General features: G+C 49.2%; 10 protein-coding genes, 1 long non-coding RNA gene and 1 other non-coding gene across 30 annotated transcripts; 6 read left to right on the plus strand and 6 right to left on the minus strand.

The window, feature by feature from the left end:
- Positions 1 to 22,557: 22,557 nt before the first annotated feature.
- On the plus strand, positions 22,558 to 28,829 carry AMIGO1 (adhesion molecule with Ig like domain 1). 2 transcript variants are annotated; one of them, XM_026484620.4, is made up of 3 exons: positions 22,558 to 22,866; positions 23,356 to 24,940; positions 28,188 to 28,829. In XM_026484620.4, exon 2 carries the CDS (start codon positions 23,421 to 23,423, stop codon positions 24,900 to 24,902), a length of 1,482 nt encoding a protein of 493 aa, XP_026340405.1. In that variant the 5' UTR covers positions 22,558 to 22,866; positions 23,356 to 23,420; the 3' UTR covers positions 24,903 to 24,940; positions 28,188 to 28,829. The 2 variants fall into 2 exon arrangements, with proteins under 2 accessions (XP_026340405.1, XP_026340404.1); XM_026484619.4 differs by lacking the exon at positions 28,188 to 28,829 and having other exon boundaries at positions 23,356 to 28,151.
- Positions 28,830 to 31,720: 2,891 nt separating this feature from the next.
- Positions 31,721 to 37,393, minus strand: LOC113244925 (probable transmembrane reductase CYB561D1). Of its 2 annotated transcripts, XM_026484625.4 has the most exons (3): positions 37,160 to 37,393; positions 36,586 to 36,623; positions 31,721 to 35,998 (listed from the first exon to the last, which is right to left on the minus strand). In XM_026484625.4, the coding sequence occupies exons 1-3, from the start codon at positions 37,305 to 37,307 to the stop codon at positions 35,495 to 35,497; spliced, it is 690 nt and encodes a 229-aa protein (XP_026340410.1). In that variant the 5' UTR covers positions 37,308 to 37,393; the 3' UTR covers positions 31,721 to 35,494. The 2 variants fall into 2 exon arrangements, with proteins under 2 accessions (XP_026340410.1, XP_044234890.1); XM_044378955.3 differs by lacking the exon at positions 36,586 to 36,623 and having other exon boundaries at positions 37,293 to 37,376.
- A 1,379-nt stretch (positions 37,394 to 38,772) lies between these two features.
- ATXN7L2 (ataxin 7 like 2) lies at positions 38,773 to 49,118 on the minus strand. 2 transcript variants are annotated; one of them, XM_026484624.4, is made up of 11 exons: positions 47,414 to 49,118; positions 45,441 to 45,506; positions 44,962 to 45,066; positions 44,343 to 44,553; positions 43,745 to 44,031; positions 43,071 to 43,153; positions 42,471 to 42,721; positions 41,460 to 41,658; positions 41,195 to 41,316; positions 39,910 to 40,705; positions 38,773 to 38,920 (listed from the first exon to the last, which is right to left on the minus strand). In XM_026484624.4, exons 1-11 carry the CDS (start codon positions 47,538 to 47,540, stop codon positions 38,906 to 38,908), a joined length of 2,262 nt encoding a protein of 753 aa, XP_026340409.1. In that variant the 5' UTR covers positions 47,541 to 49,118; the 3' UTR covers positions 38,773 to 38,905. The 2 variants fall into 2 exon arrangements, with proteins under 2 accessions (XP_026340409.1, XP_026340406.2); XM_026484621.4 differs by having other exon boundaries at positions 38,773 to 40,705.
- Positions 49,119 to 49,237: 119 nt separating this feature from the next.
- On the minus strand, positions 49,238 to 63,207 carry SYPL2 (synaptophysin like 2). The gene is made up of 6 exons (XM_026484630.4): positions 62,897 to 63,207; positions 62,660 to 62,734; positions 55,749 to 55,873; positions 54,466 to 54,667; positions 53,361 to 53,552; positions 49,238 to 52,002 (listed from the first exon to the last, which is right to left on the minus strand). The coding sequence occupies exons 1-6, from the start codon at positions 62,948 to 62,950 to the stop codon at positions 51,850 to 51,852; spliced, it is 801 nt and encodes a 266-aa protein (XP_026340415.1). The 5' UTR covers positions 62,951 to 63,207; the 3' UTR covers positions 49,238 to 51,849.
- Positions 63,208 to 76,263: 13,056 nt separating this feature from the next.
- LOC113244927 (uncharacterized) lies at positions 76,264 to 94,636 on the minus strand. 9 transcript variants are annotated; one of them, XR_007190316.2, is made up of 5 exons: positions 94,058 to 94,636; positions 91,565 to 91,666; positions 86,880 to 87,058; positions 84,111 to 84,322; positions 76,264 to 82,864 (listed from the first exon to the last, which is right to left on the minus strand). It is a non-coding gene; the product is annotated as an uncharacterized LOC113244927 (long non-coding RNA). The 9 variants fall into 9 exon arrangements; XR_008958753.1 differs by having other exon boundaries at positions 84,115 to 84,322; positions 94,058 to 94,500; XR_006408227.3 differs by having other exon boundaries at positions 76,264 to 84,322; positions 94,058 to 94,500.
- On the plus strand, positions 82,617 to 82,699 carry TRNAQ-UUG (transfer RNA glutamine (anticodon UUG)). Its single transcript has one exon. It is a non-coding gene; the product is annotated as a tRNA-Gln (tRNA).
- Positions 94,637 to 94,678: 42 nt separating the features above from the next.
- Positions 94,679 to 119,391, plus strand: PSMA5 (proteasome 20S subunit alpha 5). 2 transcript variants are annotated; one of them, XM_026484634.4, is made up of 9 exons: positions 94,679 to 94,788; positions 99,134 to 99,200; positions 106,571 to 106,697; positions 108,931 to 108,998; positions 110,116 to 110,223; positions 110,363 to 110,421; positions 111,184 to 111,286; positions 112,298 to 112,384; positions 119,141 to 119,391. In XM_026484634.4, exons 1-9 carry the CDS (start codon positions 94,760 to 94,762, stop codon positions 119,216 to 119,218), a joined length of 726 nt encoding a protein of 241 aa, XP_026340419.1. In that variant the 5' UTR covers positions 94,679 to 94,759; the 3' UTR covers positions 119,219 to 119,391. The 2 variants fall into 2 exon arrangements, with proteins under 2 accessions (XP_026340419.1, XP_057166386.1); XM_057310403.1 differs by lacking the exon at positions 94,679 to 94,788 and adding an exon at positions 95,096 to 95,167.
- Positions 119,392 to 123,129: 3,738 nt separating this feature from the next.
- Positions 123,130 to 184,614, plus strand: SORT1 (sortilin 1). Of its 5 annotated transcripts, none has more exons than XM_026484632.4 (20): positions 123,130 to 123,477; positions 143,042 to 143,101; positions 144,544 to 144,617; positions 153,690 to 153,792; positions 154,322 to 154,486; positions 158,119 to 158,192; positions 160,943 to 160,992; positions 161,832 to 161,962; positions 164,583 to 164,727; positions 165,696 to 165,851; positions 167,455 to 167,561; positions 170,678 to 170,780; positions 171,111 to 171,279; positions 171,845 to 172,035; positions 173,976 to 174,165; positions 177,543 to 177,659; positions 178,237 to 178,345; positions 179,353 to 179,459; positions 179,745 to 179,868; positions 180,041 to 184,614. In XM_026484632.4, the coding sequence occupies exons 1-20, from the start codon at positions 123,166 to 123,168 to the stop codon at positions 180,053 to 180,055; spliced, it is 2,502 nt and encodes an 833-aa protein (XP_026340417.1). In that variant the 5' UTR covers positions 123,130 to 123,165; the 3' UTR covers positions 180,056 to 184,614. The 5 variants fall into 5 exon arrangements, with proteins under 5 accessions (XP_026340417.1, XP_026340418.1, XP_057166383.1 ...); XM_026484633.4 differs by having other exon boundaries at positions 161,835 to 161,962; XM_057310400.1 differs by lacking the exon at positions 123,130 to 123,477 and adding an exon at positions 126,349 to 126,634 and having other exon boundaries at positions 161,835 to 161,962.
- A 466-nt stretch (positions 184,615 to 185,080) lies between these two features.
- On the plus strand, positions 185,081 to 200,446 carry MYBPHL (myosin binding protein H like). Of its 2 annotated transcripts, XM_026484635.4 has the most exons (9): positions 185,081 to 187,467; positions 195,383 to 195,471; positions 196,032 to 196,227; positions 196,459 to 196,598; positions 196,738 to 196,897; positions 196,998 to 197,134; positions 198,156 to 198,342; positions 199,204 to 199,249; positions 200,362 to 200,446. In XM_026484635.4, exons 1-8 carry the CDS (start codon positions 187,323 to 187,325, stop codon positions 199,212 to 199,214), a joined length of 1,065 nt encoding a protein of 354 aa, XP_026340420.1. In that variant the 5' UTR covers positions 185,081 to 187,322; the 3' UTR covers positions 199,215 to 199,249; positions 200,362 to 200,446. The 2 variants fall into 2 exon arrangements, with proteins under 2 accessions (XP_026340420.1, XP_057166385.1); XM_057310402.1 differs by lacking the exon at positions 198,156 to 198,342.
- Positions 200,447 to 204,152: 3,706 nt separating this feature from the next.
- Positions 204,153 to 207,926, plus strand: PSRC1 (proline and serine rich coiled-coil 1). Its single transcript, XM_026484640.4, has 8 exons — positions 204,153 to 204,361; positions 204,740 to 204,797; positions 204,889 to 204,946; positions 205,421 to 205,862; positions 206,214 to 206,328; positions 206,419 to 206,667; positions 206,960 to 207,053; positions 207,277 to 207,926. Exons 2-8 carry the CDS (start codon positions 204,779 to 204,781, stop codon positions 207,278 to 207,280), a joined length of 981 nt encoding a protein of 326 aa, XP_026340425.1. The 5' UTR covers positions 204,153 to 204,361; positions 204,740 to 204,778; the 3' UTR covers positions 207,281 to 207,926.
- A 2,469-nt stretch (positions 207,927 to 210,395) lies between these two features.
- Positions 210,396 to 235,453, minus strand: CELSR2 (cadherin EGF LAG seven-pass G-type receptor 2). 2 transcript variants are annotated; one of them, XM_057310404.1, is made up of 34 exons: positions 231,972 to 235,453; positions 226,775 to 227,422; positions 224,610 to 224,832; positions 224,075 to 224,190; positions 223,810 to 223,898; positions 223,260 to 223,417; positions 222,697 to 222,860; positions 222,418 to 222,543; positions 221,887 to 222,053; positions 221,303 to 221,590; positions 221,045 to 221,219; positions 220,672 to 220,813; positions 220,394 to 220,514; positions 219,583 to 219,766; positions 219,326 to 219,427; positions 218,500 to 218,594; positions 218,057 to 218,266; positions 217,397 to 217,580; positions 217,161 to 217,289; positions 216,894 to 217,074; positions 216,590 to 216,757; positions 216,365 to 216,491; positions 216,040 to 216,240; positions 215,552 to 215,726; positions 215,147 to 215,259; positions 214,917 to 214,996; positions 214,696 to 214,822; positions 214,480 to 214,602; positions 213,754 to 213,881; positions 213,430 to 213,518; positions 213,138 to 213,332; positions 212,839 to 213,009; positions 212,461 to 212,695; positions 210,396 to 211,986 (listed from the first exon to the last, which is right to left on the minus strand). In XM_057310404.1, exons 1-34 carry the CDS (start codon positions 235,294 to 235,296, stop codon positions 211,965 to 211,967), a joined length of 8,781 nt encoding a protein of 2,926 aa, XP_057166387.1. In that variant the 5' UTR covers positions 235,297 to 235,453; the 3' UTR covers positions 210,396 to 211,964. The 2 variants fall into 2 exon arrangements, with proteins under 2 accessions (XP_057166387.1, XP_057166388.1); XM_057310405.1 differs by lacking the exon at positions 212,839 to 213,009.
- Positions 235,454 to 246,021: 10,568 nt separating this feature from the next.
- Positions 246,022 to 264,754, minus strand: SARS1 (seryl-tRNA synthetase 1). The gene is made up of 11 exons (XM_026484644.4): positions 264,505 to 264,754; positions 257,248 to 257,318; positions 254,582 to 254,659; positions 253,431 to 253,589; positions 252,311 to 252,454; positions 251,385 to 251,540; positions 248,687 to 248,908; positions 247,986 to 248,115; positions 247,560 to 247,717; positions 246,747 to 246,876; positions 246,022 to 246,409 (listed from the first exon to the last, which is right to left on the minus strand). The coding sequence occupies exons 1-11, from the start codon at positions 264,638 to 264,640 to the stop codon at positions 246,252 to 246,254; spliced, it is 1,542 nt and encodes a 513-aa protein (XP_026340429.1). The 5' UTR covers positions 264,641 to 264,754; the 3' UTR covers positions 246,022 to 246,251.
- Positions 264,755 to 267,218: the final 2,464 nt, after the last annotated feature.

Consider the following 267,218-nt stretch of genomic DNA (forward strand, 5'->3'; position numbering starts at 1 on the left):
GGATGAACCAGGCTCAAAAGAGTGGCAGGAACACCCACAGTGCATGTGCAGGCCAGGCCTGCTGTAAGACTGGGGAGCCTTCCCCATAAGCCCCCCCTTCATCCATCAGCTGGGGCTCAATACTGGACCCCCAAAGAAAAATTACAGAGAGCTCCTGGGTCCTTACCGATGACACAATAAATCGGTCTACAGGGGGAGTGGGCCTTCCTCACTAGCAGTCACGGACTGCTTGGGCAATACCCCTCTCCCTCTTCTTCCCAGCCAACCCCCCCCCCACCATCTGCCTATCCCTAGCCATGCCCCACCCCACCCCCAGTGCACTTGCAAAGCACCATGAACCATTGGCCCTGTGGCCTGTGAAGCCGTCTGTATCAATTGTCCTTTTCCAGACTCAGGGAGGGAGATCCAGCAGGACACACAGTCCTGGGCACTTTCACAGAGATTCACAACAATCTCCTGAGTTAATTTTAGTCACTCCATTCATAAATGCAGAAAGTGAGGCTCAGAGAGGTTAAGTAACTTTCCCAGAGCCACACAACTGAGCAGCCAGGCTTCAAATCCCAGGTCTAGATTTACTGAGTCTAGGGAGGTGCGAGAACGATGACAGGGAAACATAGCAAAGGAAGGGGAGTCCTGAAACCCCTGCCCTGTGCTCTGATTGCTGAGTGCTTTACTTGCACACCATCTTCTGCGGCCCCCAGCCTCTACACCCTCTCTGTCAGGCCACAGCTTTGGGCTCTGTCACCTTCTCTGGGGCTCTCCAGCACCTAGTTAGGGTCATTCTCGGTGCTTGGGCCTGGAGGGGGGCATGTACAACTCCACATCGATCAGCACCCCTCTGCTTCAGAGCTTCGACATGGAGTCAAGACTTGCAGAACTCAAAGGGTCATAGGAGGTCAGGGACCTATTTTACAGATGAAGAGGCCCAGAGAGGAGAAGCAACTTGCCCAAGGCCGCCCAGCTGACCCGTGAAGGAGACCAGAATCCAAGCCTCCGGATTCCTACTCCTTTTATGCCTGTCCTTAAGGCTGCAGACTGTAGGGGTCCATCAGACCTGAGGCTGGGGCCAACCTAACACCCAGTCCCCTTCTTTAACCCACCGCGTCTCCAAGGCCCGCCCAGCCCCCTCTTCTCTTCAGCAAAGTGCTCCTCTTCCCCAGCAAGTCTCCGTGGGTGCCCAGACCCCGCACTCACTTCCCTATACGGGTCCTTGCCTCCCCATTCTGAGCCCACTCCGCAGCACCCCATTCCCACCTCTTTCAGCTCCCAGCAGCCCAAACGGCAAACTCCATTTCGCCCAGTACAAGAGGCGTTTATTGAGCACCTACTAAAGGCAAAGCTCTGTGTAGGGGGTGAGAGGGAAGGGTACGAAAATGAAAGGAATACAAACCCTGCCCTCTTGGTGTTTACGATCCAGGATGGGGATGAAGCAAGTTATAAGCTTCCAGGGAGAGTCCAAATGCTGTGGAGATTTAAAGGGAAAAAGTGAACCCACTCCCTCAGGAAATCTGGGCAGGCTTCGTGAAGGAAGTGGCATGGGTCTTAAAGGAGGGTAGCATTTTAACTGGCAGTAAGTGAAGGGGGTTGAGGAAGAGAAGAATCAAGGAAGAAGGAGCTGGTCTGGAAAACACGGAGACAGGCAAGTTTAGGGATATCAGGGCACTGTGACTTGTCCAGTTTGACTGAAAAATAATCCACGTGTAGCGAAGAAGGGAGAAGAGACAGGTAGGTTGGCCAGGCTGTGGGTGAGCCAGTCTGAAGAGCCAACACAGCAACATGTTTTGAGCAGGGAAATGAAGGGCCTCAGATGGCCATCTTCTGTCTTTTTAGTGAGTCAGTCAGTAAGTATTTAGTGAACTCACAAGTTCCAGAGTGAGGGGTTGAACTCCAGGCTGGGAATTTTCCTTGTCCTTCAGACCTGGAGGGAGGAGGGAAAACATACAGGTCACCAAGGACATCGTGTCTGCAAACATAAGACACAGTCAACTCAGAGGAGAGGGGAGGTCAGAGATGAAGCAGTGAGATCATATGACACTCGTGCCCCCAGGTGGGGCTCTCAGAGCCACCTGCACGTCCATTCTGTGTGGAGGAGGTGAAGGGTGGAGTGCTAAGGTAATTGAGAGCCTGGAAATTCTCCCCTCGAGATTCATGAGGTCACAAGAAGCTGCCCAGCCCAACCTGCGGGGACACGGCACCCTGGCCACCCTGCTGCTCATTCCTGTGCAGGAGTGAGGTCCTCTGCCCTGGCCTAAGAACAAAGAGCCGGGCTGGGTTTCCCAACTTGGGCTCCACAGAGCACACCAGCAGTGCCCGGTCTCTGACTTGGGGGCGGGGGGCACCCCTGATCTACATTTCTGGGGCAGTCCCATCTAAGCGAGGGGCCTTCACCCCATCAACCCGATTGAACCCTCAGGCAGCCTGACCCTTCCTTCTGCAGGTTGTATGCTGCTGGGCACAGTGATACGGGCCCTGTGGCCTCCTTCCCGGACATCCTCTTTTTCTACAAGGTCCTCCCCATGGATTCCTGACCCACCTAAACACAGGTCCCTCTCCACATTCGATTCTTACGCCCCTCAGTCCAAGGAAGGGCCAGGGCTCCTCAGGGATTTGGAGAGATGGCTTCTAAGAGGCCCCTCAGAGCGAGGGTGGTGGTCAGCCTGAGGACCCTATTAGAGAATGGTGCATGGAAGCTTGGTCTCTCGATGGCCTAGCCTGGAAGGGTAGCCCTGTAGGGTCTAAATCCGCTGCGCACTGGGGTTAAGGGTCCTTGGAGAGTAGGGACCTGGGCAGGAAGAGGAACCCTCCCCCAGGCTGCCCTGATGGCTGGCAGCCACAAGAGGGCAGTGTTGGCCACAGAGACTGATGTCTCCAGGGGCAGGCTTCTACCTTGGAAACCCCAACTGGTTTTGTCTCTCTGGGGGGGCGGGGGGGGGGGGGCTTGCTGTCCTGTGGACCCCGACCTTTTCACCTCTTTGAGTTCCCACAATGTCTGCTGGGAGGTCCAGGCAAGAGGGCCAAGCCTCCAAGAGAAAATCCTTCCTACTCCTAGGAGGGGCTTAGGAAGAGACAGACAGACTGGCATCCTGGAAGGAGCGCTGAACTTGGAGTCCAGAGGCAGCATCCGCATAAGTGAGCCGTGCACTTGGGGCTGCTTTCCTAAACTCTCTGAGCCTCAGTTTCAACTGAGGGCTCGGGATAGGCTTGTAGATTTCCCTAAGGTCCTTTGCAGCTCTAGACTTTGAGTCTGAGTCAGCCGCTGTCCTTGAGAGGCTTCTCTGGCCAGCGCCCCGACAGAGTGAAAGATTCAGGGCCCCGGGGCAGGGCGCAGGTGCAGGAAACAGCAGTGGGCACTTCTACTTTCCACAAACCAGGTCATTCCTCTGGGAATCACAGTCAGGAAGAAATGCAGTGCTGGGACTGGGGAGGGGCCCCAGAAAGAACCCCCTCTAAACAGCTCCAGCAGACTGATTTGTGTGTGACTATGTGAATAGTGGGAAGGCTGGAGGCTGCTGAAGGATGTCACCAGCTAGGCCCAGGCTACCCAAAAAGCTTTGGGGCCAAATTGGGCTGCCTAAAGTACAGACCATAGAAAGCCTAGGTCCCTCCCTCCCAGGCCTTTGCACCCCGGAGTCCCCAGTAGTCACCTCCTCTCCTCCCCACGACATTGCTCTGACCTCTGGTTCCAGCTTCCTGCCCATACCCTCACCCCCAGAAAGCAGCGCCCGCAGCCTGAATTCTAGGGGAAGGTCCTTGCCCAGCAACAAATGAGCCCCATTCCCTGTGCCTCTTTGACCCCAGCCATTCTCATGACGCCTGTCATTTCACACCAGGCCCCTGGACACATGGGCCAGCGCCTACCCTGATGGGATGTCTGATCCAGCACCTGGGGCCTGGCTCCACCCAGCACAGGGTGTCTCCTGCTTCTTGGCTCCCATCCCTTTTCTTCCCCATGGCCCCATTTCTCCCTCTTCTGTCTCTTCTTTGGCTTCCCTCCTCTGATCTCTCTGGAGGATTGGCTCTTAGTTCTTAGGACTCTCCAAGTCCCAGGGCCTCTTCACCATGGGCCTCTGCTGCCCACCTCTCTGTTTCTTTGCTTCAGTGAACACCTTTCCCTTTCCATCTCCCTCTCCACCCTCACTTCCTCCTCTGCAGTGAACACACTGAGAATCTGATCCATCCTTCCCTGGACTGAGGGTATAAATAGCAGAGGGAGGCCGGGCCAGGAGCCAGACTTGCTCGCAGCCTCTTCCTTACAGTCCCAGGATTGGGCATCCAGGACCAGGGGTGGGGAGGGTCCCGGGCAGGGGCTCAGGGGCAGGGGCTCAGAGGGCTGGGCTTGAAGGCCACTGTACAGAGTGACAGACCCAGATGGAGGGAGAGGTGTGAAAGCACGCCGGCACTCTGGAGCTTCCCCTGCAGGCCAGGCTCTCCCCACCAGCCCATCCACCCCCACCTGGCATGGTGATAGAGTCCCTGCTTCTGCTGCTAGAGAAGGAGCTCTGGGTCAGGAGACTCCCCAGGGCCACTCGAGGGCCCTGCCCCCTCCTCCAGGGCACAGATGTGTGGGCCCAGGTGGCTGCCAGCAGACAGCAGCTGGGGACCGGAGTGGAAGTGGTGGCCTCAGAAAACAGGCCGCACTCTCACCCCAGCCAGCTCCCCGGCCTAATTAGACACCGGAACGGGCATTGATCGTCCCTGAGCTCATTATGTCACAGCTGGGGAACAGCTGGCCAGTTTTTTCCAGGCCATTAGCTGCACCATGAAGTGAAGAGAGGGAGGGGGCGCGCAAGCAGAATCAATACCCCGTCTGTCTGTGGGGGAGCGGCCCCGCAGCTGCCTCCTTTGGCTCTCGCTGGCCTGTGTGTCTCTCTAGGGTGGGGCTGCCAGGAGCCAAGCTCCTTGGAATATTCATATGGAAGCTCAGCTCCTGCCAGCCGGGGGGGGGGGGGGGAGAGACCCCCGGCTCCTGAGCGGACCCTGACCTGGCCCATCCGAGTCTCCTCTCTCAGGGCATTAGTGGGGCAGGAAAGAGGTTCAGGTTACCCACGTGGGTCTCAGAGGAGACCTTCAAAGTCCAGCCTCTCTCCACCCCCACAGCAAGACGACACCTCAGGCAGCTGCTTCTGCTGGCCCCAGGCCCACCTCTCGCTGCCCCTGGGCTCAGCCTGGTCTGCTTTCCTGCGAGGTGGGGAGATGGCAGGGGGATGCTCAGATCCTTAGGGGATTCAGGAGGGGGGTGGGTGGAAGGAGGGAGCAAAGAGGGAATAGTTCTCCTTCTCTTTCTCTCTCCTCCTGGCCCCTGGAAGCAGGTCAGCTGGGCAGGACCCCAGCAGAAGGGAAACTATCCCCACTGCCTGACCCCAGGAGCCCCACTGTCAGAGGCCAGTTCAGGGTGAAGTGACCGGCTTTTTATTTGTGGAGTCATAAAGAGTCAAGGCTGGCAGAGACCTCCAAGATATCCTGAGCTCCCCTCCGGAGGGAGGAAACAAGCTCTAATATGCCTTACGGGCTACTCCACCTGGCTGACTGCCTTCGAGGGGTGCTAGTTTCCTCTGTTCCTCTCCCGTTTGTTCTCTACACTCCCCTCCCCTCTGCCTCCACCCCCCCCCCCCGGTTCCCACTGCGGGGAAACAGCCCCAACTGTGGGAAGTCCTGTTGGGTCCAGATGCTGACTTCCTGTGCAGTTTTCCTGCCCTGCTGAACAGAGGCTGGCCAGTGGCCTCGGCTCCCCAAACACACCACCGTAGCCTTGGTTTCCGGAATCGGCAGTGACTAGAGCACGAGAGTCCGAAGGTCTGATTTCCAGACCTGAGATCCTGCTGGCCGGTCTCTAGCCCTGATGAGCCTGCAGACTGATCATAACGAGAAGTACAGAAAGGGCAAAACGGCCCTTAAAATGTATTCGTCATGTTCCAGATGAGGAAACTGTGTCCCAGGGAGGAGAAGGGACGCCTCGCTGGTTCAGGCGGATCTGAGACGGGCCTGCCTGCTACCAGGTAGCTGGTATTGGTTCCATTCCACCACAAGACCTTGGCTCTAAGTTCCAAAAGCCACCGAGCAAGGTCTCGTGGGTCGTCCTTGACACACCCAGCATCTCCCAACAAACGCAACAAATCTGTCTCTAACGGACCCAGAGTGCACCCTCATTCTCAGGGCTCTCAGAACACAGAGGGGACCTGGGGCCCATCAGAATGCTCCTTGGTCACACCACTGCCACCAGAAGTGGCCCCTTCTCCCACGAGCCTCCGTCAGGTCAGGAGCAGGTGCTACTCAAGGGATCGAGCCGAGACCAGCTGAGTTCATCTGTCTGTCTGTCTGGGTCCGGACGGCGCTTACGGCAGAGGGAGCCTAGTGATAATGGGGCATTGCTGGAACTTCCTCCAGCCTGACTCACTGGGATGGGGCGGACTAGAAGAAATCAGGCATCGTTCCTTCTGCTGGCGTTGTGAGGAAGGGTCTACATGGACAAGACGATGACCCATCAGCTGGCCTGGGAATCGGAGGGGACCCTCCATGAGCTCCTGGGCTCCGCTTCCCCAAGCCTCCCCAAGCTGCATAGCCTCATCCTCCTTCTCCTCTCTCTTGGCTCCAGACGGGGAGCGACATCCTCGAGCAGCAGGTGCAAAGACGCTGAAGCCTTGGATTTCTCACAAGACCACACGGGCGAAGGGGTTGGCCAGACGGGCTGGAGAGGAACGCCAGCATGGGACGCTCGCAGGGGACCCCTGTGCTAGCGAGCGAGTTCGGAGCAGAGCAAGAGGGAAGGTGCACCCCGAGGCCCGCGAGGGGTCATGGAAAGGGAGTGAGAGAAGTGCCGGTGACACACCATCTCCAGTCAGAGTGTCGCCATAAGGAGGGCCAGAGTTCAAGTCCTGGCTTGAGGTCTGTGGGTGCCGTTTATTAGCTCTGTGGACTGGGGTCAGTCCTGGCCTCTCGGACTGTGGGCTTTTCCCGATCTGTGAAAAGAGACAGGGAGCCATGAGCTGCACAGGTCGCTGCGGCTCCAGGGCCCACACCAGGCAAGGTCAGTGCGAGGCTCTGGAAAGCGTCCAGGCAGGAATGGTGCTATTCGGGACGGCACGCTGCTGCCTGTCCCCGCATCTGCAATGCAGGCCACGAGGACTCTGAATCCGAGGCTGCCAGAGAACGGTTTGTATCATAACATCGTGTGCACAAGCATTTTTGTCAGGAGTGACAGAAGCAAAGGGCCTTTCCTTCTAGAAGGGACTTCCCAGGGCCTACTAGCAGATGTTTATGAATCTGAAACAGTGCTCCTCGGTCCCCACGGGGTCTCTCTGCTCGCAGAGAAGGTGCCTAAAATTGAGGCTGGCCCACAATACAGGCACGCGCGTCATGGCAATCGCGGGTGGCCTTGCCATCGACTGTCCCCCTTCCTAGGTGCCAGGCCCCTCAGTTCTCAGTCCATTAAAAGAGTGGTCTGTTTGAGAATGACAGCATCGTGATGGTCACCAGAGCTAGGACTGGAAGAGACGTAGGACCGAGGGGTCGTTTTGTGTTTGTTAGCTGTAGGTTTGCCGAGAGAAAGCAGACACCACTAAAGATTCGATTTGGTATCGAGTTTTATGGCTTTCAAAGGACTGTTCCATGTGCTGTTATTTAAGCCACATGACATTCTTGGGAGACACATACTATCAATCCGAGGCTTGGACAGGTGAAGTGCCTTTTTCCAGATCACCCGACTACGAGGTGAAATCTAGGTCGTTTATCCCAAATCCTGTTTGCTTTTCATGACGCTTTACTGCTTCTCACCTCCCGTGAACTTCCAACCCTCCCCAAGTGTCTGTCCTGCCTCAGACCAAAGGCGCACGTGTCCTGCGTGCTACCCTCCTTCCACGTACCACGTACTACTATAGTCTATGATGGTTTTAACTTTTGATTTTGAACTGATTTCAAACTTAGAGAAAACCTGCAAGAAGGGTCCAAGAACTCCTCTATGCCTTTCATTGAGTTCCTCGATTTGTTTCATTTTTACCACACTTGTTTCATTGCGAGTATGTCCCTTGCACTTCCCCTTCCTCCCTCCTCTCCCCCTCTTTCATATACATATATATGTAATTTCTTTTTTTTTTAAGATTTTATTTATTTATTTGACAGAGAGAGACAGCCAGCGAGAGAGGGAACACAAGCAGGGGGAGTGGGAGAGGAAGAAGCTGGCTCATAGCAGAGGAGCCTGATGCGGGGCTGGATCCCATAACGCCGGGATCACGCCCTGAGCCGAAGGCAGACGCCCAAGGACTGTGCCCCCCAGGCGCCCCCCATACATATGTAATTTCTGATCCACTTGAGAGCGAGTTGCAGATATGGTGTCCCATTAGCTCTTAACTCTTCCGTGTGTATTTCCTAAAAACAAAGACATTCTCCCACATAACCACAGTACAACAATTACAATCAGGAAACTAACATGGATACAAAACTACCGTCTATTCCAGAGGAGCCCATTCAAATTTATCATTTGGCATTCTAATGTAAGGCAGTGCCTTCCCTTCTCCGCATGTATTTACTTATATCTATATTAACTCATCTGTTCCTATAGCTATGAGTTATAACCTAATAATAAAACTATTTATTTTGATACCTCAGTTGTCCTACTCTTGGCCTGTGGGTAACCCTTCAAGCTGGATTCTGTATATTTTTGACATGTTCCCATCATTCTTGGAGCACATCCTTACTTCATAGTACAACCAGGTGCTCCAGGCTCATCTAGGACTTTCCAGGCTGATCAGTCCTGGTTCTTTTTAGTGGAAAATAACATTTAGAAGTCAAGATCTGGGTGCTTGGTGTGCTCACTGCTATTAGGTTATCACTGCTTCTAGGATCTTATAGCAGACAGAGCTAGAAATATATGCATATATACACACATGTACACACGCCCACCCCCCCACACACATACACACCTACCGCTATTTATTTTAAAAACATGAGTTCAGGGGCACCTGGGTGGCACAGCGGTTAAGCGTCTGCCTTCGGCTCAGGGCGTGATCCCAGCGTTCTGGGATTGAGTCCCACATCGGGCTCCTCCGCTATGAGCCTGCTTCTTCCTCTCCCACTCCTCCTGCTTGTGTTCCCTCTCTCGCTGGCTGTCTCTATCTCTGTCAAATAAATAAATAAAATCTTTAAAAAAAAAAAACATGAGTTCAAACCAGGTACCCCAAATCTGATCTAATACCATGGGGTTAATTCCCTTTCCACAAATATAACTCCTTTCACTAACCTTGAAAAATACGGCTCTCATTATCCTCAATATTTTACGTCTTTTCTTAATCCCTCTACTTGAAGTCAATTTCCTGACCACATAGACCATTTCTCTGCTCCAGATTCACCAAACATGCCGGTGGGCCCAGCCAAATCTTGCCCCCAGCTCTCCTGATCACACCAACTGCACTGGCTAAATCCTCCATCCAGATCAAAGGGAAAGAGGACAGGAAGGGCACATTCCATAATTTTTTTAAAGGATTGGGTTTATCGAAGGGTTTGTCTTCATTGCACATTGAAATCCACTCCACAGTCATTCATATGACCTAAAGATATCTGTTCCAATAACAGAGCACTTTTAATGTGTCTCATAGACTTATAGGGCCAACATTTATGAAGTTATTTCTGGATTAATCTAAAAAACAGATTATAGGGGCGCCTGGGTGGCACAGCGGTTAAGCGTCTGCCTTCGGCTCAGGGCGTGACCCCGGCGTTATGGGATCGAGCCCCACATCAGGCTCCTCCGCTATGAGCCTGCTTCTTCCTCTCCCACTCCCCCTGCTTGTGTTCCCTCTCTCACTGGCTGTCTCCCTCTGTCTAATAAATAAATAAATCTTTAAAAAAAAAGATTATAATGTGTGTGTATTCATTCATTCTGCATGTCTAAAGCTTTCTCATAATCTATTTTATATTCGTGCTAACTTGTGCAGATGACAATGCAGAAGGCCTTTGCCCTCACTGATAAGTTTGGAAACAAAACTTCAAAGAAGGTATGTTTACCAACCCATTTTCTTTTACCTCCTGCACACCTAGCTTGACATTTCCCAACCTCCCCTGCACCCAGATATGGTCCCATGACTGAGTTCCCGCAAGCAGAATGTGGGCACAGTTGATGAACACCACTTCCCTACCTGGCCCACAAAACCTTCCACACACTGCTGCATGCTCCCCGTCTCTTCCCCCATCGGCTGACTGAATACAGGGGAGCCAGTGGAGCATTCCAAAGCCTGTAGCAGTTAGCAGAGCCACAAGACGGAAGGTGCTGGGTACGTGAACCACCACATCAGCTAAGGCCATCAACTGAACATTGGTATTAAACTGTCCCATGCGTGAGAATGTCAGCTTCTACTGTGATAAGCCACTGAGACTTGGGGTTATAAGTTACATCAGTTAGGTCACCCTACAGAAATACAGAAAGTAGATGTCCAAATTTACCCTTTAGAAGCAATGAAGCGTTGTGAAACCTGGCTGATTCAGTCATAGAATGTGCAACGCTTGATCTGAGGGTTGTAAGTTCGAGCCCCACATTGGGCGTAGAGATTACTTAAAAATAAAATCTTTAAAAAGAAGAAAAGCGATGAAGCATAATGTTGAATGAAAGCTTCTGATCCCTACCTGAGGGTTCTTTCCATCAGATAAGACGAAGCATGCAACCTGATATGTCAGGACACTGTAACCCTATCTTTCAGAATCTCTCACGATTCTAAAAGTGACATTTTCCTCCTTTGCCCAAGTATATACTAGCGCCTACCCCCCTTCTCCCTTTTCCTTTATCAAGGGACTGTGACCTGGCGTTTGCTCTTTCATGGATTTGTCTTGATCGGATGGAAACATCTGGTTTGTCTAACACCTGATCTCTGGCAGGGAGCCTCTTCCCCACCCTGTGGAGGTGAGTATCCCCAGTGAAAGGGGACAGCCCTTTAATTTCCTACAAGCCGACTCTTGTTGGTGTGGAGGTAGTGACAGCGCCTGTAGTCTCAGGATGAACAAGTCGGAGTGCAAGTGGATTTCTTCCTCTGAACACAGTAGGCCAGCAGCAGTTACGGGTCATCTCCACATCCCAGCTTTTCATAGGCTGATAATTACTGGTTTCGCAAGTTAACACAGCCCAGGCTGCTAGAAACGTAAACCTTCCCAGAAAGGATGTTCCTCACCCCTTTCCTCTAAACAAGACAAGTTTTCGAGTTTTGAGAGAGCGAGAGAAGTCAGGTAAAGTGGAAGGGGAAGGTGGGGAACAATGCAGTTATACGGGGGAAAGGAAAACTCAGCCTGGAAATGTGGACACAAGAGACGTAGGGAACTTTCCTAATATCACAGTCCAAGTTACAGAATCAGAGTCACACAGTCCTGTTTCTAGAGTTAGCCAAAGCCCTGAGGGTTGCCTCACCTTCGTTTCAAAGAGAGGGAATCAAGGACCAGAGTAATTAAGGAGCGCTTCCAAGGTCACAGAGGTAGGCAAGGGTAGGACTAGAACCTAGACCTCTCAAGTCCCAGATCAGCACTCTTTGCACTTTTCTTCTCTGCTTGCCCGTCTGATGGGAGCCTCTCGGTTCTAACGGTTGGAGCAGCAGATGTAATTAGGATACTAAGTGCTGGAGAGTGTGCTCCCCGAGGACCTCTCTCTCCATGACCTTGGCTAACCCCCAAGCCTCCCTGAAAGCCTTTCCTGCTTCTACCAGAAGCCAGCTCCCATCACCCACCAGGGTCTGACACAAACAGTCTGTCTGGGGTGAGTCTCTCAATTCCAAGGTGAAGCTGGAGTGGGAACATCTCCACTTAGAGCTCCAGAGTATCTGGGAAGGGAAAGTCTCCAGACTGGAAAGGCATGGAAATTTCCCTGAACCCAGAAGCATGCTTGGAATAGTATCAACCGCCGCATCACCACTCCAGCCCGGCCTTGTTAGTGAGGCAAGCCACAATCAGGAGATAATTAGCTCGCTGTTATTTATTCCCCACACTAATCAGCAGCCCACTGCTTGCACAGTGGAGAGGGCTCCCGCCCCCAGAGCTGTGGGGGTTCTCAGGGACCTTTAGTTACCAGCCAGGAAACAAGTAGCAGACAAAGGGCTGCGGAGAGGGGGAGAGGGAGGAGGAGCCCCGCCGACCACAGGACCTGGGCGCTGCAGGCTTCCGCAGGGCGCGCGGCTCCCTGGGGAGACGTAGCCCTGGGATCACCAGGGGCCCCAGGCCATGCAACACCCTTCTTCGTTTTGTTCCTGGGGTTGGGCTCTGGTCGATAAAGGGCGGCTGGCCTTCAGCTCCCTGTTCTGCCTCACTGCAGTCAAATTGCCTTTTTCCAAGGCGACTTTCAAAAAAAAAGATGACATTTATCAAAGCCTGCTGAGTGGTGACCTTGGTGGGAGGGAGAGAGGGCGGGTGTACTGTCTGCGGAAGCCGGCAAAGAAAATAAGAAAAACCTGGAGGGAAGGAAATGCTTTCAAACCTCAAAGTTTGCGGACAATCACGGGAGAGATGGCTGTAGGTTTGAGGACAGCCACTCTGTGCTCACCGGCACCCCCTCCTGCCCCCTTCCTCATCCTCACCAGCACATTCTCACCTGCAGTCCCTGTTTTTCCAGCCCAAATAGGAGACCAAAGGTGCACCATTCAAATAACAGTCGCTGGGAAGGGCTCAGACCTGTGACTTGGTAACTTCGAGAGGTACTGAACCTTCCATCAGTAGCAGTTCCAAAATGTCTCTATGGGATAGGCTGGGAGGCTGCCATTTGGTTAGAAGGCGGGGAGTAAGGGGAGGTGAAAGGCTTGTCCTGAAGCTATGTTTGCATAGCAGCACTTGGTGTTGTTTCCAAATATTGTACATCTGTTTGGAATGGTAGATAAAGCCCTTCCACACCTCTTCTTGTCCCCATTGCCGCGCAGAGGACTAAGGGAACATCTGGTCAACCACTGCCCTTACACAGGAATCCCCACAAGTTCGCTTTACTCTCTCCTCTGGTCTCCTAAGCCCTTTTTATACACAGGTTCCTGTATTACCTGTCACCACGTATTGTGACCAACTGTGTCGCAGTTTCTTTCACCAAACCATGACACTTGAGGACAGAGACAGTTTCTTACGTGTCTGCCTTTGTATTGCATTTTTCTACTTTTTTTTTGAGATTTTATTTATTTATTTGACAGACAGACAGCCAGCGAGAGAGGGAACACAAGTGGGGGGAGTGGGATAGGAAGAAACACGCTCCCAGCAGAGAAGCCTGATGAGGGGCTCGATCCCAGAACGCCGGGATCACGCCCTGAGCTGAAGGCAGACGCTTAATGACTGCGCCACCCAGGCGCCCCATGCATTTTTCTACTTCTAAACACTCACAGGAGTTCTTGCTATATGTGAATGAGGTGCAAGTGATAGACTGGATGGACAAACACATGAAAGGACATCCGTGCAAAGTAGTCATCCAGCTCCTGCTTGAATGCTTCCTACAATGGGGAAATCATTACCTCAAGATGGAAATGATCCATGACTGGACATGTGAAATGTCAGAAGATGTTTCTGTCCATGGGATGGAAATCTGCTTTTCTGACACTTCTACCCAGTAGCACGGTTCTTCCCTTTAGAGGCCCAGAAAAACAGAGGTCCTCCACCTAGGATTCCACGGATGAGCTTTATGAGATCCCTGCCCCCAAGAAATGTGTATAAAATTGTGTGTGTGCCCATGTGCTTAGGGGGAGGGAATCCATTGGTTTCACGAAGGAGTCTGTATCACCAAATTTTACAGCCACTCTGCGTTGTTTACTCCCTCTTCCTCATGAAAACGTACACCAGACAAACCAAGGGGCCTCAAAATGCCTGCTTTTGTGGATTTTTCCCTCCTTACTTTTCCGAAGAAAGCAGATCCCCAAGTTGTGTCATGAGCAAAACTACCTCTGTTACTCTAACCACAGGTGATTGGATGGGGATCCATTCATGTACTCAAGTTGACCACATATGGGTGGGGCACACAGGAGGCCAAAGGGAAGGGCTTGATAGGAATTCTGCTCAAAAGAGTTCTCCATATTGGATGGCAGCCATTTGACTCATTCAAAGCCTTTTACGGGGGATGTACACATCCTAGTGGTACCCGCAGAAGGTGGGTACATCTGGGATTGTGAACCTCCTTCTGCCATTTCAAACCACTGTTTCAGTTATCCGAGTCTTGGAAGCATTGGGTCCACAGTGACGACAGCAACTCCCTAGCTGCAGTAAACCTCTCTGTGGGGTCCTGCAAGTAAACTGTCTTCTGAAAACTATGAGGTGTGACTCTTCTTTGTGGTTCCAAAGATTCTGATACACCACCCTTCAACTTTCTGAAGTGGTTATTATGATTTCCTCCCCAAGTGGAAGGTCTCATTGCTAAGTCATCCCGCATATACGCGCTACCGAAGGATTCACATGCATCCTCATTTGATCCTCGTGAAACTCCTTTAATAGTGGTTCTCAAATTTCGGGGTACCAAGAATCACCAGGCTTCATCTTACATACAGATTCCCAAGCCCCCATCCCCAGAGGTTCTGAGCAAGTTTGAGGTGGGACTTGAAATCCTCTCTTCATCAAGTTCCTTGGAGATTCTGAGGCAAGCAGTCTGAGGCCCACCCAAGGAGAGCGCTGCCCTAAAGGGTAGTGTTTCCCAGCTGCCCTGATGATCAAACTGCTTCCCAGACCCTTCCCATGACATTTCCAGTTCTGTGGACCAGAGGCTCTGGAATCTGTACTTTTTTTTTTTTTTTAAGATTTTATTTATTTATTTATTTATTTATTTATTTATTTATTTGACAGAGATAGAGACAGCCAGCGAGAGAGGGAACACAAACAGGGGGAGTGGGAGAGGAAGAAGCAGGCTCATAGCGGAGGAGCCTGATGTGGGGCTCGATCCCATAACGCCGGGACCACGCCCTGAGCCGAAGGCAGACGCCCAACCGCTGTGCCACCCAGGCTCCCCTGGAATCTGTACTTTTAATAGAGCAGGTATTACAACTTCCATTCTATATATGAGAAAACCGAGGCCCAGAGTAACTTATCCACAGCCATACAGCTAGATGATGACAGGGGTGAGACTAGAACCCAGCTCTCTTGACACTCAGTCCAGTGCTCTTTCTACTGGGCCACAAAGGCCACACCCCCTACCTAGAGTCCTGAATGGAACAGGCAATTGACAGATGCTTGCTAAACTGAGTGGAATCCACATACATACTTTCTAGGTCCTAAAGGGAAGAAATTATTTCTAAAGCCTCTTTCCATCCCACTCCACCCAGCCTCACCCCAAGGCACACAACACAGGGGTCTGCCCTTGGGGTTCCACAGATGTTTGCGAGAGAATGCATGATGATGTGGTTACTGGGCTGTGTACCATGCCATCAGCTACCTCTGGCTGGGCTCCAGACTGTAAATGAGCTCTCCAGAACTGACCTTGACCCTCCAGCTATGGTCTGACCCCGACTGAGTGCCGCAGGGGCTTCTTTGCCCGTGGTTTTAAAGGAACTGCTGCCTGTTCTGGGAAGCTGGGCCTTGCCCTTCCTGCTGGTCTGGTGCGTGCCCTGGCAGAACTAATAGGAGCTGACTGTTCTACTGCTAACCCTGGGCCCCCTCCTCAACTCCCTCAGCTTCTACCGTAGCTTCCTAATTCTATCTTCCCACTCGTTAACACATTTCCCTCGGCCCAAAGTCTGGGCTTGGAAGCCCTGGCGAGCCTAGGCCACAGATTCAGATTCTCCCAGTTCTATTTGCTTTGTACTCTCCCTGGAAGTATTATGATGCATCAAACAGAATCCTGAACAAGGATGAAGGATGCAGCCCTCTCCTACCCCCTCGCATTTACAGAGCACCTACCACATGTTAGAGACTCAGCTAGGTACATGAACTCCGTGAAGCCCCACAACAACCCTATTAGGTAGGTTTTCTTATTGTGCCCATTTTACAGGTTAAGAAATAGCTCGAGTCACACAGTGAGTGGCAGAACTAGAACACGATCCCAGGAAACCTGGCTCCAGACACCGCGCTCTTAACCACAAAGCCGCACGCCCTCTCCAGGTTAACTCAGCCCTGCTGTGAACCAGCTTGCGAACTTGACTGCTCGGTATCTTCTAGGCACGGTAGTCTAAATTTCTGTCATTATGGGTAAGGGGCCGGACGGGCTAACATTATGATTATTAGCTAAAAACAGTCGACGTGGTTGAAGAGTAGAAACTTCAAGCATAAACGAATAGCTAAGGACTCAGAAAGCATGATTAGAGAAAAAAGATTAACTCAAAAGAGTTAGTCAAATGGCCTTAGATAAGGGAGAAAAGTCCTTAACAGTAAACTTAACATTTAATTTAACTATAATCCTTCCCCAAATGACAAAAGCACTGACTTCCTAAACTAGAATATTAACTTCCCAAATGTAATACAAACTAATCAGGGATTCATATGATAAGAATTTGCTGATAAGTCTCACATTAGTTAGAATTTAATTTTAGATGTAAAGCCTTTAGAAATCGAAAGAGAGGGTTGCAGCTATAGGAAAACGAAATATTTCCAGACTGATGACAAAACTTGCTTTTTTCCTTAAGATTTTACTTATTTATTTGAGAACACGAGAGAGAGAGAGAGAGAGAGAGAGAGAGAGGGAGAAAGAGCATGCTTGAGGATAAGTAGGCAGAGGGAGAGGGAGAAGCAAGGCTCCCCACTGAGCAGGGAGCCAGATTCGGGGCACGATCCCCGGACCCCAAGATCATGACGTGAGCGGAAGGCAGCCACTTAACCGACTGAGCCACCCAGGTACCCCCGATGATAAAACTTGTTAATGAAAAAAATCCTGAACCCCCTTTGGAGGATCTCCTGGTCATCCAGGTTCACAAGGCAGGAGCTCCGGAAAAGCCTTGTTTATAACAATGCCTTGGAACAAAGTCTTCCATCCCTGGAACGTCGGGTCAGCTGCTGGGTAAAGGTGGTGGTGGAACCCCACCCCTAAAGGCTGTGATAACATTTTGTACCATGATTTTATTTGTCAGCAATATTTCAAAGACGCGTTTATCTGATGACTCAGTGCTGGGCTATTTTGAGATGTCCGTATGTGAGTGTCAGAAGTCAAGAAAGTGTTCGTGATTTAGCCATCAGGAATGATCACTCGCCTGCCGAAGGAGAAGAACCCTGACCGAGAGCATGAGCTGTAAATTAACAAGGTGACCTCGGATTTATTTGACAAGCCTGAAAAGCCCAGGAGACCGAAAGGTGTCTATGGCACCCCTCCAACTGCTCCAATCATTCCTCTTCTGCCCAGAGTTAACTTCTGTATCCTCGGGATTTCTCCAGATGAAGTGGAGCTTCCGGACACGTGGGCAGGGTTGAGGTGGAAAAGGGTAAGGAGTAGAAAAAAAAAGGGAATCAGATGTCAGTTGTCCAAAAAGAAGAAATGCTTGCCTCCGGGGCAGTAAATAATGGGTGGGCATGCTAAAGAGCAATTTAAAAGGTTAAAGGGATCAGTGAAATGAGTGATAGCTTATGGAGGTGGGGTGGGGGGAGGGCAACAGGAATCCTCCAAACTGAGCACCTTCAGGGACAAACCAAAAATGGTAGCAGGGGTGAACTGCTAGATTTAGATATAAAAAGGGCTCAACGCAATGCTAGGGGCTTACATTTTGGCCCTTGAAGCAATACTTCACAAAGGACTAATCTTTATTGCTACCCCTCCCAGAAATAGCTTCATTTGAGAGCCCTCTTTTTGGAGATACTCCAAGAACCACAAAAATGGGGCTGATATTAGTAACATCACCATGGTTCTCCACAAAATATAAGAATGTTTAAAAATTTTTTTTAAAGATTTTTTATTCATTTGAGAGAGCGAGCGAATGAAAGCATGGGCAGGAGGGAGGGTCAGAGGGAGAGGGACAAGCAGACTCCCCGCTGAGCAGGGTGCCTGACGCAGGGCTGGATCCCAGGACCCTGGGACCATGACCTGAGCCGAAGGCTGACGCTTAACCTACTGAGCCACCCAGATGCCCCAAGAACATTAAAAATTTTTTTTTAATTTTTGTTTAAAATTTGTAAATATTTTTAAGTTGTGAAAGATAAACCAGTGAAGGAGATCTTGTAAATCTGAACCTATGCTCCAAACAGGCAATACCCTAGGATGTGGGAACAAAGCAGATAATTGGGCAAGGTTATTTATTTATTTATTTATTTATTTATTTATTTTAAAGATTTTATTTATTTGACAGAGAGAGAGACAGCCAGCGAGAGAGGGAACACAAGCAGAGGGAGTGGGAGAGGAAGAAGCAGGCTCCCAGCAGAGCAGGGAGCCTGATGCGGGGCTCGATCCCAGGACGCTCGATCCCAGGACGCTGGGATCAGGCCCTGAGCCAAAGGCAGACGCTTAATGACTGAGCCACCCAGGCCCCATGGGCAAGGTGATTTATATACATGTTGACAACAAGACCAAGGGATCTTCTGACTGTTATGGAGAAAACTGGGATTTTTTTAAAAAAGGTAATACTTAAAATGATAAAGCACTTTCACAAACATTAGCTCATTTGATCCTCAAAATAACCCTATGAAGTAAGCTCGAGTGCTGTTATTGTTCCCATTTTACAGATAACGGAATGAGCTTTAGTAGAACAAAGTGAAATACCCAAGGTCACACAGCCTGTATACAGCTAGGATCTGTCCAAGCCCAAACCCTATGCTTATCCTTACTTCTACATCAGGCACTGAGACTAACACATGATCAATGTACTAATTTAATGCAATTGTTAATTCATGTTAATTCAACAAACATATTTTGAGTGTCTACTGCTAGCCCGACCCAGGGCAAATCCCTGCTCTCAAGGAGCTTACAGTCTAATGGGGAAGCGGACATGTAAACAGACAAAGCAGTCGGTGACAAGTGCTGTGAGGACACACGCACAATGTGAAATGGATCACAGAACGGAACACCTAAGTTCGCCCACCCAAATCGCCCTAAAGAAGGGTGGCGGGCCTCATGGAGTCTTTTCTCTTTTTTTAAAGATTTTATTTATTTATTTGACAGAGAGAGAGAGAGAGCACAAGCAGGGGGAGCAGCAGGCAGAGGGAGAAGCAAGCTCCCTACTGAGCAAGGAGTGCAATGCAGGTTCACTCCCAGAACCCTGGGATCATGAACTGAGCTGAAGGCAGACGCTTAACCAACCGAGCCGCCCAGGTGCCCGCCCATGGAGTCTTTAAAACGGAGTCAAGGTAGCTTCTTAATAGGGCACCTTCCTCCAGTATTCTCCACTTCGGATTCTGATGGCCAGTACTAGCTATTGAGAAAAGAATAAACGACTTCTAGTATAGAAAAAGATAATTCATCGAGTCTCATAACCTGGTAGACCTATCCAACCTCTTTTGCTCAAATGCTGAGCTGCCCAAACAACCTTCCAAATTATATTTAGGGACACTGGGTTGATCCATTCCAGCAAGAGGAAATAAATACCACTATAAAAAACCTGTTTATCCTACCAAGGTCTTCTTTTTGTTTGAGTTAATAGATAGTTATTCTGGTCTAGAAAGCAGCTGTGGGAGAGTTAGCATCAGTCAATTCTCAGGGCCAGTGCCATCCAATGGAACTTTCCGTGATTCTGTTCAATAGGGTAGCTAGCCACATGTGGCTATCGAACATTTGAACATGCGTCTAGGGAAACTGAAAAGGCGATTTACAATGTTATTTAATTTTAATTAATTTAAATGACCCCATGGAGCTAGTGCCTACCGATTTAGACAGCACAGCTCTGGATCCTCGCTACTCAAGGTGTGGTCTGTGAGCTAGCCGGGTCTGCATCGCCTTATCAGTTTGCTGGAAATACAGACTCTCAGGTCCCACCCTAGGCCTCTTGATTCAGAAACTGTATATTAACAAGATCCCCAGATGATCCGTATGCACATTACAATTGGAAAATGGCATGGTTACTTCCGATGAGCTGAAAAAGAAAGGATTGACTGAGGACCCTATCTGCGGTAACCTCTCCGAATTGCAGACACCACACTTGAGACTGGTGTCCTGCATAAGGGGCTGGCTTGCTTGCTTTTTTCTTTCCTTCTCTTTTAAAGATTTTATTTACTTATTTCTAACAGAGAGAAAGAGCACAAGAGGTGGGGAGGGGCAGAAGGAGAGGGAGAGAAGCAGACTCCCCTGCTGAGCAGGTAGCCCCACATGGCTCCATCCCAGGACCTGGGATCATGACCTGAGCCAAAGGCAGCCGCTTAAATGACTGAGCCACCCAGGCACCGGAAAGGGCCTTCTTTCTTCATATCTGTCTCTCCTTTATCCCTTAAACAGAAAGGGGAAAAGGGAGAGAAACATGGAATATGGGATCTAAGGAAAGTTAGTCCAGGATAGGGGCTAGGGGGATGGGATGGGAAGAGCATGCGTTTCTCAGGGATACATATACAAAATAAATGATGGCATTCCCTTGATAATTACTGAGTAAGGATAATGGGTATATGGGAGTTCATTGAACTATTTTCTCTATCTCTGCGTATGTTTGAAATCTTTCAAGATTAAAAAATAGATGCGATTTCAAAGACGACGTGTGCGATAACCTCCAAGATGGCCCCTAATGATCCTCTCCTTCTCGTATTCATGCCTTTGTGTAGTCTTCTTTCAGGGTGAATCAGGGCTGGTCCCTGTGACCAAGGTGGAGCTAGCAGGCATGACCTTGGACAGCGAGGTCATCGTGACTCCTGTCTTGCTCTCTCTTGGATCTCTTGCCCTAAAGGAAGTCAGCTACCATGCTGGGAGGACACTCAAGCAGGCTTGCGGAGAGGCCTTTACTGAGAGGAGCCAAGGCCTCCTGCCAACAGCCAGCTGCAAGAGCGAGCCAGGGAAGCAAGCCTCCGTGGAGTTGATTTTCTAGCCCCAGTCAGGCCTTGCAATGACCGTAGCTTCATCCGCCATATGACTGCAGTTGCCTGAGGGACCTCCAAGCCGGAACCGCTGCCACACCTGAATCTCTGACCCACAGAAACCGTGAGCCGCACTAAATGCATATGGTTGTATTAAGCCACCGAGTTTGGGGGTAATTTGCTATGTAGCAATAGAGCACTGATGCAACGTCATCTCAGTATTTCCTGCTCCCTGACTACTCTCCTCACCTGGTCATCAATGCCTCAGATGAACAGGAAAAGACCTTCTACGTTATGCGTAAGGGTAGCATGCTAATACCCCTTGAAGAGATAATACGTTCACTTAAATTCAATGTAAAACATATATGACAGATATAAATTCTTTCTTTTTAAAACTTAGCAGGCTAATGTATTGAGACATTAATTTCAGTCTCGCTCCTGCTGTTGTAAGAGACTGGAAAGAATAAAAAGGTAATTTCTCCCTCGGGGTCTACCATCCCAAGAATAGCTATAGTCTTGAGTTATAAGGTCTCAGCTTTTCCTACATCTCCCTCACTCCATGCCCAACCCTCCCCACCACACACTGGTTAACAGCTTCTTGGTGTGAAGGGGCACCTGGGTGGCTCAGTTGGTTAAGCGTCTGCCTTCAGCTGGGGTCATAATCTCAGGGTCCTAGAATCAACCTGGGGCTCTGGGCTCACTGGTGTGTCTGCTTCTCCTTCTCCCTCTGCCCCTCCACCCCACTCATGCACTCCCCCCCCCAAAATAAAAAATCTTAAAAAAAAAAAAAAACCCAGCTTCTTGGTGTTAAAGAAGACCACCACCCCGACCTCCCACTCACCCCTCCCCCCATCCCAGCTTTATCTTGAGGATTAGGTAATAAAGTAAGTGTGTGGGAATTGCTCCATAAGGGGAGGGGAAAGAGCTGGTACTTGTCCAGGAAGAGGGCAAGTGGCCAAGCCAAAGGGATGAATGACTTTCCCCAGGCTGGGAAAGGTTTTGGAGTTTCCGAAGTGGAAGCCTGCCCCTGGCTCCTACGAAGTGTATGTGTGTGTGTGTGTGTCGGGGGGGCGGTGTGTGTGTGCAGTGGGGATCGCTTCATGGGAAGTCTGGGCAAGTGGGATCCTGGGGCCTGGCCATGCACCACAGACCACACCCCCTTACCTCCCCTCCTGCCCATCTGGCTTGCAGGCTGTGGGAATGTACCCTTTGGTGGTACCCCAGGGGTGGTGGAATCATAACATGGAGACTGAAACAAACACAAAAACAAGGCTCTTCCCCAAATTTTTAAGACTTCACAGCCCTAGAGCGAGAAGTGGGGGAACCTCAGAACGTGACTAATGAATTTCCCGCCAACACTGACAGGCGGGAGCTGAGCCAGATTTCTTTTAATTTGTAGGCTTAGAAGACATGTGACACTTCTTGCCCCGGAGTCAGTTGGCGCATTCATTCCAGCTAGACCTAGTTTCCCTGGGCGCGGTTTCGGTAGGTGGAAGGGTGGGGGATAGTGAAAAGAATTCCAGAAGGCAGAGGAAGCAATAGGGGAGCTAGGGGCCAGAATCCCCTCCTGACGGCTTCGGTCCCCAGGTCCCGGCCCCGACTCCCTCCGGGCGAGGACCAGCCGGCGCGCGGCCGCCGGTCCGGCTCCGACACAAACACACGCACGTGCGCCCCGCCCCCGCCGCGCGCACGCGCCCCGAGCCTCCGGCGGCGGCGACGGGCGCGCGCGCGGTTGCTCGCTGCCCCCACGCCGCTCCCTCCGCTCGGATCGCGGCGCCTCCCGCTCCCCGCACCGCTCCACGCCGGACCCGCGGAACCGGAGGCGGCGGCCGTGGTCGGTGGGCTCCTGCGGGTGCAGCGGTCGAGGCGGCGGCGCGGGGCGGAGCGGAGCGGAACCCGGCAAGTCCCCGGGAGGCGATGTGGCCGGGCGCGGGCCCCTGCGTAAGGCGGGCGCCGCGACAGGCCGGCCGGTGAGGCGCCGCTTGGGGGAGGCCGCGACGGAGCTCCCGGACCCGCCATGGGCTGAGACACGTCCTTGCCGAGCAGGTGCAGTGACCAGCGGGCCCGGGGGTGCCCGCCCCGACAGGCCCCGGGAACCCTCAACCCTGTCAGTAGGCGCCCTACCCAGCCGGTGCCCTGGTGACCTTCCCTCGGTTCTTGCCCAGAGGCCCTGCTGACCCCGCTGTCAAACGCGGCCCGTGCAGCCCTTGTGACACCAACAGCCCCTAACATCCCGGGCATGCCCCCATCCTACACTCCTGTGACCCCAGCCCGGTAGGCCCCTGTGCTCACCTCCTCTGCCCAGTGTTTTGAGCCCACTGCCTGCACAGCTCTTGGGAACTACCCAGCATCCCTTCGTTTTTCTTCTAGCCCAACACAGAGGTGGGGACGGGAGTGGGGGCGGTGTGCCGGGAGTGGGGGCAGTGTGACAGGGAGGAGGAAGGGTCAGTCCTTCCCTTCGGAGGCCCTGGTGACCCCAAACCCCTCCTCCCTCTCTTAAGCCTGTAGTAAGTGACCCCTTCCTTATCCCACCAGAACATGCCCGGGTGACTCTCTCCCAGATCTTCCCAGTGGCCTTCCTCGCCCTTCCCAGTGACACTATGCAACCCCAGCGCGACCCTCGAGGCCTCTGGCTCCTGCTGCTGTCCTTGTTCCTGCTCCTCTTCGAGGTGGCCAGGGCCGGCCGGCCCGTGGTTAGCTGTCCTGCTGCCTGCCTGTGCGCCAGCAACATCCTCAGTTGCTCCAAGCAGCAGCTGCCCAACGTGCCCCACTCCTTGCCCAGCTACACCGCGCTGTTAGACCTCAGCCACAATAACCTGAGCCGCCTGCGGGCCGAGTGGACCCCCACGCGCCTGGTCCACCTGCAGTCCCTGCTGCTGAGCCACAACCACCTGAACTTCATCTCCTCCGAGGCCTTTTCCCCAGTGCCCAACCTGCGCTACCTGGACCTCTCCTCCAACCAGCTGCGCACACTGGACGAGTTCCTGTTCAGCGAGCTGCAGGCCCTGGAGGTGCTGCTGCTGTACAACAACCACATCGCGGCGGTGGACCGCTGCGCCTTCGACGACATGGCGCAGCTGCAGAAACTCTACCTGAGCCAGAACCAGATTTCCCGCTTCCCTCTGGAGCTGGTCAAGGAGGGGGCCAAGCTGCCCAAACTCACGCTCCTGGATCTCTCGTCCAACAAGCTCAAGAACTTACCGCTGCCCGACCTGCAGAAGCTGCCCGCATGGGTCAAGAACGGCCTGTACCTGCACAACAACCCGCTGCACTGCGACTGCGAGCTCTACCAGCTCTTCTCCCACTGGCAGTCCCGGCAGCTGAGCTCCGTGGTGGACTTCCAGGAGGACCTGTACTGCATGAGCTCCAAGAAGCTCTACAACGTCTTCAACCTGGCCTTCCTCAACTGCAGCGAGTACAAGGAGCGCGCCTGGGAAGCCCACCTGGGGGACACCTTGACCATCAAGTGTGACACCAAGCAGCAGGGGATGACCAAGGTGTGGGTGACGCCGAGCAACGAACGGGTGCTAGATGAGGTGGCCAACGGCACGGTGACGGTGTCCAAGGACGGCAGTCTTCATTTCCAGCAGGTGCGGGTCGAGGATGGGGGCGTATACACCTGCTACGCCATGGGGGAGGCTTTCAATGAGACACTGTCTGTGGAGTTGAAAGTGTACAACTTCACCTTGCACGGCCACCATGACACCCTCAACACGGCCTATACCACCCTGGTGGGCTGCATCCTCAGCGTGGTCCTGGTCCTCATATACCTGTACCTTACCCCCTGCCGATGCTGGTGCCGGGGTGTCGAGAAACCGTCCAGCCATCAAGGAGACAGCCTCAGCTCTTCCATGCTTAGCACCACACCCAACCACGACCCTATGGCTGGTGGGGACAAGGATGACGGTTTTGACCGGCGGGTGGCCTTCCTGGAACCCGCTGGTCCCGGGCAGGGTCAAAATGGCAAACTCAAGCCAGGCAACACCCTGCCCGTGCCCGAGGCAACCGGCAAGGGCCCGCGGAGGATGTCGGATCCGGAATCAGTCAGCTCGGTCTTCTCTGATACACCCATTGTGGTGTGAGCAGGATGGGTTGGTGGGGAGATTCTGCCCCAGGAGAGGTAATGCACCCCTGAAGGATATATATGAGGGGATGGAAGAGAGGGCTGGCTGCCCAAGGGAGTGGGTTCCCCCGACCTCAAGGGAACTGGTCACGGGTACAATAGCTGGCAAGACCTCAACCGGGGTGTGGCTGCCACGATTTTCAAATAGGGATATATTAATCCTCAGGCAAGTGCTACACCCTGACCCAAAGCCCTGGGGATTCTGCACGTGGTGGAGGAAGAGGAGCATGTCTGAACTGGGTGGGAATGAGGAAGGGGTGGGGGGAAGAGCAGATTCCCTAAACTTTTTTGAGGTCATCCTTAGCTCCTTAAGAGAAAATCATTTGGGGGAAAAAAAAAAAGATTTTTTTTTTTTTTCTATCTCTGCCCACCCACACCTGTGATGTTGTGTGCGCTGGGGGGCGGATCTTGCACAGGAGCCACACTGGGGAAGAGCTGTAGGATCTTCTTTGGCCAGGAAGTCACACTTCACAGCTGGGGAAATTGGAAACCCTTGGAAAAATGAGTCAGGAAAAGGCCGAGACCTCAGTCAGTAACACTCCCCGAAGCTGTTGTGATTTCCCACTAACGCCTCTCTTTCCCGATGAGTCCCGGATGGACGGATCTTTGCAGGAGCCTGGCCCGTTGCCTGTCAGATATGGCAACAGTGTGAGATGTGTCTGTGCCAGGCCCTGGAACCAGTGGCACAGAGGGATACAGCCTGCACTGAGGGGGTCTGTGTCACGGCATAGGTGCCGACACAAAACTTGTAGATGGGGGATAAACTCCAGATTTGCTCTGGTTGGTGCAACCCTTGGTTAGCATTGCTTCCTGGCACCTGTGTGTCAGACCAGGGTGGGGGCTGCCGAAGGCGGAGCTTTTACGCATGCGCGCCACGACCTGGGCTGTGGGGCCACTTCAACACTAGGAGGAGGAGGAGGAGAGTAAATTAGCCTCTATTGTGTAGCATCCAGCTGGACCTACCTGATCTCCTGATGCCATCTCTTCTCTCAGGCTTCTTAGCAAGCTCAGGGGGGATTGAGTTTTCCCTAATATGCTGCTCTGCAAATGGAGGAATCCTGGAGAGTCTGGCCCCGGCTGCGTTAGCCGGGGCTTGGGGACGGAGAGGACCAGTTATGTATCTTCTCTGTGTTGACAAAGCAGCCTTGGTCCTCTCTTCGATCTCACCCTGCTGCAAAGCCAAAGCATGGGATTTCATCATCCAAGGGGTTGGGACTGGGTGGTCTCTGCCCCAGACTGGCAAATTGGAGCGCAGCTTAGAGCTCTGCCGCTCTCCACAAGGTTCCGGGCAGTCTCGTTAACAGAGACACTGGCACTAAACTTTCAGAAGGAAAGTTCTGCCGCCGCCATCCCTCTCAGCCAGAGGTCTGTGCAGTTGTGGTGGTCAGGCCAGAGGAACTTCATTCCATCCAGGGTTGCAGAAGATTTGGGGTATGGAGATGCCTGTGCCCTTTGACTATACTGCAGGCCCAGGGAGACGGGTGGTCTGAGCTTTAGCAAGGGGAAGAGCAGGGCAAAGGTGAAAATGTTCTCCGACGTTGGTCTTTTTCAGTGTCTCCCCTCCTCCCGACCGAGCTCCCTGTCCACTGGAAGTTCTCCAGATCTTCTAGTTTTCTGACCCGCTCTTTATGTTGCGAGGGTTATGTCCTCCACCTGCGGGTGAGGGCTGCTTGCTAGGAGGGCCCGACTCCCACTGCCTATTAAGATTGGGAAAGGGGACTGGAACGCAACATCTTCCCTTGTCTGTTCCTGGGATGTCAAGACTGCTGTCCATCCTTTCTTAGTAACCTGGTTTGTCAAGAGAGGTGCAGCATTTCCCTCAAGTACTTGCATGCTCCTAGGTATGCATGCTTCCAAGTGCGCATGCACAGTAGCGCCTTGACTTCCCTCAGGACAGTGATTCTTTAGTCCCCACTAATGTCCCCGGTCACAGTGGGTTCCACCTGCGTACCCAACTTCATGCACACAGCTGTCTTGCCCCATAGGAGAGACAGTGACCACGCCAGGCTCCCCAGATACGAACTCTTGTACTTCTAATTTCTGGACTCCCTGAAGCTTTCCCCGCATCTCCGTGGCACTGAGTAACTTCTCTGCAAAGGCTGGAGTTAGGAGAACCACAGGTTGGAGACCTGGGGAAAAGGGATGATGAGGAGCTGGCTGGTTCTTCAGACCCCTCCGAGACCTTGGGTTAAAGACAATACATACGAGAAATAAATGTAGAACTAGGTCAGTGCTGGACCCAGAAGGAGACAGGCAGAGGAACAAGCCCCTATAAGTTGTTCTTCCTGTGTTAACTGCCCTGGAAAGATAGGGGCATGAAGGAAAAGTTGTCTTGTTATATTCCAGAGACTTCTGAGGATTTTGTTACTGGAGCTGTGGTAACCAGGCCACCCTTCTCAGACTTATTAGGGAACCGGGGAAAATCTCATCTCCATGCTACAGTTTCCCACTGGGCACCACCTAGGGCTCTGAAAATCTTTAAAATAAATGTCAAATGAAGTTGGCCTTCTGGAACATCCTGAGCTCCTGAGGACTAGGAGGGCCATTTTCTTCTGAAGTCCTACCCAGTTTAGGGAATAAGAAAAGACCCTGAGGCTGTACATCTCCCTCCCATATCCACCAGGTAGGCCCCTCGTTCGAAAGACTAGTAGGTGCGTCTGGCTGCCCCATCAGGAGATTGAACTGATTAGCCTCTTCCCATCGTTTCAGTGGATGGAACCCAAAAGTGGCTTTCTACTTGGGGGATTAGGTACTCAGCATTTGTAAGCCCACTAGAACCTTGGTAGGAAACTGCCAGGTCTGATCATAAGAAAACGCTGAGAAATCACTCCCTCCCTTCCCCCCCACCCTGAACCCATAAACCAGACCTATCTCCCAGGAAGCAGGTGTCCCTGGAGACAGAATATGACAGGGCTCTACTATCTGTCTACGTGATTATTTGTGATCTTTTTTCTTTGCCTGTGTTTATGGGGCTCCTAGGAAGGGGCCAGGAGAGGGTACAGCCTAGCTGGGGACAGTAAAGCTGACTGATTCCCATTCTCTGTGTGTTCTTAACCTCTGTACTTCCTTGTAGCCCTGCTGGCGAAGCAAGCAGGCCTCCCTGTGTCCAGGACCCCATCCCTCCCACTTATGTTCACCCAGGCAAACCTTGGAGCCTCTGGGCTCTGAAAACTAGGCTATGATCATTAAACCTGGCTTGAGTCTCTGTCCTGGCAGTCTGTGACTGGTTTATTTCTCTTTTCAGCCTGTGGAGGGGGCTCACTGTACCTCCGAAGTGTGTGGCCTACGGAGAGGATATTTAAATGCTGCTATAAAGGCCAGGGTAGACTCCCCATCCAGGCATGAAAATAGACCAGGGTCAACGAACTTCTTTTGTAAAGCGGCGGATGGTAAATACGTTAGGCTTTGCAGGCCGGACACTCTCTGTTACAGCTACTCAGTCGTGCCACGGTAGCAGGACGGCCGCCACAGACAGGACGTAAACGATGAGTGCGGCTCTGTTCCAGGAAAACTTTATTTACAGACGTTGAAATTTGAATTTCATATCATTTTCACTTGGCTTTTGAGTTTTTTCAACCATTTAAAAAAATAAAAACTCTTATTAGTTCACCGACCATACAAACCCCGGCAGCGGGCTGGTTTTGGCCAGCAGACCAGAGTTTCCCCAACCTGACAGATTCTCAAAAGAAATGTCACTGACACTGTAGCAGGAGAGAGTTTAGAAATTCCTTAACTTGGGGCTAAGGCCTGCGGATAATGAAGTCTTCCTGGATCCCTGGGGAGGAGGGCTGCCTCCCCACAGAGTTCTGTTACAAGTCCGGGTGAAGCCTACTAACTGTGCTATGGAAAGACGCTTGCACTCGATTAAAAGAATTGGTGGAAAGCAGCTCAGTTTTGGTATTTTGGTTATTACCTGTATTTTTTTCATACTGTGTATGAGAACTATCTTAGTTTGGCTCAAAGCATATTCATTGAATGGGCAGGTTAATCTTCATTGACAGTTTACTGTGTCCTAGGCATTGCATAGAACAGAGAAATGCAACCCCCACGTTCTTGGTACAGACACAGGCTACCAGAAATTGGACCTGATTCTACTAAACACTGAACATGCAAATTCTTTGGCTACTCTCTTGGTACTTCTGGAAGGGGACTGTCATGGTAGAGCCCAAGAAGGGAGAGGAGATGGTGTAAGGACAACAGAAATTAAGAACCAGAATTTGAATCATTACCTAATTTCCTACATTGATAACATCTTGACTAAAGGGCAGCCCTCCTCTGTCTGGAAAGTTGTCTTGTTCTCTCCATGAGGAAGCACCGAAGTGGTGAGGTGATGGAGACCACTCACCCCAGCCGCATCAGACGAATCAACCTTGGCAGGCAGCGGAACGCCAGATGTCCATGCCAGAGTGCCTCCATCGTCTACATTTACATAGCATTTTTTTCAAAGCTGTTTTTGCTGCAGCTGAGGTTGGCCAGGAAGAGGACGCTGGTAAAGAGAACGGGGTCTGGGAAGACTGTCGGCTGTTCTCCCATCATGGCTGTGCCAAGCCCTGTCTCTGAGCCTGAAAAGTTGTGGTGTCCTTTCTCCCATCATGCCAAAGACGTCTATGGCTGCATCTCAGCACACGCGTGCACACACACACACGCACGCGTGCACACACCCGCCCCAAACCACAAGAAAGTCCCTAAGGTTCTGGTCAAGATGTGCCATTTTGTCTGCCATGTCTTGCAGCACTCTCCTTAGCCCCTCCTAGGTGGCATTTCAGGGGAGTGAGGGAGGCTAATAGGACAGTTGCCTTGTAGAACAGAAGTTGAGAGTTCAGTCGCACTGGCCAGCCTCGTCTCCCTTCCTCTTGACCTCTCACCTCCTTTCCTTCTGCAGTTGTAGTTCTTGTACCGCGTACCTTGTCTCCCAGGAAACCGCTGTGAAGCTCCTTTCCCCATCCACGCTGTAACAAAGGCTCAGACCTGTGCAGTAGGAAGCTTGGCTTTTCTGGTCTAGCTGCAGTGAGCCTTTGCTGCTTCTCCCGGGGCTTGAGAGAGGAAAGGCTAAAGCAGCTGCCACATCAAGCCCTTCATCAGACTTCTTTGCTGTCGGGTAGGAGATCCCAGGTGGCAAAGACACAGAGACCTGCCCTGAGGCCTTCCAGTCTACGTCAGTGTGGTTACTGTCCCAGAAACATAGAGGGTGTGGGACTGTGGCCTGAGAGAACCGTCCTTCTGTGAGGCAGGACACGGAGCCCCACAGGGAGACTTCCAGGCACCCTGTGGCACTGGCATACACAAGGGGAGAGTCATTGGCTTCGGAGTTAGGGGTGTGTGTATGCACACGCGTGTGTCTGTGCACAAACACACACGCAGGGTGAGGAGCACCCTAGCTGGACAGAACTCAGTGCTGCTTTCCCCTCACCTCCCGCTGCCCCCTCACTTGGCCATGGTTTGCTTTTGGTGGGGTCTAGCCGGAAAGGCCCAGCTCTGTCCTGGGCACCCTTAGAAAGCACAGTGAGATACCTCACAATGTGCTTTAAAGAGAGGGGTGCTGGGGGCCCCCCATGTACACTCAGTGAGACAAAGAGTTGAATCCTCTGGTACCACAGAATGGCCTGAAGTAGCGATTTAATCCGCTTTTAGCGGAAGTTTAAAAAACCATCTGGGAAATTCTGATGATAACAGGTAGATTAAAAACTGGGGCTCTTACTCCCCGCCCACGGTGACTAGCCAAGCCTTCTGGGTGGATGGGTGGGGGAAGGCTGTCTTACTGCGGGTATTTGGGTCTGCTTTGAGCTTAGCCCCGTGCTGGGAACTGTGTCCTTCAAACCAGCCTTGAGTCTGGGACCCTGGGGTTCTGCACTGTCACCCGTGTCTTCTCCGTGCCCGTGCTGGTGAGACGTGCCGGGGCTATGCCCACAACACCTGACCAGCGTCTCACTGCTGGGTCCCAGCTGAGGAAAAACACAAGATAAAAAACTGGCTACAGCAGACCCTGTGCTGCTGTGCTTCCCGCTTCTCTGTGTGCACCCCAGGCGGACTGCTGGCCGTGCTCAAGACAAGTGGGATGGAAAGTATCCTTCCCTAATTTAACACTTAAATAGAACTGCTTTCCTGTGTGTGTGTGTGTGTGTGTGTGTGTGTGTGTGTGTGTCTAAGTAAGTCCTTCAAGGAGGAGGGGACTGCGATCTTCCCCCACGCGCCTGTAACAAGGGAAGAAAAGCCTGTGAGCAAGCTAGGGGCCACGTGTCACAGCTCTGCGTCTCCAGTGCCTGGTATGAGGGCCTGGGGCGGGCCGTGCTCAGCCTGGGGCTACAGGGGAAACGGGGAGGGGGGCGCAGGGTCGTGTCCATTACTGTTGCTGCTGCCTTCCTGGCTTATCTGCTCCACTTTTCCTTCAGAAGCACAGAATTAGGTAGGACAGATGTAGACAGACTTGTGACCTGCTCCAGGCACTTCAGGCTGGACGAGGGGACAAGTGCACTGATTTCCAGATTTATAATCAGCCCCATGCCTTGAAACCACCAGGCAGGCAGCACTTAGGACTGGCTTCCCTAGGGTCATAACCTGAGTGGCATTCCTGACCGGAGTGCATGACAGCTGACCTTGCACGTAGAAGGAGGAAGCGTGTGTGTGTTCCCTTACGACGGCCGACAACACAACCTGAGACTTGGGTCCCCTAGGCATCATTATCCATAACTGTTGATTGTCTCCCTAAAAGAAGCATCAAACCCAGGACCGGGCCGAGTAAGAGAGAGTCAAGGACAAGAACATACTTGTAAACACAACTGTTTCCATTCGTTTAATGCTTTGGACTTTCCAATGCCTGCAAACATGCATTCTCTGCTCTGCCCCTCACGGCATCCCTGAGGCGGGTGGAGCACTGAGCGGTCCACCTGTGGCCACACCGTTGTTAGGAGCCGAGCAAACCCAGACTGCAGCCTTCCTGGCTCCCGGGCCAATGTGCTTTTCACTGCCTGATACACAGGCTCTTACGTCAACCAGCTACGGGGGCAACAGAGCACTTACCCGGAAGCCTCCCTGCTCCCTAAGCCTGCAGAGGGCCACAGAAATGCTAAGATTGGGGCATCAGGACCAGGGGTGTCCTCTGGAAGTCAAGACAGGTAACAGGTTCGGGGTCAACAGCCACCACTGCCATTCCCAGCGGAGCCCACACTGTGACCCCCACATCTTGATCTTCGTCAGGCGAAAAGGCCTTAGTAATGGATTCAAAGGGTGCTCAGGGCCCACTCCCAGAAGAAAGAAGCCTCAAGCCCCAGCTAGGAAGTGAGCCTCTGACCCCCCTCCTCTCCCCATTCCACTACACTCCAGCAGCCCAGGAGGAGGGGGAAGGTGAGGGCTGGCTGACTCAGCCTGCAAGTGCCTGGAGCTCTGGAGCTGAAAGGCCCCAGCACTGTGCAGCTAATGATTATTATTAACTCTGAACAGGCCTTGGCACAGCAGCCAGCTGGCTCCAGGAGGATGCCTAGATCTCCCACAGTGAGGTCTGAAAAACAAGACCCAGAGCAGCCATGCACGGGGGTGGAAGGGTGGGGACAATGAGAAAGGACGCACAGGCCGGTGTCAGGGACTGGGAGGGGCCGCCTGCCCTGGGAGGTGGTTGGGAGAGGAGGAACTGGCCGGCCAGGGACAGCAGCCTAGGGTTGACGCAGCTCAAGAGCCAAGGTGAGGCTGGGAGACTTCCCCAGACACAGCTTCTGCCATTCAACACCACCCCCAGCCCAAGTGGGGCTCCAGGGAAGGAGTGGTTGGGGGGGCGGGGGGGGGATGTGGAACCCAGAACAGTAATCCTGTTACCATTTGGATTTGGTTACAAAAAAAATCTACATTTCTAATGTCCTCAAGGTTGAGTTTGAAATATAATCATATTTGGAATCAAGTCTTAGTGAGCCTGATATGCAAATTTGTGCAAATGACATGCAATTTTTTTTTTTTTAATTTGAGCACCCTGGCTTTTTTTCTTTTTTAAAGGCAAAACAGGCTGACTACTAGCAGCTTTCCCTAGCCAGGGAACAAGGGCAAAAGGGCAGCCATTTGCTTCCTCCCCCCAAGGCCTCTGCCTCATTGCCGAGGTGCCCAGCTAGCATCCCAGATGGGGAGATACAGAGAGGTGGGGGAACAGAGGGCCTAGGGAGGAGGAAAACGCATACAAGCAGGAGGCGTGTGCAGCAGGCAGCCACCCAGCTCCCAGCTGGAGGAAGAGTGTCCTGGCACTGAGGTCTAATGGTTGTCCAGCTGCTGCCCCAGGATGTGAGGGCAGGTGGCGATGGAGGGAGAGATGCAGGGGAGGGGGGGCGGGAAGTGCCCCCACACGCAATCTGGCCGACCGGGAAGAAGGGCTCCTCCTGGTGACCTACTCCCCACACTGCAGTCAGACAGGCTATGCAGAAGACCACCTGTGCCCTCCTCTCGGCCCTGTGCCCCTGCCCTCCAGGCCTTCTGGTCAGAGAGGTGACAGCTGGGGCCCCTTCCTCCTGCAGAATATAAATGACTTCCCCCTTCCTCCGAGGGCTGGGAATAGACATCAGCTGGCAGAGCCCACGCAAAGTGCCGGCTGTCAGCCCGCCCGCCCGCCCGGCAGCCCCCGCACCACCTGGGAGCAGGCAACACCTCAGGCAGACTCAGGCTTTGTGGCGCTGGCTGCCTGGCTCGCGGAAGCTGGTGAACCTCACCCGGCCCTGTCACCTTGCCATAGACAGAGTGAGACTCCCAGCACTGGCTGTGATGCAGGGAGAGCAGGAGTCCCTGAGCCAAGGGACCCCAGATAAGAATGTCCTCCATGAGGCCCCAGGAACCATCCCCCCCAAGTTCAGACCATACTGGGGAGTCTGAGAGGGGAGACAAGGCAAGGAGACAGAAATAATCACCCTCTGAAGAGCAGAGACCCCCTTTAGATGCTCCGGGGCTGGAGAGCTTCCAGGAGACGCCATCTGACCCAGTGAGATCCAGAGAGGCCACTTCTGCCCCTTGCAGTCCCTATTCCTGGACTGTTAAACCACACCAACCTCCTTGCTTCTGAACCACTCAGAGCGGGGCGGGGGGGGGGGGTCTTCAATCTTAGGAAGACCTGGGGCATCGAAATTACTGCCATCTAGGAACACCTGCCCTGCCCCTGGGACCTGGAGTTCCGGCCGCTACACCCAGGCCTCCCAGAGCTTCCACTGAGCTGTCTACCTGCCTCAACACCAGCTTTCCTGGCGCGGCTGTCTTCAGTCCCGCCATGATCTACGGAGGTCCCATCCCCCCGACCGAGCCAGCCCACAGTTAGCCAGTCTGGCACCCAGCTCACCACTGAGGGCAGTCTGGGGAACTACCTTCCCTTGGGAACAAGAAGGGGCTTTCTGCAGGGAAGAGGGCCCAGCCCTTTTTTGCCAGCCGGCACCACACTCAGCCCCCTCCTGGGCCAGAGAGCTGGCAAGAGACAGCAACTGAGAAGAGCTTCGCTGAGAAGGGGAACCAGGGAGACTTTGTTTTTCCTAGATCAGAAAAGCCCTACCCCACTTTCCTTAGCTCTTATTTTGTCCTAAAAGCTTTGGAATATCTCCACAAAGCTATGTGCTGAGGCAAGAACCTGAGCCCCAGGAAGGACTACGAGATACTCAGGACTACTGTGCCACTCAGAGCGCATGGCAGGGAAAGGCGCTCGCCCACGTCCTGCAGCCCTCAAGGCCAGATTCTGAGGTGGGCGGAAGGACGTTCTTAACTGAGCTGAGAGGCCCAGCCAGGAACCATAGGCTTGCTTAAGCCAATGCCCTTCTGCTCCTATAAAAGCTTTAAAGTGACTTTAGTGCTTTCACTGCCTTGGAGTTCAAGAGAGCCTCCTCTGGGACTCTTCTCTCCACAGTGCCTGACCCCCTGGGCCCTAGTCCAGGAGCCCAATCGGCAGATTCCTGGAAGGCCACGAGGGCAGCCCTGTCCCTCCAGAGGGATAAGGAGATAATGAATGTAAGAATGACGTCCTGAGTCTGCTTAGTGGTCCAGCCCACAGTCCAGAGTGGGGAGTGTGTTCGGTGGCAACAACCTGACAGACACTGAATGTTGGAGATTGTTTAGAAACACTCACCCGTGACACGGATGCGGAAACTGGTCCCGAGACATGTGACTTGCCTAAGGTTGCCCAAGAGATCCTACAAGAACCATAACCCATGCTCTCCCTCCACACTGCTTTCTCGAAGACCCCAAAAACCACTGCTGTCACATTCATAAGTTACCGGAACCCAGTTCTCCCTCGGGCACACAGGCAAGAAATGACTGCGGGCACCATCGCCCCCACCACCCAGCACATCCATCTCCCATCAAGAGTGGAGGCTTCAGGATTGAGTTCCCCCGCCCCCCGCAACACCTTCCACTGGCACCCAGTATACTTCCCCATTTCGGCCCAGTGAGTCGTCGTCAGAAATAGCAGTGTGGGTTTCTGCAGCCCCTGGCCCAGCTAAGAAGTACAAAAACCCCACTACTTCTGAATGGATCCCTTGAAGGTCACCAAAGGGCACGCTGAAGTCCGAAGCAAGTGTCCCACCTACATTCAGAGTTCGGAGGAACTCACATTTCCATTTTCTTCTTCGGCAAGTAGGAGCTGGAGATCTGGTGCATGATCGCCAGGGCCAGATAGAGGGGCAGTGCCAGGCACAGGTACCAGGCTGTGCCTTTGATCTGGGCCTGGAACCACACTGAGTACATGCCCAGGAGCACCGTGACTGTAGCCATCAGGTAGACCACCAGTCCACAAGTCAGATGGTAGAGCTTGAGGCGAGCCACCCTTGAGACCCTGGCTGCTCGAGGACAGAGGAGGCAGAACCCACACAGTGCCTGGCCGCTAGTGGCCAGCAGTGTCAGAGCCCCTACCCAGCTGTGCCAGGACACCAGGTGGGGCAGCTCACTGCGGGTCCTGCTGAAGATGATGAAGCCCAGGCCCAGGGCCGCACAGAGGATGGCTAGGGTCTGCCCTGCCCAGTGGAGTCGGATCCGGGCCTTTCGGGAGCAGAAGAAGAACAGGGAGTGTTCAGGCGAGAAGAGCAGGATGGCCTCAGCCATGCAGAGGCAGAACTGTGAACAGAGGAGAGGGCCAGTGAGCCTCAGGCCCAGCGTGGAGGCCTAAAAAAAGGAGGTGCTCTCATACATCCAAACAGAGAGGACAAAGGTGAGGGCTAAAGAACTCCCACCAGGACCTCCTGCCTCACAGGTCAGCGTTTCTGGGCACAAGTGGGGATCAACACTTGAGTGGAAGTCTTATCATTCAGGCTGACCTCCATCCCGACCTCCTCCACAGGCAATGACTCCCCATTTCTTGACCAGTGTTAAGCAAATCTCTAGAAAATGTTAAACTGCCTTCTGAACTTTGCAGGGGTAAGGGAGTTGGGGGGGGGGGTGACTGGACAACACTTCTACTTCCTCCTTTCAGACCCTAGGGGAGAAAGACACATCTTCCAGACCCTCCCAAGCCCCCTCAACCACCTGACACTAACTAGAGCCCAGCCTTCCATGTCTCCCAATCAGGTTGCAGGGGGGAGATGGGGCCCTCTCTCTTTCCCCCACCTCTCTGAGCCTTAGAAAGGCTGAGCCTTCAAAGGCTGGATGCTTCCCTAGGGGACACTTCCAAACAAATCAGCTGCAGAAAAGAAGCCCAAACTCACCGCCAAGGCCATGAATACAGGGTGCCAGGAGAAAAGACCTAAGAATCAAAGAGAACAGACTGACGGCTGGGCACCATGTTTCCGCCCCTGTGGCTGGCTGGAGCCCAAAGAATCCGGCTACAGGGGACAGGTCAGTGTACCATTCCCAGCCCAAATCAGAAGTCTGTGCAAAGCGGAGCAGCCAATGGGGCTTAAGGGGAGCAACCAAGGGGGCAAACATACAGCAGTCTGGTCTGGGTTCCCCATCCGGGAGCTCGCAGCTGTCAGCCCAGTCCTAGAATGGACCTTGGCCTCCTTTACTTGTATCCTCCGCGAGGGGCTCCGCTTCTGATGAACTGGTGAGTTCAACTGAATGTCTGCCTTTCCACCCCCGCACTCAAAACCCCGCCCTTCCAGGACCCACCTCCCGGGGCCCCGCCCCACTACCACCTTACTACCCGGTCGCAGCTCGCCCCTCCACTGCGGGGGGGCGGGGGGCAGTCCCCACTCCAGGTCTCGGAGCGCTCCCAGCGACGCTCCTCCAGCGTCCCGGCTCCGCCCCCTTCCCTGGCCCCGCCCCGCCTTGCACACTCACTGGTTCCTGGCCGGGACAACACAGTCAGAAAGATGGTGAAGCCCAAAGCCACCAGGTGCGCCAAGATCCCACTGCCTGTCCGCAGCCAGAGGGTCAGTCTCGGCTCCCTCGCCGGAGCGGGAACCAGACCTACCTCCAGGGGCTGCATTGCCGGGCCGGGCCGGCGTACACTCCCAGCTGCTGGAGCGCGTCTTCCGGGTTTGCGATCGCGGAGGCGGCCGCGACGGCGGGAGAGGCCCCTCCCCCGGCGCCGCCGGCACTACGGCGGCCTCGCCCACAGCGCCCTCTGGGGGCCGGGGGGAAAGCGCGTCTGGAGAGCCCGGGGGCGGGGGGGGGCGGTTGCAGAAGGGGGGCAGAAGGGGATCAGAGGGCAGGCGGCCAGCCTGGTTTCTTCAGTGAACCTCATTTGTACCTTTCTGTCCACAAGGGCTTACGTCTCGAGTAGCCTGTGGAAATTACACTTATGGCAAATGATTCCACCCAAACCCCAATCACAAATATACACTGAACCAAGAGTGTGAAACCAGTGCTTTGAGTAGTCTTCCAGAAACACTGCATTTCTCAGCCTGCCCACACCTTCCTGTCATCCCTTCTTCTGTCTTGTTAAGGGAGTAAGAGTCCTCCCTGCCTAAAAGCAAGGACACCGAAAGGTAAGGACCAGGCCAAAAGATAGTGCCTGTGCCTGCTGAGTTCAGGTTTGAGGACCAAAGGAGGGAGATGGAACAGTGTCACCCCTATCGGCACACTAGCCTCCAGTGAGATAAACGGAAGAACTAGGGCACTCCCAGCCCTTCCCACCTCCACACCATCTGCTCAGCCCTGGGGAGTCAGGTGATCCTGAGGGACCAGGACCTCCCACATTCCTGCTGCCTCCCACACCATAAGTTTTGTAAGAGATCATACATTTCCCCTTCCTGCCTCCAGAAAGGTGTGGTTCAGCTAAAGGAGGCCTACCTGGGAGAGACTCTACCCCTCCCTGAGGGGCAAACCCACAGGCCAGGGACAGGGACCGAAACAGGCTGTCCCACAGAAATCCCGCACAGCCTTACAGCAGTGACCAACTCAATTCGAGCTCCCCCAGTGGTTGAGAAAATAAGGCTGCTAGGGAGAGGCGGGAAGGGCAGGAAGAGCTGAAGAGACTGAGGCCATAGTTCAGAGACAGGATGGAGGCCCAGCGTTGCTGGAAGACTGAAAAGGGCCCAGGCCGGCTCCCACAGACCCTCAGGGCAAAGACCTGAGAGTTGGGCCAAAGGAGTGGCTCCCTTGCCCCCGTCAGGTTTCCCTTACCAACAGGGCCGGAGTCATCTCTGGGATAAAGATTCTGGCAAGCCTTGCTCCCTCAGAGCCATATGCCTCATCATCCTCTGGAGAGAAGACGTCCCCCATGACACAAACCCCAGCCATTCCCACACCATTTAAAAGGACAAAAATATATGAGCATAAGAGACTTCTGCAGGCAAGCGCCGGGAGCTGGAGTCTGGCTGCCTATCATCTCCGCCTCCTGGGGTGCGGATGGGGACAGCAAGGACACTCATTTTATTCCATGTTTTTCCTTCCTTTTCTATGTTTCTGTTTTTACATTTTCTTAGCAGCAACAGAACAGGGAGACAGTCTTGAGGTATTTTAAAGAGTTTTTTTTCTTAAAAAAAATAATATAAAGTTATAAAAAGCGGCAGCAGCCTGGGGCCCGGATCTGGAGGGGAGGAGGTGCTGGCGGCTCCATCGCAGAGGGCAGGCACTTTCTTGTTAATGGGCTTTAGACTGCGGGAAGACAAGAGGCAAGAGACACGGTCAGGCTGCGGGCCTACCAGTCCTCCGACCCAGTGACCTGTGTGGACCGTTAGAGCTAACGCTTGCTTTCCTCCTGGCTGGGCTGGTGATGAATGCTGGAGGAGGGGGAAAGATGAAGGCCAGCCGAGCAGGGACAGCCCGAGAACCTCCGTGCACACACGCGCACACAGGTGGGGGCACTGTCCAACTCACTACCCTCGTACGGGTGCCAGAGGAGTGGGTATGCATCTGGCCCATGCCTACACCAGAAGAGCATCCCCCTTCTCCCCGCCGGTAAGTCCCTCCTGGCTGAGATCATAGGGACAGCCCAGAGCGGGCTGCTCCAGAGCTCCCGTCCGAAGAGGCACATAAGCCTGGCTGCTGGCCTTCCCAGAAACCCTGGAGGACTTGCCTGGCACCTGAAATCCTGGAAGTGGACACATATGCATACAGGGACCTCGGGTGGTGTCCCTGCCCTTCCAGGCCCTGGTGCCCAGAGGCAGGACCCATGAACAAGACCAGCCCCCCTAGCCCGCCGCCCAGCATATCAGGCCACAGCTCAGCAACCCAAGCTCAACCCCACTGCCCAAACCTTTCCCAGCAGAGTTCGTGAAGTCCAACTTCCTTTCCTTCAGGGGACAGAAGGAGCTCCAGTCCTGGTGTGAGGGCCACAGCCAGATCAGAAAGTGGCCCTTTTGTTAAAACAGAAGCAGATATGGGGGGAGGGGACAGGCAGCATGGCCTCAGCTCAAGGGAGAGATAGGGGAAGGCCCGTCAAGCAAAAGCTGGGTCACCTTTCAAAGAGCTGACCTACCTCGGCCTCGAGAAGATGCCCCAGGAACTCTCTCAACTTCCCCTTTCGTCCCTTCCCCGCACAAACATTTACTTAGCACCTCCTCTGTGCCAGGTTCCCACTGTGTTCTACCCTCGTCCATCCTGATTTTTCCCTGCCCGTGCTCTTCAGGGAGCGGGGCCGGTACCTTCAGTGTCGAACACTTCTCCTCAAAGGCCATGGCAGGACCCGGCTTCTTGCGGCGCACAGAGCAGGCCGCATCGGCGGGTGCGCCTGCCTGGCAGTGCTTGGCCTTCACCGGCCGGCAGTAAGTGGCCAGGTTTTTCCGCTTCTTGGCTACCTCCTCCTCAGAGAGGCAGGTGGGTGGCAGGGCCTTGGCTGGGTGTCCAGCCGCTCCCCGGTTGTCCAGCTGAGAAGCCTTGACGGGTGTAGGGGGCTGATGAGGGGAACCCCGACAGTCCAGAGGCCCTGCCCGCTTCACTCTTGGCCCCACCGTCCCATTAAGCCCCATGCCCAGGGCTGTTTTAGTCTTGGCCGAGAGGCCCCGGCAGCCAGACAGTTTGCCTTTTCCAGAGGGCTCCAGGATGCAGGTCCGTTTGAAAGTGGTGGGGCCTGGGGATAACTTTCGCTTTCGAGAAGGGGCCTCCACCTCGACCCCGTCCTTGCCTTTGGACGACTTGCTGGCCTTCGAAGGCGGGAGTTTGCTGAAGGATGGGGATGGCGTGTTGGCAGGCAGTGGTGAGGTGATGGCCTGGCTCCCGCCCATGCACTCCGCCTGGCTGCAGGCCGCTGCCACGCTGGGGGAGCCTGCGGGGTAGCTGGGGACCAGGCTGTCCTTGGCGGGGGGCGTGGAGGCTGGGCAGGCAGGTCTGGGGGGTGGGCCTGGAAGGCGGGGGCAGCTGCCTGTAGAGGATGGGCTCAGGGGAGCAGAGAGTGGGGAGCTGACAAGGTGGGATGGAGGCTCAGCCGCCGGTGGGATCTTCCTGCAGCAAAAAGAGAGCCCCACTGTGACACCAGGCAAACAAGAGGACCTCCCCACCAACCTCCACCCGTCTCTCTGCCCCACCTAGAAATGGCCCACAGAGCCCCGGCCTTGCTGCCATCTGCTGGGAGACACTGGAACTGAGGCTTAGAAAGAAAGCACAGGGGTAGGCAGGAATGAACTAGAATACAGACCCATTAAGAACCTCATTTCAAATTTCAGTTTGGGCATCCCCTCTCCCTAGTTACCCAAAAGGTACTGGAAGTGACGGATAAGAGTCGGGCTTCACTCCCACACCACCCACTCATGCCCTGCCTCGGCCCAGCCTCAGGCTGTCAAGTCCCCCCACCTCCCCTTCATTCTATCTGGGGTCTTGCCCCAACAGCCGAACCTCATCTATAGGTATGTGAGAAGAATGAGGGCTTCTGAAGCCCATGGATGTCCAGGGTCCGGCCTCCAGGGAGGACAGCCCCGGGCCCAAAAGACTCACCTCCACATGTGTGAGCTGAGGTGCCGCTCCAGCATGGAGCTCAGTGCTGAGCAGAAGCGGTCCAGCCGGCGGCTAAACACGTAGCATCCGGGACTCACCAGTCGGCTCCCAAAGGTGCAGAACTAGAGGCAGAAGGGAGGGCCGTGGTCAGTGGGGCCAGGGACGCAGGGAGGGCTCCTGCGCAAAGGATCCGACCTCCTCCCCACACTGTGGGCCGGGAGGGCTGGGCCACCCCCCACCCCAGGTCCCTGCCCCAGGTCCTTACCGCCTGTGGCCGCGGGGGCCGGGTTGCATAATGGCAGTCAGGGGGGAGGTGGAGGTCGTCAGATGTCCCCTCCTCCTCACTCTCCTCGCTGGAGGCCTGGGCCCCACCCCGGGGCAGGGGAAAGGGGAACAGGCCTGGGTCCCCATCACCACCACAGGGGCCTTCACCATCCAACTCACTCTCAGAGGAGGCCCGGGACCTGGAAGGGCCAAAGGGGGTGTGAGGCCGATGAGAGGGGGTGGGTCAGGGCGGGGGTGTCCCTGAACCCGCCAAGCTCAAAAAAAGCCAGGGCAGACACCCTGCCGGGCAATGAGACAAAAAGGAAGGAGGACAGGAAGGGAGGGAACAACAGAGCTCACAGAGTAAGAGCCAGAAAGGTCAGGGGCCACAGCTCCCAAGGGATCCTCTCCCCAGCCCCTTCACTTCACTTCCCAGGCCCTGCCTCCTCGGGGGGGAAATCTGCTCCAGATTCGCCTCCTCCTCCAGAAAATCTTCTGAGTTTAACTGCACCCAGCTCTGGTCAGCCCCGTCAATTCTCTCAACCCCCTTCTCGCATCACATATTCCCGTGAGCCTGTCTGTGAGCTGAGCCTGTCTCGGGTCTGCCCCTTGTGTTACAGGCGGAGATGCGTGTGTGTCTCCTTCGGCAAGGTGGGCTCTCCCCGGGCTCCAGCGCAGCCTCTGCACACGAAGGGGCCAGTGAGTGAATACACAGTAGGACTGCCTCACCCAGGACCCTGACCCTTTCAGTTCCCCAGGTGCGCGTTCTGGCCCGTGAGAAGCAGCTGGGCCAACGTTTCTATCCCGGGCATTGGAACCGGCACGCTCAGAGAGGCTGAGGCACAGCGGCGTGCTGGGGTAGGAGCAGGGGGTCACCTACTTCCGCACCACTGCCAGGGCCCCAGCTAATCCCCCCACCTCGGGGCGGAGGGAGACTCCCTGGGCCTGTTTCCCGGGGTCCGTGATGGCTTGGGACCAAGCGTCCCCAGGTGGGGACCGGGCCTGGACGTACCTGGGCAGTGCGCAGTATGGGTAGGTCTGCTTAGCGCGAGCAGAGAAGGTGCTGCTGGGGGTGGCCGCTGCCACAGCCTGGACTGAGGAGGGGGGCTCCTGGGAGGGGCGCTCAAGAGTGGGCTCCTTGCGCCCTGGGCTCTTCTCTTTGGGAGACTCCCCTTTGCGGGAATTGGCCTTCAGCTCTGCCACGAGCACGTCAAAGTCCTTGGCGCGGCCCTGGACCTCCCGGCGCTGGTGCACCGAGTGGATCTAGAATAGAGCAGGGTGAAGGGTGGGGAGGGGTGTGAGCCGAGCAGGAAGGAGGGGCGCAGTGTGTGCTAGCCTAGGCAAGCGGAGAGAGGGGGTGTGAGTGTGTTGGTAGGTGTATTTGTGGGTCTTTCTTTTGCTCCCCCCACAGGCCCAGACCCTTCCTTTGGACTGGGGCGATCTGCCTACTGCTCCCAGCCTGGGCCCACTGGGGGCAGCCTCCTCTCCCCTGGCCTCACCTGGGCTTCACCCCCACCCCGAGCTGAATCTTGGCTAACACTGCAGTTTCTCTCCTTGCCCAGGGCCCGTATCTGTGCCGTCCTCCCTCACCGTGCAGTGGGACTGAGATTACCTTGCAGGTCAGCAGGCGGGTACAGATCTTTTTGGTCTCTGGGTTTACTACCCCACACTGCCTGTTGAGGTCGCACTCCTTCCCTGTGGGGAAAACAGTTCCTGTGAGCCCCAAGGCCATTTCCAGGAGGCCCAAGGGAAGGCCTGGGAAGAGCTGGGCCTACGGCAGCAGAACCTCTGGCCTTCGAGTCCGGGGCTGCAGCCTTCCAGAGAAACTCCTCTGGGCATCAGAGGAGAAACTCTCTGCTGGGCACAAGAACCATCCTCACCCCCCAACTCCCAGCCCAGGCACTCCTTTTGGTGACTCCAAGTCCAAAACAGGGCAACAGAGATCAGGGCAGCCACAGGCATGTGGGATGCCAGGGAAGCCAGCTGTGGGAGGGGTCTGGCGCCCTGGATCTAGGTGAGAGGAGAGAGAAACATCAAGAGCCCAGGGTGAGGAAGAATACCTTCACCTGCTTGGGCATAAGCTCCCTTAGCCTTGATCAGGAGACCTGGGCTGAAGAGAAGCTTCCTAGAAAGCAAGGAGTTCAAGTGTATGTCCACGTCAAGCCGTGACTAGGGGGACGGCCAGGCCCACTCCTTCCTGACCCCTCTCCATCAGGCCCAAGGACAAAGCAGTCCAAAAGGGTCCCCCACTCTACCTTCCTGACCCCCAAGACCATGACTACTCACGGGCCATCTTCCGGTGGGTTTTGGGGGGCAGCCTGGCCCCACCAGGCTCCTTTTCAGGAGGGCTGCCTTCAGCCCGGTGACTGGGGCCCTCGCTGGGGGTCATCTCGATGCTCTCTCTCCCCGGAGGTTCTTTAGAAGGGGGTGCCATGGGGTTTTTTCCAGGGGAGTCCTTGGTGAGGCCACCAGGCTGGCTGAGGAAAGCAGAGGGCGGGGCCGCCCTGATTCCATGTCCATCGGGCTTCGGGAGACTGGACATCTTCTCCAGATTCACCACAGGCACGAAAAGGCTACATATGAAGAGAGGGTGTGGGCTGGGGGGCGGGGGGGGGGAGGGGCGGCTCGGCCCGGGCCCTGGACTCTAGCCCAGAGCCATGTCCTTCCCAGCCCTGGAACTTGGGTGGGCTCCAGCAGGGGTGCAGACCATGGGGAAAGGGGACCCCATATTCCTTGGAACACATGGAAGGGAACTGCAGAGAGTGGCTGCCTCCTGCTGTGAGCAGTGCCCATTGCCCCCCAGCTGTCTCCCTTTATGTTAACCCCTCCCTGGGCTAGGGTCAGGGTCAAGGCTGGTCTCAGGGAGTCTCCAGCCTCTCCTTACCAGAGGTTGTCCTTCTGCGTCTTCTCAGGAGGTGGGTGGCCACGGCTCCGGGACCCCTGGCCCTTCTCCCTGGAGGAGGTTTTGGTGGAACCTGGGGCCCTACAAGCTGGGCCCTGCCCATTCACTACATGGCATTTCTGAGAGCTGGCAGGGGCTGGAGGTGGGGGTGGGGCCCGGGCGTAAAGCTTGCTGAGGGGCCCGTGTCTTCTTTCTGTCACCAGGAGGTGGAGAGAGTAATCGAGGTGAGTGGTATCAACTGGCTCCTTCCCCAACCTCCTAGCCCTGCTCACAGACTCCCAATACCAAAACCTGGGATTTCCCAAGCCTGAGATTTTAAATTTGCCATCTTCCCACTTGAATCTGAGCCTTCAAGGCTCACAATTCTAGGACTCAGCTTCCTGAACCTTTTAGCTCTTCCCCTAATTCCACCAGATGCTAGAATTTTGCTCAAACAATCACCTGGACCCGCCACAATCCTCTGAAGCCACCCCCAGGACCTTCTGATCCCCAAGGCCTCCCCACTCCATGACCCACATGACCTCCCAACTGACCCTGTCCTCAGAGTTCCACGTTTCACCTTCCCCTGTCCCCTCTCTCTCCTCCCTAGGGCTCCCCTCACCGCAGTGCTTCTGGAAAGCTTGAGGCTTCACCACTTGGCTGCAGTGGCTACACACAACCAAATAGAAGTCGTCATGGGCAGGGCAGTGCCCGAAGATGGACATGTCTGCAATGACAGAAGCCCTTATCACTGGGGCTGGGGATCCCAGGGTTGCCCTGTCAGATCAGAGAGCACCTCCCCCCCCAACTCAGAAGCCACTTCCCCCTCCCCAGCTGACATGACAGGCTTTATGCTACATGCTCTCAGATTCTAGAGCTCAACCTAAGAACGTGGGCCGTCAGGTGAGTGAGCCCAATCACCTATGGTTAGGATCTCCCACAACAGGTCACAGGAGGCAGGGGAATGGGCTGACTCAGACCTAGCAAAGTGAGGATCCCCAGACCTGCTGCTTCTAGCAGCTACCTCCTGGGATATGTTGGAAGAGAGGAAGGTGGTCCTGTCTGCCCTAGGCCCCAGCCCTAATGTGTGTCAACTCCCACCTTCTTTAATGAGGGTCATGGCATCCAACTTCTTCGTGTTTTTGTTACTCTCCTCCAGCTCAGCCCCTGCAGGAGAAACACAGCTCAGAAGGACCACCCCCGCCGCAGAAGCCCCATCTCCTACCCAACCAGCGCTGGCAGCCGAGCCGTAGGAAGTCAACCCTCCCTAACAAGCTCCTGGTGCTCAGGACCACTTGGAGAGCCTTTCAGTGGGTCACTCTCATGTGCCCATTCTTCCTTCAGCTGCTACCCCTGGCATGAGCTGACCCGCTTAGGAAGGATCCTGCCACCTTTCTTAGGACCCCTCACGCCAAGGAGCAATTTGGGGTTCCACCGCTGAGTGGCTGGGTGATTGTGAATAAATATGATCTCTTTTCTGGGCCCGCTTCCCCATTTAAATGGGAAATAATCCTTAACATATTTTGCTATAAATCTCCAAGTCCCTTCTTCAGATTTCTCAGATGGGTCCTTCCTGTTACTCTGTGTCACACCAAACAGATATCTCCCAGGTCCCCATCCCCATAGATGCGATTTTCTTCCACCTGGGTTACCATAGTACTGACAAAGTTACACCCAGCTTCTCAGGTCCTGCCTTGACAGGATGGTCACAGGGCAGAGAAACTGCCGTCTCGGGGGTCCTTTGGCATCTTCAAAGTCCCTTTGGTCAGCTATGCAAGCCCCTCCCCTCTTTAGGAGGGCTTTGGCCAAGGGTTGCCCTCATACCTCAATTTCTGGGTTGATGACAAAAACATCTTAGCTGTGCAAAGCAGCTCTTTCCCCCATCCCCCTACCTTACTCCTCTCCCCTCCCTCCTCTATGCCCCCTCCCTGTCCCTTGGAAAAAAAATCAATTCTGAGTCACCAAACCCGTCTGATTCCATTTCCGGTTCTCAAAGCACCCAGACCCTGACAATGGCCCCATCCTTGCCCACCCAGCATGGGGCAGTCCTGGGGTGGCCTGGGCTTCCACTTAGATGTGCTTCTAACGCCTACTAACAGATTTGCCCCTTTCTAGGATGTGAAGATCACTGACAGTCTTACATAATCTCCAGCTATGAGGGGTGGTGGGTTAGGCATGGAAGAGACAAGGGGCAGCTCCCACTCCTAAGTCCGTTAAAATGCACTGATGGGCAGAACTGAGCTGGGACTCGGATGTCTCAGAGGAGAACAAGTGTCATTAGAGACCGCTCCATGCGGTCTCCTCCTCCACCTCTTCTCACTTGCAAACTTCTTCAGGGCTGTGATGCCTGCTGTCACCCCAAAGGCCACGAGGCCAGGTGCCCCCTGGGGCCCAGGAGACAAAGATCAGCAGAAGGGGCTGTCAGCCCGCTTACCAAAGGGGCCTAGAGAAGGTGGGGGTCAGGGGAGAGAGCCAAGAGGCAGGGCAAGAGGCCCGGGAAAGGACTGAGGGTTGGAGGCACAGAGGGATGGATGGACGAAAGGAGGGAGGAAGGGAGGATGGATAGATGGATGGACCGACGAACTAATACGGAGGGGGCAGGGGTCCAGTGGCACTGCAACCCGCAGGCAAACGCCGAAAAGGAGCAGGAGGTGTGGGGCAGAAGGCGAAGGAACAAGGGGGGTTAGAAGGGGGGCACAGAAGTGGGGTGCGTGGGAAACACGTGGAGAGGACTGTTGCGGACGGGGAAAGCCCTAGGCAGGTGCAGGAGGGGCGGAAGCTAGAGGACAGCAGGCGAAGAGAAAGATAAAGGCAAACAGATGTGGGGGCAGGTACTGGGCACCGGCAGAGGCAGAGGTGGGCAGGGTGGGCTGCGGGCGGTGGGCCGGCGCTAGGACCCGGAGGCGCGAAGGTGACGGAGCAGGCGGGCACTAGGACCCGGCGGGTCCTTTGTTTGGGGGGCCGGGGAGCCGGACGGCGGCTCCCGTCGGCGGCTCCCCTCTGCTGGCGGGGGCCCGGAGAGGGGGAGGGGAGACAGTGATGGGGTCCCCGGACTCTAGGGGAGCTTCACTCACCGTCGGCCGCGGGCAGGTCGGCCCGTTCCACCCACGAGCTCCAGCTCTGTCCCGCGAAGTCATCGAGACTCGGCACCCGCCGCTCCAGAGCGGCCATTGCTGCCGCCGCGCGTTCACGCACCGCCATCACCGCCGCGGACGCGCGCCCGCCCCGGCGCCACCGCCGCGCGGCCCCCTCCCCCTAGCCCCGCCGCGGGCACGCCTCCCCTCTCCCTCCCACCTTTCCAGCTCACTCTTTGCGCAAGCGCAGCACAGGTTGTCTTCCCCTCGCTCTCCCTCTCGCATAGCCTTCTGGGAAGTGTAGTCTTGGAGCGGGTGCTGTTGCTTACGGAGCTTGCAGCAAGAGCCCCTCCAAAATGCACAATTGCGGGGGGCAAAGAGACCAAAGCCCCAGGACCTCCTCTCCTAACCCTTGTACACACATTCTTTGTGCTACCAGCCCGCTCTCTCAAAGTGACTGCATACACACCCCAGCCCCAAACCTCTCTCTGCCCAAGACGCCCCTCTAAGCCGTGCCTTCGCCAGCTGGCTGGCGCCCCTTCCCGGGCTGGCGGTCAAGAAGCGACTTCGCTCCCCCGTAGATCGAATAGGGTAGGTGCAGGGAGGTGGGCGCTGTGAATCAGAAGGGCAAGGGGAGGGAGTCTGTAGGATGTGCTGAAGGACACAAGGGTTGGTGTGGGGGAGGGTCCTCGGCTCCCGTGTTGTGCCTCTTCTGTGGGAAACCCGCGGTGCCCTGATGCAGGGTAGAGGGCTGGAGTGGCGTTGTCTGGGTTTAGGAGGACCTAGATGAGCTGATCAAGATCACCTGTCAGGATGACAGAAGGCTATCTCCGAGCCAGAGCCAGCCCCGGAACTGGGGTGGCCCCGAGGCTGCTGGTGTTTGCAGCATCTCTGCTGATCCTTCTCTCCTCCTGAGAACTGCGATCGATACCCTGTACCGCCTCTTCCCAAACCCTGGCTGGACCCTGACTCCATCCATCACTTTGGCTTCTTTTTCTAATGAATATTTTCTCTGCTGGAAGGGCTGCTACCAGAGCTTCAGCACAAGGAGATTTCTCATCAGATCTGTCATTTTCCTTGCTAAGGCCTGGAAAATACCTTAATCATCCTCTTTCTTCTTCTCAGCATAACATTTCTTCCCACAATCAAGAGACAAAAGCCTGCCACCCCATCATATCAGGAAAGAGAGACTAGTTCTCTTTTCCCTCTTCAACCCTCATAGCTCACCCCATATGCATTCCTTCAGCTAAAGGAAACCAAATTGGAGGTAAATAAGTCAAGGTCTGTGACTTCAAGACCTCAGGCTTTCTTCTCATTTTCACCCAGGGAAGGCTTAAGTACTGCGAAGATCATCTCTGAGGGCAGAGATTCTTAACCTGAGAACCACAGATGATCCCTGGGGGGGTCCAGAAACTTGTTGAAATTGAATGTAACATCAGGTCCAAGTGTGTTTTTGTAGGGAATGTAGGGGTCGCTTGTCAGAAGAGGGATAGAGGAACAAGTTTGTTCAGAAAGAACCTAATAGTTAAAAGGGCAAGGCATATGGCCCTCACCTGCTGACAGGAAGCTGAGGAGAGCAAGTGGAAAGAGCACTGTGAAAATCACTATCTCTTGCCTTTTGAGTTTGCTCAAATTTGCTAACCAGTCTCAGTTACTTTGGCCCAATTGGTGCCACCAACAGAGGAAATGCAGACTCTAGTGCTTGGGGTGCAGAGTGGAGAGGAGTGGAATGACATTTGGGTGGAAATGCAAGAACTTAAAGCAATGGGAAGAAGAGGGAAAAAATCCCTGGAAGGGCTCTAGTCTTAGCAACTTCATGGCAAATGCTTTGAAGCACTGTTTATTCAAATGTGTAATAACAAGCACCAGAAAACAACATGCAACATTCTCCCCCCCACCCCGATCTTCAATCCCAGAAGTAAGAGACCTATGATCATGATAGCAGAGGGAACTCAAAATTCCAAAAAGGTCCTTGGTGGGCACCTTGGCAGGGTCAGAGTTTAGTAGGGCAGAGGGCAAGTGCCCTGCCTGTTGGCCTCCTGCAATCTGGAGAAACCAGACACAGTCTCCCACCCTAGGCCGCACTAAGAAAAGCAGTGGTGCCAGCCCTGATTGGAGGGGACATGAGTCCCATGAGGACAGCTCAGCCCTCAGCACTTGGCCTAGCCCAGCCCCCTGGAGGAAGTTAGGTGAACTAGCCTTTCCTCTTAGGGTGGTCATGGAAAGCAAGGCCATAGCCAAAATCAAGGCCCTTCTGGATGAGAACAAGCCAGCCTCTTGAGGAGGGGAAAGAGCCTTCTCTGCTCTAGATAGAGTTCTGGGCTAGGAGTCCTTGGCAGGAGTGTATACTCACCCCCCACCCTTTCCCTAGCTCAAGGGCCAGTTGCTAACTTCAGCCCCCAAATGAGAACACTTTATCCATCACATTTCAAATAAATTATAAATACATACACAGAATCCAAACAAAGTTCCAGTAAAAGCTGCTCACAGACCCTCACAGGGGCCAGCTTAAAGGAAAATGGTCACCCCTTTGTTCTCTGTGTCTCTGGAGCTGTAGGCAAAACCATTCCCCCTTTTCCTTGAGTAACCATGGGGACAGCTCAGGACAGAGAGAGGTTCAGACTTAGAAACACTCTCATCCCCATCTCCTCTCTTCCCTCCTCAAATCCCTTCCCCAAAATCTAAAAACAAAATAAAAAACCTAATTCTTTCACTGAAGGGTTCTGGAGCATTTGAGGATAAAAATCTCATACTCCCCCTGTCAAGTGGGGAAACTCTGACCCAAAGAAGAAATGATTGGCCCAAAGTCCGAGATCCTGTCTTCTGGATACCCCGGTAATATGCACATGACTATGGATGGCGTTTAGGAAGGTGAGAAGGTTGGAGGGGTTGTCTCGGTCCTGAGGAGAAATTGGCACAGGGCACATTCACCTTTGGGATGATAAGTGGGCTAATTGGCACTGGATTGGAAAATGGCTGGATTCTTCCTTCTTCATCCTTCTCTGAGCAGCCCTATGGCCAGGGCAGAAGTGCTTCGAGCTGGGTAGGAGGTGGGTGACCCTTTCCCAGTCAGCACTGACTCTTGGGCCCTGGGGTCCAGAGAGGGACTGAAGGAGGTGTCAGGAAGAGGAGACATATCAAAGACAAATATGGAACTGGGTCCCGAAGTGAAGAAGCACCAATAGCATTGGCCTGCCCTGGACTGAGGTTCGGGTGGGGAGGGAGAGAGCCTGGGAGAAATGGGGAAGCAGGGGAGGAACTGAGGGCAAACCGAGAGGGCATGTCCTTTTGTAAAGGTGAGACAGGGATGTATGAAACAGAGGCCAGGGGAGGAGTTGTGGGATGGGGGGAGATGAGGAAGAAACGGGCCCATCCATCCATGTCCTGGGGCTCTGGGGCAACTTAGCCTCGTGATGGTCCTCTGGGCCCTTCCAAAGTCCCTATCTGGACCCACAGGAATGAAAGGGAGGCCTGGACAAACATGGAAAAAGATCTTGAATGCCTCAGACCCGAGAGGCTGGGGAAGGGAGATGGACGGAGAGGTTGGAGGCAGGGAGGGCTGAATTGGAGATGCTCCTAGACCCCTCATCTTGTGTCTCATACGTGAGACTAAGCCCGAGAAGGAGGACGGGAAGGAAGGTCAGGAGTTTCGAGGGCAAGCACATGTGTAGCGTTGGTAGAAAGCGCCCCAGCCTGGAGAGGTGGGAGGACTGAGGGGACAGAAGAAATGCTTTCCCAGCAAGTTTCCTGGCTTCCATGTCTTGAAGTTGCAACCCAGTTGCAATATATCTGCTCCCCACTGAGTCCAGGCCTCATCAGGACCCTCTACAGAGCTGTTTTCTAGGCTAGTTGGCCTCCTGGGTTCCCACAGGGTGGGCTGTGTGGCTGAGCAGAGGCCAGAGGAAGAAGTGGGAGAGCTTGGGCTGACTGGAGATCGGGACAGACACAAGGCTTAGATGACAGCCATTGAAGAGGGGTCATGGAACCACTGGTGGGCCCTTCATGCAAAGGACCAGGAAGAAGGCTGCCAGCCAATTTCCCCTCCCCCCACTTTTATTGAAGCCGATAGGTTGATAGAAGTGGCTGCTCAGAGCGAGTCTCAGGACTCTGGTCTCCTGCCCCCTGCAGTAGAGGCTCATTCTCAGAGGCTGTAAGGGTACGAGTAAGACCCCAAGTAAGATGCTGGGGTCCAGGCAATAGACAAGAAGCACTGAGCTACTGCCATCCGAGGCTCTGGCCAGAGGAGGGATACGAAGCCACTGGGAGGGCTGCCCGGGTTTCTGACAGCTGATGCCCACCCATCCATCAGCGACTCAAAGCTCAAAGCCCAGAATGATGGGGGAGGGGAGTTGGAGAAGGAAGAAGAGGGAGGTCCTGGAAGCTGGAGGTGGTTGAAGAGGTGCTGTCCTGTTCGGGAGTAGCCAGGTCGGGGCTGCTTACTGCTTCTCCACTGCTCCCTGCTCAGCTGCGCTCTCCTGGCTAGGGCCCTGGCCCTGGTCCTGGTCCTGGCCCTGCCCGTGCCATGGGGTCTCCTTGAACACAAACCAACAGTTCCCGGCCCACAGGAAGAAGTTGATAAAGCCGAAGAGCTGCAAAGACATCAGGGAAGTTTGTGAGAATGGTAAGGAGGGCATTGTGGGAACAGGGAGGGGGAGTCCCCGTGGTGCGTGGCGGAAGAGGCAGAGGGCTGGCAAGACTAAAATACAGAGAACTGGATGTAGAGTCAGGGTTCAATGCCAATACCCACTAGGGGTTCTCTGGCGAAAGTCTCTAACTGCCCACAGCATGCACCTGAGTTGTAGGTTGGTCGCTAGGAGAATCTGGCCCCTGGAGTGAAGCATCATGCAAACACAGCAAGGAGCAGGGGCTCTAGTGGCACTTTCCACAGCACTGTTCTGAGCGCCTTTTTCAAGGGTGGATGTGACCAGAGCTGTCCAAGGTGCTTCTTTCCTGGGGCTGGACCCAGGCAGGGATATATTCAAATATTTATTCAAAAATACTTAAAAACCCCTCAGCAGGAAGTATTGGGGGGGGGGTGTACTGATATCTGCAATTAACTTCAAAATGCATTAAAAATAAGATGGTTTGATGGATGAAGGGGGCAGATAGACACGTGATAAAGCATGTCTAGGAAAATGTTAATGGTACAGTTTAGGCGACAAGTGTGTGGGTGTTCATTGTAAAATTCTTTCCACTTTACCGTATGTGTGAAAAATTTTACAATAAAATGTTGGGGGCTAAAACCTATGAGCAGGGTTCCAGCAAGGTCTCTAGAAGGCTCCCTGGTGTGCCAGTGATTAATTCCCTCAGTTGCTGGCCTTTGGGGAGTTCCAGGCCATTTTCAGGGCAGGGCTAAGGTGACAGGGGCCATTTGAAAAGCCCGAAGCTTCAGCTCTGTGCCAACTGACATGGAAAGACTTTCACATTCTAACAACCGGGATGGCCAAACCTATGCGTACCAGCTGGACCCACCCCTGCCCAAAGCCCCTTTCCTGTCCAGAGGCCTGAGGGACAATGAGCCCCTTCTCTCTCACTCTGGATCTGCTCCCAGTCTTGAGCCCAGCCACAGCCTGTGCTCCCCTTCATATGCTTGCATGCGCACACACACACACACATTGTTAAGAGGCAGGAGGAGTGGGAGGCAGTCACCGAGAGCATGCCTGGATGTGGGGAGAAGGAAAATGGGAAGGCAGAGTACAGAAGGAGGAAAGAACAGGAGGCTAAGTGGTTCTTGGGTTCCTTCCCCCCCCAAACCAAAATGTCTTCTCAGCATCTTCCAGGGGCCAGCAGCCACCCTTAGGTGCAGGGGTCACCCGCTCTAGCTCCAGGGGAGACCAGCTGGAGAGATGCCCTCTCTGTTCCTCTCAGAACCTGCTAGCTGGGACAGGCCTGGGTATCTGGGATAGCACTGCCTCCCCCAGACCCCTTCAGTGGCCTCGGGTCTCACCACAGAGATGTTGGCCAGACCCATAGAGGGCGTGGCCCCAGCACTGCACACTGCTTCCTCTCCGTGGCACACAGACATGGCTGCAGTCAGGCTGGATGGCCGTGTGGCCCCCTTGATGTCCGTCAAGCCCTTGCCCCAGGCGGCTGCAGCTACCAGCCAGAAGAAGGTGAAGGAGACAGTCACACAGAAGTCCTGGGAGGAACAGAGGGACAGGAAATACACTCAGAAAGGCCCCCCTCCCCCGATTGCCTACTTCTCTTCCTCTGGCCATAATGCACTGGGATCCTGAGGTCCCAGGAAAGCTGCCTCTTGCTGTCCTACCCAACACCTGGAGCCTCAGGGAGCCCAAGTCATTTTAAGGAATCTGTTCACTGCCATCAAAGGAGTGCTGCCACCCAGGGCGACCCCTGCCCAGGCCCTCAGAACTGAGGTCAGGCAACAATGTATCAAGGCACCTGCTGGTCACTGTCACCCCCAAACCTAGGTGGCCTAAACTCCCCACTCTGGCCTTCAAGCCTTTCCTTTGATCACCACTGCTCAGCTACCACTGGTGGCAGAGTGAGAGCAGACCGCAGGAGACAAATGGGGTCCTCTAAGGCACCCCTTCCACCTTGCATTCCTGGGGTAACGAGACAGTAGAGGGGGAAGAATATTAATGATAGCTAACACTTATTGAAGCTAACTATATACCAGATATTTTACATGCATTTTCACTCAACTTCCCCAAACACTATGAGATAGGTATTCTTTTATCCCCCATTTTATATTGAGGAAACTGAGGTTTGGAGAAGATAAGTGACTTGTCCAAGAGCACACAGCTAGTAAAGGACTGTCCTGGAATCCGAATCCAGGCAGTCTGACTCCAGAGCCCACTTCTTGATGCTATTATGCCTTCTGCGAGCACAGCATGTGATGGGGGGTTGGCAGAGGCAGAGTCCTCGGAGCTGTGGGAGCCACAGAGCCTGAAGGGGATGGACAGCAGAGAGCTGGCAGGGAGACTCAGGAGGTTCCACCTCGGGGTGTCCTCCCCCCTCAATGCGACATCAGTCCCAGAACGCACGTCTCAGTTTCTCCACCCCATCCCTTCTGGCCGATGCCCACTCACCACCAGCGGGAAGCGTTTGTTCTCTGCGTAGAGGCTGTGGAAGCGCAGGTAGACGACCAGAGCAGCCATGGTGTAGAAGAAGGAGAAGATGCCCAGGGTCACAAAGAACTCGGCGGGAGCAGAGAAATCCCCCATCAGGTGCATGGTCTTGGAGGTGGAGTCATCATCGCAGAGGGGCATCTCATACTGGACCCGGTTCAACCTGCAGGGGGCGGGGACAGGGCGGGGTGCCATCCTGAGCTCAGGGCAGTCCTCTCCCTGGGGAGGCAGGGGACTGTCCCCGCCCTGGGAGTAGTCCTGCACTACTTCTTACCCCGGGACTCTTAACAGATCCAAGAAAGGGGGTGTGACGAGAGGAATGTTTCTGGAGGCAACCTTGCAGTCCAGATAGGAACATCCCCAGAAATCGGGTCCAACTCTACCTCCCATTCAGCTGCTACCCACCCTCATCTCCCTTGCCCAGATATGGTGACCGTGTATTTCCAAGTATCTCCAGGGCCCTTTAGGTCATAACCACAATATATATAGTGCATCGATTTCTGGTAGCCAAACCACCAGGGAGATCGGCTTCATTTTGCCCCTGGGAGAGCACAGGCCCACAGTGGCCAGGGTAAGGTTGGACTTGCCCATTCTCAGGCCTTATTTAGTACCCCTCCCCCATGACCCTATATGGGACAAAGTAAGGACGGGGGGAAAATAAAAACCCTGTTACATACAAGAGATAGTTAACCTAACTTGGCTGTTGGTACTAAAAATTTCTGAAAAGGCGAGTCCTGTCCCCAGTTCTCTTCTGAGCAGTTGGGACACCCCTCCCTAAGCTCCCAAATAGCCAGGAAAGAGTATTCTTTTCTACCTCCTGGTCAAGGTGTCTCTCCTTGTAGTCTAGTGTACAAGGGGAGCAGCCCGCATCAACTCTTTAGGATCTAACGAGCTCCCTAACCTTCAAGGGAGGGAGAAGGTTGCTGAAAGTCAGAGAGACCTGACTAGCCTCCATCCCAAACTGCATGGATTCTTTCGGTAGGAACTATGTTACCTGCTCTGGGTTATCTGTGGACTGGAACATTATTATAACAATGATCTATCTGAGTTTCCCTCATATTTTTCTATGGTTAGCGCGTCTGACATTCCTAAAGGGCAGGAAGGACCCAAGCCTTGTAGTTCTATTTGAACCTAGAGTGGCACTCAACAAAAGGTCTTTAGGTTTCTGGAGGAGGAAGAGACCAAGCAGGTCCTGCCAAGCCAGCAAGAGAGGCTGTGTGGGGTCGGAATCGGTTCCCGCTCACCTGAAGGGATAGCCGAACAAAACAATGATGGAGCTCACATCCTTGGCTTCGTTGTTGCAGCGAACTGTTGCCCCTGTCTCCCCGCTGTAGGAGCCGCAGGACCCGAAGGCGAAAATAGCAAAGAGCTGAGGGAGAGGGAAGCCCCTTTGAGAGTCTGAGAGTTGGAAGGCCTCAGCTGGCCAAGGTATATCTCCTCAGAACTACCTTCTGACTCTCAGCAGGTGCGGTCATGAGGGTGGGGGAGGAGTTCCTTTCATCAAGTCCCACCTGGGCAGGGACTCATGGCTTCCATTGGCTTCCCGGCCCCAGGATGCCGTGTTCACTGCACCTGAGTGCCGGACCAAATAGCCAAATGAATGAGGTTGACTCGGAGTGGTGTCTGGGAGGGAGACACAGGGAGAGGAAAGAGATAGTTTCCACAGCTCCCCATTGGATGTGGCAATGGAAACGATGACCAATACAAAGCAGTTTAGGCTTTTGGAAACGTCTAGCCTAACGCTGGACCTGAATTTCCTCCCCAAGGGAGAGGCATCCTAGAAATAGATTCCTCTGCGGCAACTGGGATCAGGCATGTGTTGGAATTCCTTCCCATTTCTCCTTTGGGGCTATCGTTGCAGCTTGTTACCTTGTCGCTACCTTTCCTGCCTCACTGGCGGTACCGCTAGACGGGACAACTTCCGCCAAGCCTTCAGAGGGGCCAGGCGGGGAGCTGTGCCAGGCTCTGCCAGCCTAACTCCTCTTCCCCCAAAGGTCCTTTTCCTTGCAGCGACAGTGCTGGCTGCGTCTCTGCTGACAGTCCTGGCTCCAGCCCAGAGAAAAGTGCCTTCCACTCGCCTTACCAGCCTCCACGCTTTCCCCAAGTGGTGTTTCCCTTTGTAATCTGTTGAAGCTGCCATCGCCGTGCTAAGAACCAGAGGCATTTCAGATCGCTTGAATTGTTTTCCTCTCCACCTTTCATCACGTTTTACTAAATCTCCTGTCTTGAGTGAGATGAAATTTCCTTGGCCTATGGTTTTCGAATTTCTTTTTGGGGAAACACACTGGTTAGAAAAGGAGGCGAGAAGCTGGAATCTCTGATTTCCCACATCCTCCGTTCAGGCCCCATTTCCTGCGCACTTACCTCGTACAGGCTTGTACATGATGGAATCTTTCTTAGTAAGCACAGACCTTATTCTGTTAATGATCGTTTTCTGTGTGTTTCTCCGTGTCTTGGTGTCTTGGACATTAAGCACCTAGAAGACAGCTCATCTACGTCCCAGGCTCGCAGCCAGAGTTTAGAATAGAGTTGTGTGCATGTGATTTTGCTAATGCACATAAATGTTATGGAATGAAAAGAGACCTGAGTTAGGAGTTTGGAAAGCGGGGTTCTAGCCCTGGTCCCGTCACTCATTAGATGGGCGAACTCTCATAAAACGCTCCACTCGCTGAGTCTCGGTGTTCTCATCTGCACAAGCACAGGTTTGGGGCAGGCGATCGAGAGCCCTTGCTCTCACTGGATGAGGGTAATGCTCCCAGTGTGCTCTTGGCTGGGCTGGCCAGCAGCTGTGCTCTGCACCTGGGTAGTGCCCGGCATCACTGCCCCGCCTTGCATCGCCGGGCCTGGCAGATCTTCTCCATGCTGGAGCCATTGACCCCTCTCTAAGGGTCATAATGAGCACCTCTCTGTTTCCAGGAGGTTTTGTTCAGACAAATAAGAACTGTCTCCATTTGTAAAAAAAACATGCAGGAAAGGAGAGAGCATGACTTTCTCCAATGTCTGAATAACCTTGTCATCTGGCCTAATTTATAGAGGCTGAAGGAGAGCCCTGTTTGCTCATGTTGACAGAGCTTAAGAGAAGTTGCCCAAAGCCTCTGCATCATTGCCCTTTATCGACTCCAAGCCTCCTCACTGGCATAGCAATGGCGTTTCTCTAGTTCTTCCTCACAGGAATTCTCAAATTTTTGTCAGCTCTGTGAGCCTCTTCCGGGTTTCTTTATTCCCCTTAGCTTCTGGCCCTCGGAAATGGACACACAATTAGGGTGTCACATTCTAGGAAGGGCAACACCGTTGGATATATTTTTACCTGTTGGCAGTTAGCTCTATACAGGTCCCCTAAGAAAATAGGTATTCCTAACTTGGGGCAACGAAGGGTCAGTCTGGAGCCTTCTCTTCACCAGCGTTTCCTTGACAGGCACATCTGCAGAAAGATGACACTTCCCGAGCATCGACTGTGTACCAGGCACTGTTCTAAGCACTATCATTGAGTAGTGAACAGAAGAGAAAAAGCTCTGTCTTCGTGGAACTCGTACTCGAGAGCTGTACTATCCGCCATGGTAGCCATGGTAGCCACTAGCCAAGTGTGGCTATTTACAGTCAAATTCATTAAAATTAAATTAAACTAAAAATTCAGTTGCTCAGTCACACTAGCCACATTTCAACTGCCACATTTCAATAGCCACATGTGACTAGCAGGTACCACATGGGACAATGCAGACGATAGAACTTTACTGTAATCATCCACAATTCTGCTATGTCTAGATGATAACGTTGAAATTTTGAAAATCCTGAACCCTGTTCTATGATCCCCCAAAGAGTGAAATATACCACGAATAGCATTAGTAGAGTTGTATCCCCTTCTCTTCCGATTCTTTGAAAGTCAGGAATCCCTCACCGCCTTACATAGCTCTGTATCCATCAGCATATACAATGAAATCTGAACATTACACAGTCATAGGATGCCAGATAACATAAAGTTTGCGATATGAGTGGAGAAAGGGAAAAATCTGAGGGGAACCTCACAGGTTCACAGGATAGCAGAGCAAAAAAGATCTCAGAGATTATTAAGCCTAATGGTCTCATTTCAGAGGTGGAAACTAAAGTCCCAAAAGATCAAGTGACTCTCCCAAGGTCACATTTAGCTATTGTGAGAGCCAGCCTTAGAATTCACATCTCCTGGGGTGCCTGGGTGGCTCAGTCAGCTAAGCGTCTGCCTTTGGCTCATGATCCCTGAATCCTGGGATTGAGCCCCACATCAGGCTCCCTGCTCAGTCCAGAGTCTGCTTCTCCTTCTCCCTCTGCCCCTCCCCCCTGCTTGTGCTCTCTCACTCTCTCTCTATGTCAAATAAATAAATAAAATCTTAAAAAAAAAAAGAATTCACATCTCCTGATTCCCTGTCCAGTGCTCTTTCTATTTCATTCATTCATTAATCAACAAACAGTTATCGACCATCCACTATGTGCCAAGTGGGGTGACACAAAGGGGAATAAGACACAGTACCTTCTCTTGACAGTTTACGTCAAGGAAAGAAGTGTCATGCTCAAACAAAGAAACAAACAAACAAACAAAATAAAATTCTGCATCACAAAGTTATTAAGGGTTAAAAAAAAAAAGAAGAAGAAAAGAAAAGAGAGAGATCTCTCCTATATTCAGCGGGGATTGTACGGAGGCAGGGAGTAGCCCTGTACCTGGAATGCAGGAGCAGAGAAAGCACCCTGAACCAGGCCCCTCCACCTTTTGCACCAGATTTGCCTTCTTCCCTAAATGTGCCAGGTGACTGGAACACAGGGAAGAGAAGGAAAGAACTGAAAGCATCCATGTCACCAAACACAAGGGTTGGAGTTGAGCAAACTGCTCAAAAAGCCAAAGAGAGATGGAGTCCCTGAGACAGGGATGGGTTGGGGAGGGAGGACTCTCTGAAGCTCTGATGCCAACCAGCCTTCCTCCTCTTGGACCTGTATTGCTGGGGACAGTGATGGTCATACCCTGCCCTCCATGCCCTCCTCCTCCTGTCTCTGCTTCTCTTTGGGAAAGGTGTCAGAATAACCTTGCCAGTTTGGTGCCGACTTGCTTGATGGCGAGGATCCTTTGAGAACGCTCCCATCCCCAGTTAGTGCAGGGCACAAGGAAGACAAGTTTGCCCCCGAATTTTATCCCTATAGTCATCTCATTGGTTTTATGGACTCTCATGGTACTCTTTCGCATTCCCCACACCAACTGAAATAGCTTATTTTCATTACAGAGACCCCAGAGCCAAGTAAGTGGCTTTGGCAACTCAAAGGTGAATTACCGATCAGGGGTACACCCAGTTAATGATACTATGACTTATTATGGGAACAGTGACTGAGTAATCCGGGAGATTCCTTTGTGCCTTACCCTCAAAGTGAGGATCTGGCCGTGACATTTGAGTAATCTAACCAAAGGACAAGTCTAGCTGACAGTCTGTAGAAAGAAGAAATTTAGGGGAAAGGGGAGGTTTAGGAACAGGAGGAAGGGGAACCAACACTCACTGAATAACTCCGGGACTGCTTGGACTGAATGCTTGGGTGCTCCTATAATCCTCCCAGTGAACCCATGAGATCGATCTTACTCTCGTTTACATATAAGAAACAAAGGCCCACAAAGATTTCGTTTCTTACCCTAGGTACTATGGCTAGAAAGCAGAGGAGACTCAATTTAAACAAAAGCCCATCAACCTCAAAATCTGCCTTTTTCTTTCTTTAGGAAACCCGTTCTTTAATAATTGGTCCATACCCATGTTATTTTGCCAGCTTTGTGAAGACTTAGTGAGACTTCAGAATTGGAATTGAGGTGAGATTAATTTCAGAATTAAAAAAAAAAAAAAAGACTCAGCCAAGCTCCTAACGAATAAAAGCCTAATATTGCTTTCTTCTTACCAAGATTCCAGCCAAATTGCTTTTGGATAACAATGACAACAAAAGTTTTCAAGCATCATTACAATAAATGCAAGATTTGTGTTTTCTTTTTTTCCTTTTCCAGCCCTCAGGAGCATTTGATGCCCCCAAGAGGGAATGAGTGAAAATCCCAAATGACATTTTCACTGTCATTTCTGGTGCTGGTTCCTGGGCACCTTTACATGAGCTCATCCTGCAGAGACTCAGGCCAAGTGAAATTCACGCTCTGAAGTCAGGCTGCCAGGATGGCAGTAAGAGCAAATCATGTCTCCCTTTGATGCTGCCCTTCGCATGGAGGCTGAGTTCAGAGTCTAGCCCTGGGCCCCTGGATTTCGCACTAAGAGAGAAAGTCATCACCCCCTCTCTAAGAAGTTGAGGATCATAAAAGTCAAATGGGTTTTAACTCTTAGGAATCAGCGCTGACCCTGGGAGGAAACCGGACCATTTTCCTAGGCATTGCTTTGTGCAGCCTTTATAGAAATATGGGTATTGGGGTGGGGGTGGGGGCATTGAGAAAAGGATAGGATTGAAGAAGGAAGCTTTTTCGAATCCCCCCATGAAGGATGATTCCATGGTCTAATAACCTCATTGTTTCCCTGATCCCTTGACGGTCTTTCTCAAATTTCCCTTAGATCCATTTGTCTAGTTTAACGATAAAACTGTACTCTTACGTTTCAGGTTCTGCTCCTCATAATGGCTCCCTAGTTCTGGATGGCAGTCACATGGAGCCTTAATATCATTCTTATATGGCCACCACTGGTACTCAAGTGGTGGGTCAGAACAGGGAAGTGGGGGGGGGGGGATTGCTCAGTCAGCAGTCTATCCAACTGCTCTTGAGGCGGTAGGGAGAGTGGAAAGTCCCAGAGTTTGCACTTGGGAGCTCCCTGCCTGGCCTGTAGCCCCAGTCAAGGTCTCAGATATCTGGAGATAACCCCAAATGCACTATTGCCCCTGAATTCCAGATCTGATGATTCCCATCCAAACGATGTTTCAGGAATCAGTGACACAGTGCTCACTCTTGTCTCCTGTGAGTTAAAAGCCCTTTAGAACTCAATCCTCCTCAGTCTTAATGGTAACTTATTCCTTAGCTGAATTCTGTGCTGAAAGCACATTAATTAAGTTATTCACACACCATTTGGTGCGTGGATTGTCTAACTTAAATCTTCTCTGTTATAGTGCACTAAATGCTCCCAACAAGTTTTCATGATTTGAAAGAGTGACTGCACCTGTCCACATTCCTAACTTACACTCAGGAGGACTTGGGCACTGGTAAGGACAGACAATATACCAATATCTCAAAGCACCAGTGAGCCAAGGGGATGTATTTCCCCTAGACCATTACAGAGGAAACTGAGGCTATGGGCAAGTGATTTCTTCAAGGTCACAGGGTGAGTCTAATGAAGGGCAATATTCTGGCATACCAACCAACCTGTTTAGAGTAGAAGGGGACCCTAGGATGGTGTGATCAACAGTTAACTAATGTTGGAAACTGAGGTCCAAAGAAGTGACTTGCCCAAGGTCACATAGCTGGAAAAGGCAGGTCCACATCTGAAACCCAGAGCCCCAGCTTCCCAACTCAATGTTCTTTCGTCTTCTACAAGCCCCATCTTGGCCACAGTGTGATTCTTTTTGTCTTAATATTTTTTCTTTTATTTAATCCTTGAGCCATAGACTTCATTCATTCATTCATTCATTCATTCACCCTTTCACCCCGTCACAGGAACCCAGATTATTCTAGAGACCTCAACAGGACAACTGTCAGCCAAGATCCTGTCCCTGGAGCCCACCTTCAAGATCAGCCAGGTCCCAGTGGGTTTGGTGGCAGGATGGTTTCCATCGCCCGCCTCCTTTCCTCCGCTGCCCTCCGTGGCTTTCCTCGTCCTCCTTGTCCTCCTCCCCCCTCCCGCCACCGAGGAGTGGTATGTGCAGGATCAGAGTCCTGGAAAGGTTACACCCAGGTCCTCTCGCCCGGGTGAAATGTGAGCGCCCTGGGCAAGGGCTCCTTGCACATAGAAGGACCGAATCCCGGACTCCGCATGCCTTGCTCCTCGACCTCCTGCCACCAAGTGCTGGAGAAGCAGCCCCAGTCCGCCCCTCCCCCGCCCACCTGTCGCCGCCCCCCACCCTTCCGTCACGGCGGGCCGCAGCACCTCCCCGCCCCCCACTCCGGCCACATTGCTTCGGGTCAGCGTCACAGCCCAGGCTCCCGAAATAGCCCGCGGCTAGAGCATCGACTCACCCACTGGAGAACTTTGATGAAGCCCAGTGGCTCCTCCAGCCGCCGCCAGCGCAACCCCACCAGCAGGCGGTCCACCTGCGGAGACAGGGTCGGCGGGGGGTCAGGACGGCGGGGGACCCGGGAAAGCGCTGGTCCTCCTCGCACTCACACTCGGGAGAGGGGGCGGAATAGGGGTCCGGCCCGACACCCAGGTGGAGAAGGGGCAGTAAGCCAGCCCCAGGGGCGCGCGGGGAGTACCTGCTGGCGCGGCGACTTGTCCGCCGCGCGACTCGGGCCCTCCGTCGAAGACATGCTGGCACAGCGGGGCCGGGGCGCAGCGCCGGGGCTCGGCTCCCTGGCCGGGAGGCTGCGCGCACCGCGGACGGGCTGGGGGCTGCTGAGCGGCTGGGGGGGCAGCGAGCGGTACGGGAGCGCGGGCGGCCGTCGGCGGCCCGGGCTCCAGGCTGGCGGGGTGGGTGGCGGGGGCGCTGCAGCTGGCGCTCGCCGAGGCCGGGACCGCCGCTCTGCCCCTCCGGCTGCAGAAAGCCCCCGAGTCCGATTCAAACTTCTGTCAAACTCGCCAGCGCACTTGGCAGCCGAGTCACGTGGCGTGCGCTCGCGAGCCCTCCTCCCGCCCCCTCGGCCCCGGGTCTGCCCGCAGGGCGCCTTAAAGGGACCTGTGGCCGCGGCCGGCAGTTCGGCCGCGAGAGGGCTCAGGTTCCTTGCCAGAAGCCTCCGGGGCCAGTCCCAAGCCTCACACCGCAGCCGCTCCAACTCGCGGCCCGAGTCGGAACTCGCCGGGACGCCGCGGTTCCTAGTTCATCTTTCCCTATTTGTCTGCCTTTGGAGCCGCTCTGCGCCTTTTTTCTCTTCTTCCACACCACAGTACCCAGAACCTCCGGGATTTTCCTAAAGCATTATCAGTGTTGATGGAAGGTTCTAAACCTGACGATTAACAAACTGCTTGCTTTCAGAAATCTCCGAGAGCCACTACAGAGGGGAAGGGCAGTAGACAGAAGTTGCTCACTTTTTATTCTGCCTAGTTAGGCGTCGGTTTAATTTTTTTAACAACGAAAGGCATCCGTACGGTAGTGACGAAAGTTATTAATCTTTAGAAAGTATAAAGTCATTCTCTTTAAATTAGACAACACCATTTAAATGAGAATGAAAACCGTCTTTGAGGAATAGGGGGCTTCGAGAATACTTGCATTGAAGAGCTAACATTGTTGCCGTGTGGTTGACCTTAAATCGGTCCCTAATTTTCAAAAAAGTGTTTGGCAGGAGCCTTGAGTGAGCACTCGTGAATATTACACATTCGGTTTACTGGATTGTAGGTAGTGAAGGTTAAGGGATTTGTCCAAGGTCACTGAGTGAGCCAGGGGGCGGCGGCCAGCAGGAAACCCGTCTGCGCCTCCGAATAATTGACTTGTAAATATGTATCCTCCCAGTCACAAAGCCATTATTGGAAGTCTCCTCTGGGACTTTAGAATGACTACTTTTTGAACAAACATTTAGCTATTATTAGTACAATTCATTCCCCCACTAAGTGCCTTACCAAGGTTCAGGCAGGAGGGAGTGGCTGGACTTGAAGGAAACTTCTCCAGCATATTTCCATGCCCATCTAGATGAAATAAACAAGTGTCCCCGATCCAATTTTTAACAAATTGTTCTGCAGTTTTAGGTTTTTTAATTGTAGAATAGAAACAGTAATAACTGCTCTACTGACTGCATAAGGTCATCATAAGGATTAAGTGAAGTGTGTAAATGTACACAGTACATAAATATGAAATAATATTTATTACCAATGTTTACAACAATACGCATACAGAATATAACACAATCAGAAAATTCAGAATAATACAGCAAAAAAATCCCACACACCCACCAACGAGCTTTATTAAATTTTCCTTGTTTGCCTCAAATCCATTCTTTAACAACAAAAATTGCATATAAAAACAAAGCCCTGTGTGTTCATTCCCTCCCTCTCTCCTTCCTCCCCAAAAGTAACCACTATCCTATCCTGAATTTCTTCTATCAGCTTCATACATATTTTAATACTTACGCTGAAGAATGACTATGTCTACGAATACATTAAAATTCACCAGACTTACTATTGCTTCTCACATGAGTTTAGACTTTATCTAAATATTGGGCTTTAGGTAACCTTCTCTAACTTGTGGGTTTTGTTTTTTTGTACTTAATGGTGGGTTTATGAACGTCATCGAGCCTGATGTACGTACCTTTAGTCCCTTCGTTTTAACTGTACAGAATTCCACAACATACACGTGCCACTGTATTGTTCTCATGCTGATGGGCATTTCGGTTGTTTATAAATATTTACTTTTACAAACAGTGTTGCGTGGAATGTACGTCTACGTCCATAGTCGCCACATAGCACTGATTTCCGACTTTCTTTTTTTTGCCTTTAAACACAAACCCTGGTAAAAGACAAATTTTTAAGTCATGACTCATTGTATAAAATGAAACAAAGGTTTCATAAACCATTCTTATTATTTTCTATTCCATTTCATTAAAAAAAAATCTGGCCATCCAGAGGCCAGTCTAGGTTTTGTCTAAATCTGCCTAAAATTTATACAATTTGGGGGCCCCTTTAGAAAAAGAGTACAACATTATGAATACAAAATTAGTAACCAGGCCTTGGAAGAAGCTTTGCAAGTGAGGGAGCCTGAAGCTTAACCACCATTAGTTTCAGGGTAAATACCCCTGTAAGGAGTCATACTAGATTGCTTTCCCGGTTCACTAATAATGGGTCTCTACCAGTAGTTTGATAATCATTGCTCTATATCTAAAAGTGAGATGGCTAGGTCATAAGATGTGAACATTTCAACTTTGAATTTTGTTGTGTCTATACCCATATAGCCACCACCACGATCCAGATATAGAATATTTCTATCATTCCAAAGAGCTCCCTCTTGCCCTTTTGTAATCAATCCCCCAGCAAACTACTGATCTGCTCTCTGTCATTATAATTTAGTTTTGCTTTTTTCTAGAATTGCAAATAAATGGAACTATGCACTATGTACTCTTCTGTGTCTGGCTTTTTTCACTCAGCCTGGTTTTTGAGATTCGTCTATACTGTTGTACTTTTCAGGGGTTTGCTCCTTTCGGTTGCTGAGTACTATTCCACCACATTATGAAATATGACCCATCCCCGTTTATCTAGCCAACTGCCCAAGTACATTTGGGTTGTTCCTTTTCTTTTCTTTTCTTTTCTTTTCTTTTCTTTTCTTTTCTTTTCTTTTCTTTCCTTTTCTTTCTTTCTTTCTTTCTTTTTTTTTTTTTTTTTGCTATTATGACTAGACCTGACACAAACATTCTTGTATAGATTTTTGAGTGAATATAAGTATTTATTTCCAGGGTAAATACCCAGAAGTGAGATTTCTGGGGGCGCCTGGGTGGCAGAGTCCTTAAGTGTCTGCCTTCGGCTCAGGGTGTGATCCCAGCGTTCTGGGATCGAGCCCCACATCAGGCTCCTTCGCTGGGAGCCTGCTTCTTCCTCTCCCACTCCCCCTTCTTGTGTTCCCTCTCTCGCTGGCTGTCTCTGTCTCTGTCAAATAAATAAATAAAATCTTTAAAAAAAAAAAAGAAGTGAGATTTCTGGGTTATATGTAAATACACGTGTTTATACAAAACTACCAAACCGTTTTCGAGAGCGGCTGTACCATTTTGCTTTCCCACCAACAAGGTACTCGAGTTGCTTTACATCTTCTCCAGCGCTTGGTATTATTAGTTGTTTGAGGTGTTTTGTCTTATTTTGGGGGGGGGGTTGAGGGTGGTTGTTTTTGTTTTAGTTTTAGCCATTCTGAAAGGTACATAGTGGTATTTCTGTGTGGTTTTAATTTGCATTTCCCCAATGGCTCACGACGTAGAGCATCCTTTAATGTAGTTATTTGCCATCTGTGTATCTTCAGTGAAGTGTCTGTCCAAGTCTTTTGCCCATTTTTAAATCAGGTTGTTTCTTTCTTTTTTTTTTTTTTTTTTTAAAGATTTTATTTATTTATTTGACAGAGACAGAGACAGCCAGCGAGAGAGGGAACACAAGCAGGGGGAGTGGGAGAGGAAGAAGCAGGCTCCCAGCAGAGAAGCCTGATGCGGGGCTCGATCCCATAACGCCGGGATCACGCCCTGAGCCGGAGGCAGACGCTTAACCACTGTGCCACCCAGGCGCCCCTAGGTTGTTTCTTTTTTACAATGGAGTTTTGAGAACCCTTTATATATCTGGAATGTAAGTCCTTCGTTGGATATGTGATTTACAAAGATTTCCTCCTAGTCTGTAGTTTGTCTTTTCATTCTTTCAATTGTCTTTTGCAGAGCAAAGTTTTACATTTTGGAGACGTCTGTTTCACTATTTTTTAAGTGGATTATGCTTTTGGCATCATGTTTAATCACTCTTTGCCTAACCTTAGGTGACAAATATTTTCTCCTTTGTTTTATTCTAAATGTTTTATAGTTTTATTTTTGAATTATTTTTTGTGTAAGGTATGGGATTTAAGTTCGGTTACTATTATTATTTTTTGTCATGTAGATAGCTGACTGTTCTAACACCAGTTTTTGAATACACTATTCTTTCTTCTCCATTTAATTGCTTTTGCACTTTTGAAAAAAAAATCAATTGGCCTTATTCGTGTGAGTCTATTTCTGGACTTTCTATTTAATCTATGTGTCTGTACCTTTGCCAATAGCACATTGGCTCAGATACTGTAGTTTTCTAGTAAATCTTAAAATAGGCTAAAATGATTCCTCCAACTTCGGTCTTCTTCAAAATTGTTTTACTTATCTCGTTCCTTTGCCTTTCAAAATACATCTTAGAATCAGTTTGTCTCTATCTACAAAGATTCTGCTGGCATATTGATTAGAATTGCATTAAATCTATAGATCAATTTAGGCAAAACTGACATCATTACTATGCTGCATTGTCCAGGAACACAGAATGCCTCTCCATTTATTTAGGTCTTCTTTGATTTCTGTATCAGCATTTGCAGTCTTAAGTATACAGCATTCCTGTACATGTTTTGGTAGATTTATACCTGAATATTTAATTTTCTTGGAGCCACTATACATGGTATTATTTTAAATTTAAGTTTCCATTTGACAATTGCTAGAAACTGCTATTTTTCTATTGACCTAGTATCCTGTGACCTTTCTAAACTCGTGTTTTAGTCCCATGAGTTTTTTGTAGATTCCTTTGGGATTGCTATAACAGACAATTATGTCGTCTGCAAATTGGGACAGTTTTCTTTCTCTCTTTACAAACCAAATGCCTTTTACTTATTTTCCTTGCCTTAGTGCACTGGCTAGGACTTCCAGTACAATGCTGAACATGCGTGGTGAGAGTGGACATCCCTGCCTCAGTCTTCTTAGGAGAAATTGTTTAGCTTTTCACCATTTAGTGTGATGTTGGCTCTAGGTACTTCATTGACTCCTCTTACCAAGTTAAAGATGTTCCTCTCTATTCCCAGTTTGCTGAAAGTTTTTATCGTGAGTGGATGTTGAATTTTGTCAAATATTTCTTCTGTATCAATTAATAATGATCATGGACTTTTTCTTCTTTGGACTATTAGCATGGTAGATTAAACGGATGTATTTTTTAGAATATTTAAAGATTTATATTATAATTAAAATACTATAATTATAATATAAAGTACATAATTTTTAAAGATACGTATATCTCCCAGTCCTTGGCTTGTCTCTCTCTATATATAACTACACTTTATTTTTAGAGCAGTTTTCATAAAGTTCCCACCTCCCCTCCCCTTCTCCACATATAACCTCTCCCATCATCAACATCCTGAATCAGTACAGTACATTTATTTGTCACAATCAATGAGTCAACATTGAGACACCATTATCAGCTAAAGACCATAGTTTATATTGGAGTTCACTCTTTGTTATATATTCTGTGGGTTTTGACAAATGTATAAGGACATATATTCATCCATACGGTATCACACAGAATAATTTCACTGCCCTAAAAATCCCTTCTGTTCTACCCATTCATCTCTCACTCCCCCAACCCTCTGGCAACCACTGATCTTCTTAACTGCCTGTATAGTCTTGCCTTATCCAGAACATCATATCGTTGGAATCACTCAGGGTGTAACCTCTTCAGTAATATACCTTAGTAATGTACCTTTAAATTTCCTCTGTGTCTTTTCATGGCTTAATAGCTCATTTCTTTTTAGTAATGAATGATATCCCATTGTATGGACGTACCACAGTTTATGTATCCATTCACCTGCTGGAGGACACCTCGGTTGTGTCCGAGTTTTAGCAATTATGAATAAAGCTGCTGTAAATATCCATGTGCAGGTTTGTATAGACAAATGTTTTCAGCTCATTTGAGTAAATACCAAGGGGCATGACTGCTGCATTGTATGGTAAGAGTATGTTTAATTTCGTAAGAAACTGCCAAACTATATCCCAGCGTGGCTGCACCATTCTGCATTTCCATCGACAATGAATGAGAGCTCCTGTTGCTCCATTTCCTCACTAGCCTTTGTTGTCAGTGTTTTGGATCTTACCCGTTCTAATAGGTATGTAATGATATCTCATTGCTTTAATTTGCAATTTCCTGATGAAATACGATGTTGAGCATCTTTTCATATGCTTATTTGCCATTTTAAATCTTCTTTGGTGAAGTGTCTGTTCAGATCTTTCCCCACTTTATTTTAAAGATTTTATTTATTTATTCGAAAGAAAGAGAGCACAAGGGGGGGGGCGTGGCAGAGGCAGAGGGAGACACAGACTCCCCGCTGAGCAGGGAGCCCAAGATTGGGCTCCATCCCAGAACCCTGGGATCATGACCTGAGCCAAAGCCAGATGCTTAATAGACTGAGCCACCAAGGCGCCCCAAAGGTTTATGATTTTAATGAAGTCCAACTTTTCAATTTTTTCTCTCTAGGTCATGCCTTTGGCGTTGTATCTAAAAAGTCATCACGGGGGCGTGTGAGTGGCTCAGTCAGTTAAGAGTCTGACTCGGTTTTGGCTCAGAGTGTGGTCTCATGGGTCCTCAGACTGAGCTGCATCAGGCTCCAGGCTCAGTGGGGAGTCCGCTTGAACATTCTCTTCCTCTGCCCCTTCCGCTAGTCTCTTTCTCTCTCTTTCAAATAAATAAATTTTAAAAAGTCGTCACCAAATCTAAGGTCATTGAGATTTTCTCTTATATTACCTTCTAAGAGTTTCATAGATTTGGGTCTATAATCCATTCGAGTTAATTTTTGTGAAGAGTGTAAGGTCTGTGTCTGGATTGGTTTTTTTGCATATGGATGTCCAGTTGTTCCAGCACCATCTGTTGAAAAGCCTGTCCTTTCTCCGTTGAATTGCCTTTGTTCTTTTGTCAAAGATCAGTATATTTTTGTGGGTCTATTAACTGCTCATTGAATATTGAGCCAGCCTTGAATTTTTGGCCATGATATGATATTCTTTATATTTTTTCTTTATATATATGCTATAATATATTTTTATATACTATATATTGCTGAATTCAGTTTTTGAATATCTGTTGAGGAACTTTGCATTTATATTAATGAGGGCTATTGGTCTGTAGGTTTTTTTTTTTTTTTCATTGTGTTTGTTTGGCTTTGTTATCACGGTAATGACAGCCACCTAAAAGGAGTTGGAAAACATTCTCTTCTCTTGTATTTTCCGGAGAGCTACTGCTTTTTAAAAAGCTGGCACCATATTGTAATCAAACCAGTTTCACATTCAAGTAACATCATTCTCTCAGCATTTTTTCTTTTCTTCTTCTTCTTTTTTTAATAGGTAAAGCGATAGAAGTTTATTAAGTGAAGATACAGAAAAAGCTCTCAAGAGTCCTCCAGGGTTGCCAATTAGGGCCTTTAGGGTTGGTCTTTTATAGAAAGCTAACCAGGGAACTTAAATCCTTTTAACATCATTATTGATAACACCTTCAATGGCTTACTTCCTTTTTAGGGTCTGGTTATTTGTCGGTCACAGGTGATTACCATAAAAGACCTAAGGTTTGTTCCCTTATCTCTGGTTTCTTTCTTTCTTTCCTTCTTTCTTTTTCTTTCTTTCTTTCCTTCTTTCTTCCTTTCTCTTTCTTCCTTCCTTCCTTCCTTTTTTTTTTTTTTTTTTTTTAGATTTTATTTATTTGACAGACAGTGAGAGAGACAACACAAGCAAGGGGAGCAGGAGAGGGAGAAGCAGGCCCCCAGCCGAACAGGGAGCCCGATCCTAGGATGCTGGGATCATGACCTGAGCCGAAGGCAGATGCCCAACGACTGAGCCATCCAGACACCCCTCTGGTTTCCTTATACTTCAGCATTTTTGGGATCTGTGAACCTGATCACATAGCCGTGGCTATCTGTCTCTCCCTACCAAGCCCCACCTGTCCCTTACTCATTCCTCCCTCTGGAATAGTAACCCTAACTGCCGTTAGGGAATGGGGCAATGACCACTCTAGCTGCTTCCTGCTGAAATGGGGCGGCAGGCTGTGTGACAGTTAGAATCCATCCAGGGGTCAGTCCAGGGCCTTGTGGTATGGCTCCAGGGAATCATGCTGGGCAGCAAATGGTACATGCATCAGCACATGCAAAAGGATGAACATAAAACAAGTATTAGGCCCAAAATTATGATCACATCCCTTAGATAAGATCCCCAATTACCAATTTTGTCAAATAGATCAGTGGACATCTTGATCTTATTTAATTGATCACAAATGTCCCCAGTTAATTGGGACACCTTGTAGGGGTTAACTGTAATGTTAAAACAACACATACGAGGAAATTTTTCACATCCCCAATGGTGTAGCAATAGTAGACGTCAATAGTGGCGTAGCTCTCGAGAAGTCCTTCTCTGACTTCATTTCATTCTTGGCTGAGCGCATCCAGTGCCTGGGAAGCATCGCTTAGAGTCCTGCTGAGCAAGCATACTGTTTTGCTTATTTTATATTGCAGTCCTAACGTACGTCCCGGAAGTCCCATAGTGAGCTCTGATGCTCTTTTTACCAGGAGGGCTACTGTATGCTTGGTTAAAGCCTTTGTTTGCAATTGTATGTCAGTGAAGGTGGTTTCTAGGATAAATGACTATGAGGGATGAAACCATCAAGAAGCCCTTTTCGGGGGCGCCTGGGTGGCTCAGTGGTTAAGCGTCTGCCTTCAGCTCAGGGCGTGATCCCAGGGTCCTGGGATGGAGCCCCACATCGGGCTCCTCTGCTGGGAGCCTGCTTCTTCCTCTCCCACTCCCCCTGCTTGGGTTCCCTCTCTCACTGGCTGTCTCTCTCTGTGTCGAATGAATAAATAAAATCTTTAAAAAAAAAAAAAAAAGAAGCCCTTTTTGGGGGTACCTGGGTGGCTCAGTCCTTAAGCATCTGGCTTTGGCTCAGGGCGTGATCCTGGAATCCTGGGATCGAACCCCATACCAGGCTCCTCCGCTGGGAGCTTGCTTCTTCCTCTCCCACTCCCCTTGCCTGTGTTGCCTCTCTTGCTGGCTGTCTCTGTCAAATAAATAAATAAAATCTTAAAAAAAAAATAAAAAGAATAAAAGAATAGACCACAACTTACTATCTTTAAAAAAAAAAGAAGAAGAAGAAGCCCTTTTCGTTTGAGGTCCAGCCTTAACATTGTCTTAATTACAAGGAATCACTGGCAAATGGGAGAAGACTTGTCTCAGGAAATAAGGGCATCCCCAAGTGCATCATCCAATCTAATCATAAAGAAAGTGGGGCCATCCATTATATCCATGGGGTATGCTCTGGCTCTTAAAGAGCGATTTTGTCATCCCAGACACATAGAATTGGTCAAGGTGATAGCTGGGTTATACGGTTGTTGGGGCATCTATCTGATTTCCCAGTTATTCAAGTAACCGTATGCCCATGGGGTCCTGTTATCCTCACAGAATGACAAGCAAGGAGATTGTCTATACATGAGCTATTGTGGCAATTTCTCTGAAGTTTACCTCAAGTTGTCTAGCTTAGGGAAACAACATTCAAAGACAATCGGAACAAAAATTTAGCATCCACAAACATGTGTTATTGAAACATAATTTTTCTCTCTCTATAATAACCCTCACTTCCAGAGAGAGCCAAATAAGACTAATTTGAAAAACAAGTCCAGTTTTAACAAACGGCGTAATTATTTACATAAGCTCGGCAAGAATGACTGATCTCATAGATCTTTTAGAATCTGCTTTGCTGGAACTTCACAAGGAATCTCTAGGTTGAGCTTTTGGTAGCCTCTCCAGGCCAGAAGCCAAGCCAGTACTTGCTATCAGACCTGCCTGCAATACCCGTACATTCGGGCGGATTCCTCTCCACGAGGTCCCCAGTATATTCTGAGGTTCCTGCACCTGCCAGGAGGTGACATTCTTTACTCACCTGGTGAGGCTGCTGGGAACTCGGTAAGCAAAGTATCAGGCCAACATTTCCTTGCCCTGAAAATGGGATGTAGGAAGGGGAGTAGTAGAAAATAAATTTGGAAAGGCAGTTGGAGAGAAGGGCCTTGCATATGATAAACCCTTAGATGTCACTGACCACTTAACGCTGGGGTTTTGAGTAGAAGAGGTAATATAGAAGTGGTTAAGCGCCAAGTGCCCCACCTCGATCGGCCATTTAGTAGCTATGCTTTTTCAAGAGATGTAGTTTCTTTAAGCTTTTGTTTCCTTATCTACAGAACAGGGTTAATGATAGGACCTACGACAAAGGATTATTGTGAAGATTAAATAAAATGATGTATGATGAGCCTGGTTCCTGGCACATAGCAACTCTTCAGTAAATATCAGTGACTACCTGGTTAGAACCGTGCTTCAGGAATATTCATCTGGCAGCTGTGTGCATAAATGGTGTAAGCATATGGCTTTCCTTTTTAAAACAGAACCAGGGGCTTCCCAGGTCTGTGCCAAGAATATTTTAGAATCTCGAGGTGGAATTCCATGTCTCTAAAGTCGAGTTCACAAGAGTTAGACTCTCCGGAAGGAGTCATGATTGCATCACTGTTTTCTACATTTCATGTTCCGCCGTCCTGTGCTATTTTTAAGCACCAAAATGGAGGTGCCCTTGTTGGTGCAATACCATTATTTTGGACAGTGGGCAGCAGCTTCAGTTACCCTTCTCAGCTCTCTTCAAACCCTCCTTCCTTCTCCTGCCCCACCCCCTCCTCATCACGGTCACCACAAGCCCCCCCATCCCCTTTACCAGCAATTCCCCAGCTCTTCCCAGCTCCCCCATCCTCCACCACACTCTCACAGCAAAAATGCTGAGCAAGGACTAGGGAGGAGGAGGCTGTGGTGTAGGAGATCTCCCCACAGGGGATGGGGAAGAGTCAGACCCAGTTAGGGTCATCTCTCTTGGGCTAACAGGGGGGAAATCATTTTCAATCAGAGACAGTAGTCCTGAAAACTCCATGAGGAGCTAAACTGGGCGGGAAAGTCTTGAGACTCTTCCAGACCAGCTACATCAGAGATGATGGATGGATGTGGCAGGGAGTAGGGGAGCAGAGAAGTTGCAGAAAGCCACATTGCTGGGAGTGACCAGAAGGACATTTCGTAATGTGTTTACAATTTTTGTTTTAAAATGTGTGAAGTAATACTTGGTTTCATTAGTTTTTTAAAAACTTTGTGAATTCTGAACATATAAAAAGTAAAATACGGTATTTTAGGTTTGCGGGAAATTAAAACAGAAACATTAATAATACAATTTTGCCCTAGTATCATAACTACTCACTGACGGTGGAATCAAAGAAGTGTGAGAGACCACTGAGGACAGTTATAAAAATAAGGAATGCTGTCAGGACTATCAAACATTGTCCTGTACTGTAGATATTGTACTATAGATAAGATATTGTACTATAAGATATGATATCATAACTAGGGTCCCAAATTGCTTCCTTCCTTCCCTTCCTCCCTTCCCTTCCATCCTTCCTTTCCTTCCTTCTCTTTTGTTCTTTCTTTCATCTTTCTTTCTCTCTTTTTCAGCTAGAGAGAGAGAGGGAGGGAGACTCTGTAGTTTTCCTTTGCCTTCCTTTGATATTAGCACCAAGCACCAAAGACTGGATTTTATTTCATTAAGTGTTCAGAATTCATAATGCACAAAAAAATTGGAGAAGCTAACTCATGCCTCCAAGCAAAAACCCTCTTCTATTGTTGCTTCTAATTTGCTTGACCAGAAAACCAGATGAATTAGTTAAGACTCTTTCAGTGCAGACACCCAACTCAACCAGGCTTAAGGAAAAAGTGATTTATTGCCTCCTGTAACTGAAAAGTCTGAGTTTTAGTCATGACTGGTCCCAGGGGCCTAATATAATTTATATAATAATAATAATATATAATAATAATAACATATATAATTATATTAATTTAATTTATATTTGATGTATTATAATACATCAGAGCTGGGTTATTCCTCTGTCTCTGTCTCTCCATCTCCTTGCTCTGATTTCCTTTATGTTGGTTTCATTTTCCAGCTGGATTCTCCCCATGATATCCTACATCAGTCTGACCTTCCATCTTTTTTTTTAGTAACATTATCTTATAGGATATAGTTCATGTAAAAATAGACAATTTAATGAAGTAAAAGATAAGGGTTTACTAATGTTCAACCTTGATAGAAATCTACAATTTGTTTTTTTGGTTTTTTGTTTAGTTTTGTTTTTTGTTTTTGGCCTATGTATGAACCAAGTTATTACTAAAGATAATTCTCAGTGTGAAAGGAGTTTGGGGGGTCTGGACACTCATTCACAGCTGGTGAGGAACACATTAAGACAACCTTTCAGGAAACCAGTAACAGGATTTTGTTGGTTGTAATAGAAACTAAGCTTAAACTAGTTTAAGCAAAAAAAAAAGGGAATTTTTTTGGCTTAAGCATTGAGAAGTTCAAGGAATGGAAGTGGTTTTATGCAAAGCTGGATCCCGTAGTTCAAATGATTCGTTCTGTCTCTACCTCTGCCTCTGTCCCTTTCACTGCTTGCCTCTGTGTGCCTGTATTCTCAGGCAGGCTCTCTCTACATGGTGAAGAGATAGCTGCTGCAGACCCAAGTTCACATTGTCCTTACTGCTTACTGTCTGGGTCAAGGGGATAGAGTTCTCCTGCTGGCCAGGCCAGGTCACCACGTCAGCTCTGGAGCCTCGGAGCTGGATCGGCTGCATCTGAACCACATGTTCAGGGTAGGATGACTATAGAATGGGAAAGGATTCTCCAAGGGCAGGAGAGCTGGGAAGACAAATGTGTGTCCATACCAAGGACAACTTGGCAGTATGCACCCAAAGTCTTTAGAATATACACATTTCTGAGCTTAGCAACACCAATTCTGGGACTTAATCCTAAAGAAAGGCCCAGAAACAACTTTTACTCCTGCTGTGCCTGTGGTGATGGGTAGGAAGCATAGGAGGAGGCCAAAGTTCTGGGTAGGGCTCTCAATGGCCCAATTTGGGCCACATTCCCATTTCGGAATCAGTCACTACGTCCAAGGACTGGCCAGATCTTGGCCACATGCCCATTCTTGGACCTGGTGGATAATATCAGTCCTACCAAAACCACAAAACTGAAAGTTAGAGAGAACTAACTTTCCCCCAAAGCAAATCAGAGGTGTATTTGCCTAAAGAAGAAGGAATAGACAGTGAACGAGCAAAAACAACAGACATTCACTACATCAGATAACAAAGCCTTTATTTTTTTTTTTAAAGATTTTATTTATTTATTCGACAGAGAGAGAGACAGCCAGCGAGAGAGGGAAACAAGCATGGGGAGTGGGGGAGGAAGAAGCAGGCTCATAGCAGAGGAGCCTGATGTGGGGCTCAATCCCAGAACGCCGGGATCACGCCCTGAGCCGAAGGCAGACGCTTAACCGCTGTGCCACCCAGGCGCCCCAACAAAGCCTTTAGAACTGCATCTAGAATCATGGCAAATTTGCTCTGAGGATCTAGGAACGTTTCCCAAAAATAAAGTCCATCAACTCTGGTATATAAACTTCGTGACGTATATTTGGTAGTTCCAAGTGGTTTTGCAGAGCTGAGGGCATAGAGATGTTCTTTTGCAGAATCATCTTCCTCTGTCAGCTCTTTAAGTGCAAGCATTTTTTAGGGTTTTATTCTCCGAAGAATTAAGTTGTCACATAAACGATCTCTGGAGAAGATGAGTTGTACCATAATCTGACAAGCTGTATTTCTCTCTTTCAGAATTGCACCAGCACATCATTAGGTTTCCAAGAGAACCTTGCAGGATACTTAAGCCACCTGGAGTACAGATAGAACAATTCCTAAGTGTGGAATTTAAGAACTAAAGGAATCTGGGATTGCTTTCCAGAATGCAGCTAATTTTCAAAAGGAAGAGTTAATTCGATAAATATCAACGGAATACTTTCATTACTGATGCTTCCACAGTATTCATATCCCCATTTTTCCATTGATAGTACTCACATTTTGCTTAAGGCAAGCCATTCATAGCCAAATGGTTTGGATATGATAAATTCCACCTCTGGCTTTTGAGGTAGGGTCTAATTGACTTATGGCAGTGCTCCTGGTCATGATAATTCAATCAAGGATGGAAATGCCCAATTCAAGCTAATTATCCCAATTCTTGGACAACTATTTGAATGCATAAGAATTTCTCCCCCCCCCCCCCTTTATTTGGACAGAAATCCACAAGCACATAACCTCAGGAACTATTGGCAGCCATCCTGCATCAGGAAGGGAGAGTTTGCCTGAGAATGAAGCCAGTCTCAAGAAAAACTAAAAGAGAAAAACCTGGTCACATTGTCTGAGTTGCTGGATCTGAGTTGTGCTGGTCACATTGAGTCGCTGGATCTTCCTAGCGCACCTATGCTCACGTTTAACCAGGAACTTCTCTGAGCCGCAGTGTCCAGAGATTTTACTGGGATTTCATTACGTAGACATGATTGTTTGGATCGTTGGCTTAGCTCAATCTCCAGCTACGTTAGAGATGTTTCCTCAAGCTCTTCCTCCTTTTCGTCGCCTCTGCCTTTGTGTTAGTTCATTGTCTTACCACCCACTTAGTTCCCACTCTCAGTCCGTGCTACATTCCCACAGCTCAGGCCTCACTCGATCTGCCTCCCTGCTTTGATTAAGCCCCAGGGGACTGACTTATTCTGGAACAGCAGGGATAGAATTTCTTTGAGCCTATTTAACCTGCAAACTCTAAAGACATTCTTGAAGATCCTCATTATCTGAAACAGTAGATAGTTAAGGAGATATTTGGGTTTTTTCTCATTACTCCTTGTAAAATCTCTTCTTGTGGTTCCTATCATTCATCCACTCACCTTTTCTCCCCTCCCAGTGCTATTATCTTCCAAACTCTTGGCCGTTTTCCTCATTTTGTAACAAGCACCTGGCTCACAGCCTTTCTCCCCACCTCAACTGCCATCCTCCTGGGCAATTCTAAGGTCCATATGGCTTCTCAGTTTCACATTCTCATTATCTCCAATCGAATGAATTTCTTCTCAACTCCACATCATCCATAATCCTCTTCTCTCTTCATGCTACAAGCGCTCCCTAGGCTCTCTTATCAATTCTTACAGCTTTATGCACAATCTGTGTGCTCATGACTCTGTTATTTTTCTAGCCCAGATCTCTCTTCTGAAATCCATACCTCTATCTCTATTCAACTGCCTTTTTGGCATATCCCTTTACATATCATTCGGGCATCTCACACTGACCGTCTCGAAACTTACCTATTGCTCCTTCGACTCTCCTCTGGCAAACCTGCTGCATTTCACCGAATGATCCCACCAGCCATTCAGTTGTGCAATCCACCTTCCCCATCCCCTCATTTACTCTATCACTAAGTCCCATTTTACCTCTAAGATATATCTTGACCTTATTTATTTCTCACCATCCCCATTATCAACCAGCCCAACCCATCATCACTTTTGCCTGGACTACCGCAATTATGGCCATCATTAATTCCTGCATCCTTTCAATCCATTCTTTACATAGCAAGCATCATGACTGTTTTGTTTTAAAGATTTATTTATTTGGGGGGGGAGGGGCAGAGGGAGAGAGAGTCTTGAGCAGATTCTGCGCTCAGCGCAGAGCCAGATGTGGGGCTCGATCTCAGGACTCTGAGATAACGACCTGTGCCGAAACCAAGTCAGCCGCTTAGCTGACTGCACCACCCAGGCGCCCTGCATCATGACTCTTTTGAATACAAATTTTATCTTGTCCTTCTCCTACTTGAAACCCTATAGAAGCTTCCTATTTCTCTTCGGATAATATTCAAGATCTTTGGCATGTTCAACAGGGCCTTGCATGATGTGGTTTCCACAATAGTTCTAGCTTGTTCTTCTGTCACAGTCCCTCATTCATTGGGCCAGTTATACTGGCCTTCTCTCTTCTTTGAAGATGCCAAGCTCCCTTTTGTCTCAGAGTATTCGTATACATAATTTCTTTTACTTTGAACATTCTCCGTGCCCTAATCCTACCCCCATATACCTCTTACTGTGTGGCAGGAGCTATGCCCTGAATAAGGGAACACCTCTCTTCCCTTAAGAAGTTCAGTTTAATAAGAGATATGCATATATGCAAAAAAATTCACCACTTTATAATAAACACAATAGAAGTATGGCCACAAGAAGAAATATTTCTTTATCTCTGAGAGTTAGGAGAGGGCACTCAAATAGAAGAACCAACATGTCTTAAAGACAGAGGCAAGGACATGAGGAGATGCAAGAAGTTTGGTACTACTGGAGAGTTATGGCAAGAAGGTGGCAGGAGGCACCTTGGGTGCTGTATTAAGGGGCCTGACGTTTATCCAAAATGCAAAGAGGGTGTCCCTTAGAAAGAGTTTATGGAGAGGCATGAATAGTGCTATCAAATTGGTAGTTTGAGAAAAAGACCTGGATAAAAGAAGGTGCAAAATGTCAAGTAGGAGGATAGTATTAAGTCTCAGCAGCTGAATAAAGGCAAAGGTAGTGGGAATAGAGAGAAGGGAGGTTGAAGATGTATTTAAGAGGTAGAATTGATAGGACTTGGTGACTGAGCAAAACAGGTAATTTCCTTGTCCTTATGGAGCTTGCATTCTTGAATGGGAGGCAGATAATACGTCCAATAAACAAATGCATAGATGATATAATCCCTTGTAGTATTACAGGCTGTGAAAGAAAATAGAGCAGAGTAAAATCACAGCAAATGAAGGAGTTACAGATGGAGCAGTCCCTATGAGGAGGTGACATTTGAACAGAAAATAAATGAGCCATGTGAATATTTGAAAAAAGACTATTTCAAGTAGAAAGAATTACAGGTGCAAATGGCCAGAGATGGGATATGTTTGTCTTATGTTTGAAGAACAACAATAAGACTAGTATGGATAAAGCATAGAAAAAAGGAAGGGGAGAGTGGAAGGAGATAAAGTCAGAATATAGCAAGAGGTCAGATGATGAGTGCTTCATAGATAACAGAGAGAACTTTGGATTTTTTTAAAAGATTTATTTACTTATTTATGAGAGTAAGCACAAGTGAGTGGAGGAACAGAGCAAGAAGCAGACTCCCCAACTTACACTGTAAAAGGATTACTACCAATACACTATAGTGAGGGAAGTGTGGTAGCTGGGTAGCCACTTAGGAAGAGGGGATCTAGGTGAAAGATGATGGTGGTTTGGGCTAGAGTAGAAGTGATCAAGGTGGTGAGAACTGGTCAGAATTGGGATATGTTTTGAAGGTAGAGCTGATGTAATGTGTTGATGGGTTGAATGAGGGTAGAGAGGAGTCAACAACGATTTCAACAATTCTGGCTTGAGCAACAGGCTGAATCATAGAGCCATTTACTGAGATGGAGAAGATTGAAAGGAATTAGGTTTGATAAATGCGAGAATTGTTTTAGATATGTTTAGTTTGGAATATTGTTAGATGTTCAAGTAGAGTAACTAGTAAAGATAGGAGCTTGGAATTGAGGGGAGAGGTTGAGCCTGTAGATATAATTTTTGGCATCATTAGCATATAGATGACATTTAAGATGATAGAATTGGTTAAGATTTTCTAAGACGAATGTAAGCAAAAATTGAGTAGAAGTCCAAAGATGGAACTAGAATACTCCAATACTTAAAGGCTGAGAAGAGAAAGCCAATCCAACAAAGAAACTAAGGAGTAGCTAGTGGGATGAGAAGAAAATCTGTAGAGGCTGGAAGCCAGGTAAAGAGTTTTTCAATAAAGAGGAAATGATCAACCGGCCAAGCTGCTGTTGGATCAAGTAAGTGGAGAATTGGATTTGACAATATGAAGGTTATTGGTGACCTTGGTAAGAGAAGTCTCAGAAGATTAATGGGGATAAAAGACTCATAAAAGGTTTTATATATCATAAAGCTTAAGATACAGTAGAAAGAAAGAAAGAGAGAAGTACCACCATATAAAGGGAACAAAGAAGTAGTGCAGTAGCTGGGTAGACATGCTGTCAAGGGAGAAGTTTTTTGTTGTTGTTGTTGTTTAAGAAGGGAGGGAAGATTGGTGATGCAGGAGAGGGGAAAATAAGTGTGAAGGCAAAGTCCTTGAGTAGGTGAGTTCTCTAGACACTTGAATATTTAGGCCTAGAGCTCAAGAAAGAGGTGGAGACTGGAGATACAGATTTTGAAATGATTAACATATATGAAAGGGACAAATGTGGGAGTAAGTTGTTTGGAGAGAGTGAAAAACAGAAGCCAAAGACAGAACCCTGAGGTATAAAAAAAATCTAAGGGAACAAGGGGAGAAGATCCAATAAGGAATACTGAGAAGGAACATCCTCTATTTGCCAGCTATTTTATGCCCATAGCACATGGCACATTGTTTCATCTCTCATGCCTGGAAAGTCTTCCTTTCCTTGGATTCATACCCATCTCTCATAGTACTTTATGCAAATCTTTATTAGCACTTATTTCACTGCATTTACATTATATGTAGTCTTCTTCCATCAGCCTAAAGGTTGTCTCTGCCAAAAACTTTATTCATCTTTTTATCTGCAACTCTTAACATAATGCATAGTAGGTGCTAAATAAATGATGCGTGGAGCAGGGGGAAGTTAATCCACAAATAGAATGTGTAACTTATAAGCATTAGAAAGTCTCAATATGCATTTTATGAACTTTCTAAAAAATATATACATGTTGGAAAGAATTCACCAGTGAAGCCATCTGGAGTTTTCTTTGTAGAAAGATTTAAATTATGAATTCAATTTCTTTAAAATATAAAATACAGAATTTTCTATTTATCATTGTTTTAGTAAGTTTTGTTTCTCAATAAAATTTTCCATTTCATCTGGATTGTCAAATTTATTGGTAAAAAGTTGCTTACAATATCTTCGTATTTTTAATGTCTATGGGACCTGTACTAATGTCCCCCTTTTTATTGCTGATATTGGTAATGTGTTTTCTTGCACTCTTCCTTGATTGGTCTTGCTAGGAGTTATTAATCTTTTTTTCCTTTGAAGATCAGTAAATTTTGGCTTTGTTGACTCTTTGTTGATAATGAACGTTGGCTTCTGTATATCGGCTTTCTATTTCATTGATTTCTGATTTTATCTTTATTTCCTTTCTTTTATTTATTCTAAATCCTAGGGGTAGTTCTCTAGCCAAAGTAGCGTATTAGTGGAATCCCAAGTCTCAAAGGAATGAGCCTGATTTATTAATCCATGATGCTCAGTCATTAGCTAAGAATGGGTTGTGAGAATAGCTTCAGTTGTGAACATATTGGTGGATTCAGGTCAGTAGTGTTTATTAACTATATTCTGCACAGAAGGGAATCCAGTAGCCCATTTTCAGAACCACCACAATTCAATTCCTTTGCTCCACACATCTATTTCTTCATTCAGGGGGCACCTTGGTGGCTCAGTCTGTTAAGTGGCTGACTTTTGATTTCAGCTCAGGTCATGATCTCAGGGTCCTAGGATAGAGCCCTATGTGGGCCTCTGTGCTCCGCATTTAGCGGGGAGTCTGCTTGAGGATTTCTCTCCCCCTCCCCCTGCCCCTCCCTTGCACTCTCTCTCTCAAATAAATCTTTTTTAAAAATCATTTCTTGGGGCGCCTGGGTGGCTCAGTTGGTTAAGCATCTGACTTTGGCTCAGGTCATGATACCAGGTCCTGGGATCGAGCCCCATGTCGGGCTCTCTGCTCAGCGGGGAGCCTGCTTCTCCCTCTCCCTCTGCCTGCTGCTCCCCCTGCTTGTGCTCTCTCTGTCAAATGGATAAATAAAATCTTTTTTAAAAAATCATTATTTCTTCATTTGGGTTTGGGGAGAAGCTCTTCCATGGTTCCCATGTGACCTCTCTTCCTGAAGGGAAACAGAAAAGGAAGGTTAGTGGGATGGACTACAGCAATTGATCTAGAGGCCATAACTGATAATTATCCTCTCCCTTTTCCACTATCCACTCTAAATTCTCTCACTCTCAGTTATCATCTTAGCAGGTCTTGGTGGCTTTTGTGGCGGCATAATCCAAAGCTTTATTCCTGGTCTGAGATTTTGGTAACCATTCCCGTCTCAGGTCAGGGATGCTGTGTATGTTCAGAGTGACAGTGGGGCAAAGGACTATCAGATGTCCAAAAAGACCATGTGAATTCTGTAAAAAGCAGTGCTACCTTTTCTTACTGATCAGGGTCAATTATTGTCATGATTGTTGACTCCTCTCTTTGCATACAGGTCTCAGGAATAATGAGTTCAAAGTGCAGCAGTCATAGCTTGTAGTTCAAAGGGACCCTTGTGTCCCTTAACAGAAGTGCAATCTCTTCGAGGACCAGTACCTCCAGACCTATAGATCCCAGATTTGTGGGTAGGGGAAACACAAAATCCTCTAGTGGGTCATTGGTAGTGAAAGTAAATGGGGCTATTCCTGTATCCATTCTTTGGCTAGTGGGCCCATGTCCTTTTCCCACTGGGGTCATAAAGACTTTTGATTTAATGTGTATGACACATCCTGAATAATAGCACCCAGTTTTTTCAGAGTATTTCCCTTGAGTGGCATTTCACCTGTGCCTTTAGAAAGTCATTCTAGCACTCTATGAGGTCAGCTTTTTTTGGATGGTATGGTAGGACCAGTGGATCCCATGGACATGGGTCCCCTGATAATGAGCATTGGTGAAGCAGGGGCCCTGGTTGGATGCTATGTTACATAGAATTCTATGTCTGTAGATTAGGCATTCCATAAGCCCCAATATAGTAATGTTGGCTGAGTATCTGTGGGTGGAGAGGAAAACCCATACCCAGAATAGCTATCTATCTCTGTAAGAATGAACCAGTGGCTCCTCCAAGATGGAAGGGACCCAATGTAGTCAACCTGTCACCAACTAGCCAGTTGGTCTCCTTGAGTAATGGTGCCATATTAGGGGTTCAGTATTGGTCTCTGTTGCTGACAGGTTAGACATTAAGTTATCAATAGCTGTATCAGCCTTGGAAATTTGGAGTCCATGCTTTTGGGACCTGTACATAGTCTCCGTCCCTGCCACTCTGTGTCTATATTAGTTTCTTAGGGCTGCCTTAACCAAGTACCACACATTTGGTGATTTAAACAACAGATACTTACTTACAGTTCTGGAAGCTAGAAGTCTGAGCTGAAGGTGTCAGCAGGCTTGGTTCCTTTTGAGGGCTGTGAAAGAAAACCTGTCCCATGCTCTCCCCTCGCTTCTGGTGGTTTGCTGGCAATCTCTGGCATTCTTTGGCTTCTGCCACATCACTCTGATCTCTATTTTTATCTTCAAATGGCATTCTATGTTATCTCTGTATTCACATGGCTGTCTGTTTATGAGAACAGACTTGAATTAGGGGACCACCCTATTCCAGTATGATGTCATCTTAACTAATTAGATCTGCAACAACCCTATTTCCAAATAAAGTCACATTTTAAGGTATTGGGGGTTAGAACTTCAACATGAGAATTTGAGAGGGTATCCCCATAACAGTGCCTATAACTCAATCATGCCGGTTCCAAGGTGGCCAATGATTAAGGCTGGTAATGACAACTGGATAAGTCAGTTTGTCTATCTGATTGCTTACTGCCTCTTCTCTGGTGGATGCAAGATGCGATACAAGAATCTTAACACTTCATGCCCACTCCTGTATATTCATCCACATGACTCTATCCCAGATCTCCTTTCTTTGATCTTCTCAACTAGGTCCCTGCAGGTCCTCTACTAGGCTCCCTACCAGGCCACTGACAGCTGCCCAAGAATCTATATATATTCTTACTTCAGTCTGCTTCTCCTTATACACAAAGCAGATGATCAGGGATGATCCTTGTAACTCTACCAACCGGGAAGATTTTCCCTCTTTGCTGTTTTTCAAAGACTCTCAAGAATGTGACTATAATGCAGCCACTATCTAATTTTGGTTTGCACCCACCTACAAAGCTGCTCATCCCTAAACCAAACTTAGGCTTTATCCTTCTTCCTTCAGCTGGTCATGGTATTGGTGCAGCTGTGGTGGGTTACATGGGGATTCGGGCTACCTGATCGTGCAGCTTACAAGTGCCCCAATTGTGCTTGATCTCCATCCCATATGTACCATTTCCATCTTACAGCAGATGGTGCTGGGTCCATCTGAACCAAGAGAACCCAGTCCATAACAAGTGATTCTGGACACATGGTTATGTACTGTGCTTAAGTGTTCTGTCTCCACCGAGGCTCAGTATCTGGTTCTCACTAGTAGCTGGTTCTTAAAATGTGTATAATTCTCTGTTGCAGATGGCATGGCCTTGCTAGAGTCCTAGCGAGTGCACTGTGATTTTTCCACTAGGGCTTACCTTAAGCTCTTAGTCAGCTTGGGCTACCATAACAAAATACCGTAGACTGGGCAGCTGAAACAACACAAATTTATTTTCTCACAGTTCTGGAGGCCAGAGGTCTGAGATCAGGATGCCAGCATGATCAGGATCTGGTGAAAGCTCTTTTCCTGATTTGCAGACAGATATACCTTCTCACTGTGTCCTTACAGGGCAGACAGAGAGAGCTCTCTGTTGCCTCTTTATCATCACATTAGGGGTTAGGGCTTCAACATATGAACTGGGGGGGAGGGGACATTCAGTCCATAATATCCCACCGATGGCCCCCTAAAATTCATGTCATTATTGCATGCAAAATACATTCATTCCATCCCCAAAGACCCAAAGCTCTTAATTCATTCCAGCATCAACTCAAGTCTCATCTGAGTATCATCTAAATCAGATAGCGTGAGACTGGAGGTATGATTCATCCTGAGGCAGCTATGAATCTGAAATCAGACAAGTTATGTGCTTTCAAAATACAATAGTGGGACAGGCACAGGACATTCTCATTCCAAAAGGGAGAAGAAGAAAGGGGTGATGGCCCCAAGCAAATTCAAAAATTAGCAAGGCAAAAATTCCATTAGATTTGAAGGCTTGAAAATAATCCTCCTCCCTGGTTCAATGCTCTGCCCTCCAGGTACAGCAGGTGGCAGCATCACCCCCAAGGTTCTGCTGGGTTGTCCCACTCCCAAGGCTGCTGAAACTGCGGCAGTGGCCCTGATGAGCTCTCGATCACTTTCAGGGTCATTTTCCCCTCTTCCTGCAGAATAGTGCATGTTCACAGCCGAACAGCTCTATCATTCTGTCCTGTCAAATTCAGTAAGTCCAACAACCTTCCTTCATTTGGCCCCATCTCATCCCCTTCAGTTCAAATTGGCTGTGTTTCTGCTAATACAATCCCATCAACTCTATCAAGAGATAATCTAGTTGTGCCATTGGTGTTCTCTTTAGAACATGCTTTCTCATTTTTTGCAATATGGATAGGCTGAGAATTTTCTAAATCCTCAAGTTCTGGTTCCTTTTTGCTTAACAATTCCTTCTTCAATTCATCTCTCTCCTTTTGCATTTTGCTATAAGCAATCAGGAGGAACTAAGCCCCTCCTTCAATACTTCACTTAGAAATCTCCTCAGCTAAATATTCAATTTCATCGCTCACAAATTCTACCTTCCGCAAAACACTAGAACATAGTTCAGCAAAGCTCTTTGCCACTTTATAACAAGTTTCACCTTTCCTCCAGTTTCCAGGAACATGTTCCTTATTTCTGTCTGCCATTTTCACCAGAACTGCCCTTAATGTCCATATTTTTAGCATGTACTTTAAAACTCTTCCAACTCCGCCCATTATCCAGTTTCAAAGCTGCTGCCACATTTTTAGTTAATTGTTTCAGCTGCATTCCACTGCTGGTGTCAAGATCTGTATTAGCCAGGGATCTCCAGAGAAACAGAACCACTATAATTATATAGATGTAGGTATAAGTACAGATATAGATTATGTAGCTATAGCTATTGACTTATTATAAAGAATTGACTCACAGGATTATGGAGGCCGAGAGGTCCCGAGATCTGCAGTAATCAAGCTGGAGACCCGGGAGAGCTGATGCGTAGTTCCAGGAGGGCCTGAGAACCAGGAGGGCCAATAATGTAAGTTCCAGTCTGAAAGTTGGCAGGTTCAAGATCCAAGAAGAGCTGACGTTTCAGTCCAAGCCTGAAGGCTGGAAAAGACCAACACCCTAGTTATGCCATCGAGCAGGAGTTCCCTTTCACTCAGTCTTTTTGTCCTATTCACGTCTTCAAACTGATTGTACGAGGCCCACTTACATTAGGGATGGCAATCTGCTTTACTCTATTAATCCAATGTTTATCTGATCCAGAAACATACCCAAAAACATACCCAGAATACTGTTTGACCAAATACCTGGGTACCCCATGGCCCCATCAAGTTGACATAAAATTAACCACCATGAGCTCCAAACTGCTTCTTTTCTTACACTAATACCTCCAAGATTTTACTGAAATATAGGGCCAAAGGGGCAGAGATGCTTGTACTGTAGCCTGGACTTTACCTGGGCTGGGTCCCAAAGCTGGAAATCTTCAATGTCACCTGGCAAATGGGCTGGAGCTGTATTCCTAAGTGTGGTATGTGTTGCTCCAGAACATAGAGAGAATATGCTCCAGAACATACCAAGCCCTGTGCATTCTTCTTTGTGGTAGGGGATGCAAGATGTAACAATTTGTTTGACTTTGGAAGGCTATACTGATACGCTTCTGACCAGCTGACCCTTAAAAACTTCACTAAAGTGGCAAGTCCTTGAATCTTGATAGCATTTTTCTTCTGTTTTCTGGAGCATGGGTCTTACCAATGTCTCCACCATACTAGCCACCCCTTGCTTGTGCCATCTGAGCAGCATACTATCATCGAGGCAGTGGGCCAAAGTGATATTCTGAGATGTTCAGGAGGTTCATTTTTCTTTGGGCTTTATTATGACAGAAGGCAGAGCTAACCAATCCTTGAGACAAAACTGTAAATGAATAGTTATCTGTCCCACATGTATGTGAATCATTTCTGATGCTCTCTTGTAATAGGAATGGAAAGTAATTCATTGAACAAATCACTGGCCACACATCATGTCCTGATGCCTTATTAATCTGCTCCAGCAGTAAGACCGTATCGAGCATAGCATGTGCAGCTGGGGCTGTTACTTGCTGAAGCCTATGGTAGTCTATAGTCATTCTCTGGAATCCACCTAGTTTCTGCAGGGGGCGGACAGGCTAATTAAAAGGACATATGATAGGGGCCATCCTTCATTCCCCCACATTCTTTAGGTTTTTAATGGTAACACTAATTTCCACCAGGCCCCCCCAATATGTGATATTTTTGTTTGTTTTTTAATTTACTAGGCTGGCCAGGGTGGAAGGTCATTTTCAGATGTTTCCGCTTGGCTTTCCCCACTGATAGGTCTCACTTCACACAGGTCAAGGATTTAACATTGGTATTACTGCAGCTGCTAAGCGTTATCGATTCCAATTACCTACTCGGGAACTGGAGAAATGACCACTGGGTGGGTCCACAGACACAATGAACCTCCTGTAAGCTAGACTTTCGTCAGAATTCCATTTATTACCTGGTCCCCATTTGCCTCCATTCTAACAAGAGGCCATGACAATGCTTTGGGTCTCAGGATATGGATGTCAACTCGGACCCTGAGTCCAATAGTTCTCAAATTTTCTGGCTACTCCTCCTCCCCACTGTGTAATCACTGAAGTAAATGGCCATAGGTATCTTTGGGAAAGGATCAGGGAATCATCACATTTATACTTGCTCCACTGAAGCAGGATCTGCCACCCCTTAGTCAATGAGTTTCAGATCTGAGAAGTGGCTCAGATCAGGACAGGGGATGACTTTTTGGGTGAAATCGCCCTCCGTATCCTGCTCCATTTTGGCCTTTTATTGGGTTATAGATGTTAACAGGCTTCCCATCTATTTCACCCCTTCAGATGGCAAGCTCTACGTCCATCTCCACAACTCCCTGTGGCTGCCACTCATCAGATGTTGTTGGTATTTATAATTGTGGCCTCCTGGCTTCTAGTGACCAAGTGCCACCATCTGGCTCTACTAGCTGGGGAAGGGGAATTTTATTCCCATAGTTATTACTGAGCCCTCACTCTGTGACTGCTGTTATTAGCTCAGGACTGTAGAGAACTTCTTGGTGTTGCTGCCCCTTACCAGAGGATTTCTGATGGCCTTCTGGCATATCTTCTGGGCTCTGCTATGAAACGTAATCCTCTGACGGGTCTTCTGGCCTCACATATATCCATTCCAGCATGCCCATTTCCGACAGTCTTTTAATTCATTCTTCTACCATATATGCCTGGGCAACCCTAGCATTTCTACTTTGCTCAACATTGGCCATTATTTTCTTTAGGTTTCTAAGAGCCCAACAGTGAGTTGTTTTATCCCCAAGAGTTGCTGCCAGGGTGTTAAATCCTGACTCAAGAAAGTGTTCCTAAGTCAATAAATTCTTGATTACCTAGTCTAATATTCCAGCCCCCATGATCAAGCAACCTCAAAACTCAATTGCAGGTACTCCCCTGACTTCTTTGTGAATGCTAGCTAATTCTTACAGCTCCTTTGTATATGATCTCTTTCCTCCTTTATCAGGTCAGAAATGTTTCCAGCTGGGTTATGCTAGGACTTGACTCTAGTTATTAGCATGGCAGCCAGGGGAGAAGGAATGGCTCTGCAGTGTCTTTCAGCACGGGAGAAGCACTAGTTCTTACTATGAAGCGGTAGACCATCTCTGCAAGCTTTGAAAGTTCATGAGGGTCTGAAGAGCTAACATCCTTACAGTTGTGCATCCAGATATCCCATCCCTTGTTTCAGGGTTTCAGGTTTCCTCAACCAGGGCCCTAACCTGCTTTGGCCATACATTTTAATGTCTCTGGGGCTCTGTGCCTCTAACTATCCTGTCCTGAGTCTGTGGCATAGTTGTTTCAGCTCTTCCACTGCAGGAGATAAAAGCCTCTTTGTAAGTTACTGAAGAGGTCCTCTCTCATACTTGGCCATTAACCAAGGGGGACCTTTGCTTTTTCCTTATCCCTCCTGAGTGTCAATACAACTTAGCAGTAACCAGCCAACTCCACTGTCCTTGTAGGCATTGCCCCCCCCCCCATATATTTCAAACACCTGAAATTGTATTCTTCTCTTTCTCCTCCATTGGGATGCTTTCCCAGGTCACTGCTGATGGAATCTTTAGCAGCTGGGTCATCACCTTGTGTTGGGACTACCCATGCCCCTATACTACTCACGATAATATCGTCTTTGCCCACCAGGTAGTGACTGAGTTGGTCCTGAAACCTCATTTTATTACCTAGGTTTTGTTTCTGTTTTGGGTGGGTTTTTTTGGACCTCTCCTGGTACCACTTGTGTTAGTTTGGATCCTCTGAGCAGTTGCCAAGGTGGGATCTGGCATGTGTATTAGGCCCGCCATAACAAAGTATCATGGACTGAGTAGCTTAAACAACAGAAGTTTCTTATAGTTCTGGAGGCTAGATATCCAAGATCAGAGGTGAACAGGTGTGGTTTCTTCTGAGGCCTCTCCCTTGGCTTGCAGACGGCCACCTTCTTGCTGTGTCCTCACATGGCCCTTCCTCTGCACCACACCCCCAGTGTCTCTCTGTGAGTCCAATTTCCTTTTCCTACAGGGACGCCAATCAGATTGGACTAGGGTTCACCCTAAGAGCTTCATTTTAACTTAACTGCCTCTTTAAAGGACCTATGTCCAAATACAGTCACAGTTATTGGGTGTTTAGGGCTTCAACATATGAATTTTGGGGAGAACACAATTCAGCCCATAACAACATGCAGAAGATTTCTTAAGGGAAATGTCTATGAAAGATAAAAGGGAGGGAGCAGGAGAAGGTGGGAAAGTGTAAACTGTGATACAGTTCTGACACCTCTGAAGGAGAGGGCAAAGAAAGCACCGAGCAGGCAGTGTCTCAGACTGCAGCACAGTTCTAAGAGCTTCAGCTAGGATGATGGGTGCACCGCAAGCCAAAGCTGTCCATTAGAGGAGTCCCAAATATGCCAACAATGAAGCTGCATTAGTAGTCCTGCCATGCTCAGTCGTTGGCCAGGACTGGCCAATTATTATTTCTTAAGGGGCCTGCAAGAATCAAAGCTAGTTAAATCTCTCAATATCCTTGGCGAAAAATCTTTGCTTATTTTTAAATAGTCTTACAAAATGACTGAAGTAAAAAAAAAAAGAAAAAAAAATCATGAAGTGAAGCAGCCAAATCTAAAATGTCTCTTTATGTAACTAACAAATTGTAGCTCCTAGAGGTAAAAGAAGATAGGTGGATTTGGGGAACATGATATCTAGGAAGAGCAAAGGGACCTAGATTATAGATTGATCTGAAATCACTTACAAAATTTTCCACATAGGTATATTTTTGCCATTCACCCAGGAATATCTGACACAAAGTAATAACACAGAACATTTACTAACAAATCTGAGTATTTTCAATATTTGTTGGGCTGCTAACTTTACCAAACTATTTCATTTACTTGCAATGAAATGACAAGGCTTCTAATCTATAGATACTTAATCGTAATATAGTTAAGACCTCTGTGTTTCATCTCTTAAAATGATTACAGCAGCTTTCAATTAGGGGGTCATTTCTCTTTCTTTGAAAAAATGTGCAAAAAAGTATCAAAATACCTGAGAGCTCTCATTCTCTGGGTGAATGCAGAACTTTCATTAATGTCCAAGTGATCTGTATTTCTCCGGGAAGAAACAGTCCTTCTCATCTCAGTATGTCACCTAAAAAAGTTGTGACCAACAAACTTTTGTCAGGTTAAAAAAAAAAAAACCCAAACCAACCAACCAACCAACCAAACTCCACAAAGGAAATAAAAGAAAAAGAAAAGAAATATTAGTGTTAAATTTTAAGAGTGGCAATTTGAAATACTAAATTTTCTACATATTCTAATTCTCCTTAACCTTAACCTCTATACAACTAGTATGTTTGTAGCAATCAATCAATGATTATTTACTCAACAAACATTCTAGACCATCTATATGCGAGGTGCTAGGCTGCATAAGACACAGTACTGGTCCTCAAAGAACTCACATTTCAATTACTTTCCTTTTAAAAAAACTTATTTATTTTTATTGTGGTAAAATACACAAAAAATTTACCATTTTTGCCATTTTTAAGTGTACAGTTCAGGGGCATCAAGCACATTCACACTGTTGCACAACCATCACCACAACCCATCCCCAGAACTTTTTCATCATCCCGCACTGAAATTCTCTACCTATTAAACAGTAATTCCTCAGTCCCTTCCTCCCCTGCCCCAGGTAACCACCTCTACGAATTTGACTATATTCTAGGTACCTTATATAAGTACAATACAATATTTGTCCTTTCATGCCTGACTTATTTCACTCAGCATAATGTCTTCAATCTCCATCCTAGTTGTAGCATGTGTCAGAATTTCATTCCTCTTTAAGGCTAAAATAATATTCTGTTGTATGTATATAGTACATTTTGTTTATTCTCAATTACTTTAAAGAAGCTAATCTCTCATTTTATTTCTTTCAAAGAGATACCATGAGGCTTTTAAAATTACTTTTTTAAGCCAGTGTCTGTAGCCTCCCAGTAGCTCCCCAGATGCCAGTTCCCTGCATTTGCTCCCACCACTCAAAATACAAGGTGCTCTCTTACAGCTTTGGTTTTCGAAACAATTCTTGACCCTTCTGTATTTCTCTTTATAAGTCATCAGGACAGTTACACACACTTTCAGGCTGTCTTTTTTTAAAGTAATAAAATTTTCCAGTTTATGTATAGTCAGAAACATTTACAAATTAGGCAATTTCAGGTATGTAAAGAATTTAGTTTGGGGATCAGTTTTTACTGGTTTCTCCATTCGGGTAGTATCTCCAGTTCACCCGGGACTACTCTGCCACAGTTCATTTTACTCCAGGACCAATGTGCCTGGCTCCCCAATATGTTTTAGATGCTTTTCTTGGTTTCTAAATGTAGCTCATTCTCTCATGTTTTATTACATTCATTTCTTTTTTGTCTTCTGTGGTTCCTTTACGATTTTTCTCAGAGGGGAACTTGGTTTCAACTTTTTAATGAAACATTTATTGAATTGATCATGGGCAAGAAACTATATACTAGGTGCTGGATTTTTAATGCCATCATGATTCATTTTCTTGGTTGAAAATAAGATTTCCCTTATTAACCACTATCAGCTACTGGCTCCCCTTCATTTATGATATATGGGGCACAAACACACTTACCCAGAGGAGATTCCACATTCAAGTGATTTTGTGAGACATTCACTGCCTTCCCTGGTATTAGTAGGGGCTGCAGAGCACCTTGCAGTCCTGAGTGTTCAGGTACTATTATCATGCTCAAGTACCTATATGGGCTTATAAGTAATGCCTACGTAGGCATATAGTTACTATATATTAATTTCGAAATAACTTTAAAAGAACAGGCACAGTGAATTTAACTGGCATTTTTTCAAAAGGCCACATTAGTTGACCGCAAACCTAAAGGATACTGTTCTTTTCTCAGAAATGTAACAGATTCCTGAGGACTGCTACTTGGAACTTCTCTTAGGTTTTATTAGTGCCAAACATCTGATTGGCTAGGGACCACAAAACGATATTCCTGCTGAATTTATGAAGGTAGGAAATAAATAATGGGAAAAACAGATCTCAGTACCCAAAAGGCATATTTCTACATTCCCCCCAACGACTGAAATGCCTTGGTACCACATTTACAAACCTAATCTAGGACCAAATACGAACTTTTCATGAGAGATACGGAGCCTGGAGAAGTTAAGACTTGACCAGTGGTATCATATCGACTGGAATGGAATCCTTGCATTTCCCTTTCAGTCATACACTGCACATCAAATGGCTTCTTACCATGGCTATCCTTCTTGAGCAAATAATTCATTTACAGCCTTTCTATGAAGCTGTGAAGTTGCTCTCCTACCTTTAGGGAAGGGAAGCAGGGAGCACCAAGCACAAAAAGGCGGCACCGTCAGCTAAACTCTTCATCAATAACGGAAAAAGCAGTGAGCCATCCGAATACCGGATCCAAGGCTCTGCGTTCACAGATCTAGAACCTGTACTGGGAAGGGCGGGGCGGAGGGGAAGGCAAGGAGCGGAAGGAAATGCTGGTAAAATTACCTTGACCAAGCGGCAACTTGGGAGACTTTTTCCCGCTGATTAAAAACCACCGACTTTTCTCAAACGAACCACGCGGTACGGTGGGCAGAAGCAAATGGACTCGCCCACAGCGCCCGCCTGCACCCGCGGCAGCGCACCCCATCACCGCCCACGGCTAGCCTGGAGCCCTCCACGCAGCGCCTTTTGAAGAAGACCGCGCCAGAGCCGGAAGAACCCGGAATCCCGCCAAAGGCTGGCGGAGAAAAATGGAACGAACGTACTCTGGCGCGGATTACTGGAGCCAGCAAGGAGCCTACTAAACCAGAGTTGACACAGCCCAAATCTCCGTACAAGGTCTCCCGATTGCCAATCTTAGGGCGGTTCACGGCTCCCCTAAAAGAAGAACTCCCACCACGCGCCTTCGGCTCCGAGCGCCCCTAGCAACCACCAGCGATATAAAGCGGAAGGACCGCCCTCGTCCCGCCCTCCCTGAAACCAACCCAGGCCTGGCAGGGAGGCACGTTGGCCCAATCACCTCGGCGGGAACTAAGACCAACCAATAGGAGGCAGGCACAGGGGGGCGGGCTGAAGGGGTCGCGGGCGCACGCGCAGTTGGGAGCAGGGCCTCGAGTCTGTGGTGGTGTGGGTGAGTGGGGTGCTAGTGGACTCGTGTTGGCCCTCAAAAACCCCGCGTAGTCGCTGCCGCCCTTTCCTGCCCTCGCCATGTTCCTCACCCGGTCTGAGTACGACAGGTCTGTGCATCCGGGGAAATGGGGTCGGGGTTATGGATGGGCAGGACTGGGGCCCGGTCCCGGCCTGGGTTCTGCCGTGTCATGGGGCGCTCCAGGAACCCGAGTCTGGCCCGGCCTGGGGATCTTTTGCCTTCCCTAGGCGCCCGCAGTGATTCCCCAAGCTAGACGCGCGCCAGGTCCTACCGCTGAGTCACTGCTGGGTTCTGACTCGGTGCGGAAGCGAGAAGCTCCGCTTTGTGCTTGGGGAAGAAGGCTGATGGGCCGGCACTCCGACCTTTAACCCGGAGAAGTCCAGGGGTCACCTCCTCCCCGGTTCATCATTTCGTGAGGAGTATGACTGCCTTTTTAGAAAATGTGAACGTGTTGCCTGGAAGAAAAAGTAACTAGAGATTCTTTAATGGTTTTCATAATTTCAGCTCCCCTCTCCTTCTAGGAAAACAACCTCGTTTTCCGTTCCGTAGTCGTGGAAATAGAGCAACCCTTTCTTTGAGATGTAGGGGGGCACGCTGGGATGTATACTTTCCGCAAAAGCGCCGAGGCATTCTCAGCTATGCACAGATAGAGTGTGGAGTCTGATTTTATAGGAACTGGAATTTAGAGTGGTTCTCAAGAGTTTCCTGTTCCCGCTGATTCTACTAGACCTAGGGTTTTCTGATTTTTTAAAGAAGCTTATAGCAAGTTGATTTGTGTGTGTTAAAGCCAGATCTGTTTTCGAAATTAAGGTTGTAAGATTGTTGTATATATATATATTTTTTAAAATAACACTTTTCAGGGCTTGGAAATGCTGAGTAATATTAAATTGTACATATTTATGCTGTAGACATTTTTACTTTCAGTTTCTTCTTCGGTCAGTTAGGTTTTCACATCACTATGAAAGTTCTGTATTTGTTTTTTAAGCCAGGAAAGGCAGATTTTTCTTTCCTACTAGGTCCTTGGAAGCTGCATTTCTTGTCAAAGTACACGTTGACCCTGTCAAAAGTTTTATCACCTGGAAGTACCACTTCTTTATCTTTTTATTGACTCTTAGAATATATATGTGAAGTTTTAAAACTGACAGCTGTTCCTACTGTCCTGTAAAGTGACTATTAGTATTTATCTTCCTGAGCATTAGAAAGAATCACTTTGGGTGATAGAATTTTGAGTTAGGGTATATATGATAGAAATTATTATTCTTACCAAAAAGCCCTTATTAAGGTTTTGTGATCCTTTACTTAGCTTCTTGAACGACTGCTTTGTGTTATTCATTTTTGTATCTTCCCAAGAGTGCCTAAAATACAGCTTTTTAAAATTCACTTAGCTAAAATACTTGAATGCTTGCTGTGTACAAGGCACTGTTCCAGTCGCTGGCCATACAGCAGTGAACAATGAATATCAAGATCGTTGCTCTCATATGGGAAACTGTCTTTTGAATAACTATTTACAAAAATAATTGTAGTGTGAATCAGAAGTGTATTCATGTCATTAGAGAAATTCAGATCAAGTACTGTAGAGATTTTGTTGAGAGGTTGCATTCACTATTAGGGGATCATTGAAAACTTTAAACAGGAGCTGATATTTACACTGAGTCTTGAGAAAGAGTAAGGTTTTAGGTGGCGCCTGGGTGGTCGTTAAGTGTCCTGGGATCAAGCCCTGCATCGGGCTGCCGGCTCCGCTGGGAAGCCTGCTTCTTCCTCTCCTACTCCCCCTGCTTGTGTTGCCTCTATCGTTGGCTGTCTCTCTCTCTGTCAAATAAATAAATAAAATCTAAAAAAAAAAAAGTAAGGTTTTAAAAAATATGGACTGTGAGAGTCAGTAGTTTTGAGGCCAAGAATATAGGATGAACAAAGGAGGGACAATGGGAAAGCACAGTGCGTGTTTGGGAAAATTCATTCTGTATTGATACATATGATGCATGTGTGGGAATGGTGAACTATGGGAAAAACAGGTTGGTGCTAGATATTGAATGGTTTTTAATGTGTGGTTAAGGAGTTCGAGTCTTACTCTTTAGGCAACCATGTGATATTAATTTTCGTTTTAAGAAGTTACATAATCATAATTGTGTTTGGCAGGGATTATTTGACTGGAGTAGAGGAAAGAGTGAGCCAATACCAGCTGGAAGGCTATTATAATAGGTGAGAGGTAATGAGGGCGTTGAGAATGAAAGAAGAGTGTTGAGTTACTATGTGGGAGGAATTGATGTGACTTGGCATACTGTTAATATGGGAGACGGGGAGAAATGAGTCAGATCATTCAGAACTTTCTAGCTTGGGGAACTGGGAGATTGGAGATGTTTTAAAATAAAAATGAAGTAGGAATGGCAGGAGGTGGAGCTGATTTTGCAGGGATGGCTGGATTTAAAGAGATATTTCAAATTGGAAAATGTTGAGTGTTTGGTGCTAATGGGATATCCAAGTAAAAATGCTCAGGAGGCATTTAAATTAGTCAGGGAAGAGGTCAGACTGGTAATAGAGATTTGAAAGTAGTTGGTGCTTAGTGTAAATGAAATAACCCAGGGAAACAGTAAAGTTTGAGTAGAGAGCCAAGAGCAGAGCCTGTGTTAGGATGTAGTAATACCTTACTGGGATGAAGTGCTTGAATTAGAGTGAAAATCCTATATTCACAGAGTACTTTACACATTACAGAGTTCTTTCCTATTCTGTGTAATTTAATTATCTGTGACAGACAGCATAGGTTTTGGTTTTGGTTTTGGTTTTGCATTTGAGGGAAGTTAGTTGCAGAACTAGAACTTAATTCCAGGTCTTCTGTCCTCACTTTTCACTCAGTGATTTTTAAAAATTGTTCTTAGGGCGCCTGGGTGGCTTCTTCGGTTAGGCATCTGGCCGGGTTCAGGTCATGATGTCAGGGTTCTGGGATTGAGTCCTGAGTCAGGCTCCCCACTCAACATGGAGGAGTCTGCTTGTCCCTTTCTTGTCCCTCTCCCTGTGCTCCTCCCCCTGCTCGTGCGCTCTTTCTCTCTCAAACAATAAAATCTTTTTCAAAAAAGAGTTGTTCCTTACAGTTCATAACTTTTTAAAGATTTTATTCATTTGACAGAAAGCACAAGCAGGAGGAGTGTCAGGGAGAGGGAAAAGCAGGCTGCAGAGCCCGATGTGGGGCCTGATGTGGGGCTCAATCCCAGCACCCTGGGATCATGACCTGAGCCGAAGGCAGATGCTTAACCGACTGAGACACCCAGCTTCCCGACTTCTGAACCTTTTAAATGACCTCTGGGGAAAGGGGATACTGGGATTGTGGGATTCTCCTTTCATTTCTGATTTAACCCAGAATAGTAATTCCCAGGGGCAGTATGGTAGAATAGCTTGAACTCTGCAGTCACATTGCCTAAATTCTAAAGCCACCTCTGCTTCTTATGTGCTGAGTGACTTTGGGCAAATTACTTAACCTCATTATGTCTCAACTGTGAAATAGTATCTGTCTTAAAAATGTTACTTCATAGGATTATTTTGAGGATTAAATGAGTTAAATCATTTAGAGGTTTGTAACAATGCCAGGCATTGTTTGTAAATGTACAATGAATGTCAACTGTATTATTGCCTGTTTTATATTTGGGGATATATATAAAAATTTTTTTGAAAAAAGTTTTTGCTAAAACAAATTTGAAAATGCTGTATTATATATATTACACATTATAAAATCCAAACTCCATAAACCAAGGATCATAACTATTTTCATTCATTTGTTCAAGTATTTTTGAAGTATCCGTTGTGTGCTGAAAACTTTTATAGCTAAGACCATGACTGATGCCTCTTCTCCGTAGTGATTTCCAAAAGAATGGATCAAAGAAAAGGTGGGGAAGTGTTTTGGAGAGAAAAAGAAGTCTGGCATGTAATTGGTATAAATATGTATGGATAAATAAACTAGCTTAGGCTTTAGGAACTGTACAGATCTCAGTCTGTTGAAATACCAATCCTAATTCATACAAATAAATAGAGGAATGTACCTGTAGCTGCGTTTTACTAAAAAATAAGGTATTAACAGCAAATGTATATAATGGGAAGAGGATAAGGATAAATACTTATTTTCTTGGGAATTGCCTGGTAATTTTGGGGCATGAATTTACTGTAGGAATTGCAAATTGATTCAGGGTTGAGGCAGAAGGTCACCTGTTCTCATTTGATCAGTTTGAAGTCTCTTGTGAGTAGGACAGAAGTATTCCATACATAAGTTCCGTTTTCTTGAAAAGCTGTTAATGTACAAAAAATAGCTACAGATTGTTGTGGGCGAAGGAGTAATGACAACATGCGCATCTTGTAGCCATTTGAGCCTAGATGTCAAGGAACTTGAGTTTCATATATCTACGCTTATTTTTTCTGGCAGTTCTTAATACTTTTTTTTTTAATTACAGAGGCGTGAATACTTTTTCTCCTGAAGGAAGATTATTTCAAGTGGAATATGCCATCGAAGCTATTAAGGTATAGTATCAAGGTGCAAGTTTTTGAAATTTCATGGCAACCTAGTGCTTTGCTGGCAGAATATTTGGAGTAAATGTGTTTTAGCTCTTTTTTTAGAAAATACTCTTAATCTCCCTTTAACCACCTACTAACAATTTTATTTTATTGGTTTTTAAAAATATTTTATGGGGTGCCTGGGTGGCGTAGTTGTTGGGCGTCTGCCTTCGGCTCAGGGCATGATCCCAGCGTTCTGGGATCAAGCCCCACATCAGGCTCCTCCGCTGGGAGCCTGTTTCTTTCTATCCCACTCCCCCTGCTTGTGTTCCCTCTCTCGCTGGCTGTCTCTGTCAAATAAATAAATAATCTTTAAAAAATATATATATATTTTATTTATTTATTAGAGAGAGAGTGCACACACAAGATGGGGTAAGGGCAGAGGGAAAGGGAGAATCAGACTCCCCGCTGAGCAGGGAGCCCTACAATGGGACTTGATCCCAGGACCCTGCGATCATGACCTGAGCCGAAGGCAGACACTTAACTGACTGAGCCACCCAGGTGCCCCTACTAACCATTTTAGTAGCAATTTCCGTCTCATTCCTAAAACCTTTTGAACAGATAACTGCTTCATAATTATGTAGCTTTTTCTCAGTGAGGCTGGAGCAACATGCTTGTGTTCATAATCTTCTTGGCTACAAAGAGAGGAGTATAGAAATCCAGAGTTAGCACCTGGGAGATATTTTAACTGATCACCTGTATTCTTATTAGTAAAGTTGTAAATTTGTACTAGACACTTTTAGGACTGAATAAGAGATGTGTCTTGTTATCTAGTAACAAAATCAAATGGTTTCAACAGGTGTTAAGAAAATTAATAAGTAAGCTATCCATACTTAAAGTTAGTTATCACATGGGATGTGCATTTGTTGAATTACGGATAATCTAAATTCTGATATAGATTGTCCAGGGTAAGGTTGAAGGCATCAGTATTTTTAAGGACTCCCTCAGTGTTTCTGATATCTAAAAGGGTTGAGAATCCCTGAACCAGTCCAACCCTTGACCCTGTGCTTCAATCACCTCTATATCCCAAGTAGCCTTTATTTGTAAAGTCCTAGTGACAGAGTGTTTTCTCACAAGATGGCTCATTCTGTTAGAAAACAATTCACAGTGGTTAAGAAATTTATCCTTGTATCGAATGAAGAGTCTAGCTTTCTGAAGTTTCCTTCATTTGGCCCTAGTTTTGCCCTTGAACCATGCAGGACGTTGAAACCTTCTCCAACGACAGTTCCTTGCATAACTGAAGAGAGCTATTGTGTTTCTCTCTAAGTTACCTGTTTTATTTTATTTTATTTTATTTATTTATTTATTTTTTTAAAAGACTTTATTTATTGGACAGAGAGAGACACAACGAGAGAGGGAACACCAGCAGGGGGAGTGGGAGAGGGAGAAGCAGGCTTCCCGCTGAGCAGGGAGCCCAATGTGGGGCTCGATCCTAGGACCCTGGGATCATGACCTGAGCCGAAGGCAGACGCTTAACGACTGAGCCACCCAGGCACCCCTCTCTAAGTTACCTGTTTTAGAAAGAGTGTATGGTTGTATGAGAATCTGGAAAAGGACAATAGAGATTTCGATTAGTTGAGGAGATAGAAATAAAAGTGGATACACTATGATAGATGGTGGGACAGAAAATGGTGGGCCAGCTACAAGTGCCTGTCTCTGTTTCCGATCATGTTTGCACTATATTGAAACCATACAGTACTATGAGGTATGAAACTATCACAATTCCAAGCTGTGGCATTTATTTTGAGCCTCTAAAGACAACAGTCCCACCAAGATGTGCAAACCAAGAATAATCCTCAGTTTCTTTGGGTTTCTCCTTTAAGCTCCTTTCTGCTAGTGATTTACAGATTGCTTAAAGATAATTAGATGGCATCTGATCTCTAGCCCTATGTTGGACTAAGATAGAAATAGCCATGTGGCCCTTAATAGATGTGACTTAACCTGTGTGAAAATTCAGGCTCTTTGATATTTAAACAACCTGCTTGTTGCCTTGACAACTTATGAGTTGCCAATGAGAAAGCAATTTGATAACCTTAAGTATTCAGTAGTATGAAAGGAGCTGGAGAAATGACTAAGAATGGCTGACAAGTAGAAATTATCATTTGGAGGTATCGTGTGGATGGCATGGGTGAGATGCAGCAAGCAGAAGTGGAAAAAAATTGCCTTTAGGTTTTTTGGGGGAAGGAAGGATGATCTGTGGCAGTATCAAAATTACCATATTATATGGAGCATATGGTCATTGGTTACTGTGAGTTATATTAAAGAAGTACTACATAGAATCAATTCAAATGTTCTCTCACTTCCCTTCTCCATTAACCCCATCTCCATGAAGGGGTGGGGTGAAGTTTAGGGAGAACTGTAATACTGAAGCTTCTGGGGGTAAATGTAAGTGTTCAAAAGAAAATTATCTTGATTTTGATATATTTTATAAAGTAGACTGTCTTGAAAATATTAACCCTCTTTTGGAGTGGAAGCTTATGAAGTTCTTTAAGTTGGAGGCCAAATTGAACAGGCTGAGAATTTATTCTCATAATATGAGAATGGCTCATCCACAAAATAATCATAGTACCCAGGGACTGTTGACATTTTGGACCAGATAATTCTTTATTGGGGGACCATCCTGTGCAAGGTAGAATGTTTAGCAGGATCCCTGGCCTCTACCCAGTAGATGCCAGTAGCACTCACATTTCCAACTGTGACAACCAAAAATGTCTCCAGCCTTTGCCCTCCAGACACATGTCCTCTAGATGGTAAAATGGGTCCCTGGTTGAGAACAACTCTGCTGGATAAAATTTAGAAGTAGGTATGAATTCTGTCCTGCTCTGTTCATTTGGAGATTTAAGAGCAATACACAGTACATAAAACAACTAGAGAGCAACTAAGTGCCAAATTAAATTCTCTGATAGTATTTTCTGATTAAAAATTTTCTTCTTAAGGCATACCTGTATGTAGTTTTAGAGTCAAAAGATAAAATAATTGTATAAACTTTGTAACAAAAACAGCAGTTCCCAAGGACTGCCCCCTTTACCTTCAGCTTCCCAAGGGCAACACTTTAAAGTCATTTAACTAATAATTTTCTTGGCATTTACTTCCATATTTCTAGCACAGACTTACATATTTTTGTTTTGTTTTGCTTAGGCATTATCCACAGACTTTTTATTATGGAGAATGATGATTTCTGCCCCCGATGACACCCATAGAGAGACAGACACCCCACACACATAGAATTTCCTACTGGGGTGGCGATAAGGCAACCCACTCTATATCATATATATTACAATTTTGTAAGATCACTAGTCAACATTTATATCAGTATGACTATGTAAACGCTGTTCACAGCTGAGCCATTTTCCCATTTCTGCACAGTACTTTCCTGGGAGTTGCGAACTCCCTTTTTTAAACAATTTGCTTAATTTAATATATGCATATCATAAAATCATCCCCAGAGTCTCTCCAGGTTATATATATCTTCTCAAAACATCCAGGCACATTAAATATCCTATTAAAGATTCTTAAATAGGGGGCGCCTGGGTGGCTCAGTTAGTTAAGCATCTGACTCTTGATTTCAGCTCAGGTCATGATCTCAGGGTGGTGGGATTGAGCCCCAAGTCAGGCTCTGCAGTCAGCGGAGAGTCTGCTTGAGATTTTCTCCCTCTGCACCTCCCATTTCTTGCGTGTGCATGCTCTCTCTCTCTCTCTAAAATAAATAAATCTTAAAAAAAAAAAAGATTCTTAAATATATCTTTGAGCATTCTCACCTGCTCCAGTCTGGACTAGTTTTCTGGGCATAACTGCACAGCTGTATATACTCAGGATATTCTGTCGATGTCATCCTAGGGATTCCTTTTAACTTCCCTCTTGTGTTAGTTCCCGTGTGTTATCCTTTTTTCTTTTCATGTATTCCTTCAGTTTGGTAAAGGTTCTCCAGTAGTTTCATAAGAAAGTATTTTTAATTTCCAAGCTCTTTTCTTTTTTCCTCTTTCTTATTAGCGTACTATTCTTGTCTTATGGATGAAATATATTCTTTTTCTTTAAGGATTTTTAAAAAAGATTTATTTATTTGAGAGAGAGAGAGAGAGGGCGTGCACATGCATGTGCAGGAGGAGGGGCAGAGGGAGAGGGAGAGGGAGAGAATCTCAAGCAGACTCCCTGCTGAGTGCGGAGCCTGATGCAGAGCTCAGTCCCATGACGCTAAGTCGGACACTTAACTGACCAAGCCACCCAGGCACCCCAAGGATTTTTTTTTTAAAGATTTTATTTATTTATTTGAGAGAGAGTGTGTGTGCGGGAGTGGGAGTGGGGGAGGGGCAGAGGGAGAGGGAGAAGCAGTCTCCCTCGCTGAGCAGGGATCCCAACACGGGGTACAATACCACGGTCTCAAGATCATGTCCCAAGCCAAAGGCAGACGCTTAACCGACTGAGCCACCCAGGTGCCCCAAGGATTTTTTCTTTTGATTTTTTTCCTTCTTGAACTGGTTATGTTCATTCATTCATTCATTCATTCATTTTTCCTTCCTTCCTCTCTTTCATTCTTTCTTTCTTCCTTACTCTTCTTTCTTCCTTTCCTTTCCTTCCTTCACCCAGTGCAGAGCTTGCATGCTCTTCCAACTGAGTCAGCCAGGCGCCCAGAACTGGTTAGATTTTTTTAGAGCCAGGTTTTTCAAGCTGCAAGTGTTGACCCATTAGTGGTCATTGAAATCAATTTAGTGGGTCATGGAACCATTTCTTTTTGAATGGCATAGAACAGGAAATAGCAGAATGCCTTGCTCATAGTATTGGTAATTGTTTCATTGTGGGTTTTTTCCATGTTGTTTCTGTTATATTTATTTATTTGTATCTTTTTGTGTGTTTTGATCATGATACAAAATATATTTCTTAATGTAGATTTCGTAGATTTCAAAAAGTTTGAAAACCATTGCTCTAGAGAAAACTGCCCCTTCTCATTTCATACTTAAATGGTGCTTCGGCTACTAGCTTCTGAGAACTGAATGGGGAAAGAAGACTGAGATTCTTAACATTAAGCTTGTCAGTTTTTACTTAGTGCCCCTGTTTCCACTCTAGTATTCCTACACTCTCCAGAATCTTCTACAGGAGTTGGGGAGGAGGCCATCATCTAGCTTTACAGCACAGGGGAGGGGATCTGGAACTCTGTTTCTTCGGTAGACATTGAACTGATCTTGCAATTTTTAGTTTCTCTGTTTCTGTTTCCAATGGTCCTTGTTGCCACCATTTCCTTTTTGGGGGATTCTATGATATGAATCAGGTTGTTTCTTGATTTTCTTTACTACTGGTTTAGGATTCCGAATTCTCAGGTCTGCTAAGTAAATAATCACTAACCCATCTTCTTTTTTTGAAATTTTGTTGCTGTGTTTTTGCCCGTTTTCTTTGTCTTAGTATATTTGTGCATTCCCTCGCACCCTTCTTTTGCCACAAATAGTCATGGTTCTTAAGAGACTGGAAGAAGTGAAATTGCGTATTTGAGCCGTTATAGCATTGCAGGGGCCGCACCAAGAACATGGTGGTGGTTGGGATGCCTGGGTGGCTCAATCATTGAGAGTCTCCCTTCAGCTCAGGTCATGATCTCAGGGTCCTGGGATCAAGCCCTGCATCGGGCTCCCTGCTCAGTGGGGAGCCTGCTTCTCCCTCTCCCTCCCTGTGCTCATGCTCGCTCTCTCGCTCACTCTCGCTCTCAAATAAATAATAAATAAAATCTTTAAAAAATTTTTTAAAATGAATGAAATCTTTAAAAAAATAGTGAACTTTAAAAAAGAAAATGGGGGTGCCTGGGTGCCTCAGATGGTTAAGCATCTGCCATCAGCTCAGGTCATGATCCCAGGGTCCTGGGATTGAGCCCCACATCCGGCTCTTGGCTCAGCGGGGAGTCTGCTTCTCCCTCTTCCCCTGCCTCTTTCCCTGCTCATGCTTTCTCTCTCTGTATCTCCCTGTCTCAAATGAATAAATAAAATCTCAAAAATAAATAAATAAATAAATAAATAAATAAATAAATAAATAAATAAAATTTTTAAAAAGAAAATATATAATAAAAACTGGTATATACATTTAAAAGCACTAATAAAGTCATGATAAAGTCATGACTTTACACATTTGAAAAATAATACATCTATGTATGAGACATGATCATTCTATGTGCCGACATGTTAAACGTGTTATGCATAATGAATGGAATTCTTGACTCCTTGGCAATAACAGGTTGCAGGAGTCTGATGATTGCACTGGCAGGCACTGGTTTGTAGAACTAACTTAATAATAATGGTAATTCAGAGGAAAGAGCACAGATAGTCATCGAAGGCTTTATGAATCATGGGTGGAATTTGGATAGGCAGAGAGAAAATTGTATTCCAAGGGAGAGAAGGCACGAGCAGAGGTGTGAAGGTAGGAGACAGTACGGCATGAGAAAATGGGTTGGGCTATACCTGGTGGATTTTGTTGGAGAATAATGAATAATAAAGTTGGAAGAGAAAAGTGAGATTAAGTTTTGAGGGCTCTGGAAGCTTATGTGGATTTTATGTTATAGGCAATAGAGGGAGATGTTAATTCTTCAGAGAAGTATAATGAAAATGGTATTTTATTAAATCAGTCAGGCCGTATAACATGAAGTATACATTCAGAGAGAGATTAAGTTGGGGAGCCTAAGTAGGAGGGTATTGAAGTAATCCAGGCATATGAGAAGAATGACTGAATTTGTTACTCCTTTATTATGTGCCAGGCACCATTTTAAGCATTTTATATATTAATACATTTACGCCTCTTGATGTATTTTAAAGAAACAGATATAGAGAGTGACTAGGATGGTGTCTCGGAGATGGGGAGATGAAATTAAGCTATATTGTGAACGGCTAGTGACCTCAAAAGATTAATATTTTTATGTTGGTGGTGTTTGTGTTTCTTCTTTTCTTTTCTTTTCTTTTTTTTTTTTTTAAAGTACATTACTTTTCTGGAGGTCATGTTGTAGATTTGAGAAATACTACCTTTTGGGACAGGTCAAGATAGCAGAGGTGAAAAGAAAAACATTAGAGTTTTATTACTTTTTTGCCCACTATGTTTGCTCCTCCAAAATACTGGCATTAAAGTCAATCATTTTCCAGATGTTTTCAAGAACTTAGTGAACTTTCCCTTAAGAAGTACAAAATTCTATAAATCGGTGCTCTCGCCATTGATAGAAATAGTGTATTACTTATTAGGGTGCTGCTTATTCTCTGCATACTAGATATGGCTGATTGAGGCTTTTATCTTGTGAAGTTATTCAGAGAGTTCCTGGTGAGTATGTGAGATGTTCTCTGACCTATACATGATAACCATAATGCGTTTCTTTTTAGCTTGGTTCTACAGCCATTGGGATCCAGACATCAGAGGGTGTGTGCCTAGCTGTGGAGAAGAGAATTACCTCCCCACTCATGGAGCCAAGCAGCATTGAGAAAATTGTAGAGATCGATGCTCACATAGGTAAGGAGTAGGGGAAAGCTGTTCTGTAGGATCTGACTTAGGTTATAGTCTTCTTTGGTCGTCCGTGGGAGATGTATTAGATGAACATCTTATCCCCTTGTTAGCTCTTTTTCAGGTAGTGGGCCAGTGTGCATAACATACGAGTAGGAAGCAGTGGTAGAGTTCACCTACTCCCAGAAGTTCCTTTCTCCTTCAAATTTAGACTTGGCAAATGCGACGGTTGTTGAAATACGTAAAGGTTGAATCATAGGCCAGCTCCCTGTGATGCATAATGTTAGTCCTGGTAGGAAACCACGAGATGCAGAGGATCATGTGGAAAACTAGAGGTATCTGCTGAAAAGAGGAGTTCTTAAAGATCTTTAGGGTGACTAAGATTCAGAGAGCATAAGAATGTTAGACTGAGCAGATCAGTCCTCTTCCTCTGTTTTCAGATTTATCTTTTTACTCCCTGTAACCCCCTACATCCCCCACCCACTCCCCAGCCTTCTTTTCTTGGTCTCTGTTTAAATTTCCCTGCCTTAGCTTCTGGCATTACTGTAGCATTACAGGGTGAGTAGTTCTGCTTATTTATAGCGTGGCATTTTAGTTGGCTGCCCAAATTTTCTTAACCTCCTAGTCATCTCATTAATGAAACATCAGTAATTACTTGAAGGCCTCAGAACCAAATGCCATGTTGATTCTGGGAGCTTGACAGTATTTCTGTCATAGATAGAGAAACAGATTTCATCTTTTAAGATTAGAACATTGTGGCTACTTTCTCTCAAGTCACCTGTCTTTTGGAGATAGAGCAGTGTCACTTCATTCAGCAAATTGAGAACCTACTATGTGCCAGATATATGCTAGTCAGCAGGGATACAGAGAGAAATGAGACATAGTCCTTGTCTTTCAGAAGCATACAGCCTAGTAGTGGAGGTGGACATGTAAATAAGTAAATGCAATTGAGTGATGTAGGCAGGTTTTAAGAAAGGCTGTAGTATGTGTTCAGTAGGGGTACAAAGGAGGAAATAATTAGTTCTGTCTGGGGCCAGTGGTAGTGGGTATTCAGAAAAGGATTCCATAAAGGTGAAGCTTGAACTTTGTAACAGATCAGGAAGTGTTCACCAAGTGGACAAGTGTCTGGGTGTAGCAAGGGAGACACTGTGGTTAGAGGGAATAGAAATGAGCAAACCCTGGATGGTATAAAATGTGGAATACCCTGGCACAAGCAGTTCGGTATGACTGGGACGTGGACTGTAGCAAGAAGTGAGTCTGGGATCAGACAGTCGGAAGTCCTTTTTACCATGCTAAAGAGCTTGAACTTGATCCTTCTGCATCGATGAGAGCACTGAGGTAGTATGATCAGATTAGTATTTAAGAAAGACCCTTCTGATAACAAGGTAGCAGGCAGAGTGAAGGGAGCTGAGACTAGAGGTAGGGAGACCAGCTAAGAAATTTGCTTTAATCCACATGGAGATGATGAGGGCTTTAACCAAAGTGGTAGCCGGAGAATGGAGAAAGTAAGGATTAATGCCAGACATGTTAATTCAATAGAGACCGATAGAATTTGAGATCAATCGGTCGTGAGGGCCAAGGAGTCTGGAAGGGAAAGAACTTGATTTGAGTTGGTGGTATGTCCAAGTACATATATTAAGGGAGCCATTTGGCTTTATAGGGTTCGAAATGTGGGAGCGAGGCTTAGGCTGGAAATACAGATTTTGAGTCATGGTGTATAAAGTAAAAGCTATAACCTTGGCATCTTGGACCGTTAAGCACATTTTCTCTCTAAACTATTTGGTTTGTATTTGGTCAGGGAGGTGAAAAAGCTTTTGATTTTATCCTGGGGTCTTCCACTATAGCTCATAGTAAGACGGTTATTTTTTATCTTAATTTCTTCTGTTGGGATGTTATTGTTCGTTTAGTTTGAAGGTGCGCTGTGGTCTACAAAGAGTGCTGAGGGGATGTTTAAGGATGTAATATGTGGAAACTCATGTTTGGCTGTTCTTCTCTGTGTTCTGTCTTAATTAATACTGGACTTCTGTGTTATTGTGGATGGTTTTTTATTTATTTGTAATATAATTATATTTGGGTTCAGTACAGATAATCAAATAATTTCCCATCTTATCTCTTGGGTATATTGCTATGGGATTGCTATGTGGCTGTCGTGGTTCCATACCAGTATTTCAGTATTTCCTGAGTGGATGAAAGAGTCCTGCAAGGATTTGGCCTCTGGGTCACTATTGCTTTTACATTGCAGGTTGTGCCATGAGTGGGCTAATTGCTGATGCTAAGACTTTAATTGATAAAGCCAGAGTGGAGACACAGGTAAAATTAGCATCATCTCTCCTTTTTCCCATGATGCTTGAGTTCCTTGTTTCATGATGATATGGCTGCCTGAGCTGTATTGCAGGTTATCTGTGTTAATATCAGATGTAGCTCTTGGGAGTGATTTGGGGTAAAATCCCTAGTTTATAACTTTCTGAGGCTTGGAGTCTAGCCATCCAACCATTGCAGCTTTAAGGCAGCCCTGGCAAACAGTGCCGACAGTCTAGCTTCTTTTTGATTTGCCTTATATAAAGCAAGCTTTGCACTGCATTCTGTTCCCTAATTGACTTTCTGTGGGAGCGCCATAGCAGGAAGTGGCTGTAGCTAAAGGACATTCTACCCCAGCTGCCTTTGGTGCTGGGCTTGCAAATAACAGCTCTCCTGTGGCAAGTAACGCTATGTACCAGGTGACAAATACTGGTCAGGAATACTGATATTTTCTTCTTGGAGAGTAGACCAGTAAGGAAAAAAAATACCTGCTTTGTAAAATTTTTTGCACTTATTTTCAACTTTGCTATCAGTACTTATGTAAAAGTAAGTCATTAATTTAAACAGCACAGTGATGAGATAGGGTCTTTGACGGAGAAGTGGCGCTTAGCTGTTAGCATTCACTTTGTGAAAAGACTAAGCTTGGTGCTGTGAGGGGTTAACTCTGTTTTTCAATGGAGTAATCCTCTAGTCTGTCATTGCTTAGAGTCCTTTGGATCCGAGTTTATTTCCAGAGCTATTTCTCTTCCTCTCATGTAGTCCCAAGCATTTGAGTTTAGTGTTAAGGAAAACAAAATGGAGGTGAGCATCTAGTTTGCAACGGTAGTTCACAGGGGTGTGTACAGTGAGATGGTGGGCTGCTTTAATGCTTTCTTATTTCAAAGGTAGACCATTTAGGGGCACTTAGGTGGCTCAGTCAGTTAAGTATCCAGCTCTTGATTTCAGCTCAGGTCATGATCTCAGGGTTGTGGGATTGAGCCCTGCATCGTGCTCTGTGCTCAGTGGGGAGTCTGCTTGAGATTCTGTTTCCCCCTCTGCCCCCCACCGCACGTGCTTGCGCGTTCTCACTCTTTCTCAAATCTTTAAGAAAAAAAAAAAAGAAGTAGACTACGTTTTGCTCTTCTTCTAGAACCATTGGTTCACCTACAATGAGACAATGACAGTGGAGAGTGTGACTCAGGCTGTGTCCAATCTAGCTCTACAGTTTGGGGAAGAAGATGCAGATCCCGGTGCCATGGTGAGTGTGCTGTTTGTCACGTTTTCTTGCTGTTCTAAGGGACTTCGGACACTTGTCCTCTGAACATACCTTTCCCAGCCCCTTTCACCACCTGGTTCAGTAGCCATTTATCTTACTACCTCTCGTTTTTTGGTTCTAGTCTCGTCCCTTTGGAGTAGCACTGTTATTTGGAGGAGTTGATGAGAAAGGACCCCAGCTGTAAGAAAATTTGCCATTTTTTCCTGCTTCTTTTTTGGTAGAATTATTTTAATTTGGGATGTGGACTGGTTGTTTACACTCAACTGAGAAGATTATTGTAGAATTACAAAAAATGAAGGGCTTCTAACTCTAAAATTCTGTAATTGTGTGCTGTTTATACAAAGACAAATTTGGGGATTCTATGAAGAACTCCCCCTATTGGCACGACTGCTAATTCTGGAAAGAATTAAAAGTAACTTTGTTGTTATAGTCAGGATGTATTTTAGAGCTTTGCTTTAGAATGTTGGTTTGATCCTTATCCTCAAATATTTAGATAGGCATACGTGAGTGCCATATTTATATCTCCTATACTTCTAAATCTCTGAGGAATTTATTAGTTTAAATACTTTTTTTTTAAAAGATTTTATTTATTTATTTGACAGAGATAGAGACAGCCAGCAAGAGAGGGAACACAAGCAGGGGGAGTGGGAGAGGAAGAAGCAGGCTCACAGCAGAAGAGCCTGATGTGGGGCTCGATCCCATCACGCCGGGATCACGCCCTGAGTCGAAGGCAGACGCTTAACCGCTGTGCCACCCAGGCGCCCCAGTTTAAATACTTTTTAAAAGATCTGTTTTCTGCAGGCATTTTGGACCTATGCCTCAGTATTTCAGTGGTTTCCTGGCCACGGGGCCAAGCATTTATATTCTTTAGTGAGATGTTTATTTCTTAAAATGCCACCACTCTTCAGCATTTTAATTCCCCTCTCTTGGGGGGTTTTGCAGGTTTCACATGGACCCATCTGGGACCTTTGTACAGTGTGATGCCCGAGCAATTGGCTCTGCTTCAGAGGGTGCCCAGAGCTCCTTGCAAGAAGTGTACCACAAGGTAACTGAGCACTCACAACTTTTATTATTATTTAAATCAAGCTATAATTTACATACAATAAAGTGGGCAGACCTTAGGAGTTCTTTTCTGGGAGTTTGTCAGTTCTGTCCACCCTTATAACCACCCCCTAAAAACAAGATGTAGAACACTTCCCTCACTCCCTAAAATGCTTATCTCCTCTCCAGTCACCCTCTTCCTCCCTGGTAACCATGTTTAGCACTAGAGATGAGTCTTGTCTGTTTTGTCATTTTTATAAATGCAGTCGTACGGTTTGTATTTTGCGTTTGCCCTTTTTTGTCCGGTACACTGGTGCATTCATGGTTTTGCACTCACCCGTCGTTAATGCTGAGTGGTGTACCGTGGTACAGATGTTCCACAGCTCGTTTATCCTGTATCTTTACAGCTCGGCTTAACAGTTACATTTCCTAGTCTGGCTCTTCAAGCAAGTAGGCATTTGGCACTTTTTATCTTGTGGGATGGGAGGGCCTGGTTCTGGGTAACTCATTGTTGGGGTGAAGCCTGCCATACTTACCATTCACATGGTTCACACAGGGATGTGTGCTTCCATCAGCCCCTGATAGTTTTGGTTTTGTGTGTGGAAAAAATTGGGTTCATGGGTTCAAAACGGTACAAGAGCAGATTTGCTAAACCAGCGGGCTACCTTTTTAGATCATTTGGGAATTCTGAGTCATAGGATATTCCCAATATTACCTCGCTTCTATATTAAAAGAAGATAACTAGAGAAGTGTAGCCCTTTCCACTTCTTCAAAGATCACTTATATGAAAGTCGGTGACTTTGATCTGGTTCAAAATAAGATTTTTTTTTCCTTTGAAAAAATGTATTGTACTTATTGCCAGTTTACTTGAATTCTAGAGATACTTGTCATGCAGTGTACTTATTAAGCTACTTGATTTATTTTTTGCCAAGTCATTTCAGGGAACTATAGGGGAAATCGTTGAAGGAAAGCGGGATTATATTATAATGGCTACTCTTACCCTTTTTGTTTCAAGTCTATGACACTGAAAGAAGCCATCAAGTCTTCACTCATCATCCTCAAACAAGTAATGGAGGAGAAGCTGAACGCAACTAATATAGAGGTATTTTTCTTTTCTGTTGTGTTTTATTCAGATACCGTAGCTCCCATTGGTGAAGATTGAATGGATGGAGATAATCACATTTTTGTATGCTCAGCCCTTCAGAAGTTATTACTGTCCTTTGAATAAGTTGGTAACAGCAGAAGCCAGAATTAGATGAGTTAAAGAGTGGAAGGGAGGTGGATAAAACAAGAGTGTGCTGCTTTCTCAAGGAGTTACTACTGTCCGCAGAAGGCAGCATTAAAGAAAAGGATTTTTGTCTTTTTAAGGATGGGAAAAGACTTGAAAATACTTTCATAGACTGAGAAGAAATTTGTGTATAGAAAAATGTTAAAAGAAATAAAAGCAGGGATGCCTGGGTGGCTCAGTTGGTTGAGCGTCTGCCTTTGGCTCAGGTTGTAGTCCCAGGGTCCTGGGATCAAGTCCTACATTGGACTCCTTGCTCAGCCGGAAGCCTGCCTCTCCCCTCTGCCTGCCGCTCCCCCTACTAGGGGTCTGTCTTGCTCTCTCTCTTTCTCTCTGTCTGACAAATAAAATCTTTAAAAAAAAAAAAAGAAAAGAAACAAGTAGAAGTTAGTGATGGAGAAGTTCTAGAAGAGGAAAGGCATAGTACAAATGAAGGAGTTGGTTTTGAAGAGTAGAACTCATTCAGCTTTATACTGAATACACATTATATGTCCAGTACTACACTAGATGCCAGGGATATAGACACAGAAAATCCAGTGCCCATTCCCATAGACGCAGAAAATCCAGGTAGTGTCATGTGTAATATTGGGGACATATAGGTAATAACAGATTGAGGCAATACTTCTATAATAGTAATAAGAATGGATTGTGACAAGAATATGTAACTTATACTAGGACTTTAGGAAAGCTGGCTGGAAGAAGTGATACTAAAGAAAAGAAGAGAAGGGTATTCCAGGAAGAGGGAACAGCCATGCACAAAGGCTCAAAGATGTAAAATAACATTGTATGTAAAAGGGAATTTTTTTTTTAAAGATTTATCTATTTGAGAGAGCGCCTGCGTGAGGGCAAGAGAACACAGTGTGGGGAGGGGCTGAGGGAAAGGGAGAATCCCAAGCAGACTCCCCGCTGAGCAGGGAGCCCAGTGATGAGGGGCTCTGTCTCACAACTCTGATATCGAGACCTGAGCCGAAACCAAGAGTTGGACCCTTACTTAACCTACTGAGCCACCCAGGCGCCCCTGTAAAAGGGAACGTTGAGGGTTTTCTGAGTGCTGGGGTGTGAGATAAATGTGAGGTAGTGAGATGGTAAGAGAGTTGTGACCAGATTCTGACTGCCCTTACTTAGGATGCTAAGAGTAGACGGGAGAAAAGGAGGTAGTGGTGAGTAAAGATAGAGTAGGTTTGCAGGGGAATTGGGAGGGAGCTCCTGTATTTCCCTGGTGATTGTTTACATCATTTGCTGAGGGTAGGTGAATACAACAGTGGGATTAAGGAGAATGAGAACTGTTTGGAAGAGTCATTATGGATAGGGAAAAAGGAAGCCAGGCATGAGTAAAAGGATTGCTGGGCTATATTAAAATACTAATGGGGGGCGCCTGGGTGGCTCAGTCTGCCTTCGGCTCAGGTCATAATCCCAGGGTCCTGGGATGGAGGCCCACATTGGGCTCCCTGCTCAGCGGGAAGCCTGCTTCTCCCTCGCCCACTCCCCCTGCTGGTGTTCCCTCTCTCGCTGTGTCTCTCTCTGTCAAATAAATAAAATCTTTTTTTTTTTTTTTAAGATTTTATTTATTTATTTGACAGAGATAGAGACAGCCAGCGAGAGAGGGAACACAAGCAGGGGAAGTGGGAGAGGAAGAAGCAGGCTCATAGCAGAGGAGCCTGATGTGGGGCTCCATCCCATAACGCCAGGACCACGCCCTGAGCCCAAGGCAGACGCTTAACCGCTGTGCCACCCAGGCGCCCCCAAATAAATAAAATCTTAAAAAAAAATTTTTTTTAAATACTAATGGAGAAAAATAATTAAAAAAAAAAACTAGCGGAGGCTGAAATTGCCAAACAGTTATAAAGTCAGGATAGTAGGCACAGTATGTATGTATTTTATGTTTTAATTAGACAGAATTTTTAAAGGCAACTGCAGCTGTAATCACAAATCCATAATTAAACCAATCAGCACTTACCAGGATACTTGTCAGCGGTACTCAGCGTAGACTGAGTAGACTGAGATAACGTATGTTTGGGTTAATCCCTGGTGGAGGATTGCTGGTTCAGGGCCTACGAATGTCTCTCCAATAGAGCCGGCTTCCACAGGCTGCAGTGAAAGGGGCAAACTTGGATGCCAAAACGGGCTGGCCTAAAGGTGGGAAGGTCTGAGTGGAGTTGGAGAGAGGGATGGGGGGTTGGGGTTGCTCCTTGAGCAGTAATGGGGAGAGGAGGGGTTTGGAATGGAAATGGAAAAACTTAGTACATAAATACTGTTTTTGCACTTGCTTGGCAAAGATTTTTAAATACTTTCCCTTGTCAATCTCTGAAATGATCAAGTGCAGCAAATTTAGTGATAACTTCATCTGACCCTAAGGAGGGATTTTGTCATTTCCTTTCTAGTACTTTGTGTTTCTTGGTACTGAATGAGATAGGGTCTTGGGCATTTTTGCTAAGACTATCCACTTCCCACCTCTGTTGATTTCACAGTGAAGATTCTGAGGCCTGCTTGGTTTAGCTGGAACTGCAGATTTTTAGCTCATTCAGTTTCAACGTTGCTTTGAAAAGAGCATCAGATGTGTCTCCTTCATGCTCTGTCATTAACTGCATTAATCCTTGACTGTAGTTTTTTCACATTAAAACAAAAGGACACTTTCACTTGTCCAAGACAATTTACTCCACCAGTACTCTGATGTTTCCAAATCTCGCTGTCCATCTGTCTTGGAAATGAGGCCCAGAAATCTGTATTTTTGAAGTCTCCTTGGGTGGGTCTGATGGTCGGTCTGAGAAGGTCAGGCATTTGGGAGCCACTGCTCTAAGCCCATCTCCTCTATCTCTTTTAGGTCCCTGCGGCCATCAGTTGTCCCTTTGATCCCCAGCCTCCTTCTCTACAAAAAAAAATTCATAGTTGCATCTTTTTTAGAAAACAAAACAGGGGCACCTGGGTGGCTCAGTTGGTTAAGTGTCTGCAGCTCAGGTCATGGTCTTGGGGGTCCTGGGATCAAGCCCTGTGTCAGGTGCCCTGTTCAGTGGGGAGTCTGCTTCTCCCTCTGCCCCTCCCCCTGCTTGTGCACATGCGCGCGCTCTCTCTTTCTCTTGTTCTTGCTCTCTCAAATATGATTTTAAAAGAAAAACCAAACAAAATCCACTTTTGTTAACTCCTCCCTCTACCTAGTATCCTGTCTTTAAAAAAAATCAACTTTGTTGAGATATACTGTACATACTGTAAAATGTATCTATTTTAAGTACACAGTTCAGTGAATTTTGACAAATACGTAATCTGCCACCTCAGTTAAGGTATAGAACATTTCTGTCATCCCAAAAAGTTTTCTTATGTCCCTTTTTAGTCATTTCCTTCCCACTGGTCTGCTTTTTGTCCCTATAGATTTGTTTTGGGTGTTCTAGAATTTCATATAAATGGGTCACACAGTATGTGCTCTTTTGTGTCTAACTTCTTTCACTCCGCATAATGATTTTGAGATTCATCCTGTGTGTATCAGTAGTCGGTTACATTTTATTGCTGAGAGCTATTCCATTCATCCTTTTTGGTAACATTTATTGCTAGGTCTCTTCCCAGCAGAACTTTATGTTGGTTGTCCTCACTGCTTCCCCCCATTTATTCCTCATACGCTACCATTTGTTTCTTTTCTTAGTATTTCCTGAGACTGCTCCTTGCTAAGGTAACTCCTGTTTGTCAGATTTCATGGTCACATTTTAGACCTATTATTTAACCTTTCTGAAGCAGACTCCTCAAATTTTTGACAATTCTAAAACTAAACAGTATCTTTCCTGAAAACCATTTCATCTTCTTGTCTTTTTAATCCTGGTTGATGACACCACCATGTACCTGTCATTCACAGCAGAAACCTAGAATATTCTGGCTTCCCTTTTCCCTTCACTGAATTTTTCTCTTTACTGTCTTTGCCCGCTTTTAAATAACTCATGTCCATGCTCCCTCTCCATCCCTTCTTCTGGTGCCGCCTTTTGTTCAGGCACTCAGTTTTCTCCTGCCTTGTATATTTCCAGAGGTTTCCTAGCTAGTCTTCCTGACTGTAGCCTTGCCATCCTTCATTTCATTCCATTTCCCCCCCCCATTGTGCTACTGAAGTTGATTTTCTAAATTACATATCTAGTCTTGCTTGTTCTCCACTTAAAAACATCTTTTCTGACTCTTGACCACAAGATGAATTCCAAACTTCTTTCATGGTATGATGATTTACTATTCTTAAGTCATAGTGTTTAATCCGTTAGGCACCTTGCTAAGCGTTTTGCATGCAATTATCTTTTTTAATCTAAACAGCGACTTTCCAGGGTTGCTGTGCCTATTTCCGTTTTACAAAAGAGGAAACAGGCTTTGAGAGGGTAGAATCACACCCAAGATAACAGAATTGGTAAATGCTAGAATCAGAATTTGAACCCAACTGTGATTTGGGGTCCTATACCAAACCAGTATATACCAATATAATACACTGTCTTTCCTACTCCTCCCCATTTAATGTCATCCGATATGCAGCCTCCGCTCTAGCCATTCAGAATTGCTTTGTTTTGTAAATACATCGTCTTGTTTCATGCTTTTATGCATTTGCACATTCAACCTGCCCTTCTGCTCCTCCACTTTAAGACAAAACTCAAGGGGGGCACCTGGGTGACTCAGTCGCTTAAGCATCTGACTCCTGATTTCGGCTCAGGTCATGATCTCAGGGTCATGAGATTGAGCCCCACTTTGGGCTCCCCACGCAGCATGGAGTCTGCTTGGGATTCTCTCTCTCCCTCTGCCCCTCCCCCCACTCGTAGGCACACTCTCTCCCCCTAAAATAAATAAAATCTTAAAAAAAAAAAAAAAAAAAGACACACAACCTAAAAGTTGCTTCTCTTTGAAACCAGCTTCCTCGGCTTCCCCTGGGTCCCTCCTTCGTGGCTCTACATATGCTTAGCTCTGTTGTAACACCTAACATTGAAAGCATTTGGCATCCAGCACCCTTAGTAAACAAAAGATTTTCTTCATCTTTGGATCCTTAGTGGCTAGTACAATTATAACTAGTACATAAGTGCTTAATAGTTATTAATTAAATCAATGAAAGACAATACCTGTTTTACCTGCCTCACAGAGGTTGTTGTGGTTTTGTTTTGTTTTGTTTTGTTGGTGTTTTTTGTTTTGGATTGGTTTGGTTTGAGTTTTTTTAGACTTATTTATTTGAGAGAGAGAGCGTGGAGGGGTTGGAGGGGGAGGGGAGAGAGAGTCTTAAGCAGACTCCCAGCTGAGCACAGAGCCCCACATGGGGCTTGATCCCATACATAACCCATGAGATCATGACCTGAAAATAATAAACATCATGTAATTGGATTGTGCTAATTGTGGCAGTTTTCAAATTATATTAAATATCGGGAATGAACATTACCAAAAATGCCCTAGTATGTTTAATTTTAAGGTCTCAAAAAAAGGGCAGTATGAGGAAATGACATTTAAAATGAACAAAACAGCTTTTTGGCCAGTGCGAAGTGGCACCTATTGCTCAGTATTGCCCCAAAACATGGGAACCGTGTTATGAGCAGAGGTGATGGAAAACTTGGCAGTTTCAGTTAAATTTGAAACTAACCATCTTATGACCCTAGTCTTTTATTGCTTAAATAGATTATATCTGGACAGTTGGTTATTACCAATGGCTGCCAATCACAACTGATTTCCTGCTGTCAGTGTTAATGGAATCCTTTTATTTTCATGGCTAGTCCTTTTTATTTTTTTTTTTAATTTTTTAAAAATTTTTATTTTTTCTTAAAGATTATTTTATTTATTTGAGAGAGAGTGAGCAAGAGAGAGCACGAGCTGGGGGAGGGGCAGAGGGAGAAGCAGACTCCCCTCCGATCAGGGAGCCCGATGCGGGGCTCGATCCCAGGACCCTGGGATCATGACCTGAGCTGAAGGCAGACGCTTAACCAACTGAGCCACCCCAGGCAACCCTCATGGCCAGTCCTTTTAAAAAACAAACAAACTTTGTTGTTAAGTTGCCTTATGAACAATTTAGAGAATACAATATACCTAATAATAATAGTTATTTAGTACTTACTGTAATGTTCTAGGCAGTGTTGTAAGGACTTTACATATATTAACATATTTAATCTTCACAACTTCTGTATGAGTTACGTGCTATTATTATTCCCATTTTACTGATGGAAATTGAAACACAGAGTGGCCAAGAAACAAAGGTCACACACACACGCTTCACTTGCAAGTGTGTAAATACACTTTTAATATCTTTCTAGAGGAATCATTAATAGAAAAAAGCACTGACCCCATGTAATTTGCTGCTCCTTTTCTGACCCTTGTTGAAGTAACTTCAAGAAATGACAATGACGCCAGGCATCTGGTTAACTGTTATGTGGTAAGTTAACCTCAAAATAGAAAATTTGGTCAATACGAATTTTTATTTGGGAGTCAGAGAGCTATTTTAGGAACCTACGGCTGGAAAGGATATCCCTGGGACAGCAGATCCCAGTTCCTAATGAACAGCTGCATCAGTAACAGCTTCTCCTGACCTAGTGCTATCTGCAGAGTAATCGAGCCGCGCTCGTTAACCCTTCTCCGCTTTCTTTCCAGCTAGCCACGGTGCAGCCCGGCCAGAATTTCCACATGTTCACAAAGGAAGAACTTGAAGAGGTTATCAAGGACATTTAAAGAAGCGTGATCCTCAGAACTTCACTGGGACAATTTCAGTTCTCCTAAACACTTTTAACTTTTAATTCCAGCTCCTGTTCTTGGAAGATCTCCAGTGTATGTGCATTTTTTTTATGATGTCTGTACATAAAGGCAGTTCTGAAATAAAGAAAAATTTAAAATTTGTTAATAGACTGTTCTCTTCTAATGCAGTCTTTTGTTTGAAATCCTCATGTTAGGGGGCAAAAAGGATAGTGGTATTAATATCCCTATCCTATCAGAGTGTCTGTTCTAAAATTGTTCTAGTGTCTGTCTCTACAACAGAATCAACTATCTCATGAATCCCTTGATGGCAAATGAACTCAGACTAGTCCAGCTCCTCCCAGAGATATGAAAGCACGGTGAACCCATTTAAGTCCTGTAGTTTCTCTTGGTTAAATACGTACTTTTGCTGCTTTTCTTACATGAAGGCGATGTTAACAAATTGACCATAAAAAACATGTTTTGAGGGTTGGAGTTAATTAAGCCAACTACATTGTTGTCCCGGTTCTTGTGCCCTAAGAGATAATTTGGAAAGAGATTTTCATAAAGTTAACTAGAAAAGCTGCCATCTTATGACTCATTGAGATTATTTAAAGAATCAATCTACTGGAGCCCCCAAAATGGCCATAGGAAGTGGGTATCATTATCATATTTTAACAGATGAAGAATCTAAGGCTGTGTGTCCATGGACACAGAAAATTAAGCTGTGGGGACTTGAACTCAGACTTTCTGGTTTCATATCATCAACTCCTGATTTTACAATGCCAGGTCCTTTGGGCCTACACACCTACTGAGTAATAGGGAGATCTCATTGAGATTTAAAATGTACCTGCACTGTCTACACCATGGCTAATCCATATGTGGGTAATGCAGAATTGATCGCGTATTATCTTCATTGACATTTGTAGGAAGTTGTAGTTCATGATGCCAAAATAAGTTACGATGATTTGCGTAGGTTGAATTCATACTAAATCTCATACTGTGTTTCCAGCAAAACAAAACAAAATTTGTGTTTACATACATTTGGAAATTGCAATGGCAGGAAACATTTGGAAGAAAATAATTTTGCCCTAGATACACACCTAAAGAAAGTAGGGAATTAGAATATATTGTCACCAATGTTCTGGAGACTGTTCTGGTGATTTTAACCCTGCCGTTAAGTACTACATGATAGGGGCACCTGGCTGGCTCAAGTCAGTAGGGCATGCGGCTGTTGATCTCAGGGTCATGAGTTCAAGCCCCATATTGGGCGTAGAGATTACTTAATAAATACAACACCATAATCATGAGATTCATTTCTCTCGTTCACCTTTTATAAAATCCTGGTAGAAAATGCCACTGAAAAATCCTATCACAACTTCCATTTATTCAAATCTAACAAACGTATTGAGTACCCACCTACCATGTGCCAAGTAATGTATTAGGCACTGGGGATAGAGCAGTGAAAATAGTGTGTATGGTCTGTGCTCCCATGAAGCTTCTACCGGGGAGAACTAGACATTCCCCTTAACTCAGTGTAGGTTCATGAACAAAGCAATGCTCCTTTAGGGAGAGGTGAGAGTTGTGTCTCTGAATTATGGGTATTATGTGGGGAAAAACAGATCTTTGCATATCTCCCTTAGTCTCAGCTTACATTGTTTTCCCTTCTCACTACCTGGGCAGTGTTATTTGTACCTTGGACTATACAACTGGTGAGACAGTAAATTTCATACCCTCTGTATTCTTGAAAGAATAGAATTTCAGCATTCTTAAAAGAGAAGTTTGGTTTTCTGTAGAATGTTAAAACTTTGTACGTTTCTTGTGTCCAATTTAAATAGGATCAGAATGATCTCACTAGGAAAAGCAATGGTTTTGTGATGTGTAACCGCTTTCTATTCAACCTTCTGCTATAGAATGTATCTTGTAGAAAGGTACAGTTTTTAGTAATAAGTCATTTATATATTTTAGTCCTGCAAGTGAGGTAAGATCTTATGTGCAGTATTCCACAAGGGAGATCTGACAGTGCAACTTTTGTATAGTGCATGTGTCAGAGGAAAGTAAAATTCTCAGTTGATTTACTCAAAACATTTTCTCAGTGCCATATGCAAAGTATCATGTCCCTAGCAGCTGATACAGCTGATGACGGAAATACATATTCCGTAAGCATATGGTTGGTAACAAAAAGCAATATATTCAAAAGTGAAGGTACAGATAACTGCCAACAATTTAATACTTGTTTAAACGTGCATTTTCTCCAGGAGATGGCACTGTTGAGTTGTTTTTGTCTTTTCAAGCCCCTAAGACAATAGACCATTCATCTTTGTGTCACCCAAACAAAGAAATATTCCTCTATAGTCCCTCTTCTTCCCCTAGCTAATCACATGCTACTGGAACTGACTGTCTTGTGATCTACTCCATAGTTGGCATAGATTAAAAAATAATCTGTATTTAAAAAAATAATCTGACACATGGTAATTAATGGAAAGGAACAAATTGTACACCACTTTTCAAGCTTTGTCATTTCAGCAGCTGAGAACTTGGAAGACTAGTCTAGTGATTTCACCACCCTGCTCAGATGCCACTCAAAAATGTTTTTCACTTCTCAGGTCTTAATGGTCGTTCTGCGAAAAAATGTAAATTTGTAAATCTTTCTGGTTGCAAATTACCGTGAGTAGAAGAAGGACTTTAATGTAAACATTGGGTTGGGTGCATTGCACCATTTTGCTCTACAATGAATAATATATTCTTATCTGAGTTTACCTCCAGTTTATAGCTAAAAATACTTTTTAGTGACCTTATTTGGGTGTAACGTTTTGCACACTTTGTATCTTTCTATTTGCTACCTTTTCTACTGAACAACTTCTAGCATTCCGAAGGGATGGAGTCAGTAAAGTTGAGATTCAAAACTGGTTTTACCAGCGCTGCATGTTCTAAAAGTTAAGTGTGCAATTTCTGCGATAAAGGGACCAGCATGGGGGTTTTGTTTTATTGATTAGAGGCAGGGTGCTAATTTAGGGGGCATCACATACTCAAAACCAAACTTGTGCAATGCACTCACTGCAGGGTTAAGGCACTTTGGTAAAGACAACATGCACCTACCTATGAAATGATCGTATCTAAAGCAAGCACTGGGGGGTTTTCTTTCCCCTTTTACCTACGCCTGATTTCTAAACTACTTTGTAAATCCCGGGAAACCAACAAGCAATTCCGCCTTTGGCCTACCTCCCTGCAGAGGAGGACAGTGAGTGAGACCATACGCGGCGGAGAGGAGGACTCCAAGCTTGCATGAGTCACGGATGTTCTGATGTCTATCTGCCTCCGTAGGACTAGCCCACACAGTTCGCATTTACCTTTCTGGCAGCGAGGCGGGCTGCTTCATGAGACAATGGGTGCTCCAGTACTCGAGGGTTAAGAACCTGAAGCACCGGTTCATGACGAAGCCCCCTTTTCCAGCTGAGCGAGCTGAGGGATTCCCTTAGGAGATTTTTCCTCAACGCAAGGAATTTTAGGGGTGTCTGTGGGGGAGACGGGGTGGGGGCAATAACCCAGTCCCCGACCTGACGGAGCCAGAGGGAGCAGCGAGGGGTCTGGGCGCCACAAGCGGGGGGCTTCGCGGGAGGCGGGGGAAGCGCCTACGCTAACCCGGGAAGCCCGGCCCCGGAGACGCCAGGCGATGGGGGGATGACCTCAGCGGTCTCTGCCACGTTCCAGCCAATCAGTCCCGCATCTTGGCATCCGAATCCAGGACCCCCGAAGCCGGAGGCGACGCGAGCCAATGAGGAGTGGGCCGGGGAAGAAGGACAGGCGGCCAGCCTATGGGGGCGGAGAGGCCCGGCTGCGCGTATCCAAGGAGCGCCGGGCTCCGGCTCGGGGGTGTGGCGCGGCGCCGGCGGGGGTGGGCGGGCGCGCCGGGCGGCAGGTGTCGGCGGCGTCGGCATTCGGCGGCGATGGAGCGGCCCCGGGGAGCTGCGGACGGCCTCTCGCGCTGGCCCCACGGCCTCGGCCTCCTCCTCCTCCTCCTGCTGCAGCTGCTGCCGCCGGCGACCCTCGGCCAGGACCGGCTGGACGCGCCGCCGCCGCCCGCTGCGCCGCTGTCGCGCTGGTCCGGCCCCGTCGGGGTGAGCTGGGGGCTGCGCGCGGCCGCGCCCGGGGGCCCGGTTCCCCGCGGCGGCCGTTGGCGCCGCAGCGCGCTCGAGGAGGACCAGGACTGCGGCCGGGTCCGGGACTTCGTCTCCAAGCTGGCCAACAACACGCACCAGGTGAGCGGGCGCCGGGCCCGGGCGCCGCCCGGACTGCGAGGTGCCGCCCCCGGGCCCCCCGGCTGCCGCCTGCCCCGCCCGCGCGGCCCGTCCCTCCTTCTCCGTCCGCGCGCCTCGCGTCTCCGCCGGGGAGACCCGGGCCGCTCGCCGGCCCCGCGCGGCCCGGGGCCGCGGCCCCCGAAACTGCGGCGGGCGGGCGGAGTCCGGCCCGGGAGCGGCCCCCGGGACGCCGCGGCCCGCGCGGCTGTATTTCGTCACAGGGGAGGCAGCCTTAGACTTCCACGGCATTCTTTTTTTTTTTTTTTTTTCCAAGTTGTCAGAATCTCTTGAGCGTCGTTGTTTTGCGTCTGTGTAAATAATCGGGACCCAGTAACGCTATAACCCACTAGGAGGCTGGAGGAATAATTAATTACCCCTTAAGTGCTTGGAGAAGTTGGGCTGCGCAGAAGCGAGGTGTGTCCTCGCTGGGTCAGTACTTCCAGGGTGGGCAGGCGGCTGTTCACAGATCCCGCAGCAGTTCTTAGGTTACTGTGTGTGTCCTAATAGGGAAGGAGCCAGCTTGGAAATGGGATGACAGTATATACGTGATCTCTCTTCCGCCTTCAATTTGACCTTCTATTCTGGGTTGGACTCGGACCAGGTTGTCTTCGTCCTGTTGTAATAAGATTTCCCACAGTTAGGACACACATTGCAGATACTCTGCTTTGCGCTAGGTCCTAGTCAAAAACTTTAAAAATCGTGGTAGTGCTCTCCCTGGGGACAAGCCCCTCACCCTTTGCACACTCCTGGCCTGACAAAGCCCATTGTTAAGAAGGTCCTGGCTCCTTGCTGCAGTGCACCCTGGGCACCTTCCTCATGTTTTTCCTCGAACTAATGGTTTAATTGTCGCTACCCATAATTGCACAGTGTATTCTCAATTTCGTATAGTTTCCGTTACATCTCTTCCTCTTTCAAAAAAGAGTTGCACGGAGGCTCAGAGATGAGTGGCTGACCGCACTTGTGCGTGTATAACCACATTCCCTGTCAGCCAAATCTCAGTCTCCCCTCGAACTACCTTTCTCCCTCTGCCTAGATTATACCGGATACCTGTGCAGAATTCTCAGATGTGCCCCCCCCCCGGGGGGGGGCAATCGCAGTCAGGGATAGCGTCACTGAAGGCCACACAGGCAGCAGCCCCATAAAGGTGGCCAACTAGTGCTGGCGGGGTGGGACCAGTTGGATGCGGATAGGGTGGAATGAGTCCTGGGAAGACTTCCTGTTTGCCGAGGAAAAAATAATGGTGCGGACTTCCATCTCACAGCGGGGAGTTGGGGAAGGCTTTAGGGCACTGATGCTGGACTTAAACAGGACCACTTCCTTCCTGGAGTCAGCTGGACATAGCATTCTGACCCCATGTTTTCGATTCTTCCCTTGCTAGCTGACCTACCTTAGGACCTGCTGCTACTCCTGGATTTATTCCCTGATTGGTTTGACTTGAGACGTCTTTTGTAAACTATTGATTTCTAAAGCTAGAGGTTGAAAAAAACTGGCTCAGGGGATCCTTAGGCCAGATGTACTCAAGAGCAGATCTGAAACTTTGTTCTTTGAAAGGAAGCTTCGCTCTATTTCTCTCATTTTATTTAGCTACTGTTTCCAGTGAATTTGTTTTCTTTTTCTTTTCTTTCTTTCCTTCTTTTTTTTTTTTTTTTTTTGGCTTTTTTTCCTCAGTCTTCTTGCAGTGACCTAATTTTAAATTGCGCCTTTTGCACTTGTTAATCAACCGTGGTCTCTTCTTTAGAGATCCCATCCTGTTTATAACATGTAAATGGGGTGAAAGTGAAGACTGTTAATAATCTTCACCTTAGAAATGGTTGAGTAAAGCAGTTCTTAGAGGTCCACCTCCTTAACCTGCAATTGTTATGTAGTAGTCTGTTCTGCTTTTCAGTTCTTCATTTTTGGAAGTCCTGATAAATCATGCTGAGCTGTCTTGAAGAGATCCAGTATTTAGGGACCCTTTATAAACAGTGCAATAAAAGTATCAGCATGGCAGAACAACTTTTTATCAGGGATACTGTATACTTTTGTACAGCTGGGAGAGTGCCATTTAGAGTAGTTTTTCATAAGATGATAGGATTCAATTCCCAAAGAAGATCAGAAGTTCTTGGTTCTTTTCTTATTTGTTAAAACTTGCTGTTCATGTTAAGCCACATTAATTCGTATAGTCAGTGTATGAGAATGCCGTCCAGATGTCCAAGATGTGCTGGATGCTGGGGGTGCCAAGATACAAAGAAAAGATAATTCAGACTGGACAGTGAAAAGCCTCAGAAGGTTTTAGCAAATCTCCTAGACCTGTGGCTTGTTTGGCTTGTGAGATTATATTGGCATTTCATCGTCTTTAAAAAGCAAGGTAAAACTAAAGCATTTTATATTCTTCTGGTTTTAGGAGACCTGTGCCCTAATGAGCTATACCTCAGGCTTCTTCCCTCATGAAATCCGGCAAGCGTGTATATGTATTTATAAATGCCCTCCTCTCAGACTCAAGAAATAACCTTCTTTTTGCCTTTAACCCAAAACTGTTTTCATGGCACACTTTTAACTGATTCTTTCCTTTAAGTGCTTGGAGGATTTGTGACACGTATAACCTTTGCACACGAGAGAAATTGAGCAAGCACAGAAGATTTTATTAATGTTGGTTGCTAAGTTGGATTGCTTCAAAACATTCCTCCTATAAGTACCCCTTTGAGGTTAGGCATGAAAACTGTCTTAAAGAAACAGATGAAGTGCTTTGGCCAGAGTTACGGTGGTTGCTGACATAATTTCCTTACTTCTCATTCCTGTGTTCAGACCATTTGATAATTTCCTTAAAACTTTCAAAACTTATGATTAAGAGCCAGAAACTGTTGCTCCTTCTCTGTCCTCCCTCTGCTCCTGTCATTAACTACTTCTTTACACAGAACTTCCCAACTTGTACCCCAACATCAAAGCATCTGGTTCCTTAAATAAACAGGCCCTGTGGAGAGACTGTGTTGTGTGGCATGTCGGCTCTGAGAAGAATGCGCGTGTTTGTTTGCTGGCAGGGCTGAGTGCAGGCTGACGGGACTGAATGTGCCTGTTGGAGGTTCAAGGAGCTGCCGCTCCTAGCCTGTTGTGGATCTTTGTCACACCCGGAAATCTGAAGGTCAGTGCCTGTAGCTGCCCCGGAACTTTCTCACTGCCTCATTTATTCCAGCATGTAGCCCCTCTCCATACTGCCGGCCCCAGCACTCCCACCCTCACCCCCGAGTTAATCTTCTCTTGAGCCCTGTTCCACCCGTTTGTTTTACACAGGGGTCAAAGAAGAGGAATTCTGTAGATTTCCTTCTTGGTCCTGGCTGAGCAGAATGAGCAAAAGCCCCATGAGGCTGCTACTCCCATGCGGTGTACTGATCAGACCTTTAACCCCTAACGGCTGTTAAAATGACTTCTGCATTGGGGATTTCAGTTACGAGTATCAGCAGATTCGATGCAGTGTATTTATCTGGAGAAAGGTTAGTCTTCATCTGTGGGTCGGTTGGGGTGAGGGTAGAGAGCTATCCAGGCAGGACGAATGGCTCAAGGGAATGCAGTGTAACAATTAGGTAAGTTCTCTGCTGACTCAAATATCTGGCTCTGTGCATAGTGATTTTTAATTAGAAATCTGAGTGTCCTGTTTGTGGAAATAATTGGAAGAAGGCTTATGTTCTGGTCAATTTCTAATGGTTATTTTCTTTCTGTAATGATAATAATAACAGGCTCTCCATCCTGCTGTTTTGATCTGCTCTTTCATGTCAGGTTCATAGAGGCTCTTAGCAGCTTCTGCACTCTGCCGATTTCCAATCAGCTCTTGCCAACAAGCATTGGATTCTCAGTGGGTGACTGCAGAGACTGTGCTCCCCAACTTTGTCCTAGTTGGCCTGTTATCCTTGTGTGATCCTCACAGGAAGGGCAGTGCTTAACACTGAGTGGTAACGGTTGGAGCAGGAGTGATGTCTGCTCCTCTCCCTCTCTTTCTACCCACGTCTACCCCTCAAGTTCTGTCTTTTTTTTTTTTTTTTTTAAGATTATTTATTTGAGAGAGAGAGAGAGACAGGGACAGGGAGAGCATGAGTGGGAGGTGCAGAGGGAGAGGGGGAGAAAGTGCCAAGCAGACTCCACGCTGAGTGCGGAGCCCTACTTGGGACTTGATCTCACAACCCTGAGATCACGACCCGACCTGAAACCAAGAGCTGGACGCTCAGCCGACTTTGCCACCCAGGCACCCTTCAAGTACTGTCCTTACAGAAAGTGCACTGTGTTTTGAGACTGAAGAAATGCTCAGATGTTTTATATGATTAGAAGCTAATATTACAGCAGACAAAACTATCAGATTCAACATGTAATTAAAAATACAGCTTTTCTTGCAAAAGGCACTGTGATAGTTGCTCTAAAAATATTATGAAATAGATATTGCATTTGTAAATTTCCAAAAAATTTTCAATTACCTTCCTATCCCTTTGTAACTAGTGTTTCTTTGGCATCTTTTATTTTTTTAAAAAACATTTGGTGAAAATTTGTTCTTCCCATTGTCTAGGTAGCCTCACTGATCTGTGTGTAGGTGGGTTTGAGGAGTAATGGGGCTTGAGGAACATGCTGGTCAATTTTCTGCTGTTCTAGACAGGTTTCTTATTGTTCTCATAGTGACCGTAGTCAAAGGTGGGTTAGTCATATGTGCCTTTGAGCTAGCTGGGTTGAATGAATCTTCGTGACAGACCCTTCATACCTATAGAGGTTATTGGGTGAATGCCGCACATGTGGAGGTTTTTTTCTGTGGTTTTTTTTTTTTTTTTTTTTTTTTTTTTTTAAGATTGAGGCTGTTTTCCCCACTCTGCCCTGAACCCTAGTCTCAGGAAACCACAGCAAAAACCGAATCTTCCATTCAGAGCCTGCAGTGTTTTGCTGAGAAAGTTTTCTGTGAATGCAATTTATTTTCTGTTTTACATGTTGGTATCTGGCTCTCAATTCCTCATCTACAACACGAGAAATTTTGGATTAGATTTAAAATGTCTAAAAAAATTCTGATTCATATGGAAGAGGGGGAGGCCAGGGGTTGTGATCACAAATGTTTATTGGCTGATTCCAAATTTAGAAGCAAATTGCGGCTGTTCTGCTTCTCAGTTGAACTTGAACGTAGCCCGGATTTCACATCTGGGCGTAATTTGTTACCACCTCCAGAGCTTGCTTCACAGAAATACGAGTGTTCTTCAAGATAGCAGGAGCGGTTTTTTTCATATAACTATGAAAGACATTTGACTTGTTTATTTTTTGGGTAATACTTTATCATTCTTTGTTGCCTGAAAAATCTAATGCTAAGCAAAGGTGCTAGCTTGGATAGTCCAGAAGCAAACCCGGTAAACATAGAACAGTAAATTTTGTTTTTTTCCTTCCCTATAGTACTTTGCCAAACTGGGATTTTTTTTTTTTTTTTTTTTTTTGTCCTGGCTGCTTGTGTTTTTGAAAATAGGTGGTCAGCTTACCATTAATATACTCAGCCCTGTGCTAGTTAGAAACATATGAGTGATTAATTGGCCTGATATTTTTTTCATCAGAAGAAAACGTATGTTTCTTTTTCCTTCTAGGGCTTGAATACTATCTCTCTCATATTTGCTTTTGTGAGGAGTTTTGTTTTTTCTTCCTGTATGTTCTAAGAAACGAAGTTCTGATATTGTACTTACGCCGGTTTGCAAGTCTGGTTCAACAGTAGGGTCACCCTGAAGGAATAAGAGAATTGAACTGGGAAGGGAATTTTTGATTAACTTTATACTTCCCAGACCAGATAGTTCAAATCAGATGTCTGTTGGGTACCTACCGTTTGTCAGAGGGATTCAGATGTTGTATACAAAATTCAAGAGAAAGATCGCAATACCCAGATTGGAGGCCTGGCTCTGCTGCTTTATAGCTGTGTGATCGTGGACAGTCACTGAACTTCTCTGGCCATTATTATAGTTTTTTAACCTAAAGAAGCAGCTTTAGGATTATTTGGAAGGTGAAATAGAAAGTTTTATCCAAATGTTTTGTTAAATGTATTGTGTCAATGTCGTTCATTTAAGCACTTACTAAACTACATATAGTGGAGTCCAGGCCTTTGGACATCCAAGGCAAACATGAAAGATATCCCCATTGGTGCTGCTTTAAGGATTAAGTGTTCAGAGATGGCTTGATGAAAGTTTGGAAGAATTTTTGAAGAAGGTGTGCCCCCTACAGTGCGGTAGTCTGGGAAGGCCTCCTGGATGAAGAGAGAATCAAGGCATGGAGGTAATTCTTAAGGAGATCTGTAAAGGCAGGATGGTAGGGAAATCCAGGATGTGCTCAGGGAATGGTCAATGGAAAGTTTCTGTGAGGTAGAAGTAGCTGATGAGGAGTATGTCTAAGGTTTCCAGAAAACACATGGAGAAGTCAAAAAAGGTAGGTCTTGGGCAGGGGCAGGCGGAGGAAAGAGAGGGGAGGGCTGGGCAGGGAGCTATGCATTGGGACTTCCTGGGGAACGTCTTTTAACAGGTAGTGTTAGACATGAGGCTAGAGCTGGAGAAACCAGAGGTGGACATGGGGAGCCAAGAAGAGTTGACCATTTAGAGGTTGACCATTGCTGCGGTTTTGAAGAATAGAGGGCAGGGCAGACCACCTTTTATACCTGAGGTGCTGAGAGTTCTAAGGAACTCTCTTGGACTTCTGGACCTTACTGGAGGAGAATGTGAGCCAAGGCGTGAGAAACCCAGGAGCTATAAGCTGGTGAAGCCAATGAACAGATTTATCTTTTCTTAATATTTGTGAACAGGATAAGGTTGAATTCTTGCTGATAATGTGCTTAACAGTTTGAATCATAGATTGTTAGGCTGATTAGCTGGTCAGATCTCTTACTTTTACTGATGAGGCTAAATGATTTTGTATGTGGGCCAAGAACTGAGAGTAGAACACAGATGTCCCAACATGGTGTGATGTTTGGAAGTGTTTCATAGTGTTGTGGTTTTTTTTTTTTTTTTAAGATTTTATTTATTTATTTGAGAAAGAGAGAGAGTGAGAGCCTAAGTAGGGAGGAGCAGCAGAGGCAGAGGGAGAAGCAGACTCTCCACTGAGCGGAGGGCTTGATGCGATGCTCAGTCCCAGGACCCCAGGATCATGACCTGAGCCAAAGGCAGACGCTTAACCGACTGAGCCACCCAGGCGCCCCCCGTAGAGATGTTTTAAATCAAAGCATTTGCTTTAGGGATAAGGCAAGGTTATAGACCCCAATTTTAAGTCCTATAGTTGTGAATTCTCTGCTCTTTACGGTCATTGAACCCTCAGCAGAGCTCAGTTAGACTTTTTTAGCCTCAGTTTCCCGTCATATAGAATGGAGCGTTATCAGAGGCTTTGAAGAGAAAATGTTTTGAAAACCTTGGAGTGCCATATGTGTAATTTATGTCATTTCTTAATAAGCCTGTTGATCTGGCTCCTGACTCCACAGGGCCCAATTGTCAGCCAAACGATCCTGATAAATACCACCTCCAGAAGAACACGTGCATAAAAGGAGATACATGAGATGAAGTGGTTTTATCACTTGGCAGGGTTGGGTGACAGGCTTGGGTGGGGGTGGCAAGAGGGAGGGTGAGTCAAGATTGGCAGAAATGTGAGAAGCCTATGTGTTCTTTTTTTAACCTTCATGATTACATCAAAAATTTAACTCGTGAATATGATTGGCAGTTCCTTGAGGCAATGGTTAGGAGGGAACATGATCTCAGGTCAGACGTGGCTAGATTCAGACTTCAGTGGTGACCATGGACAAATTAATTTCAGTGAGTCTTGGTCTTTTCATCTGTAAAATGGGTGTCCTAATATCTATGTCTTAGGGTCATTGTGAAGAGTAAATGAGATGTGGGATTTAGTGTGCAATTCATCTGTTATTATATCTTATAATGATTATTTCCACAAAGCTTCTGATGCATTACCTGTTAGAGGCTCAAATATTTGTGTATGCACTTGAAATTGTTTTTCCCAGCTGTAATATTCCTAGAAAATCATCATGGGTACCCTAGAAACCAAATCCGGATTAAGAAATATGTACTACTTATGTCCTTGGACTTGAGATTTTAAGAACTACAAGGGTATAAAGTGAGAGAGATATTATCCAACCTAAGTGTCTTTCCTGAAGCTATGGGAGGTGAAGAAGTAACAATTGCACCATCGCCAGATCCCTGGTCATTTGGTTCTGGTAGTTTCAAGTATATATATAGTTGTTTACTTATGGTTTTAAAGAATTTACAATTATAAAAATAACACTACTTACTATTTAATTGGTGCTTCTGCTTCGTTGAGCTTTAGTTCATTGGAGTCAGTGACTGTGGTTTTAAGTTGACAGCTCTGGAACGGCACCTTGCCGGCTGCACCCTCGTTTGTGAACTGAGCCGCCACGGTCAGCTCTGCAGAGTACCAGCCTCTGCGAAGTTTGAAGCAATAGTGACGAGATGTGATGGGTACTTCTCAGGAACTTTGCTTGGAAGCACGGCAGACCAGAATGTTAATGGAATTATCTTTTCTCACGTGCATAGCTCTTCAGGCTAACGTTTCACCGCTTCCCAGCATGTGCTAACCCTCTGTTCCAGTTAGTGTGACCTTTCCACCAGGCCCTCGAGCTCACCATGTGCTCCGTGCTTCTCCATCTTTGTTCACATGGCTTTCTGAACGCCCTTTGTCTGAACGCCCTTCTAGCTCTGGCGGCTTTCTTCTTTACTCTCCTGCAACATTTAACGATGCCATGTAAGCTAGCATTTAACTATAGTAGTCTGTCTTGTACCCACTTGCATTGATTCCATTTTTATTCCGCACATTATAATCTTCTTAAAGGTAGGGGCCATGCTTGTGCTATTCCTTCACCGCTTCCGCCCCATACAGTCATTCAATGTGTGGTCTGGAATCAGACAGATAGAGGTCTGAATCTTTGCTCTTCACCTGCCAGCTGTGTGACTGTGGGCAAATGGCTTAACCTCTTTGAGCCGGCTTCTGCATCTCTAAGGGAGTAGTGGTACGTTATATATCGTAGGTGCTCTGTGAAAAGTTCACGACTATTATTGTTATTCTTTACTTCAACAGCTGCTCATTGCACACCTTCTAGATGTTGGGCCTTGTACTAGATCCTAAGTCCTGGGAACTGATGGTGGAACACAGGAGACAAGACCCCTATTTTTATGAACCAGCAGAAAACATGAACATTAAACAAATACGTAGTTATAAATACAGGTACCCAGAAGAATAAAAATAACGACAGGAGAATAATTGACAGAGGTCCTTTTAGTCTGGGCGCATTAGGAAGGACTCACTGAGAAATTATTTAAACTGAGACTTGAAGATGAATAGAATTTGATCAGTAGGAATATCACAGAGAGGACCACATGTTCGGAGGCCTGGGGCTGGGAAGCGCTCGGTGTGCCCAAGGATCTGGAAGCAGGCAGGTGTGGTCGCAGCAGGGGCAGGGAGGGCTTCGTCCCCACCCGCCGTGGGTCAGTGGCTGGCAGTGGGGGCCTAGCCCTTATCACTTTTTCTTTGAAGTGGGACTAAGATGTAAAAAGTGAACGCTATCTGTTTTGAAATTTGGCTCATTTATTGGGCATAATGAGAATTGAGTTATCCCATGAAAGTGAAGTTTTCAAAAACTAAGCCCACCCTTTTAAGTGCCAAAGGTTTTTTGTTTTTATTTAATGGGAATCTTTCTAAAATATTTCTCTGCCTTCTTAGTGAACACTATGACCCTGGATCATTTAGGAAGAGATTAAACTGTGCTGTGCCATCACTCACATCATTTTAATGTGGTATGGCATTCATGCCCTGTTGGGATATATGGGGCTGTTTTCTCCCCTTTCTTCCAACAGCCCATTGTCTGCTCGTTGAAGCTCACTTTTTTGTTCTGCAGAAATGATAGTCCCCTTGCAATATCCTGTTCTTTTTGCTGCTGACCCTGTCTTGAGACACACTAGCCCCTAAATTTTATTTGCTTCTTCTGTAAACTAAGAAAATGGAGTACTAATTGTAGGCAATCGGACAAGCTTAGCAAATTGATGCAGAGGGGATGGTCTGCAAGTTTATCTTAGAGGTCGAACGTGTAGATTTCTACCACGTAGATCCTGGCATCAGACGTCTCCCTTGCTTTCTTTCCAGTGAGTGTTCAGGTCCTTGGGGTTTCTATCTAATGCAGGTTGCTGTTGCCCTCCCCTTCCAACACTGAAGTATTGTGGAGCCAGTCACGGAGTTGGTTTTTGTTTGTTTGTTTGTTTTTTAAAGATTTTATTTATTTATTCGACAGAGATAGAGACAGCCAGCGAGAGACGGAACACAAGCAGGGGGAGCGGGAGAGGAAGAAGCAGGCTCATAGCGGAGGAGCCTGATGTGGGACTCGATCCCATAACGCTGGAATCACGCCCTGAGCCGAAGGCAGACGCCCAACCGCTGTGCCACCCAGGCGCCCCTGTTTGTTTGTTTTAAACAAAGAGCCGTGGAAAAGCAAACGGAGCGGTTAAATTATTGATGAGTCATAGAATCTTAGAGCTTATAAGGACTAGAAATGTTGGCATTCCAGCCCCCTCACCTTGGTGGTGAAGTTAGGTTGCACTGCTCAAGTTCCCACAGCTTTCGGCAGAGCTGGAGATAAAATTCAGACTGTTAGCCCAGTGCTCTTCCCTGCATCGTCCTGCCTTGCAGAAAACTCTGAATAATTGAGTAGGTATGAAAACTTGTGTAATGTTTTGTGTTTAGCGTTTTCATTTCTAAGAATAGTCTCCATGAGAACTGGAACATTTGTGATCTTATTTTTAGCTCATGTTTTATGATCCCAGCAGCGCCTTATTTAACAGAACTGAATTCTGTGAAGATTTCCTTCCTGCCTGCAAGAACATCACCCAGCCTGTGTCCCAGACCTCTCCTGCACAGCACCGTGTCCTGTCCCTGCGTTCCCTAGGTGGGCTTTGGAAGCCAGAATCTTAAGTCCCCAGCTTCTGTGGGATCACCAGGCCCTTGCCTTTGTATGTTATTTCATTTGAGTCTTATTATTCCACTGAGTGAAGGAGCACAATTCAGTTTTACTTCTGAGGAAGTGGATTCCCAAGAGAGAAAATAATTTGAGCCTGTTTTTCCAACCAGCGAGTTACTGGACTGTGCCTTACACCCACTTTTGTAGCTGTGTTTTCACTGTGCCGGGCTGTCGTCTCTAGATTAAAGGTCTAGCATGGTTAGCCTTCATTTTTAGACTTCTGTAGGAAGTGTGTTTTGGGGTATAAATGCTCCGTGAGCACAGAACATGGACTCTCACTGCTGTTTCCCCAGGGCTCCAAATAGCGCTTGGCGCATGGTAGATACACAGAGGTACTTGTCCGAAGAAGGAACGTGTGTGAAGGATGCCGTCATGGGATTCATTCCCTTGTTTACTAGCCAGAGAAGTGGTTCCTGATGGCAGGATGGTCGGGTCATCTGCGAGTGGCTTTTCACAGGGCCAGCCCTGTGAAACTGACCCACGTTTGATTGTGCCAGGGTCGGGTCTTTCAGTAGTTTACTTTCGATCAGGCGTGCAGCTCAGACAGGCAGAAGTTTCTCATTACCAAGTTTTCTCTCCAAGCTACGGTGACTCTCAGGACCAACTCTAAGTTCTCTGAGCTGTAGCAACAGTAGTTTAATTAGGCTTCTGGTTTAATTAGATGTGAAGACGAAGTTATCCCCGTGAAGAATGTTGTGTTTTTGTGGCCTTTCTCTTCTTCCAGATGGAGTTAGCGATTGGCCACAGGACCACAGAAATGAACGTTTGTGTTCATTCATGGGCTCTAAACTGTGTGGACCTCAGACTTTAAAATGGTAGGCAATAAATGCATGGGTAAATCTTACCATCAGCTGTCAAGGTGGGTGTATTTCAGAGAAGGTAGTACAAGCTGTCCCCTACTTCCTAACATAATGAGTCGCTGAAAACCAATTTGGTTGTAAATGCCAGCCAATGATTCCCTGCTGCCCAGAGCTTCCCTACTGGGGGCAGCAAATGGCTGTCAGTGCCATCTGGGACATTAGAAATCACCGTTCAACAGGTGATGAACGGAAGACTGGGAGTGTATCAGTGAATAATAACGTTGGGATGTGGTATCGGGATGTCTACCTTAAATCGAGACCACCCGTGTTAGTGTGGCTGGGAGGAGTGGGGCTCTCCGACCTGTCCTGTCACCTTCTGTTGCATCCCGTTAGCCAGTATAATAGGAGAATAAATGACATGGTCTATGTATGCTTTTTGTACCACTCTTTTATATATCCTTTTTCCAAAATAAAACTTCTATAGTTTTATTTTTAAACATGATTCCTGCTTGTTGGAGTGGGGTGGGGAATAAGTCAGTCAGTCCAGAAAAACGATAAAGAAGAAAAAGTATCTGCGTAAATTCTACCATTTAGAGACAGTTGCTGTTGATTTTCTGAAGGACGTCCCTCCAGGTAGCTTTTAACCACAAGGACCCACACAGGATTTTGCATACTACTCTATAACTTGCCTTTTAGGCAGCACATTGGGGCTATCCTCCAGCGTCAATGAATACCTGAAACGTTTTCAGCAGCGCCCAGTATGCTTTATTGCACGTCGTAACCTATTTCACAAAGCTTTAATCCTTCACCTGGAGTACACAAAGAGAGCGATCTCTTATGGCGTTGTTCTGTGGATTAAATGATAGTGTGTCAAGTTGCCTTCGCACAGTAGATGGCCTGTAGGTAGCGCTCCGTGGTTGTTAGCTGCAACGAGCATCCAGGTACAAACATCCTTTGTCAAGGTGTGTAATTACCCCCCTGCGATAAGTCCCTAAGGGTGGGATTGCTGGGTCACATGGCGTGGGCATTTTCAGTTCTGATTCACATCGCTGAGCAGCTCTCCAGCAGAGCGGTAGCACTCGATACGCTCCCACCCACAGTGCACACAGGTGCCGGGTCTCCATGTCCTCACTGCATACGTGCTGTCAGGCCTTTCTGGAAGGTGGAAATGTCATTACATGATCTTTCTTTGGTGTTCTTTGGATTACCGGTGAAATTGAGTAGCCTTTCGCATGTTATTAGCCATTTCCTTGTCCTTTGTGAATTGCTTGTTTGCGTGTCTTTTGCCTATTTTCTTTGGAGGTCTTTGTCTTTTTCTTATGGACTTACCAGCTCTTTTCTATAGTGACCCTTCGTCTTGTTGCAAATAATTTTTCCTTTTTTTTTCAACTTGCTATTTTGTGTTTTGCCATTAAAATTTTTTTATGTAGTCCAAGTAATTCCTGTAGTATGTTAGGAGTTCCAGTTTTTGTGTCATTTTTTGAAATGGTCTTCTCATTTTAAGATTATAAAAACAGTCACTCATACTTCTAGGATTTTCAAGATTTGACTTTTTATATTTAAATCTTTGCTGTACGTAAAATTTATTTGGGAGTGGGAGTGAGAAGGGTTTTAGGGACCCAGCTTATTTTTTTCCAGATAGCTAGTTTTTCCAACACTTCGACCACTAATGTGAAATGCTAGCTTGGTCATACACCTTGCCCAGTCTTGGACTTTGTTTTGTTCCATTGATCTGTCTTGTCTATTCCTGTGCCAGTAACTGTGCCAGGAGATAATAAATCTCTCTCTAGAAGTGGCAAGTTCCGCGCTCATCTGTTCCTGATGGAATCAAGCTGACATGTTTACATAGCTAGTCCTAAACGGCTTGGTTTCTGGGCTTCCTACCATAGGGTATGATTAAGTAATCGGAATTACTGTATTTACTCTGTGGCCCCTCTGGATACTGGCTTTTGGATCGTTCATCACATAAACAGCACTTTTTCATGGTTTCCCTTAATTTTGACCTGTTTCTGCATTGTACATTTGGCTGGCTGCTTAGCAGTATGAAGCGGCCGGATCGTGTTCTCTCTGTGCTAAATAATCTACCTCTTAGGCATACTACACTGGAGCAACGCAGCTATGGTTTTCCAGAAATAAGACGTGCTTCAGCGCTCCCCACCTTCTCCATTTCAGTTGTCGTGTATACAGCTAGTACATGACATCATTTTTGCAGCACTGCTTGAGGGAGACATTCCCTATACCTTGTGTTGGCTGGACTCCTTGACTCCTACCTGTCTACATGTTTTTATATGTTCAGTATTTTAATATCATAGGCTGTTCATTGGTAATACTGTGCTGAAGGTTTGGGGTTTTCTCCTCTTAAAGGGATTATTCTGCCCTTCAGTTCTTTCTAGCCACACAGCTTTGTCCTGTGCTCATATTTCTTTTATCCATCTTACTTTGCTTTGATTAGCACAATGGAACCATAACTTATCGGGTAGCTATGTTGAGCTGTGTGTGCCACTGGAAGCCGTGCCTGTTTGAGGAAGTGATCCCGGGGCCTCATCTCCATTTTCTGTGGGCATTCAAGCAGAAGTACTTTTCTTCTCGTACACATTTCCTTTTCTGTATTTCTTTATTTTCCTTCTGTTCCTACCACAACTTGTCTATCCTGATCTTAAAATTCTTGCTCATTTGAACAAGCACGTATAGCGTCTGCTGTATACTCAGCGCTTGACTGGTGGGTGACATTAATACGTTCTTCGTGTTATCCTTGGACATTTTTCAGAAGGCTTGCGTGTACCTTCATGTTTGTTTTACCTGCACAACAGCCTCCTTCCGCCACCTTGCTATTGCCTGTGGCTATTCCCACCCCCGGAAGCCCTGCTTAAATCTCAGTACGCAGACCATTGCTTCTTCGTGCTCAGATGTGTGCGTTTCTCTTCCGTAGAGTCTACCCCCGGCCGGTGTCTCCGAACACTCTGATGCATGCAGGGCGTCCTTACCAGTTTGGGCCATGGAGGCGATGGCAGTTATAGTGGGAAGGCAAGGAGGGAGGTCAGCATTATGTGTGTGAGCGCCCAGAACACGTCCTGCTGTTACCAGTGTTCCGGCTGGCGGGCAGGGTGTAGGAAGAACCCCTGTTCAGCCGTTACGTAGTAAAGTGTGGGTAACCACGCTAGAAGGAAGAGTACCCGCAGGGCAGTCATGTTGGCAGCAGGGGGGGTTGTGAATAGACTCGTGTGGAGGTATTCGTGGAGCACTTAGTACGTGCAAGCCCTTGTGCTGGACTTCAGGGGTGATGCCAGGTCTCGCCCCGGCGTCGCCCCTCTCTCGTGGCTCTCAGAAAGGAACACTCGCCATCTAATACTGAGGGGCAACGAACGAGTTCAGAAGAACAGAACCTTTCTTTTCTAAAGCCTGCATTTAAACACTGTTTTCACTGGGCATAGAATTTTTTTTTAAAAGATTTTATTTATTTATTTGACAGAGAGAGACAGCCAGCGAGAGAGGGAACACAAGCAGGGGGAGTGGGAGAGGAAGAAGCAGGCTCCCAGCGGAGGAGCCTGATGTGGGGCTCGATCCCAGGACTCCGGGATCACGCCCTGAGCCGAAGGCAGACGCCTAACCGCTGTGCCACCCAGGCACCCCTCACTGGGCATAGAATTTTATCTCTACAGTTTTCCCCTAGTCCTTTCAAGATCCCGATCCGCTGGCTTGTGCTGTGACTGAGGAGAAGTCCGCTATGATTCTTTGTTCTTCTGTATGCAATGTCATTTTTTCTTCTGGGTGCTTTTAAGATTTTTATCACTGATTTTAAACATTTTGAATAGGGTGTGCTTTGGTGTAGTTTTCATTGTGCTCCTTAAGCTTGGGATTTGTGAGCTTCTTGGCTCTCTGGGTTTATACTTTTCATTAAATCTGGGAAACTCTGGGCTCTTATTTCTTTCATTTTTTTTTCTGGCCCCCTTCCCCCTCCTCTTCCAGAGACTCCTATTACATATATATGAGGTTACTTGCAGCTCTGTAGCTCAGTGATGCTCTGTTCATTTTTCCTCTCTTTTTTTGCTGTGTCTCACTTGGGTAGTTTCCATGGCTATGGCTTCGAGTCTATTAATGTCTTCTTCTGTAGTGCCTCCTCGCCTGTTAATGCTGTCCAGGGTAATCTTCATCCCAGACACTGTACTTCCCATCGCTGGAAGTCCAGTTTGAGTCTGTTTCATATGTTCTGTGCCTTTATTTAGCATGCTCAATCTACTCTCTAATTTCCTGAACCTGTGGAGTATAATTGCAGCTATCTTCACGTCCTTGTCTATTCGTTCTATTATCTGTGTTATTTCTGGGTCAGTTTGATTGATTTTTCTCCTCATTATGGTTCCTGTTTTCTTGCTGCTTTGCATGCCTGGTTTTTTTTGATTGAACGTTGGACATTGTGAATTTTATCTTCTCAAGTGCTAGATATTTTTATATTCCTATAAATATCTTAAACTTTGGTCTGGGGCATAGTTAGGTTCCTTGGCAGTGGATTGGTCCTTTTAGTTCTTGGGTTTTTGGTGTTTTGTTTTGTTTTAAAGCTTTTTAAGGCAAGACCAGAATAGCATTTAGACGAGGGTTAATTTTTCTTTCCATATGACCTTTTCTTTCCACCTGAGGTTTGGTCTGTTGTTAGATCTGGTTTCATTTTTTTCTTTTACTTTCACAAGTATAAGAATGTTAAAGACTGGAATATAAAACGTGAGTTGCATTTGCCATAGATAGATGGGTTTTTTCAGTGCGTTTGTATGTTTTCAAAAGTAAAATGTACTTGGCTATTGGGAAGGGAAGGGAAGAGAGGGAGGGCTGAGGGTAGCAGAATACCACAATCAGAGTTAATAAATCTGGCCTGCATTTCCAGAGGAACTCTTTGGATGACAAATGAGGCCAGCTATCCTTTGAGTTGTTCAGGTGAAGCTGGATATCGCTAGTGATGTCTAACGACCCTCCTCCTTCTGTGACTGGGCAACAGGAAACGGTGAGGGAGGCCAGTGTGCACGGACTGGGTCAGGCGTGTAGAGCTTTGTCTGAAAAGCGAGTTGCAGATCCCGATTGGCTCGAGACTAAGTATACCGTGGCCCGATCAAGATAGCCGGGACTCCGGTGATGGAATTTTTCTTTCATCCTAGTCAGCTGTGATGACCAGAGCCTTCCTTGGAAAGATGGCCTGCGTTTAGACGACTGTGAGCCCGTGTGCTCTGTCTGGCGCGTGTGGCAGCTCTGGCTATTCCTGCCCCTCAGGGAGCTCCTTGATGTCATTTCAGACACTGTATCCTCACTCGAGAGAACGGGCCGTCTTGCTCTGCGTGGAGTATCTTACAAGACACGTTGCTGTGTCGGTTTTTAAGCTGCTGGTTCCAGATGTCTCTAGCAGCCCTACTTTTCCTCAGATGCCTAGCCGGCTTCCGTGTATGAATGGCCTTTCTGTCCCGCAGAGGCTGTGGGACGCGCCGCCTGAGCGTTTGAGAGTTAACCAGCATTTAGCGAGCAAGCCCGCGTGAGGCACTGATTGTACCATTTCCAGCGATTGTTCAAGAGCTTCTGCTGATCCCAAAGGTCCTCACAGTCCAGGGGGCAGACAGCATAGGTGAATTCAGAAACCCGTTCAGGAGGACCACGAAAGAGAATGAGAGGATAAACAAAACAATTAGTGTTTTGAGTCCTATTTCTTTAGACTTCTCTGTTTGGAGTAGTGGCTCGAGTGACCAAGCGGCTGGCATCCCACCATTTATAGACATGTTCTATTTTGAGACTGAGTTTGTGGTTTGGGAAGGATGTATAATCATTTTCAACAAATGCTTATTGAGGGTGTAAAGTAGCATGTCAGGCACAAGGAATACCAAGAAGCGTAAGGTTATAGCCTCTGCTTCTAAGGAGCTGCTCATACTTGGAGAGGCAGGCCACGCTTCAGATTAAAAAACTGAAGAAGATAGAATAAGTCTTTATAAGTGAAAAGCATACTCGTCAACATTTAGCAGAAGCGCGTACTAAACTATTCACTGCTCGGGGGTGGGGGGGGTGGGGCTTGAGGGGGTGGGGCACGTGGTGGGGGAGGAGGAAAGCTCTTCGCTTTCTGTTATATATTTGACCTGTGAGCAACACGGGTTTGAACTGCATGGGTCCACTTACACGTAGTTGTTTTGTTGTGTTTTTTTTATATAAATACAGCGCGTTACTGTAAATGTATTTTTTCTTCTTTATGATTTTCTTTATAACATTTTATTTCTCTAGTTTACTTTATTGCAAGAATACAGTATATGGTACATATCACATACAAAATATGTGTTAATCTACTGATGATGATATCGATAAGGTTTCCAGTCAACAGTAGCCTGTTAGTAGTTAAGTTTTGAGGGAGTCGAAAGTTAAACGCACATGTTTTACTGTGCTGGGGGTCAGTACTCTTTCCCCCCCACGTTGCTCAAGGACCAACTGTATACATTTGTGTATGGTTGGAAATTTTTACCAAGTGCCAGTATTGCCTTTTTGGAATTCTTTATCAGTTAAAAAAAATGACAGGGGAATGAAGTAACTGGGTGATAGGCATTAAGGAGGGCACGTGATGTGGTGACACTGGGTGTTGTACACAACTAATGAATCACTGAACGCTACACCAAAAACTAACGACGTACTATGTGTTGGCTAATTGAATTTAAATAAAAAAGTAAAATAAAATAAAAATGATAGAGACAAGAAGACCATACCCATAATGTTAGCCTTGAATATCTCCATGTGATAGGATTATAAATAATTTTTTTCTTTATCATACCTCCCCATTCTTGCCTACATTTTCTATGATGGATATGTATTATTTTATAAATAGAGAACACATTTGAAAACCAACCCTAAATGATGATGATTATAGCTACATTCCAACATGCTTACCATATCTTGGATATAATATACCAGCTTTCCCTTTTCTTTTTCTTCACTCTTACCACAACTGTTAGGACTGTTCTTCTATCATAATTCATGATCATCACCACTATGTATTTATTTATTTTTAAAGATTTATTTTATTCGTTATTTTAGAGAGAGAGTAGGGGGAGGAGCAGAGGGAGAGGGGGGGAGAGAATCACAAGCAGACTCCGCACTGAGCAAAGAGCCTGACACGGGGCTCAGTCTCACAACTCTGAGTTCGTGACCTGAGCCAAAGTCAAGAGTCAAACACTTAATGGACTGAGCCACCCAGGTGCCCCCATCATCACTATTTAAAGGTGAAACAGGGCATTGGCTCTTGCTTCTGCCCCTTGCCATTTTGAGTGAGTTAGCCTAGGAGCAAAAGGAATCCAGCTATTAACTACTCGGCTATACTGTGAAGGCTGCCTAGAAGAATTCAAATTATGCCGATTGGGTTACAATTATATCTGTCAATGTGGGCTGTGATCTCTTGTTTTAAAGCATCCTAAGAATACTTTCTATATCTGTATATTTAGTTCTGTTGGAGAAAGCAATTAGATTATTCCATCCCCCCATCTGTGCAGTAAGAAAACTCATCTGCTTGGCTTACTTCATATAAAGGAGAATTAAAATGTCCAGGTTATTTGTAATTTGGGTTAAGTAGTTCAATCCCGGCTCTCCCAGATTTTTCTGGGAATTCATACCCCCCTTATAATTATGAACTTAATTACTTTGAAAGTAATAGTGTTCTGAATTATTTAAGGAAGACAGAGTTCGAAAGACAGATGTCATTTCTAAATGAATTTTTTTTTTTCCCTTATAGCATGTGTTTGATGATCTCAGTGTCTCAGTATCCTTGTCCTGGGTTGGCGATGGCACTGGGGTAAGTAGTATTTTGAGTCTGTTAACTCAGTGTAGCAAGAAGAAGATGGGGATTTTAGGGGTTTAAACACTGAATGTTGTTATTTTCTGAAATGGTCTCCAACCTCCGTTGCAGAAAACGCATGTTCGCTGTACAGACTTTCGGGAAGTTCTGATTGGTTTGGTTTTGCTTTAGAACTGGGAACATCTAGTGACCGCCTTCTTCCATAATAGGAAGATAGACACCTTTTTAGTGTTTGGTGGCTGCTTGGCATCAAGATGAGCAAGAAGAAGAAAGAGGAAGGAGAGTGCCACGTGCTCCGACGGGAGCCTCACAATACTTGGGAAAACCCCTGTGTAGCCGCAGAAGACTGCACTTTGCACATCTCGGCATTTCTCCTCCAAACTGTATTGTTCCTGTGTCCTTTCCCACAGTTAGCATTGAAGGACTGTGGCGCCCATGGGCTTGCAGTTCTTCAGCCCCATCTGTTGTCTCTTCCCCTACCACGGAGGAGCCCCTGCCGGGACTGGCGGCGTGGAAGCAGAGTCCGGCAGCATCTTCTCCCTGCTGGTGTAGACGGTCTCCCAGTAGGAGGGAGCGCTGAGGGTGGCCTCAGGTCTTGAGTCAGGGCTTGGCATTGCCGGCTCTGTGTCCCTCTGTCTGAACAAGGGGCCAGGGCCACAGCTCATACCCTCTGGTATTCTGGTAACATATATATCATAGCACGGAGGCCCATGATGGTGGTATCAGGAATCGAAAGAAACAGAATTTTGGTGTTGAAAAGCAAGTTATAAATTTCTTATTTTAATTAATTTTTAAACTTCTGGTAGAATGTCTTTAACCATGTCTCAGTTTCTTCTAAAATTTGAGTAGCGCACCAATTTCCATGATTTATCCATTTCTCTAAGATAGTTGGTATCTCTAAGGTTTCTTGTTATATGGCTGTTTGAGACTCCACAGCCTCTTGTACTGACCTACTATCAGAGTCTTTTCCTCATGCACATTTGTGTCTAGAAAAATACTTACTGAAAAATTAATTTCATGGAGAACTAACAGCGAGGAGAGGAAGAAAAGGACAAATGTATATGACGTAGTGACCTCTGTTAGAACATATATTCTAGCCTCTGTAAGCAGAAAGCAGAAAGAGGGATGATCTTTGCCTGAGACTATCTTACAATAATAGGAACACAAAAGAGTTAAACCCTTCCTTTATTATAATGTATAGTTGATTAGCTCTGCCTTACTACTTCAAGTGTATGTGATGGGATCATTTCAACAAAATGAGTTGAGATCTTGAGTCATTGTGAACCCTGGAAACGTGGTCCTTCTTGGTTTTCTGATATTACAGTATGGGCTACCGTAGGGCTCTTGGCCATCTTTTAGATGTTGATTTAATCCCATCACATGCAAGCATGTAATTGGACTATCTTTCTTATTGACTGCATGCTTTTGTCTCTTCCCAGATCATTCTAGTCTTGACTACCTTCCATGTACCACTGGTAATTATGACTTTCGGACAGTCCAAGCTATATCGAAGGTGAGATGTGTAACATGTGGCTGGGGCATTGGCTGAGTAACACATTGTGAATGTAAGTTCTCTACTTTTATAGACATGATGGAGTCTAAAAGCTGATTTAAAGGATCTTGTAGCCATCTTAAATTTTCACCAGACTGTCACACTCAGCACACTGAGCGTCTGCTTAGCAACCTGAAGAAGTACGGAAAGGGATCTAGTTCCAAGGAGATTAGGCTGACCTCACTGAGTGGCAAAACAATAAAGGAAGATGAAGGAAGAGTCCGTAGGGATCTGTATCTCTTCATTTAAATGGGTGTATATTTGGGGCGCCTGGGTGGCTCAGCCGTTAAGCGTCTTCCTTCGGCTCAGGTCATGATCCCAGAGTCCTGGGATTGAGCCCCACATCGGTCTCCCTGCTCAGCGGGAAGCCTGCTTCTCCCTCTCACACTCCCCTTGCTTTTGTTCCCTCTCTCGCTGTCTCTCTCTGTCAAATAAATAAAATCGTTAAAAAAAATAAAATAAAATAAAAAATAAATGGGTATATATTTGTGGGAAGGTAGCATAGAGTTTAACCATCTTTCTATTTATTATGAGTTTTTTTATATCCCTGAAATAACACAAAATGGTTTTTATATCCCTGAAATAACAGTCCTCACTGTACCTTTCAAGCGAATGTGATTTATCTGACAACAAAGTGGACACATATATTGAGCCCTAAATAGCTTGTTTCCAGATCAGGAGGAAGTTCTCAGGTCAGACCTAACCCAAGGGCATCATGGTGTTCACACTGGTAATGATGGTGGCAGTGTATGTTCAGGAACGATAATCTATCCTGTGACATCTACAAAGCTTCAGAGTTGTCTTCTCAAAGGTACAGCGTGGTTAAATAGTAGGTTCTTTCCCTTAATTATAAGATTCAAGACCAGCTAAGTCTCAGAAATTGCTGATTATCTTCTCAGTCATTTGTGTCTATCCCATTTTCCCCCCAAGAAAGAAAGATGACATCCCAGCAGATGACATAAAACTGCCCCCCCCGGGGCCAAGGGACCTCCCAAGAGCCATTGTACTCTCTCAGGGTTCCTTCTTTGACTGTTGGTCTTGGTCCAGGAGGGCGTGAACCCATGCTGATTCTCTGAGTGGGTCAGCCCAACCTCCCTTCCCTAGTAGGCGTGATCACTGGCGGCTGCTCCTGAGCCTGGAGCCAGGGCTCACTGCTGAAGCACAGTGATGTGGGCTTCAAAATTGGCCAAGAAGGAATTGCCATCTTGAAATTGCTGTACGCTCCATGAAAGCAAAGTTCTTGACTAGCCCGGGGTTCTCCACCAACCAGCCCAACAGCTGACTCACAGCAGGCAAGCAGTACATACTAATTGAATGAATGAATACCTTGGCTTCTCTATAATTTTTAGGCTGATAGTATTTTTTATTTGTTTGATAAAGATTGACAATGCCTCGTAGAATCCCAGTGCTAGAAAGGGCTATAATTTGTAGGTGATTTTGTTTATTCAGAACAGTAGTTGAAGGATTTCAGACAGATGAAAGTATCCTGTTCGGGGAGGGAAAATTTTTTTTTTTTTTTTAATTTGTAACTTCAGTAACTCTTCGTTTAAAAAACCTTGCTGTCAGAAAATCTTTATGATACAGTTTTTCTTACCAGTTTACCTTTCATGATAAAAGCAAAACAACCATATTATAAAATTTTAAAAGGAAAAAATTCACCCTAGAACGTAAATTATTTACACTTAATTTATTTACACTTTATTATCTTGATTTTTCCCTGTCACATTAATCATATGGCTACATAGTCTTGGGAAGCAGCGTGGTCCAGGGTTAAGTTGCCAGATTGTGTTGGCAAACAGGCCTGGGATTGGATCTCAGCACTGTCATTTGCAAGCAGAATGAACTCGAACAAGTCATTTAGCCTCCCTCAGTTTTTTGTCACCTGTAAGGGAAAGGCGGTAATAATGGTCACCGTAGAACCGTTGCAGGCTGTACTTTGCAGAGGTTGGAGTGGAGCAGGAGCGTAGTGGGGCTAGCGGCCGGCGTGCCGACAGCCGGGGACGGCACGTAGCCAGCTCATGCTGGCGCTGCTGTCACCAGTTGTAAAGATGAATTTGAAAGCCTTTGGCGCCAGTTGGCAAAGAGTGACTGCCCGCCCCCAGATGCTTCCGTGGCTTCTACGAACGCCCACATACCCTTGCCCCTGCCGACGTGCAAGTATTACTAACAGCTGGCGTGACAGCCTATCTCCATTCCGCCTGGTGAGTGCTCAGGCCCTGTGATTTTTCATATCCCTGCATCATTTTGTTAGATTGACAGAACTTACTTAATCGCTATCCTCGTGGACACTTAGGTTGTAGCTGATGTTTTCAGTATTACTCATGCCGCTGTGGTAAATATCACACGTTTGCGTCATAGAAGACGCTGATCTCCAGTTCGTTCTTTAGTAGCAGGTGAAAACCTCTCTGATGGATCCCTACCTGCTGTGAAGGCTGTTCACTAAACTCTTCCCTCTCTCTCCAGGTTGAGTTATCTTCTATACCTCTTGCCTTGGCCACTTTCTTGCTGGCCTTCTGAATTCACTTTTTCCTGTCTACACTGCTCTTGAAAGCGTGTGGCTAGACCGGTCCGTGAGTCATACCCAGGGGGGAGTGAAATGTGTTTTCAGGACTCTGTTTCCCACTTTTCTACTTTTCAATTTTGCGCTTGCTTTAAGTCAACCAAAAAACAAAACAAAAGCGGGACCAGTAAGTGTTACTGTTAAAATACGGACGAGCCTCTGACTCAGCCCTTCCCGTCCTGTATCTGTCTGGTATTGTGAGAGCCCCTAGCGCGCTTGACCAGAGGGCAGCCGCTTGTTTCTCGTGTGGCCTCGGGGACTGAGCTGCTCCTGCTTCCTGTCGCACAGCAGCTTCTTGTCTGGTGGTGTTTTGTTTTTGCCAAGGTCATTTTGAATATTAATTCTTTCCTCCCTGCTGTGCAGTGAGCGCTCTTCCAGAGTTTAGGTGGAGACTGTAAAGAGGCCTCCTTGCTTCTCCCACGGGGCTGGCCTGGCGCTCTGAAGGGACCTGTGTGGTCCGGCCGCTGGCGGAGGGGCTCTTGTGGCTTCGGAGGGGAGGGGGCAGCTTGATGAAGAGGAGTCCTGAACGCGCTCAGGTTGCCCAACAGAAAAATAAAATAAAAGCCTGTCGGATCCCCTCCGAAGACGCTTCTGTTTTTCACAGCGCTCCTGATTATATTATTTACCAGATTATCTTTCTGTACTGTATCTTATGTGGTCAAAGGTTCATTTGGTAATCAAATAAAAGGCACTTGATCGCGTGCCAGCTGCTCCGAGTCTTACGGCCCAGAGGCTCAGAGGAATAGAAGGAAGTTGTGTCTGTTACCTACGCCGAGTTAGAGGGAAATACACTTTGATCTTCAGGGTATAAAAAAGAATTGTGGGAAGATTAGGGAAATAATAAGTAACGTCCCTAGGCATTGATAATTAGGTAAAATTGAATAATATATTAATGTCTTCAATTTAAAGGAGTTATATTTGAGTAGCTTAAATTTTGATCCTCCAATAAGGAATAATTTATGTAATAGATTGTAAAGTACATTCGCCTCTTTCAAATGTGAAGTTAAAAAGAAATAAACCATACCTATGGTTAAGATGATAATTTGGTTTTTGGTAACTGAAATACGTTTTGCATGCTTTTGTTCGATGGCCTCTTGAGTCTAACTTTTCACGGTAAGATCAACTTACTGAAACACGTGTACACATTATTCTACACCAAAATTCTGTGCCCCGTTACCCCAGACCTGCTGCTATTTGGGGGCGCCTGGGTGGCTCAGTCGGTTCAGTGTCCTACTCTTGATTTGGCCCAGGTCGTGATCTCAGGGTCGTGAGATCGAGCCCTTCATCATTGGGCTCCGCGCTCATCGGGGAGTCTGCTTGAGATTCTCTTTCTCCCTCTCCCTCTGCCCCTCCCGCCCATAAATAAATAAATAAAAACCCTGCTATTTTTTTGTGATTTTTATTTCCTATCGAGAGTCGTTCAACTTTTGGAAATTAGTAAGGGCATCTTGACATGACTAAATTTCACATTAAATTTTATTCCATAGTCAATGTAAATGTTTAAGGATGTTACTTGAGGTAAAAAAAAAAAAAGTTAATGCAAACGTATCAACAGATATTAAAGCAAAGCGTAGTAAACTGGCTTCTCCAAGATATCCTGTACGACAGCCTTTTTAATGATACGCTTGGTTCAGTTTTCACTGCAGTAGATTATTAATAATGACTATATATTTTAGTCACAAGGTTAGCATGAATTCATTACAAAATATATTTCACTGCTTTTTTTTCTTAAAGAAAAAGTTTATTAAAATGTATGATGATGGCATTTTTACTACAGCTTCACTTTTACAAACTTAGGGCATATAAAAATCATGAAACTAGGTGGTTTTCATCATTTAGGAGATATTCCCATTAAAATACATATTAGAATTGCCTTGTCAACCAAAGCAAAATAGGGACACCGGCTGCATACTCATGTTCCTTCTGATTAAAAGTTCCAGGATTTTATTCACAATATATTACCCCCTTTATTTGCCCACTTGTATTTTCAAAGTTTCTACAGAAAACATGTATCCTTTTTTCAGTAAGAAAAAAATGATAAAATATTAAAATAAAAAGACATAAGGTAGCATTAGACGGTGGGGAGTAAAAAAAAAGAGAGAGAGAGACTGAAGTATTGGGAGTTCAGCTTAATGTGAATCCAAATTCTGCCCGTTCTACTGGCTGGTCTGTGGTTTCGGGTCTGCTTTTAATGTTCCACATCTTAACAAGCTACCTTCTCTCCCTGTTGGTCTCTTAACTGGAGGTCTCAATGCAGTTGGTTGGCATTTTTCTGTGGGGTCGCCATGTACACTGAATTGTCGAGTATGGAGCCATTGCTCCCCGGGGAAAGAAAAAAAGATTCCAGCTCCTGCAAACCTCTGCTCACAACATTCGTTTTTGTTCATTGATCAGTACATGATCTCGTTTTGTTTTTTTTTTAAGCTCTTATTTATTTGACAGAGAGACAGCCAGCGAGAGAGGGAACACAAGCAGGGGGAGTGAGAGAGAAAGAAGCAGGCTCCCAGTGGAGGAGCCTGATGTGGGGCTCGATCCCATAACGCCGGGATCACGCCCTGAGCCGAAGGCAGACGCCTAACGGCTGCACCACCCAGGCGCCCCCGTACATGATCTGGTTTCATGTGCGTTTCTGTTGGAAGACACCTTACTGAATGTATACTGTTGATTCATTAACGTTGAGCTCGTACCTCATGCCCAGAAGACGCTTGTCTAACTCACGTGGTTTCTCCGTAAGGCACATCAGAGCCTTCTTGTGCTCAGGAACACCAGCCCTTTACCATCATGCTCTTCTGTGCAGCAGAATCACCAGCAAAACCACAGAAGTGCAAAATGTGTGGCACTAAGTAGACTGCGAAGAAGACACTTACTCACAGGCTAAGAGCTGGCCCAGGAAGGCACAGTGTCCCCTTACCAGCCCTCAGCGGGGAGTGTGCGTGCAGGGTTACTCAAATGTTCCTCACTCTGTGCGTGCCTGCGAATGACGGCAAAAGAGCCTCGAGTAAGGGTCACAAATACATCTGAATGAGTAGTCAGATTTGCAAAATGGGATCTAGGAACAATAAGGATCTGCCGTATAAGCTTTCCTGATTAGTGAAAACTACAAAACAGCAGTTTGGATCCTTTTAAAGTTTGTCGCCATCCTTGTTGCTTTTATGTTGCAATTTATAGCAACTTCATCATGACAAAAATGAACTAAAGAGAGAAACGGTGAGGCCTGAGAGCCAACCAAACAAGGGTATCTATGCTTGTCTGTTTGTTTTAAGAGAGAGAGTGTAGGTGCACGTGCCTGAGGGGGGGAGGGCAGAGGGAGAGAGAGAATCTTAAGCATGCTCCGCACGGAGCCTGACTCGGGGCTCGATCTCACGACCCCGAGATCATGACCTGAGCTGAAATCAAGAGTCAGATGCTTCCCTGAGTGAGCCACGCAGGCGCCCCGTATGCTTGTTTGATTGTTGAGAAAAATAAAATGTAAGAGTGTCTGAGATACCGTAGAACTCTCATGCTGTTACTTTTCATTAAATGTCTGTGGTTCGGATGCCTGGTGTCACAAGTTCCAATATATTATGAATGAAAAGTCCTCAAAAACAAGGCTCTAATTTTTGAGTATTGACGTTTGCGTTGAGTGTCGGTATGTGAGTCTCCCGGAAAAACCCGCTTTGAGTGCTTCATCCTGCTAGGAATTTTGGTGCTCTGTCTTACTAGCAGTCCCATGTGATGATTACTTTTTTTTTTTCATTTATTTTAATAATGTCTAGATCTTTCTTGTTCTTTGGGGGTATTGGGTTCTAGTCTGAAAATATTTGTATTTTAACACTTTCTTCAGCTGCAAGTATGTGCATAATCTTGTGTGTGTTTACAACACAGAGACACGCATAAGTGATCATTTATTTTTGGCAACCAGAAATTGGTTATTTTTTTATTCAAAAGATTTGTTTCTAAAGCAGATGGTTTCACAGGATTTACTTAACTTATCATTTGACTGCTGTTCATGACACTATTAATTATCTTATGGATTTTGAAAAGTAGATTTATTTGTCAAGATGTCGCATTGATTTCCTCTTCCTGATGTATGTTGTGTGCTGATAGAAAATAAAGCTACTTTTTTATTTTTTTAAGATTTTATTTATTTGAGAGAGAGAGAGAGAACGCAAGCAGGGGCAGGAGCAGAGGGAGAGGGAGAAGAAGGGGGAAGGAATCTCAAGCAGGTGCCCTGAGCATGGAGCCTGATGCAGGGTTCAGTCCCACGACCCTGAGATCATGACCTGAGCTGAAACCAAGAGTTGGACTCTTAACCAGCTGAGCCACCCAGGTGCCCCAAATAGAGCTACTTTAAAATGAAGTGTTAAAATATATTCCTTGGCCTTTGATGGCCTAAGCAGAACCCTACACAAATCCTAGCTGGTCGATACTACTCCTCTGTGCTCCAGTTTTTTTTTTTTAAGTGGCCAAAGTAGTGTCGCAGAGGATTTTTTTTGTTTTGTTTTGTTCATGTTGCTTTTTTTTCTGAAGGGCAGGGATGTGTTTGTTGTGCCAAGTTCTTAAAAAGCAAGCAGGCTTGCCAACAGGTTTGTGGAAGTTCCCTGGGGATGTCATGCAGAAGGGGAGATTTGTGAGCTGGTGGTGAGCAAGCCACTACAAACCCCTCCAGATGGTTGTCAGAGCGATTGAGGACGTGGACGTGTCGTAGCGCTAGGGAGTGTTTACGCATATCCCTGTGACCCGCCGTCCCAGGCTAAGAACCCTTCTTTGCTCCAAAGCCAAGGAAAGGGTAGTCAAGAATCAGTTGGGTGGTGCCTAATCCCGACTTTGTTGAGGAAGAGTCTTTCAGACAACTTGAAGTCCTGCGTAGATCGCTTTAGCGTGGTGTCAGGGACCTGCGCAAACCCTCGAGACACCGCCTTCCTGTCTGCCTCCAGCTTCCTCTTAGCCCATCTTTGCTGCCAGGCCACACGCCCTGGCAGGATCGTGGAAGTCTCCAGGTCGTAAGAGAAAAGCTCCTCACGAATAATTAAAAGTTACCTCTAGTACAGGACTGAGAGTTACAAGAGAATTGCACTGAAGTTTCAGTTTTGCCCTTGATTAACTGGTCGACTTTTGACCAGTTGCCTCCTTGAACCTCACCATCTGTGAGATGAGGGAGTTGGACAAGAGGTTCTCCTCTGTCCCTTGCATCTCATGTGTTCCGTGTTCTGCGGTTCTGTGATTCTTTATTTGTTGAGGCTGCTACCAAAACTGTACCATTTGTTAAGTCGTATATTATATCAGTGCAGACCACGGAACGTTGCGTTTATCCCTGGGCAACTAACGTGCAACACCCAGTGGTTAGATTTCACGGCTGCGAAGGTGTTGGCTTCTACAGCGCACTTTAGCGGACGGCGCACAGCATGAAGCCTGTCGGAGGCAGATAGCTTCTGACTTCTTTGCTTTTGGTTTTCCAACTCTAAACATGGAATTGAGTACGTCTCAAAAATATTGTTGGAATGAACTTTCGGGAAAAGCTCTGACAACCTGAGATGAGATGAAGTTTGTTTTCCCGAACGGTGTTCTGCGTGCGGCGTGCGGTAGCTACCGGTGCCTGGTACGGCCCCTCCGGGAGTGGGGGGCCCTCAGGACTCCTGCTCCCCGTTTGCAGCTTTATCAGTAGTACCGCACGTGACTAGATTCGTTGGAGGCCTTTGGGTACATTTAGCGGACATCCCAACCCAAACTAGCCTGAATAATAAGGGGATGAACGGCTCCTAACTAAATACAGAAGAAGGATGGGCCTCAGTGTTCGTTCAATCCAGTGTCATAGACTGTGCTTCTCTAGAATTCCAGAATTCCCTCAGCAGTTCTCTCCACTTCTTTGGATTGTTTTTCAAGTTGTGTTCTCATCGTGCCAGAATGCTTGTAGCAGTTTTTTTGCTTTGTATTCGCATAGGACAGTGGTGGGGTTTCTGAACCTCTGTATTACACGTGGGGTCAGATCGTGTTTGCTTGTTGTGAAACCGTGCTGTGCCCTTTACCCCCTCGATGCCAGCAGCACCTCCCCCTGGGCTGTGATCATCGTGAATGTCTCCAGACATGGCCACGGGTGTGCAGTGGCGGGGGAGGGGGGTGGCTCGCAGAAAGACACTGATTGAGAACCACTGGGCTGAAGGAAGACAGATCATTTTGTAAGGCGGGTGTCTGAAGTATAAAGAAGTGTGTTTTCCTCAAAGACTCCCAATTTCCCCCTTTTGTCTTATTGGCTCAACCTGGGTCACTCCCCATTTCTGACCCCATCACTGGTAAGGGGGTGGAATTTCCTTCAGACTGCTCAGGCCCTCCACTGGAGCTAGAGATGGAATCCACTCCCCTGGGGTAACTGTGCAGGGGAGGGTGGTGAGGGCCTCAGCGAAGCCGGTGGGGTGGGGTCGCGGGAAGCCAGGCAGCTGCCCGGCAGTGTCCTTGACCACCGCATTCTAAATGTGTCTTGCTTTTCTTCCTCTCAGCGAGGACTATGGGAAGAACTTTAAGGATATTACAAATCTCATCAACAACACCTTCATTCGGACTGAGTTTGGCATGGCTATCGGTCCTGAGAATTCTGGAAAGGTGCGACTCCTTCGTACGCAGATGAAGCTGTGCTTGGTACCACGCGCGGGCTGTCAGATGATGATGTTGCAATGGCCCGGTTGTATACAGCAGTATATTTAGTTTGCTGTTAGTGCATTTTAAAATTAAACATAATTTAGTGCTGTTCATAAAGGAATGGAATTCAACACACAGGTTCTTCTTTTTTTTTTTCTTGGTCCCTATCCAAGATCCAGCCGAGCTCTTTGTAATTACGTAGTGGTTGTTTGGCGTCACAATGTATAATCCGCAAAACAACATTTTAGTCTTTGGGCCACTAGCTAATCTCAGATTAAGCGGCTAAATTCCTAGTTCTGTTGCACTGTTTCAGGGGAGGGAAATATGTGTTATAGGACTAATACTTGAGGAGTGCAGTACACCAACTAATCCGTTTTTATAACTCCTCTTAGTGTTGGGATTTTCTTAACGACTATCTGGTGAAAACGGTGTGAGAACGTCTGTGCTTTTACAGTATTACACTCTGACTCTGAACGTTTTTCTCCCTAATCAGGTGATTTTAACAGCAGAGGTGTCTGGAGGAAGTCACGGAGGAAGAATCTTCAGATCATCAGATTTTGCCAAGAACTTTGTTCAGACCAATCTCCCTTTCCATCCTCTGACTCAGATGATGTATAGCCCTCAGAATTCTGATTATCTTTTAGCCCTCAGCACCGAAGTAAGTAGAGCTGAGGAACTGGTCTTGCTTTTTCGCGTTTTTATAGACTCAAAATACACTGTTTTAAAAGAACCCTGTAGGAAATGCCTTTATATTGGACTGCTTTCTAGTGACTTCTTAAGGCACGAATTATGAATTTTTTGCATTTTTTTCCAGTTGATTTTCGTGTGCTATCTAGCTCAGACAAGGGTAGTATCTAGCCGGCGTTACATGTTTTTTTAAGCGAGTAGATGTGGTGTGCTATCAGAGTAATGAACCCGAAAATAGTTTAATGTAATCATTCTTGTGCTTCAAGGGGCAGGCATAAATTGTCAAACTCCTGATGGTACTGTTCCTTTGCTATGGCCAAACCATGTCTTCATAATTTTTTTTGTTAGTTCCCAGTATATAAAGCATATTGATTTCTGTCTTTGTTTTATTTTTTTTTTTAAGATTTTATTTATTTATTCGACAGAGAGAGAGACAGCCAGCGAGAGAGGGAAGACAAGCAGGGGGAGTGGGAGAGGAAGAAGCAGGCTCATAGTGGAGGAGCCTGATGTGGGGCTCAATCCCATAACGCCGGGATCACGCCCTGAGCCGAAGGCAGACGCTTAACAACTGCACCACCCAGGCACCCTGATTTCTGTCTTTGATACTCCTGTATTAAATATCCTGAATTTTAAATCTCTGCGTCCCCTACCACGATTGCTATACTGTCCCCAGAAACCAGTGTCCCCCCCCCCTTCCCTTCCACCTCTCTTCGGAAAGCTCTCTGGGGGAGCACGTTTCACTTTTCCTTTCCCAGAGGACCAGTCTCCTTTACCATGGATTTTAAGGGCCCAAAGTGGCTGAGTTGCTAGACTATGATAATCAGAATTATACTTTACATTTGCATGGGCTCTTTCTCATCTTATTTCTTAGAGTGTGGTCTCCTGGCCAGCAACATCAGAGAGAAACCCCAGGGAGACTCGTTTAATATGCAGTTCATAGGCCCCGATCCAGACATAGTCCATCAGTGACTTTTGGTTTTGAGATGGCTAGTATTTTTAACAACTGAGTTGCTAGCTGAGTCTGCACACTAATATTTGAGAGCCTTTGCTGTGGTGACCATTGTGGGGACAGAAACCGGATCATCAGTGTGGACAAGTCAGACTGAGCAGAGGGGTAGCACGGGGAGGGTGAAGGCACTCAAAGAGCTGTCAGGGGTCTGGGCCTTCTGTGCAGATCTTTGAGCAGAGGGAAGGCTGGAAGACTCAAGGAGGTCAAAGTTAAGTTTAGCCAAAGAGGCCAGAGGAAGGAAACTGGCCTGCTGGGTAGGCCTCAGATCTTAAAGCAACAATTCCAGGAAGTTGGCCTCCAGCAGCTTGAACTATAGGCCCTTCAAGGGAGCAAAGAGACCCCCAGAGGAATGGACAGAATCACCAACCCCCCTTTTGACTACCCAATCGCTGTTACCAAGTGTCTTAAGATTATTGAAACATGCTATCCTCAGAAAGAGGTAGCCCCAGTCTGCTTTTATACCTCAAATTTCTTCCAGTTGAGGGTAAGTTGGAAATAAAAATTATCAGGGTTAGGGCACCTGGGTGGCACAGTCAGTTAAGCATCCACCCCTTGGTTTTGGCTCAGTTGTGAGATTGAGCCCCACATCAGGCTCCGTGCTGAATGTGGAGTCTGCTTATGAGTCTTTCTCTCCTCCTCCCCCCTGCACTTGCTTTCTCTCTCAAATAAATAAATAAAATATTTTAAAAAATCAGGGTTGAGAAGATGGACCAATGTGTACTGAAGTGCAAATAGGTGGCACCAGACCCTTTCCTATTTCCAAGTAGAGTTGGGTAAATTAGAAATGCTGGGAGGTGAACGTCACCCGAGGAGGAAGGAGTTACAGAAGGAGGAATGGTGGGTGAGAGTGGGGGAGCACTGTAGGTAAATTCTGCCTCGATCAGCCCCTTTTAATTTCACCTGTACCAGGACATCTCTGTCCCACCTGCCTGGGTCTGGGCCCAACAGGCTTGTGTTGCCAGTGGAACCGACATCGTCAGTCTTTATCTTACTGAGCTTCTGCTACGTTTGAAAATATTGGCCAGTCTCTCCTTTTGGGAACTCTGCTTGCTTGGCTTTTTTCTTACCTTCTAACCATTCCTTCCTGGTCTCTTTTGTAAACTCCTGTCAATCTGCCCTAAGTCCCTACTGCTCATTTCACTCTGAGCAATCTCTTCCACTCCGACCATTGTAACTGCCCCTGTAATGTGTACGATTCTCAAATCCGTATTTCTGGCTTCTTCCTAGGGCTTCAGATTTCTGTCTTGCTGCTCCCCTATTACACACACACACCCTCTGCCCTACAGGAAAAAGCTTCCAGTTCTACTGAATCTCGTTTCTAGATTCTTCCTGAGTCTGTTCCTCACAGCCATGGTTTAGAGCCTCACTAACTTTTTTTTTTTTTTAAGATTTTATTTATTTATTTATTTATTTGAGAGAGAACGCATGAGCAGGGGGAGCAGCAGGCAGAGGGAGAAGCAGACGTCCTGCTGAGTAAGGAGCCCAACACAAGGCTCAATCCCAGGACCCCGGGATCATGACCTGAGCTGAAGTCAGACACTTAACTGAATGAGGCACCCAGCGGCCCCAGGGCTTCACTAACTCTTAATGAACCGATGTATCACTACTTTCTCACTACCTTTCCTGCTTCTGCTCTGAAACCCATCTTTCCCATTGCCATCCAAGTACTCCACCTTTAAAAAGGTAAAACTGAGGGGCGCCTGGGTGGCTCAGTCAGCTAGGTGCCTGACTCTTGATGTTTGGCTCGGGTTCTGTGATCTCGGGGTCGTGAGATCGAGCCCCGTGTCAGGCTCCACGCTAGGCATGGAGTCTACCTAAGATTCTCTCTCTCCCTCTGCCCTTCCCCTCCTTCCCCCACCCCATCCCTTACTCATGTGCACATGTGCTCTCTCTCTTTCTCTCTTTCAAAAAAAAATAAAGTAAAACCGTGGGCCCTCTGTGAGCTGGCCCTGACCTCTGTCCCTAGCATTAGCCCCTTCTTTCCTCACCTTGGAATTTGTGCTCCATCAGTGCGTGAAGGCTTTTAGCTCCTTGCCCACGCTGTGACGTTTTATCACCTCTCGCCTTGGCTAGTACTCGTGTGTATTTGCGCAATAACGTCCCATCTCCCCATTTGCCGCCTTTCGGTTTCACTGCTCATGATTTAATACTAGTTCAGCTGTCTTCACAAACCATCACTGATGCATTGTCCCTCCCTCCCTTATTCTCACCCTGGAGACCGTGTTTCCATAACTTACCACGTTGTATCAGATTCTTACCCACGCCCCTTGTTAAACCGTGAGCTCCTCGAGAACGGGGAGTGTATCTTTTTTGTCTTTGTGTCCCCAGTGCAACATCTGGGACAGTGCCTGGCACACAGTAGGCACTTCATAAGCATTTGTCATTCCGAACTTCCAAAACCCTGCAGGGGCCCCACCACCCGTGTGTGTGTGTGTGTGTGTGTGTGTGTGTGTGTGTGTGGCATAGGCAGCTTGGATGCAACTTCAGTGTGTGTGTTTCCTGCCCTGACTGGTTAGATATGAATTATTAAAGGTCATACAAGCAGCTGCACAGGACAAAGCTGGAATTCTGATAAGTCATTTATAATCTTTCAGAATGGCCTGTGGGTGTCCAAGGATTTTGGGGGAAAATGGGAAGAAATCCACAAAGCAGTATGTTTGGCCAAATGGTGAGTAACAGAAGACTCCATCTGTGCAGAGCCCTGAACCTTTCCTGACGGTGCTGCCAGAAGTCACATGAACAAACATTGAGCACTGACTATGTGCCAAGTCGTCCTCAGGGTGCCATCAGGATATAAGGGGAGGGGAGGACACAGATCTTGACCTGGAGGAACTTCGAATTCTGCTGGGCAAGAATACTTCATCTCACTAAGTGTTAGGGTAGAAAGTATGAAACAGGGCCCAGGACCGAGTAGCTGCTGCCCGCAAAGGTTGATTCTCCATAAATGGTGACATCAGTCAGACTAGCATAAAATACAGCTTTGATCTGGGGACTTACGTACGTACTTCTCTGTGCCCAGATTCATATTCCCTCACCTAGAGATCCATTTCAGTTGTGCGGAATGTAGCAAGGAATCGGGAAGAAAGCTCAGAGAGCTTCCAGACCGTCAGAGTCACACTGTCCGTGCACTGAAAATCCTTCACTTGTCTCGGTGGGCCCCCCCCCCGCCCCCCCCCCCCGGGGCCTCCCTAAGAGGATGCAGCGGCGCAGCTCTTCCTTGGGCGTCAGGTCACCTTTGTTCCAAGCTGGCTACTCAGTGGCTGAGCCTCTCTGGGCTTTCGTGTTTCCCCTTCATGAAAGGAGATTTTTGGGGGGAGTTTGGGGGATGGGGGAGCAAGAATTGAATTAAAAACCTTTATACCACCAAAATTCTGATTAGGCTCACACCCTCGTTTAGAGCCTCTTTTTTCTTTCTCTTTGACTAATTTCAGCAAATTTGTGAATCTAGTTTCCCTGTTGATAGCAGATGGGGGCCCGAGGTGGGGTACATGCTTGCTAACAGCCAGCACACGCCAGCATGAGAAGCCGCTGCTGAGAGCTCGCGGAGGCAGGAGAACTGTAGAAGCCAGCCGAAACAGAGGGACGCTAACAGGATGCGATCCTTTCGTGCTGGATCCAGAGAGCACGCGCAGCTCAGTGACTTCTGATGGGAACACGGTGTTACAGCACCATATGCTCGATGTTCGTGAACATGGCCCATAGTCCGAGCAAGAATTTAATATTTAATGTCCTCTACTTAGGGAGTCAGGGAGATGTGTAATAGAGGCATTGCCAGATATATCTACTGAAATTAAAATATTAAAAAAATATTGCTGGAAGTGGCCTTTTCCCAGAAACTGCTCGTAACGTGAGGTCTGTGCTGCGCCCCTGTGGTACACGGGCTTCGTCTGTATTCGGTCTGTGTGTTTTTGCAAATTGTGTTTGTGAAAGATGGTCTTATCAGGAAGGAAGTAGTTTTTAAAGGAACTAAGTTAATAAGTTGCTTCACTGTCAATGGACCTAAAGTATATAGGGCGTGTTCAAGTAAGACTGTAGTAAATTTTGGTCATTAAAACTCACCTTGATATATGCATATCAGATCACCACAGTGTGCCCTCTCAATGGTATTGGTCAGTTATGCCTTAATAAAGCCAAAAGAAACAAACAGAAAACTCATCTTTAAAACCGAACATTTAGGGATGCCTGGTTGGCTCAGTCGGTAGAGTGTGCAACTCTTGATCTCAGGGTCGTGGGTTCGAGCCCCACACTGGGTGTACAGATTACTTAAATTTTAAAAAAAAATCTTTTAAGAAAACCCTAAAAGTTCATTTTTAAATGGTATTTTATTTTGTAGGCTCTATAATATCTTTTATTTTTGTAACCCGTTTCTTTGATTAGTGTCTAAATATAAGATAACTGGCCTGCTGATAACTGTTTACTCACCTTTTAGATCTTTGATTTGTAGGAATTGACAGCCTGAAGTGCTGAAAGGACGTGCTCAGACCCTGCACCTTGTGCTGGTGCTAATCCATAAGTACTATCAGGGTCTGAACCCACTTTCCTGCAAACTCCCTTTCCGAGGTCGAATTTAAATAATTCAACCTCTGACCTAGCTGTCTATCCGAGATGAAAGAGCTGAATTATTTAGCACATGCAAAGCATTGAACTAGGTTCTGAGGGGAAACAATAAAGCATAAAACCTCATACCTGGCCCGAAGAGCCCGACAATATAGCAGGAGAGCGAAGGCGTACACTGTTGGATTAAAGTCATTAAACAGGAGACAAAGGAGTGCCGAGCGGCTGGTACAGAACGGCACAGCGCTCTAGAACGAGCTTTCTCAACCTTGGCGCTCATGACGTTTTGGACTAGACGGTTCTTTGCTGTGGGGGAGTCGTCCTCTGCATCTCTGGCCTCTACCCACTAGATACTAGCAACAACTCCCCGTCCCCCAGTTGTGACAACTAGAAATGTCCCCTGTAAGACCCCCCCCCCCCCCGGTGGAGAATCACCGCTCTAGAAGTTTGCGGTAAAGAAGCTTCCCAGTTGGAGTGCCAGGGAAAGTTTCATGGAAGGGCTAGATTTTAAGCTGGAGCCTAAAGATTGTGAGGTTAGATCTGGTTATAGGAGAGGAAAAAAAGCATTTTAAGCCAGAAACAGGAAGAGCAAGTGCAAGAGGCAGATTTGGAGAGTAAACAGACCAGTCTGAGCAGCTGGAAGAGTTCACGTGGAGAGGTGGTGGACTGGGGGAAACGCTGGCGCGGGGCTGGGGGGTGCCTTGGCCGGTGCGGCTGGGGGAGTCTGGCGCCTGGCATCCCAGAGGGCCGTTTCGGCCGGCGCCTGTGGACGGAGCTTATCATTACTAGCCTTGCTTGGAGCTTTGCGACTGCGGTTGAGAGCAGTCTTGAACCAGTCTTTTCTCTGTCTTTGCCTCTCTGTAGGGGATCAGAAAACACCATCTTCTTTACCACCTATGCGAACGGCTCCTGCAGTAAGTATATTTTAGTTCCGAATAAGAGTGTCCTGTTGTCCATTCACAGTAGAATGTTCTGGGTTGTAAAAGGTAGAAACATCAAAGATCCTTCTTTCTCCTGTAATTTTAATAGCTAAGATCACTGCCAAGCATTTTAAAAATTTTGAAAGTACTGAGCCTAGACCAAATAAAAACGTAAGCTAAATTTAGCAATATATTTAAATAAAGTAAATATTAGGCTACAAACAATAACAAGTTGAAACGCGTTGTGATTTCTGCCAAAGAGCATGGAGGTTGTGTTTGTGTCGGTGGATGTTGTTGGCACCGTTTCTAAGCAGAAAGCATGGTCCTTCGTTTATTCATTCAACAAATTCATTTCATTTTTTCATTCATTGATTTGCACACCCGCAGTAGTATGCCCATCACTGTTCGAAGGATGGGGAGAGCAAGACACCTAAGCCCTTGTCTCATGGGGCTTGAATTCCAATAGGGGTATTAGACGATCAACAAGAAAACCAAAAACTCAAACAAGACCACTTAAAATAGAAAAAGATAAGTGTGTCGTGAAGAAAGCAAAACAGGATGCTGTGGCTATGACGTGTTCATGCAACACCGTATTTGAATTACGTAAACTCTTGTCTTTCTGTCCAGTGCAAAACCTCACGTGTATAAAAATAAAACCCAAATGTGAATTTCCTGTGTCTAATGCCGTGTCATTTTACATTGTCGCCTGATTAACAAGCATAGGATTAAAAATCCTTTAGCTATAAAGTTGAGAACATTCCTCTAAAACAGTTGGTTTGAACTGGAGGCTCACCGGTATGTGCAATTTTAATTAATATTTTGTCTTGTTTAAGAAGCTGACCTTGGGGCACTGGAATTATGGAGAACTTCAGACTTGGGGAAAAGCTTCAAAACGATTGGTGTGAAGATCTACTCATTTGGTCTCGGGGGACGTTTCCTTTTTGCCTCTGTGATGGCTGATAAGGTGAGTGTTGCCTCTTTTGGAGGTTCTGAAATTTCTGGAAATATGTCTCGAATGGCCCCTTTTACTGCTAGTACTGGCAGAGTTGCTTCCCTCTTTGCAGCGTTTAGTGTGACTAACATTTGGAGGTGATTCTTTCTAGAGGCTGATTGATCCTTCTGGGCTACTGTGCACATCAGCCTGTTGTCACCGCATGAACACCCGCAGCCCCAGTGTCTGGACTTTACTCAGACACAGATACCTGAAAAAAAGCAGTCCACTTGCTCATTATCCAATAATGATAATAGAAATAGGTAATATTAATTAAGTACCCGCTATATTCTAGGTGCTGTTCTAGGCCCCAGGACTATAGCATTGAACCAAACAGATAAATGTCCTGCTCTCAGAGCTTACATTTAAATAGGGAATTAGATAGATCCTAAACTAATAAATATGACATTATAATATTAGGTAATGATTCAGGCTAAGAAGAACTCTATGACCGCTAGTAGCCGGAGCAGTCCTGTTCTAGATAAGGTGGCTTGGATGGGCCGTCTGAGACCCAGCTGAAGTGAGAGCATAGTTCTGTGCACATCTGGGCGGAAGGAGCAGTAAGCACAAAGACCCTCAGATTGGATCATGCTTGAAATGTTGAAGAAAAGTGAGAAGGGCAGCATGGCTGGAGCACAGAGGAGCATGGTCCAAAGACGGGAAGCCATGGTCAGATCAGAAAGACCTTTATAGGCCAAGATCTTGGCTTTTATTCTTCATGTGTCAGGAAGCTGTGAAAGGTTGTGAGCAGGGGAATGGCGTAAGTTGGCTTCTGTTTTGACAGAGTCGGTAGGTGCTGAATAGCCTGACAGGGGGCAGGAATGGGGGCACCAAGAGCAGCTAAGAGGCCATGACAGCAGTGAGAGAGATGGTAGGTTGTTGATGTGGACGAGGGAAGAAGGGCTGAGATCATGGATATATTGTTAACATATCGCCAAAAGGATTTGCTGATGAATTAGCCGTGGTTTGTGAAGGCATGAGAGGAACCAAAGGTAACTTTAGAATCTTTGCCCTGAGCAACCGGGTGAATGGTGGTACCATTTCCTGAGATGGCAAGAGAACTAAGTTTGTAGCAGGAAAATCAAGAATTCAGTTTTGGATATGACATGCCCACTAGATATCTAAGTGGAAATGTCGGGTAAGCATTTGGGTATATGCGTCCCCAAATTACATGGTGTATGAAGCTGCGTGACGCGATGATACCTTCTGGAGGACTGAGCGCGTGCTGGAGCACCCCAGCAACACTGAAGGGTTGGAAAGAGACGAGAATCCAGCAAAGACGACAGACGGAGGGCGGTGGGGAATCAGACAGGGATGCCACGAAAGCCAAGTGGAGAAAGTGTCTCAAGGAGGAGGAGCGATCAGCTGTGTGAAGCTCAGCAGAGATGTGGAATGAGAGGAGTCCTGAGAATGGTCCAGTGGAGCTGGCGAAGTGGAGGTTGTCAGTGACCTTGACAAGTGCAATTTCTTCGGAGGACTGGGGTTAACGGGCTGATTACAGTGGGTTCAGAGAGAACGGGAGTGGAGATAGGGAAGTAGACACAGTAACTACACGGAACTCGCTCGAGCAGTTGCACAAAATCCCCCAGCGACCGTGGGAGCGGGTCCTCTTGCCTCGGTGTGTATCTGAGGAAATTGAGTAACTTGCTTAGGGTCGCCCAGAGCTAGAGCCGTGGCGGGAGTCAGACGTCCCGCCTCCGGAGGTGGCGTCCTGCAGTGTTCCGCTACTGTCTGCACCGTCAGCGTCCTCCCGGAAGCTTCTGAACTCTGGTTCCTACCTGTAGCAATGAGCAAGAGTGAAAGTCAGCGTCTAGGTATGAGCTAGAGAAGTAAGCTAAATGCACTTGGCACTGAACTTTAAAGAGTATTGAACGTAAGGAGGCGCTGGGACTGATTCTTGTGTCTAGTAGGTATCTGAAGCTGTTTATCAGAGAGGAGGTGTTAATTGCCTCCTTACCAGACTCCTTTTAGCAGATAAATGCTCCCTGGTCAGCTCCCTTGTATCGGCCACTTCCCCGGCTGTGCACGTGACCTTCGTTATGGCTGTTCACAGACACACACTTCCTGAAAGAGGAGACGTGTCACATCTTGACTTCCCTGTAACCTCCCAAGCATGGGTTTCATCTCCATTTTTAGACTCTTAATTATCTAATTCTTTGGATTATGCCAGGACTGTCTCAAAGGGACCAAACTTCTGTGCAACAATCCTCATTTTAAGAATTATCTGAGCAAGCATATGCGAATGGCTGTAAAGCCAAACTAATGATGGCTCTTAGCTCTATTGAAGGAAGTGGGAATGTCAGAGGTTGGGAAGATTATATTTTACAGGGCCATACCAGAGTGAAGAAGCCAAAGAGGAAGCCAGGATAGCCTTAACTTACAATAGAATGGATTGTTCCATGGCCTGGAACTTTGCTAGGGGTTAGAAATTGCTTTGGTAATTGGTACTGGGACTTGTCAATTAGAACAGTTGTACCTAGTGAGAAAATGGATAATGATACTCATAATTATGAAAAATAATGTTCCTATTCATGTCCCTGCACGGGGCATCTTGGCAGAAAATTAAAAAGATAAATATTGGCATTTGTTCCAGGATACAACAAGAAGGATTCATGTGTCAACAGATCAAGGGGACACATGGAGCATGGCCCAGCTACCTTCTGTGGGGCAGGAACAATTCTATTCTATTCTAGCAGCTAACGATGACATGGTGTTCATGCATGTAGACGAACCTGGAGGTAAGAGGCATTTTAGCGGCCCACCTTGAATGCATAGAGATGTAAGCTTCAAGTTTGTCTTTGAGCTTCCTCCTTACATGTTGACTTTCTCTCTTACTCCTGGGTATTTATTAGTGTCCTACTGAATACACTGTCTTGCAGATAATACGTAGTCTCTGTTAAGGAGGCCCCTTGTTTTGACTCTAGAGTATGGTTTAAGGGTGGGTCCAAGTATCCTAGCGCAGCGCTGCTCAAAGAATAGTCAGAGGACCGACACTGTTTGCTAGCTCTGTTACCAAGTAAGCACAGAAAGCAGTAGCAAGCACTGAGAAACTCCTATAGCCCTTCAACAAAGCGATTTCTTATCTGTTGAATCTAATTATTGAGAAGTTGTGGATTATATTTTGTCTATCTTTTGTACTTCACTCTTCTTATGATTAATTTTTACTGTATTTTACAAAGGATCCGTTTGTGCCATAATAGAAATTTAAAAATTGATCCTTCACCAGGGCACGGAGGAGCATGCGACTCTTGATCTTGGGGTTGTGAGTTCAAGCCCCACCCTGGGTATAGAGATTACTTAAATAAATAAAACTTAAAAAAAAAAATGGATCCTTCACCACAGATAGTTTGAGAAGCATTGTTCTGGAATATAAAGATTTAGAGATACGTATGATATGAATCCAAACGCATTGCCTCTGCCACCAGAATATATCTCGGAAGGTCTTTGCTGCAGCATCTGATTAATCCAGCCAACAAACAGCAGCTCCCATGCTCCAGGCACCAAGCTGGGGGCTGGAGTTAAAGGTGGACATGAAAATCACAGTATCCAACATGATTAATTCTCAGGTCTGCATCCACATCATGAAGAGAGACAGTTGGCTAATGTATGCAGTCAGTCAGTCAGTCAGTCATGTGTATGGTTGGACTGTTATTTTCTCTCTGTTCCCTCCCAAGACCTAGTGTTTTTGTTTGTTTGCCTCTTTCAGATACCGGATTTGGCACAATCTTTACCTCAGATGATCGAGGCATCGTCTACTCCAAGTCCTTAGACCGACATCTCTACACCACCACAGGTGGCGAGACAGACTTTACCAATGTGACTTCCCTGCGTGGGGTCTACATAACAAGTGTGCTCTCAGAAGGTGAGTCTGGCCACAGCTGCCCTTCAGCTGAAAATGTTGGGAGTTGAGGTTTTTGGGGGAGAATAATGGTCCTGTCCCCCCAGTAATGTTGCTTGCCTGGCCTACAAGCCTATCCATGTAAATTCTGGCTCTTTATTTTACGTAAGTTATGGTAAGTAGAACTTAGAAAAAAAGCAAGCAACAGCAGGTAAAAAGAGAGACTTTTTGGGTTCTGTGTTGTTTAAAATAAGTGTTAAGTTAAAAAAAAAAAAGTTTTCTATATCGGGAGGCTCAGGACTAGGGGAACGAGCCTGAGTTTGAACCGCTGCCTGCTGTTCGCCTTGTAGAGGACGCAACTGAGCCTGCATTTCTCTTGTGTTCTAGTCAGTGGTTCTGCAGAGCTTGCTTCGCTAAGGCCCAGTTTTACCAATAAACACGTCACCCTAAAGTACAAAAAGGCTCTTAAGGTTTTGTTTAAATATATATTTATTTTTTGGTAGGAGGTGGGGGTCATTTGTTTCTATCTGTAAAGATCTTGCAATGGTCTGCAAGGTCCTAAGCAGTATTGGCCCCCATTTCCTCCCTGACCTCACCTTCTACCCCTCTCCCCTCTGCTTACTATTCTGGTCACTCCAGCCCTCTGCACACACACATGGTTTAGAGATTCGCAGGCCCGGTTCTCTGTTTTCCCAGAGAACTGCAAGGCTAACGCCATGCCCCTTCCCATCCGTGCTTATGTGTTGCTTTCTGACTAGAACCCGCCCTGGGTATCCCGTTGGAAACTTGTCTGCCCCCCCATGGACACACTCAGCCTCTCTTTAGCTGGCAGGTTTTTCCCATAGCACTTACTGTCTCACATAGTATATAATTTACCTATTTACAGCGTCTGGTGTTTGTCTGACCCTGCTAGGATGTATATTTCTCCAAGTTTTTTTCTGTTTCGTTCACTGATAGAGTCCCAGAGGCTTACGACAGTTTTCATAGTAGGCGCGCAATAAATGGTTATTGACTAAAGGAGTTGTCTTTCATTTGCTTTCTTGTTTGATTTTCCTTGGACGTCTCAAAACATATTGTCTCTGAATTTAAACCTGCAATAGTTTATGTCGTTGAAAATAGAACGGGGAAGAGACATGCAGAAAAAAGAAAAAGTGTAAGAGATCAGATACGGGCGGAGTAGCAGAAAGACAAAAACTAGGAATTATTACGCCAGACTTACACACGTGCATTCAAATCACATTCAGATCTTGAGAGTCCCTAACAGAAGCCTGTGCCCTGGCCTTATCTGAGGAAAGAGTGGGGTGCCTTCCCGTTGTAGATTTTACTTCCAAGGCAAGCAAGCAAGGAAGGAGAACAGACATCAGCCTGTTCGTGTTGCCGAGGAGATAAAAGGTGTCTTTCCAAGAGTGGCAGTCTAGATTTCTGCCATCAGCTGGGTCCTGTCGAGGTGGGAAGCCTTCCTCAGATGCCGCAGAGTGCTGCTCGGTTACCCACCAACCCTGAGCCGCTCCGTTGGGTGTCACAAGCTGTGGGACTGCAGACTGCTAATGGTGTCATGTGGTCGCAGGAGAGAGAGATGCAGTGATAAACAGTGTAGCAGACTTCATATCATTCTTTTCCCATTCAGATAATTCTATCCAGACTATGATCACTTTTGACCAAGGAGGAAGGTGGAAGCACCTGAGGAAGCCTGAAAACAGCGAGTGCGATGCTACAGCAAGAAACAAGAACGAGGTTTGTTTCCCCGAGTGTCCCGTGCGCTTGGAGCAAGGCAGCCGCTCCGTTCTGCTCTGATCGGTGCCAGGCCTTTGAATAACGAACTTTCATGCGTGATCAGGGCCCATAGCTACGAGCGGGAAGTGTGGAAATGAGAGTAATGAAAGGAACTTAGAATGTAGGAAAAGGAACTGCAAAGAAAAGCCAAGAATACTACGGATTATTCGTCTTTTAAAGAAAAGCAAAGCTGAAGGCTGAAGTTTTGTGTTTGCACTGCTGAATGCAGAGTGGAGGTGGGCCTGTGATCAGTTCCGAGTCGGCGCGGCGGCTGAGACCCGGCATTCTGCTCGGAGCCGCAGACCGGCCGATCGGGAGCAGGGCCGAGCCGCGCTGGCCGGAAACAGGCCGCCGAACTTGGCCTTCTCTCCCCCTCTGCCTGGGCTCACCCGGCCGGCGGGTGTGGGTGGTGACGCCGCGCCATCGCAGCTCTGAAAGCCACAGCTGACCCCTCTGAGGTGGCTAAGAATAGAGACACAAAGGCACTGCTCCGGGAGGTCCCAGATTCCAGGAGCGATGGGTCTTGACAGGCAAGAAAGAAAGAAAGAGAAGCAGGCTTTGTGTCTGGCTCCTACGGAATTTGAGAGGAGCTTCGGGAAACCCTGGGAGTTTTCTTCAAAAAGCGACAGTGTTGGTGGTTCCCGAGGTCTCCTCCGAATACCTGTGGCTGAAAGGCACTCTGCTGTTGTAGGGGGGATTTTTGTTTTGTTCTAAGACCCTCAGACAGTGTGAGGTAGTGTACTGTGCCCCCAGCGCGCTCTCCCTTCTCTTGCTCGCAAGTGCTGTGAGCCCCTCTCCCCTCTCCTTTTTGCCCACCCCTTGCCGTGGCCTCGCCCCGCGCCTGCCCTCCTCACCTTAAGCCTGGCCGGTGCAGTGGCCTCTTGCCTGGCCTGGCCACTGTCACACTCCCAGTACACTCACTGTCCCTGCTCAGTACGCCTCAGGGCTCCCCTTGGCCTGTGGAGAAGGTCCGTGCCTCTGACCTGGTGAGAGAAGGTCCTCTCCTCCCGTCAGGCTCTCTCCTGCCTGTTCATTGTCATTGTCCATCTTATCACTGGTACTTTCTTTAGTGTAGCCCTCTGCTGCACCCCTGCCGCTGTGGCCTTCTCCACCAGACTCCTGGGGAAATGGGGCCGATTTTCCCACGCCCGAGTCATTAGAATTAGTGGAACTCCTGACCGTCCTCAGTGCCCTCTTCAGTTAGAATTAATCCTTCGGGCGCCTGGGTGGCTCAGTCGGTTAAGCGTCTGCCTTCGGCTCAGGTCATGATCCCAGAGTCCTGGGATCCAGTCCCATATCAGGCTCCTTGCTCAGCGGGGAGCCTGCTTCTCCCTCTCCCCTGCTCGTGCAATCTCGCTATCTCTCTCTCTCTCTCAAATAAATGAATAAAATATTTTTTAAAAATAGAATTAATCCTTCCTCTTCATTTCACCAGATGTTTGCTTGAACCTCTTTTTTACTGCGGTAGAATATATGACATAGCGTCAACATTTTATCCAGCACAGGTCTCTTGTAAAGCATTAACTTTCATTGTGCTTTATAGCTCAACTGGTTTCTTAGGAATCTCTCTCTCGTTTTAAAGACTTATTTATTTTAGAGAGAGAAAGTGTGGGCGTGCACGTGTGGGGGGAGGGGCAGAGGGAGAGACTCTTCAAGCAGACTCCCTGGTGAGTGCGGAGCTCTATGCAGGGCTCCATCCCAGGACCTGAGATCATGACGAGAGCTGAAACCAAGAGTCAGACGTTTAACCGACTAAGCTACCCCATGGCCCTTCAGAAATCTCTCTTAAAGGCGGGACTGGGTCTTACTTTGAGTCACCACCACATCTTGTACAGTAGCTGAAATATTTCAGGCGTTCATCAAGTTTATTTGTGTAGACTCATGCCGTAAATATTGATCAGAGGCTTCGGTATAATGCAGGAATAAAATAAACTAAGACATTGCACATGAGAAAATAATTGCATAATTTGCTCCCAGATATACGAACGCATTTTGGAATCAAGAATATCCCACTGGGACTATAACTCACCAACAAAAAAAACACCCAAATTAAAAATGGTTAAAGGACTTGAATAGACATTTCCTTAAAGAAAACATACAAATGGCCAAAAAGCACATGAAAAGATGCTTGACATCACTAATTATTAAGAAAATGCAAATCAAAGGCACAGAGAGATCACCCCCCCCCCCCACTAGAATGGCTACTATCAAAAACAAAACAAAACAAAATAACGTGTTGCTAGGGATGTGGAGCAATTAGAACCCTTGTGCACTGCCGGAGGGTTTGAAAAATAATGCAGTCACTATGGAAAACAGTATGGTGGGTCCTCAAAAAATAAAACGTAGGACTACCATAGGATCCCGCAGTCCTTCTTCTGGGTGTATATCCAAAAGACCTGAAAGCAGGGTCTTGAAGAGCTCTTTGTATGCCCATGTGCATAGCAGCTTTACTCACAAGAGCCAAAAGGTGGAAGCAACCCAAGTGTCCATTGACAGATCAATGGATAATCCAAATGTGATAGACACATGCAACGGCATAATATTCTGCCTTAAAAAGGCGGGAAATTCTGACACTCACTACAACATGGATGAACCTCAAGGACATAAGACTAAGTGAAATAAGCCAGTCGTGAAAAGACAAATATGGTTCCACTTCTATAAGTTACCTGGAATAGTCAAATTCATAGAAACAGAAAGTGGAATGGTGGTTCCCATTCTGGAAGGTCTGGAGGTCTGGGAGGACGGGGTCTAGAAGGGACTGGGAGGAGGGGAAAGGGGAGTTATTGGTGAATGGGTGTAGAGTTTTAGTTTTGCAAGATGAAAAAGCTCTGGAGATGGATGGTGGTGATGGTGGCACAACGTTGTAAATGTACTTCACCCTACTGAACCGTGTGTACACTTAAACACGCATGGTTAAGACGGTAAATTTTATGGTATGTGCCATTTATCCACAGGTTTTTTTTAAAGAGTATCCCACTGAAGCCTGGGTTAAGTTCAAAGATTCCTTAGAAGGCTCTGTGAGATGAGTAAAAAATTACACCTTTGGTTTTAATCTAAGCTTTGGTTTCTTTTCACAGTGCAGCCTTCATATTCACGCTTCCTACAGCATCTCCCAGAAGCTAAACGTTCCGATGGCCCCACTCTCAGAGCCTAAGGCCGTCGGCATAGTCATCGCCCACGGTAAGCAGCCTCCCCGCCCCCCATCTCCCCGGGAACCATCAGCTGAGCACACTGAGACTCGTCCAGCCTTGAATCCTGTAAGAAAACCACCATACAGGACTTTTACCATCCTTCGTAGAATTTCTTACAGGATAATGATACTTCGGGTTTTCCCTAGAGAGAGAGACGTGACTTCTCCCTTTCCCAAATTTTGTGGTCTTTTTTTTTTCTATCACAAGAGGCATAATGGGAAATAACCAGAGTAAATTCATCGAAAATTATTCTCTCGGCAGTAAATCCTCCGTGTTTCGTTGCTGATTTTTGCTGACAAGATGGTGGATTGTGTTGTAGGGAGTGTAGGGGATGCCATCTCAGTGATGATCCCGGATGTGTACATCTCAGATGATGGGGGTTACTCCTGGACGAAGATGCTGGAAGGACCCCACTATTACACCATCCTGGATTCCGGAGGCATCATTGTGGCCATTGAGCACAGCAGCCACCCTATCAATGTGATTAAGTATGCATGAGCTCCGTTCCACCCACACTGTCTGCGGGGAGGGCAACTGCGGGATGCTTTTCTGTTGTGGGGCGGATTGGGGGCATGGGGGCTGGTGACAGACCCTGATTCAAATGTGTGCAATCTATAGAACTGTAGGGAACATTCTGGAAGGGATTGCAACCCACATTCAATGGCTTTGCTTTTTCTTCTGACTTCCTCTAGCTAACTCTTTTCGTCACTTTTTAAAAATATTCTTCTTTCTCTCCACAAGAATCTTACAGAAGCATTTAAACACTTTGGATGAAAGATGACTCCTTAAGTATAAATTATACAAAATAATTTGTTTGTTTATTTAGAAGCCCATTCTTTCCTGTGAAAGAAATTTTATAAAGGCATTTTCTTCTGTACTCTTTGAATGAATCCCTTAACTGGAGGCATTAAAAATTAATATAATCATCAGTTAATAAGCTATCATCTAAATACGAGGGTTTTCTCTGGTTCGGGATCAAACAGCGAGAGTGGTTTCCTGGTACTCCCATCGTGTTGATCCTCTGTCACAATTGTTCTCTAATTGTGGTTTCAGGTTCTCCACAGACGAAGGTCAGTGCTGGCAAACCTACATGTTCACCAGGGAGCCCATCTACTTTACTGGCCTCGCTTCAGAACCTGGAGCTCGGTCCATGAATATCAGCATTTGGGGTTTCACAGAATCGTTCCTGACTCGCCAGTGGGTCTCCTACACCATTGACTTTAAAGATGTCCTTGAAAGGAACTGTGAGTACCTCCTTTGACATTTTCTACTGGAAACTTATAAGCCCGTTTTCCTAAATAACCAATTCAATTTCATTTCTTTTAGCTGGAATAAGAAAATGCATAGGAAAGAGGGTTGAAGAATGTTCTACGTGGGTAATCAGGCAATAGGATGGTATCAGAAATGCAGCTTCCCTCTTTGGACTAGCACTGTCCAAGAGAAATAAAATGAGGACCACATGTGTGATTTAAGTTGTTCTATCAGCTGTGTTGTAGGAGTAAAAGAGGTGAAATCTACTTTAATAATATAATCATCTTAACCTATCCAAAATATTATCATTTCAACATGTAAGCAATATTAAGAGTTATCAATGAAATGTTTTGTATTTTATATTTCTCTTCTAAGGCTTCAAAATCCAGTGTATATTTGACACTTCCCTTATAGTAAATCTCAATTCAGACCAGCCGTAAGTGGGTAAGGCTCTCACATAGGAGAGGGTAGCTTCACGCTGTTGGAGCTCAGTAACGTTTTATGGGATAACTTTCTGCTTGGACGGATAATGCATGCTTGCGTTTATCTAAAATTATTTCATGACATTTGGGGGTTTTCACCCTTGATTGCAGCAGAACTGTAAAGAGAAAGCTTTAGAGGAAAGTGTGTTGCAAAGAGCATCTGACTGTGTCCCTTATCAAAATGTTGAAGTGGAAAAAAAAAACCACACATTGAAGTGAGAAAGTTTTCACGTAGAGTTTTGGCTTGAATGTCAGTCACAGGTGAGGCCCTAGAATGTGGATGGGGTGAGCACGGAGCCCACACTGACCATTTCAGAATTCCGTGGCTTCACGCTGGAAGGCATGTTAAAGGCACAGAAAATGGCTTCAGAAAAGGAGGTAAAAAGAATCCCAAGCGAACCCAGGCCCCAGTACCAAAGATGCTGACATTGTACTGAAAAATGTGGAGGATAAAAGAGAAAACTGGAGAAAAGGCCCCCGCCCAGCAAGCTGCAGTTTCTCGCTAGTGTGTTATGATAAAAGACTTGAGGTTTCAAGTCCCTGTGGTTGAATTTTTGTCCTGTTATTCAACTGTATGGTGGGTCCATTTCCTCAGAATGTTAGTTCAGTGACTCCTGGAGGAAGCAGACACTCTGTTTGGACCTTACTTTTCTACAAGGTGTTTAAATGTGATTTAATACCCGAGAGTCATTATCCAGATTCATTAACTAGGCTGTAAAGGAGCTGGCTGATGAGTTTTCCCCTCATAAGGCAGGTCCGTGGTTATCCCTGAAGTTTAACGCCTTTCAAAGATTTAGTGAGCACCTGCTTCTTTACAGGCTCTGTGCTGGTCTTCGTATCCCAAAGGATAAAAACCTAATCCACAGTCTTTAGGCCATGGCCTTTGAGTCGTTTGTCCAGGAGTGGGTGGTACGACTTACGAAGCCAGGTGGACTGTCATCAACAGTCCAGTTGAAAGGCAGTCGACTAGAGTAGTAAAAAGTCTAGAAAGAGATGGTCTTCCCTTCTGTTTGAGGCAAGCTGACCCATGGTGAAACTGAACCCATGCTTTTGGCTGACGGATATCTTGTCCTAAAAGGAAACAGCTGGTTGCCCACCTGTGGCAGCTCCCGCTGCCCAAGAGCACAGGCGCACAAGACGGGGACAGCAGCCTCGCCGCTGGAAAGGAAGCTTAGAGGTGCTCCATCCGGCTGCCCGCTTTGAAACAAATGAGGTTTTTCCTAATACTCAAATGGGCGGTGAGACATGGAGAATCTTCCTCTGGCATGAGGAGATGCCAGCCGTTGGTAGGCTCTGCGTCCTGCAACTTCTGTCTGCAGTTCCAGAACGAGGCAGTAGCATGAGTCAGACACCCCCAGTTCCCGTCCTTGCTCTGCTGTCCTCCTGGCAGCCACCTCGCGTGCGTGGGTGTGGGGCCAGGTGGTGCCCTGAACAGCCTGTCTTCTGTTTAGGTGAGGAGAAGGACTATACCGTATGGCTGGCCCACTCCGCGGACCCTGGAGATTATGGAGACGGCTGCATCTTGGGCTACAAGGAACAGTACCTGCGGCTTCGCAAGTCGTCCGTCTGCCAGAACGGTCGGGACTACGTTGTGACCAAGCAGCCGTCCGTCTGTCCCTGCTCCCTGGAGGACTTCCTCTGGTATCGGCATCCCTCAGATCCCTGTTAGCCCCTTGCTGTGCGGGAGGAGGTGAAAGGCAGTTGTCTTCTAGGCCTGAAAAGGATTGAAATCCTCCCTTCCCTGGGGGCGAGCTGCTCCTTCTTACTGAGGAGACGGAGGCACAGAGAAGGGATCCAGAGTGACTGGTGATCAGACAGGTTGAGCTGTCACGCCGGACGGTTGTTGCACAGGGCCGGCGACAATCCCCAGGAATCCTGGTCCGACAGCAAGGGACAGAGGTGTGTAAGGAGGAGGAGAACTCAGAAACGCAGAGAGGAGACGAGAGGGCAGAACCCAGCCGGAAAGGCAGTGCAGGAGCTGGGAGGAGGTGGGACTTCCGTGTGCTCACTGAGCACTGACAGCCCGAGGTCAGCAGGTAGGGCACCAGGTTTTGGATTGTCTGCGAGACTGAGGGCAGAGAGTGTGGGTCTGTTCCGAGACAGGAGGGGACGTCAGGGTACTGATGGTCCAGATGTCCCATCAAGGCCCAGAGGCCATCAAGGTGATCTCCCTTGAGTTCAGGACCATCCGGGCTGCAGGGTCAGTAGCATGGACGGCATGGAGTTAGTTGGTTATCTAAGGGCAAGGCAGTCCCTGGGTCGCCAAGCAGGGTACTACTTCCTGTCACAGCCAGTAATCTTATGGAACTCGTTTCCTGCAAAATGTACTGGCAGGAAATAGAGGTGAATCCTAGAGGATCTGGAAAAGAGTGCAGACAGGACAGCAGTTGTGTTCCTCTACATCCCATTCCCTAGAACTGCAGGTGACAGAGAGTACGGGACTGACCCCAGTCTGACCAGTGTGCCCCCTACCCCACCTTGTAGCTCACATCTGCAGGTCGAATGGGCCAGGGGTGCCCCTCTGTGTTTCCACAGGGAACAGGATCCCTCCGATGGCTGTGGTGTCGCTGTAGGGCTAGAGCTTGTACACTGTGACCCTCTAGCGGGCTGTCTTCATCCGAGACAGCGCGCACACTGGGTCTTAACCACACGGCCTTCTCCTGCTTTCCAGACCTGCTGTGCTTCGTCAGAGCTCCGCGCCGTTGTACACGCGGCCTCCTCCGCCCAGGAAGGCTTCCCACATTCCCTGCTTGACCCCCAGGCTTGCGGGATTCCCGCTCGGCCTTTAGCACTTAGCTCACTTCTCACCTCCGTAAAGCCTTCCCCAGCTTCCCCTCATGGGGGCTCCTGCAGGAGGCCTGTTGCCATGTCTTGGTTACCGTGGATAGGTCTGGTTCCGCGGGTGAACTCTCGACTCCTTGAGGGCAGATTATATCTGATCACTATGTAATAGTCACGATAGCTCCTGACATTCACCGAGCACTAACTCTGTACCAGGCACCGTCCGAGCCATTTACATTTAGCCCCAGCAGCTCTGAGACGGACTGCTGCCATTTCCATCTCACCAAGGGAGAAAGGAAGGTTCAGAGAGGTCGTCACTACCTTGCCCGCCGCGGCTCAGCTCCAGAGCCTACACGCTGTACCGCCCGTGCTGGAGAAGTGTGTACTTTGTGGCCAGGAGGGGCACTTGCCCTGACATGTGGGACTGCGTACCTAAAATTGTCGCCGGAATTTCCCCCCGTTGGAGGGGTGGTGTCTTCGGCATCTTCTGTTCTTCTTACCCTGCTCCCTAAATATTTGTCACGACACCTGGAAGTACAAGCGTCAGCGTAGTCCCCAGACATCTGTTGCATGCTTGCTGTGCGCAGGGACAGTGGAAGGTTTGCTCTTGACGCTCCTGGTCAGATACACAGAATTATGCTGTGCGACAGTGCCCTGGGGATTTAGAGAAGGGAAAGGCCGTTCCATTGAGAGCCGAAAGGAGGCGGCTCAAAGAAGGCTTTGTTGAGGAGGTAGCATTTGAGCTGAGCCCTGACAGGCACGAGGACCTGACCTTGCACATCTGGGCAGAAACAAGTCGTTAAAGCCAGTGCCCCGGTGCGAGCCCAGATACCCACCAGCGTGCTCAGGAAGGCTGTGCTGGGAGATAGGCCGTGAGGGGAAGTCGCAGTGGTCACGATAAAGAAGCAAGTAGGGTGCAGACGGGGCAGGACCAGGCTGAACGTTCGGCTGAGATAATGGAAGGAAGGTAGTGGCGTGGACAAACACAGGGAAGTGACGGGCGAGGCCGGCTTGGAAGAGAACACGTGATGTGTTTTGACCGCTTTATTTATTGGCGGTTCTGCCGGCAGACTTAGGTGGTGACGTCCAACAGGTACTTGGAAATACAGGATCCCAGCTTACAAGGGTGAAACCTGGAAGTTTCGCTGCAACAAATGGTTAAAGCTCATGCAGGAGAGCAGCTACAGGGTAAGAGAGTGACTGCAGACCGCAGGCAAGGGTCTGCGTGTCCAGGCTAGGGGGACGGAGGCGCAAAGCGAGCAGAGAGAAGCAGGGAGCACAGCTTCGCAGGGGCGGGGGCAGGCGCCACAGCACAGGCCGGCCCAGAGAGCGCTCCCCGAGGCTGCGGGACTAGTGCATCCCGGGGGCCTCAGACATTTGCCTCCAACGTGGTGAGGGGGTTGAAGCCAAAATGCGCGGAATAAAAAGTAAGCGAGTATAACAGAACAAGTACAAAATATACGACATATTCTTTTAAGAAGTTTGGCTGGTAAAGAAGAGGGAGAAGGAGGAGGATGTGCGCAGGCTAAGGAGAAGCCCCCAGGTGAGTGGGCCTGGCGGTCCCTCCACAGGGTCAGCCAAGCAAGGTCCCAGGGCAGCAGGAAGGATGGGCCAAGGATGCTGACGTAGGGGTCAGCCTTGGAGAGGAGGCAGGGTGTTACTTCTTGGGGGAAACAGAGAAAGGAGAGCCGATGGGAAGCACGTGGAGAGGTGGGGTAGGATGGAGGGCAGGACAGGGCATTCACGTTGGAGACAGGGATCCTCCAAGAAGCTAGGAGGGATAGAAATGGGGCAGGCAGGGAAGATTTGACATGCACCTAGGGTACGCCGCCAGAGAACATAACGACGAGTGATTTGGAGGTGAATGAAAAGGTGACTAAGCATCGTGGTGTTAGATCTGTCGCTGGTGTCACTGTTCCTCAGTGTCTTAGTTCTGGAGCGAGTCCCCGCCCTGCTGCCGTCAGTCCCTTCCTGGGGCTGCCGCTGTCTGTGCAGGGCTCCTAGCTCCTGAGTCCCGAGTTCCCCGGGCCTGCTCCGTAAGCCACTGGTGCCCCAGTTAAGTCTTCTCCAAGTCTGTCCTCCTAAGTGGGCCTTCCTTACAGACGACACTGGGCTACTTCCGTGCGACCAAAGACTGGAATATTAATCTGCCACTGCTCCACCTGAAACCTTCATTACTAGTCACCTCACTGTCTTTCCGCAACTCTGAAGGATACTTTATTTCCTGACTCTTACAGTGATTTTGGCTACTTCCGTCCAGAGAATGACTCCAAATGTGTGGAACAGCCAGAACTAAAGGGCCACGATCTGGAGTTTTGTCTGTACGGCAGAGAGGAGCACCTGACAACAAATGGGTGAGGCGGCTCTCCTCCTGAATCGTGACGGCGCGTCCTCCCCATGCAGAGTGAGCCCCACGCACAGCGCCGCACACCTCCGTGCAAGCAGTGTTCTGGCGCATGCCAGCAAAATACTGTCTAACAGAACTTTCTGTAGCGCTCTGCCGTGTCTGATATGGCCGCCGCTAACCCTGTGTAGCAACCGAGGGACTGAACTCATTTTACTTAGTTTCAGTGCACGTAGCCACTGTATTCAGCAGTGCTGCTCTGGAGGGGACACAGTACCTCCCCCCATACACTGTCCCCCCTCGCATTTTTGTGCCACGTGTCAGTGTGCTTTCCTTGGGTCACAGTTCTTTGGCCCCATCTCTTCAGGCACAAAGGTGGGTGTGTCTCCTCAGCACGGCCAGGGATGCGTGGTCTGTTCAAGGCCTGAAACGACACAAAACATCCCCAAAACATTCCTGAGGCTCTCCCCTCAGGCCTGAAAGGTGGCGGACGTTTGAGAAGCTTTTCTGCAGCTTTTCAAGGAACGAGGCAAGAACCCAGGAATGCATCCTAATGGTCTGATAACAAATTGTCTCTGCCTCTTCAGGTACCGAAAAATTCCGGGAGACAGATGCCAGGGTGGTGTGAATCCAGTCCGAGAAGTAAAAGACTTGAAAAAGAAATGCACAAGCAACTTTTTGAGTCCCGAAAAGCAGGTATGTTAAAGTAGATCTGGTTTAGGTGCCAGTGGGGTTTCGGGTTCTGCCAGAACAAGCGACAGCATTAAGAACTGTATTCCTGAGCACGGAGTGGCCAGACTACTTCCGGCAGGCTTCGCTGTGCACAGGAAGCCATTAGGTGGAGGATGGGTCACACACAGATGATAAACTCACCTAGTAAAAACTTTTTTGTTGGAGGAACAAGGTAGAATTCCATAAAATTGTCCCGAGTCTTGGAAGCATCGAGTTGAGGACATTTCTGAGGCTGAGAGTCACTTAGGGAAAAGACTTGAAGTCGGGCCATAAAGGGCGGGAAGAGAGGAGTCCTGGGCCATCGTTTAGGTGGGCTCTGTGCTGAGTCACGCCGAGTGCATTCAGACTGGACAACTGAACTGCGGTAGTAATGGGCTTTTGATGTCGGAGCAAGTTACGGGGCTGCTGACAGCTCTGTAGACTGAACGGTCTGGCGGGGATGTGGGAAATGGTAAAGAGGAAACCTCTGAGTAAAGAAGCACTGGACCAGCAGTGTGATGGGGGCAGTCAGCTGGGGGCCCCAGTTTCCTAATCCATAAAATGAGAGGTGGACAATCCACGATCCCCCCCACCCCCGGCCTTCTAAGGGATGAGGGCCCGACACGGGTGGGATCAGGAAGGTAGTGGGAGAAGACTGTGTGGGTGTGTGTCCTTGTCAGCGGCAAGTTCCTTCCTCTCTGCACCCCAACCCTGCACTCCTCAGAGTGTGTGTGTGTGTGTGTGTGTGTGTGTATGTGTGTGCGCACGATTGCACAAGACTCCTGCCCCCAGGGACACAATGTTCCCAGAATCTTCAGGGCAGCCGAATTCTGGTTACCCTTTGCCAGCGGAGATGCGCTCCTGGTAGCTGGGAAAGCACAAAGGGCCTAGAGACTGTAGATCGTTCCCAGAGAAACCAGGGGAAGGAGCGGCCTCTTCGAGTTTGGTCCTAGCACGTGCACACCTGAAATTGTTTGTTTTAATTTGTCTAGAACTCCAAGTCAAATTCTGTTCCAATCATCCTGGCCACCGTGGGATTGATGCTGGTCACCGTCGTAGCAGGGGTGCTCATTGTGAAGAAATACGTCTGCGGGGGCAGGTAAGGAGCATGGAAGTCAGTCAGAGGTACTGAATTCAAGCCCCAGAGTCAGCCAAGGCGTGCAGTTGAGCTGGCCCTTAGAGAAAACCGGCTGGTTGAAGTGATGTTCCCGAAGCATCGGGCCCAGATCGTCTCAGAGTTTATATTTGCCACATGCCAACTGTGGGCTGTGCTTCCCGTGTGTGTGACTCAGGCTGTGAGCGTATAAAACTCAGAAAATCCACAGTCCCGTCAGACACGCACCCCTGCTCGCCGCGTGAGGCTCACGGAGGTCTCCACCCCCAGGTTCCTGGTGCATCGGTACTCCGTGCTGCAGCAGCACGCCGAGGCCAACGGTGTGGATGGTGTGGACGCCCTGGACACGGCCCCCCACACTCATAAGAGTGGTTATCACGACGACTCAGATGAGGTGAGACCATTTCTTCTTGAAGGGGTGGTCCAGAAGTCCAAGAAAAAGAGTGTTTCCTTTCCTGTTCATAATCAAGATCCGAATGAGGCGAAGGAGGGTGTAACTAGGTCATAACTTTCAAAATAGGAATTTTTTAGTGTGTAAATAATATAGTCTCTGTTTCTCTTCTCAGGACCTCCTGGAATAGCTCCTCAGAGGAGCTGGGACCGAGCACAGATGATGGAACCGCAGTACCTCTCACACTCCCTGTGGCACCGACTTGGGGGAATAAATTTCCCGTTGCGAGGGCCCCAGCTCTGTTTCTGCTGCTTCCACCAAAGCCAAAAGGACCTGCGCTAAAGAAATGCAGGGGGTTGGGGACCCTAAACAGTCTCACGATTGGCTCTGGAAAGGGGGGGAAAACTAAATTCTTAAACTTTTTATTTCAAGTTCTGTCTTTTTGCAAAGTATGGGTTCTTTTGGTTTTGGTTTTGTTTAGTAAGGGAAACGAAATGGGATCAGAAGGGAACGTTTCACTAACCCCCCTCTTGCATGTTTTGCATGGCGCCTGCCCCAGGGCACCTGCCAACCCCAGCATCAACTCTCACAAAGGACCCGGTGCTGTCCCCGGGCTCTGCTGGCCACACAAAGCAGCTGCCGAGAGGGCCTCGGGGGCCGCAAGGACTGGCACAGCCTGGTGGCCTTTCCCCGGTCTGGGACAGCCCTGCCCCAAGAACACTGCACACCAGCTCCTCACACACACACCCCGCCTTTGCTTGCTTGCTTTTTCGGGGACCATAGGCCACAGTGGTGTCTCTTCCCCCCGTTTAATTAGGCAATACCCTCGTTAATTGCCCTTTGGCAACTGACTTAACCATGTGCTTCCAAGACACTAAATCAGGAAAACTTAAAGGGCAATATTTTTAACTTGGGGCAGGAAGAAGGGAGCAGCAGGGAATTGACTAGATTTAGCACCTATTAAAGGACAAATTCTTGCTTCTTCCAAGATCTTTCCAGCCATGGTTCGTATTTGTGCCAGTGGACTTGCTCAAGGACAGGCTTAGGGCTTGCCCTGGATGTCTGCCCAGGCCGAGTGGTCTCTCTGCTGGAGTCGAGGGAGGGTGCCCGGGGTGGCCCCTGAGGACTGAACATCACAGTCTCCCATGTCCTCTGCCACCTGTGGGCGAGGTGGGGAACCCTTAGGACAGCTGCTCATTTGCTTCCTCTCGGACTGCTGATGTACCTGGAGCCAGGACTAGGCATGTTTTCAGATTATAGGCTATTTTTTAAAAATCGGGATTTTATTACCAGGCTCTCCTCCTCACCCATTTTCCCCAGCTTTGCCAAGTAATTTGTTGGCATGAAACTTTTGGCGGAACTAACTGAAAACACACGTCCAGTGTGGGTGATGTTTTACGTGATGCGTTAAGTTTGTATTTTAAATTTAAGGAAGTTTTCCACTGGACATTTTTTCAAATCAAGTTAGCAGTAGAATGCGGTGAGGTGGATTTTTGGGTGGCCACACAGTAATGGAAAGCTGCAGTAATTCGTTTTAATACAGCTTGAATATTGCTATCCAGGAATATAGTATACTACATTTTTGGTCTTAGTGTCCCTACTGTGCTGGCCACAGTTTCTCCCAGTAATTATAATTGGGACATTCTTTGGTAACTGCCATTTTGCTGCTAGTTCATTTTATGGTGATCAAGTCACGAAAAAGTAAACGTGCCAAATCAACTTTTGTCAGAATGCGTGAGCAGATGGCCGCGTTCTCTCCTCTCCAGAACGGATTAACAGCAGCAGGGAAAGTGGGAGAGGGGGTGGATGGAGAAGGTTAGAGACTTAGACGCTGCAGCAGAGCTAAATGAGTCAGGGAGCCTCAGTTGAGAAGTAAACCTAGGGCAGTTTTTGTGAAGAGAATTCGTATTTGAGACAGAGAGCACTGGTCTTTTAGGGAAAGCTCATTCATTTTGCATAGTTTTTAAATAATAATAAAAAAAATTCCAAAGGCAGACCAGCTCACAAATGATAAAGCGTCAGTCTTTGTCCCGGACACCCTCACCTCCTGCCCAGAGTGACTGCGATGGCCAGAAAAGACCCACTTCTGCGCACTTCTCCCGGCAGCATATACCACCTGGGTAGATGTGCCCGTGCGTGGTAGTTCTCTGATTTGTTGAGGACGTAAGACAGTTCATCTTCTTCTCCAATAAGGTTAGAGCTCTGTGCGTCTAAGGGTATCTGGGATTTCCGTAGAGCCTGGCAGTTTTCAGAGCACTTTCACTTGGCAATAAGTCATTGGAAACTCACAACATTCTCAAGGAGACTTTCTCTTTGAAGGCAGGGGTTGGCCATCCCTATTTTTCAGGAGACGGAGCTGAGGTACAAAAAGTGAGTAGACTGTCCAGGGTCCCTGTGTGTGTCATGAGCCAAGCTGGTCGGTTGTGTTCAGAGCTTTTGAACGTTTTCGCGCACGCGGGCGCTGTGTGCCTGGAGCGGATCGGGCTCCCAGCGAACGGATGCCTCGCTGTTCTTCAGGCGAGGGACAGTGGCATCGCTGTCGGGCCATATGTAGTGCCTCTTCGCCACCGTGGTAAACAGAAAATTTTATTCTCCTGTTTTTCATGGCTGAAAAACAAAAATTAATGGTGATTTTGAAAATGTGTTTAGATAACTGCCCCTCACCTAGTTGCGGGAGTGCGTCCTCCCGTGATGAGCCACCCCTCTCCCTTCTCCTTGCTTTCTCGTCCTTGGCTCGCTGGCGGGCTGGCTCGGTTGTTTGGAGGACTGCTGACAAGCCTGGCTCACCCAACAAACGTATGCCCTCAGCCAGAAAGTATAACAGCCTAAATCCATGATAGCTTTCAAGAGAACATGATTTCTAATTTGTCCTACTGACGTTAGGTTAGGAGCACGATCTTTGAAAGTAAAGTGTAGCTTATCGTTGCATAAAATCCCAGGCTTGACGGTAGCAGAAGAGATGATTTCTGGAGGTTTCAGTGATAGGATTGAGCTTTGTCAGACAGGTTGGACATATCAGACTAGCGTCAGTGGTCTGAGTTTTTAAATCCAGGTAGAGAGCTTAACCATCCCTCACCTGCGACAGGCGTCTTGGACCTAAGGGGGCTTTTGGTTGTTAGTGACTCTAGAGGTCAGGGGTACATGCACCTGGGCTGGTGTTTGAATGGGGGCACCACTTAGGAGAAGAAAAATGTCTGGAGGGTTCTGGTAGTTCTAAGCGGGGCTCAGGAGATTCACTGGATTAGCTCTCAGTGAAATTTAGAATTTGCCATCTGCCTCTGAGTAGGCTTTCCAGTGTGTACCTCTCTAATTCCTCGGTTTGCCTCTGGGCCTCTCCATGTCCAAGCTGGCCTTTCAGCCGTGACACATTAGTAGCAGACTGGCCACCTCCAGGCCCTGTGCTGGCTCTCTAAGCCGCAGCTGGTTCTCCCACGGCCTTGGTCACGGGACCAGGATAGAGAGAGGAGTGCAGGGCCGTCCACACCCATGCCAGGCGGCGGGGCTGGCCAGAGTTTCGGTCAGTTCTCTATGTTCTGGGCCAGTCCTCCAAGTAGAGAGGCCCTCTTTCCCTTCAGGAGAGCCCTAAAGAACCCTGCCTCTCTATTCGGTGGTTTGGGGTGCTTCCTGCTCGTTGTTGGTACATCCTCCTCGCCCCAGAAAGCCTGGATACTTGGAACTGCTAAAATCAGAGATTCAGCTTTTCAACTTTGCTACTACCTGGCCTCAAGCAGGGAGAGAAACATGGACTTCAGTGTCCTTTGAACAAAACCAAAGTGTAAGATGCGCCGCGTGACAGAGTGCTAGGGAGGGCCAGACCTTCAGCGCCGGCCTATGGCAGGTGCCGGATGTTCTGTTTCATCTGCCACCCGTGTGCCCAGCAGCTCTGGGAGCACCGTCCTGCCCGAGCAGAGCCGGGCCTGCCCTCACGGAGGCTCACTGACACAGCGGGAGCATGTTGATTCCGTGGTTATGTTGCATTATAACAATAAGAGTCAGAACATTAATTTGAAACTGTCTTCAACAACTTGCTGTACGCATTTTTCACACCAGTACATTCTTAAGCATCCTTGTTTATACAGAATAACATAAACTAATCTGTACCTTTATATATATATATGTACATATATACATGTATAAACTGTATAGTGTACATGTTAATGATTTATTGATATGTCCCAGATCTTTCATGCAGTTCTCATCCTCCGCATGCCCTCAGTTTGTGGTCGGGTGACTTGAATGTTCCCCGATAATCCTGCCCACCTCCCGTGTTTGGACATCTGGGGAAGGAGGGTTTTGGTCGTACCCTCCTTATCCTCATGCACAGAAATGCTCAGGGTCCCCATGTGCCTGTTGTTCAACCCTCTCTTGTCTCTTGTTCCCTTTCTGAGCATGTGGTCCCTCCCTGTCCTGTAACTTCTCTGCCCCCTCCCCCAGCTGTGGGACAGCTGCCTTCCTACTAAAGTGTAAAGCAGTATTAACATCATTACTGCATGTGCGCTTAAAACCCAAGTCTTCTGTTCCCTTGGGACAGAAAATTGCATGTGGGGTGGGATAATTTTCAGTGACCCATGTCAGTTACACAACAAAGCCAGACCCCATAGCAAAATTCCACAAAATGGAAATCAGACTTAAATTTCTTTATTAGCATTGTGTAAATAAATCTGGATGTGTTTAACTTTGTACTGGTAATTTTCTGTATATTTGCAATATTTGGGTTAGAAATAAAACAGACTGGACTTTGTTACCTGACCTATCGAAATGACTAAGCTACAGTTTGTTACCATGACAGATTTCCAGTTTTCTAGCTTCAGAAATCAAACTCCAGCAATGAGAGAATAAGCCAGGTAAAGAGCCGGGACTACACTGGTAGCACGCGGGTATTAGATAAGTTGTGGGGGAAAACTTAGTTTTTCTTGTTCTTTATGCCCCTAAAGGTCTACCTCCCATGGGTATTGTAGGACCAGCTTTCCCGTTCTTACCCCACACGCCCTCTCAGCGTGCGACTGCTACCCACTTCCTTCTGGACACAACAGCATAGAATGACTGTCCCGAATTAGCTGTCTCTTCAGGCAGGTTTGACAGATGACAACACGGGAAGCTTAAGTTCAATACCTTCCCAGCCGCCTCTCTTAGATTTTCTCTTGCTGCCCTTGCTCATAGTCCTGCCTGATCCATTTAATTCAAGGACCTTTCAAAGAGTTGCAGCTTTCCTTTCTCCCCAAATATTTCTTTTAGGAGAGGTTCCCGTCCACCTCCCTTGAACCTTTAGCCGAGCCTTGAAGACTGCTGCTCAGCCTGCCATCCTGGGTGACATTTCCAATGAAAACTTACTCTGACGTCATGATCTGAAGACCACAAGGCAGAAGCCGTTGCTCTTAAGGAGCTGGCTATCTGGCAGAAGAGTTCCTCCCCCAGGAGGTCGTGTCTGGTAGTTTTATTTTCAGGAAGTCTAGCTCATCTAGTGTCGGAGGACTTACCGTACCAGGATCACTAGATGGCTTTTTTATTTTTTTTTATTTTATTTCTTTTAAAGATTTTATTTATTTATTCGACAGAGATAGAGACAGCCAGCGAGAGAGGGAACACAAGCAGGGGGAATGGGAGAGGAAGAAGCAGGCTCATAGCGGAGGAGCCTGATGTGGGGCTCGATCCCATAACGCCGGGATCACGCCCTGAGCCGAAGGCAGACGCTTAACCACTGTGCCACCCAGGCGCCCTTAGATTGCTTTTTTAAATGCAGATTCCTGGACCCCACCAAGACCCATTAAATTAGACTTTGTAATGGACAGACCCTAGGAGTCTGCATTTTTAACTTGCTTCTTTTACACCTTTATTGTAACAAAGGTCTCAGACTGAAAGTCTAGGCCAATTTCCTACCATCTGGTGTGGGGACTCTGTACTCATAAGGGCTCTGGCTGGTCAGGCAAGAGAAACCAGCAGAGGCCTTCACGCTAGTCCCGACGCACACGAGTGTGGCCTCAGAGGTCAAGCTTGTAGCGCCCTCCTCAGCCATCCCAGCTCCTGGTAAACAGGTTCCTGGGCCGGAAGCGCGTCTACAGGCTGTCCTGGCCCTCAGCCCCACTACAAGTTGCAAAAGGGAGCTTCCACACCCCATATCAGCACAGGCTCCTGGGATCCTATCAACTCTGCCCCAAACTGAGGGCTAAAGGGGGAAAATGAGTGTACAGAGCCCGTTCATTCAACACGCTCTTGTTTTTCCATAAAAGAAAAGGGTGGTGGGGCGGAGGAGGGGGTATGTGGGAACTCTGTACTTTCCATTCAACGTTACTGGGGACATAAAGCTCTAAAAAGTAACGTCTCCACACACACACACACACACACACACACACGGGAGGGGATGCTGGTTTCTGGAGCTAGTAAAGTGAGGGTATGATAGGAACCATTTAGATGCAGTGTACAGGACGTGAGGAATGATGGCTTGGTAAGTCTAGACCTCATGCAGGACTTTAGTATGTAACTAACACGGTGGTCTGGCCAATTATTCCACTTTTATCATTTTCTCCTCCACACGGTGATGGCATCATCACCCCTGGTCTCAGAGCCCAGGGCCCCGAGGTTCAGAGTAAGTGATTGGCTCAGGGTCACCTAGCTCATGAGCCAGTAGCCCAGCCAGCAGTCACACACGTCCTCCGGCCTCATGCCCCTGGCTCCCCTCCACCGCGGCCGCCTCTCCCTTTGCTGGTGCTTTATCTCAGAGACAAGCGAGCTCTCCGAGGGCCACATGCCGGCCTGACTTAAAAATAGCTCGCATTTACAGAGCACTTAGTCAGCTACATTCTGCTAAGCGCTTTACACGGATTAGCTCTTGTAATCCCCACGACAACCCTATGGTCATTAGCCTCTCCGTTTTACAGGTGAGGAAACAGACCCGAGAGAGACAGTCATGTGTGGCAAGTCACACAGCTAGCTGGTGATGGAGTCAAAAGTGAGTCCAGGTAGTCTGGCTCCGGAGCGCGGACTCTACCTGCCACCACCACCAGGGGATTAGGCAGAGGGGATGGGGACGGACCCCACAAAGGGCGAGTTGGCACAACTTTACAACTCCCCGACTACGGAGCAGAGAGAGAAGGAGCCGTTAAGGGTGTGCCGGTGAATCCACTATGCCTGCTAAGCCCGGGGCCGCATTGTGGGATCTGTGCGCGCGGTCAGGGGAGCTGTTCGAAGCTCCAGCCCTCCCCTCCCTCCCCAGTGCTGTGTGAGGGCTGTCACCTCAGTCCTCCTGCGGCTATTCTGGGCTGCTGTCTGATCTCCCTCTCTTTCCCAGTCCCTGCTTCAGCCCTTCTACTGAGAGGAGCCGGGTGGGAGAAGGCCAGGCCAGTTACATAAGCCTGTGGCTGGGACCCCGGGCGGCCAGGCTGGAGAGCAGGTGCTTAGCCCCTCCCTCACCACCAACAGTGAAAATCTCCCGCTGGAGCCCAGCCTGGGGGTGGCCCAGCATGGAGGCAGCCACGGCTCTGGAGGTGGCCTCGGGATCCACACTGAAGGTGAAAGAAATGAGCCCAGCCGACGCTGAAGGACCCCCAGCTTCATCTCAACAAGAGCCCGGCAGCCCCTTTCCCCAGCTCCTGTCCCCAATAGAAGGTGACCCACGGGACTGGGAAGGGTGGGGGGCTGGGTGGTAGGAGTTGGGGAGGCCTCCCTAACACCCGGCTGCATGTCCTTAGGTTTGCGCACAGGCGAATGACTTCACGGGCTTGGTACCGAGCATGGAGCAGTAGTGGGGGCCCCCACCCCTTTCCTTGGTGGATTCTTATTTGCTGCTCAAGTGTCTCTGCTGGGTTTGTGCTTTTTAGCTGAGAAGTCAGTGAACGGTGTTTGTGGCACTTTACAGTGACTAAAAATGATCCGTTTCTATTTGCACCTGCAGTAAAATGTCTGTCCCAGGGACTGAGGGCCTGATATACTAATACCAGCTAGGAGGGAATGAGGGGTGAGATGGTGGCCGTCTGGATGGATTGGAAGGGGGAAATGAAAAGCTTCTAGCAACCGAGAGGCTGGGTGGTGAAGAAACAGCGCATGACACTCTGCCCCTCGCTCAGCAGTGCCGTGGGTCCAGGACCAGCCCTAACCCTCCAAATGGCTCCCAGGGAAAACCCCGGCCTCTCAGGGTCTGAGCTCCACGGAAGCAGAGCCCATCGAGGAGAAGCACTGGCCTCCCTTCCGCAGTGGTCTCTGTGAGCCTCTAAGCAAAGAGGCCCTTTTGAGCTAGGAGATGGTGGGCGGCCCTTCCAGTCCCAGTGTCCCTGCCAGCGGCCCAGCCGCCCACTCCCCAGCTGCCCCTGGCGGAGGCCTCTGCAGCTAACAGCTCTGTGAGCTCGGTGATGTTCACATGGGGCGTCGCCCACTGTGCCTGGCTTGGCCGGCCAGAGATGGAAGACAGAAGCCGGGCTTTTCCCTTCTCCTGCGCGGTAACCGGCAGAAGGAACCACAGGCGCCTCACACATTTAAGACAGTTACCTGCACAAAGTCCCTGCTTTTGGCCCCCCGACATCTTGAGTGTAGGGGATGCAAAGACCGCAAACAAGAAGTTCCTGGAACCCCAGGGTAGGGAAAGGTAGGAGAAAACGACGTGATCTAGACTCTGCCCAGGGCCACCTCTGGCAGCTCTGTGCCCTTGGACGAGCCAAGCAACTGCTCAGTTTCCTCTCTGTAAAATGGTAATTAATAATATCTACCTAGTAGGGCGGTTGAAAGGATTGTTGAGAGGATCCAAAGTGCCTTGGAAGAGGCCAAACTAAGATGTGAATAGATAATAAGCTATTTCCAGGTCAGGAGCCAAGACTGAGAGTTCTACCTATAAATGGGGTTGGGTAGGGAAAGCTGGCTGCCCCTTCTCATCCTCATGGGAGACGCTGGGTTTTCGGGAGCTGTCTGAATGCCACAGGCAGAGAGCCAGCTGAGTTTGCTCCCTTGAAAAGAAGGTCGGGGTAGCAGAAGTTATTGTGAGCACATTAGACTGGGATGGTCTTGAGGTAGAAAACCAGTTTCTTCCCCAAAACGTCCAGGGAGTAAGCCACAGAGTGAGAATGAGAGCCAGGACTGCTGACTCCCGACTTGGCTGGTCTCTCTAAGACCCTGGGGGAGGGCATCCCAACTCACCCACGCTCCTCCCTCTGGCTGTGAGTAGGCGCTGTGGGCCATGGGCTCCAGACAGCCACTGGCCAGCCACCTGGAGTGCAGGCAGCCTCAAGAGCCGCAGGCCTCAGGGCCACCAGCATCGGCAGCTCAACTCGTTAGCATCCCAGAGGTCAGTGATAGTCAGCGCTGCTTGTGATACTTGGCAAAGTATGTTTGATTCTGTTATCTGCTTAGAGAAGACATGAGTTCAAGTCCTAGCTCTGTCCTGTGACCCTAGGCAAGTCAGCGCCCGTCTCTGGGCTGCCATTTTCTCATCTGTAAATTGAAGGATAACCTTTTGATGGCTATGGACCCCTAGGAAAGTCTGATGACATCTGTGGAATCTTATCCCAGGAAAAACACTCAAAAAAAAGTTCAGGGAGCTCAGAGAACCCCTGAAGTCCACTCACAGGTCCTTCAGAGTGCCATGGACCTGGCCTAGATGGGCCCTAAGTTCCTGTGAGTTCCAAGGCCTTTTTCTTCCTCTACCTTATGGGGAGCGCTGCAGGACCCACGGGGGCCCTGCGGTGAGCATGTGTGTACATTTGGGAAACAGAGTAGGCACCAGAGGCAGAAATTCATCTGCAACATCAAAATAAACTGCAACTGGTCAACACTGAGCTTTCAGTCAAGAAAGCCTTCTTTCTAGCTAAATCAGCAGCAGTAGGCAGCCAGCATCGGGAAACAATTTCTGTCTACCCACCGCACTACCCAGAGGCACTGGGGCCCGGAGCAGCCTCGGGTGGGAGAGGCCTCCAGCCTGCGTGGAGAAGAGGGACCCTGAGACCCAGAGGAAGGGCCCATCTACTGATTTCAGAGTAACTACATCTCCTTGCGATGCAAACTGTTCTGTGTCTTCCAGGCTTGGGAAGCTGGGGCCCATGCCTGGGAGCAACCTTCCTTCATTTCTTCCTTCTTCCTTCCTCCTACTTTCCTATCCCCTTTCTTCCTTCTACAAATATTTCTTTTATGCCTATTATGTGCCAGGCATTGCTACAGAAATAAAAAAGGCAAAAATAACTCCCCTTGTGGAGGTTCCATTCTAGTGTAAGGAGATAGACAATATATAAATTGTAATAAAAAAATAAGATATATAATATGTCAGAAATGTGCCGGAAAATGAAGCAGAGGAGGACAGAAAGTGCTGGGGGTGGGAAACATGTTTGCTATTTTAAACAGGATATTCAGTGATGGTCTCGTTAATAAGGTGCTATTTGAGCAGCAACTTAAAGGAGATGAGAGAACAATGCATGCAGATATTTGAGGGGAATGTTTTCCATGCAGAGAGAACAGTCAGTGCAAAGGTCCTGAGGCAGGAGTGGGCCCTATGGATTGGGGCCACTGTGCCTCTAGCAGCTTGAGGGAGAGAATGGTAGGTTTGAGGGCAGAGAGGAAGACATTTTGAAGACCAGTTTGACTCTGAGACCGATGGGCAACCTGGCCAAGGTTTTAAGTGAAAACTGACATGATCAGGTATAGGTTTTAAGGCTTTTTCTGACTGCTGAGTTAAGAATAGGCTATAGGAAGGCCTGAGACACTAGCAAGGTCATCCACTGAGCATGAGGATGAGGGAGAGGGTATGGAGGTTTTAGACGTGGAAGGTGTGCAGTTGTCACCCAGGAGAATAAGAGGCTGAGGGGACCTAGGAAGTCTGGAAGAACTGCCAGAGGGCCATGGGGAGTCAGTGGTCACTGTTAGTGGCCATCACCTCACAGTCAGCCTTGCTGTATTTTCCCCAGTGAGGATGTGGGCACTGAGTGGCTGGAAAGCATTTAACTGAGGTCGGCCATGGCAGGGAGAGCGCAGTGGACGACCAGAGGATTAAGGGATCTGAGTGGGTACATAAGGGAGTGTACCTACCGGACTGTAAGTTGGGTGGGAAAAAGAGTGGTAACCTAGAGGGTGACAGGGAGTGCAGGGGTGGGAAGGCGTGGATCAGAGGTCTCCATTGTGCCGTAGGATCGCTGGTGCTGGAGAAGCAGAGCTGGAGAACAGAACTCTAGGGGCAGAGACTGTGCTCGTCAGGGAATGCCCGTCGATCTAACAAACAGGCCTCAGAATTGAAGGCTCAAAAACAATAGATGTTTATTTCTATTAAAAAGTTTCTCTATTTCTATTAAAAATAGTTCTCCATGCAATAATTCCAGGCCCCAGGCCTCTTCCCTCTTGTGGCTCTGCCACAAATCTCGGACAAGTGTTGCCTGTTTCTCTATCCTTCTGTTTCTTTCTGACCTTAGTCTCACAGAATTCGAGAAGCTGAAGTTCTTCACAAGGTGCTTTGGAAGTCACCTTTCCTAAGACGCTCCTCCAGACAAGTTTCTTTTTTTTAATTTTTTTAAGATTATTTATTTTTGAGAGAGAGAGAGAGCATGCACAAGCAGAGAGAGGGGGGAGAAGCAGACTCCCCACTGAGCAGGGAGCCTGAAGCGGAACTCGATTCCAGGACCCTGGGATCATGACCTGAGCCGCAGGCAGACGCTTAACTGACTGAGCCACTCAGGCGCCCCTCCAGACAAGTTTCTGATAAGGCCAAGGCCACATCCTGTCTCAAAGCCATAGCTTGCTTGTGCATTTGCTCTTTTTAGGGAGCCATTCACTCACACAGGCACATGCATGCACACACACACATATGCTCCCAGTCTCACACACTTACCCACGTCCATGCACACACTGTCGCACACGTGCACACACTCTTTATCTCACACATAGGTGCACGTGTGCACACACACACCCTTCATTCTTTCAATGTGTCTGTCTTGTTCCTTCACGCTCCAGGACAGAAGTAATAACATCAACATGAACTACATGGCCCTTAAGAAATTGCTGGAGGAAAGTCTTTAATGGTGTGAAGGGAAATATTGATAGAATATGAACACTTATTTCCCATGAGCACAGAATAAGGAAATGGGCATAAACTTCAATAGGATGAAATTAGGGTAGAATTAAGAGGAATTTTCTAATCCAGAGGAGTCAAGATCTTTGGCCTTTCAGTAGTAGTCTCCTTCTCTGCTAATTTTCAAGAAAGAATTAGACAGCATTCTGTCTGAGAGAAAGACAGCTCAGAAGCCAATGTCTCGGGGCGCCTGGGTGGCACAGCGGTTAAGCGCCTGCCTTCGGCTCAGGGCGTGATCCCCGCGTTATGGGATCGAGCCCCACATCAGGCTCCTCCGCTGTGAGCCTGCTTCTTCCTCTCCCACTTCCCCTGCTTGTGTTCCCTCTCTTGCTGGCTGTCTCTATCTCTGTCAAATAATAAAATTAAAAAATCTTTAAAAAAAAAAAAAAAAAAAAAAAGAAGCCAATGTCTCTCAAAGGACTCTTCAAAATGCCTTTTCCCCAAGACTCTATGAATGAAAGAAACCACGCTATAGCTGTCCCAAACCCGATCTCAGAAAACCTAGGCTGTGACGTAGGGAACAGTCTTTGGTTCACATCCGTCCTGGCATCTGAGGAGCAGAAAGACCTTGGGCATCAGGGAAGAGCCACATTTCCCCAAGGTCAGTACAATTAACACCTCTCTTGACCACAGATGTGTGAAAAGAGGTGCCCCAAATGAGGCCTCTGATGAACCTTCTTAGCGAAGGGGCGGACTGCACGCTTGCTCGGGCACGTGGGAGGGCCTGGGCGGAGCCGGGAAAGAGCATTCTGCTGCCCGGGCACCCGCAGCTGCCAAGCGCTCTCCTGCCACCTCCTGCCCCCTGTCAGCTGCTTTGGCCTCAAGCCCATCCTCTTTCCCCGCACTGGGGTCTGGGAGCCTTCGAGAGCAGAATCCTCACCTGCTAATCCTCAGACTCACAACATTCCGATACCGTAAATTTGCCCCCTGGCAGTTCATCATCTTGTCAGGGAAGCCCACGTGCAAGCAAAGAACTGGCAGGGGAGCCCCCCAAGGAGGAAGAGACTGCCATCTAGCTGTCAGCCCTCCTCCTCTGTCTCTCTGCCCCCACCGGGATCCCCTCTGGATCTCAGGGCCATTCTGCTCATCCTCCTAATGCCAACATCTTCATTTATGTTCCACATAAACCTGTTTCTTTACTCATTCTCTTCAGCTCAGGTGAAACAACGCTAACATCTTCCAAGGTAGTTGTCCAAGCAACACAAGAAACACTAAATGGGCACAAAGATACGAGTCAGCTTGCACCCATCTATAGAAAAGCCCATCCCCGCCCCCCCGAGTTCCGAGCAGGGCTCAGACAGCGCATCTTCCAGGCGTGACGACCTGGGCTCCTTTCCTCACCCCGACCTGTCCAATTCTTGAGGGTAGCCCTCTGCCCTCCCTTCTCTGCCTCCTTCTCCTAAGGGCGAGATCACCGCCAGGGCCCTGACTGTGGTGCCCAGGCCCCAGTGGACAGTGGAGGGTCCGGAAGCGGGCAGATACGCCGAGCTCAGAGAACGGGTCCTTCAGGCGTACGCTTCTAGATGGGGAGGCAGCCTAACTTCACAAGTGTGTTTCTCCCCCCGAGCCCTTTCCCTCCTGTCTTCCTGTTCCGGGTGCTCATCCAGGTCCTTCTGCGTCAAGCGGGCAGAGCAGGGGACAGCAGAGCCGGCTTCTCTCCAGCAAGTGTGAAGGGCTATTTCCCCACCCAGCAGTGGCGAACCAAGCCCAACAAGATGAGGTTTGACCCTCCTTTTCAACCGCCGCCCTCTTTTTTCAGAAAACCCTTAAGTCATATCCGCTTGTTCTCAGCTCCTTGGTTGCTCGCCAAGACGGCCACAGGAGAGGAACACACCGCACAAACACTTCTTCTGTTTTTCATGCCCCACCCCCTCCAAACGGCCGAAGTCGAACAGAGGGCAAGCAGAGCAGTGTCGTTCAGGGCCTGGGGCTCGGCCGCTGCGCTGTTCTTACCGAGGCGTCGGGCCCTGAGCAGTCCGGGCAGGACAGCCGCTCAGCGCTGAGACCCATGCTCTTGCCAGGGGCCGGAGTGAGGTGCCGTCCAAGACTGCACCGCCCAGGGGGAGGCGTAAGCCACACCGTGAAAAAGGAAGCTAGATCAATACAGTGGACAGTGTGCGCTGAGTAGCCGTGTTTATATACATTTACAAAGGCAAAAAGTGATCTCGAGACGGTGATGGGGCAGACCGTGGGAGGGAAGTTCCTCGAAACAGTGGGCTACAAACTGAGGTGTAGGAAGAACATAGTGGAAACTCTATTTATTTTAAATTTCACCATTCAAAAGTTTGCATTGTATAATGTACATATTTAAACAGTCCAACTAATAAGTAAACACACATATGCTGCAATAGAATGCTCAGGAACATATCTGCAGGGAAATGTTAATCAGAAAGTTTGGAATCCTCTGTCAGACCGCTGTGCTGTTTGCCATAGCTGAACTGAGCGCAGTTTTGACAACTGCTCGAGTGAATCGTGGGGAGAGGCCAGGGAGTTGGTGAGACCTGAGGCGGTATCACAGTCCACTTGAGACAACAGCAGCAGGGGACCACCTCTACCCGAGGAGAGGAGAGCGGAGCCCTAGAAAGCAGGAAAATGGTGTAGCCTCAGCCGGGCTCCCAAGGGAACCCAGGTGGGATGTTGGCACTTTCTCAGCCAAGGCAGCCCGAGGCTCCCTGCGCGGAGAGAGGTCACACCTGGTCAGCCTCCACACCTTACACTCAGCACTCTCCTGAGCATCTCCTGCCCCCATCCTGGAAGCCAAGGGACAGGAGCTAATCCCTCTTCTCACTGGAACACACCTGGGAGATCAAGGACTAGTGAGCAGTGGACTTAGTCTTTCCCAGATTCTGTTCGTACAAAGTGATCCTTCATGAACTGGAAGAGCCCTGCGTGGTGCCCGAGCGGGGCAGTGTGCAGAGGAAGGGCCTCAGGTGCCAGCTCCCTGTGCAGTGACGTCAGTGCTGCCCTAGTGGGTCCAGAGTGTGACTCTGCCGCAGAGTGGAAAGCTTTCTCCTCAAGTTTGGCATCAAGCTGGGAAGCAGGGCTGACACTTGGAGGTCAAGACTAACACTGAAAGTGGCTTTGATAAAAGGTGTGTTGTTAAGGACAAATGTAGGAAAGGTGTACAGAGACCAACCACACGGGCTAGACCAGTCTGTGCACAAACAGAAAAAGAAACCTCAGTTGATGAAAAGTCAGTAGTTGAGAGTTACAAATTAAAAGAAGCAAGCATCAGGCTCACACTCCAGTGCTTTCTGCCAAGACTTGAATGCTCTCAAGGGGATCTTTCAGCCAATCACTCTTCCCTAAATCCCAGCGAGCTGATGGGAGCAATCTTTCCATTCCCTAGGAGAGGGTGGATTTGGTGAGCACCTGGGTCATCTGCCCATGGAGTAGAGCCAGATGCGGTGTCCACTTCCTCTGAGCTCTGCCCCTCCCACCACAGGAGGCTCACCACCCACTGTTCTCTTTCCTTCCATCACTCAGAGCACCCCAAGATCTGGCTACCACGGACCCTGAGGCAGACCTATATCTGCAAGGTTGGAGACACTGTGAACCTACTAATCCCATTCCAGGTGATCATGCTGGCCCCACGCTGGGTCCATGCTGGCCCCACGCTGGGACCAGGCCAGGGTTTTGATTTGGAAACAGATACTAAGAGTCTTGCTGGCACTGGGGCAGTCATCCTGGCCTGGAATGGAGGGGGCCATGTCACCAGAAGTCTGAGGCAGAATGACCCTTTCATCTTCACTCCTGAGATGGAGTTTGGGTTGTGCCCCATGTGACGAGCTGAGGCTAACCTATGTCCTTCGGTCGGCAGAGGTCTGGGAGCTCTCGTTTCGGAGGGCTCTTGGGAGTTTAGGCAGCTATTGTTGCCCCCAGCTGCCTCAGGTGACCTGAACTCTCAGAGGGTGGGAAACTCAAAGCCAAACCCCATCATTCCCCCATGATCCTTAGGCTGTTGATGAAAGATGCGAGTCCCCTGGGACAGTCCACCAAATTCTAACTCCAGGCATTTGCAATTCAAGTCAAGTCACCATGTGGACCTGGGGTGGCTCTGAAACACCCCCCCCACTGCAGCAGGGGGGGTCACGAGGCATCTCAGGGTTACTTACAGCCTATTCCCATTTCTTAGGGCAAACCCAAACCTCGAGCCACCTGGAAACATGATGGCTGTGCCTTGGATGCCAGCCGTGTGAGTGTGCGGAATGGGGAGCAGGACTCCATCCTCTTCATCCGAGAAGCCCAACGTGCTGACTCGGGTCGCTACCAGCTCAGTGTGCAGCTGGGAGAGCTGGAAGCCACTGCCACCATTGACATCCTGGTGATTGGTACAGTGTGGGGAGTGGGAGAGAGGTGGTCCTCAGGGGCTCCCTCTCCAGGCTAAAGAGGAGCCATCGCAGAGAGCTGGGGAAGCCGGGGTGACTCCCCACAGCAAGGGTAGGGCACAGTGGTGGGTGAGGGGAGGCGTAGCTGAGCAGAGAAGGGGAAAGGCACTCCCGAAGTGATTTCCATACATATGTGAGTTGTCCCATGCCCACTGCCATGATTGGCCCTTTCAGAGAGGCCAGGTCCTCCTCAGAGTATCAAGTTGGTGGACGTTTGGGGCTCCAGTGCTACTCTGGAGTGGACACCTCCCCAAGACACGGGCAACGCGGCACTCCTGGGATACACCGTGCAGAAGGCTGACACAAAATCTGGGGTGAGGCCCAGCTGGGAGGGAGTGGGGAGACAGGATTAACGCATTCTGGAATGGGGCTCTGGTAACTCCATGCAGTGGGCTGAGGTGGAGTGAGTTCACAGAACAGGGGTCTCATTCACGGCATTCTGGGACCCCAAAGCTGTGGTTCACGGTGCTGGAGCGTTATCATCGCACCAGCTTCACGGTCTCCAACCTCATCGTGGGCAACTCCTACGCATTTCGAGTCTTTGCTGAGAACCAGTGTGGGCTCAGTGAGACAGCCCCCATCACTGCTGACCTTGCCCACATCCAGAAAGCAGGTAGGGCCCGGGGCCCGGGAGCTGGGAAGTGTTGAGGCTGAAGAGTTGAAGAGGGGTGGGGATCTCGGGCACTATGTCATTGGCCCTTTGGTCCCCTCAGCGACTGTTTGCAAGACTGAGGGGTTTGCGCAGCGAGATTTCTCTGAAGCCCCAAAGTTCACCCAGCCTTTGGCAGACTGCACCACGGTCACCGGCTATGACACCCAGCTCTTCTGCTGCGTCCGCGGCTCTCCCAAGGTGAGCGGAGTTCCGCGGGCTGGCCACACTGCGCTGCTCCCTGCTCCTGCCTTAACCCCCACTGTGTGGAAGTGCATTCTAACCACACCGTTGTTCCCATCACCACCACCTGCCCGTCCCACAGCAGGTGAGGCAGGTTATGCACAGTCAGGACACGCAGAGTCCAAGGCAGGCCGATGTGCAGGATGTTTCCAGTTTCCTTTTTCGCGTCTGTTCCTTGTGTATGAAGATGTCACATACTGATCCTCTGGCAGTTGGGCATGAGCTTCAAGTTGTCCCTCCAGCAGAGGTGATGGAGTCTCCCTGGTTTCCCCTTAGTCACCCGCTATGCCTCACCTGTTCCGAGCCATCTGCATGCCAGCTGTCTAGAGTTGAGGCCACAACCCTGAGCAAGTCTATTTCCAATCTAGCCACTGTACTTCTGTACACTATACCATATACAAGATCACTAACGACTTTACCAAGTTCCTTTCGCATAGAAGTCCTGGGCCAGACCCCATGGAGATAACATCTCAGAAAGAGAATGTCAATAAGCTCACTCTAGAAACTACTTTCTAACCAGAGGGGACAACAGTGAGTCCCAAGGCAACAGTGGGAACAGAATATGAATGATTCAAATTCAACAATGTATATACAAAAAAGAGGCAATACTTAGGATCCATGAAGGAGCTGCTTGCACAGAATGGGACAGAAGGTCCCACCTTTTTTCTAGTCTGGAATACTTGATGAACAAGGCAAGGTTTCAGGTGCTCTCTTAAACCAACAGAAGGAGCTTAGGAGGCTTCTGAGGGTACTGGAAAGGGAACCCCTCCCCACATGTAAGGAATGGGGAGCTTTCTAGAAGACCATTATCTCTTCTCGATCCCGTACCACCTGTTCTTAAGGCACCCTACTCCTCCGGCTTCTCTGGCCGGTGTGTCCCTAAGCCTTGCAGGCGAAGAGTCCGGGATTGAGCACAGAAAGAACAACTGGTTCTCACCACTCCCGTGCTGCCCCCCCCCCCCCCATCTTTATCTTGCAGCCAAAGATCATCTGGCTGAAGAACAAGATGGATATCCAAGGCAACCCCAAGTATAGAGCTCTCAGTTACCTGGGAATCTGCTCTTTAGAAATCCGCAAGCCTGGTCCCTTTGACGGGGGCATTTACACCTGCAAGGCGGTTAACCCCCTGGGCGAGGCGTCTGTGGACTGTCGGGTGGATGTGAAAGGTAAGGGCAGAACTCATCCCCTCTCTCCACAGGGGGACAATTCAGGGATGGAGCCACAAGCCTGCAGGGAACAGGGCTTGGCTGGCTCCCCCTGCAGGTGCTCTCGGCACTGTCATCATCAGGATGGATTTGAAGAGCCGTGTTTATTACCCAGTATCTTATTCCTCTCCAAAATAACTCTGTAATACAGAATGGCTAGTTCCATTCTGCAAAGGAGAAACCTGAAGCGCAGGGCGATTATCGCTGTACCCCAGAGTCCCAGCACTGCTTAAGGGATGAGTCGGCACTGTAGAGGAAAGAGCCCAAGCCCCCTGGCCTTCACTCAGATCATTTGTCTTGAAACCGCAGTCTTTGACTCAGTCCAGGAAAGTTGCAGCTGTCTGTTAGGCTTTTAAACAAACCAGAGCACTTGCCCTTCTGGTATGTTAAAAGGGAGAATTGCACATCCTCTCTACCTCTTTTAAAGTATCCATTCACCCATGCATTCCCGTCACCTTGTTTGGATCTCTGCCACTGCATGTAGCGTATTGTTGCATAGTGCCTATTTACCGATCTGCTTCTCCATTAAACCAAGAGCACTGTGAGGGCGGGGTCAGTCTGACGTGCCTTTGTCCACACCTCCCCCCACCACCGGCATCAAGCCCAGTTTCTGACACCCAGTGGGCACTCTCTAAGTGTGCACAGCATGCATCAGGAATGAACAGGCCGTCACATGCCCTATTATTTCCCCTGCGGAGACTCCTAATTAGCACCATGGACTCTGGAAAGACCCGAGAAGTATATCCCTTCCCAGTGCTCCACAAGAAAGCTTCCCAGAGATTTCTGAGATGTTAACTCTGAGAAATGTCTGAATTCTTGCAGCTCCTCACTGAGGCTCCCCAAGAGGATTAGTGCAACTCTGACAAAGGTAAGGAGAGAGGGCCTGTGGTTCTGAATGGAGTAAGTTATGTTTATGGCTAGTGTTGAGTCTGGGACAGATATGTCCTGAGCCTTTCAACCATGCAGTCACTGGTGACTACTTTCCTTTTAACCACTTTTTTTTTTGGTAAGCTACTACTCTCATCTCCGTGGAAGTAATTTATCATAGATGGTACTACTTTTGTCACATCCTCTATCTATCTGTACTCAAGTTGATGATGGCTATTAAACCTAATGGTCCTCTGAAAAGGAATGACAGCATCTACCTTACTTTAAGCAAGTTCTGTGGGAGGGAGGCGGGCAGGTGCTATAAGAAAAGGCATCAAGGGAACAATCAGGAATGGAGGATGGATGCGGGTCACCACCGGTAAGTGGCGGCAGCACGGAGAGACAGGAAGCTGCTCCTGTCCACTGTTTCTACCTCAGTATCAGCAGCATGGTGAGAAACAGATTAGTTTGCTTGTCTTTGAAGTTTATGGATTCCTTCCCTTCTGAGAGAAGAAACCACCATTATCATCATGTCAATAATAATCGAACACGTGAGTATGTGGTCCCAAGCAGCACATTACTGACAAAGGGCAACTCAGATCATCGTTTAAAATGGGATAGCTCCTTCAGGTTCTAAATCACTCACGGTAGAAATGCTATGTATGAACTGATAAGTGGAGTGAAAAAGCAGCTCGTGGGAGAATTAAGGAGAAGTGGTTCCCAATGTCTCCTTGGACTTACAGTTCCTGACTGATGAAAATTGAGGACGAATACCACCCCAGAAGCCATTCGAGTCCATCGTTGATATAGAGCAAAGAAAAACCCTCAGAGATGCATTAAAAGCACAGACTTCTCAGGAGAGCTCTCTCTGCCAGTTGGCTTGCAGACAGTTCTCTGGCCACCCCTCAGTTCCTTCTCTGGGTTAATGTTACATTGGGGTTAGCCTTGCTCTGCTCTCTCTCTCTCAGCCGGCACGCAGCAACAAAGCAGGGTAAGTGGAAAGGTGACAGCACAGGACCTAGGGCCGTGAGGAGGATAGCCTCAGCATCCTGGATGTGCACTGGTCATTTGCTGTTACAGCCACAACACACCCTTTCTTTTCTGTGCCTCCAGGAAGCCTGACTGTGGCGAGACTGTGTTCTTAAGGAGCTCCGGGGCAGCGTCTGGTTTGGACTAATCTAAATAAATGTGTGGATCTTCTGCCTAAGTGTCCATCTTTTTGAGTCTTTCTCTATGGGAAAAACATTTAGAAAGTTGGAATTCTTTAGCCAGACTGTATGGAATCTGCAGACCCTCAGACCCCTCTTTCTCCTCATATCCGCGTTCTCTTCCCAGAGGTTTCTAACACTGTCCTTTTGTCTAGAGTCTATGACAGAGCTGAATTCAACTCTTTCCAGTGCCTGGTGCTGAAAGAGATGCTGAACATGACTTGCTCTCTTCCTCTCCGCGCTTTCCAGCGTAAGTTGGAAAACAGCATATGCACATGCATCACAGAGACGCAGGCAGCAGAACACAAGCACGTGTACGTAGCTAATTAAAGACAGAGCACTAAGACTTGAGGGCTGGGAGATACGAAAGAAATTGGAGCAGTCTCATTAAGCCCTGGGGAAAGAATAAAGGTGAGGTGCCCTTGCCTGCATGCTTGTTTTCATTCTTATAACAAGATATTAAAGGCATTCTGTGATGGAATCTGCAAAAGACAGCAACAATTCCTCCCATCCTAGCTAGGGTGGGCATGGCACTCTTCCCACCAAGAGCTGGAGTCTGTTTCCCCTCCCCTTAAACCTTGGCTGACCATGTGACCTGCTTTAACCAAAAGAATATAGTGGAGGTGAAGTGTCAGTCTGGGCCTAGACCTCAAGAAGTCTTGTAGTTTCTGCTTTTGCTTCTGGAAGTCAGCTCCCATGTAAAGAAGCTCAGGACAGATTACTGAATTATGAGAGGCCACATGCAGGACCACCAAGCATCCCAGCTGACAGCCCACATCGCAGCCCTAGATATGTGTGGCCACCTGAGACCCTTCAGCCCTCGTCAAGCCCAATCTACTCCCTGTGGAGCAGAGACAGGTGGTCCTTGCACAAGCCTGCCCAAATTGTAAAATCATGAGACGAATGGTTGCTGTTGTTTCAAGCCACGAAATATGAGATGGTCTGTTACACAGTAATATGTAACTGAAACAGCCTTCTCTGCATCAGATACTCTCTTTTAATCTTCATTTTTCAAAGAGGCAATTGAAGTTTATAAATTGCTCCAAGTCATGCAGCTGGTAGTAGCAGAGCTAGGATCTGAACCAGGTCTGTCTGACTTCAAGCCTTGCCTCCTTCCTCTCCTCTCTTTCACCCAGTGACCCTCACTGTAGTGGGTCTGGGTTGGGATCATGGGTTTAAGAAAGAAAAGATTTCTAGGAGGCAGGAAATCTTAGGCAAGGCTTTGAGGGGGGGGTGTTTTGGCTGAGAAGAGTGAGAGGGCTTTTCTGTTCACACCAAAGGTCTATTTTCAGTTGAGGCAAAGTATCTATTCCAGCCTTTCTTGACTGGAGCACTGTGAGAATTAAGCCCCAGTGCCCCCCAAGGCATCCATTGTATGTCATAAATTAACTTCCATGCATTCAGAACGTTACTAGTTATGTAGCATCTTGGGAAAATTGAGAAAGTAGCCACATAAATTATGTGTAGGGTCTAATGCCCTTGCTGAGAATGCTGAGTTGGGAGGAGAGGGGGCCCAGATTCCAGAGCCAGCTAGTCATATATGCAATGGCCAAGAGGCCTCCCTCCAGCTGAAGCAGGGCCTAGGTCAGGAAGGAGTGGAATACTCCCAGCTATGATGCCCTAAGGATCAGTTAGACCTCTGGCCTCAGCCCACAGCCCCATGCCACTGCTGTCTGTTGAAGTACTCAAGGGTCATCCCTTACAGTTCCTATATTCTGAACCTTCATGGTGAAGGAATAAAATCTTCACACTGAACAAGACTTCCAGTCACAGTTAATCTTTCCACATTCAGGAAGGACTGCCCTGGAACCCTTAGTTTTATCATTTATGCGTTCAACGCTATGGAGTTCCTTCTGAACTAAGGCCTACCACGTGCCTGGGGGGGGGGGTGTTCTCTTTGTTAACTCATTTATTCACTATTTATCCAAAATCTTAAGCATCTGTTCATATATATCATTTTGGGGTTAACATTGGCAAACAATTCCCAGAGTAGTGGCCTTAAGCTAAGAACTCCTGTGCCTGAAATCTCTATTTTCTGCTTTTGTTATTTTGATGGAGGAGAAAGTAGTTCGGTTGCTTGTCTTCTGGTACTGCAACAGCTTTCAAAATCGTAATTTGGTGACAGGAATTTTTTTTTAAAGATTTTACGTATTTGAGAGAGAGAGACTGAGAGAGCGTGAGCGAGGGGAGAGGCAGAGGGAGGGGGAGAAGCAGACTCCCTGCTGAGCAGGAACCCCCCAACTCGGAGCTCCGACCCAGGACCCTGAGATCATGACCTGAGCCGAACCGACGGAGCCACCCAGGCGCCCCTGCTGACAGGACACTGAAGAGGCGTCTCCTTAGGAGAAACTCACTGCCAATTTGCCACAACTGCCTCCGCCACTCACCTGAGGTTGGGTGAAGGAGCAGGTGCACGGCTCGCCGGCTCAGGCGGCTGCTCGGCAAAGCAGGAGCGCAGTCCACGCGCAGCTTCTCCCTCCGCCCCCTTCGCCGCCACCTGCCTGGACAGAGGGAAGCTACTGGCCGCCGTCCCCCCGCCTCCCCAGAGCCGCGATCCTACCCACTGCGGGGCCACGCTCACCAGCAAGCCTCCGGAAACCGGGCAGCCCTCTCCGCTCGGCTCTCCCGCACGCAAGCCGGCAAGGGCTGGGCCTCCGCACCCCTCCCTGCCCCTCTGCACCCCACTAAATCCCAAGGCCCCTGTGCCGGCCGGCGTTTCTGACAGGGGCATTTGTTGCTCGCGCCGGCAAACCCCACCACCTCAACGTCCCAGCTAAAGACTAGGAAGGAACCCCCCGAAAGCCCATAAGGAGCCAAAGTAATGGTCATGAACTCTGGAGACTAAAACTCTCCAGCCATTCTTCTCATTTTGGGGGAACATTCTGAAGAAGCCCTGGTAACGGGTGGCCCAGCCTAATCACAGGCAACCCCTGGGAAAGAACAAAAAGGAAATCTCTAGTAAGTAGACTTAAGCATTTTACAAACACGGCTCTTAGGGTAGCGGTAGCAAGTCACAAACACGCTCAAAAGCCCCCGAGGCCCGCGGCAGAAAACTCGAGACCGGTAGTTCCCCCGACCGCGGAACGTGACTCCTGGCCGTAGAACGGGACTGAAGGTCAGAATCCTCGCCCCGCGGGGAAGCCAGGGCTCCGATATACCCACGCCCGCCTGCCGCGTGACGGAGGAGTCTCGGTTGAATTGGACCCAAACCTCCCTGTCCGAAAAGCCTGTTGTGGTGGTGGTTTTTTTTTTTTTTTTTTTTACACCTGGGCTACCTCGGGTCCCGAATGTTCTCGCTTAAAAAGACGAAGGAAGATGTGCTTCGTAGAAAACTCCATATACCTAAAACATAAATGCCCAGGTGCTCCCGCAACTTGGAAAAATCACAACTGAGGAGATCTGGCAAACGCGGTGCTTGCAAACGGAGTGAGCCCCTGCAAACGAATTTCCTCAAGCGCGGCGTTAGTCTTGGGGCGGGCGCGCGCAGGCCCGGCCGGTGAGCCCAGGCTCCGCCCAGCGGGAGGAGGGGGCGGAGAAAAGCGGGGGGGGCGGCGCTCGCCGGGCGCGAAACCTACATTCATTGGCCAGATCCCTCGCGCCCCGCCACAAGGCCCCGCCTACTCCGGAGGGAGGTCTCCTGGGCGCGCGCGCGCTCGCGGCCTCCTCGCTTCAGCTCTCCGGATGGAGTCTTTCTTAGAGCTGCTCTCCGCAGGGCCCCCACCTGCAGACTTCCGCCCGGCTGCCTGTCGCCGCCCCGCCCCCGAGGGCAGGGGATGCTGGGATCCGCCAATCACGGGGCGCCTATGGTAGGAGTGGGTGGAACCTGAGAGATTCGAAAGGAGCCCCACCCCCTCGGGGCTGATTCCCGGGACTAAGTGGTGGGAAGCAAGCACCTTCTGCGAGCGGTGAGGCGGGGCGGAAAATAAAAACAGAGGGTGGGCTGGAGGTGCGGTGTGGGTGTGGTGCCGTGGGAGTGGAAAGGTGATTTGGGGAGAGGAAGAACCGGAGGATGGTGGCGGGGAAGAAGATAGAGCGTGCAGACCGCCGCCGGTGAGGAGAGACCAGGGTGTAGGGGGGCCGGTAGTGCAACCTGAGGAGGGGGAATGGTGCGCTCTCCGCACCTTCCGCGGAGGAAACGGCTGAGTTACCGGGGCAGGTGCCACTCCTGGGACCTTTGCTTTACCTCCAGCGTGATCCCCACCCCCTGGCTTGCACCCTGAGTCTGTCTAGCTGGGAGCCTTGGGCAGGATGGAGACCTGAAGAAAGGGATATTTCCTCTCCAGCTCAGGTCTAAGCTGACTCGTGCTCCTGCCGGCTGGAACATGGAAGATTTGGAGGAAGGTAAGGAAAGTAAGAAGGGAAGAATGAGGTGCTGCGATTGAGAGCCGTGTTGGCGACCCGAGGCTGGCATTCATTCCCTCCTCCCCTGCAGATGTAAAGTTTATAGTGGATGAGACCTTGGACTTTGGAGGGCTGTCACCATGCGACAGGTACCATCCTCCTGAACCTACTTGCTTTCCTCCAACAATCCCTCTTTGTCTCTAACCCCTTAGTGCTGAATTATTGGCCCCTGGGGTCTGGGTTGGTAATGACGCAAGGTTGGGTGCCCTGCGGCTGTTGGGGGACTTGTTGACACAGCCTCAATGACACTACTGGGGGAAGGGAAAACGGATAAGCTGGGATGAGACGTCAGGATGTTAAGAAGAAGGGTAAGTGGATTTGCTGCGTCTTCATCCTGGCATCATTTCCAATGTCGATAAGGGCTAAAGGCCTATTAGGCCTCATAGAACCAGGCGTCTCATCACCTAGAGGCCACATCACACAGTCAGCAAGGCCATCAGGGTTTGGGGTTGAATCCCTGGCTCTGTTTGTGTGTGTGTGTGTGGGGGGGTGTCTGGTCTCCTTTGCACAGTCGCCTGCTCTCTTCTCCGTGGGCATGGTGCCTGGTTTGTTTTCTGTCTCAGTCGTGAGGAGGAAGACATAGCAGTGTTGGTGACTCCAGAGAAACCCCTCCGGAGAGGACTTTCCAATCGAAGTGACCCAAATGCAGTGGCCCCAGCCCCCCAGGGGGTGAGGCTCAGCTTAGGCCCCCTTAGTCCAGAGAAGCTGGAAGAGATTCTCCACGAGGCCAACCGGCTGGCGGCCCAGCTGGAGCAGTGTGCCCTGCAGGAGCAGGAGAGCACAGGCGAGGGCCTGGGGCCTCGCAAGGTGAAGCCCAGCCCTCGGCGGGAGACCTTTGTGCTAAAGGACAGTCCCGTCCGAGACCTGCTGCCCACTGTGAGTTCTTTGACTCGGAGCACCCCCTCCCCAAGCAGCCTGACACCCCGACTCCGGAGCACCGATAAGAAGGGGTCAGTCAGGGCTCTTCGGGCAACATCTGGAAAGAGGCCCTCCAGTGTGAAGAGGGTAAGTTTGGAGGGTCTGGGTTGGTTGTGTGCCCTCAGACACAGTGCGTGACTTGGTACAGCCATAGAGTGGTTTCCTTGTTGGTAAAACGGGGTTAGTAAAATTCTACCTCAGAATTATTGGAATTAAGCAAAATACCATAAGCAAAGCACCTACCACGGTATCTGCACATACCTCGGTGGTGTCTGTAATAAGCTCACAATAAATGGTATAGGTGACCATGACGTTGGGAGCTAATGTCTGCCCTTCCTTACTGGAATGTAGGCAACTCTCCACCTCTATTTTTCAAACAGCCAGCAGAACAGATTCTTTTTCCATTCTAGTTCTATTTTTTCTCTCTTTGTATTTCAGGAGTCACCCACTTGCAATCTGTTCCCTGCCTCCAAAAGCCCAGCATCTTCTCCTCTTGTCCGATCCACTCCTCCAATCCGGGGCAAAGCAGGGCCCAGTGGGAGAACAACAGCAAGTGAGAAGGCTTGGGCAGCAAAGCTGTGGGTGAATGGGAGGGGGAAGGATGTGGAGCTGAGCCTCTAATTCTTCTACTCCTTTCCACCAGGCCCACCTACCCCTGTCAGACCAGTCTTGGCCCCACAGCCTTCTACCAGCAACTCTCAGCGCCTCTCTCGGCCACAGGGAGCAGCCGCTAAGCCTTCCAGTCGACTGCCTGTTCCCTCGGCCATCCCCAGGCCTGCCAGCCGAATGCCACTCACCAGCCGGAGTGTACCACCCAGCAAAGGTGCCCTGCCTCCAGCTTCTCTGCCAGCTCGGAAAGGACTTCCACGACCAAGCGCTGCAGGGCACAGAGGTGAGGAAGAGTGGACATAACAGTTGGAAATCAGGAGGAAGAATGCTTACTCTTGCCCAGCTTGAATGCACCCTCGCAGTGCTGGGACCAGTGACCACTTCTTCCATCTTCATTACCACTCAATTTGAAGATGGGGAGACCTAAGTAAAAGAGAGGATGTGGGCCCGGGGAAAGAGTTTGAACAATGGTTTTCAAATACCCTATGTTTTTTACCTTGGGTGGGAAGAAGCTCACTCTGAGAAGGTCACGTGAACTCTTTGCTAACTCATTTCTTTTGTCAACCCCCATCAAGTTCCCATTTCCCAGCGACCAAATCTTCCTATCCCTGGTGCCACTCGCAGCAGTCTGCAGCCCCCCAAGAGAGTTGCAGTCCCAGGACCTACCAGGTATGATTGTTTGAGAGGCTGTCTCTTTCCTGTCATCTGGGCTTCCAAACTGTTATGCACACCAGCCCTGAGTCTTATGTAGCAATATGGGGATGAGGAGGGGGGCCTGGAGAAACAGGGAGTCTTTTTTCTTCCTTCCCTGAGAAACTTGATCTCAGCTGGGTGACAGATGGGCTTGAGGAGGAGGGACAATTTAAAGCAGGTCTTCCTTTTGACTCTTTAGGTAAAGAGATCAGGACAGCAAGCAAGAATTCAGTAGCAAACCACTACAGTCACTGCCTGGACTCACCTCTCCTCAGCCTCCCAAGCCCTCTCATGGAAGATAGGCCCTGACTCTAGCAGATTCTGGCCCAGGAGCAGGAGAAAGAGATGCCACCAGGGCTGGTGCCCCAGGAGTAAAGAGCTGGGAGATGGGGTGGATTAGGGTTGAGCTGGAGGGGAATCAAACCCTGTGAGTTGAAAGAGGATTAGGGAAAAGAGGTCGCCTTCCAACAGGGAAATTAACAAGCAGAAAATGAGAAAAACCAGAGAGTAGTTTGTCCTCATCCACCCCCACTCTTGTGTTCAGTCCCAGAGAGTTTGATCTTCCTCCCAGGCATTGGTCCACTGGACATTTACATGTGAATGGCCTCTGTAGCTAACCTCCCTGCTCTCTGAGGAGCAGCCCTGAAGCACATCCTCTGCTGGATGCAGGCCTGTTTGGAGAGGCAGAGGCAGGCACCTGGTCTCCAGAACTTGTTTCCCGTGAATTCTGTGACTCTTAAGAGGCCAGTTGATGATAAGCTTACATTGGTCTGCATTTTTCTAAAATAAAATGAATGTATTTTTCTAATCTCTGTGTATGTGAAAGTAAATTCTCCAATTTCAAACAAATTTGTAGTAAACTGTGTTATTCCGATGAGGGAGCCAGGACGAGCTTCCCAGGCCAGGCCTAAATAGGCTGAAGGGGCTTGTGATTCGAGCTCGTCAGACCGGGACCACCCACCCTCCCTTTGTTGGCATTAGATGGGAACACACTGCCTTCTTCCAGGATGCATATGTTACTGAAAGGTCCAGATCAAGTGAAATATGTGGGTGAGGCTATCAAGGTAAGGTCTTGGTCAAATTATTATTTATATCCTAAGCTTGGGTGACCTTTCCTGGCAAGAGCATGGAGCCTTCTGAGAATGCCTTGGCATCTGGTCTGCTGTACCAATGAGATGAGGGGACCCTTTGGTGGGTACCCTGGTTTCAGTTTCGCTGACTGCTTCAGTGGAAGATGCTGGAACACCTCACCGCATTCTACCTTGTAGAATTGTTTCTAGACTTGAGGGCTGAACACGAGGTTTTATAAACCTCTGCCATGCCAAGTGTTATGAGTTGTATGTGGCAGAGAATTTCATTCATTTGTTGAAAAAATAGATTTGAGTGCAAGATGTTGGGGGTTGTTGAACGAATAACAGAGACTCATTTAACACATTTCACTAAGGGTCTCCCTTTTCTCACAGCCTTTGACTCTTGCAACCAGAACCAATTCAATTCCTTGTGAGGTTTTTGTTTGTTTCTTAAGATTTATTTATTTATTTTAGGGAGAGCGCTCAGGGAGCCAGGTAGGGGCAGAGGGAGAGAGGAAGAGAGTCTTAAGCAGACTCTGCACTAAGCATGGAGCCTGAGGCGGGGCTTAACACAGGGCTCGATCTCACGACCCTGAGCTCACAACCTGAGCCGAAACCAAGGGTCAGACGCTAAACCGACAGCACCACCCAGGTGCTCTCAATTCCTTGTGAGTTTTGAGAGAACTTCCCTCTTTGAAGGCGGGGCAATGACTTAAAGAAGCCAGTAGGCAACTGAGCGGAGGGGATGGAGCGTCAGCTAGTGCCCCCCGCCGCGTATATGCCCATCAGCACCCTACGTAGGCATTGAAATGTCCTTGCCCAGACAGAGACCCTCTGTCTCCTTTTTACGGCTGATCTTCAGGTTCACAATACATTTACCTGTACCACAGTGGCAGCCGCCCAGGCCTTCGTTCCTTTCCCTGAGCCTCCTGCGGCAACTCCTACAGCCTCTGGGATTCTAAGAATTGAGCTGGGGGAGGGGATGTGGAAACACACCGAGTTATTTGGCTCTGGAGAAATTTGGCAGAGGCAAGAAAACCTCAGGTGTGCTCTCCAGCTGAGTCCTGCGCTGGCATCTGGTGAGTGGGGTCCTTGGTGACTCCCTGATCGGGCAGAAGCCCTGCAAGGCCGGCGTGCCTAGGCAAGCACTGAGGTGTGGCCAGCAGATGGCACATGTGTGTGGCTTGGGAGGTGAAACGAGTGGCAGACCTGTGTGTTGTTGCCACCTGGTGGCCAGAAAGGACAAGACATGTTCCCTTCGCCCTTGATCAGTGTGGAATTTCATAACCCCCACCTGCCCCGCCTCCATCCTGTAACAAAACCGGCTTAAGCAACATCCAGTAGACCTTGCCAGCTGGCGAGGAGGCCCGCCTGCCACAGCTGCCCTTCTTGCTCAGCTACCTGCTTACTTCCTTCCCTTTGGGTCTGGCTTTCTCTTTTTCTCTGTATGCACTACCCCTCACCCCTCCCCAGTAGCAACGAGGGAGGCCAACGTTTACTGGCCTCTTACTGTGCACTGTGAACTCTTCTAAGCACTTTACACGTTTTAACTCATTTAATTCTCATAAAAGCTCAATTAGGCAGATGCTATTATCATCCTCATATTGCAGGCAGAGAAACTAAGGCTCAGAGTGCTTAAGTCACTGGGTCTGGTTCCAAGGTTTGTGCTCTTAATCACTACCCTCTATGGCTCCCATGTTAACTCCTTAGCTAGTGTGCTGAACTGAGCTTTGAAAAACACAAAACTTGGGAACAGAAGTAATGTTGCAGAACACAGAGGTGGCTTGAGTGTGGATTGTTAGTTCATTTCCGATGGGAAAACACACAAAATGACCCAGAGGAGTGGAGTCAGGGGGTACCTAGTCACCGAGCCACTCAGCCACTCTGCCATCCCTGTCTCCTGAATTCTGTCCCAGGACTCAGCCCTAAGGGGCTGGACTGGAAACCTGCCAGCTCTTCACAGCCTTTCCAGTGCCACAAGTCCCTCCTGTTCTGATGAAAAGGATACTCTCCTGCCACCTGCCACATCTTCCTTGGACATGCCAGGACATGGGCTCTGTGCTGATGAGGCTCTCTGGGGAGCACTGCTGGGGTGCTGGTAGTGGGGCCAGCTCATTGGCCACTTAGACACCCAAGGCCCCTGACCGCCCTGGTCTCCTAGGGCCCTGCCTGGTCTTGTTTTCCAGAGCCTCCCTCCGGAAGCACAGGGCACCGCACAGAAGCACATGATGACAGCACTCAACCCGCACAGAGCTATAGTTTATTCAGCAGTATGGGGAAATGAAAAAAACGAACACAAAACCCTACTATATTTACAGTATAACAATCAAACTGTACAATCTGAGGGTTAGTATCAAGTTAGCATCCAGCATCTTTGTATTTTTTAAGTCAAGTCATCAGTAGTTAAAAACCAGTTAAATTTTTAACCCTTTGTAGGAATTGCTGAGGGAAGAGTTCAGGGGGAGAATCCATGGCAGAAAAGCCAGCAACCAGCCTTACACGTGAGAAACAGGAACATTTTTTTTCCACCCATAGCCTCTTTTTCTAGCCACCTGCTCCAGAGGAAAGTCAGTGACAAGTGGGGATACATGCTCAGTGTACAAGGTAACTCAAACGAACGGCGGTTGGCAAAACTGAGGCGGCGGGAGGAGAGGAGGCAGGAGATGACAGCCTGGAGCAAGGGGAAGGGCCTCCGGCTCCCCGCGCCAGGGCTGCTGGGTACACACCCAACCCGTCACGGCCACGTCAGACCCCCTGGGACTGGACACGAACCCATCCCAACACAAAAAGCAAATAAATAAAAATATATATTAACTCTCTCTTCGCAGGGAGCTGGGGATGGGCGTGGGAGAGGGGGAGAAAGAGGAAGAAGACCTGGTCCTTTGAAGAAGAGAGCCAATTCCGAAAAGGGGTTAAAAATAGAACACGTCTCAGAGGCCACAGCAGGTCAGAGTGGGATTTGTCTGATCTTGGCAGGGGTGGCTGCGTGGACACCAGAGTGCAGACTTGAGACGTGTGCTTGAGACTTCTGGGGGCAACTAAGCCAGCCCTGGACTCACTCTTCCTCCCCGTCCCACCCACACCACAGCAAAGAAGCGCAACTGAACACATGACTGGCCTTCCCCGTGTGGGTCAGGCAGGGAAATGAAGCACTTTTGGGTCAGCGAACTGAGCAGACGCCTGGGCTGCGGCACGTGGCCAGAGTCCAGGGAAAGGAGAGGGGCAGGGATGGCCCGGCCTCCGCCCAGGGGCACGGGTTCCCCTCAAAATGTGTTCATGCAGCATTTGGGGGTCCGGGGGCGTGGAGTCCTTCTGCCCCCTCTCCGGACGGGGCTTTTTCAGTTCCTGGGAGGGGCAGCATAGGCAGGGTGAGGAGTGCCCTCGACCTTGACGCCCTCACCATACTGAGGCCCGCCGGGGTGCAGCCTGCAGGGCTCGATGCCCTGGGTGCATGTGGCTTTGTCCTGTCCTTTTGGTGATGGCAAATGAGGGGCAGGCCCCCCAAGAGTCCCTCTCCTCCCAGAGGCACAGCAGATGGGAAACTGAGGAGAGGCTGGGAAGTATCCTGGGAGGTCCTATCCTCTTTGGGAAGGGAAAGGGGAGTCAGTTTCCAGCATATAAAAAAAATTAATCCCTGAAGTCATGAAGAGTGGAGATCCTTTTTTAAATTCTTTTTTTCCTCTTTTCTGAAAAACTTTGTCTTGGAGATGTTGGCCCCAGGGGTCCAAAGTGCAGTGAAGGGGATGGTGGGGGAGGGAGTTGGCACTAGGTGGCCTTGGGTGGGGTGGGGTGCCCCTCCCGGCAAGGCCCAGGCTCCTCAGATGGACGTTTCGTCGCTGCTGCGGGCAGGCGGTGGGGAGCGGGGGCAGGATAAAGCACAAGACAGGAGTGGGGGCATGAGTGCAGCTGGGGAAGGTAAGGGAGCCTCAGGGTGTAGGAACCACCGGCCCAGGGTTAATGCAGGAAGTTAAAGAAGAGAAATCTGGAGAGGCAGGAAAGGAAAGTGACAGAAAAGGCAGACAGGGGTTAGTCGGAGCAGAGAAGACAGTGAGAAGCTTTCACCAGGAGAAGGAAACAGGAAAGCAACCAACCCCAGCTCCCCACCCCCCCCCTCGCTTGGCCTGATGCAGGCTGAGCTGACCCCATGGGCCACCATGGTTTGTGGGCACGTCACAGTAAGAGAGCTGGGCTACGCCAGCCCATTCGTCCCCCGACTGCCTACCAGAGCAGCCTGGGGAGGCCTGGAAGCGGCTCTGAGCCCAGCCGGGGCCTCTGTGGGGTGCACCCTGTCCCACCCAGCCAGCCCCACTCACTCGGAGCCCGACGAGTCCTCATCCACCGTGCCCGCCTTGATACTCATGGCGATGGGCATGACCCCGTTCAGCTGCTCCTGGAGACTCTGCCGGGGTGGAGGGCGGGGAGGGGGCCCGCCCCGGCTGCCCTCGCTGGCTGAGGAGCCCCTAGAAGACCCTGTGCCTTGCTCCAGGGGGAGCCGTAAAAGGCTGCTCTTCTCACTGATGGTGGGCAGACACTTCTTCTTGAGGATGCCTGTGGGCCGGGGGAGCAGGCGCCATGAGAAGCAGGTGGGGGGATCATGGGGCTGCTCTAGGGAGCCCTACCAGCCACAGGGCAAATGTGAGGTGTGAGGCTGCCCAGTGGGGGAGCATGGCAGCTGGGCATGCCCCACTCACCTTTGTGAGGTTGGGCAGAGGGGCCTGGAAGGGGGCCAAGGGACCCCTCCCGAGGCAGGGCATCTCCATTCTCCCATGGGCGCTCCTCAGAGGCCCCATTGCCACTACTCTCCTTTGTTGTGGTCCCAAAGTCTCCTGGCCAGGGGGCCTTCCCGGGCCCTGGGCCCCCATCTGGTGGAGAAAGGAAGTAGGTAAGGCCCAGAGAAGGCAGACAGCTAGGAAAGTCACCACCCGAGGAATCCCTGCCTCTCTGCCCTCCCACTGCCCCCTCAAAGGCCACAGCCCTGGCGCTGGCCCACCCTTGGGGGTACTGTGCAAGGGCAGTCTCTCAGCGCCAGGCCCCAGCAGGCTGTCCCAGCCCGGCTCTCCAGGGAAGACGGCCTCTTCCTCCTCCTCCTCTTCCTCCTCCTCGCTGTCTGATGAGTGAGTAGAGGCATAGGAACCACTCTGGTCATCTTCCAGGGACAGGTCACTGTCAGAGTCTGTGTCGGGGTCTGGGAGATGGGGGAGAGATCAGGGCTGACACCTGCACACCTTCCACAAAAGCCATGCAGCTGTCCCCCACTGGCCACCAGGAGCTTCCTTTCTCACCATGCTGCTGGTCCTGACCTTCCAGGAATAGGCTGCCCGGGTCCCCCAGGCCAGGGGGCCCTTGGCCAGGGTTCAGTGTAGACTCTTCCCTGAAAAGACAAGACGACGCTGGAGGGGTCAGCCCAGCCCCTTGCCCAGTGTCCCGTTCTTTTCTCTCTCCTAGGTTTCCCAGGCCCTGCCCCGTGCCCCTCCTGCTTCTAATTTAAGCTGCCACCCGTGTCAGCCATCCTGTATGCTATTCAACTCCCAGTAGATGGCTGGCCTGGCTTCCAGCATGGGTGGTGCTCTTCTCCCCTTGCCGACGCCCCCAACACCAGCACTCACCTCAGCAAGAAGGGGATGTAGCTGGGCTGACTCTTGCCCGAGCGGCTGGCACTATGCAGAGAGCCGGCTGAGTCTCCATAGGGCTGGTACAGCCGCCCATCCGCATAGGGGCTGGGGCAGTTGTAGGACTAGGCAGGGAACAGAGAGATCAGTAAGTGGGGGAGCAGCATGGGGTGGCCCCAGGATGGGGGGGTGGAAGGGTCGAGGGAGCTTGCCCTAAGGCCTACCTCCCACACACCCAGGTCTGGAAGAGAGAGACCCCACATCTCAGCTGCCCCCCATATCAGGGCCCAGTAGTGGTTGTAACTCTGCTGTAGCTGTGCCAGCCCTGGGCACCCCAAGTACCCTGGACTTGGCTACATGACAGGGCGTCCTGGTAAAAAATGACCTCCCAAGAATGTGCTGGGAGATAGAAAATTTACCAAGATGCGCCAGGGATTCTGATGTTGGGTATCTGTGACTGCATCACCTGTCTGGCCCCTTCCCCAACTTATTCTTCCTAGCTCCACTCCCATCTCTCCTGAGTCAAAATCCTCCTCCCCACCCCCAAATCCCACTCTTCCCAGGCCACACATACCATTTTCCCACCCCTCCCTCCTTCCAGAAAAGGATGTAAGGATGAAGAAAAAGTGGGGCCCAAAGCACAGAGAGCGAGCTCCCTGGGGCTCCCGCCTCTTCCTCCCGGCCCCAGAAATCATCCACCTCCCCGGTCCCCGGCTCCCTCACCGAGGTCAGGGTGGACTTGGTGGTCAGCGCAGGGTCGGGGCTGGGTTTGCGGCTGCAGGCAAACTTGAGTGCTTTCCGGACCTCCTTGCTAAGCACCACGTAGGAGAGGAAGATGAAGGGGCCCTGGCAGGCAACAGGCAGCGGCTATCTAAGTGCCCGTCTGGGCACCCCACGGCCAGGCCTCACCTCCCACCTCCACGGGGTGCAGCCAGGTACCTGGACGCAATTGCAGGCGGCAAAGAGGTAGTGGAAAAGGAGGGTGTCACTGTTGACAGAGAGCAGCGCCAGCAGCCACGTGGCGCTCAGCAGCAGGAGGACAGCGAAGGAGGGCCGCAGGCCCGAGCTAGAGAGGGGGAGGCTGTGAGCCCGGCCCAGAGGTCCCCTGCGCCCTTGCCTGCCCACTGCCTGCTGCCCAGGCACCCACACCCCATACTCACACGGGGCCTTTCTTCTCAAAGCCCTGCCGCTGGGCAGCACAGGAGGCCCGGGCTGCCAGGATGTACAGGAAGACACTCATCTAGCGGGAGAGGGGATGGGGGAGGGGGGTCATCAGGGGACAGACAGCTTCTACCCCACCCCATGGGGGCCCAGCAGTTGCACCATTCTTACAGGGGGTCCTGAGGACATACGCAGCCTGCTCGCCCCCAGCCCACTTTCTAGCACCTACCGAGACCGCGAAGGCCACGGGGCCAGCAAAACTCCAGATGAGCGTATCGTAGACGGAGAGCCAGCAGAAGTCAGGGTTCCCATAGCCCTCAGGGTCCAGGCCCACGGCTAGACCTGGGGGTACGGTGACAACAGCAGGGGAAGGGGTGGTAGGACCTCGGGAATCAGTCAGGTGTCATGTGGACTCACGGGCAGGCGCCGAGGATGAAGGGCTCCACCCACCCTGTGTTCCTGTGACCATGCTGACCCTCTAGGACGGGGGACCCAACCCCTGGTGGGAAGCCTCAGGGGCCGAGAGGACGACTTGGCCTGGGGCATGGGGATGTGGGTGGGAAGAGCGTGGCATGAAGGTGGACCCCGGGCCTAGAGATGTAGAGCCTCGGGCCCGGGAAGGAGGTGGGGGTACCTGTGATGAAGGCGGGCACGCCCCAGCCCAGCATGTAGTAGAAGCGCATGGGGCCGGCGTTGACGTCGCGCACCTCGGTGAGCGCCCGGTACAGGTGCAGGGCCTCCAGCAAGGCCCAGGAGAAGGTGCAGAGGTACAGGAAGTGCAGCAGGATGGCGATGACTGTGCAAGCAAACTGGGGGCCCGGCCACGCCAGGTCAGTGACTGGGGCACCCCCAGGGCACGGATTTCATCTTCTCAGGCAGTAGGGGAGGGCTGGGGTGTTCGGGGTGCTTCAGGAAGTGTGGGCCAGAGGGAGGTACTTCTCGGGTGCCGGGGAAGTGAGGGGGAGCCCGAGAAGAGGAAACTGTGGGCTGGGAGCTGGGCTGCGTTCTCTCAGAGCCCCTGCTGCAGAAGCAGGGACCGGGGCAGGGAGCTGGGGAGGACTCCTAGGGAGCCGAGAGGACTGGCAGTTGTGGACAGTTTCTGGGTGAGGAGAGATATCTTACAGGGAGGTCAGCCTGGTTGATTCCTAGGAGGAAGACCAGCTGCGCCAGGCCCAGAGCAGCAGTCAGGTTCCGTCGGATGCCGTGCTGGTTGGAGCGCAGGGCACGCAGGATGGTGAGGAAGAGGAAGGCGAGCAGCAGGGCAGCCAAGGTGACCCCTAGGGTCACGTATGTCAGTGTCTTCAGCGGCAGGATCTCCCCATTCTGCGGGGCAGGTGGCAGGAGGCCAGGAGAATTAGGAAGGGCGGGGCCTGAGCCTCCAGCCCAGGGCCCTGGGCCCCCACCCCTAGCTCCACAGCTGCACCCCCCACCCCAATGTGGGTCCAACCTCCCGCCGGGACACGTCCATGAGCACGGCGAAGCTCGTCATGTGGTTGCACTGGCAGCTAACGTGGCTCTCGTTGCGGAAGACGACCTCGCAGCCTCGGGCTGACCAGCCACCAGTGCCACTGACCCTGCGGGAGGGAGGCAGGGTCAGGAGACAAGGAGGGTAAGGCACCCAGGGGCCTGGCTCTCCGCCCAAAGCCTTGGGAGTAGGGCAGCGCAGGCTCACAGGATGGAATGGTTCCAGAAGACGCAGATGGGCTTGGTGCGCTCCTCCGTCTCCAGCAGCCGGAACTGCACCGTGACCGGCTTGTCCAAGGCTCGGGGCAGAAGCTCCTCATCGTCATGGACGCTGATACTCACCACAGGCGTGTTGATGACTGGCCGTTTGGGGACTCTGATGAGGAACAGGCAGGCGTATGGTCACTAGGGCAGTCTCGGGGATACCCCCAGCCCCCGGCCTCTCTCTATGCCTCATGGCTTGGCCGCCCAGCCTGCACCCCCAGGTCCCCCTTGTCCCCTCGGCGGCTCACCTCAGGCTGCGCTTGTCCGGGTCGTAGTTATGGGGCAGCAGCCCGGCCAGAGTGCGGTAGATGATGACACTGGCCACGGCCTCACCTTGGCTCAGCTCTGGGTGCCGCCGCTGACGCCGGGCCAGCTCCTCTGGCTCCTGGGCCTCTCCGGGGCCCGCAGGCCGGACCACAGTGGCTGTTTCTGGGATCAGGACACTATCCACTCAGCTGGGCCCTGCACAGATGCCCCAGCCTGGCCCCTGGCCCACCCCATAGCTCCCCACTGACCTCGAAAGACAGAATCAGGCAGAATGACCGTTGTCTCCAGGTCTGGGGGCCGCTCCCCCCGCAGTGCCTCGTAGCGGGGCAGCTTGGCCCCAGCAAAGTTCCCCTTGTCCAAGCGAACTACAGAGATGACTAAGGAGAGGGTCACAGGTCAGACCCTGGGGCTGGCACAGAGGCCCCCAGCACAGCCACTCGTGCCCGGGATTCTGTGCACAAACCCCGCCCTGACCCAGCCTCACCAATGTTGGGCGTGACAATGGTGAAGGGGTTCAGGTAGGTGTGCCGCATGTTCTGAGCCAGGGCGCTGGCATAGGCCTCATAGTGCTGGAGCAGCCAGGCGGTGCCTCCCTCCGTCTGCTGGATCAGCTCCCAGTGCCGCTTGTTGGCCGCGTCCAGGAGGGCACTGCCCACCCGCAGCAGGTTCTAGGGTGGGTGTGGTCACTCGTATGGCCCCACACCTCCTCATCCCCCCACCAGGCCCACCTGTGCCCCGCTCAGCCCTGGCTACCCCCGCCGGCCACCCACCCGAACCACGCCCCTCCCTCAAACCTTCCCTCCTCCTCTGCAACTAAGAGCTTCGGGGCCCTGGGCCTGGACCCCTACGTAGGTACTAGATGCTCATTCCTCCCCACTGTGGCACAGTGGGCAGGGCCCCTGCTCCGAGGAACCTGGTCACACCAGGCCCCAATAACAAACATTAGTTTCTATCAACACCTTACTAGGAAAAGGGCTGGAAAGAGTTGCTCTAAATTCCACGGCTCAAGGGAGCTCCTGGAGGCCTCATGCCAGCTTGGAGGTCCCTCCACAAAGGCAGGGATGGCCCCCAAGTTGCCCCAGGAACAGGCTCACTCACCATGACCCCCATCTAACCAGCCAGCCCTGCCCCAGCCAAGCCCCACCTCGGTGAAGTGCACATCCTGTGTGGCGGACAGCCCAAAGCCCCGCTGGGCGCTCTCGTGGGCCAGCAGCCGTGTGGCCAGCTGGTAGGCCACCTTGACGTCGCTGCCGAAGTAGCCAGCCGTGTGCTGTGTGGCATTGCGCAGGAGCAGGGCCAGTCGCTGGGAGCGCCCCGAGTCCAGACCCGACTCGTTCCGCTGCAGCCGCTCCGCCTAGGATGGAGCCAGACAGGACAGGGAGCAAGGGAGGTCAGCACAGGAGGGCAGCAGTGAGGTCCCCAGAGGGCAGAGCTGGAACTCGGGAATAAAAGGGCCTCAGGAAATGGGAGAAATGGCCACTCTGGGTGGAGGCCCCAGGAGGCAGGGGCTGGAACTCCAGAAGCCCCTTTCTCAAAGCTGACAGCAGGGAGGGGAGAGAGGAGCTAGAGATGGGGAGGTTCACTTACAAAGCCCTTCAGCTCTGAGAAGGTGACTGATGTGCAGTTGAAAAGATTTGGGGGGAGCCACCCCCTGTGCTCATCACAGTGGCGCACGGCGGTCCCTAGGGGAAGGAAGCCCAGAGGGCAGGCCTCAGGAGAGACACAGGAGGCTTCCGGGACCTGCCTGAGTTCCTGGGGGCCAGCACCTCATGCGCCAGAGACAGGAGACAAGCAAACAAGGGCCCTGCCCTCCTGTAGCCCAGGTGAGAAGAGGAAGACAGGTGTAGAGAACACTAGAGCCAAGACCTCTGCAAGATCAGCCCAAATGAGGACTCTAGAAGCACGGGGCACGTGTTCTCCTCGAGCCCCCAGACCTCACTGCCCCTCTGCAGCCACCACTTTGGGATCTCTGCCCCCCTCTGCTTACGAACTCTGTTGGTCATCGATCCAAGGACCAACACCAGCCCCCGTCCCTGGGCTGTGTCCCCCGGAATAGCATCTGACGGCCCCTGCTCCCCAGACTGCCTTGCTAGTAGCATAACTCCCATTCCGGGGGGCGAGCTGCGGACGGGAACTCTGTGTGAGTCATCTCCAAATCTCTAGCACCCAACCCCGCGGCAGGCACGCTGCAGGTTTGTCAGCATTTTTGATAAGAGCTCCAAGATGCAGGTGCCCTTCATCTGGGCAACCCTGGGAGCAGAGGCACAGTGCGCCCAGGAAGGATGGGACACGGAGTCTCCAGGACCTGAAGACCAGAGAGAGGTGCCAGGATTTGCAGCCAGGGGCTTCCCACCCTTGTCCCAGAGATGAGAGGCTAAGTCCACAACATCACATTCTAGCTTCCAGCACCTACCAAAGGAGCCTTTGGGGCAGGGGGCAGCAGCAGGCAGCCCAAAGCGGGTACGGGGCCACCAGATCCCAGCCTCGATGGCCCGTGGGCAGCTGTCATAATTCACTGCAAGGAAGCACACAGGGTCACCCGGGGCAGCTGTCCTTCCAGCCCTCCCTCAGCAGCTTCGGGCCGGCAACCAGCCCCTGCTCCTGGACTCCCTGGGACGCCAGGACCGAGCGCACAGCAGGAGAGCCACCAACCCATCATAGGAAGCCTACCTTCACAGCCATTGGTGGTGACCTCAGCAAAGGGGTTGTCACAGCGGTCACACTGGCGCCCAATGACGCCTGGCTTGCAGGGACACTGGCCGTCCTCAGGGTCACAGACGCGGGACAAAGAGCCCGTGGGGTAGCAGTCGCAGAGGAGGCAGGTGGGGCTGCCAGGGGGCCGGTAGTGGTTCTCCTGAGAGGGAGGAGGGAGGACATGGGTCACTGGCTCAGGTTCTCTCCAGGATGCTCATGGGTCCTTTGGGCTGTGGCCCCTCTAGAGGGAGGCTCACTGAATTCAGGTCCCCCTGGGAGTGGTATTCAAAATATTTAGAGGTGCCTGGGTGGCTCAGTCGGTTGAGCGTCTCTCTTCGGCTTGGGTCATGATCCCAGGGTTCTGGGATCGAGTCCGGCATTGGGCTCCCTGCTCAGCGGGGAGTCTACTTCTCCCTCTGCCCCTACCCCCACTCCTGTGAGCACGCATTCACTCTCGCATGCGCTCTCTCTTTCAGAAAAATAAAATCTTAAAAAAAAACTTAACTGGTAATGATTTGTAGTGAGGTCCATCAGTGAGACACCAATCGATCCAAGTGGGTTGCAAACACCAGTACAGCTGGCCTAGAGCTCACTGGTAAAGTACTGGTCCTGGGTCCCCCCAAACCGCAGACATACAAGTGCACGTGGCCACTTGCGTCCCCTCCCACCCCCCACCCCCCATCAGAGTAAGGGCACAAAGTCCTGAGCTCTCTGCAGGTAGGCTTTCTCCACTGCCTCCCCTCAACGGCCCAGGTGGCTATGTGGAGGCCCAGGTTGGGGCTGTCACCTTGCAGTGGCACTCGCCGCTTGTCTTGTTGCAGTCTGGGTCGAAGCCTTTGCCGACGTCACAGTTACACGGGCCGCACGTGGGATGTCCCCACCAGCCTCGGGGGCAAGGCTGGTCAATCCTGCAGAGAGGGGCCCAGGCAGACATGAGCCCCCTCTGCCACCCCCGTCTGCTGCAGCCGTGTGTGGCCCTTCTGACTGTGGCTGTGGCTCAGCCCGGTTCCCGGGGCTCTGAGAGACACCCCAGAGACAGGCTGCGGCATGCCCCGGTCCACTTACCTGGTCTCACAATATGGCCCAAGGTAATTCTGGGGACACTCGCAGGTGTAGCCGTGGGGGGCGCTGGGCTTTCGGATACACATGGACTGATGCTCACATGGGTTCAGGTCACACACGTTAGTACAGTTGTCGCCATAGTAACCTGGGACCGTAAAGACAAGAGGCTCAATCCCCACCCTGCACTGGCACTTTCTATAAACTTGCCTTCACTCCACCTCCTTCCACCTGAGAGTCCTACCAGCTGGCTGTAGCTTTGTAGTGCGGGAGACAAGGCTCCGAGAGGTCACGCGACTGGCCTCAGGTCACACAGCAGAGCCGAAGTGAGACCCCGGGCACCCGCCCACCTCCCCATTTCCCCGGATCCCTGGCACACCTGGATCACAGCTGCAGGAATAGCTGTCCCAGTCATCACTGCAGTAGCTGTTGGCAGGACACGGATTCGAGTCACAGGGGTCTGGCAGGCTGCAGCCTGGCTCCACATTGATGCTTTCCCCGCGGCTAGGATCCAGACCGCTAACCCCCTCGGGCGTCTCGCTTACCCTCACACCCTGGGAGGGACAGAAGCCATGTTGGCCCTCCCTAGAGCAGGCCTCCAGGTGGGGAGGATGGGAAGGCAGAGGGGGACGCTCACCTGCAAACAGCCTCGGAAGCCGCGGGCCACACCGCTGGCCGGCCCAGGCACTCCCCCGACCGTAACATTGCTCAGGTGCAGCCCGTGCAGCCGGGGGCCCAGGTTGCCCTCTGCCCGCTGCTGCCCGTAGTCGAAGGACAGGATGGCATGGCCGGGGCCCCCACTGGCTCCCAGTGCCAGCTGGGCATGGTGCCAGTCGCCGTCATTGGCCCGGCCTGGCTCCAGCTGGAGAGACGAGGCCTGGAGCCCTGTGCCCTCCACACTCAGCACCACGTGGCCTTCCCTCAGCTTCACCAGAAGAAAAGAAAAGAAGGTCAGCAGCCTGCTTTCATCGGCTCTTCCAGCCCACTGTCCTCCTCCTGTCCGGACCACCAAACCCATCCTAGGGCCCAGCGGAGGCCACAGAGGAAAAGGTATTATTTCCCTCGGGGCCAATAGATGGCAGCAGTGATCCAACGAGCAGCTCTAGCTGCCTCTTCCTTGGGGAGAGAAAAGACCCCGCCCAGCCCTCTCTGACCAGCCCCCTTGGAGGCTACTGCAGCCCTGGTCAGGGCCCACCTGCCCCCTACCCGTCCCCGCATCACCTGCAGGGTGATGGTGCTGCGCCCCCTGGTGACAGCCTGCAGCAGGACACCGTTGGCCTGGCGTGTGCGGAACATGAGGCTGAGGTGCCAGGGCTGGGAGATGGGCAGTGAGAGGCCGTGCCAGGCCACCAGGCTGCTGCCCAGGAAGCGCTGCGGGTTGGCCATTTCTGGGGAGGCAGATAAAGGCAGACTCTGAGGGGTGGAGCAGCCAAGTGCCGCAGGGGGTATGATGCTCAGGGGTGGTGGTTCCATGGGAGGCAGGGCACTGCCTCTCCTAGTGCCCGCTCCCCTCGTTGGCCCCGCCCTCCAGAGCACTTACCTGTCCTGGGCCCGCCCCACACTGTGCCCAGGCCTGCCTCTGACTGGGTCCTTTGTCTCCAGTGCTACCCTCTCGGGGCTCTGCCCAGACACGCTTTTCCACCCACAGCCCAGCTTGGCTGGGCCCTGCCCAGTGCCTGCCCGGACCCTGCCAGTGTTCCCAGCATTGGTGACAGCTCTCGGGCCTTGGCCTCTGGTGGCTGCCTCTCCTACCCTGGGCACAGCTCTTGCCCCCGAAGCCCAGAGGACACTCGCAGCTGAACGCGTCCCACTGGTTCACGCAGGTGCCCCCGTTGTTGCAAGTACTGCTGTCGCACACGTTCTTCTTGGCAGGGCAGCCTAGAAGGGAGAGAAAGAGGCTCGGCTCGGGGCTCCAAACAGAAAACCTGCTGCTGGAGGGGCCTCTGAAACCCCCAACACGTCCCCATACCGGGCATAGCCCTCCTTTCTGCCCGGGGCTCCTGGCCTGGCCCCTACCCCAGGCTCGCATACCAGGCACGGTGCCATTGTTGGCGATGAAGTCGGCCATGTCCACGTGCCGGCTGTCCACCTGCAGGTTCCTCATGCAGCCCACGAAGTGCCGTGTGCGGACCGGGAAGCTCTCTGGCAGGTCGGGGACCCCACCCAGCAGCAGGGGCCCTGTCAGATCCAGAGACCTGGCGGCAAAAATGGTGGCAACATGAGGCACCATGGGGGGCCTTCTGGCTCTTCCTTCTCCCCTCTCCCTGCCACAGGCCAGAGTGTGGAAGGGCCAAGGCAGGAGCCCAAGGGGCTCTGAAGAACAGCACAGGGGAAGGGAGGCACCCCAACCTGGAGCTACTCTCATCTCATCCCCACCTCTCCTCCAGACCCTGCTCTAATCCCCTAATCTTGCGCTTCTCCCGCGACCCCCACCCCTGCAGAAGGCTGAGCAGAGGCTAAGGGAAGCAAGGTGAGGGAGGGCCCCCATCTAGAAGGCTTTCCATTTCTAGGGCCCCGAAGGCCCACCCTTTCAACCTTCCCTCCCCACCTGGCCCCACGCCGTGCCCCATGCCCCAGCCCTCTCCCCTGCTCACTTTTTGCTGCCACCCTGGGTGCCCTGGGCAGCGCAGGAGTAGTTGCCCAGGACAGCTCCAAAGCGCAGGGCCACCCCTGTGTCGCAGCCATCCACGGTCACCACAGCCACCTTCTGTTCCGAGGGGCCCTGCGGGAGCCCCGTCTGACCTAACAGTGGCTGTGGACAGAGAAGGGCGGAGAAGGGGCGCCGTGAACAAGGAGCCCACAAGGTTCATGGGCCAGGCACAGAGACACCAGCAGCTGCTGACTCCCCTTTGTACACACGTGTGTGGATATATACACACGTGCACATACAGCATGCTCACGTGACATACGTGCTTAACTGCCTTCCTCGACATTCACTGGAGTTCGTGCCTAACAGGACGCGGAGTATCGAGCACTACTTGGTGGCGGAAGGGGAACAGCCCAGCCAAGTGGCAAGTTCGCACCCCCCTCCCTCCCTTTCAGCCAGAAGTGCCATGACCAGCCCCCCGGATGAAGTGCCACCTTGGTCTGAGCACCTGAGCCAAGGACAGAGCCCTGCGACCCCTGACCCCCTCTGACACCCACCTTATTGTAGTACTTCAGCTGCACTGTGTGCCACTGGCCATCACTGACCCCTCCGGGCACGAACGGGGACACGGTGGTGGTCGACTCCCCTGAGGAAAGGACCCAGGTAAGCTGGGACACCAGATGAGGGCTGGGAATGGGGAGGGTGTGCTCATGGTGGAACCAGACCCAGGTTTGGCTAGTGGGAGTGTGTGACTTGGAGTCGGGGGCCAAGACACCTAGGGCCTTTGGGGGATGGGCAAGGACATGGGGCAACCGGGGTCACCTGCAGAGAAGGTGAGCTGGACCTGCTCCTGGATCACCTCGAGGGCCACAAAGTCGTGCTTCTCGTTGAAGCGCCCGTTGTATAACAGCAGCCCATCACGCTCCTTGGTGGCAAACCTGAGCAGGAGTTGGGGATGGGGGCAAGGAATGGGGCACCCACCTAACCCCAACCACCCCAGCCACCTAACTAGCCCCTGATCTTACTCAGGACCCTCCGGAGGGCTGACACCTTGGCCCTTGGCTCTATGGGCCACGGAGCTAAAGTGTGGACGTTGAGCCCACACCAGAACGGAAACCAGAGCCCTGAACCCTGGCTCCCCACCCTCGAGAGTGTGTAGGAGGAGTGGTCAGTGGACCCTGGTGGGTGAGGAAGGTCTGCCGGCAAAGTGCACAGGCAACCCTAATTGCCGACCTGGCTCTGCCAACAACCTGCTCCCAGCACTCTCGCTGCCTGACCTTTCAGCCTGTCTGCAGACGGGGAGACACCCCAGGCTCCCACCGCCCTCCCTCACCCCTCCCAGTGCCCGGCCACTCACGAGAGGGCCAGGGTGAAGTGGAAGCGCTGGCGCAGGCCACGAAAGGTGATGAAGGAGCGGGCAGGGAAGCTGCGTGTGGTCACCTGGCAGTAGGGCTTCTCGAAGTCTCCAGACGGGCAGTCGCACTTGAAGCCGCCCACCAGCAGGTTGACGCAGGTGCCCCCATTCTTGCAGACACCTGGTGTGCAACGGCCTGAGCGGGCACTCACCTCGCAGTGCTCACCTGGGCAGGGGGAAAGGCAGGGTGAGTGAGTACCAAGCGCCTGAGACGGTGGAGGGGAACTGGGATGCCTCCCTGCCCAGCCACACCTCCTGTAACACTCCTGAATTCTCCCAAGCATCCTCACCACCCTCCCATTATACTGCTGCCCTGCAAGTTCCGTGAAGCTCCCAGGCCCTTCTGTACTCCTGGCTGGGGCTCAAGCACACGGGCCCGCCGGGGGCCCCGGTCATAAGGCCCAGGTCCTAGTTAGCCTTTGGTGTCACGGCTACCAAGCAAGCTTGGGGGTGTTCTGTTGCCACAGGGGTGAATGTGCATGGAGGAAAGAGCCTGCAGGACAACACCAGAGCTGGTGCCAAACCCCCTTCCTCCCTCCCTCCCACTGGTGCTTTTGTCCCTGTCAGGCGCCAAGATCAGTTTCCCTCTCTGGGGATGAGACCAGACTTCCACTTGGATTGTCAGAGTTATGGGTGGGAGGGAAGAAGCTGGGGACTCCCAGGAATGGGGCGGAGAACTCCCACCCGAGCCCTGGGGTCCAGACTGAGGCCCCCTGTGCACTTGGGAGATGCTGACAGAGTGGGGAACTGAGCCTTGGGAGCAGACCAGGATTTCAGTGGAGGAGCTGAAAATTCCAACAACATCAGATGGGAAAATCCACCCCTTTCTCTCCCTCCCCATTCCCAGATTCTAGAGATAGGTTCTCAGCTCCTGTGCCTAGTGACTGGCTCTTGTTTCCATGGAAACTGTTGTTCGCCTACTCTAAGCCCCCCTCCCCATCCTCTTGGACAAAGACTCCCCTCCCATCCCCCAAGCCCTCCCCTCCCTTCCACCCCCACCCACAGCAGCAGCTGAGAGGAGTCAAGTCTGGCAAGTTCTGGGCAGGAAGATGCAGCAGGGAAGGCGGTGGGGTCTGCCTGCTACTGCTGGCAGAGCCAGTGAGCATGGCTGTGGAGGAGAGAGAATAAGGCCTAACCTATCTGGGAAGGAAGGGCCCACGGAGGAGAGGAGAAGGGGGTGACCAGAGGAGAAACAGGATCCCGCAGGGCAGGGTCAGGAGCACAAAGCAGAGGCAGTGAGCCTCCCAGGGAGAGGCTGGGGAGGGAATGTGTAAAGACCCAGGTCACAGGCCAACCAGGACGCCTGACCCTTTTTCCAGCACCTGGGCAGGGGTGGAGCTATTCTGCTTAGGGTCACACAGGTACAACGACCTTCTGAAACAACCCTGCTCCACACCCAAACCCCTCGTTTCTTCTATGCCTTCCCCTGAATGCCTGGGAAGGAAAGCACTGCTTATAGCTCAGAAAGATAACTCTCCCATACTGTATGGTGACTAACATAACATAATAAAAAATTAGTATTAAAAAAGAAAGAAAGAAAGAAAGAAAGGTAACTCTCCCAGTGGTGGGAGAGACCAGGTCCCTGGCCCAGCTTCAGGGCTGGTCAAGCTGTGAGGTGAGACTCAGAACAAGCCACCTGATCCCAGGGGTCTCTTCAATCACAGCCAACGCCTTCCAAGGGCTAGCTCTTCACATGTATTAATTTAATTAGGCCTTACAACCATGCTATGATGTAAACACAGTCATTATCTTCATTCGAAAATACTGAGACACAGAGAGGTTCAGTAATTTGCCCAAGGTCACGCAACTAGTGGCAAAGCTGGACTATAAACCCAAGCGGGCTGCCTCTAGAGCGGTGCTGACCTCACTTAGCCGCCTGAGATGGGGGGCGGCGGGTTCTCGGAGAAGAAGGGCTCCCCCCTCCGCTCTCCCCAGCAGCTCGTAGACCAGCCAGTGAGTTCTGCGGCTGCCCAGCGTAACCCATACCTCCCTCTGGAAAGCGACGAGACAGCCCGGCGCTTAGCCGGGTCTGCGCCTGCGCCGCTGCGTCAGCCCGCCAGGCCACCCCGCCCCCCACCGCCGCTCACCCGTGTAGCGGTCGTGCTCACCCGTGTAGCCGTCGCGGCAGAGGCAGGTGTAGCCGCCCTCGCGGCTGCTGCAGCGCCCGTGGGGGCCGCAGGGCCGCGAGTAGCAGAGGTCCACCTCGGTCTCGCAGTAGTCGCCCGTGAAGCCGGGCGGGCAGCGGCAGCGCAGCCCCCCGACGGGGTGGATGGGCCGGAAGAGCACGGACGAGGAGGCGATGAAGGGCGCCGAGGAGTCGAAGCGCAGCACGGACACGCAGCGCATGTAGTTCTCGCACGGCTCGCGCAGGCAGATGTTGTCGTCGAAGGGCAGCACGCGCTGTGCCGAGATGGCCGTGAGCAGGCTGCGGTTGAGGTACAGGCGCTCCTGCAGGTCCTCGGAGGGCAGGAAGGGCGGCCCGCCCCCGGGGCCCGGCGGCTGGCCTACGGACAGGCTCACATTGAGGATGTGGCCGCCAGGGGCGTCGGTGTCCCGCTGCACGTTGAAGACCACCACGTGGTCTGGGGGTGTGGCCAGCGTGGCTGCGACGGCCTGGATAAAGAGACCCAGGAGGGGTGACAGGAAGCGCTCCGGCGACATGTCCTCCAGGCGCAGCGTGATGCTGTGCGTAAGCATCTCATCCGTGATGATGGTGACACGCAGCGCGCACTGGGCAGTCACGCTGTGCACGCCGTCTGCAGAGAAACGACAAGGGTCAGGACCTGACGTGCAGCTGGGGAGGGCAGGGGTGCCGAGCCATAGGCCTAGCCCTGCGCAGCCCTGGGTGGCCACTCCCGAGAAGGGAGTGGGAGCTGAGATCCAGCCCACAAACCCCTGCGTTGCCCAGATGCCACAATGGACTCCCTTTTCTAATTGGCAAAAGGCGCCCAAGAAACTACATGTATGTCTCCTGTAGGCAAGTCACACCTTGAGGGATCAGCCCCCATAGACACTAAGGGGAATCTGATTTTCAAAAGTTGTCTTTGCCCAGCTTTCCCAAAGCCCTCCGTTGGGAAGAATGGTACATTTTTCTAATGTTTGTGCACCTTTCCCTGCCCAAGCCACGAGTTTTGATCCCTTACACCAGATTCAGGGCTTCCCTTCACAAGAACCCGATTTTGCCTATGTCATACCTTTCTATAGGGCCCAGAGCACCATGAGATACCCACAAAAATAATCATCCTGCCCCCTTGGCCTCTATATCTCAACACTACCATCACCCTGACCCTGGCTATGCTCCCTCCTCCCCCACCAAGGCAGAGTGGGGGGGTGAACTGGGTCAGTGGGCCACCCAGTCCCCCTCCCACTGAGCCCCGTAGCTGCTTGGGCGCAGGCCGGCTATCCCCATAGCAACGCCCCACACAAAGCATTCTTCCCGCCCAACTCTCCAGGCTGCCGAAGATAGCCTGGGGGGGGGCTCACCCCAGGAAATCCAGCGGAGCCACCTTACCAGAGCCTGTACCACCCATTGCCTTGATGCTGTGAGGGATCTGGGGGGCAGAAAGGGAAGGGCCTGGGCAGCTCTCCAACCTGAAACCACGGAAGAGCCCCACTAGGCTGACCTCTCCTCTGGCCTTGGGCCTCCAGCTATTCATCGCCCACTTGGCTCACGCATTACCCGAATGCCTGCCACACCTGCAGGCCCCACACTCACTTATAAACAGCTAGGTGCTAACACACTCTAGTGTCTCACTCCACCCACACTCTGATCCCAGAAATACCATGCGCACCTGATGCACATATACATGGCGATGGATTTTATTTAGCTCAGAAATGAAAGCTGGAGGCCAGTGGGGAGGAGGAAATGGCTTGGCAGGGTTCTAAAAGGTATTCATACTTTTATTTATTACAATGTCCTACACATAGTAGGTGTTCAGTAAATACTAAGATGTTGATGTCTCCATAGTGAAGAAGTGGTCTTTAAAATACAGTGGGGGGGGGGGGCGCCTGGGTGGCACAGTTGGTTAAGTTTCTGCCTTCGGCTCAGGTCATGATGCTGTGGTTCTGGGATTGAGCCCCGCATCGGGCTCCCTGCTCAGAGGGAAGTCTGCTTCTGCCTCTACCTCTCCCTGCAATTTGTGCTCCCTCTCTCTCACTCTCTCGCTCGCTCTTAAATAAATAAATAAATAAATAAAATCTTTTAAAAAATAAAAAATAAAATACAGCAGGGGCCCTGAGTTGATATTGAAAAGGACTCCCTGGCAGGAACGGGTCAGGAGATGGTGTTTCTGGGGTGGGGTGGGAGTAGGAGAGGAACCTGAAAATAGATTCTGTTTCTACGCTATACCTATTTGAGGTGGCTAACTACCCCAGGCAGCTCAGTTGAGCCTGGGAAGGCTGAAGGCAGATACCCATCTCGGCCCCGTCCTCCGTCCACCCACCTACCCTCCAGCCTCATCACCTGAGACTGCCAAAGCCCGCCAGCTCTCACCAGCAAGCTTGCATGTCATTACCCACTCTTGCTCTTCCCACTCCTGTCTATAGCCACCAGACATGCTGAGCCTTCCCACCTGGCCTACCCAGACGCCAGCCCACAGTCATCCTACTTCTCTCACCTGCCCCAAGCTCACCTACACCAGGAAGCCTGCCCAGATGATGACCTCAGGCTCTACTTTCCTCCCTCTTTCAGACCACCCTGCCCTGAGGCGTGGAACTGACACAGGGCTCCTGTGTATTTGGTGTCTCTGCCCAGTGATTCCTTGATGGGATAGTCTCTCCAGGCAGAAAGTGGCCCAAGAGTCCACACCAGTGCCCTTGACTGATTAGGGAAGGGAGGGGGCAGTCAAAGCCCATGAGCGAGAGAAGCCTCACCACCGCTCAAGCCCTGGGAACAAGCACTCCTCCCTGTGCCTCCCTCCTCAGTCCCAGGCCCCGCCCATGCCCCTCACCCAATATGTCTCTGTTGCTTCCCATCTGGTCTACCATCTGTGGCCACCTGCCCCCTCCTCTGTGGTCCCCCATCCCAGCAATCAACCTACTGTTCAATCCTTCCTCTTTGTTCCTCTCCCCTGCTTTGACCTGGGTCACCCCGCAGGTGCCAAGGCAGGGTGGGAACAGGGGTCCCAGGTCCCAGACTGTGGCAGATTCAGACTCCAAGCCTCTCTCCCCTGGGAGATGTGCCAGTGGAAGCTGCAGGCCTGGACAGGGTCTACCGCTCTGGGTGCTGACCGGACCATGCACAGGAGCTCCTGTGTGTCCCAGCAGAGTAAGAAAAGCAGGGAGAATTGGGGCTTCAGGAGAGCCACCCAGCCAAGGGAACCAGAGAGGGGGAAGGCAGACAGGCATGAACGTGGAGACTAAACGGGAAAACAAAGATCCAGGAAAAGAGCCAGCAATGGAGAAAGTGGGAAAGGAGAGAGCCACACAGGAGATGGGGAGAGGGCCACGGAGCGGGGCAGAGCAGGAGGGCCCCCATGGGCAGGGGCAGGGGCGGGAAAGAAAGAGAGACAAAGAACAAGAGAAGGAAAACAAAGGGGCAGTGGGAGTCAATTCTCCCTCACCCCAGCCTCCCTGAACTTTGGGGTTGCCGTGGTGACTGCCTCCAAGGGTCAGGGCCGAGGGGACAGGATGGGGCCAGGGCTAGAGGGCCAGCCCAAGGCCTTCCCTTCTGTCCTAGGGGAGCTGTGGTCAGGGGCTCTGCCCTGGTAGGAGCCTGCAGGCTGGGCGGGGCCTCCTCAGTGTCCTGCCACTCTCACCTAGGACAGGCTGTGGGGAGGACAAGAGGAAGAGCCCCTTCTTTTCCATCCCTCCCGGCTGCTTGCTTCTACCAGCACGGAGAAGGATCTAGGATCCAGGAACTCCAGCCCTTCACTTCCTCCTGGCGGGAAACTGAAGCTTTAAGAGGCACAGAACCTTGTCCATGACCTCTAAAAGCTCACATGCCCAGGCCCCATGGCCGCCTGAGAAGTAGGGTAGGGGGCATCTGTCCAGGTAGAGCCCGCAGCGGGCTGGGGGCTGAGGCCACACCCTGCATCTGCATGCCTCTCATCCCCTCCAGGCCAGTCTCCCCGGGGTGACAGTAGAGGAGTGCCAGACTCTTCTCTTCTTCCCCTCCCTGATGTGTCTGGAGTGGGGTACCCCGGCCCATCAATCTTCAGGGTGCCCCTAACAAGGGGCCCTCATGGGGGTGCCAGTGGTTCCCAAGCTTGGGGAAGGGACTCAGCAACCTAGGGCTGGTCCCCTCCTTGCCACTCCCCACAGTTGACAGAGAAGACAGAACGCCCCCCCCCCAACTCTCCTCCCCCAACGCTCTGTCCAGGGAGTCTGCAGGCTGAGCGCTTGGCCAAGCAGCAGGAATGCCCAGCCTGGGTCCTGGCCAGGCTCCCACGCCCCAGGACTCTGTTCTCTCCCCACTGGAACAGGGGGCTGTACCCTCAAAGGCCACCAGTCCCCTGGCTCATCCTGGTCCCACACCCCATTCTGAGCCCAGGCTGGTCACAGCTAGCAAGGAAGGCCTAGCATCCTAAGAACAGCCCATGGGGTGGCAAGGGGGCCCAGGAGGCCTCAGCCTGCCCCTGGCTTCACTGCAGCCCCTCCCCCAAGCTGGACCCCGAACCATGGCCTCTGACAGTGGGGTCTGTTTGGACAGAGACAATGAGCTCTGGCTTCACTTCCTGCAGGAGCTCTGAAGGGGTAGCCAGGCCAGGCTCTTTCTGCCTGGAGGGAAAAGAATGCACTAGACAAAGTCCCCCTCAGCCAGTCTGGGGCTCAGCCGGGAGCCAGAAGGGGCCAGAAGAGGCCCGACTGCAGGGTCCCGACCCCTCGGCGGCAACCCTGTGCCCCATCGCCCTCTGCTCTGTCAGAAGCCTGTTATGAGATCACAGGAATAGCCTGCCGGGCATGAAGGGGTGCTGAGGGGACCAGCTCGCCTCCCCCCCCCAACCCACACACCACCGTCCTCTCTACCCCTCCCCCAGCTCTCCTGGCCCCCTAGTCTTCCACGCGCCTTTTTTCACAATCTTGGCAGCCAGAGCCAGGGCAGCCTCGCAACACTTCCCCTGCCACGTCACAGGGTGGTAGGCAGGGGGCAGCCAACCAAAGCAGCCCAGCCCAGCCTGGGGCGGCAGGCGGGGCCTCCACCAGCTGCCAGGATTCCTAGGGCTCCTTCCCAAGCTGTTTCTCACCCCTCAACCTCTGTGCCAGGCCCTGGGCAAGAGAGGCGGGTCAGTGGTTCCTCCTTGGACGGCTGCCCGGGCCCTCCCCCAAGGGGCACCCCCGCCCAACACCACCTGGGCCCTTCCTTACCTGACACCAGCACGCTCATGATGGCCTCCAGAGGACGGTTGTTGTCCAATGCCCGGCTCAGCCTCAGTTCGCCCGTCGAGGCATTGAGCAGGACCAGGCTGAGTTCATTCCCCCGCTCAAAGCTGTAGGTCAGGCTGTCTGAGATGTCAGGGTCGTGGGCAGGCACGCGGCCAATGGCACCCCCAGGGAAACTGCTTGAGCGGTTGGTGACATAGTTGTTGAAAAGGATCTCAAAGTTGCCCAGCACTGGTGGGTTGTCGTTGCGGTCAAGCAGGCGGACGTGGACTGTGGCCCGGCTCACCAGGGGAGCCGACGTGGCCTGGATGACCAGAATGTATTCGGGCCGGTCCTCGTAGTCCAAGTCCACCAGAGCAGTCAACTCCCCAGAGAAGATGTCCAGTTGGAAGACCTCAGGGATGTTTCCCTCCACGATCTGGTACATGATCTGGGCGTTGGTGCCTTCGTCAGGGTCGGTGGCTGTGACGCGGGCCACGGCCAGCCCAATGGGGCTGTTCTCTTCCACAAACACGTCAAACTCGTCCTGCTCAAAGACAGGGGGATTGTCGTTCACATCCAACACGGTGACCGTCACTTCCATGGGCGTGCGGGCTGGAGGCATCCCCTTGTCCACCGCATACGCCCGCAAAACGTATTGGGCCACGTTCTCACGATCGAGCCTCCGAAGCGTTCTCACGATGCCTGACGTGGACTCTACGATGAAGTCACCATCTCCATCATCGCCCCCTTGGAAGGTGTAGAAGACCCTGCCATTAAGGCCAGAGTCACGGTCAGTGGCTGAGATCTGCAGGACACTGGTGAAGGGGGGCACATCCTCATAGACGCTGCCCTGGTAGGAGTCGCGCAGGAACTGAGGGGCATTGTCATTCACGTCATTCACCAGGATCTCCAGGTAGGTTGTGTCAGACTTCTGGGGAATGCCATTGTCCCGGGCAGTGATGGCCAGGGTATAGGACACTTGGTCCTCATAGTCTAGCTCAGCCTGGGTGGTGACAGCCCCCGTGTCTGCATCAATGCGGAACTGGGGGATGCTGTCCTCCATAAAGTAGGTGATGCGGGCATTCTCGCCTGTGTCCTCGTCCGTGGCACTGATCAGCACCACCGTGGTGCCTGCTGGCCGGTCCTCGTTAACGTTCACCGTATAGTGGGAGCTCTGAAAGACGGGACGATGGGTGTTGGCATCAGTGACATTCACTACCACCTGTGCCGTGTCCTGCCGCGTGCCGTCGGAGGCAGTGACCGCTAGCACATATTGCCGCTCAAGTTTGTAGTCCAACGGCAGAGCGAGCGACACCAGCCCACCACCACTCTGGCTGGTGATGGAAAAGCGGTTGCGGGTGTTGCCGCTGGTGATCTGGTAGGTGATGACACTGTGGGCATCACGGTCCACAGCCGACACTGTCACCACGCTGGTGCCCACGGCCGCATCCTCATTGAGTCTCACCGTGTACTCTGGTTGGGTAAAGGTGGGGTTGTTGTCGTTGACATCCAGGATGGTCACACTGACGCTGGCTGAAGCAGTGAGCATTGGGGTGCCATGGTCTCGGGCTTCCACCCCAAAGCTATAGAAGTCAACCTCTTCCCGGTCCAGTTCAGCTGCCACAGAGATCCAGCCTGTGCCATTGTTGATGGCAAAGGGGAAGTCATGCCCAACCCCAGCAAGGCGGTATTCCAGGCGGGCATTGTCACCAGCATCAGCATCAATGGCCTGGACATGGAGAACCAGGTAGCCTAAGGGGACACTCTCCAGCACAGTAGCCTGGAAGGGGGTACTGACAAAGATGGGGGCATTGTCATTGATATCCAGGACCTGCACTGTCACCAGGCCAGAGACGTTAGATAGCGGGGGGCGGCCACCATCCTGTGCCCGGACCCGCAGGGTATATTCCTTGGTCGTCTCATAGTCAAGAGGGCTCACCACATCCAGAGCCCCAGTCTGAGCATCAAGGTAAAACTGTCCCCGAGCATTGCCACTCATGATGCTATAGTGCACCAGGGCGTTACTGCCCTTGTCTCTATCTGAGGCTGTGACCCGGAGCACCGGGGCCCCCGGGGTCACATCCTCGCGCACCTGGACCACGTAGCGCTTCTCACTGAACTGAGGGGCGTTGTCATTGTCATCCTCCACAGATAGGAACACAGCGGCTGTGGCACTCCGTGGACCAGGGTCCCGACCCTGGTCACTTGCCTCCACTGTCAACTGGTAGGATTCTACTTCTTCCCTATCCACAGGGCCACGGGTTCGGATCACCCCAGAGCGAGGGTCAATCTCAAAGATTTCTGAGGGGCTGCCGCCAGGCCCCTCCAATAGGCGGTACAGAATATTGGCGTTGGGAGGGGCATCGCCATCTGTGGCTCTGACAGTGAGCACCTCATAGCCAACCTCCAGGTTCTCCCTGAGGCTCTCCTTGTATTCCTGCTGCTCGAAAACAGGGTCGTGATCATTGGTGTCAGTCACCAAGATGGTGAGTGTGGCCAGGGCACTGCGTCGGGGCATGCCATGATCCTGCGCCGTGACCCTGAAGACATGGGTGCTCTTGGTCTCACGATCCAGCTCCTCGGCTGTGGTTACAGCACCCGTGATTGGGTCCAGAGAGAAGAAATGTTTAGAGCGGCTATCAAAGAGGGCATCCATGGTGTACTCAAGCCGGCCTGCCTCACCTTCATCTGGGTCAATGGCCCGCAGGGATGCCACCGGGGTACCCGCTGGCTGGTTCTCAGGCACTGTGGCCTGGTAGCTGGGGGGCTGGAACTGGGGGGCTGTATTCACATTCCTTTTCCGACGCCCGCCCATGGACTCTTCTGTTGACCTTTCCCCTGCCCTGAGCCCTGGGGTCTGCACCAGCTTGCAGGACTGGCATCTCAGTCGTGGAGCCTTTAAGCACAGCTGTTCCTGGGGCAGGGTGAGCTTGCCCTGTGGGGAGAGGTGGCCTCCAATGCCCAGGAGGCGACAGCTCCATGGGCAGCCTTCTGGGGCTGGCGGCAGAGGGATGTGGGCTCCGGATTCTGGACACCAGACCCTTAGACCGTCGTGGTGGGGCACCAGGTGGCCAGTCAGCTCTGTCCCTGCATCCCTGCAGCGGCTGGTGTAGAGCCAGAGGTTGGAGGCTGAGGCTGGACAGAGCCAGCCCACGGGGGCGCAGGCCCCTGAGGAGCCACGTCCCCCGGACCCCAGGGAACGACAGGGCCCCACTTGGTCTCCCAGCAGTGGCGGCAGCAACAGCAGCAGCAGCAGCAGCAACAGCAGCGGCGGCGGCGGCGGCAGCAGTGGCGTTGGAAGGGGGGCGCGGGCTGCCCGGCTCTGCATCTCTCCCTGCTCCCGGCCGGCCGGGTCAACGGCGGCGGCGGCTCCTCCTCCGGCTCCAGCCGGCCCCGCCGCGCCTCATGCCCGTGCCAGGGCGCCGGTCCCCGGGGGCCACTCGTGCGCCCCTCGGGGCCTGCGCCTTGCTGCCTCGGCGGGGCCCGGCGCGGAGCCGCCCGGCGCGGAGCCCTCCGACGCACCCGGGCTCGCACCGCTCCCCGATCCCGGCCCGCGCCCGGGTCACCCCGACCACCGCGGGCTGGCGCTGCGCCTCCACTTGCGCGCCCAGCTCTCGCCACCTGCGCCCGCGGGGCCCGCGCGCCCCTGGCCCTGCCGACTCCCTGAGCCCCGAGGTGCCCCCTTCGCCCCCGCGGGATGGCCCACCTGCGCCCGCGGAGCTACGCACCCGGACCCCGGCCGTCCTCGACGGCCCCGCGCCGCCCGCTCGCGCCCCGCGTCCCCGCCGCGGCTACTGCTGTCCCCGCGGCCAAGGGCCCAGCCCCACGATCCCTCGCCTCCCCGGCGGGCGGGCGAGATCTGCAGAGCGGCGGCGGCTGCCGCGGCGGCGGCGGCTCATTACCATAGACCTGCTCGCGCCGCCGCCGCCTTAAAGCGGCGACGCCAGCCGCACCGAAGGAGGTGGGCCCCACCCAGCGCCCTCCTCCGCACCGACGTTCTAGGATTCCCGCTGGCCAGGCCTCCACTCCCAATCCCTCCCCAGGCCTGCCACTGGGCCAGTGACAGATCCCTACCACAGGTTCGAGAGGAATTAGCAGTCAGAAGCCAGACAACGAATGATAATAATGGTGGTAGTATCCTAAGTATGCTTAGAGGTTTTCAAAAACATTTGGAAGGGCTCTCAGAGGCCAAGGGTCCACCTCACACTGCCTACCATAGTTGGCTGCTGATAAGAGCCCTCCGGGCCTGGGTCAGACTGAGCTAAAAGGCCCCTGCTCAACAGTATACAGCCTCCCCCATATTGCAGAGACATCCCACCTCCCTGGCAGCACGCAGTGAAGTCCTAAGCCCCCCATCCCCGCCCCTAATCCAGGTTGTGGTCTAACTAGGACCCCCCCTTGGGGTCCAGCTGCTGGGCAGAAGGACCCCAGGCTCATCTGGGACACCACCTGGACTTTTCAGGGGGAGGTAATTTGGGAGTGTCAAAGCCAGAGCTCGCTGATATAAACACACTAACATTACCAGGTTCTGAGGCCCAGAAAGGCTGAAACTTGTACAGGGTCACAAGGCTGGTGAGGGATGGAGCCAAACTTTAGGATCCAGGAAACCTGGCTCCTAGACCAGTGGATTTCACTGCCCCATAGGGCCTCCTGGCTGGAGAGATGACCTCTTGCCCCCACGCTCCTTCCCCATCAGTGTCCAGCTGCTGTTCCCTTCCTTCCACTCACAGCTTTGTGATTAGCAAACAGCCCAGTCCCAGGTGTAGGCCTGCAGACCGAATCTTCCACTTGAAAGGGGCGTGCAGGATTCCCGGAGTCCTGGGAGTGGCCCAGCATGGAAACTGGACCATGAAGAAGAGCCAGGCAGGGTTGGTGAAGCGTGATCCCGAAGGAGCTGCCCTCTTTCATTCCCCACCCAGGGACCTCTATCCAGGAGCAGTAGGGCCAGCTGGGTGCAGTGCCAGGGGCCTGGTCAGGCAGTATGAGGTCTGGCCTGGGGAGGAGGCTGGGGCTTTATTCTCAGCCCCCTACCCCACCCTCTGGCTGTGTGATTTGGTCAAATTTCTGTACCTCAATTTGCCTTTTGTAAAATGAGGGGATTGAATAAGGTACATGGTTTCCAAAAGTTAATTTAGCAGGACAATCTGTTTTTCAAATGAAATTTGAAGTAGAAACCCAAAATAAAACACAGATAACAGTAGCGTTCCTGGGATGAAGTGCGGTCAGAGCCTGTCCCTGTCCCCCCTGCTCCATCAACCAATACACCCCTGGGCCACGTTGTGGGGCTTGTGCTCTGGAGGAACCCCTTTTGAAAAGCCCTGAAGCAGACGTTCCCTTCCAGCACCGCGTTCTGGTCATAGCGGAGGAGCCATGAATCCGTCCCGGGGACCCTGGGCCCAGGGTCACAGTGTGACCACGCAGTGAAGCCTAGGATGAGAGATCAGCTTTTCACTTGTTCCCCAGGGGGAAGGAAAGGACATGGGCCTTGCGGACAGCAAGAGGGATTAGGGTTAGACTGCATTTCTGGCAATGGTGGTGGAAAGGATGGGGAGAAGGAAGTGGGAGGAGGACCTATGGCTCATGGGAATGCTCTCGCCTTGATTGAAGATGAGCTTTCTTCCTCTGGGCAAGGCCAAGGGCAGCTCCAGAAGTGGAGGGGTGGCTTAAGCAGCCCTGCAGGGCTCTGCCTCTCTGGACTTGCTTTGACTCTGGTTTGGAAGGATCTAGGGGCTGCGTGGGCATTTTGCTCTTCACCTAATAGCCATGTGGCGCGGAGAATGCTCGGAAATTATACCATCTGTTAATTATCCTTTGAATCGGGGTTGGGTAATGAGACTCTCATTTCTGCTGAAGACCTAAGCCAGCACATGGGGAAACTGCAGCTCTCCATTCATCTCTCTCCCTTTGTACCAAAATAAGTTTTCTGGGTAGGAGAGAGCCACAGCCTTGGCTCTGGATCATGGTTCTGGAGCCTAGCACTGAGGCAGGGGCTGCCATGGAAAGCACAGGAACAGGAAGCCATCCTCCGGGTCAGTGGCCTTTCTACCCAAGGGCAGACAAGTTGGGGGATGCAAGGAACCCCTCCTTTCATCTCCAAACACATTTGGCAAATAGTTCTCCCTCTTCTCCCTGCTCTGCCCCCGGGGCCACAGGACCTCTCCGTGCACTGTCCCCTCCTCGGCTGCTTCTACCTCCCAAAACCTGGAAGGAAACTGCCAAGTCTTCTGTGCACTACGGTGTCTCAGTCTAGGGCTTGCCCTGGTGGTGTCCTTCTTGACCCCTAGATGAAGGGCCACCTCCTTCATGGAACTTTCCTGCTGTAAGGAACCTTCAGACCTCCCTCCTACGTGGGAGAAAATCGGGGTGCAGCAAGATCCTGGAGTCTGTTCAAAGGGAATTTACTGCTCTTCTAGGCCAAACCTCTGGCTTTACCTTGGAGGCTGGGAGGAGAAAGTGACCTGCTTGGATAGCCCCAGGCCCTCCCCCAGCTCTAGTGGGTCTTCCCCACCCAGGCTGCTTCCTGAGGGTCCCCCAGGCAGATGGAGAATACATTTTTGCATAAGGCCTGGCCCTGGCTCTCAGCTGAACGGGGTAGCATGGGTGAAGTGCTCAGGGAGAGGGCAGTGAGAGTGGAGGAAATCCTCCAGGGCTTCTTGGAGGAGGTGGGACTTGGGTTGCATCTTGAATCAGAGAGGGCATTCCTGGCAAGAGGAATTCATAAGCAAACTCATTTAGCCTGCAAGTTAAGGGTCTTCAAGATTACATAGCCCGGAAATGGCAGACCTGGGATTTGAACCCAGGCCATCTCCAGAAGTCCATGCTCTTAATGAATGAATGAGATGTGTCACCTTGGCTGAAGCCAAGATCGGGGTGGGTGTGTTGTGGCCCAGCACAGTGGAGGGGCAGACAAGGCCACATTTGGGAAGAATCAGGTGACCCCTGTCATGGGCTTGTGGGCTGAAATTCTAGGACCAGTGGCCTGCTTGAATGAGGGGCCTGGTATGGATGGAGGCGGTGGAAGGGAAGAGTTCCCGTGAACTTTGCTGGGCAGTCAGGGCAGTTTCTCTGGCAGGAGAGAGAGGTGGGAAGATCCTGATTCCCCTGGGGCCTGACCCTGTTTCTGGGCTCAGTGTTGCTTTATAAAGGGCACAGAAATGGGAGGGGAGCGGCTGTCTCTGTGGAACTTCAGACACTGCTGTTCTGGGACTGTGGGGTGGGGTAGGGTGGAAGGGACCAGGGGCAGGCCAAGACCTGAGTGTCTCCTGTCCACGCTTGCCTCGTGTGCCCAGTCCGCCTCCCTGCACTTTTCTCCACAGCTGAGGGTGTGCTCCCCTGACAGTGGGCACGGTCCTTTCTGAGCCCCCCACTCTGTGCCGGGCACCGAGGGGCGCTCGGTCAGAGTTGTGAGGATTCTTCATGTGGTTGCTTCCCTTCCAAACCGGTCTCCACTCAGCAGCCCAAGTCATTGTTTTGAAATCGGTGAACATTTTTTAGATTTAAAAAATCTCTCCCAATTTTTTATTTTGGAAAATGGCAAGTATTCAGAAAAATTGCCAGAATGGCACAACCCATCCCCAGATACCCTCCACCTAGATTCACTAATGGTTGACACTATGTTTTTTTTCTCACAATTTTTAGAGAACGAACTGAAAGTGAGGTGCAAACATCATGGCGCCTCAAGCGTCTGCCCTTCAGCGCAGCTCCTGCGTGTCCTCTCCCGCACCCCCGCCGCGCGGCTGCCACCCCCGGGAAGCAAATGATGATCCCTGGTATCATCCAATACCCAGTCTAATCCGGATTCCTTGCTGTCCCTCAGAGGTCTCTGCTAGCTGCTGCTTTCAAACCAGAGGTTTACGCATTACTTTCCCTTCCTCCCTCCTTCCCTCCCTTCCTTCCTTCTGATAGTGATTATTCGAAGACTCAAGGCCAGTTTTCTTTTCTTCTTCTTTTTTTTTTTTTTTTTTTTAGATTTTATTTCTTAGAGAGAGATCAGGCAAGGAGCATGGTGGGGAGGAACAGAGGGAGAGGGAGAAGCAAGCTCCCCACTGAGCAGGGAGCCCAACACGGGGCTCCATCCCAGGACTCCAGGATCACGACCTGGGCCAAAGGCGGATGCTAACCCGCTGAGCCATCCGGGCGTCCTTAGGCCAGTCTTCTTATTGGATGTGCCACATGCTGGATGTATCCGATGGAAAGACCCCTCATGGTGTCTTTCACAGAGTAAGCCTGCAAAGTCTGAATCCCAACATGTTGCTCCCTTCCTGAAAACCTTGCACTGGGGCTTTTTGGATGCACTTGAATAAAAGCCAACTTCCTCATATTGGTCCACAAAGCCCTGAGGGGCCCATCCTCCGCCCCCGTCACTCTGTTCTGGGCACCCTGGCTTCCTTCCAGCTGTTGAATACAGTAGTCTTAAAGATGCCCTTTTTGATGGCACATCACAAGCTGTAATTACATAAAGTATTTATTTGTTAATTTATTTGGTCCACATCCGTCTTTGCCACTAACAATAAGCTCCGGAGGGGCAGAGAGAACACGGGTGTCTTGAATACTAGCACCCAGCATGGTACTTGACGCATAGTAGGCACTCGGTAAATAATGGTTAAATGAATGGATAGATGAATGGATGAAGGATGGACGGATGGATGGCAGAGAGGAGTAACCAGGTGTTTGTCCATTCCTCGAGCTACCATCTGGGAGGCCGGTTGGGTCTCTGGGCTCCTGAACTCATTCACTTTAACCAGAAAACTGTATTCTCAATTCCAGATGCAGCCAGGAGCTGTAGGCCTGATGTCCCAGCCAAGTGAGATAGACTTTCTTTGAGGCTCATTCAAAGATGGCACTGGTTGCCTTAACCTAGCACTAGGTTCAGCCCACAGGGCCACACTATTTGCTGAGGGTGGCTCAGTAGGCCCAGCATTCCATACGACTGATGTACAGTCCATCAAAGATCCAGCTGAGATCATTTTTGGCCCTGAGCACAGAGGGGAAGGGATGGAGGCTGGGGCTGGGCTATGAGCAGTGTGTCCCAAAGCAACATCTACAGTAAGTTAATTGTGAAGTGTAGGGGAGCAGGCCCAGGAGAGAGCCCCATCTGGCCCTGGCTGTGCTGCAGGCACCGAGCTATGTGTGAGAGGTACACAAACAAACAGGACTCCAGCTCTGGCCTCAAGGAGCAGCCGGTCTCATGTGGACAGAGGCAGATGTGTGGTGGAGCTGTATTTGTTAATGTCTCTGCGTGGGGCTGGAAGGCTTTGGAAAAGAGGTGGGGAAGGAGGAATTCCAAGAGTGGCAGGAGGAAAACACATCCCTGCAGAGGGAACAGCATGGGCAAATGCAGAGGGGTGCAAGGCACGGTAGGTGCTGGGAAAGGGTGTGAGTAGTTAGGCGGGGCTGGAGCTCAGAGCTCATGGTTAGGATAAGAGGGGGAGAAGGGCCTGCTAATCTGAACTGTGGCCACATTGTGAAGAATGTGGACCCTGGATGAGAAGCCTGGGCTTTATTCGATAAGTTGAGAGAACCATGGGAAGCACGTAGGCAGGGGAGGGCGGGACCAAGGCAGCCTCCCCCAGCATGGCGAATGGTCCCCCTGAAGGAGGGGCTGGGGGTGCAGGCCAGCAGGAGGCACTTGTAACAACAGTCCGGGAGGGGAGCCAGTGCAGCCGCTGAGGAACAGGTTGCTGAGGGGGCAGATCTGAGTGACCAAGAGACTCAGCGAGGGGGGAGAGGAGGTGGTCCAGGGGGAGTCCCAGGGGCTTGTTTTGGGTGCCTGAACACCCAGAGGAGGGAGGGAGCAGAAGATCAGCTAGGGAGTTAGACTTTGAGATCCTGGTGGAGAAGTCCATGTGTTTGTTGGGGGGGGAGGGGAGTGGAGCTGGAGATACACGGTGGGAGATGGCAGATTTGGGATGTGAAGTGGGAGGGCATGCAGAGAAGAGCAGGGAGAGGCCAGAGCCCAGGGGAGTCAGCATTTAGGGGCAGGTACCATCTCCTGATCCTACTTCTCCTCTACCCTCAACCCAACATCCCCTGGTTCTCCGCGCTCCAGCTGTTCAGGCCTTCTTCCTGCTCCCTCAGGTTGTTCCCTCAGTCTGGAACATTCCACCTTCTGAGGGGGTGGGGACTAGGAGGGCCCGGAATGTTGATTAGGTAGCAGAGCCTCCAAGTGTCTGCTGTTTATTTATCTTTGAGGGAAAGGAGCCAGGTGGGATCTGAACTTGACAGCAGAGGCAGGGCGGCAGCAAGGCTGTTTTAAGATGGGGAAACTAGGCAGGTCGGTACTGAGGGGAAGGGGTGAGGAGGCGAGAGGCTGGAGAGGAGAGGGAGGCTCAGGAGAGGGAGGCTCAGGAGAGCAGGTTGATGAGCAGGGTCTCAGGGATACCAAATGGTGGTGGGATCCAGGGAACAAGTAGACCGGGGCTGGTTTTGTCAGAAGAGGAGAGAAAGAGCGAGAGAAAGAGGAAGGATAGATAAATATGTATCTTTTTTTTTTCTCTCTGAAACAAGATGGAAGGAGGAAAGGATGAACATTACTTAAATGGAAGCTTAATTCTTCCCTTTCTTCGGGGTTTAAAAAACAAGTCTCCCTGAAGGGTTGCACCACCTTATTAGCAATTTACACCTCGATGAAAATAATTTTCCAGACCACTTCTAACAGCAGGTTTAAGCGTGGGGAGGGAAGTCGAAGTCTCGTGGAGGGACCCCGGACTGCTCTCCAAAATGCAGGGCTTGGAAGCCAACCAATCAGAGCGGCAAAAGAGAGGACCTTCCCCTCAGAAAAGGGGCTTTCCCCAAATCGGCCGTCGCTGGGAACCCCGGGACTTAGAGGTTGGGACCCCGCAAGGTTGGCGTCCCAGGCTCCTTTCGGGCAGGTCTGCAGGGAGCAGCACCGAACCGGCAGCGGCAAGGGGAACCTGCCTGCAGCACCCCCGCCCCCCAGGGGGGGTGCTCTTAAAAGGGCAACGGCAGAGGCAGTGGTGTCAGCTCCACCCGGACCTCCCCCGGGGCCGCCGCAGGTTGCACCCCCCTTTTGTGTGTGTCTGGGAGGAGCTTTTGGGGAACCCCATGCTGGGAGGTGACTGGGGGAGTGGTGCAGGCCCCTCATTCTGGCACAGGCTCTGACATGCAGCACATTTCTCTGTGGCCCATCCCAGCTCTGCCTGTCAGACTCATCCTGGGAGTGCAGCCAGGGCTGCCCCAGGCCCCCAGTGGGAGGTATGGGGGAGGTCGAGGGGAGAGGAGGCCTTCTGAGGGCCCTGGGTAACCCAGAAAGCTTCAGCGAGGGAAAAGCAGCACTGTCGCAGGGCAAGTGTCAGTCCCCAGAAGGGGCCTCACCATGGCAGGGCTTGGCTCCTTGGTGGCTGATAAACTGAAATTCTCAGCGGGCTGTGAGTTCAGGCAGGCCCCTTGGTCTCACGCTGGGTCCCCACACAGTTGCCTGGCTCTTTAGAACTTCTTTCTGGAAGTCTGGCTTCTAGTTGTCTCTATCCCTTGGTAGAGAGGCCAGGTGCCTCCTCTCTTGCCTGAAGCACCCAGACCTGCTTCTTGGGCCCTGAATTCCTGGGTGTGGGAACTAAAGGTTGGTGAGGGACCCAGGGCTCTGACTCACTCCAGCAGGCCTGTGGGGTTGTTTGCTAACTGAGGTAGTAACCCGCGTAGTGGAGGCTGGAGATGGGGCAGGTCAGGGTGCCAGGGATGAGGGCATCGGCTGTGGGTTGCAGAGGCAACTGTCAGGGTGGAGTCAAGGTTATCTGGGACTGTTCCCAGGCGCTCGGTGTCCCATCCTGAACAAGGCTTGCGTCAGCCCCATCCCACTGCTCCAGGGAGGGAAGGAGTCTGGTTTTCAGCTGGCTCTGGAGGAAGGCAAGCCACACCTTTCCCAATGACTGTGAGTTCTTTGAGAGCAAGGACTGTGTCCCATTCTTTCTGGAAGCCCTGCTCCTAACCGTGCCTGCCTACTGGCATGTTCTTCTGTGAGCTGTAGGGAAGGACCTCAGCCACAGGGTCACCTTTCCTTCACAGCGGTTGTGTCCTCCTCTGGCTCCATCAGTAAGAAAGGGGTACAAACGTTTTGCTAACAGACCTGTTGGGTCACACATCAGCTACTTTCCAGGCCTCCACTCCTTCCTTTTTACTAGGCAGGCTCTCAGGCCTGTCCACATACTCAGCCAGCCACAGGGCAGGTAGGGGAGGGTTGGCATGGGGAGCTGGGCTGCCAACAGCACAGGGCAGGAGGCTCTCTCTACTTAAAGTGGTAGGGAGTCAAGGTTCCAGGGGCCAAAGGCTCCAGAAAACTGGTCAGGTGAGAAGGTATTTGAGCCAGTTGGGGGGGGGGGGGGGCTCAGAGCCCCAGCTTCTGCCCTCCCACAGTGCTAAGGGTCACAGAGCAGAGCAGTGCCTCCTGGTGGAAGGAAGGTCACAGGCACCAAGAGCAGAAGAGGGTAGCAGTAGGGAGCAGAGGAGGCAGCCAGAAGGAACTCTAAGGCTAGCTGGGGGTGTTCAGAGACACTTGAAGGTTTCTAACCCTAAAGCCCAATGGGCTTTTCAAAGGGGGAAGGAGGGTGTGTGGTGATGACCTGAACCATCCTCCTGACACCGAATAGTAAAGGCTACAGGAATGTCCACTTCTGGTCCTTCTGGGTACCTGGGAGCAGTTTGTTCTTTTGTCCTCTTGCCCTGGCTTTGTCATCCCAGAGCCGAGGGCAACAGGTTACAGTAGAGGCAGGCTGGCTGAGCCTACCTGTGGCAAGGGAGCCACTGTGGTCACCCTTTCAGGAGACCCAGTGTTGACAGGGTTTCCAGTAGCAAGATGAACAGGATCAGCTTCAAGTCCCCATGAAGACCACGCACACAGCCTCCTTCCTGGCTGCCAGGCTCCGGCAGGCCTGGTGAAGTTGCTGCTCAGGGACTAGGGAAGCGGAGAGGAAATAAAGTTCCTGAGTGACAGGCCAGTTCGGAGCCCTGCCCTTATCTCCCAAAGAAACGCAGGCACTGAGCACTGCTGAGGAGTGGGGACTCCTGGCTGCCACCTGGCCCTGGTGTCTCCTCTCCCTTACCTGCCTTGCGCCCTGTCGTGTGTGATGGAAGAGGTATAATCATGTCCCCACCCTCTCGTCTGGGACCGTCACAAAGATAAAAGAGATCAGCTATAGGAAGTATTTGAGGCTCCCAGAGGAGCAGCACTGTACTAACATAAGGTGTTATTAAAGTAAAGTGTTTGTAGATTGCGGATGAAAGGCAGCAAGGAAAGAAAGAGCCTAACCATCACCCTCCCCAGAGAAAGGGCGAACTGGCCATTAGGGCAACAGGGCGAGCGCCAGAGAAGGCAGGAAAGTTTTCCTCCCTCCCCTCTGCTCTGCTGGTTGGTCTCCTACTTGGGGATGACTGGGCAAGAGAAGCAGCCATTAGTAAGGGCCCAACTTGTGCTCCTGAATCTGGGGTCTCTGTGGGATTAAAAACAGTCTCATCTTCCTTGAGGTCCTGCCGCCTCCTGCCCTTCCCACTGAGCCCAAGCGCTCGGAGGCTTATTTTGTCAACTCTGGCCTCTAAGCTAGTCCTACCTAACTGCTATTTTTTTTTTTTAAAGATGTTTCCATTTATTCATTTGAGAGAGGGAGAGAGCATGTGTGAAAGAACAAAAGCAGGGGGGAGTGTCAGAGGGACAGGGAGCAGCAGACTTCCCGATGGGCAGGGAGCCCGACGTGGGGCTCCTCGATCCCAGGACCCCGGCATCATGACCTGAGCCGAAGGCAGATACTCAACTGACTAAACCCCCCAGGCGCCCTTTCCTAACTGCTTTTAAGCAGGGGCGAATTTACAGAAGAGGGTCTGGCCCTTGTGCCACAAGCTTGTGTGTCTAAGACTCAGTTTTCACTTTCTCCTTAAGCCTTTCCTAAATCTACCCCTGCCTTCACCTACCTTCTCAAAGGCTGTCTGATTTGCTAAATGGAACAGCCTTCTTTAGAAGGAAAAGCAGAAGTGAGTGTGGTTCCAGGGAGAATTGTCAGAGACAGGGTTCGCGCCCTGGGCAGAAGACCGTGGGAGAGTCCTAGCCTTCCCCCAGAGATGCTTTATTACATGGTTTCATTGGTCGTCAGTGAATGGATCCTATGCCCATGCAAGGAGACGGGAACGTGGTGCTGTACATGGCAGACTGTTCCCCTTTTAGCGATGCAGTCAGATGGGGCGGGTGATGAGTGGGTGCTTGGCTTCCCTGCCCGTGGGCAGGCTCTGAGATCCCAGCTGACAGAAATGAAAGCCCGACAAACTGGGAGGAAGGAATGTTCAGGAATCGGTGACCTCCATATTCTGCAGCCGGCTTTCTAGGGGGACATCTCTGGCTGCCCCTTTCTTTTTGTTGCCCTCATGCTGCTTCTTCTGCTTCTTCGATGGCTCCTGGTCAATGGGTGCAGGCTTCACAAAGGGGATCAGTTCTTGGAGACCTGGAGGGAGAGAGCCAACCTAATAACCTATCGTGTCTCAGGAGTCAGGGCCCAAAGACTTCTTGGGGAGATTCCACAAGACGATGATCCCTATGAACAGAAGGGCACCCATGATGAGAACTGGTTTCATTCTTTTCTTCCCTGGTCTGAATTTTAGCTGCGCTTAAACAGGATGTGATCCCTGTAGCGGCTACTTTCTCAACTTTGGGGACAGGACAGGTGGAGTTCTGGGGACTGTTTCTGAACAAGAGCAGCTGGTCCATTCGGAATGGGGCCTGCTCTTCAGAAGAGCGGGAAGACTGCAGAAGAGGAAGATGGGCTGAGCAGGGAGTCTTACCCGGTGGCATGAACTCCTTCAATTTCTCAGGCACGACGATGCCCGTCTCCGTCTGGTAGTTCTCCAGGATGGCGCAGATGGTGCGAGTGGTGGCGCACATCGTAGCGTTGAGCATATGGACAAACTCCACCTGGAAAGACAGGGTCCCCAGAGGGAGCACGAGACTCAACCAAGTCTTAGTCATGACCGGGAACCACCCACTTAGCCAGACTCCCCCAACTGTTAACTATCCAAATCCAAAGCATTACTGATCTTTTGCTAGACTAGGATTCTGTTTAGTATTAATCGCCTATAATAATTCCAGGAAGATTCTTCGTATCTCCATGAGCGACAAGTAACAGGTCCCAGCAAATGGAGGAGAGGTGGGCCCTTTGAGGGAAGGAGGAAACTTCCACAGTGGCCTCTCCTTTTAACCCTTTTTAAGTCCCTGACTTGGAAAAGATTAGGGCCTAAAAACTCGGTTGGAAGAGATAAACTTAGAAACCCAGACCTTCCCGAGTGAGAGGAAAGACGCCGCCTTCAATGTGTCTTCTGTAGACAAATGGGGATTATTCTTTATCTGGAGTCACAGAGAGCAAAGCCCAAAAGAGAAGAGCTAGAAATACCTTGTAGAACAGAGCTAGATTCAGGTTTCTATCTAAAAGGACTCCGTCCTGATTTAGTAGAAGTCATTTTCAGTTTCCCTTTTTGGTCTAGATTGAGAAGCTCAGATTTTCCCATGATGCTGGGACATAACGTCATCCAAGGACTGAGAAATAAGATGGACCTGTTCTGCGTGAGGCCCTATTTCCTGCCTCCCAAGGGGCCACCTACCTTGTCCATCATCTTCTTGGTTTGCCCGTACCGGATTCGGAGCCGGCGAGCCTGATAGTCTGTGCAGTTAGAACAGGAGACTAGCTCACGGAAGGCTCCCGAGCCCGGAAACCAGGCCTCCAGGTCAAGCTTCTTACTGGCAGCATGATTCAAAGAACCTGTAAGGGAAAACCCCCAGAATTCATGAAGGAGGGATGGTATTTCAGGAGAGTGACCTTTAGCAAACCTGAGGAATTCTTTAATTCACACCCTATCCCCAGAAGTGAAATCATGCCCAGATACTCTTATCACCAAATACTCCCAAGTGAGAAGAGTGTGATATTTTAATTAATGTGGGCAATTAATTGGACTGTGAGCTATTTCTTTGTGTCGCAGCTCACCTGGTGGCGGTGGTGTTTGTGGGGTGCGGGACAGGGAGGCGGATACCTGAGACAATATTCACAATGTGGTAAGGGATCCCCAAAGACTGGTAGAAGTCTTCTGCAGTAGTAATCATCTCTTCAAACATCTCCCATGACTTGTTGTCGTGTGGTGATGAGTAGACAAACTGTTCAATCTGCAGAGAGGGACCCAAGGAGACCGCGACAATGGGACAGGGTGAATAAACAAAAGGACTGGAATGGGAGATATTCTTGCGATGGAGACCTGTTCCTACACCACTGGGAGTCAGGCGAGGCTGGGGCCCCCACGGGAGATCGGCACCGGACTGGACCGAGGCTCTCGGAACAAACACTCCACGGAGCTCCTACCACATACACTCCAGGTACTGTTTTAAGTACGTCGCCCCTACCAACTAGCTGAATCCTCACAGCAGGCCTAGCGAGGTGGGTACTCTTATTACCCTCCTTTTGTAGAGGAGGAAACTGAGCGCGGAGAGGTTAAGCAACTTGTTCAAGGTTACACGGCCGCTGAGTGGCAGAGCTGGCACCGGGACTCCGGCAGCCTGGTTCCAGGCCCTGTGCTCACAGCCGCTCCAGCCTGTGCTTCTTAGGCAGAAACGCGTGCACTGGCGAGATGGAGGACCGGAGCCAGCGTGGGTCTGGGCAACACAGAGCCTGCCTCTCCTCTAACCATCCTGGAGAGAGTGACAGAAGGGTCCCACTCCTCACCCTGACCTGACCACTCACCTTCTCAAACTGGTGGACTCGAAAGATGCCACGGGTGTCTCGGCCGTGGGAGCCCACCTCCTGGCGAAAGCAGGTGGACAGGCCGGCATACTTGATTGGCAAATCCTCCGGCCGCAGCCACTCGTCCCGGTGCAGAGCAGCAATGGGCTGCTCTGAGGTGGCAATCAGGTATTTCTCGTCATAGGAGTTGTCATCAGACTTTTCACTGCCTTTGCCAATCACCTAAAGGAGGAGGGACCTCTACTAGGTAAGAGGGAGAGATGAGGACCTCAGCTAGGGCAAGAAACCACAGGGACTGCCAAAAAGACAAAGGAGGGAATGGGTCACTCCAAAATGGGATCCCTCCTAGAGGTCAAAGAAATGCGAATTAAAAGGAGAGTAAATATTCTGATAATATATTTTTTTTACTTATCTAATAGATAAAACATTTATAAATAACGTATAGTGGCCAATGACGGCAGTGCAATAAAATCTGGCAGCAATATACGTGAATCCACTCAACAAATGTTTGTCAGGCATTTCCGAGTGCCAAGTGTGCCAGTGCTGGGCAAAAGGAGACAGTCTCTGCTTTCTGGTGCTTATGAGCTAGCGTGGGATGCACCCCTTCAAGAGTCACTTTGGTGTTCAGCTGAAGAAAATAATGAAGAAGGAAAACAAGGTATAAACGGGACAAAGTTCATTGTAACATTACTTACTGGTGGCAAAAAAGGAGGCCCTACGTATTTCCACTAGGGAAGAGTCAGCTAGCCTGCATCCAGACCGCGTAATATTACGTAACCATCTAAAAATGTTGGCAGTGAAGACCACAAAGTAACACTGAATGCTTCTGATACAACGCTGAGGCAATCTACACACATTGTGATTAGAAGTATGAGAAAATGATATATGTTTGAAGAAAGCCCCCAGAGGATATTAAAAATGCCAACTATATGAGGTAATGGGAAAGATGATTCCCCCCATCATTTCCAAATCTTCTGTCATGTGGTATCTTTTTAATTTTAAAAAGAGGAAGGTGGAAACTTTCTCTGGGTCAGCGTTCAGGCACCTGGAAAACTACGCTGCTACCTGACAGAATTTAGCCACTAGCCACATGTGGCTATTCAAATTAAAGCTTGCACTAGCCGCATTTCAAGTGCTCAACAGCCACATATGGCTGGTGCTGTCAAACTGGGAAACAGATACAGAACATTCCCGTCACTGCAGAGAGTTCTACAGGACAGCGCTGCTCCAGAGAACTCATAAACTGAGGTTATTAGGCAAGAAGCGCCAGCCCAAACTCTCACTATGGGGATTCTCCCTGCATATGGGTCCAAGAAGCATCTGGAGAAGAGACGGAGAATGCAGGACAGAGGGGGCACCTGCTACCTAGTGTCTCTCTCATAATCCTCCATATAAGCTTCTCCCTGACATTACCTACAGGGCATTCTTCTAAATCTCTGTGATTATCCAATCTTGGGGTTCAGATGAGGAAAAAAAGAAAAGAGAAAACAGGTTTTGGCTGATACATGAACACATTCCTCTCCACGCTGAAAGAAAGGGGAAAAAGAGAAGAGAAGAGAAGAGAAGAGAAGAGAAGAGAAGAGAAGAGAAGAGAAGAGGAAAGGAAAGGAAAAGAAAAGAGGGAGGGAGGGAAGGTACGCCTGGGTGGCTCAGTTGGTTAAGCATCCGACTCTTGTTTTTGGCTCTGGTCATGATCTCAGGGTTGTGGGATCCAGCCCTGCATCAGGCTCCGGACTCAACGCAGAGTCTGCTTGAGATTCTCTCTCTCTGTCCCTCCCCCCACCTGCTCTCTCTCGCTCTAAATAAATAAATAAAATCTTTAAAAGAAAGAAAGGGAAGAAGAGACTGAGAACACTAAGGTTAGACTAATCCTTAGGGTTTAGAGAGCATTTTGCTTCCCACTGCATTCTGAATGAAAACATAACTAGAACTTATCAACAGGACCCAGTGGGAAGTTCTGTTAAACTCCCCTCTAAGATAGGTGAGCCAAAGAGCACTGTCTAACTCCTCCCCAATAAGAGCCAAGTCATCCCCTTCTGACAGAAGAGTCTCCAACAGGAAGGACAAGTGAAAGGTGGACTTTGCTGTGAGAGGCAGCTGTAAGCAGAAACACTCTAGAAATTCTGAGTGCTAGGCATAGACTGGGGGTGCCACAGCTAGGGTTGGAGCCAGCTCATCAGAATGAGCTTCGGACTCTCCACGTGAATCTTCTGGTTCTCCCTGAGATGCTCCATGGTTGAGAAAGAGCCACAAACCAGAAGCCACATCCGTCCCAAGGAAAATATGTCTTGCCCTCTAGCTTCCAGTCTGGGGTTAGGAGTAGGAGGGCGTGGGAAGATCAGTCACTTCTATAATTTTCTTTCGTCCAAGCACTCAAAAAATGTGTTTTCTGAAGCTCGTGGTGTGAAAGTGTGCTCAATTTAGGTAAGTCATGTAGATTCTCTGGGGAAAGATAAAATAGGCTCTGTGTCTACACTCCCCAGTATGGTAGCCACTAGCTCCTGTGGCCACTTAGGTTGGAATTAAAAAAATTAAAATTTTACTTCCTCAGATGCACTAGCTACATTTTCAGTGCTCAACAGCCATGACAGAGTATCTCCATCACCTCAGGAAGTTCTCCTGGACAGCACGGCTGGGTATCTTTGAAGTTAAACTTTATATCTTAAGTCATTCTGCCACGTTGCCCCAGATTACTCACCTTATAAAGTTCTTCGTCAAACTGGCTGAGCTGTGCCACTTCCTGCATGACCTCCTTCCTCATGAAAAAGGGTGTATAAATGGGGGTGTAGCCCCGACTCCCCAAGGTGCGAAGGGCATACTGGATGAGTGCCTGTTCCAGGAACACCAGGACACCCTAAAGGAGCAGAGACACAGCCCTGTGTGATCGCGAGTTCCGTCGCCATCATGTTCATCAGCTAGAATTTACACTCTGAGACAACTGGGGGCACACGGGAGGCCAACAAAGACCGTGAACCCCAACCCTGACTCAAGAGATTCTTTCTTAATAGCAATGCCCGCACACCATCTAGGCACACTGTTAGGAGAAGCGAAGGGAGGCAGAGAGGACGGTTTGCTCGGGGTGCACGGGAGAGCTTTCTTGCACTAAGTTTTCAGACAGCGAGCTCGTGTGTGTACGCAGAACGTACTATGCGTATGTATATCCGTACGGTAGCTCCAAAACTGCCCTCCCATGCCCTTCCGAAGCCTTCTCTGAATTCATCTGCCCTCTGTCTCAACGACTCCGGGTTTGCTGCCTCTGCCTACCTGTTCTCACAGCTCTCTGGGCCCACTCACCCCACGGCACTCATCACAGTGGGTTCTGACTCTGTTATTTGTCTGACTGTCCCATTCCACTAAGCCCCTTAAAGGCAGACTGTTGTGATCCGGTCGGTACAACACATATTCATTATGGAGGATCACTCAAGGACTCTTGTTCTAGGGAATCCGGAGAAGCACTCTCCTGCCCCAGAAAGGGAACTGCATCCAACTGCCCGTAAGTCTGCAGGAGAAAGGCAAGAACAAGTGGTGGATCTGTGGGCCTCTTTAAGTAGGTTATGTTTCCGCACATAGTTTTTTTTTAGCTCCTTCTTTAGAATCCCATCGCCAAGGGTTCCTGACTCTTACCTTCAGGAAGTAGCCTCGACTTCCAGCCACCACGGCCCCCTTTTCGCCTTCAAAGCCATCTACCATCACCACCAGGTCCACGTGAGAGTACTTCTTCCTGACTGTACAATCGCCCCAGATCCTCTCTACTTTGTTGTCGGCATCCTAAGGAAATAAGACCAGGAGAGAAAGATGCATGATCACTGAATTTCACAACCTCCAGCTTTCCAAAGCCCATTCCAAGAACAACCTAGAGCTTTGCAAAACTACTGCTTAACTCCAGCACTAGGTTTGGGTGGCTGTGTACAGAGACTAAGGAAGAGAGTTTGCTAGAGAATTTGTGTTCAATAGAGAAATAATAATTTACAAATTCCTAGAAGTGATTCTCGCCAAGGAACTGAAATCGTGAATTTCTAAGATCTGTCGTATTCTCACTTTTTTTTTTTTTTTACCCTTTTAAATGACTCCCTGAAAATCCTGCTACAGGACAACCCCCCCCCCCCCTCCATCAGCATTGCCTCGGGTGCGGAGGAGAATGTAGATTTTTTTTTTCCAGGCTCTCATTGGTCCTGGGGCCGAATGAGGGCGGGCTCAGGGCCCTGACCTCCTGAGTCTCCCACCCCAGCCCGCAGTGAGTTTAAGGCTCGTTCACCAGGGAATGAATGAAAGAGGCACAGATGGGCCCAGCGACGGCTGGGGTGTCAGGGAACAAAGGCTGGGCTCAGAGCAGCTTTGTGCTGGGGAAGCTCCCACTCAGCAGGCAACTTTTGTCATGCAGATTTCCCTTCAACCTGCAGCTTCTCAGCGGGGTGTGGGTGAGGGGTGAGGTTGATTTAGCAGATCCCTCCCACAGGACTCACTGCTACCACGGGCAACACGCAGTGGAGGACAGCAACCCGATTTAGAAGAGATTTCTGTGCCAGGAGTCTCCTCCTACCTGCTGTCTCTGCTACTTCCCAATCAGACAAGGATCTGACTCTTTCAATTCTCAATTGGTGGGCAGAGCGAATTTACAAAGAGCCTGCTTCTGACACAAGGCCTATTATACAGAGAGCCCCAGCATTTCCCAGTCCTCCCAGCCCCCTCCCCAGCAGAGAGGAGCGCAGGGCAGGCCGCCGCCCGCTGTGGCACCGACACCTACCTCATCATTGCTGATGGGCACAGAGGGATGCAGAAGGTTCCCGATCTCTCGGAGGTTCTCAAACCGCTCTGCTTCCAGCTTCATCCGCTCGGCATCACATTTTAGGATGGCCTCATCAATGAGGAGCCGGACTTTTTTGATTTGTGAGACTTTAAGGTTCTGTAGATGAACAGGCCAGGCCAGTACCCAAGCCACAGCAGGTCAAGGCCAGAGTAGGAATAAGATTCTGTTGCCCTAACCTTGCCGTGCTCTAATGACAACCCTTGTGATGCCATTTTAAAAATCAACAATGAAGGCTTTCAAAGAACTGAGATTTATTTCACATACACACACACACGCATGCGCACAGTTTTGCCTTTACAGATTCGCTGGCATTTTCTTCTTGGGTACCTAACAAAGATATGCATCAGTTCTGGCCATTCTTCTCAGTCCTATATATCTCAGGGGCTGTAATACTGTAGCTCTTCTAAGAGCTCTTTCCCTTACCTTGTACTTTCTGACACCCCTGATGAAATCAGTTTAGCGCTCTTATGTACTACATTTAACTGTTCTCTAGAAAGATTATAAATTATGTTAGGAGCAAGAAACCCTGTCTTAAGCGTATTTTGTAGTCCTTCTGGCGAGTGTTTCAAACTACTGATTTCATGGGGATGGGAGAGCCCTTAGAAAGTGGGGATGGATAGGAATAGCACCCCCAGCCTAGCCCTTCAAGCACAGCAACTCTGCTTTTGTGTATTAATGCTCTTGCTATGCTTTTGCGGTGCAGGTTTTAAGAAAGGGTTTGGCGACTAAAAAACTTGAAAATCACTTCTCTAGGTTCACTGCTGTGAATATTTACTGAATTACAGTAAACTGAAAAAAAATCCTTAACTTTGTGAAAACAGAGTTCTATAAACCAAAGATAGTTCGGCTCCTTTATCCTCTTCTTCCTACTCTTGACTTTTCCACTCCATCCGTCCCCATCTCTGTGACCTAATAAATACTCAAGTATCGAGTCCAACAAGAGTGGAGGGAGACATTTCCCAGCTGCACACATTCAAGGATCCCTCAAATGCTGAGTGAAGCCGAGTGTTAGCACCTGCTTGTCTAGGAGCAAAGTTACGATGAAAGAACAGAAATCCAGCCTAGAAAAGGGAAGGACAATAACTTACAGCTAAAGTGTCTGCAGTGAGGTCATCGAGATTTAATACATCTTCTGGAATGGACTCATCTCCCACTGGCTCTTTTTTCTGCAGGGGAAACAAAACAAAACAAAAACACCAATACTATTAAATAAAAGAAAATGTCTGACATAGTTTTGAAAGTGCACACCAAATTAATATATAAACTAACCACAGAACTTTCTACATACCTGTATCTAAAAGCAACAACACATGAGAGAAAAACTTAGTGAGAAAGTTTCGAGTCCTCATCCTGCCACTTTCTGGTTTTTTTGATCCTGGACAGATCAATTAATCCATCGGGGTCAGCGGGCTGACATTAACAGGAACATAAGAAGAATGTCTGCCCTGGACATAGAGTAGTTATGGGCACCAAGAAGGTGTGCCCCTTTGCTAGCTGATCATCCCTCAGGGCAGCGAATTCAAGTTCTGAGTTCAAGTTCTGGCTCTGCAACTAACTTACGATGTGATTTTACGCAGGCCCCTTCATTTCCTAAGCCTGTTCTCCTGCCCTTTTAATAAAGTTGACAAAGGTACTACCTATATTCCAGGTCTGCAGCAAAGATCAAAACCAAAATGAAATGACTCCTTTCAAGCGCTATACAAATTAAAGCGCTGCTGAGACCATTCTAATGGATAGGAAGGGCGAACACTCCTTGCAGGGCTGAAGTGAAGGGATCTGAGAGCGCTACTGCAAATGGAAACACTTCCACCTTCTCGCTAGGAGAACACGAGGCTGGTACTACCTGTATATGCGCCCGGAGAACACGCAGGCAGGAGTGCACACTGGAGTTTACGTGATGATGGGGCCTCTGACATGCCAATGATTAAGCGTCATGAGTCCCAGAGAAGAAAACTATAGGATTGTCGGTATCAATTTCCACAGCTAGTCACTAGCTGAAAGTGTAACAAAATACTGTTAAAGAGAAGGATTCAGACTATCGTGAAGTGTGAGGTACTAGAATCCGGAGGGAGACTTTTTGTTATGCTCTTTCCTGCTTCAGGTTCCAAAATTTTCTAATTTTTTGGTTTAGTTTAGAGGTTTACAACTTCAAATGAGACAGATTTGACGGAGCATTTAATGTTTTTTAAAAATGACTAAGTGGCTAAGAGGGTATTTTTGAAGAAAGATTAAAAGCATGAACTATTCTGGATAGCAAAGCAAGGCCAAGCTGAAACTTAACATTCTTCGAGCACAGGAAGGATTTTTTTGGATGAAGGCCAGTAGCGACTTGCCCTCTGCTGTTACTTGCAATTGCTGAATAACTACAATGTTCTAGGCACTGAGCCAGGCTCTCTACATTAAAAAAATTTAGTTCTCACAATTCTGTTGTATAGGTGAACGTTAGTATTGTCATTTAACAGATGAGAAAATTGAAGCTCAGAAGTTAACTTGCCTAAAGTCACACAGCCAACAATCCTGGATTTGGACTCCTTATCTGTGCTCTCTCCGTTAGAGAGCACGACTACGCTAAGACAAAGAATCTCCAGTCCACCCTAAGAAAAGCTTTCTGGCACTGTACACTGAGCTTAAGAAATAACTGGATAAGATTACGGGTGGAATTTATATTATTATAAGAACAAAACAGACAATGAATGAGCAATGTGGCAAGAATCTTATCTTACTACAGACGGAATGTTTGTGTCCCCCTGCCCCCCCCCATTTATATGTTGAAACCTAACCCCCAACCCGATGGTGTTGGGAGTGTTGGGAGGTGGGGTCTCTCAGAGGAGATTAGATCATGAGGGAAGAGCTCTCATAAATGGGATTAGTGCCCTTCTAAGAGATCCCAGAGAGCTCCCTTCTTTCAATGTGAGGACACAATCAAAAGACTGTATGAACCAGGAAGTGAGCCCTCACAAACATGGAATCTGCCAGCGCCTTGACTTTGGACTTCTCAGTCTTCCAAACCGTGAGAAATAAACTGCTCTTGTTTATAAGCCGCCCAATCCATGGTGTTCTGTTATAGCAGCTTGAAGGGACTAAGACTTACCGAAGACAGAAGATGCGCTGATCCCTGAAAGTGCCTCTTAGTTTCCTTTCCTACTTCCTTTCTTTCTTTTTAAAATATTTGCCCCTTTGACCCACAAGAAACTATGGACTCCGGGAAACAAACTAAGGGTTTTAGAGGGGAGGGTGGTGGGGGGACGGGCTAGCCCAGTGAAGGTAGTAAGGAGGGCACGTATTGCATGGAGCACTGGGTGTTATATGCAAACAACGAATCATGGAACACTACATCAAAAACTAATGATGCACTGTATGGTGACTAGCATTATCATAATTAAAAAAAAATTTGCCCCTTTGTGTTTTTTGTTTTGTTTTTTAATTTTTTTTAAAGATTTTATTTATTCACTTGACACAGAGAGAGAGAGAGTGTGCAAAAGCAGGGGGTTGGCAAGCTCAAAGAGGGAGAAGCTGGCTCCCCACCAGGCAGGGAGCCCTACGTGGGGCTCGATCCCAGGACCCTGGGATCATGACCTGAGCCAAAGGCAGCTGCCCAACTGACTGAGCCACCCAGGCACCCCAATATTTGCTCCTTTGGTAAGAAATTCAGTATCTCACAGAATTAGACACTAGGTTAGAAACTATGTATTAACCAAGAGTAAGATTAAATACCTCTGCTCAAGCTCTCAAGGCTGTTACCTAGTTCTCTTACCTTCATTTTCTCTCCAATTGTCTTGCTGCATAGGTTCTTCAGCTTGTTCAAGTTGTCTGCCCGAAATCTGCCTGAAGAATAAAGAATCCAAGAATATACCAGAAATATGCACATAATTAAGAACCGCCCCCCCCCCATCACGGCTCCTTAGGCAGAGCTAAGGGATCTCATCAAGTTGTGAAATCTTACAGCTTTAGAACCCCAATTTTAGTTGGCATATATTGGTGACAGTGGGGTTCCCCCAGCATTTGGTGACAAGGAAAAGTCCCTTCTGGGACTGAAATTGTAAAGTATTATAACCTGGACGATACCACAGTCAAGTAACACATCTGAGACACGTGGGAAAAACTCAAGTAACTGTAACCTGCTCAATTATCTTAAGATCCATAAAAATAAACTATGTGGTATGCACTGGAATCTGGAAAGAGAGCAGTCCTGTTTCTAGTCCCATGAACTTGGTTGCGGCATCTCTGTGCATCTCTGTGCTAGAAATGGTTAATGTTACTCCCTCTGCTCTGACAAAATTCTCACCTGGCAGCCTGGAGAATAGTAAGTCTCTTATGCTTTAGTCTCTTTGGGGGAACACACTGCACTGATCAGCCTACATAGGCCTTCGGGCCCAAACTATTGTATCAGTATCGTGGTTCATTAATCTAAGTCTAATCAGCAAAAGTCAGACCTCTTGAATCTAAGCTCGAGGACCAACATGGTAAACAGCAAGTTTTGGACAGGTGCAATGATGACTAGAAATGAGACAGCTCCTAGACAGCTATTTTTTTAAGGTTTTGCTGAAATTGAACTAAATGTTGTTAGTGCAAAATGATCTAACTACTTTCTCATTCACTTACACTGATTGGAGAGATGGGAACAGAAGAGCGGTCACCAGAATTTAAAGGGGAGAGAGAATGGATTACAAATGGACAGTGAGAAGGATCTGTGTGATGATGGAACAGTCCTGTCCTGAGTGTGACAGTGGTTATACAAATCTACACAGGGGATAAAGTCACACAGAACTACACACACGCGTGCATGTAAAACTGGTGGAGCCTGAGTGAGGTCTGTGAATTGTAGCAATGTCAACTTCTTCGCTTTGATATTGTACCAGTCCTGTTAGATGTCATCAGTGGAAGAAACTGGGCGAAGGGTACACAGGACCTCCTTGTACTATTTTTGCAACTTCCTATGAATCTATAACTATTTTGAAATAAAAAGGTTTTAAAATTTTTATTTGGTCCCTCCTAATTGTTAAGTACTGGGAATAAAAAAGAAAGTATCATGCTAGGTGCTGAAAATAAAAGAAAATGAGACAATTAAAAAATAATATATCAATGCTGAATGTTTCAATCAATGAATATAGTATATCCCTTCATTATCTTTAATTTCTCTCAGCAATGTTTTACAGTTTTCAGTGCAGGGATCTTGAATGTCATTTATTATATGTATTCTAGGCATCAGATGTTTTTGTTATTTGTATGTAGAAATATCACTGATTCTGTATATTGTATACTGTTCTGTTCCTTACTTGATGAGTGGATATATATCTTGCTAAATTTGCTTAATTTTAATAGTTCAGTTCTGCATACACCATTAAGCCACCTGCAAATAATGACAGCTTTACTTCTGTACCAATCTTTATTTTTTAATTGAGGTATAACTGACATGTAATATTGTAATAGTTTCAGGTGTACAACATAATGATTTGATATTTGTAGACACTGCAAAATGATCACCACAGTAAATCTAGTTACCTTCTGTCATCACACTCTATTCTATTCTTTTCTTTCTTTTTTAAGTAGGCTCCATGCCCGATGTGGGGCTTGAACTCACAACCCTGAGATTAAGAGTTGCAATGCTCTACTAACTGAGCCGTCAGGCACCCCCCCCCCCTTTTTTTTGCCTAATATCATACTGTCTAGAACCTCTAGCATGATGTGGATTAGAAGTGGTGATAGCAGATATCCCTGTCTTGTTCCCAACCTCAGGGGGAGAGCATTTGCTATTTCATCAATAAGAACGTTAGCTATAGTTTTTTTGATAAATATCTATTACCACATTAAAGTAGTTCCCTTCCATTCCTAGCTTCCTGTATTTTATCATAAGCAATTGGAGCAAAATAGGGGAAAAAAAGAACTTGATCCCTACCTCAAATCATATACCAAAATCAATGTGGGATGAGTCATCCACCTAAATATGAAAGGCAAAGTAATAAAACTTCTAGAAAAAATACTGGAAAATCTCTTCAGGAACTTGAGATATGAAAAGATTTCCTAAATAGGACAGAGGAAGCACAAACTACAAAGAAAAGATCAGTAAGTTAGATTTCATTAAAATTAATACTTTTTAAAAAAACACTGATTTATTTATTTTAGAGAGAGTGTGCACAAATGGGAGGAGGGGCAAAGGGAGAGGGAGATAATTCTCAAGCAGATTCCTCAGCGTGGAGCCTGCCACAGGGCTCAATCCCAGGACCCGGAGATCATGACCTGAGATGAAGGCAGACACTTAACCCACTGAGCCACCGAGGCACCTCTAAAATTAATAATTTCTATTCATTAGAAGACAGAAAGAGCGAGAGGCAAGTCACAGACTGGGAGAAAGTATGTGCAATATACATATCTGACAAGGTCTTGTATCCAGAAAAGATAAAGAATTCCTACAAGTCAATTAAAAAAAAAAAAAGACAGACAATCAATAAAAATTGGTCAACATTCTTGGACACTTCTCAAAATAAGCTATCCAAATACTAACAGGGATATGAACAGGTGCTTAATATCTTTAGTCACCAGGAAAATGCAAATTAAAACCACAATGAGGGGCACCTGGGTGGCTCAGTCGGTTAAGCAGCTGCTTTCCGTGGTCCCAGGATCCAGCCCTGCATCAGGCTCCCTGCTCCAAGGGAGCCTGCTTCTCCCCCTCCCTCTGCCTGCTGCTCCCCCTGCTTGTGCTCTCTCTCTCTGTCAAACAAATAAGTACAATCTTAAAAAAACCCACAAAAAACCCACAATGAGATACTACTATATAACCACCAGAATGGCTAAAATTGAAAAAGACTCCCAATATTAAGGGCAACGATGCAGAACAACTAAAACTCTTACTTTGCTGGTGGGAGTGTGGACTACAACTACTTTGGATAACTATTTGGTAATCTCTACTAAACCTAAACATATACCTACCTTATGATCCAGCAACTCCACTCATACATACCTAACAGAAAGGAGTGCTTGTGTCTACCAAAAAACACGCAAAACAATGTTCATAGCACTTTATTCATAATACCCTCAAACTGGTAACAATCCAAATGTCCACCAATAGAATTGATTGGTACATTTCTATGATAATTGGTATATTTACATAATGGAGTACTGTACAGCAATGAAAAATAACCAACCACTGCTCTACATGAAAAGATGGAATAAACTTACAGACATAATTTTCAGAGAAAGAAGTCAAAATCAGGCAAATTAAGTTTGCCTGATTTTGAACTCAGTGTAAATGGAAAAATGTATGCTATATAAGTCCATTTACATTAAGTTCAAAATCAGGCAAAATTAATTTATGGTGACAGAGGGCAGAATACTGTTATTTTTGGAAGAGGCATGAGGGAGCCTGCTGGGGTGCTGCAAATGTCTTTGATCTTGCCCTGGGTGCTGGTTAGATAGGTATATAGCTTTGTAAACCCCATCAAGCTGCACATGAAAATCTGTACACTTCACTGAATACATCTCAGAAAAAAAATAAGTTTAAAAAGGTTGTATATAAAAACAGTATAAATGTCACAATGAGATATATGAGATTAATATACGGAGAACACTCAAGAAGTAAGGCAGAGCTACGGGAGCAGAGCTGGTTTGGCAAGGAGGTCTGACGGGAATGGGGGCAGCAGCCTGATAAGGAATATTCCAAGAAGAGGAAACAATCATGGATGTGTGAAAGAGCATACAGGTAGCATAACAAGGCTAGAACAAAGAGTGGAGGGTATATGTGGGAGAGTGACAGAAGATGAGGCTAGGAAGACATGCGGGGCTTTGTAAATTGTGTTAAGTAATTTGTATTTTCATGCTTTAGGGCTACACTGTCTGATATGGTAGCCACTAGCTACATGAGGCTATTGAGCATTTGAAACTTGGCAAGCCCAATGATATACTGTATGTGTAAAATATACACCAGATTTTGGAGACTTGTAAAAAAGAAAAAGAATGTAAAATATCTCAATTATTATATTGATCACATGTTGAACATATAATTTTTGATATATTGGGGTAGTATTATATCTTACTAAAATGAACCTCTTATTTTTCTTTCCCTTTTTAATTGGCTACCAGAAAATTAACGTATTTATCTATTTGACAGAAAGAGGGCACACGCACGAGCAGGGGTAGGGGCAGAAGGAGGGAGAAGGGCAGGGGAAGAGGAACTAGAGGACTCCCTGCTTAGTGCAGAGACAGATGCAAGGTTCCACACAACTCAGGGCTCGATCCCAGGACCCTGAAATCATGACCTGACCCGAAGTTAGAAGTCAGACACTTGGGGCACCTGGGTGGCTCGGTTGTTAAGTGTCTGCCTTTCGCTCAGGGCGTGATCCCAGAGTCCTGGGATCGAGCCCCACATCAGGCTCCTCTGCTGGGAGCCTGCTTCTTCCTCTCCCACTCCCCCTGCCTGTGTTCCCTCTCTCGCTGGCTGTCTCTCTGTCAAATAAACAAATAAAATCTTTAAAAAAAAAAAAAAAAAGAAGTCAGACACTTAACCAACTGAGCCAGCCAGGTGCCCTCAGATGGCGCTGCTTTATGGTAAGAACGTCACTGCAAGACTTAAACCTGGATGTAAAATGATGAGATTTCCATTCCGAAAAGATCACACGTTCTGGATGTAGCCCTGCACTAGGTGAGACTGGTAAAACTGAAGGCGTTAGAAAGTTCTCCCAAAGAGAAGGACCTGGCTTAAGGCATGTGCAGTAAGATAGTAAAGAGAAATTTCATTCAGGATAGCACAGGCCAGATAGCATTCCTGTAATTACAGGCAGATTTCAAGATACACTGAAATCTAGCAGCTCTGGAAATAGTTGAGGCAAATGCTTATTATATGTCCAAATGTGCTCTTGCCATATTACTTTAAATTAAGAAGAAGAAATAACAGTTTGAATCCTTGGGATTAGAAGAGTTGTGGTAAACTCTGATGTGAACTACAATTCCAAGTTCTATCAGATACCTACCTGTGTTCCACACAGAGCCCGAGTGGTACCTTGCATGTCTACAGGCAGACAAATAGGTATACTTGTGGAGCCCACTGGTCCTCAGTCAGGGAACATGATCTGAGTTTTTTTTTTTTTTTTTTAATTTTTTAAAAAGATTTTATTTATTTGACAGAGAGAGAGCACAAGCAGGAGGAGTGGCAGGCAGAGGGAGAGGAAGAAGCAGGCTCCCCACTGAGCAGGTAGCCCAATGCGATGCAAGGCTCAATGGATCATTGAGCTGAAGGCACATGCTTAACCGACTGAGCCACCCAGGCACCCTCGATCTGAGTTTTTAATGTGGCTCTGGGTTACACATCCTTGTTGCAGCCAATGACAGAAGAACCTAGATATAAGATCGGTCAATGTCCAACTTGGGCAACCAGTAACTTGGGAAAAATCATTGATTCCTTTTGGCTGCCAAGAGAATATTGGGAAGGGATATTAGGTAGAAAAGAATCAAATCAACAGCTGTGCTGAAAATAAACTACACATAAACTGTTTTTCATACAGAAGGACAAAGTGCCCTGAACACAGAAGATATTCACAATTCAGTAAACCTTTGTCAAGCTCTTACCAAGAACCAGGTGCAGTGCTAGGTACTGGGATTATATGTATACATGTGTATGTATATCCTGTATGTATGTATACTCCAGCTATTGGGACATACGGGCGAATAAAACACAAACTTGTCCCCAAAGAACTCATCCCTTCACCACATATCCACTCATCAAGTAAGGAACAGAACTTCCTGTGGACGTGTGCATTATACACAAGAGACTAGTTAACACACTCAAAGTCACTTAACAGCTGTATAACAACCAGACTGACACAAAATCTGATACTTCTGACTTCTAATTCGGTAAAACAGTGTCCAGGCTAGTTTTTTCCTTCCATTTAATTTAATTCCATTGCAACTCAAAAATTCAGATTTAGATTCAGGTGGTGGGATCTCACAGTCAAACAAATACTACATTTGAATGAATGAGACCACAGAATCAGCAGACAACAGAAGTTAAACAAATACTCTCTTCCTACCCAATCCCCTGATGAATTTAGGAAAATCAATTTTCCTAACAGAAATCCACCACACTCTGGGACAGCGAGAGCCTTTGCAGTGTGCTGTCATAAAACCTGGCTCTCAGCTGGTTACAGACCTATTGCATCAGACAATCACATGTGCTTGACAGCTTCCGGCCAATCAGTGACTACCCCCGTTAATCCAGGCAGAAGTTGATAGAGGGTTCTCTGGTTTTATTTAGCTTCATGGAAGATGCCCGGATCAGGTCCAGGTTCTAGACCAACTCTGCTAATGTCTTTTCCGGAAAACTTGCACAAATCACAATTAAACAGGTTCAATAATTACAAGCTTGTTCTTGCCTCACAGCACTCCTCTCCCCATGTCTGGTCTACTACGGAAAAGTCTTTCCTTGATTCTTAAAGGTATGTTTGCAGGTCAGAGGGATGGCCTTTCCCCAAAGCTTCGGGATCATTGCTTTCAGTCAGGAGCGGCTTCCGAAGTCCCCAAATACTTCCAATATGGGTGGACTGAACTATTACGCTGCAGATGTGACTCAGTCTCAGGCTGGAGCCTTTGGTCCTATCAAATTAGAAGGAGACCACTCGGGCCTTGCTGAAGATGAGAAAGGGACCGAAGGCGACCAAAGATGAGTGTTAGGAAAGGGGACCTCCAACCCCCGAACCTCCTGCCCTAGCTTTCTTCTGGCTACCCTTGCGGCAGGAAGGCTTGACAGTTCTTGATGCGCACGCGCCATGCTCCTTCCCAGACAGCCCAGCGATCCGCACCGAGCACGCGTGGAAGGGAGCTCCCAGGGCCCGGGCGGAGGGAAAAGGTGGGATGGTCCCGGCTCGCACAGTGCGTTTTAGGGGACAGTGAGAGCCTCGGAGTCACCGCAGCCAGGGAGGGGACTGACGAGGGGTGGAAGCTGCGGCCTCAGAAGCGGTAACGAGATGGGAGAGATGAAGTTGGGATTAGGACCGGGCGATACCCCGCGCGTCCCGGTACTTACATCGTCGCCACTCGCCGTCTGCCTTCACCAGCTGATCTACTAGTCCCGGGTCCTTGAAGCGCTTCTCCTGCGTCTCTCGAATGAGGGCTGGGTCCCCTCCTTTATCTACACGAAACAAATCCAGATCCAGCACCATCTTTCCTTCTCCCGGGCCAAAGCTAAGGGACGTAAGGAACGTACCACACCAACCAGTGACCACCGCACTGCGCCGGCGCGCTGACCCGCACTCCCCGCGCAGGCGCGGCCGAAGCGCGCAGGCGCCCCCTCTCGGCCGGAAGCAGCTGCGCTGGAGGCAGAGCTGGGGGAGGAACGTGGAGAGGTGGGGCGTGAGCTTCTGGTTGTATGCAGGTCTGGCCTGGCTACTGGGCTTTGTCCCGGGCTTGTGCAGCCTCCCCAGCGCTGCACCCTCTGTAGGATCTCTGATTGTCCCATAAAAGCGAGTGCCTCAGTTTCCTCCTCGTGTTAAAGGGCATATCTCAGGTTAGGCAGGGGCCTGCCAATGTGATCTCCAGCTTGGAAGCCAGAGCTTCCAATAGATGCCAGTTTTCGTCTTACAAGCATGATTCCTAAGACTGGACCCTCTCCCTGAACCTCTGTTCTCTTTTCCATCTTGAGACAAGAATATGGCTACATGTTTTAGTCCCTGGGTTACCTCAACTCAAGATTCCTGCTCTCCTGCCTTGGAGCTAGGATACCTTTCTTAACGTGAATATTGAGTAAATCAGGTAATCCTATTATCAATCTTTTGGATCACAGGATTAGAAAAGTGAGATTGAAATATTTTAGAGAGGGACATGAGGAAACTTTTCCGAGGGGAAGTATTTAGCAAGTTTGAAGGCAGTACAAGGTATTGAAGTCACACCTTGGGTCTATTTAAAACTCCTAGAACAAAGATTTCACCATATTTTCATTTTATAATGTTCACGCCCTTAACAGTGAAATATTATGATTGCTGATTGGAGCCAAAGTTATCAAAAAGTATTGCTGATAACAAGAGATTATTTGGAGGATTTGGGGATAGGCAGTCTGTCCACCCCATGCTTCTTACAGACTTTAGAGCCCCATCCCCAATGCCCCACAGCTAGCTGTGCTAAGACCTTCTTAGTCTCACAGCACTTGCATGGGCTCCTGTGATGAGGATATGGCATTGCTATCCCTCTCCCCCAACAAGTGCCTGCCAGGCCAACTTAGATATAGTATAGGGCTAAAGACAGTGGTGAAGCTGACAAGTAGAGATCTGGAGGGGGCTTGGGTAAGGGGGTTGTCTGGGTTTGCCTAGGATGCTAGATTTAAAACCAGCGGAAAGGGGGCGCCTGGGTGGCACAGCGGTTAAGCGTCTGCCTTCAGCTCAGGGCATGATCCCGGCGATCTGGGATCGAGCCCCACATCAGGCTCCTCCGCTATGAGCCTGCTTCTTCCTCTCCCACTCCCCCTGCTTGTGTTCCCTCTATCGCTGGCTGTCTCTATCTCTGTCGAATAAATAAATAAAATCTTTAAAAATAAAAAAATAAAAAAAAATAAAACCAGCGGAAAGGACATGTAGGCAGCCGCAGTCTCCGAAGAAAACATGTAAGAAAACTGTCTTCATAGTGTTCGCTTCCCTGAAACCTTCTAAGGGCAAGGTCTGATAAGGGCTGACTCTTCCGTGTCAGTGAAGGCACTGCCAAAGTGTGTTTACTGAGTTTCAAGACAGTGATAGATGTTCCCGAGGCTGCACAGGGGCCCAGGTCCACTGCACAGTCCTGTAAGGAGGCCATCAGTATAACTGGAAGGATGACCTTAAGATTCTGGCCTCTCCGAATTTTCTTAGGAATTTTCACCATTAGTCTTATTATATTATAGTCATCTTCCTTTAAAATGCTCATGTTACCTGATAAATATAACAGATTAACATAATGGCACACTTCATCAACTTACGAATCATAGAATTTTTAGAGCTGGTCGTGAATCCTAGCTAACTGCTAGCCTATTAATTCCTAATCTTTTCATCACCTTGTCCCCCATGTTTTAAAATATGTTTGTCTAACAAAAATGATTTTAAAAAATTCATTTCCCCTTCTTATATGAATCGGATATATACAGCTGCCAATTAGAATTTCTGATCAGCAGAAAATAAACAGTGTCACTACACTGCCAGAACCTAACGCAAGAACAAATCAACATAATACTTTAGTTACGGAGCGATGATGTGAAGCCATACCAATTTTGGATGTGTGGTTTCCATTAGGCTTTAATACTGAGAATAGCTATTGGGTGCTGCATCTGAGGACCCAGGGGTTCAAGGGTTCAAGGAAAACAGCTGCGTCAACCCCTTTATCTTCTATACAAGAACACTGAGGCCCAGGGAAATTAAGCAATAGAGCCCAAACCTGAATCCTGGTAAGACTCTAAGATAGTCTCATGTTTGGGCTTGTCTCTCTGTTAGCATTCCTTAGCAGAAAACAGAGGCCTAAGGAACTTGGCTAGAAAATGTGGCTTTTTCTTATAAGGCAGAGACCCTTTATTGCATCTTCATCTCCAGAGGACCTAGCATAGTGCCTTACACATGGTGGGTGCCTATTATATCCTTATTGGGTGAGTGAGTTGCAGGGAGTAGTAGGGAGAGAGGTTAGAAGCTTGTTGCAGGTTCAGGGAGTAGAGTCCTAGCTGAGATACTGCCCTGGGCAGCTAGCAGGCAGCCTAGGGAGAATGACTGCCTGCAGGGAGAGAGCAAG

The sequence above is a fragment of the Ursus arctos genome, unplaced genomic scaffold (assembly GCF_023065955.2).
Source record: "Ursus arctos isolate Adak ecotype North America unplaced genomic scaffold, UrsArc2.0 scaffold_12, whole genome shotgun sequence".
Taxonomy (NCBI): domain Eukaryota; kingdom Metazoa; phylum Chordata; class Mammalia; order Carnivora; family Ursidae; genus Ursus; species Ursus arctos.

What these genes read in the sequence shown, in the direction of transcription:
- ATXN7L2 (XM_026484621.4), bottom strand. Translation starts at nt 47,540, where the DNA reads ATGGCGGTGCGTGAACGCGCGGCGGCAGCAATGGCCGCTCTGGAGCGG. An exon ending in CGACCTGCCCGCGGCCGACG is followed by an intron (nt 45,507 to 47,413) that starts GTGAGTGAAGCT and finishes TTTCTCCTGCAG; the next exon opens with GGGCTGAGCTGGAGGAGAGT. An exon ending in CCCGCCTGCTGACCTGCAAG is followed by an intron (nt 42,722 to 43,070) that starts GTAATCTCAGTC and finishes GCTCTATTCTAG; the next exon opens with ATCCACTCGGTGCACCAGCG.
- MYBPHL (XM_026484635.4), top strand. Translation starts at nt 187,323, where the DNA reads ATGGAGGCAGCCACGGCTCTGGAGGTGGCCTCGGGATCCACACTGAAG. An exon ending in CATTGACATCCTGGTGATTG is followed by an intron (nt 196,228 to 196,458) that starts GTACAGTGTGGG and finishes TGGCCCTTTCAG; the next exon opens with AGAGGCCAGGTCCTCCTCAG. An exon ending in AGGCTGACACAAAATCTGGG is followed by an intron (nt 196,599 to 196,737) that starts GTGAGGCCCAGC and finishes GGGACCCCAAAG; the next exon opens with CTGTGGTTCACGGTGCTGGA.
- PSMA5 (XM_026484634.4), top strand. Translation starts at nt 94,760, where the DNA reads ATGTTCCTCACCCGGTCTGAGTACGACAG. An exon ending in ACCCGGTCTGAGTACGACAG is followed by an intron (nt 94,789 to 99,133) that starts GTCTGTGCATCC and finishes TTTTAATTACAG; the next exon opens with AGGCGTGAATACTTTTTCTC. An exon ending in TGCAAGAAGTGTACCACAAG is followed by an intron (nt 111,287 to 112,297) that starts GTAACTGAGCAC and finishes TTTTGTTTCAAG; the next exon opens with TCTATGACACTGAAAGAAGC.
- PSRC1 (XM_026484640.4), top strand. An exon ending in CAGTGGGAGAACAACAGCAA is followed by an intron (nt 206,329 to 206,418) that starts GTGAGAAGGCTT and finishes CCTTTCCACCAG; the next exon opens with GCCCACCTACCCCTGTCAGA. An exon ending in AAGCGCTGCAGGGCACAGAG is followed by an intron (nt 206,668 to 206,959) that starts GTGAGGAAGAGT and finishes ACCCCCATCAAG; the next exon opens with TTCCCATTTCCCAGCGACCA.
- CELSR2 (XM_057310404.1), bottom strand. Translation starts at nt 235,296, where the DNA reads ATGCAGAGCCGGGCAGCCCGCGCCCCCCTTCCAACGCCACTGCTGCCG. An exon ending in GGGCCATATTGTGAGACCAG is followed by an intron (nt 220,515 to 220,671) that starts GTAAGTGGACCG and finishes CCCTCTCTGCAG; the next exon opens with GATTGACCAGCCTTGCCCCC. An exon ending in CTGCCCCAAAGGCTCCTTTG is followed by an intron (nt 218,595 to 219,325) that starts GTAGGTGCTGGA and finishes TCCTTCCCCTAG; the next exon opens with GGACCGCCGTGCGCCACTGT.
- LOC113244925 (XM_026484625.4), bottom strand. Translation starts at nt 37,307, where the DNA reads ATGCAGCCCCTGGAGGTAGGTCTGGTTCCCGCTCCGGCGAGGGAGCCG. An exon ending in GTTGTCCCGGCCAGGAACCA is followed by an intron (nt 36,624 to 37,159) that starts GTGAGTGTGCAA and finishes TTTGATTCTTAG; the next exon opens with GTCTTTTCTCCTGGCACCCT. An exon ending in CTGTATTCATGGCCTTGGCG is followed by an intron (nt 35,999 to 36,585) that starts GTGAGTTTGGGC and finishes CTCTGTTCACAG; the next exon opens with TTCTGCCTCTGCATGGCTGA.
- SORT1 (XM_026484632.4), top strand. Translation starts at nt 123,166, where the DNA reads ATGGAGCGGCCCCGGGGAGCTGCGGACGGCCTCTCGCGCTGGCCCCAC. An exon ending in GGGTTGGCGATGGCACTGGG is followed by an intron (nt 143,102 to 144,543) that starts GTAAGTAGTATT and finishes GTCTCTTCCCAG; the next exon opens with ATCATTCTAGTCTTGACTAC. An exon ending in CAGTCCAAGCTATATCGAAG is followed by an intron (nt 144,618 to 153,689) that starts GTGAGATGTGTA and finishes TCTTCCTCTCAG; the next exon opens with CGAGGACTATGGGAAGAACT.
- AMIGO1 (XM_026484620.4), top strand. Translation starts at nt 23,421, where the DNA reads ATGCAACCCCAGCGCGACCCTCGAGGCCTCTGGCTCCTGCTGCTGTCC.
- SYPL2 (XM_026484630.4), bottom strand. Translation starts at nt 62,950, where the DNA reads ATGTCTTCGACGGAGGGCCCGAGTCGCGCGGCGGACAAGTCGCCGCGC. An exon ending in TCATCAAAGTTCTCCAGTGG is followed by an intron (nt 55,874 to 62,659) that starts GTGAGTCGATGC and finishes CCTCTCCCTCAG; the next exon opens with CTCTTTGCTATTTTCGCCTT. An exon ending in ACAAACGCTTCCCGCTGGTG is followed by an intron (nt 53,553 to 54,465) that starts GTGAGTGGGCAT and finishes TGTTCCTCCCAG; the next exon opens with GACTTCTGTGTGACTGTCTC.
- SARS1 (XM_026484644.4), bottom strand. Translation starts at nt 264,640, where the DNA reads ATGGTGCTGGATCTGGATTTGTTTCGTGTAGATAAAGGAGGGGACCCA. An exon ending in TGCCCATCAGCAATGATGAG is followed by an intron (nt 252,455 to 253,430) that starts GTAGGTGTCGGT and finishes TTATTTCCTTAG; the next exon opens with GATGCCGACAACAAAGTAGA. An exon ending in GAGTCCACCAGTTTGAGAAG is followed by an intron (nt 248,116 to 248,686) that starts GTGAGTGGTCAG and finishes CCCTCTCTGCAG; the next exon opens with ATTGAACAGTTTGTCTACTC.